The sequence below is a fragment of the Zootoca vivipara genome, chromosome 10, assembly GCF_965207765.1.
Source record: "Zootoca vivipara chromosome 10, rZooViv2.hap1.1, whole genome shotgun sequence".
Taxonomy (NCBI): domain Eukaryota; kingdom Metazoa; phylum Chordata; class Lepidosauria; order Squamata; family Lacertidae; genus Zootoca; species Zootoca vivipara.
This window is the reverse complement of record NC_142593.1, coordinates 45271676-45560033: the sequence shown is the minus strand read 5'-3', so window position 1 is coordinate 45560033 and position 288358 is coordinate 45271676. Positions and strand designations below refer to the sequence as shown.

The 288358-nt window shown below is 44.4% G+C and overlaps 2 protein-coding genes across 9 annotated transcripts; one reads left to right on the top strand and one right to left on the bottom strand.

Annotated features, from left to right (window-relative positions):
- The first annotated feature begins 67250 nt into the window (after positions 1 to 67250).
- Positions 67251 to 177735, top strand: EGFLAM (EGF like, fibronectin type III and laminin G domains). 2 transcript variants are annotated; one of them, XM_088653126.1, is made up of 24 exons: positions 67251 to 68171; positions 102154 to 102263; positions 106253 to 106336; positions 109418 to 109444; positions 112971 to 113088; positions 113887 to 114022; positions 123152 to 123318; positions 131747 to 131862; positions 134760 to 135102; positions 135475 to 135575; positions 137938 to 138038; positions 139115 to 139259; positions 141099 to 141288; positions 151153 to 151278; positions 153260 to 153503; positions 157975 to 158086; positions 158850 to 158966; positions 161237 to 161417; positions 166136 to 166159; positions 169821 to 169899; positions 171092 to 171235; positions 173077 to 173160; positions 174806 to 174909; positions 175694 to 177735. In XM_088653126.1, exons 1-24 carry the CDS (start codon positions 68060 to 68062, stop codon positions 175846 to 175848), a joined length of 3120 nt encoding a protein of 1039 aa, XP_088509252.1. In that variant the 5' UTR covers positions 67251 to 68059; the 3' UTR covers positions 175849 to 177735. The 2 variants fall into 2 exon arrangements, with proteins under 2 accessions (XP_088509252.1, XP_034956664.1); XM_035100773.3 differs by lacking the exon at positions 166136 to 166159.
- A 650-nt stretch (positions 177736 to 178385) lies between these two features.
- Positions 178386 to 273158, bottom strand: LIFR (LIF receptor subunit alpha). 7 transcript variants are annotated; one of them, XM_035100347.3, is made up of 20 exons: positions 273025 to 273158; positions 231293 to 231448; positions 223849 to 223972; positions 219280 to 219425; positions 215789 to 215952; positions 215033 to 215207; positions 214196 to 214459; positions 212878 to 213010; positions 210650 to 210813; positions 208156 to 208292; positions 207441 to 207621; positions 203229 to 203299; positions 200879 to 201092; positions 197062 to 197238; positions 194806 to 194907; positions 192701 to 192868; positions 188363 to 188521; positions 187167 to 187260; positions 185879 to 185954; positions 178386 to 184828 (listed from the first exon to the last, which is right to left on the bottom strand). In XM_035100347.3, exons 2-20 carry the CDS (start codon positions 231375 to 231377, stop codon positions 184190 to 184192), a joined length of 3273 nt encoding a protein of 1090 aa, XP_034956238.1. In that variant the 5' UTR covers positions 231378 to 231448; positions 273025 to 273158; the 3' UTR covers positions 178386 to 184189. The 7 variants fall into 7 exon arrangements, with proteins under 7 accessions (XP_034956238.1, XP_034956237.1, XP_034956242.1 ...); XM_035100346.3 differs by lacking the exon at positions 273025 to 273158 and adding an exon at positions 265425 to 265819; XM_035100351.3 differs by lacking the exon at positions 273025 to 273158 and adding an exon at positions 265425 to 265785 and having other exon boundaries at positions 207441 to 207618.
- Positions 273159 to 288358: the final 15200 nt, after the last annotated feature.

The following is a 288358-nucleotide window of genomic DNA, read 5'->3' as shown; positions in this document are numbered from 1 at the left end:
TCTATCCCGCAGGGTTTTTAAAGGAAGCCCACTGATTGCCTCTACTTTTCACTGACAGTGAGTCATATATTAAATATCCTCAGAGACGAGAGGAACACGTGCAGAACTGTTGCTTCTCGAGGTCCTAGAAGTCTGGTCAGGAATGCGATGAAACCAAACCTTGTAACTTCCTTGAATGAATTCAGAGCGATAGAGCAATAACATTAAGTATTTCGGAGGATTACTGGATTTTGGATCCTCTGCATGTGAGATCTTAAATGGTTTCCTCACACATTTGTGGAATCCCCTCCCCCCCAATGCTACATTCAAAGAGTGTACAGTCTGTATATCTGTGTAGGCAACAGCTGAGCTGTACAACAGAACAAGTGAAACACACTTTTACACAAACACTTGGGGGGGGGGTCCTAGAGACAGACAGCGGCGGAGCTTCATGCTCCGCCACCGGGGGCGGAGAGCAGGTGCGCTGCCCCCAGTGATGTGGCGCATGTTCTGGGGGCAGGGCAGGGCATGCATTTTAGGGGCAGGGTGCACCGTGCGCAGGGGCGGGGTGGGCAGCAGCGATGGCGCTCCTGGGATCGCGCTGCTCGGGGCGGCCCGCCCCCACCGCCCCTATCTTCCTAAGCCCCTGGAGACAGCTTGAACTTAAGCTATGTGTAACATTTGGACACCCTCCGTATCTCCAAAAACGATTCTGTTATTTTCCCTCAGGGTGTTTTGGGAACAGAGTTATCCCCACGAAGAAGTGTGCATGCACACGAAAGCTCATACCAGTGACAAACTTAGTTGGTCTCTAAGGTGCTACCGGAAGGAATTCTTTTATTTTGTTTCGACCAACACAAAGTGTAATAGTTAATGGATATTATTATATTGTTGGGAGAAAGCAGAACCCTCTGAACAGTGATGAGATGAGGGACCACCTGGGACCCACATATCTGCTAAATTTGGATTCCATGATGGAAGAAAGCAGGATATAAATGTAAGAAAATAAATAGCACAATGCAATGCAATACAATTATTGCTTAGCGATCTTTTACCCAATGGAGGATCAAAAGGATGCTTAATTTATTTGAAAGTCATTGCTGGAGGTCTAATCCCAAAGAATGGATCGTTTTTATTTTGTTGTGAGCACGTCCAATTATATCACTTGGGCATTGAATACGGAGATGGATTAACAAACTGTTACAGTAATTTTGCGCTTCCATTAAATCCAGCAGGAATCTTTACAGTTTCTCATTTTCCAAGTTCTCCACATTCCCACACCACTTTGTGATAGGCTGGAGAACTGCATTGCAAAATCTGGAAAAGTACAAAATTTGTTTCACATATTTTCCCCAGAAAGTGTGAATTAGGTAGGTTTGCCTTTAAATGCAAACTGAATCAAATTTAATCCCCCTTCCCTATAAAGGAATGCCTATATTTGCCTTATAACAACTGATAAACCCAGAGTATGATCTAGCGGGCTGATGAAGTGCATAACAAATTAGACGCGGCTCACACTTTAAAGTTGAATAGCGCCATTGACATCAATGAGACTTTTCTGGAAGAGTTTGAGACTTGTAGCCCACAGCCATTTTCAGAAAGCTCTTAGCTACGAGACCACCTTCAGGAAGCTCTTTGTAATACGAAGCTCTTTGTTCCATGCAAAGCTTTGGCTTCCCAAGAGCATCTCTCCAGTGGAAGTTCAGTATTGTCAGGTGGTGTGAAAGGACATTCTACAGTCCAGTGATCTGCATCTGTTCTTACACAGCAATTCATTTGGGTATTAATATTTGCTGAACAGAGGGCAATATATTTTACCTTTTTTAAAAATAACAATAATAATTTTTAAACCTGTCCATGTTTCTCTGAGTCTGGGGTGATGGATTTATTTAATTAACACAGAGGCTGGACACATTTACTAGCGAGTAAGCGCCTCTGAACACAGAGTTGTGTTGGATATTTCATCTCATTTTTATCTAGTATTTAGCAAACCTAAAACCTGAATGTTGTTCTTTCTATTTTTTTATTGTTTTTGAGTTAACTGCTTAGATATATTTACTTTATTGAGTGGTATGTTTTTAATCAATCAATCAATGTGCATAGGATTCTGCAGTCAGAAAACTTGGTCTGGAAATGCGTTATATAAATGATATATAGCGAAATGACAGATGTTTTTAATTCAGCTTTTGAATCTCACGGGTCTTCTAAAAGTTACAGGTAGGTAGCCGTGTTGGTCTGACATAGTTGAAACAAAAAATAAAAAAATTCCTTCCAGTAGCACCTTAGAGACCAACTACGTTTGTCATTGGTATGAGCTCTCGTGTGCATGCACACTTCTTCTAAAAGAAAGAGTATAGAAAATGCCTCTGTATTTTCAGGTTACTGAACATGATCAAGGGACCTAAGGATACACATGACCTATTCATTTTTAAAGGGTAGTATCCAGTTGGTGTCGCCCTAGAGCAGATTTAGTAGGACTTGGGTGGGGTGGGGGGAAGAGGGTACACTGGAGGGGATCCCTGAAAAGTGCCTTCTCCCCAGTTCTGTTGCCAAATGCCTTCTGCTGGCAGTGTACTGTTTTTGTGGAAAACATAGTTTTCGCGAGTTTTGCATCAACAATGTTTGGGTGGGTCAAGGGCCTTTCTGTTGCCTCTGCATGAGGTGGCATTGAGCTACAGCCCGATTCGCCCCCTTCTCTTCTATTTCAGGCTGTTGCTCTCCCCTCTGATGAACACTGGGTTTTGATTCCTAGACTCACAACACAATGAGCCACATTGTTGCTTCAAAGCAAACTCGCAGGTCAGTTCGATGAACTGCTGGGGTGGAGGGTGAGGGGAGCTCTCTCTCTCTCTCTCTCTCTCTCTCTCTCTGTGTGTGTGTGTGTGTGTGTGTGTGTGTGTGTGTTTAGGGGGTAGGAAACTCCTAAACAGAGAAGCCCTTACAGAGCTGAGACGACTGAGTCACCAGCTAACCCACACAAACAACTTGCGTTTGCAAAAGTCCCATTGACTATGGTGGGATTACTCCACGAGTTGAGAGGACATAAGCTATAATGAGTCAGGAACTCAACACAGGGCTGGTGTCTCAGAAGGGTAGGCCTGCTATATTTATCCTCAGTCTCATGATTCGCAAGACTGTATTATTATTTTTATTAGTGCTGCCCACTGTTTTGCACCACGGTACACAACCAGAGGACAAGAAACTTGATTCAGCCATTGTGTGCAGAGCCTATTTTTAACATCTTTAGCACTGGACCCGCATGGGGCAGGCGGAGAGGAGGAGGCCTTAGTCAGCAGAATAAGTTGCTGTTGGCATGCAAAGACTGCTGATGCTTGCCCTGGAATTTATTTAATTTATTAAATCTTCCTCCTACCCTTCCTTCCAAAGGAGTCCAGGCCAGCAAATGACCAAATGATGCCATTTAATATTTCAGCAGTGGTGAAGGAGGAAATAAAGAAAGCAAGTTCTTGAATTAATAGGTGTGCTTTAGGAAGCTCACCTGTGCATGCCCCCCCCCAAAAAACCCTAGCATTTTTGAAAAACACATTTGTGAAGATATATAGGTGTTATTGGAGACTAAACACATTTACTAGGAAGCACAGTTTGGTCAATGGCCCTCATTCTGTTAATGGCAGCTCTGAATATAGGGAGTTAGAAACAAACAAACTAGAAATGGCCCTAACGGAGTAGGAGTAGGTCACTGGGGCAGCACTGAAATGAAACCCCCTTTTAGCTTTTAAACAATCAATAGAAAGTCATTACAGGCTTTGGGCAGCGCTCTGCGGGTTTCCCACTGGTGACTGTAGCCAACAGAGTATTTCAGCTCGCAACGCATTGTTCCATGCCTGGTGTGTGCCCTGGAAAAACTTTTGAGAGAGATTGAGTAGTTGTGAGACTCTTCTTCCTCACAACTACTTCACCCCCACCGGTGTTCTGGATGAGGCAGGGGGGTTCCACTCTTTAGGTGTGGCCACAGAGAGGGCCTCTCCTCCTGTGTCCCAACCAACCATGCATGCCACCACCATGATGCAAATAAGAGCTTTGCCAGCAGATCTTAGAGAATGAGATCCCAAGCTGCTTAGGTTTTTAAAGGTAATCACTAGGCCTCCAACTCCCATCGACCCCAGCTAGCCACATACCTTCCAATTCCCAGTTAGAAAAATCCGGGATCAGAAGCACCGGCACCGGAAGTCGCTTCCAGACATGCGTAGAAGCAACTTCCGGTGCAGGCACTGCCCGATTTCTGGTGCCCAGACATGGGCAGAGCAGCTCCGGAAGTCATTTCTACGCATGTCCAGACATGCTCAGAAGCGACTTCCGGTGCCGCTCTGCCCGATTTCCAGTGCCCAGACATGGGCAGAGCACCCGAAATCGGTTCTGCGCATGTCCGAAATCGGTTCTGCAGACATGCGCAGAACGAGCCCCCCTGGCAGGTACTGAAATCCAGGGGATTTACGGGATTTTTTCCAATCTGGGCTGCCAGCGGGAAACGGTTTAAAATACGGGGCTTTCCCGCGAAAAATGGGAGACTTGGCAGCTATGGCTAGCCAGGACAAAGGCTGAGGATTGTGGGAGTTGTAGTCCATCAACTTCTGGAGCACCAAGGGTTTTCCATTCCCATTGTTGCTGTTATTTAATGTTTTGCTCTGAAAATCTAAGACTGACGTACAGTATTCTATATGTGAACTGCCCTGAGACTTGCGGGTATAGGGCGATATATAAATTCAATAAATAAATCAATAAAATTTTATGTTTTAAAAGCAGTGCCCTAGTTCCAGTGAGGGGGCGTGCTGGCCAGGTTTTTCGCCCTGGGTGAACCCTTCAGAGGGGTGCCATTGAGGCTCCTGGCCTGTGTGGGTGTGTATACACAAATGTGTGTGTGTGTGTGGGTGGGTGGGTGGGTGTGCCAAACTGGGTTTTGACCTAGGTGAAAGAAAGCCTAGTTTCACCCCTGGCCAAAGCTCATCTCTTGATCATTTTGATGTGTCCCCTATAAAATCTCAGCTTCTCAGCTGTGAAATATTGTCAATGTCACTGCATATTTCTGCCCCTCCCCATTTCCCTTAAACACTAAAAACTAACATTTGTATACATCTAATCCTATCATACTGAAATAAAATACCAGATGTCAAACATTTGAAACTCACTGTTGGCTTGAAAACCCACAGAATCCTTGCCCAATATTTGAATATTCAGATATTTTTAAAGAATGTCACAGAGGAAAATATGTGAGAGCAAATCCCACTGGCGTTATATTTTTCACTGTGTGATCCTACCATGGATTTTACTGCTGCAATATTTTAACTCTTGTCCGATATTAAGCAAAACATTAAGTTTTAAGCAAAACAAGGCCCTTCTATCGGATCCCCCCTCCTCTGCCCCCATTCCTGGGGCAAAATATAATGCTCAGCTAGTGCTCACTTTGCCTGGGGATTGTTTTTGTGGAATCAGGATAAAATGTGGTGCTCAGTTGCTAAACTAATGGAGAACTAAGTAGAGAAAACCATTAGTTGCTGTGTGCAATATAGATTCGCTGGGACTTCCGTAGAAGAGTCATTTAGCATGACGCATGCTCACTGGAAGTGGGATTAAAGCTTCTCTTGGCATTCCTTTGCAAATACCAGCCCACGTTCTTGCATCCAGACTCATGCGCTGATGACTGGAGCATCTGTAACGAGACAAAGGATTTCCATGCCCCAAAACACTTTCATTCACTTTCAGAAACTAATGACAGGCATTTCTGGGAACGGATTGACAATTTCTGACTCAGTTATGGAAGAAATTAGATTAGAAGGTAGGCTGTCCTTCAAGGTCAGGATTGAACAATGCCATTGTTGTTAAGTGTTCAGAGACTGACTGTCAACAGCCCCATCCGTGATCAAGGAGACTTCCATGGAGTCGTGTGCTCCGGCTTAGCACTGTTGTGAACCGCAAGCCCAAGGTTTCACATCCAATTAGGTCCTGCGTTTCTCTGACTGACAAAATAAGTCTTAATCTTGGATGGGAAAACCCAGCCATTTCCCATGAAGAAGACTGGATACGTTTACAGAGATTCTGGCAAGTTGCTTCCTGTCATCAGAGGATGGTAGCTCAAGAACCACCTCTGTCCATATGAACCTACCCGGACCATGAGATAATCTTTCTGTGCCTCCTCCGTGAGAGGTCCAGAGGGAGACAACATGAGAACGGGGACATGGGGAATGCTCTTCCTGGGGTTCAGCTGGCACTTTCATCACACACCTTTAGTTCCCAGGCGATATACACATATATTCAGTTTAACCAGGCCTTTGGCTGATATACACCCAATGCCCTTTTAAATGTGCTGTGGAAGGGGGGGGGGGTTATTGGTTTGTTTCTGTTCTTATTTTTATTATGAATTTTGTGTTTTTATGTTGTAATTTAGGGAAGTTTTTTATGTTTGATGTTTTATTCTGTTTAATATTCTGTTGGGAGCCTCCCAGAGTGGCTGGGGAAACCCAGCCAGATGGGCGGCGTATAAATAAATTATTATTATTATTATTATTATTATTATTATTATTATTATTATTAGTTGTTGTGAACCACCCTGAGATCTAGGCATATAGGGTAGCATACAAATTTTAAAAATAAAATAAAAAAATAATAAGGGTAGAATATGGCCACCAAACTGCGGGAGGCAGTGGAAGACAGGAGTGCCTGGCGTGCTATGGTCCATGGGGTCACGAAGAGTCAGACACGACTAAACGACTAAACAACAACAAATGGCCACCAGACTTTTTGCCACCATTCACAGCCCTCTCCTCCATGAATTTGTCTAATTATGATTTTATTATTTATTTTCTAAATCTGGACAGAGTTGGTTTTTTGGGGAAGATGTTTGGTTTTCCCGGACATTTTGCCGAATCTGTCCAGACATGTCCAGGAAAACCCGGACGTATGGCAGCCCTAATTTATTGAATATACAAGTATATATATTCTGCTGTATACCCGCAGGTTTCTGGACAGTTCACAGAATAATCCTCTTTTAAAGCCATCCAAGTGGGTGGCTGTCACTGCCTTTTGTGGGAGCGGATTCCATATTGTAACTATGTGCTGCGTCTTTTGTTTGTCCTGAACTTTCCAGCATTCATCTTCATTGGATGCCTGCTTGTTGGATTCCTTGATAGTGCATCTGTTTGGCCACTATGGAAAATTGTTGTTGTTGTTTAGTCATGTCTGACTCTTTGTGACCCCATGGACTAGAGCACACCAGGCACTCCTGTCTTCCACTGCCTCCCACAGTTTGGTCAAACTCATGTTGGTGGCTTCAAGAACACTGTTCCAAATCCATCTCATCCTCTGTCATCCCCTTCTCCTAGTGCCCTCCATCTTTCCCAACATCAGGGTCTTTTTCAGGGAGTCTTCTCTTCTCATGAGGTGGCCAAAGTATTGGAGCCTCAGCTTCAGGATCTGTCCTTCTAGTGAGCACTCAGGGCTGATTTCCTTCAGAATGGATAGGTTTGATCTTCTTGCAGTCCATAGGACTCTCAAGAGTCTCCTCCAGCACCATAATTCAAAAGCATCAATTCTTCGGCCATCAGCCTTCTTTATGGTCCAGCTCTCACTTCCATGCATTACTACTGGGAAAACCATAGCTTTAACTATACGGACCTTTGTCAGCAAGGTGATGTCTCTGCTTTTTAAGATGCTGTCTAGGTTTGTCATTGCTTTTCTCCCAAGAAGCGGGCATCTTTTAATTTCGTAACTGCTGTCCCCATCTGCAGTGATCAAGGAGCCCAAGAAAGTAAAATCTCTCACTGCCTCCATTTCTTCCCCTTCTATTTGCCAGGAGGTGATGGGACCAGTGGCCATGATCTTAGTTTTTTTGATGCTGAGTTTCAGACCATATTTTGCACTCTCCTCTTTCACCCTCATTAAAAGGTTCTTTAATTCCTCCTCACTTTCTGCAATCAAGGTTGTGTCATCTACATATCTGAGGTTGTTGAAAATAGGGTGCTGGTTTAGAGAATATTTTGTCTGATCCAACAGGGCTGTTCTTTTCTTCTATGTTGAGAAAAAGTTCACCAGAACAAGACGGTTTGAGCATATAACACCAATCCTGGCACAATTGCACTGGTTGCCAATTAGTTTCTTTTTTTCTTATCTCTGCGGCTGTGATCTCCAGGGTGACATGAACACTGCTAGGCAGTTGAATGTGCATGCATACTCCGTTTCCCTCCCACCCCCTCCACATGGCCCCGGGAACTGGCAATCCATGCTGTGCCACCGGCTGAAGATCAGATTAGCCCAAGGTTACCAAATTAGTCCATGGCTAAGTTAGGATTTGTAACTCTTCTAACTGGATTCCAGTGCATATCAGTTAATAAACATGTCATAGAGTGTTTTGGCCAGTAACCCTGTGGAAACTTGTCTCCAAACCAAAGCCTTTCTCTAAAGCAGTGGTGGGAAATATATGGTCTTCTAAGATAATCAGCATCCCAGAACATTTGCCATGCTGGCTGGGGCTGGTGGGCAGTTGAGTCCAACAAGATCTAGAAGGCCACAAGGTTCCTCACCCCAGCTTCAAAGAAAGCTCCCACAGGAGCAAGCCAATTCCAGGATTTGGAGATGTGTATTAAGCTACCTTTCACTGTGTCAGACCATTTGTCCCAGGTATCTGATTGACAGAGACTCTTCAGGCTCTCAGCAGAAATTCATTTGCATTGCTGCTATACAGCAACCTTTCAACTGGAGATTGAACATAGCACTTTCTGCATGCAAAATAAATGCTCTAAAATGGAATTATGTCTCTCCATGATATATTTTGCTTTTACTTTCATTGCTTCGTGATGTGTAAGCATATGACACTCTATTAATTATAACACTATCTTGGAATGGCAGAGATACTTCAAAGCAAATTGAGGTATTGCCAGGAACATAACGATTTTGTACTTGAGACCAGTGTCATTTAGCAACTCTTGCTTAATTCAAGACAACAACTGGCTCCAAGCTCAGTAGATAAAGGAATTTCCATACAGTGTGAGTGTGTGTGTGTTTTTTGAGTGGGATCCAGATATCATTCCTCAAGGACACGCTGTCTTGTATGCATTTTCCAAACATTCAAAAACCAACATTTTGCACATGGAAAAATGCAATTAGGAAAACAGGAAGCTGCCTTGTTCTGTGCCAGATCATTGGTTCATCCAGTTTAGCCATGTCTGTGCTAACTGGCGGAAGCTCTCCAGGGTTCCAGACTGGAGAATTTCCCAGATGTAGGGCACTGGACCTCAAGAACTTCTGTATGCAAAGCAGATGCTTAAACTACAGCCCTTTTTTTGCTGAAGATAGTGCACATGCAATGGTATGAGTGTCACTCGTGTATATCAGATATGAAAAGAGTACAGTACACTGAGGGTGGGTGGGTTTACCTGGCTACCGGCGGGGGGGCGGCAAGGGTCAGTAAAGAGCTGATTCACTTTGGCCAGGGTCACTTTTTTCCTTGCCAGGCCAGGTTCTTCTCTGGACTTCCTCAGGTTAGTTCCTCAGCAGGGTTTGAGGCTGCAGTGCGCCCTGCTATGCCTCTTGCAGGCGGCACCTCTTCCACAACTTCAGGGGTGGAATGGGAGCCCTCTTCCCGACAGCAGAGGCCTCAGCGCTACTCTGCAGCAGGCGGGGTGAGCTCCGGCAAACCAGAGTCCTCTCCCCGGTGGCGGAGGCTCCAGCGCTGCTCCACAGCCAGCCTGCCGAGCTCCGGGCTGCTGCCAAGGCCTCTGTTCTAGAGGAAAGTTCATAATATCTAGAGGAAAGTTCATAAGTCGAAGCACCTACTGAAGGTCGAGGCTGGAATCGTACGTAAGTCGAGGTTCCACTGTAATGCAAAATGGATCAATCCGTTCCAGACTTTTAAAAACAACCCCTAAAACAGCAATTTAACATGAATTTTACTATCCAACGAAACCATTGATCCATAAAATGAAAGCAATAAACATTGTACTGCAGTTACACAATCAGTCTATCAGTAGCAGAACTGGGTTCCACACAGTCACAACAACAGAAAAAAGAAGCCACAAAAACACAAAATAAATAGCAAAAACAGACAGACCTCAGCGTAACACTCAAAATGGAAGTGTGGCACTCAAATCAGAAGCGTAACACTCAGAATGGAGGAGGTTCAGCTTCCGAAAAAAGTTTGCAAACCGGAACACTTACTTCCGGGTTTGCAGTGTTTGGGTTCCAAGTTGTTTGAGTGCCGAGGCGTTTGAGAACCAAGGTACCACTGTACACATCTACTTTAAGGGCAGCCAGCAGTAAGTTGGGAACACCCTATGGAATTTTTGATGTCCCCTTGCCCTGAATGCTACCATCCCCTTGTACCGGTACCATATTTTAAATAACGTATGAAATACCTTCGTTTCTTTCTCTTTTTTTATTAAAGGTTTTCTTGAGTTACAGAAATATATGCAATGTCTCTCATTACATGTTTACAAATCAGTTTCATTTGTTGAGACATTGGGAAGAAAGAGGGGGATGGAAGTAGATGGGGGGAGATGCGGGGGTCAGGTGACAGTGTTTCTATTTTACTTAGTATACGTGGGGGAAGTTGTCAGCGTCACTTGTGCAGGTTCTCTGTTGTTCCCTTGTGTTCCTTTGGTGGTGAGAAAGGTTGGGGTTGGCTAGGGTATGGTTATTCATTTGTGGTTGGCTGTAGTGGTTTTTGTTTCGTGTGTTGAGTGGGGTGGGTGGGTGTTTTGGATAAGGTTAGCCATCTTGATTTGTATGCTGTTGGTGGATTTTTTTGTCATTGTCCTGCTGGGCTGTGTATGTGATAAAGGGGAACCATGAAGTTGTCTTCTTCTATTTGTCCCCATGTCAGTTTCAGCTTATTGGTTAATTTTTCTAGTAGGGCTGTTTCCCATACTAAATACCTTCGTTTCAAAAGAGATTTTGCCACCGAGGGCTGCTGCTTTTTGACATGGTGGGGGAGCCCCCCCCCTTTTGTTAACTTTTGGAGAGGGAGAGGGAGGTGTTTGGCTGATATGCAGTCAGTCTTAAATATGTTTTATTGAGATGCTGCTGCTTTAAATTGTAAGGGTTATTTTTACTGTCTTCTTTGCATTTGCACTGACCTTTGTGAGCTGCTGGGGGAGGGAGTCTCTTTTTCTAAAAGTCCACAGAGAAATAAACTCTAATTAAAACTATAACATGATAGGCACTCCCCTGCCCGAAACTCTCCTGAGCCCATGAAACTAGTTGGGCAGTTCTTTGGCTCTGGGCCAGATCCTTACGCCACCATATTAGGATGATGTGATATGTCCCTTTATTACTGATTAAAAATAAGTGTTCCGTAAGCGAAAACAAAGCTGAAAACTGTGGAGCTTCCTAGCAAGTGCCTAATTAGCTCCTCTGTGAACTATAATAGGTTTACACGAGTTAAGGAGGAAATATTCAGGATTAGCGAGGTTTTCTTCTGTGTTCTGCGAGGATCATCGTTTGTGTTCTGTAAGGGGGTCACCCATATCAAAACGTGGTTATATGTACCCATCTGCCCTTGTGTCACCATTTTGACCCACCGCCCCCCCCTCCTCTCCTCTCTCTCTTTCCCCTGCCATCTCTAGAGAGGCTGGGAGAGTGCTTCGGATCGCTGGCCTGCAATGTGATTCATCCTGGGATAAGCTAAAGTCAGATGCAAGGGGATACCGTCCCGCCGCCGAGAGCTATGTTATCATGGTCTATATGCCTATAATGCTATCCCTTACAACCATCTCAATTTGATCTGGACATCCGGATTTTGTAACCTCATTTTATAACTGTTCCTCTGTCCCTAATTCCATCCTGTAGAGTTCTGAGGACATGTAACAAGAAGCCACTCCGCTACTTTCCCCCTCGCTGCTCTGGGCCAGTGTCACCTGCTGTTTTGGCATCACCACGCAGGCATGCGCTGCCGCACTCCCCGCTGGAATGTCAGCTCGACGTTTGAGATTCACACCCGCACTCGGAGTGCAGGGAGGGTTGGCTTCTGGAGCCAGGGCTGGTGTTTGGGAGCACATAAAAGCCCCGGAGTCCCCTCGCTCTTTGGCAGGACTTCAAGGGCTCTCTCAACGAAGAGGATCTTGACAGCATACTTGTAAACTCCACAGGCCCCAGGGGGGCTCAAACACCACGATATTTATGCTAGGCGGTTGGGATCGTCCAAATGCTTGGCCTGTTATGCAGACATAGGTCTCCTGGTAAGAACCAGCATTTCTGACACCTGTTAATTGGCATATAAAAGCATAAAGACTGTCAGAAGTCAATAAGGGGAAACGGAGCAGAGCGAAACAAAGGGGGAGGGGGAAATATTGTTTTAAAACTCTTTGCATAAGTGAGGGATCTGTCATAACAAACTGGAGGAAATAGGTTTCCCAATATCTTTTCTGCCAGGGTCAGAAAAAAAATGTATAGGCTGCAATCATCCTATACCCATTTAACTGGAAGCTAGCCCCTTTGAGAACAACTGGACTTTTTTGTGGATATATATGTATAAGGTTTCTTTCTCATTGGGCAATGTAATTGTTCACTTTGATAGTAAACAGATGGCGTGAAAGTACTTCCATATGAACAAAATGGTTAATCTATTAAAGGTGGGTTTTGTATGTTTGTCTTTAAAAAAATAATAATTTTCTTCACAAGCATTCTGTGAACTTACCTAGTGTTTAGTTGCCTCATTTGACAGAAGTGGACTGAGTCTGGGAGACAGTGGACTGATCACAGACACACACAGGTGAGCTGGACTTTGAATTTACATGTTTACATGTTTGAGGTCGTTCCAAGGCCAAATGAACAAGAGGCTGTGCCCATTTAGAGGGACTCTCACTCAAGCACAAAAGCTGTCCTTCTGCTAATGATGCCATTACAACAAGGCCATAGCTGGTGAGCGACAGGGGTGCAAAACTCAATAAGCCAATCATCAATAGGGTGATCAGATGGGGAAAGGACTGAGGTACAGCCCCTCTTCAGCACCCTGGGTGCCAACAGGGTGGCCAGGTGGGAAAAGGACAGGGCACAAGTTCAACATCTGGCACCTCCAGTGAAAAGGATCAGGTGGTGAGAAAGGCCTGGAGAGCTAATGCCAGCCAGCTAGAAAGGTTCTCGCTGAATATAAAGGAGCTTCATTTGAGGGTCCCAGGATGTATTCTGAACCTTGTGTGTTTTGTGCAAGACATGGCCACCACCTTCTTTTTAAAAATATGATTCTGTTATCATCCTCTATGTCCTCCACTTCCTTTTTTGTATTTTGCTTCAGCATTTTAGGTTTTCTTATTTGCAATGCATTGTTTAATTTATTGTGGTGGCAGGGGGTGGGTGGAGGCATAAAAACAGCCTGTCCACAAATCATTTTCAAGGGCTGTTCACCACCAATATATAAAATTCACATCTCTTAATACCAAAGCACATTTTCACCACCTCTAAGAAACCAGTCAGAAGGAAGAACTTTTCACATGGCACATAGTCAAACTATGGTATTCACTGCCACAATATGTGGTGATAAAGGGCAGCGGCGTAGCTAGCCGTCTGGCTGGCCAGGGTGGCAAACGCTGTTGGGGCTTGTCCTCCATGGCGGCAGCCATATCGCGTGGCAGCGGCCGTCAGAGGTGGTCAGCCCCGTGCAGCCTGCTGCCCCCTGCCCAGGCTGCTGCCCGGGGTGGCACACCCCCCTGCCCCCCTATTGCTACGCCACTGATAAAGGGAAGGCATGAATAAGATAGTGAGGTTGTATATGTAAACCCTGCCAACGTTCCTACTACTATTCTTCTTCTTCTTCATCCTTTATCCTATGGTCCCAGGACAGGTTACAACAATTATAACACAATGCTCATATCAATGTTAACGGACTTACAACCACAGAAATAAGGTAGGTTTAGTGCTTCCCCCCCCTGGCAGTACTCAGTGGTACACAGTACCGGCACCTTCCCCCTGTCCCCCCATATCTTGCGGCAGTGGAAAAGGCCTGGAGCTTTTGGTGTGTGTGTGGAAAGAGGGGGAAAGAAGAAAACTGGGATGCAGGAGTGGCTGTAGCCTGGCTGCTGTGAGGGGACGGGACAGGGCGTCTGGCTCGTCGGGCAGCGGACATTTTTTTGGAGGGGGGTGTCCTTCTATGTGCACCCTGTAAATAGGGCAACAGAAGGCAAATCACAATGGACCTGTTGAGTACGGGCATACTTTTTTCTAGAAAAACGTTACGTCCTAAAAAATCACATCACGGCTAAGGGTGGGCGGGTGGGGGACATTCAATGTTAGGTTTAATGTGGGGTCAAGGTGGCACAAACCAGACATGGGACACTGGGAGCAAGGGTAGCACACATGTCCCCATATCCCCTACATGTGTCTTTCCCCAGCCCCCACGGCCCCCGTGGTTTGCTTGAGGACCCGGAGGAAGCTATAGATGGTTTTCAAAGGGGATTAAATGGCTATCCATGGCCAGAGTCAAAAGTTAGCATGGGTGGATCTGTTGAGAGGTCAGAAACGGTGACCTCAGGGCACCAATAACGAGTCTCTCATGCCTTTTATTTTAATGTGTGCATTTTAAAGCTCACACTATCCAATTCTAAACAAGTGGTTGGTGTTAAATCGGGTCCTCCCTAACAAGAGGACACGTCTTGCGGTGGGACCTGGCAACCAGACCCTGTTGTGGGTGGGAACATTGGAGCGGCCACAACACCCTATTGGTGGTCCTTCAATCTTGGGTGCAATTGGGCCTGAGGGACGTCAGTCAAAGTGATCGAGGGACCACTATTTAACCCAGGCATCCCCAAACTGCGGCCCTCCAGATGTTTTGGCCTACAACTCCCATGATCCCTAGCTAACAGGACCAGTGGTCAGGGATGATGGGAATTGTAGTCCAAAACATCTGGAGGGCTGAAGTTTGGGGATGCCTGATTTAACCAGATGCACGTGTCCCTGAGCTTCCTCTTTCGGGCTCAGTTCATTGGAACACTCGCACCTCTCCCTATATTTAGGGTTTGTGCTTGACCTTGCTATGCAGTTGTGTGTCGCCTGTCGTTGGGACAGGGACATGGCAGGAATTTTCCCCACTTGGCTGATTGGCTGGTGCCACTTGGGTTTCGCCTGCCGTGTAGCAAATCATCACAACTTGTAAGGTTGCGGATAGGCTCTGCTTCAGGTGAATAGGGATGGCAGGATGCCTAGCCAGCCATCCCTATGCATTGGGTATTCCTATAAGAAGGAATCCACGGACTCATGGTTGGTCTTCCCTGTGTGGAGTTGTGCCCAGAGCCTAAGTCTAGGGCTCATCTGGGTGGAGGCCAAACAGACCCCCCTGCTTGCCACTGTCCGAGGTGTTCACCCAAGGCTGACTTATGGTTGGTGCCCAGAGTCAGCGGTGACTGCAGGGAGCTAGTCGAACCAGAGCCTATGCAACCACTCACTTGATTGTAATCAATAAAGTTGTGGCCTAAATTCTGCCAAAAACCAAACCAAAATTTTGAGTCCTTTCTGAATTTATTTCTGGGGTGGTTAAAAGGTCTCCACACGCAATTTTTGGCCCTGTATTTCAGCAGGGCAATTTGTACTTGGGCTTTGCGCAGCTAGGCCTGACTACTACTTCTTCTTCTTCTTCTTCTTCTTCTTCTTCTTCTTCTTCTTCTTCTTCTTCTTCTTCTTCTTCTTCTTCTTCTTCTTCTTCTTCGCCCTGCCCATGGGTTTGCTCCACGCTGCACCAGTGGAAGCTATCTGCAGCTGAAGTTTTGTTTCTGCAGAAAGGAGGGAGGTGGGGTTACCCATGTTCTCCTGGCCATAGATTGGGTGAGCTGCTGATGCTGTAAGTGGAGGACAAGCTGTGGGGCTGGCCTTCAAGTAAAGGCATGTTAGTCTCTGGTTCTCCTTGAGTTACAGCTTGCTGAGCAACAGAGGCTGAATAGGTCTGCAGGAAAGTCAGGTAAGCTTATGGGTCTAGCAGGCTGTTAACCTGACCATTTGGATGGAACCATGCGAGAATCCTTAAGGGATTGGTTAGTAAAAAAACAAAATCTGCAGCAATTCTACATAGGTGGGGAAGTGAAGATTGATTTCACAATCTGGAAGTTGAGAGAGAGCAGGTGTGCAGTAGAGCAGAGCAGCTTACCAGGGGGGAGAGAAGATTGGGATGTTGGCTGGTAGGTCTTAGTTGAATAATAATAAAAAATTGCAGATGTGAATAGGAACGGTGGGGATAACAAAGCAGAAACCATTCGGCAAAGCAACCTGTTTTCGGTGGCATCGTGAGGTGGTGGTGGTGGGAAGGAAAAGATGGACACCCAAGCAAGGAGAGGCTCTAGTGCGGAACAGAGAACAAACATTGTATGAAAGGGAATCTTTATCAAGCCTTACTTTAGGGCCATTGACTTTCACATCTCCTATTGCTGTTGCCCCTCCCTGTTTTCTGTCACCTGGGTGTTAAGGTTCCCCATTCACCAGCGTGCTGTGAACTATAAAGCCATTTTAAACCGAGGCAGACAGCAAGCACATCAACTGCACCTGGATACGATTCTCCAGGGTCTCAGGAAGAGGCCTTTCACATCTTCCTGAGATTTGGTGGCCATCAAAGCTGATCAGCGTGCAGGTTTACTTCTCAGTTCTGGCCCCTCCTTAAGCCCTTGTGAATTCCCTCGGCGGCAGTGTGTGTGTTTACCTCTACCTAAAAGCTACTCGGTGGCATCTAAGTTGAAATACAGTTTGTGGTATGATGTAGCATGCAAAGTTAGTGTTTCCCTATCCCTTGGGGAGTTAGAGAGGAAAGGGGGGGGAAAGAAAAAATGGACAGTGAAAGGAGTAGAAAACAAGCAGGGAGGAAAAGACAACCTGAGCATCCCTTTTTGGCTTAAGTGGAATAGGCTAAATAATTCTCCAAACTGCATCCAGGTTGACAAAGAAGTCATTGCAACTTCAGTTGTCAGAATCAACTGTTGGAATGAACAGTGCATTTGGCCTCTCGTAAGAGATCCTGTTTCAGGCTGTGTGCAAACTTTGGAAAGCTTTCCCGCGCTGGTTTCCCATCGGCTCAAATTTTCTGGGTACGCAAAAGACTAAATATATTCTTTTGAAATGAAAGCTAGGAATTTGGAGCATGGATTTGGAACCGTCGTTCTGCAGCTAGGATAAAAAACCCCAACATCTGAATGTATGTACCACCAGCACTACTACTACAATTACACTTAACCCCACTTAGGAAAAACCAACCCAGATTCATTGAACTGATGCGCCTCTCACTACAGTGGAATTGCACTCTCGAAAAACCTGTTTGAGTGACAACGAGATGCAGAGCCTAAGTATAGTTGGGCCTCAAGCCATCTTCTCAGTCATCTAATCTCATAAAATGCATCCAAAGTATGTCTTACTATGAAAACCATCTTGTAACTTTGATCACTGAAAAACAGCTACGTGGAAGTCCCCGAGACTCCTGAAATAAATCTACCCTGTCCCAGATTTTTTTTGGCTCAGCAGGAGCATGAAACCTTTGAACAGGGAGAGTGCTATTTCTTAAAGTTACACCTGCAAACACAGTCCTATCCCAGTTATGTCCGCTCAGCAATATTGAGACTGTATTTGTGTACTGCTTTCTTTTTACTTCTGAAAACAATATGCTTCACTCAAGATGCTTCCAGTATGTCCTCGTTTTAAACTAAAGCTAAGGTTGGTCTAAACCACAGAGCCTAGGGCTTGCTGATCAGAAGGTCAGCGGTTCGAATCCCTGTGACGGGGTGAGCTCCCGTTGCTCGGTCCCTGCTCTTGCCAACCTAGAAGTTCGAAAGCACGTCAAAGTGCAAGTAGATATATAGGCATCGCTCCAGCGGGAAGGTAAACAGCGTTTCCGTGTGTTGCTCTGGTTCGCCAGAAGCGGCTTTGTCATGCTGGCCACGTGACCTGGAAGCTGTATGTCGGCTCCCTCGCCCAGTAAAGCGAGATGAGCGCCGCAACCCCAGAGTCGTCCGTGATTGGACCTAATGGTCAGGGGTTAAAATCCTAAGCATATATAATTGGAAGACATTTGCACTGTACTCTCAACTATTAAGTTATAAATTTGCATTTATACCCCACTTCTCCAAGGAACTCAAGTGGCAAGCATTTGTTTTTCTCCCTACGCCCCTCCAATAATACAGACTTTCCCCTCACAATAATCCTGTGAGGTGCATCAGACTGAGAGAGAAAACGATTGGCCCAGTGTCACTCTGTGAGCTCAATCCAATCCAATCCAAGGAAGAAATTAGAGGGCAAGTGCACTCCCTTCCGCACATAACCAAGAACTGCAAGTAGACACAGTTTTTCTACTAATAATTGCAAACATTAGTAGAATCATTAGTGTACTGCTGGGTTTGAGCCATTAAACCTTGCGGACATAGTAATAACTGATTCTTCTTGTGTGTTGCACTGTTGAGTGACCTTCCTTATCAACCGACAGTAACCTCTGAGCTTTATAAGGCTACAGTCACTCAATTGCACCTTCTGAGAAAAGGTATATAAGATTCCACTGTTGGGCTTTGATCCTGGCACACTTACCTGAGCCGAATAAGGCCTATCAAACACACTGGGATTTACAGCTAAGCGTAAATACGGATAGCATTGCACCCAAAGTTAAGTAATTTTATGAATTTTTATTTATGTAGTTTTATTTGAGCACATTAAAAATAGTTTTCGTTAGCTTCATTAATAAGATTTCTGAAGCATTACAAGATTTGCCTGTTTCTGTTCCTCTGAGGAAAATTTCTCACCTTGATTTGAAATCACCTGTCAAATCTTGAGCAGTGGACTGATAGAGTACCTTCATTGCCTAAATAACTCAATGCAGATGTAGCATGCAAAACTTGTGTCTTTGACTCAGGAACCCTTCAACACTTGCGTGAGAGACTCCGCAAGTTCTGAAGGCATAAAGAGGCATTATTCCTGATAGCTATTTCCAAAGGGAATATATATTTCAGACCCGTTGTTGTTGTTGTTGTTGTTGTTGTTGTTGTTTTATTAAAATTTGCATACTGCCCTCATCCGAAGATCCCAGGGTGGTTCACAACAGAAAAATACAAAATGAGAATCCAAAATACCTTTGTCTTTCCCTGGGGGGGAATTTTTGTAACTTGTAACTTTAAGTGCAATATAGATATAGATATATTTAATCAACTAATTAGACAACTTCCGGCTTCAATGTGATTTATGAGACAGCACACACATGGCTTGTCAGAATACAACATGTTGTTTCCCTTTGTCTTGGTCTAAATTTTTGCTTGAACCTGTAAGCATAATAAAGGTAAAGGTAAAGGCGCCCCTGACTATCAGGTCCAGTCGTGTCCGACTCTGGGGTTGTGGCGCTCATCTCCCTCTATAGGCCGAGGGAGCTGGCGTTTGTGCGCAGACAGCTTCCGGGTCATGTGGCCAGCATGACAAAGCTGCTTCTGGTGAACCAGAGCAGCGCACGGAAACGCCGTTTACCTTCCCGCCGGAGCGGTCCCTATTTATCTACTTGCTAGGTGGGCAAGTAGATAGGTGGGCAGGAGCTGGGACCGAGCAACGGGAGCTCACCCCGTTGCAGGGATTCGAACCGCCAACCTTCTGATGAGCAAGCCCTAGACTCTGTGGTTTAACCCACAGCGCCACCTGGATCCCTTGTAAGCATAATAGACACATTTATTTCCAGCTGTTCAGTCGCTGGTTGAACCAATGCTTATTATCTCATTGGATCAGTGTCCATGAAAAGAACACACTCCACATTCAGGGTTTAAGAATAGACAAGCAGGTGCAGGAAAGAACCACACAAACAACCAGAGCTTTGACTGCTCTTTTTCTTTCCAGCAATTTCTAGCCACCTTTCAAGAACGTCCCTTATCTCTTCAGCACAGGGAACCCAAGCGGCAAGTAGAGTAAGCAAAAGCCCCAGTACATTTCTGTCTGTTTGGGAGAGGAGTTTAACTCATTCTCTCACACTGCTTTCAGTGTGGATTCCTACGAAGTACAGATGACCCATTGGAGAGGCAATTTTTGCTGGAGTCATGACAAGGAGAGAAGGAGAGAGAGGGACTTAACTATTGACTCCTCAGTCCCCACATTTGGAGGACTATATACATTACAAACCAAGCATGTTAATTGTGTCCACACAATTAATGTTGTGCCTAGTTTGAACCCATCTCTCGGCTTTTAATCATGGCCTATCAATATTGATATATTGTGCCAGATGGTGGTTGGAGATGACTTTGGTGATCAGTGACCCAGCTTGCACATAACCCCACAGCTAAGTAGGAATGAGGAGGTGCATAGGGTGAAAAAATCATAGCCGCTTTGCTCCTCCCGTGAACCCGCTACTGTCACACTACCCAGAATTAAGCCATGGTTTGGCTTAGCATCAGGGACCCAGGTGGCGCTGTGGGCTAAACCACTGAGCCTAGGGCTTGCTGATCAGAAGGTCGGCGGTTCGAATCCCTGTGACGGGGTGAGCTCCCGTTGCTTGGTCCCAGCTCCTGCCAACCTAGCAGTTCGAAAGCACATAAAAATGCAAGTAGATAAATAGGAACCGCTATGGCGGGAAGGTAAACGGCGTTTCCATGTGCTGCTCTGGTTTGCCAGAAGCGGCTTTGTCATGCTGGTCACATGACCTGGAAGCTATACGCCGGCTCCCTCGGCCAATAATGCGAGATGAGCGTGCAACCCCAGAGTCGGTCATGACTGGACCTAATGGCCAGGGGTCCTTTACCTTTACCTTTACCTTGGCTTAGCATCAGGTGGTAGCCCAGACTCATTGTCCCTCTTGCAGGGCCGTCTTAAGCATATCTGGTGCCCTGGCGCGAAGATCCCCCCCGCCCCGTTTCGCAGCGCAGCTGTCTGGCAGGTGCAGCGCGGCGCCTCCCTGGTGTCCCAGTGCCCTGCACCACCCAGCCTTGCCGTAGGGCCGGCCCTGCCCTCTTGGTCCCTACAAACCACGAGTGATAATCCAAGAGCAAACCCTGGCTACAGCTTATGGCAGCGGCAGGACAAAAGAAAGGGCAAGGCAGTTCCATGGTGCTCAGTGAATAAGGAGTTGCCCCTAGGCAGTGGCCAATGAAACCCCTGGCACACAATAGCTTAGCTAACTAATATATGGCAGCTGTTGAGTATTTGTTTATCATATGTTAGATCCTTTCACCTGTTTCTGTGCCTTCCCTGTGAATCCCACTGTGGGGGCAAAAGCTGTGGCGCTGCGGAAAAGAATGGGCTTCTGAATCCACCGAGGCTTGAGACCATTCCCATGCACTGCTCATGTTTACTGTGGATAATCACTGCCCTCTAGTGAGCTGGAACAGCAAAGGCAAAGTGGTTTAGTGCCACTCGGGGAAGGTTTGCAGTTCAGTGGTAGAGCACCTGCTTTGAATACAGCAGGACTCTTTTCCCTTTGGGAAATGATTTATAACGAGCTTAAGAAAATGTTCAAATGCTCCTTCCCTAAAAAACCTGAAGCCTTCCTGCTAGGAATTATGGGAAATGAAATCCCCAAAAAGTTCAGGAGTGTCTTTATGTATGTTACAGTCGCTGCCAGAATTCTAATCGCAAAAGGCTGGAAGGGAGAGGGTATCCCATCTAAATTAGACTGGCAAAATAAAATAAGAGATTACGCTGAACTGGCGAGATTATCAGCAAGGCTAAGAGACGTTACGGATGAAAAAATTACCAGAGAGTGGGATATATACAGTCTATGTCAGGGGTCAGCAAACTTTTTCAGCAGGGGGCCGGTCTACTGTCCCTCAGACCTTGGGGGGGGGGGGCAGACTATATTTTGAAAATAAATATGAACAAATTCCTATGCCCCACAAATAACCCAGAGATGAATTTTAAATAAAAGCCCACATTCTACTCATGTAAAAACACCAGGCAGGCCCCACAAATAACCCAGAGATGCATTTTAAATAAAAGGACACATTCTATTCATGTAACCATGCTGATTCCCGGACCGTCCACGGGACGGATTTAGAAGGCAATTGGGCCCCATCCGGCCCCTGGGCCTTACTTTGGGGACCGCTGGTCTATGTAAAAGAACATTGTCAAAAGATCAATCCGTTGGCAGGTTTCTAATGAGGTTTGGTGTGTAAGAAGGATAATTTTATAAAATAAAATCTATAGTAAGTTAAATAACATGGAGAAAGTAAAGTTTAAGTGCGTATTTAAGGAATTTAATTTGGGAACACAAGGCGTAGATTGGAGGTCTTGTCAAATCTAATCACAAATGGATGTACAAAGCAAGTATTAGTTAAAGAATGATTTTCTTATTTCTCATTTTGCCTATAACATCTATGATACATTTCTGTTATAAAGTTTTCAACCAATAAAGTACTGTATTCAAAACGCAAAAAGGAACTCAGCAGGTCTCAGGTTCAATCCCTAGTATTCCTGTTTCCTAATGCCAATCCTGTCTCCGCCTGTGCCAGGGAAACCTGTGGCAGTTTGCAATTGCCCTTCACCCTCTACTGTTCCCCTCCCGATAATCCCAATAGCTTTATTATCATTATCATCATTTTTGCATATTATAATCATTACATTTTGCAGTAGTCACAGAAATAAATTAAATCCCAGTTCTTAGATGTTGTTGTTAGATCAGTTTTTATTCAAGGGAGGGGCGATAGGGGCCCCTCCAGATGTTGTTGGACTCCAACTTTCATCAGCTTTGACCATTGGTCATGCTGGCTGGGACGGATGGAAGTTGTCAGGTCTGCCCCATTTGGAAAGCAGCTTTACACACTCAATTTTGCACTTACTAATTCTCTGCATCATGCTTCTGCCAAGAAGAGAGGCCAGTGTGCAAATATGATCACACGCTTTGTTCACTATCACATTTCTATTGGTGTTGATAATATACATAATAAGCTGCATGGATGTTGTCACGAATTGCTTTCCTTCCTGGGCCCTCCTGTCTTTCAGTTAACTTCGCTTTGAGATTACTGTAATCTCACTGGCCATTGCTTTCTGCCAAACCATTCTGAAGAAAGCCAGAAGGGCTTTCTCTTAAACCGGGAGAGAGCTTGAGACTCTCCACCCCACCCCACCCCCACTCCTGGTGTCAGATCATGCCCTGAGCCTTTGCTGTGTCCTGAATCCTGCCCGATCTTGCAGTTTGGGTGCTCTCTGCCCTGCGTTTCTCTGTTCCTCATCCGGTCCAAACTTACATCCCTGGCTCTTGGTCCAGCTATTCGGCTTATGTCCCCATGAGCCCCTGGCACGTACATATGTGCTTCCGCAGGATGACGATGGAGGGCGAAATTAATCAGCCTGATTTAGCCTATCGTTAAGTTTCTCTGCTGTTTTTCTCTGCTGGTCTCCCTGTTTGAATCATCTTACATGATGTACTCTGTGTCGTCCTGTGGAGATTTTCAGGTGCTTTCCCTTTAGGGAACCTTCCTCTGCGAAGGAACCCCCAGTACATTGTACTGATTCTGGGACATAGTTTAAGGTGTGTGCTCACTTTACAGGAGGCAGCATTAAACTAAAGAGTCACACACATGCAAGGATTACCACTCTCGCAACAGGACTTTCCTCATCCAGTACGTGCCCTTTCCCATCCCCAAATATGCTCTGGAGGGTTGGCGGAAAACCCCAGAACAGATTTAGAGAGGGGGGGGGGAGAATGTTTTGTTTTGTAAAGATAATTCCTTGCCCTGACAGAACCAGCAATGTAGAGTTTAAATTGATGGATTAGATGACTTGAGGTCTTACGATTCTCTAGGGCTTCCTCCAGATTACCTGTTTATTGAACATTCATCCTGATTTTTTTTTTTTTGCCCAAATTTACGCAGGGGTCATCCAATGTCTGCACTTTACTGAGCATTCGTTTTGATTTGTTGGTGGGGATTCTACAGCAGTAAGCACTCACCCTGATTTGTTTGCACATTGGTTATGCATCTTCCCATCAATCATCCATTGATTCCACACTTTTTAGCGAACTGAATTTTCCCATCACTAACAACAAAAGGCCTGTGTCCGCCCCCCCAAAGTTGATAACTTGCACCCAATCACTTTAATTTATTTTAATTGCACAAATATAAATTTCCAGTATGCAACAGAATCCTTTCCATAAAATACTGACAGACTGGAGGTGATCCGGGACTGAAAAGGGAACAGGATCCAATCAGTTTTGCATACTATATGCTACTAGCAGTCCTGAAGGACATGATTCGTAACTTGAAATGAACATCCTTGAGACCTTTGTACCCACGAACTCATTTGTAGTTAGCAATAGAAATGGTCAGATCGTAAATAAAAACCTTACAGGTTGTGAAGAGAGGAAAAGGCTGTGTACTGTAGTTCAGTTCTTCACTGCAAGATGGGGCCTTTGACCACAGACTGAGCAGTGTGATCCAGAACACAGCCTTTGGAACTAAATGTGTATCAGAGCACATGCCTGAAGGCTGCGCTTCTCCAGATCTCTCATGCAAATGAGCCTACTCTCATCCTACAGAAGAAGGTGGAAAAAAATCATTTTGTCTTGGGCAACGAGAGTCATGTCCAGTCCTAAATATGGCAGTAAGCCTGAACTTGAGCAGAACCCATCCAAGATATGAAGGCATCTCAAGGCAGCCCTATTTAGGGAAGCTTTTAATGTTTGATGGATTTCTGTATTTTAATGTTTGATGGATTTCTGTATTTTAGAATTTCTGTTTTGTTGGAAGCCGCCCAGAGTGGCTGGGGGAACCCGGCCAGATGGGCGGGGTATAAATAATAAATTATTATTATTATTATTATTATTATTATTATTATTATTATTATTATTATTATTAGTGTTCAAGTCCAAACCAACTAGCATTATGTAGCTGTGGCTGTTTCTGAAGCCCCAGAGGAAGTAAGCACACATATACTGCAAAAGATAAGTGACATACTGTATACAGCAATGCAAGGCTAAATCTCAGTTTAATATACCAAGATACGAATGAGCATTTTGCCTGTACACTAAGCCCCTTTGCTCCTTCATTCCTGGCACAAAACAAGTGAACCAGGAAGTCTCTAATTAACCATAGGTTCTCATTTTGTTGAAGCAAGAAACAATGGTCCCCAGCTCTAACCATCTTCAAAATGTGGTTTAATATCCTGGCTAGTCTGACGCTAGAATAATAGTTTCTTGGTTTGGATGAAATAAGAAACCATGGTTAATTAGAGGCTTCCTGGTTTGATTGTTTGTGTTGCAAATGGGCTGCCTCTGCAGCCAAAAGCCTTGTTCCTATCTCAGCATCTTAAGCTGAGATGTGATTGTCCGAACTGGGCCAATGACATCGCTTTAACTCAGGAAGTTCAAGATTATCCTCCCATGGCATTTAAGGAACCAAGGCAGGCATTCCTGATTCCAGTTGCCGCATAGATGAGATACTCCCAGCAGCTGGCCCTCATACCTTTTATAGGATCGGATTCAGCCTTCCTTGCATGGCGCATAGAATGAAAGTCCGGTCTAGGATTTAACTGTACCTGGTAGGGATCCAGTCTGCAAACAATAACGTCTGTGTGAAGCTCGGCCAGCCTTCCTGGGAGCTTGCTGAACACGGTCTTGGTTGCCATTTCTGCAAGCTGTTCACTCTGCACATTGCTCTGCAAATCCCTATCCCTGATCTCAGATTGCATCCCCTAAATAACATGGTGGGGGTGGGGGCTGAGATCTAGTGGCATGTCCTGAATGCTGTTTTGCTAGAAGAAAGATGACTATCTTATCGGGTAAAGTTTCTTTTTCTCTCTGCATCCTACACTGGGCTGCTTTAAGTGCCTGGATAAATCACTCAGCCAAGCCATTAGTTCCTGGGTGGCAAGAAGACAGATATCATGTGCTTAGCTGTCAGTCTGGAGGTGAGAACATCGGACAACTGTGCGGGCAGGACATCCTCGGCTAAGGACCTTACACTGTGGAACTCACTTCCTCTGGCAGAAGATCAAAGGCAGATCTTTATCCCTCAGGGCATGGCACCGGGTTTATCTTTTGGGCCAAGTCTTTGAATTATTTTAATGTGTTGTTTATTGGTCGCTTGCAATATGTCGCAAGCCCAAAAAAGGTTTCAGATACATCTAACACATTGGGATTATAGCTGAGCCTGGGGTGGAGTTAGGATTTCGCTGAGATAATTTCTGAAAAGATTCCAAGAATGTTAGAAATTGGCCGGGCCGGGCGGGGTGTTTGGTGCATTAGAATGAGCGGTTATTTCATACCGATTTTGGAGGGGAGGGGGCGGAAGGAAGGCGGAGAGCGGAGGAACGTGCTAAAGTAAATACGGTGGGACCTCAGGCACCGGCTGCGTTGACACAAGTAGTTTTCTTCTTTAAAGTATACAGTCTCCTGTGCTCATTAACTCTTTTTTTCTGTTCTTCCTGGGAAATCACCCAAGAAACACTAATAGCATGCTGAACATTGTGACTTGATGCTATGTAGTTCTGAGCCCTGCCCACATTATAGTTTCACTACACTCCTCGAAGCATATTATGGGTTAGTACCCCACCACAGCTGAGTACTGTGCACGCTTTGCAGTAAAGCAAGAGTGGCTAGCCATTGGACCTCCAGATGTTGACTAGGGCTAATGGGCTGTAGAGTCCAACCATGCCTGGGGAGCCGTAGTCTAGCTACCCCTGCTGTATGGTGTCTGCATTCAATGTAGGGGCACAATTCAAAGTGTTGGTGCTGACCTTTAAAGCCCTAAACAGCCTCGGCCCAGTATACCTGAAGGAGCGTCTCCACCCCCATCGTTCTGCCTGGACACTGAGGTCCAGCTCCAAGGGCCTTCTGGCGGTTCCTTCGCTGAGAGAAGCAAAGCTACAGGGAACCAGGCAGAGGGCCTTCTCGGTAGTGGCGCCCACCCTGTGGAACACCCTCCCATCAGATGTCAAATAGATAAATAACTACCTGACATTTAGAAGACATCTGAAGGCAGCCCTGTTCAGGGAAGTTTTTAATGTGTGACATTTTAATGTATTTCATTTTTTTGTTGGAAGCCGCCCAGAGTGGCTGGGGAACAATCACACAGTCTCCTCATTGCATATCCACACTTCTGCCTTGTTAACATTAAGCCATGTTTGAAGATGCTTCCACTGTTTGTTTAAATCTGTCTTGTTAGTTGCTAAAAAGACGAGGCTATTGGGCTATGAAGGCAAGTGCTTGTGAATGACTGCTGACTGTCATTGAGAAGCTGGGTCCTCTGCTGTTTTATGAATGGGCAACTGCGTTTGAGGCTGTGAACAGTAGCAAGCCAGTGAGGGAAAAGATGAGACTGTAGCTAATCCATGAGACTTGTTTCTGCATTAATCTGCATTTTTTATTTTTTAAAAAATTCCAAATTTTAGTGCTTTTTTCTAAACACTCACCCTCAAAAATACACATCCCTAAATGTATTTTCTACCGATATATTCACAGTCATAAGTTGTTACAACTTATAGTTAAATTTTCTTATTCTTTAAATTATTAAATTGAGTTCATATTTCCTTGCATGAAGTCTATTTAATTAGTCTATTGATTGTTAAATTCCACTCTGATCATTTCTATCATTTTTGTAAATTGCTATGCAGAAATTCCGGTTTAAGTATGCTGGCTGTTTGGCCTTAATAATAAACATTCATTCACTTCTGAATTAATTTCGTCTTGAAATACACAATTTAAAATATGCTTTGATAATTTCCTTTTGAGTCAATAAATGTGATGGTGCATTTGGGAGTTGTAAAATCTGGTGGGTAAGTTCCAGTTTGCACATTAAGTCTGGGAGGTGTGAAATGGGTCAGTTTATGTTGGAATTTTTATCTTTTAAGCAGCTCTAGGAAAATATGAATTTTTGGGGAGCTCTTAAATGAACTTCTTTGGCTCTCAAAGGCATTTCCATATTTTTGGTATATTGAAAGCAAAAGTGCAGACAATTAATTACGTAAATGAATAGCTAAGTATAATATAGTATAATAAATAGTACACACACACACACACACACACACACACACACTTTTCCATGTATAAGACTATAGGTAAAGGTAAAGGTAAAGGGACCCCTGACCATTAGGTCCAGTCATGACCAACTCTGGGGTTGCAGCGCTCATCTTGCGTTATTGGCCGAGGGAGCCGGCGTACAGCTTCTAGGTCATGTGGCCAGCATGACAAAGCTGCTTCTGGTGAACCAGAGCAGCACACGGAAAGGCTGTTTACCTTCCCGCTGCAGCGGTACCTATTTATCTATTTGCACTTTGACATGCTTTTGAACTGCTAGGTGGGCAGGAGCTGGGACCGAGCAATGGGAGCTCACCCCGTCGCGGGGATTCGAACCGCCGACCTTCTGATGGGCAAGCCCTAGGCTCTGTGGTTTAACCCACAGCGCCACCCGCGTCCTTAAATTTGAAATTGGAGTTCAGCTTATACACGGAATGTTTAAAATAATTATTTCTTCATTTTGGGCTCAAAAATAGGGGTTGTCTTATACATGGCGGTGTCTTATACACGGAAAAATACAGTATATATACAGTATATCTATATATATAGTATATAGTATAGTGTACATAATATATACGGTAGTATATTCAGTCTATATATATACTATACTATATATATATACCGGTATAGTATAGTATAGTATAGTATAGTATAGTATAGTATAGTATAGTATAGTATAGTATAGTATAGTATAGTATAGTATATTCAATATATAGGATAATTAGGCAATGGGTATAAATATTTTTTATAAAGCTAGACTATTTTTATAATCCAAATAAAGTAAAAGTTCACTGGTGCTGAATAAGCATTTGCTAATCCTTGTACTTTCTTATTCCAGTTAGAACAAAACTCTTTTCTATGCAATTGTTATCTTTGTCTGCCTTCTGCCAAAAGTTTGTCAGAAATTTTTGCCATCCAAGATTCTATGGATGATGTTAAAGAGCTTTTCCATTTCTTTATTTTTACATATCACCACAGCAAGAAAAGTCCATTCGCGTGTTGCCACCCTCCAGACCTCTCACAGGGGAACCACATGAAGAAGGGCCTCTGGTTGGTTCATATGGGGAGAAGTGGTCCTTGAGGTATTTGCGGTCCTGATCTGCCTTTATCACTCAAAACCAGCACTTTGAATTGAGACCAGAAACTGACACCTAGAGATCTCTGATGCCAGTGGTATAAAATGGATTGTGTTGCATATTTCTGCAGCTGTTGCTACCCTTGGTTATGAAGATGCAAGAAAAAAAATAGGATGAGGACGAAATGATATTGATAGCATTGATCACTGCCTCAAGAATGGTTCCCCAAGAATGGGGAAACCCAGCCAGATGGGCGGGGTATAAATAAAATAATAATAATAATAATAATAATAATAATAATAATTCCTTCCCAAATATACAGTATGGTTTTTAAAAATTAAAAATAAACATCTGATGTTGGCTAGCTTAGGTTTTTTGTAACTTCATGTATCACTTCCCACAAGAAGTCTCAAAGTGATTTACAACAAGACTACAATAACATAAACATGTTTCTCTCTCTTTCTGTTTATAATGTGCAATGCATATTAATTACGGCTGTTTCAAGTGCAGCAACACTTGATGTATTAATTGTGTATTAATCTTTGATGAGGTATTGAAGATGTTGGCTTGTGGGAGTGTGAAGTTGGTGGGGAGGCAACAAAATTTTGCAGGAGGAATTTGGTGCTGGTGTTTGGCTTGGGCAATGGGCATGTACACAAACACTGCCGAAGGCCTCTGAGGGCTGGACTCAGTCCACACCTTGCAGGTTACCCACAAGCGATTTAGCTATTCCACAGGCATTTAATCTGTTTTCCTTCTTGGGAGACACTATGAATTGCTTGTCCTGGAAGGAGGCTGGTGATTACTCATTAAAAATTCTCATTAGCTTTCCCAAACTACAGTTCCCAGGTCAGATCCTTTCAGAGAAGCTGCGGCTATTAAATTGGTATAAAGCCAAATACAGTGGTACCTCGACTTACGAACGACTCAACAAATGAATTTTTCGATTTATGAATGGGGCAAATGGCCGCACGCTTACGAATTTCTCGATATCCGAATAGAAACCACAGCGGTTTAAGATAGGGTTTTTTCGACTTACGAATTTTTAGATGGGGTTGCTTCGACTTACGAATTTTTTCGTTTCCAATGCATTCCTATGGGAAATCGTGTTTCAATGGCGTTTTCCGACTTACGAATTTTTTGATCTACGAAGGCGCCTTCGGAACGGATTAAATTCGTAAGTCGAGGCACCACTGTATATGTTTGCAGAATGGCTCTGCCCTTATTTCTCTCTCTCTCTCTCTCTCTCCACACACACACACACACACACACACACACACACTCATTTCCAGCTATATTTCTCTTACAGTGGTACCTCAGGTTACAAACTTAATTTTTTCCGGAGGTCCATTCTTAACCCCAAAGCCGTTCTTAACCTGAGCTGCGCTTTCGCTAATGGGGCCTCCCGCTGCCGCCGTGCCACTGGTGCATGATTTCCGTTCTCATCCTGGGACAAAGTTCTCAACCCGAGGTACTACTTCTGGGTTAGCGGAGTCTGCAACCTGAAGTGTTTGTAACCCGAGGTACCACTGTAATGTGGTTCTAAACAGGGGGTCAATATTGCAAATGGCTGTTGGGCTACATTTCCGTTTATTTATTAAATTTATCAGGTTTTCCTTGGAAAGGGAAAACCTGGATTGATGGGGCAAAATGTGGGCTGGCATTTGGATGGCAACATTGTGTGGATGTGGCAAAAAAAACCAAACACACACCTGTGCAAGCGTGAGGCGCATCCATGGCACAACTGACATCCTTCGGGAAGCACCCTTAGTAGCAGATCCTGCAGCTGATATTTTTCATTTCTGTCCACTAGATGTCAGACAAAGGCAGCAGATCTCTGCCATTCCCTTCCTTGCCGTAGGCTCTCCCTTCCTTCATTAGGTCCATTAATAAATCTTGCACAGTGTGTTGAGCAGAATGGCAGAAAGTAGTGTCTATATAATAATCAATTCACATGTACAGTGAACAAGTTACTGATCTTTTTTGTAGGAACTTGCTAGATATAGTTTTGCACCGAATCACTCTTGTCCTTGTGACTGAAATAAAACATTGTGTTGTTTTTTACTAAAACGGTGGAGATTGGGGGGAAGCTCTGTCAATAATAGCAATTAACACCTGTGTTCAAAATCGCTTCTTCCTGGTGTGGATTTCAGTTACTGTTCTAAGCATTTCCTTTGACAGAGCTTTCTTCCATTGGTAGACTAAACCATTTTATTAAAAAGCTATCTTGCCGTACAATCTTGACCAGCTGACTCAGAAGTAAGTCCTATTGAATTTAATGGTGCTTACTCCTAGGTAATCAGGATTAGGATTGCAGTCCCTGTTACCTGCTTCTGAATAGTAGTACAGTAGGGTGAGTGAGTTAAATTAACATCAACATCAAAAAAAACCAAGATCATGGATAATGGTCCCATCACCTCCTGACAAATAGAAGGGGAAGAAATGGAGGCAGTGAGAGATTTTACTTTCTTGGGCTCCTTGATCACTGCAGATGGTGACAGCAGTCACGAAATTAAAAGACGCCTGCTTCTTGGGAGAAAAGCAATGACAAACCTAGACAGCATCTTAAAAAGCGGAGACATCACCTTGCCGACAAAGGTCCGTATAGTTAAAGCTATGGTTTTCCCAGTAGTGATGTATGGAAGTGAGAGCTGGACCATAAAGAAGGCTGATCGCCAAAGAATTGATGCTTTTGAATTATGGTGCTGGAGGAGACTCTTGAGAGTCCCATGGACTGCAAGAAGATCAAACCTATCCATTCTGAAGGAAATCAGCCCTGAGTGCTCACTGGAAGGACAGATCGTGAAGCTGAGGCTCCAATACTTTGGCCACCTCATGAGAAGAGAAGAATCCTTGGAAAAGACCCTGATGTTGGGAAAGATTGAGGGCACTAGGAGAAGGGGACGACAGAGGACGAGATGGTTGGACAGTGTTCTCGAAGCTACGAACATGAGTTTGACCAAACTGCGGGAGGCAGTGGAAGACAGGAGTGCCTGGCGTGCTCTGGTCCATGGGGTCACGAAGAGTCGGACACGACTAAACGACTAAACAACAACAACAACAACAGGGTGAGTGAGTATAGATTCTATGCATTACATGGTTTTATGGTAAATCATGTCCTCCATCATGGAGGGCACGTGTTGTGGTGAGACCCCCTGGTTGTGGGGCGGGACCATTTGGATAGCCACAACACCCCGTTGGTTGCCCCTTGGTAGCAGGGCTGTCAGTTTGGCTTCTTGGGTCAACTATTAATTACCAAGGGGCTATTTATGCTGCCGCACGACACTGAGAGCTTTCTCTTTCTCACATCGTGCGTCGGATCACCCTCCTTCCCTTTATTTAGGGTGGTTCTATGACCTTGCTATGCCTGCCTAGGGATCGTCTGTTTTGGAGCAGGGACCCGGTAAAGCCTCTTTTTTCTTTTTCTTTTTTAGAGATGCAACTGCATCAAGCAACCTTTGACAGATAAACTTCAATATAACCCCATTGGCATTTTCCAGCCAAAGATGAGGATTTCAGTTTTCCATTGCAGCTATAGGTGTTTCATCAGGCATATGGATAATTATATAATTGCATGTTTTTCTCTGTACTCGCTGAGCTGCAAATTGTGACGAAATGTCAACTTACTCTATGCCGCATAGCCGGTCCTTAATTGGAACTATCTTGGCTGTGGTGTGGTACAGCCATTTTATGTGTTGGTATTTTTCAGTATTTTCACCTTTTCAGTTCATAGATTTAGTTTCATAAATGTAGTTGCCTCTCTCTGGTCTCTTCTCCCACACACACAGAGGATGGACTGTAGGTAGTTTAGTGCTTTGCAAAACATTCCGGATTCAAATTGAACATCTCTATGGAGGGTTGCAGAATGTTCTGGTCTGAAATGTTGAAGAATTGCTGGCCAACGACACAGGCCTGGGTTTTCCCATTGAGTGTTTACAGGGATTATTGCCCCTGAGGTAGGGATTTCTGGTTCATAAAATCTGTCGGACAACTGTATAATATTATAGGCACTTTGAAAATTTATCTCTCTCTCGTTTTATTCTTGCATTCTGTGCCTCTCTCCATTTTTATTTCCTTTTCCCTTTGAACTACAGCTCGGAATCTGGCTGACGGCAAAAATTTCAGGAGATGTTTTGTCAATCTGAGTTTGTTTGACTTAAAGGTTTATCAAAATTTACTATTGATTTTTCCCCCTTTGTCTGGATAATCTGTTACAAAAGGATGTAAAGGGAAATAATTTTTGTAATTACTTTTGTATTTTAAATTTGTATTATGTTTTTCAGTAAGAAACAATAAAGATTTTGCATATGGGGGGGAAAATGAACTACAGCTCCCATCATCTCTGACCATTGGCCATGCTGGCTGGTGCTGATGGGAGATTGAGTCCAAGAACATCTGGGTGGCACTGGCAGAGGAAGAGGAGTGCAGGGGGAGCGCACCGCCCTCGGCAGCGCAATCCCGGTGGGGTGCCATCACAGCTGCTCCCCGCCCCCACCTGCTCTCCGCCCCCCGGTGCCAGAGCATGAAGCTCCACCACTGTTGGGTGGCCACAGATTCCCCACCCCTGTTGGATCAATTGCCATTTTTCTAGGTTCAAAGTCATTACACCTCTAAATACCAGTTGCTGGAGAACAAGTGAGCAAAAGCTGTTGCCCTTGTGTCCTGCTTGTGGTCTTCTTCCCAAATGCATCAATTCCACCTTTATCAGAAGCAGGAGCTGTGGGCTAGATGTGCAGGAATCTGATCAGGCAGGGATCATTTTATCACTCCCCCCCCCCAAAGAAAAGTATAATCTTTATTGGTTTTCAACAAAATAAAACGTAACAACTTTAATAACAACCCCACAGAGTATTTGAACATTTCCTATATGGCTTTATTAACTTATCTTCCCCCCCCCCCCAGAACTGTAGCACCAAAGATTTGCCAGAAGCACCATCCAATGGTGAGATATGAAATCAATAATAATATTTCCAAAAGCCTTTCTGTATGCTCAGAGGCCACCCAGAAATCTGGATCCCCTTTATTATTAAATTCAGAGAATAGAAACCATGTCGTTATAAAGTCATATTTTTGTTGCTTTGTTGCGTATTAACCTCTCAAATAGAACTAATTCCCAAACCAACACAACCCCTTCATTGATTGTAGGGCCCAGCTGAGATGCCCAGTGTTGTGAAATTGTAATTCGTGCTGTCAGCACAAGGAACCTCATTTGCTCCCTAGTTCTTATGGTTTTATTAAGTTGCTCCCTGGTAGCTATTTGCATGAACTTTGGTGTCCTTGAGCTCGGTTTTCTCACTCGATAGTTAACACTGGCCATCTGCCTTTGTCATTTTATCTTTTTTACTTCCATCACTTGCTTATTTGCACTTGACTTGTTTATTTGCAATAAAGCCTGCTGTTTTTGTAATTTTAACATGGCTTGCTTTACATGTTGGTTGGCCGAGCTTCTTCTGTTGTTGATGAGATCTATGCATGATTAATACTGGATGTGATGCAACGTTTGTCCTCAATTCTTGGAGCAGATTTAAATTACTTCAAATGGGAAAGCACCAAGTTTGCGGAACTCCAATATGTATTGGGAAATATATTCATAACTGGCACCCTCAGTCGGATCACTCTGTTTTTTGATCTCGCTGGGCTTTGAAGTTTTTCATTCCTTTTACACTGGCAAATCTCACTCTCTGTCCACAAAAATGAAATGCTATTATCACTGCATGGTTGATCTGCTGTAAGACAAACGAGCCTTATTTTCTTTGCTGCAGATGTCACGTTGATTTGAGAACATTACCTGCTCATGAAAACTACTGGTTTAATTGCAAACTTGATATTGTTCAGAAATTAACAAAATTAATCAACACATGCTTGGAAACCGAGTACTTAAGCATCACTAGTGCATAACCCATGATTAGCATGCAGTTCGAAAATAGAATTGGCTCCATCTTAATAGGTTAGCTGCAGGCAAAATACTATGTTTGAGCAATCATCTCCAGACGGACCGTTTTGGAAAATGGCAGCTGTTGCTAAATGAAGTCCACTGCAATTTGGTCCTATTTTGACCAGCATAACAAACATGACATTTCACCCAAAAGAAGCATTTTCTCATCAGCTGAGCTATATGGCACACCTGTTTTGCAGCCACTAGAGTTGAAAGCATATTTCGACAGTAAGGATTCTTCCATAATGTCACTATTTTTGGTTGGGATTCAATCACATACCAGCAATTTCTGATGGCACAATTTGGAGCTTTTGTGCAGCAAATATGTTTCCCCTACCCCCAGAAAAAACACACATATTTTTGTATTAAGGAAATCCCCTGGAAAGTATGGGAAGACGCTTGCTTGATGCAACAAAGCTTCCCTGCACATGAATCAGAATGAATGCTCAATAAATACCCAGCATTGTCTAACCTCCCGTTAATCTTTGTTCACACAAATCAGGGTGAATACTCAATAAGCAGGTTATAACAACTCAGCCTGCTCAGACTGTAGGCTTTGTGCATAGTCCTGCTAGCAGGTGCAAATATTTAAATATCAAAAAGCTTTCCCTGGCTATCAGCTGTACTTGCTGACCTGCAGTAATGCTGCCTTTAGTTGGCTTTGGGATTCTGTCTCCCTTTTTACTGTGCCAATTCTGTTGTGTTTAGTCAATGAACATATTTTAATATTTTTATTTTCTGCATGTCTATGAGCGTACTGTATGTAGTGTGTATTTTTGCCATCTCCATGTATATCCAAAAATTGATACCTGGATTCTGGTCGCAAAAAATTGGAAGGGAGATAAAGTCCTGACAGTGTAAAGGTAAAGGGACCCCTGAAAATTAGGTCCAGTCGTGACTGACTCTGGGGTTGCGGCGCTCATCTCGCATTATTGGCCGAGGGAGCAGGCGTACAGCTTCCAGGTCATGTGGCCAGCATGACAAAGCCACTTCTGGTGAACCAGAGCAGCACACGGAAACGCCGTTTACCTTCCCGCTGTAGCTGTACCTATTTATCTACTTGCAATTTGATGTGCCTTTGAACTGCTAGGTTGGCAGGAGCTCGGACCGAGCAACGGGCGCTCACCCCATCGCGGGGATTCGAACCGCCGACCTTCTGATCGGCAAGCCCTAGGCTCTGTGGTTTAACCCACAGCACCACCTGTGTCCCGTCCCAACAGTGGCAGAATGGGAAATAATTTTTTTTGCGAATTTATTGAATTGGCTAAAATGATGGCAGCAATTAGATCACAATGCAATCAAAACTTAAAGAAAGAATCGGAATGTGTAGATGAATATATGGTAAAAGGAGGTTCCAAAAGTAATTTATTGATATATTTAGACTGAAATCCACACAAAGTTAAGAGGAAACAGGTACAAGATCTTATGGCTAATATTAATAATATATTGATTTAACACAATTTAACGGATACTGTATTAAGATTAATGATGCCAAACATGGGTGGAGGGAGGTCACTGGGAAATATTTGGACACATCTATATAGATTATGGTTTATTCTTGATTGTATCATTGTAGCAATTAAGAATTAAATAAAATACTAGAATAAAACAAAATAAAATTGCTACCTGTCTGGATCTCATTCAGCCCAGGTACAGAAGTTTATTTTGGAGGACTGGGTTTCAAAACCTTTCCATCTGGCGATCTGCTGCCTGTACACATAATCTTTTCCATTTCATGACTAGAAAGCTGATGAAGGATATCCTTATCTTCTTCTCATGGGTGGTTATAAATTGCTATTTGTCGGGATTTTTTCCTTTCTTTGTTTTGAAAATTTACACACCTTCCAATCAAGTGATTCTCAAGCCTGCTTACAAGCGCTAGGTCATAATACAGACTCTGCAAAACTCATTCCTACTAACACAACACTCAGCAACCTAATTAGTCTCTTGATTGATAGATGCTCTGGGGGGGGGTCCTTCCCACCTCTCCCTGGTCCTTGAATTCTCTGGTCCTTGAGCCACTGGAGGTTGCAGTGAGCATCTTTCTGGCAAGCCTGAGGGAACCAATTTCCTTGGAGCTGCTCCTTCTCTGGCCAATGAATTCCCCTTGCCTGGGAGAAGCAGAGGCCACGTTCTAGTGGTGGTGGGGCACCAGAGGCAAAATGAGCAGAGCAATCAATGCAAATGTTAACTTTGTACCGTAGGCTAGTTTCTACACATCCTCAAACGTCCGTCTCTTTTCTCCATTCAGACAAGCAGGAGACACCAGAGTTCAAGAATTCATTTGAGCCAGGCACATTTTGAAGCTAGTTTATATGTTCTGCACTTCAGGGGTAGCAAAATAATGTTGGGGGCGTGAAGTACAAATATGTGTGCAGTTGCTCTGCATTGTTACAATGTGAGGTGCTCAATACTACATAGAAAGTTAGCTGAATGTTATTGTCTAGCCAGATGGAACCCTTTGGAATAAAGAAAATAATAAAACGAGGAAAACTGTGGCAGGGGGACAATTAAACCACGATGTCTTGTATCTCTGGTGGAGAGAAGCTTTGCAATGTATAATGTACATCAGTTGCTGCAGGATTCTACCAACCTGTAATCACTACAGATGATTATCTTGGCTACAATATTGCATATTAGAGGGAGGGATGGTTGGCAGTATATATGTTGCTTTCCTCCGACTGCTGCATCCTTTTAATTTCCCTTTCCTTTTATTTATCTATGCTTAAATTGTTGTCCCTCCTTGTGCGCTGAAAAGCCCATTGAGATTTGGTTCACAGAGGAAACGCTAGAAGAAATAAATGTTTTTATCAAATAAAAAAGTGTTGTTTTTAAATGTTAGTCATATTGCCCATTGATTTGATTTTTATTGCTCTCCAAACTCACAAGCCACTTTAATAGCAAATTCTTATATCCTTAACACCAAATAAACAGGAAAGGAATGAATAATATATTTTATTCATGTTGCTTTCCACAAGTTCAGTCTGAGCCCACCGGGCGCTGATTTAATTTTCATTGCACTGTGTTGCTAGCAGTTATACATCTATAATCTCCCACGCAGTGAGATGTTTGTATTGACGCTGGTCCCCTCCCTGTCCCCCAGTTCCCCAACTCCCATCATATTCACAGATGTCGATTTGAGTTCGCCCTGACAATAAACTTCTGAGACAATGCCATATTAGACACCCATTGCCGTGTTTTCACCCGCATCTCTTGAAATACCTACACATAAATGTGGGAATGGGGTGGAGAGGCTGTCCACAGGCCCCTCAGCTCGTGTGTATATGAGAGGGAATAAAGGCTCTGTTGTTTGGCTCCAGCACCTGATCGCCAGAAGCGAGACCTGCATTAAAATAAAAAGCTGCAACGTAGAGTTCCTCAGCAGTTGTTGTTGTTTAGTCGTTTAGTCGTGTCCGACTCGACCCCATGGAACCATAGCACGCCAGGCACTCCTGTCTTGCACTGCCTCCCGCAGTTTGGTCAAACTCATGTTCGTAGCTTCGAGAACACTGTCCAACCATCTCGTCCTCTGTCGTCCCCTTCTCTTAGTGCCCTCATTCTTTCCCAACATCAGGGTCTTTTCCAGGGATTCTTCTCATGAGGTGGCCAAAGTATTGGAGCCTCAGCTTCACGATCTGTCCTTCCAGTGAGCACTCAGGGCTGATTTCCTTCAGAATGGATAGGTTTGATCTTCTTGCAGTCCATTGGACTCTCAAGAGTCTCCTCCAGCACCATAATTCAACAGCATCAATTCTTCGGCCATCAGCCTTCTTTATGGTCCAGCTCTCACTTCCATACATCACTACTGGGAAAACCATAGCTTTAACTATATGGACCTTTGTAGGCAAGGTGATGTCTCTGCTTTTTAAGATGCTGTCTAGGTTTGTCATTGCTTTTCTCCCAAGAAGCAGGCGTCTTTTAATTTCGTGACTGCTGTCACCATCTGCAGTGATCAAGGAGCCCAAGAACGAAAAATCTCTCACTGCCTCCATTTCTTCCCCTTCTATTTGCCAGGAGGTGATGGGACCAGTGGCCATGATCTTGGTTTTTTTGATGTTGAGCTTCAGACCATATTTTGCGCTCTCTTCTTTCACCCTCATTAAAAGGTTCTTTAATTCCTCCTCACTTTCTGCCATCAAGGTTGTGTCATCTGCATTTCTGAGGTTGTTGTTATTTCTTCCGGCAATCTTAATTCTGGCTTGGGATTCATCTAGTCCAGCCTTTCGCATGATGAATTCTGCATATAAGTTAGCTGAACAGTACAGCAGTACAGCCATTCAATTCCACAGCCACTGAGCATTCTCGGTTCTTATTGGGCTGCCTTTGGGAGGTTCTTCTCTTTGGCTAAGGAAGGGCCTTGGCTCATTGGCAGAACATCTGCTTTGCATGAGGAGCATTCCTGGTTCAACTGCTGGCATCTCCAGGTAAGGTGGTGAGAAACCCTGGGCTTAAAATCCCAGGGAGCCACTGTCAGCCAGTGTAGACCGTGCTGAGACTAATGGATCAAGAGATTTGTTATAAGGCAGCTCCCTATGCTCCTGTGTGATTTTTGTTTCTAAAGCCTTGTACTTCTGCAATCCTGGAGAGCTGACAGTGTTGAGGGGAGGACGGAATAGAATTGGCTGTATCTTTGAACCGGAGCTCTCTGTAGCACAATGCATGGTTCAGATCCCACTTCTGACTTCCACTCCACCAACATGACAGCTATCATGGTTTAGCTAACCTTTCCATACGGCATCCCATTCGGATGGGAAGTTGACTGACAATTTTGTACTTAAGGCAATGGCTCAGTTACTCCCCCCCCCAGCTCCCTGTAGCCTTTTATCATATTTTCGGACAAGTTTCAGAGAAGCTGCTGCTGTAAGGTTTCGTTTCATATGCCTGCCGCTGATCAGCATAGCTGAGGGGGCTACAATTTATGAGGAGAGCTAATTGCCTTTCCCACTGTGCGGGGATGATGTTAATTTGGAAGATGCTGCTGAGACAAAGAGCTGGCTGATCAAGGAGGGAAGCTGATCGAGATACTTTAGATCCATACGGTTGGGATTTTAGTCTATCACTTGGAAGTTTAAAGTTCATCTTTGATAACATTGCCTCTCAGTCACAAGCTGTTGAATAATTATTATTTTTTTAAAAGAAAATTAAACTAAACTCGCCATATGATTGCATTATTTAAGCAGGTTAGAATCATAGAATTATAGAATCATAGGTTAGTTTCTACATAGAAATTCGTTCAGATTTTGCTTGCATATTTTGCCCCCGTGTGAAACTCCCTTTTGGAGAACAAAGTCAACTTTTGAATGACTGTTAGGACCGAAGCTGAATTTTGCAGTTAGTGGTTCTGGAATGCTACTCATCTCGGCGTATTGATGGGGTGTCGTTCTGCTGGTTCCAACATTCCACATTTCCTCCTCCAATAAGACTCTGCCCCTGTTTGAGACAAAGACATCTGTTTCAGCCTCTTCTATTTCAGTGCAGTCCTAGCCCAAATGTACCCAATGAAGCCCATTAATTTTAATGAACCAGAATGGTATCCAGGCTGTACCAGTATCTCCTTCTTCCAGTTTCTGCTGTGTTCTTTTGGGAAATGCCAAGGTGGTGTTCGTGGGTGCCAAAATGCCCGCCAGTGCCTCCTATGACACCTGTGAAAGGGTCTCAGTAAAAAAATCCACTCAAAAGTCTACAATACATAAGAGAATGCTTGCTTTTCCTGCTCAGTTTTTGCTTGCACTGGCTCAGCCTATCCTACATTCAACACACACAGAGACTTAAACAGGCCAAATTTCATTCGATGTCAGGATTGGACACCCACCTTCCCCTCCATTTTGAACTGAGGAGAGATGCAAATAACTTCAGTGAGCAAGTGTGGCATGGAAGGGGGGCGTCATTCATTTGCGCGGCCAGGCGGAGTCCCCCAAAATCCCCAGGCAGCCCCTGAGCGGAATAACGACACCAGGCAACGTTCTATGGGATTAAAATTGGCCACAACTTTCTTAAGATTCAGATGTAGGGAGACCTTGGCTCAGGCATTGGGCGTTTATCTTTCCCAGCCCCCAGTCGGGGGTCTGGGTAATTTTTGGGGTTATCCAGCATATGTGGGGGTTGGGCTAGCTCTGGAGAACATATGTTCAAGCAGATAGCCCGGCCCCCTTTTTCACCGCCGCTGGAGGGGGAGGGCAATGACGACCTCTGGGCATATGGTCAATGCCTCCCCTCTAGACCCCTTTAACGGGAACCCTGGTATCGCCACTGCAATGGGGTCGGGGGGTCACCACCCCCACGCCCCCCCCATTTTGGTAAATGACTAAAGGATTCCGCCCAAGGCCTGCAACCGCCAAAGTTGTGACGAATTGCTACGGGAAAGGTGAAACCTGCTAATGCAGGGAAATTCCTTTCCAGCCCTTCAACAGCGGCCTTGTCGTAGCAGTGCCTGCATGCGTGTTCGCCTGCGGAATAAAAAGGTTAACCTGTAATGTAAGCATTAATTTTGGGAGTGGAGGGTGGGAAAGCTCTGGAGCTGTCCGCTGCTTCCAAGGTATGTCTCTCCTTCTGCTGTGTGCACTCTATGGTTACCTCCTCCTACCTGGCCAATCCCCCCCCCCGGCAACACCTCCCTCAGCTGGATTGGATGACTGGCTGTGTGGGCGGAGACCACAGGTATCCAGCCCGGGAAGGTGGTGCCAGCCTTCAAACTGCTGAGTGCTGTCCTGGGGATCCCAGGGGGCCGCTTGCGACCGCGCAAAAGGCGCACCCCTTTTATATGGGAAACGGTCTTTGGGGATCATTTTGTGTTCTGCATGCCGCCATGGTGGGACATTTTTTTTTGACTGATGCCCTCAAAATTCCAGATGTTCCCAACTTGCTCCAAAAGGTCAGCGACCCTCTATCTTGATGTTATCTCTGTTCTTGATGAGTTGCTATCATTGTTGCCTGCCATTGTGGGGACCTGGATCAGGGCTTTTTCTGTGGTGGCACCCCAGTAGTAGAACACCCTTCATTTGGAGGCACAGTTGACCATGTCACTGATGGGCTTCCAGCACATGACTCACTTATTTCCTCAATCCTTTGGAAGTATTATTATTATTATTATTATTATTATTATTATTATTATTATTATTATTATTATTTAATTTCTGTTTGTTAGCATACCTTAACAAATGTGTTATTGCCATCTGTATTTTATTAGATATTAGGAATGCGAAAGCTTAGACAACCAATGAGTGTACCAACCAACAGTTCTACTATACATTATATTCTCCAGCGAAACAGTTTTTTTGCAAAACAATGACTCCTCTCACCACACCAAGCATGTACAGTTGCAGAGAACAATGTGGGATTGTGTTAAAAGGATGCTTAATAGAGCTGTTCTATGTATTTCATCAGCTATATGCGGAAAAGGAGGAGGGGAATGAGCTATGAAATTTATACCAAGAACAAGACATGTTTCTCAAATTCAGAAGCCGTTATTAAATAGGGATCAGGGTGCAAAACCTATTTTATTCAAGGAAATGAGCTCTTGTTGGAGGGGGGGAGGAGTAGAAAATACAGCACTATTGTGCAAAATAAGAGTTACTAAAATTGAACATATGGGAATAGCTAGCCAGCTCCTTAACTCTTTAATGGGCAGGCCTTCCATAAGCCATGCAATGTGATATTGTGGTGTGTTCAGACCTGCCTTTCTGCAATCTGCTAGAATAAAGCATATGAGAAGGGGAGAACATCCATCAGCAATCCAAGACCTCTCATTTGCTACTTCTCCTCATTGCTGCACTTCTCAGCTTTAATTTAATGAAATGTCTTTTTTTAAGTTTAAAAAATTCTTTATTTCAATTATTAAAACGTTGCACTCAAAAAAGAAACGGAAATACAACATAAAATAATCTATAAACATAAAGAATATAAAGAAATATCACAAAAAGAACATAACTTACATAAACATAAACATAACATAATATAATTTAACATAACACATCTCAAATATAACTTCAACTAACAACCAAACTTAGTTAAAACATCAATTAAGATTAAAATACTTCCAATTGACGACTAACCGCTTACTATTTTTAACATATTTACCTTCTATATCTTTTAAACCACCTAACCTAGGTGTGATTTCTTCATTTATCTAAAAAATATTCTCTCTTTATACATTTTTTTTAGTTTAGGCAGATCACCAGATTCATTCTTATCTCTTCTTTTTTAAAATAATCCTCTAATAGTTTCCATTCATTCTGAATTTTTTGTTTGGGAGTATTTCTTATTGCAGCTGTCATTTTAGCCAAATTGATATATTCTATCATTTTGAATTGCCAATCCTCTACCGTTGGTACCCCGTCTCCTTTCCATTTTTGTGCAATGAGGATTCGGGCTGCTGCTCCACCATATAATAATAGATTTTTCCTGTCCTTTGGTATCTCTTCAGGAACCATACTTAATAAAAAAACAATTCAGGTGTTTTATTAAATGTCATTTTTAACATACTTTTTAATTTTTCTTAAATTCTATTCCAAAACTCTTGCACTTTTCTGCATTGCCACAAGCAATGCATGTATGTCCCTGTTTTCTCTTTACATTTCCAACATTTGTTGGTTCCTGATTTATAAATTTTCTTCAATTTTTCGGGAGTTAAATGCCATCTGTAGGCCATTTTCATAATGTTTTCCTTAATTGACGTGCATTGCTGCACTTCTCAGCTTTAATTTAATGAAATGTCTTTTTATTCTCTCAATATTCTCTCAATATCCCCCCTTGCTTTTACATTGAGCCATAGACTTTTACTGTACTCTGTTTTTGAGATATCATTAGATTACCAAACCCAGTCAAGCCCTGTTCAGTAGGATAGGAGTCTGTTCCTATAATGTTCATCAGTCTAGGGTACAGATAGAGATCCTGTGACCTTCCAGCATCCTGACTGGGACTGAGGAACGTTGATATTCCATCTGGAAGGCTGTGGGTTCTTTATCTCTGGTGTAGTGGCATGTTTCCTACTTTGGTGCAAAAGGGCCTGGATTCAAATCCTGAGCATGCTCATGTGCCCTGCGGAAAAGCCAGTCAATCAGAGTATACAAACAACACTGTTCTTGATATGCTTCAGAATCCATGATATGGAGTAAGTGGGGAAGCTGTGGGTCAGGCATCCCCAAACTGCGGCCCTCCAGATGTTTTGGCCTACAACTCCCATAATCCCTAGCTAACAGGACCAGTGGTTGGGGAAGATGGGAATTGTAGTCCAAAACATATGGAGGGCCGAAGTTTGGGGATGCCTGCTGTGGGTGAAGTCAAGTGTTGCCGCACATTCGGTGTAATGCTGCTACTACATGGTTGTTTATTTATTTATTTTAAAAAAAATGTATTTAATTTTCCAAGAACAGGTACATATATGTATTTGTAACAATAAATAAATAAAAGTTTCAAAATAATAGAAAGAAAAAGGGTAATCGGTGGCTACCCTTGTCCAAGAAACAATATGCTGTTGCCATAAACTTTTATTCTATTCGTCATCAATCACATAGCTGCCAAGTTTTCCCTTTTCTCACGAGGAAGCCTATTCAGCATTAGGGAAAATCCCTTAAAAAAAGGGATAACTTGGCAGCTATGCAATCATAGAATCGTAGAGTTGGAAGGGAAACTGGGGGTCATCTAGTCCAACCCCTGCAATGCAGAAGTCTCGGCTGAAGCATCCATGACAGATGGCCATCCAACCTCTGCTTAAAAATCTGCCACCACTTGTCCTGAACTGGCAGGATGACAGGGAGGAGGAAGAGGACCCCAGCGAGGGTAGAAGCCAGGACTGGGACACACTGGGGTAAGCAGAGGATGGGGAAGGAAGTACAGGGTGACAGAGGGTGGTAAGGGGATCAGTGCACGGGAATCAGAGCAGGAGGACCCAGAGCCAGAGGGATCCCTAAGCCCACAAACACGACAGATGTTTTGGCCTGCAACTCCCATGATCCCTAGCTAACAGGACCAGTGGTCGGGGAAGATGGGAATTGTAGTCCAAAACTTCTGGAGGGCCGAAGTTTGGGGATGCCTGCAGGCATAGAGAGCAGCGGGAGGGGTGCTCTAGAACAGTGTTTCCCAACCTTGGGTCTCCAACAGTTTTTGGACTACAACTCCCATCATCCCTAGTTAGCAAGACCAGTGGTCAGGGATGATGGGAATTGTAGTCCGAAAACAGCTGGAGACCCAAGGTTGGGAAACACTGCTCTAGAAGGCTGAGGCAGGTAAGGGCCCACAGCCAAGCTCATTAGCTGGCCAGGTGGGGCTCGTTAGCTCTGGGAGGTGGGTAGTGATTGGCCAGCTAGAGAAGGCTTGGAACAGGTGAGGGTCATTTACCTCATCAAGCCCAGATGCTGCAATCAGGAAAGCAGAGCTGAGGTGAGGTGCCTGCTCAACTCCCCTTGTTGATGGACCTTTCTGGGACTGTGCTTTGGGTTTGACTCTCGACTGTATCCTGACTGCTAGACTTCAGACTTAGGCTTCTTGGATTGACCCTGGAGGGTGCTTCCTGACCCTTGGACTTGGAACTTGGCTTGGGCGGATTGGCCCCTGGTGTTTGAACTTTGGGATTTGGCATACAGACTTGCTGCCGGGTAGGCTGGGGGTTCAGGACATTGCCGCTTGTTGGCAGGTATCGAGTGTTCTAAATACTGGCAGATCTTGCTGGGAGAGTTTCTCCCCGCCCTCCTTGGAGATGCTGCAGGTTGAACCTGGGTCCCTCTACATGCAAAGGAAGTTGTCACCGAGCGGCAGCCCTTTCCTGGCACAACATGCCATGTTCTAGTTTCTCCCATCTATGGTGCGGCAGCAACAGGAGAAGGGGAGCAGTGGGGACTTCTAAGCACATCTCTTGCCACTTCAAGCTGCATCAAACCACGGTTAGTTCTAAACAACGGCTTTCGTTTAGTGGAGTGAGACATCATCTAAAAACTGTAGCTTCTTGTAGTCAGGCAGAGATTGAGCGTAATGAGGCACTGGGTTAAGCTTCATTTGCAAATCGTCTTCCCATGGCAACTGCAAAGCAGTCAAATTGCCGGTGTCCAACACCATTAAAACTGTAGACATCTGTGACCCTTGACCTCTGGTATTGTGGCTGTAAGAAGTAATCATATGTTCAGAAGCGATTCGACTTCAGGCAGCTTGCTTCTTAATAACTTACTTGGCTATAAAGGAGCCCACTTGATGAAGCTGTATAGCCAGCTGCCCTCCGTCCCTCCAGGATTTATTATTTCATCATTTGTGTGTTGCATTGTTGAGTTTCGGCTGGGGAAGAAACATTATAACGGGTAGGCTATTACCATCCATGATACGATGCAAGCAGCTACTACTACAGCACCTTGCTGGTACCATAGCATCGGAATGACAGTGTTTCTAACTGCAGCGTCTTTCAGAGCTTACTTCCACGGGCTCGCCCCAAAATATTTTTTTCAGCCCATTCACCAGGGACACAAGTGGAAGTATGACTTCCTTCATGTTATTAGTGCCAACATAAATGTGTAAACCCTGCTTAAATCAGCTCGTTCGCTGAGAGCAGCAGTATTAGCTTCAAGCAAACGCAATTAACGGATGGTTCTGTGTCAGAATGTATTCATGAAATAGGAGGATCCTGTTCATAATCTGCCCATATTGCTCAAGTTGTGTACTACCTGAAGCAAGGGCAATGCTGATAAAGGGGGTAGGAGTATAGCATCTAGATCAGGCACCCCCAAACTGCGGCCCTCCAGATGTTTTGGCCTACAACTCCCATGATCCCTATCTAACAGGACCAGTGGTTGGGGAAGATGGGAATTGTAGTTCAAAACATCTGGAGGGCCGAAGTTTGGGGATGCCTGATCTAGATCAAGGGAAGTAATAGTACCACTGTATTCTGCTCTGGTCAGACCTCACCTGGAGTACTGTGTCCAGTTCTGGGCACCACAGTTCAAGAAGGATACTGACAAGCTGGAACGTGTCCGGAAGAGGGCAACCAAAATGGTCAAAGGCCTGGAAACGATGCCTTATGAGGAACGGCTTAGGGAGCTGGGTATGTTTAGCCTGGAGAAGAGAAGGTTAAGGGGTGATATGATAGCCATGTTCAAATATATTAAAGGATGCCCTATAGAGGAGGGAGAAAGGTTGTTTTCTGTTGCTCCAGAGAAGCTGACACGGAGCAATGGATCCAAACTACAAGAAAGAAGATTCCACCTAAACATTAGGAAGAACTTCCTGACAGTAAGAGCTGTTCGACAGTGGAATTTCCTGCCAAGGAGTGTGGTGGAGTCTCCTTCTTTGGAGGTCTTTAAGCAGAGGCTTGACAGCCATATGTCAAGAATGCTTTGATGGTGTTTCCTGCTTAGCAGGGGGTTGGACTGGATGGCCCTTGTGGTCTCTTCCAACTCTATGATTCTATGATTCAATCCCCGGTAATGCCCCCTGCTTGAAACCCTGGAGAGCTGCTGCCAGTCAGTGTCGACAAAACACTGACCTAGATGGATCAATGGCCTGTCTCAGTACGAAGCAGCTTTGAGAGAGGGAGAGGAGATGATCTGTTGTAGGTGCGGTTACAGGTAGGTAGCCGTGTTGGTCTGGATCGAAGTAAAATAAAAAAAATTCCTTCAGTAGCACCTTAAAGACCAACTAAGTTTTTATTTTGGTATGAGCTTTCGTGTGCATGCACACTTCTTCAGGTGGACTTCCATTTCATGCGGCTCAATGTGGTGCCTTCCATAGTTCTGGTTACAGGTAGGTAGCCGTGTTGGTCTGGATCGAAGTAAAATAAAAAAAAATTCCTTCAGTAGCACCTTAAAGACCAACTAAGTTTTTATTTTGGTATGAGCACACGAAAGCTCATACCAAAATAAAAACTTAGTTGGTCTTTAAGGTGCTACTGAAGGAATTTTTTTTTTATTTTACTTCGATCCAGACCAACACGGCTACCTACCTGTAACCAGAACTATGGAAGGCACCACATTGAGCCGCATGAAATGGAAGTCCAGCTGAAGAAGTGTGCATGCACACGAAAGCTCATACCAAAATAAAAACTTAGTTGGTCTTTAAGGTGCTACTGAAGGAATTTTTTTTATTTTATTTTTTATTTTGTTGTAGGTGCATCCTTCCTAAAGCAGAAAAAAAGGGTTTCTTACACGAGCAGCAAAGGAGTTGGGGTTGGGAGACAGTAAACAATTACTATTATTTGGCAAGTTATAATTTGGCAGAGGACGAGATGGTTGGACAGTGTTCTCGAAACTACCAACATGAGTTTGACCAAACTGCGGGAGGCAGTGGAAGACAGGAGTGCCTGGCGTGCTATGGTCCATGGGGTCACGAAGAGTCGGACACGACTAAACGACTAAACAACAACAACCACTGCGAAGTTATGACCCTCTGTGACCTCCTTATGGGAAAATGAGAGTGGTTTGTTTGTTTGCTTGCTTGCTTAAGTTCCTTACAAGGGCTCCTGCAGTGGAGCGCAACATGGCTAACATTAAAAGAATAGAAAACAATTTAAAACAATAGATTAAATGCCTATAGCATAATCAACCGAACCAGCATGTTTTAAACACACAAAATCAAACAGCAACAACAAACCGCCAGGAAACTGTGTGCCTCCTTAACAAGGAAGGCCTGACTCTAAATCTACGATCTGGGAGGCGAGAGGGTTCAAATCCCCACTCAGCCAAAAAGCACACTGGCAGACCTTGAGCCAATCATAGCCTTCCCCAAAGGTGTTACAATGTAACAATAAAAAAATTAAAAATAACTGACTGAAATTTGTAAAACATTCAGCCATGCTTTCTTCTCTGGGAGTGAGTTTCAAAGGGAGGGTTCTTGGTCTACCACAGGCTTCCCCAAACTAAGGCCTGGGGGCCGGATGCGGCCCGTGAGGCTCTTTAATGTGGCCCCCGGCGATCCCCGCTGCCGCCACCCGCTCTTAACGGTGCGGCGCGGCTGCCCACTTCTGGGTCGCTGGAGCGTCAGAAATAGCTTGTGCGCATGGGTCGCTGGAGCATCGGAAATAGCTTGTGTGCATGTGCAAGCATCATTTCTGGTGCGCTTCTGGGTCAGAGGAAACCCATGTGCATGTGCACAAGTTATTTCCCGTGTTCCAGTGACTCGGAAGTGCGTCGGAAATTGCGTGTGCGCATGTGTATGGGCGCGCGCTCCCATGCGCTCTGGCCCACAGCGCAATTGGCACTGGCAGCACTGGCCCTCAGCGAGGTAAGTTTGGGGACCCCTGGTCTACCACATAGGTTTCTAGTTTAAAGTTCAAGTCTCTACTATTCCACAACTGTTGTTTGTTTGTTTGTCTATTTTTTAAAAAGTTGTTATGAAAATTCACCTGCATTTTAGTGAACATCTCTCCAGGTATACATTTTTTTAAAAGCAATTTTTCCTAATATAATATTTTTTTCTATTATATTTTCACTAAAATGCCCATTGTGAGGCTGGGACAAGAAAGGGACAAGAGATAAGATCCACTTTTGATAGATGGCTTTGTTTTCTTTTCTTTTCTTTCCACTTTCCTTTTTGTTTTGTTTTTTGTTTCCTATTTTCTTTCTTTTTATTTAGATTAGTTTGGTTTTTATTGTATGTAGAAACATTTCATTGCAAACATTTTTTAATTTTTTAAAGAGATGCTGTCCAAATGCTTGTGCACATGCCTGGAAAATATAAGGCCTCAATCGTAAACAGATTTTTAAAGGAATGATTCCTGTTGAACTCGGTGCGAATGACTTCTCAGTTTTAAGAGGCATCAGAATATTGTGTACTTCTCCAGGTTATAAGCCAATGAAGATTTAGGCTGCTGACACAAAGGGGCAAGGGAAAGAACGCCCCACCCTAACAATGACCCTTCGGAAAAGGTAAGCAAGCAAGACGCTCTTTTATGTTGCAATTTAGGCTGCGCACGGTGTGTTGGCCATTTCCAGTCTCCAGCAGGGAAGTGTGTTAGAACTCCCTCTGGCTTAACCTCCAGATGATCATATATCTGCACTGACTCTGACCTTCCACAAATCCCCTTGGGATGAAAGGGGATTAATTCTCCCTGCTAACTTCAGTCTCCGAGGCAGTTGCTAGAACGCTGTACGAGATGAGGGGCTCCACTCTGACACCAGATATCAGTTCTCATCTGTTCTGACACCAGATCACTCTGTATATTTGAAATAGCTTTGGGGGATATGACCCCAGCTTATGTGGTTTAGCAATCTGTCTCTGTGAATAATGGATTTCTTTGAAATTATAGTCCTTTAAAAGAAATTAATTGAATGTGCTTTAAGGAAGTTTTGGTGCGCTGTGTGTGTGTGTGTTTGAAATCCTGCTGTGAAAGGTTGGGGAAAGTCACTGTGCGAAGACTACGTCACCCAGTTAATTTCCCCCTACCTGCCTGGGAGCACCCTTATTTATCTTTGAATGTAGGAAAACTGGTATACCTGATCCAGTGAGAAATGGGTTACACAAGTGCACATCAGTTCTGTTCCAAAATGTAAACATCAGCTCACAATAGCCTAACAGGAGGCCAGAATGATTGGTGACAGTATTCATCAGAGTTAGAATAAAGAATATGGGGACATTAGCAGAACTGTAATCTGACGCTCATTTCTCTACACACTGCGCTCGGAAATGTGGCTAGATTACTATTCTCCTATTCCTGCCTCTTAAGTGCTGCCTTCAATCCAAGGGCAGAGCACCCCAGGTATCATTCTCTGAGGGGGATGACATTCGGCACGCCAATCCGTCTGGGGAAGGGGGGGGGGAGCTGTGGCATTCCCCCCTTCCCCCTTCATTTTGACAGCCCCGCGCTCCCGGGCTGCTGGAGGAGGCATGCAGGGAGAGGATGCGAAGGAATCAAGCAAACAAGCGGAGGGTGGAGGGAACTCTGGACCCCAACCCTGCAATCGCAAAAAAAGCTCAACAACTTTTGCCAACCCTCCCTCCCTCCCCTAAAAAAAGTTCAACAACTCCTGGCAATGACAAGGGGTAGATCACATGCAGTCTTTTAATACTGTGAATAGAGTGCAGTCTTTTGGGAGTCCAGCTGGATTTCAGTGTGGGGGGGGATGACAAGAAATTTTCTGCACCGGGTATCACCTGACCTTGCTACGCCACTGCTCCAATCCCACCTCACTTGAGTGGCAATGGAAGGGATGTTTCTTATTCCACTTTATGCATCCCAGTTCCCCTACCACAAACACACTTTTTTCCTGTTTTGGCTGCTCTTTTTCTTCCCCCTGTGCCCTCATTTGCCTGCAGTTTGTTTTTGGTAATGATTTTTTTTTTTAAAAAGAGTTTTATCACAGTTTATCATTTGTAGTGATCACTTTTATTAGTTATTATGCTAAAATGTACCATGCGCATATTGAGCTCTCTATAAAACCTCAAGGCCCTAAAATTGCTGTTGTTATTGAAGAAGCAAACCAACACACAGTGTACAAGACCCTGAAAGTGAGAAGGAGTTTATATGCGTTATATGACAACAATACTTACGGCGTAGTCCTGCAGCGCAGCCTGCAAGTCTATTCCTTAGAGGGCACGAGGGAGGTTTATAATATGTGTGCTCATTTCTGTTTTAGTGTTTTCGACAACAGGAAGGCCAAATCGAATTCCAGAATGTTTGTTATTGAGTGGGCCCCTGCAAGAGAACAAGACCATTTTAAACATGCCTTCCTATCCCTCTAAAGTTTATTGCCCAGCCTAACAAGAAGTTGCAGCTCTGTCCATATGTTAGGTCTTTGAAGGGGTAACATCCAAGTAAAGGGGCTTTGGGTCTCTCCATCTTGATGGTGCCTGGCTTGCCATGGCCCAGTCCCAGCAAACCCAACGCTTTAGCATGGACTTCTGGGTTGAGAAACCCTCTGCTGGCCAAGCCTTCCAGGACCTGGAGATGCCTATGTGCACAGGCTTGTTCTACCTCCACTTTCCACCTGTTAAGCATAATTAGCTGACACTGAGATGGAAAATGCCTGTATGTATGTTGCTTTGGTGCGTGCACAGTTCATTAATGCACAAGCAGCGTCGCTGCAATGGTACCTTTAATAGTTTATAGACGAGGGGCAGAAGCATGGGGAGGGGCTACAGCTCAATGGCAGAGCTCCTCCTTTGCATTCAGAAGGTCCCAGGTTCAGTCCTTGACATCTCCTCTTAAAATACAGGTGATGGGAATGACATCTTCCTCAAACCCCGGAGAGCCACTGCTAACCAGAGTAGATAATGCTGGTCTAGATCAGTGGTGGCCAACTCCCAAGAGATTGCGATCTACTCACAGAATTAAAAACTGGCAGTGATCTACCCCCCTTTTTGGGGTTCAGGTGAAAGTTGTTGAGCTTTCTTTTTTTAAGAAGGAAAGCCCCGTTTTTTAAAAGTTGCTTAGCTTTTTTTTAGGGAGGAGGAAACCCCTGTTTTTTTAGGGGGTTCAGGACAAATTTGTTGCCCATTTTTAAGGGAAAGGGGGAACAGCCACACACCAACAGATCACTGGGGAAACAAACAGCCTCACTGATCGTCCAACAATGGAGGGCGGCGCGAGGGGGCGGGGCCAGATTATATTTGACCAATGATAAGGAAAGGGATCCAGCGATCAACCGCGATCTACCAAATCCTCCTGGGGATCTACTAGTAGACCGTGATCGACCTGTTGGACATCCCTGGTCTAGATGGATTAATAGTCTGATTCAGCATTACAGGGCAATTTCCTATGTTCCATCTCCCTGCCGCCCTCCGTATTTTACAATCCACAGAGCTTTTCCTGTGCCCTTCAGAAATCAATAGTTTTACTAGTAAGTTCACTCTGCAAAACAGCACTTCTTGCATCTCAACAGCATCTAAATGTGTTGCCCCGAGTGCTTGATTATTAGAAACATTGCTGCATTTGTCAATGCAAAATTCTGCCAGTGGAAACTTCCACCGTGCAAGAGGCAGTACGGCCCACACTTCAGTTTCTCCCTCTGAGAATGGACAGTCGGTTTCAAAAATACACCAGGACATTTTTAACATATGCCCAGCCCCACCATGAATTGTACAAAGACCAAAAAAAATTGAGATCATGTCATCTCCTTTATGTTTAATTATAGGTGCCTTCAAGTAACCATTGTACATCTGTGACATAGCACTATGGTCCTTTCCATCTTAACGCTGGGAGCTCCTCCTGTCCAAGATTAATTTTCCCTCTCTGAAACATAAAATGAATACTGTAGAGTTAATTCCGCCTGTCTCTGGAACTCGATAAAGCCTCCAAGAAGCTTTTGAAATATCATAAAACTGAAAAGGGACCTTTTTTACTTATATAAAAAAGTAGTTTTTCATGTTTGCCTCAAAAGAGTAATAATGCCTTTTTAAAAAGAAATAGTTGGTTGCAAGATCTAATCAATACACCATTAAGTTACTGACAGAACTGAGATAAGATTACATGGTGAAGAAATTGTGAAACCTTTTACTTTTCCCATTTTCAGAAAGGAGAACCAAGGAAAGCATTTACTTTTTCTTTTTTAAAAAAAACAAAACTTCATATCAGCAACCCAAGGTAATCTCGCTTCTTTACTCGCATCAGAAGAGTCCATCTGGGGTCCAGGTGGTGCAAAAGGACGAGGATAGTAATAGTTTCAGTATATCTGATTTCCCCAACCTGGTGCCCTCCAGATAATTTGGACCACAACTCCCATCAACCCCGCTGGCCACTGTTATTTGGAATAGGTAAAATCATTTGAGCTTCCCAACTGGCTATGAATTGGTACTTTCAATTAAAAAAAAAAAGCCAGTTTCAGCCAGTTTACAATGAATTCAAATACATGTATTTTAGCAGAGTATTTTGTTTGTTTTCGTTTATATCCAACCTTTCCCCCCATCCTGAAACCAGAGGTAGAGTATATATGGTTCCCTGGTGGTCACCCATCTTGACACTGACCAGATGCAGACCTGCTTAGCTTTAACTTAGTGATGTTTGCATGTGCCTTCACACCCAATTATGCGATGTTTTATGCGTTAGTTCCTTGGCATAACAGAATGAGGTGAATATTTCATTTTGTAAACTAATACTCAAATTGCTAGAAAGAAAGCCTTCTGCTTTCACATGCATAGACCTTCAGTTGTGAGCATGTAAAATAGGAAAGGAGAGATTTAATTGGCCACTATGGGTGGGTGGTGGTAGAATGTGGCTCTTTTTTCAGAAGAAGAGAAAGGCAAACCCACTTTGCTCCTCCTCCGCCCCAAAATTCTGCGGTGGCTTTTTGCAATCTCACCCACAAAGAGGAGCAGAAAGATCACTCAGGAGCATCTCAGCTTAGGCTGCTTCCCTACTTAGGAACAGATCTGCTGGGAGAACATGCATATGCAGTGTTCCCATGGTGTAGGGATGGGGAATAAATTTGAATGTGTCCACATTTAAAGTCAAACCTATTGGAAATGTAAGGATAAAGATGGTGAAATTTATCATATGTGGTGGACATGCGAAAAAGTAAAAAGATTTTGGGAAATGATATATAATGAACTGAAAAAAGATTTTTCATAGAATCATAGAGTTGGAAGAGACCACAAGGGCCATCCAGTCCAACCCCCTGCCAAGCAGGAAACACCATCAAAGCATTCCTGACAGATGTCTGTCAAGCCTCTGCTTAAAGACCTCCAAAGAAGGAGACTCCACCACACTCCTTGGCAGAAAATTCCACTGTTGAACAGCTCTTACTGTCAGGAAGTTCTTCCTAATGTTTAGGTGGAATCTTCTTTCTTGTAGTTTGAATCCATTGCTCCGTGTCCGCCTCTCTGGAGCAGCAGAAAACAACCTTTCACCCTCCTCTATATGACATCCTTTTATATATTTGAACATGGCTATCATATCACCCCTTAACCTTCTCTTCTCCAGGCTAAACATACCCAGCTCCCTAAGCCGTTCCTCATAAGGCATTGTTTCCATTTTTAAGTATACCTTTCCCAAAAAACCTGATGCTTTTTTATTGGGACTAATAGGAGAGGAGAATGCAAAAGGAGATCAAAAATTATTTATGTATGCTACAGCCGTGGCTAGGAATCTATTAGCCCAAAAATGGAAATTATAGGAGTTACCGACGATTGAGGAGTGACAGACGAAAATGATTGACTATGCAGAGTTAGCAAAGTTGACCTGTGGGATCCGAAACCAGGGAGAGACAAAGTTCCAAAAGGAATGGAGTAAATTCGTGGACTGTATGGAGAAGAACTGTTGAATTTTAAAGACACTTTAAGACACTTTCAGGACTGAAATAAATCCTACGAATTTGTTTTATTAGATGGACTAAAAGGAACTGCGAGATAAGAGTGGGAAAGAAAACCGAATGATGGGAGGAAGGGAAGTCAAAGCTCGGCAGAGCAAAATGAACTAAAATAGGTGAATAGAAGATAAAATGTAAAAAAAAATATTGTTTTTTGTTTTTTGTTGTTTCTGTTGTTGTTTGATGTTGTTTATTTGGAAATTTAATAAAAAATATCTTAAAAATAAATAAAAACAAAGTCAAGCCTATCCAGTGCTTTGGAGGGGGGGGGTTACATATACCCCTAAACATTTTGTGAATCTTTGTACTTTTGTCCATTTACTGTATTACTTTTCCCCAATTTGGAAGTATAAAATGGTGATTTTTAGTCAAAATGAGAGTACCCCTAAACATTTTTTTTAGAAAAAAGCACCGGACCTATCTAATACAAGAACCAAAATACAATTGTCTTTCAAAATTTGCATTTCTCTGAATTTTGTAATGCATTCTCAGCTCCTGCCAAGTAATATGCTTAAAAAATGCATATGCTAGGGTAAAGTGTGCATAAAAATGCATATGGTATTGAAGATGACATACAAAAATTCATTATATTAGGGAAAATTACTTTGCAAAAAGTTGTATTTTGGCTAAAGTGCATACAAAAAATGTGCATGTTAGAAATCTGCACTAAAATGATGATGAATGTTCAAGAGGACCCTTTTTTTGGGGTGGGGGAAGAGGACATATCTCAGGAAAATACCTGCAGCATTTGCATGGCTATGATTATGAATGTAAGAAGGCAGTGATTTCTCTTCTGGCTGATATTTGTCACTGACGTTTCCATTCTGCTGCAGTTTGGCTTCCTCCCAAAGTCACATTATTTGCCTTGCTGCCTACTGTGATTTCATTAATTACATAATTCCACACCATTCATTTCATTGCAAAGGAGATTTCAGAAAAAGTGGGGGAGGGGAGTCAATACTTATGTATAATTCACAGATTATTATTATTATTAAAAAACAAACAGCTAATACAGATCGTGTTTGCTCAAATGACTTCTGTTATTGACTGCCAATCAACCAGCAAACTACAGCTTGTTTCTGCTCCTAGGTCCATTTAGAATGGAGTTTTCCTTCATCCCGAGCTGTGATATTTGTCTTGCAAATTGCCTGGCCTTTTTCGAGAAATTGGGTTTCGGGACCCTCCAACATTTTTTTTTACAACCTGCAACCATCACATATAAACTCCAGCACTACTGTGTCTACCGAATGTCCTACTGTTATGATAGTTTTAAGAGTTTTAAGCTGCTTTGAGGGTGGAACTGCATTATACCCTAGTAAAAATGTATTTCCAAATTCATAACTGCAAAGATAACATGTGCCTAACCCTTCCCCATCCACTAGCAATGGTTAGTAGCAGTGATGGGTGATTAACAGATGACTGACAGAGGCTATCAGACATGTTAAGTCTTTTTTTTAATAATCTTTATTAAAAATTATATCAACACAAATAAAGAATAAGTCTTGTGGCTGAAATAGAATACAACTGGTATAAAACCTTCAGGTCATGCTGTGATGTAGGCTGTACAATGGTGGGAACAATATTCTGAACTGAATCTGCTGTCAACTCCTAGAGCTACAGAGTCAGGAATTCTTGCTGGTACACTAGCTTCTTCTTCAGTTTGAGGAGGGGCAGTAAGAGAATGGAGAGAGAGGAAAGAGGGTTGCCCCTTGCCGTCTGTTCAGAATGGGGGAACACAGCTCTTTCACCCAGCATTCTGGGCGTAAGGGACTCCTTACACAGACATTTATTTCGGCTTTGCTTAGCTTGACCTCTGGAAAATGGAAATTGGTTTCCAAAGCAAGAAAAGTAAATAACAAAGTTAAGCTCATCGAAAAACAACAACCCCCAAACCCTCAACAACAAACACTTTGTCAGTTCTTTACAGGTTTCCGAATGCAGCTCGAGAAGAAGAAATAACAGACAGAAGCTTGCTTTTTGAGTCACATATCTGAGATACCATGCTGTGCTTTGGATGAAACTAATTTGAAGCTTATTGAACCTTCCTTTTTTCCCATTGCTGTTGGCATATCCAAGTTCAGGTCCTACAGACACAATATTCTGCATCTACCTAGGAATCGTCGTTCTTTGATTTCATTTCTCTCCTCGCCTGGTCCCAGAGGTAAATAGTGGACTTGTACCAGCAGATTTTATTAAATAAATAAAGACAAACCTTTTAATGCATGACATTAGAATTCTACAGCTTCTCAAGAGACTTACTATTATTAGGGAGCTTAAGTTCTGCAAAGACCTCCAATTGCATCTTTTGCTTTCTGCTGAGAGCATTCTTCTACTCCCCCCCCCCCAATTACACTGGTGATGTAGGAAATGCTACATTGCTGATCCTTCATCACTTGGGTAACATCAGGTGTCCTGGGACACATGGGAGGACCTATTTTGCTGCATCTCCCTACACCAACATCTTTCCTCCAGGTTAATGTCGGCATGGGATGGATCTGCAGCTTAGGTTCTACCAACAGAGGCTGGGACTTCTGGCAGAGCAAGGATCAGCCCTGCCATTGTAACATGAGCCCAGTTTGTGTTGTCCTGCCTGCATAACAAGCAACAGCAGCAAGGGAATGCAGGAAGGCCTTATCTGTGGTACCTCCCGAGCTTGTCTAAGGAAACCTGGGTGTTCTCCAGAAGCACTAAAAGGTTGTTCAGTTTGGCCAAGCATTTAGTTGCAGGAGATTGGCAAGTGATACCTTTTGATGCAGTGTATTAGAATCTTAGAAATTTATGAAGCCACTATCTGCTGAATCAGACCACAAGCCCATCTAGCTCAGTACTCATAGAATCATAGAGTTGGAAAAGACCACAAGGGCCATCCAGTCTAACCCCCTGCCAAGCAGGAAACACCATCAAAGCATTCTTGACATATGCCTGTCAAGCCTCTGCTTAAAGACCTCCAAAGAAGGAGACTCCACCACACTCCTTGGTAGCACTCCTTGGTACCACTCCTTGGTAACTACTCTGCTCTGGCTGGCAGTAGTTCTCCAGGGTTTCAGGCAACCCTGCCTGGAGATGCCAGGGACTGAACCTCAGATCTTGCACCTGCAAGGCTATGCTCTAACACTAAGCTACAGCCCTTCCACTGAAACATTTTGTAACGTTTTCTCTCTTTACAATGTTCTGGCCTTCTATTATTTTTAAGTTGTTACATGACCTGATGGGACGCAGGTGGCGCTGTGGGTTAAACCACTGAGCCTTGGGCTTGCCGATCAGAAGGTCGGTGGTTCGAATCCCTGCAACGGGGTGAGCTCCCGTTTCTCAGTCCCAGCTCCTGCCCACCTAGCAGTTCGAAAGCACATCAAAGTGCAAGTAGATAAATAGGTACCACTCCAAGCGGGAAGGTACTAAACGGTGTTTCCGTGCGCTGCTCTGGTTCGCCAGAAGCGGCTTGGTCATGCTGGCCACATGACCCAGAAGCTGTACGCCGGCTCCCTCGGCCAATAATGCAAGATGAGCGCCGCAACCCCAGAGTCGTCTGTGACTGGACCTAATGCTCAGGGGTCCCTTTTACATGACCTGAACCTTTGAGTGGATTTTTTAAAAAAACTAAAATGTGTGCAGGGGAAATATTATTGCAGAGAGGTGGAGCAACTTGGTATTACTGCAGAACTCTGGAATCAAGTAATTTGTAGGACTCCCTTGTTTTGTCTGTCTCTTTGCCCGAGCCCTTTGCAGTGGTGATGGAGGCTGGCTCACATTGCAGGTTTCCCTGTATTAGTCACATTGATGTAATCGTCACCATCATGAGTCCAGGGTTTGTGACAACCCAATGAAATATGTTCATGCAATGTGCAAGTACACACATGTATTGTATCAACACAGACCATAATAGAAGATGGGGATATGGAATAGGGAGAAGCAGTTAATGAGCCTTCAACCAAACCTCTCGGTTGTGGGTATCCACCACTCCACTCCACTCCACTGTATGCTAAAGTTGTTGCCTGCTAGGGATGTAGACTGTGTCCTGGAGAATGCTGGACTTCCTCAGTAAGTAACGTTTGAGTGACTTCTCTGAAATGCAGATTGCATTGTTGTGTAGAATGCATGGTGGGGTTTCTTTTTTTGCACTTCAGGCTGAAAGGGGCTCGGTCAGGGCACGACTCAGGCTGATGTCCAGAGCCCCACTCAGGAGGAGAGCTTTCTGGCTCACAACATTATGAGGAAGTGAAGAAATACATGACCATCTGCCCTGCCTCCCCACACAGCTAGTAAGACCATTATGCGCAGACCCTAAAACCACTTGGCTCCACCACGGCACGCGATAGGCAACAGTGGAAGCCAACAAGCCTAGCCAGGGCCAGCCTAAGGCATTTTGGCAACTGAGGTGAACCACAAAATGGCACACCCCCCACACCCCCAGGGAAGAAGGGGTGAGTGAAGATCTACACCAGGAACAAGGGGACTAGGAGCACCTCCCATTTGTCAAGAGGCCACTGTAGAGGCAGCATTGGGGCAGTTATAAAAGAAGAGCAGGTAGTGTATTTGTGGGATGCCAGATCCATGGGCGTACCCAGCGAGGGGCAGGGGGGCAGCTGCCCCCCCCAGAAGCAAAAAACAATTACCATATTTTACAGACCATAACCCACACTTTTTCCTTCCGAAAACTGAAGGGGAAAAGTCGCTGCGGGTTATGGAAATCGTGCTGTTTTTGCCCCCTCCTCGGCTGCAGCCAGCGACAGGAACGTGGGAGGGGGGAGGAGCAGCCTGAGCGGGGGGGCGGTGGACGGGAGCTCCATCCTTCCTTCCTTCCATCCTTCCTTCCCCCTCTTTCTTCCTTCCTTTTTCTCCCTCCCTCCCTCCCTCCCTCCCTCCCTTCTCTCTCACCCCTTCCTTCCTTCCTTCCTTCCTTCCTTCCTTCCTTCCTTCCTTCCTTCCTTCCTTCCTTCCCTCTCTCTTCCCCTCTCCTCCCCCCAGTTTTGATCCTGGGTACGCCCCTGGCCAGATCTGCTGCCCCTGTGGATCTTGCAACCTGAGGCAGATGCCTCACCTTGCCTCATGGGTGGACTGGCCCTGAGGCTAGCCTACAGTCTGTGTAAACTTTGTGTGTGCAGTGGTAAGGAAATTCAGGCTCAGGCCTTTTTATCTGACTCTTGGGACTCTCTCTAGGAGTCTCAACTCAAGCATCCATGACAGGTGGCTATCCAACCTCTGCTTAATAACCTCCAAGGAAGGAGAGCCCACCACCTCCCAATGGAGTTCATTCCACTGTCAAACGGCTCTTACCGTCAGAAAGTTTAGTCTCCCTGATGTTTACGTGAATCAAATGTGTCTTTGAACTCTGATAACGCCTCATATCTACATGGATGGGGGATAAAGTTGTGTCGGTAGAAACTGGTACAGTATAAAAGAGGGGGGAAACTACATTCACTGCTCCACCCCTTTTTTTTCTGTGGGCCCACCCATCACTGGGTGACACACCCTGCTCTGAAGGTTGCCCAGAAGTAAATGCAATTCATGAGCTGAAAAGTGATCTCCACTCCTTCTCTGGAGCATTCCCCAGAATCCTTTGCAAAATATAGGGGATCCATGACATATACGCAGAGGATTCCCTGAAGCTAGGAAGCTCAAAAACCACTTCCCCATTTTTGTGCCTGAGCAAGAGTGACTAATTCTGTTCATCTAATAGTTTTCTTTACTCTCAGTGCTTTTGTGCAATGAATAGTGTAAGATAAACTCCACCTGTGTTTATAGCACTGACTCAGACGGTTCTTTCACCGAGCTCTTTCCCAAGACAGAGATGTGCCTGTTTTTCCATCCATCACAAAATGAAATTTCTCGTAAGCCCGCTGGACACACTGCTATTCCTTTTAAACCACAGGCTGCTCACTTAGCCACCCACAGGATAAGACTTCCTGATTTTGCCGGACTGTTTTCAACTAAATATCCTGTTGTGTGGGATTAAAAGCAAGCCCTTCCAGAGCAAAGTGTTTCCAAAACGTTGAAGGATAAAACCAGGTGTACAGTGCTGAAATAAAGCAATTAATATGCAGCTGGATAACAGCTCAAGCATTTTTGTTATTTTAAAAAAATTGCTTTATGAAAAAACGTCATTGAACTCTGCAGAATGAAATGGAAATTAGGGGGTTTGGTAATTGGTATCACTCCTCCCCCAAACATACACCTCTGGCATCTTTTTTCTTTTTAAATATATTTTTGCTGTTTGCTTCTACAAATGCTGGTATTTTAATTGGCACTGTGGAAACATATTGACTTTGGGAATTGCACTAGCATTTCCATCCTGTGCAAAGATTATTGCAGCCCTAATGTAGCCAGGCAGAAGGTGGTGCGTGCATCAACTTCAGAGGCTATGAGTCAGGGCTGTGAGGCAGGGAGCCCATACCAGTAAGGCTTGGAGAAGCTTTGCTGTGACTCGGTGGCAGACCACATGCTCTGCATGCAGAAGGTCCCAGGTTCAATCCCTAGCATTCCCAGGGAACACCAGGAAAGATTTCTGCCCGAAACCCTGCCAGTCAGTGTTGACTAATGCTGTGATTTTTTTTCTCCCTGCATCCCTCGCCGCTCCTTCTCCCATCAATTAATAAGGAAATTAATCACATTCAAAAATGATCAAAGGGGGGGGTCCTCACAGCTGGAGAACAGGGGTTTTGCCATATTTCTGCTGCTTTGGGGGGTGGTTGTGGCTGTCCTTTCTCTCATTCTATGGACATTTCACCATGCCTGTGGCTCAGTGGTAGAGCAACCATTTTGCAGGCCTAAGGTGCCAGGTTCATTATGGTGCTGGAGGAGACTCTTGAGAGTCCCATGGACTGCAAGGAGATCAAACCTGTCCATTCTGGGGGACTTCAGCCCTGGGTGCTCACTGGAAGGACAGATCGTGAGGCTGAGGCTCCAGTACTTTGGCCACCTCATGAGAAGAGAAGACTCCCTGGAAAAGACCCTGATGTTGGGAAAGATGGAGGGCACTAGGAGAAGGGGACGACAGAGGACGAGATGGTTGGACAGTGTTCTCGAAGCTACGAACTTGAGTTTGACCAAAGTACGGGAGGCAGTGGAAGACAGGAGTGCCTGGCGTGCTATGATCCATGGGGTCACGAAGAGTCGGACACGACTAAACGACTAAACAACAACAAGGTGCCAGGGTCAGTCCCAGGCTGGAAATGTCTCTTGCCTTAAACCTCTTGCCTGAAACTGTCCCTTGCCCGCTACAGCCTGCAAGATGGGACTAGCTTTTTAACCATAAATTGATTTACCTACTTTTGCATTTCATTTTAGCCTGACTCAGTTTTGTGTACCAAAATGTCTGTCCTACAGTTTAACCTGCTTTTGGAGGTTCCACTCTAAATATGATGTGTAGCATAGCTTAATGTTTCCCCCATCAGTTGTTTATGCAGTAATTTTCTTTATGATGTCAACAAAAAGGGGAAACTTTTAAAAAGTTGTGATTAAGGAGCTGTGGTAGAGATGGGTTAGTGACATCACAGGTAGTAGCCAACAGGTACCCACTTCAGCAGTTTTCCCCAAGCTGTTGGAAACAGGCCAAATCAGGTTTGTTTCTTTGTTTTTCCATTCAACTTGGAGCAGGAAAATATCTATCCATTTGCAGAGCAGTAAAATGATCACCACGTTTACAGCTATACATCTTAAAAGTGAGAGGGGAAGACGGTTAGCTGTTTACTTTGTGGAAAGGGAATAGCAGGAGACTTCCGCTCCGACACAGCTTTCTGTGCAGTGCAATCACTTGTACGTTTGCATCTGGCTGCCAGCTGGATCCCCGCTGGAGCAATGCTGTGAAGATTCCCTAGGAGCCTTGCAAAGTAGCTCTGTGTGCAGCCACCTAGGGAAATCGTGCTTTTCAAACACCGGGAGTGCATTCCCACAGGAACCTCCGCAGCAAAATATTTCACCTCTTGTACCGTTTGAAAATCGCCACTATGGTAGCGATCAGGTGGCTGCTGTCCCTTTCAGCATTTTGCCTACATGCTGAGATGAAAGGCAGCTCTGGTCCTATTGTGAGTGGTGACTGGTGCCCACAGGACCTGGTAGAGCCTGCTAGAAGGTAATGGTGTGTTTGTGGCCAATGAGGTCATGGACTGTGTTCAGGTTGTTCAGTCCTGTCCCTGCACACACACCCCAACATTCTTCCTTGCAAAGATACTCTGGGCACTCAATTTTAACTGGCTTGCAGGGGTGTTTTTAGGAGATGGTTTGGAGGCCCAGACCCTAGCTCTTTCGTTGTTGTTGTTTAGTCTTTTCTGACTCTTCGTGAGCCCATGGACCATAGAACCATAGCTCCCAAGTTCTCCCTTTTTTAAAGGGAAATTCCCTTATGCTGAATAGGCTTCCTCGTGAGAAAAGGGAAAACTTGGCAGCTATGGATAGAACGCCAGGCACTCCTGTCTTCCACTGCCTCCTGCAGTTTGATGAAACTCATGTTGGTAGCTTCGAGAACACTGTCCAGCCATCTCATCCTCTGTCGTCCCCTTCTCCTTGTGCCCTCCATCTTTCCCAACATCAGGGTCTTTACCAGGGAGTCTCATGAGGTGGCCAAAGTATTGGAGCATCAGCTTCACGATCTGTCCTTCCAGTGAGCACTCAGGGCTGATTTCCTTCAGAATGGATAGGTTTGATCTTCTTGCAGTCCATGGGACTCTCAAGAGTCTCCTCCAGCACCATAATTCAAAAGCATCCATTCTTCGGCGATCAGCCTTCTTTATGGTCCAGCTCTCACTTTCATACAATTCATCATGTGAAAGGCTGGACTAGATTAATCCCAAACCGGAATTAAGATTGCCGGAAGAAATACCAACAACCTCAGATATGCAGATGACACAACCTTGATGGCAGAAAGTGAGGAGGAATTAAAGAACCTTCTAATGAGGGTGAAAAAGGAGAGCGCAAAATATGGTGTGAAGCTCAACATCAAAAAAACCAAGATCATGGCCAATGGTCCCATCACCTCCTGGCAAATAGAAGGGGAAGAAATGGAGGCAGTGAGAGATTTTACTTTCTTGGGCTCCTTGATCACTGCAGATGGTGATAGCAGTCACGAAATTAAAAGACGCCTGCTTCTTGGGAGAAAAGCAATGACAAACCTAGACAGCATCTTAAAAAGCAGAGACATCACCTTGCCGACAAAGGTCCGTATAGTTAAAGCTCTTTCGTACCAGACCCCAGATCTCTTGCTCCTCATTCCCTCTTCAAACTTATTTTTACAACTCTGCTGAGAACAAAGCACTTGACTATTCCCCGTCTCCCTTCCTTTCTGCTACATACACCTGAAATTTGAGCAGGATTTCCTAACGCAACTGATGGCATAATTCCACTGGTAGCTTACATTAATTAGCAGAAGGTTGGGAACTGAAAATCCACAGGTCTTGTCTACTTGATCATCACTTCTGAGGGATGTCAATTTACAAGCATGAGATGTAAAGGTATTATATGAGGATAATGCATCCTCTTAAGGCATTGGATTGAGGTAAGCTTCCTCCTTAAAGGGACACCCCCCTGCTCATGTTTTAGTCCGCACAAACAGCAGATGAAGTAGTTCCTGAGCTGACTGAGCACTTCAGAAGGCCCTTGGGAGATCATATTATTGAATTCTGCTCTCATTGTGCTGTCTAAGGGGGATTAACAAATGGCACCTGCTACCTCAAGTCAAGGTCAATTTATTTTGGCACCTGAGACACAAAATCCTACCAAGCACCTCCCTCTTCCTGGCAATAGAAATATAGTAATAATACATCAAATAACCAACAATTTGTTCCCTTTTCCTGACACCCCAAATCTGCAACCACTTCGCTTTACCTAATAGTAGGGCTGGTCTAGTCTCCTTTTGATACAAACACTCCCTGTGTAGAAAATTAAATGTCAGGAACGAGTATGTTAATTTTGTATAAACAAAATAAACCTGCAACTTGAAATCATTCCGCTAATGTACAGTGTTACCACATCTCCAGTTGCACATGTGAGCTTGGTTTGTCTTGCCAACTTTCATTTCTCCCTTGCCTCTTCCCCATCTTGTTCATGCAACATAGGGTCCATTCCTGAATGGCATTCAATTAGGTTCTAATCATAGCAGACCTACTGAAATTAATGGACATAACATAAGCCGTGAACTCACTCCTGCTTATTCTGCATCCAGTGTGCTCTTACCACTGGATTGAGAAGTGGTGTACGCATATGGCTAGCCACAATCCATATCTATTCTGTATCTATCCTGTTGTTTCCCATACTGCATTTTGATGTCTCTCCCTGCCTCCCCTGCCCTGAAATCAGCTTCAAACCAAACTGAAGAACAATCCACCTGTGTTTTAAACTGGTAATGTGTACACAGCCATAGTCAATGGGTCTGCTCTGAGTTAAAGCTTAATTGAATACCACTCCTGGTTCCCTATGGATTCATGTTACCATCCCCCATTCCTATTCTCCAGCTTGTCCTCCTCCTCCTCCTCCTCCTTGCTACTAATCTGCATGGAAGTTACTATATTAGTCTGAGTGGCCAAAGTGGATTCAGCTTCCATCTGGAAAGATTAAACCTCGTTTATCTGCTTAACTCAGTATCTGCTAGGACACTTAACAACTCAATTCCCTAACCATATTTACTTGGGCATCAGCCCCATTCATTTCAGTGGGACTTACTTGCAAGTATTTGAGCTTATGGTTGCAACCCTAGCCTTCTGTCACTCATATATCCCTGTGCCAAAAGTTAGTAGAATCTCAAATCCAAGATAAACTCAGTGGTGAAAATTTGCTATTAAAAATCCCAGTGGGTTCAGGTCTAGAGCAAAGGTGAGGAACTTCTGGCACATGGGCTGGATGCAATCCTTGGGGGATTCGCACCTGACCTACACGGCCTCTCCTGCTTTACCCTGTTCCTCATCCTCAGCATCCATTTCTTCTCAGTCAGCCAGAAAACAACAAATTACAGGTTTCTGGAAAGGATCTGAGAAATAGAGGAACCATTGAGACAACTTAAAAATGTAATCCCTCCCTCCCCCTCCCACCTGAAGTGATATAGCCCACTCTGCCATCACAAGACTCTACCACTTTCTTCAGCTGCATGCTCAGAACAGACTTCAAATTAAGCCCAGGAGAGATGGGAGCTGTTTGTGCATTCTCTATTTTGTAGGAAGTATTTTATATCAGGTCTTCTGCAGAGAAGGTGGAGGAGGGCAGTGGAAGCCAGAGTATGTTACGGATTGAGTGGCAGGTTCACAATTCTAATAATGCCCTTTGGGAAGTGATCTGAGCTTTTTCTGAAGGAGTGGCATTGCAGAGCTTCTTGGCAGGGAAAAAAAGGTAATTTCATTTCAAACAGTGACGGGCTGATACTTCCACAACTAGTAAGTGTCCCTTATTGTGTGGGGAAGTTTCTAAAGCGCAATCTGGCTCATTGTCCACAAGATTTAGAGTACAATCCTATTCATGTCTACTTACAAGTAGGTCCCACTGAGTTCAATTTCAATTTCCTATATAAATGGGTAATGGACTGCAACCTTAAAAGTGCTATAATTTCAGCACAATATTTTTCACTTAGGAAGTTTATTTTGTGTTGCCTGCAACATGAATACTTTATTTTTATTTTTTAAGGCTCGTTTCTGCTTTCTGTCCCAGGCTTGCAGTTATGCAGAAATAGTGCAAGAGAAACTAAAAAACATGTTTTAAAATCATGTGTGATGTGGAAAATGACTATTTCCCCTAGGGGGTAGACTATTATGAAAGCCTCTCTGAGAAGTTTGGTTTGGCTCTGGGAGGCTGTGGTTTTAAAAAACCAGGCGCATAAATCCACTTCTGCCACTAGATTCCACATGCAGCCTTGGGCAAGTCTCATTACCTTTCCGAGTTGCAAGCTGGAAAGAAAGACTTGATTTCCTTTAAAAAATATTCTGAAGGTAAATGTCATTTGGTCCTAAAAATCTTTAGCCACCTTGGATTTCTTTATTTTCCCAAGTGGGGGATACATATTAAAATAAAAATAGTGAATTAAAATAACCCCATGGGTGTAGCCAAGTGGGGAGGCAGGGAGGGGCAGGTCCTCCCAATCAATAAAAACACGTAACAGATTCTGCCCCCTAACAAAAAGCCTGCCCCCCCCAAAAGCCTGGCTACGCCCATGAATAACCCTTTGAAACTGGAACGTTTCAAATGAAGAGTAGGGAGGGCGCATTAATCTTGCAACTGTTCTATGAGGAAACTGACGAGCCGACTCCCCAGTAGGAGGAACAGAGAAGAAATCTAAGGGAACGTTTGAGGAGAGGCAGCGTGTTTTTGGAGAAGAGACCCTGCCACGGAAAAGTGGGGGGGGGGGGCTCGGGGAAAGAGCCGGGTGTGGTGGTGGAAGAGGCAGCCCACGGCTCTGGAGTCTGCTCTTACTTCGAGAGGGAACCGACTGTTTTGTGCGGTGAGCGTTTGGAAATGCGCGCTGCGCTGCGGCGCGCAGGGAGCCACGGATCATCTTCCGCAGGGGGGCGTCGCTGGATCGCTCCTCAGGGGGAGGTGGGCGTCTTGTTGGATCCATCCTCTCAGAGGCGATCCCGGGGGCGGAGTGGGGCGCAAGTGTGTGTGGAGAGGCAGTTAAGAGGCGCCTCATCCATTCGCTATAGTCGCTGTGCGCCCTCGCATTACTGGGGATTCTTCTAATCCCATCAAAAGGCAGGTCCCCGCCCTGTTGCGTGCGTAAAAACCGTGCTGTTTGCTCCGTGCCAGTCCCACTTAAACCGGTCTGGCTTTCACAGACGCCGGACTTGCGACTGGTCTTCCTCGGCCCCCGCTTCCAACCCAGCACAAAGCTCCTTCCCGATTACCATAATCTCTAGGATCTTTTGGAGCGCCGTTACCACGGATTCTGCAAAACCAGCCCTTCAACGCGCTCTGCTCAACTTGCTCAAACTTTGCTTAAAATAATAATCATCCCCCCCACATCGCAGCCGGTGTGTTTTGTTGGAAACAGGCCAATCCGATTTGAGCCCAAATGGATTTACACTGCCGGTCTCGCTGCAGCTCCCGCCGCCTGCTTTGGGTCTTGCTGGCTTGTTGCATCGGACCCTTAACCGCAAACAGAAGAAACATTCCAAGGAGGCAAGGTAAGAAAGAAAGAGGGGCGCGCCAAACTCTCGCCGACTCCGGTGCCCTGTCTCGTTGCTGAGTCCCTGGGCATCTTTGGGGGAAGATCAAAAAAGTGCGAAGGAATCGCAGACACGCGCCCGCTTGCCCTGCTACGTGGTGCACATAGGTGGGTGGACGGGGAAAAGTTAATAATAAAAACAAATAGAAATAAAGGGCTCCCCCCGCCCTCCCAAGTAACGCGCGCGCTCTTAAGAGACGCACTTAAGCTCATTCGATCCCGTATCCTCGCACACCTACTCGCCACCACCAGCTCCTGCTGCGTAAATCTCAGCGGTCTGGGGAAGCCACTGTTTTGGGTTTCGTTTTCATTTTAGCCCCTCGAAGAACGGCTGAGAGTTCAGACAGAGTCCATGTGATCTCAATTACAGTACCGGTATTAGGCATTGGTGAAGGAGAGAGCAAAGGGTGGGGCGGGGGTTCCATGCCTTTAAAAGAACCATTATTTAATCCATATTGTCAAAACAGCTTCTCCATTTCCTGTTGGGAAAAGAACAATCGGACGAGTCATCTCTTTTCCCCCCATCCACCCCACAAATTCCATCCCCCCCGGTTTATTACGCGTAAAACAAATGAAAAAGGACCCGAGGCAAATTGCAGGAAAGAACATCCATTTGTTTTAGGTCATCCCCCCCCCCCCAAATTCCTGAGTTCATCAGGGACTCCCGGGGGAAGAGTATGTTTATGGTTTTAACTAAAATTCATTAAAAAGAAAAGACATTAGCAGATGTGTCTTATGGTATTAATGGTCTATGCGAACACTGGGAAAATATGCTGCTAGTTCAGAGTTTACATTAAGCTTTGAGACAGACAGACAGACGGACAAGTCAGGCTTACTCCAATGTGATGTTTTACTAGAAAGAAAAGTTGAAGGGATTTGTAATCTTCCTGTCCTCTGTCTCCCAATGGTGCTCCTTTGCCTTTAAAAAACAACAACAGCTGAGTATCTGTAAGGCAGAAATTCAACCAGATAAGTTTCTCCCCATCAACACCCCTCTTGTGGAAAAAGTTGAACCTGTTGAATTTCTGCCTGACATCAGTTGCTAAAGGAGCAGAAACCCCGCTCTGGTCTGGTCTGTTTTACTCCAGGTGATTTCTTTCTAGTTAGCAAGTTCTGCTTTAAAAGTACCTAAGTGGCCTTTTGTCAGTCAAAAGTTATTTGTCATTTTCTCCTTTAATTGGAAGCAAGAATGCTCTGGGTGTTAGAAGCGTGAGTCCCTTATTTCTTATGGCTTATTAATATTTTAGTGGTTCATGATACTCCATTTAAAAATTAACTTTTTCTCCTGCCCTCTCATTAAAGACAGGCTCATTATACCACTTGCTTTTCCTGTTACTTGCTTCCATGTTAAACGGAGTCTGTGTAACACAAGCTCTTGGGAGAGATGCCCCTTATTCTGTTTCATTCATTTCAAAAGTGATAGCTGATGTGAATGCATGCATGCCTAGTATTAGGTTCTCTGTCATCTTATTGTACAAAATGTCAGTGTGTTAATTGGATAGGGCTTCTGTACTCGTCTTCTGTACAATCAGTGTTTCCTTTTGCAGATAGCAATAGAAAGACTGGGCTGCATCAATAGGAGTATAGCATCTAGATCAGGCTTCCCCAAACTAAGGCCCGGGGGCCAGATGCGGCCCGCAAGGCTCTTTAATGTGGCCCCCGGCGATCCCCGCTGCCGCCACCCACTCTTAACGGCTGGCCACTTCTGGGTCGCTGGAGCGTCGGAAATAGCTTGACAGCCATCTGTCAGGAATGCTTTGATGGTGTTTCCTGCTTGGCAGGGGGTTGGACTGGATGGCCCTTGTGGTCTCTTCCAACTCTATGATTCTATGATTCTATGAGCTTGTGCGCATGGGTCGCTGGAGCATCGGAAATAGCTAGTGCGCATGCGCAATCATCACTTCCGGCGCGCTTCTGGGTCAGAGGAAACCCACGTGCATGTGCACAAGCTATTTCCGGTGTTCCAGTGACCCGGAAGTGTGCCAGAAATTGCGTGTGCGCACGTGTATGGGCGCACACTCCCATGCGCTCTGGCCCACAGCGCAATTGGCACTGGCAGCACTGGCCCTCAGTTTGGTAAGTTTGGGGACCCCTGATCTAGATCAAGGGAAGTAATAGTACCACTGTATTCTGCTCTGGTCAGACCTCACCTGGAGTACTGTGTCCAGTTCTGGGCACCACAGTTCAAGAAGGATACTGACAAGCTGGAACGTGTCCAGAAGAGGGCAACCAAAATGGTCAAAGGCCTGCAAACGATGCCTTATGGGGAACGGCTTAGGGAGCTGGGTATGTTTAGCCTGGAGAAGAGAAGGTTAAGGGGTGATATGATAGCCATGTTCAAATATATAAAAGGATGTCATATAGAGGAGGGAGAAAGGTTGTTTTCTGCTGCTCCAGAGAAGCGGACATGGAGCAATGGATTCAAACTACAAGAAAGAAGATTCCACCTAAACATTAGGAAGAACTTCCTGACAGTAAGAGCTGTTCAGCAGTGGAATTTGCTGCCAAGGAGTGTGGTGGAGTCTCCTTCTTTGGAGGTCTTTAAGCAGAGGCTTGACAGCCATATGTCAGGAATGCTTTGATGGTGTTTCCTGCTTGGCAGGGGGTTGGACTGGATGGCCCTTGTGGTCTCTTCCAACTCTATGATTCTATGATTAGGCAAATAGGAAATATCAACAGACATAGTAGGACTTCATAAATGTAGATGTTCCAAGTATCTTTGGAGTTATGCAAATGTTCTACATAGAGGTTTCAGGTTCAACCCCTGAAATCTGCAGGTAGGTCTAGGAACCCAGCATGGAGAACTACTGCCTGTCACTGAAAACCCTTTTCGGGGGACCTTTTGGACCTGGCAGACCAAACCACTGCCATGGCTCAACTTCGACAGGTGGGTGGGGCAACCTTCCTGCCAATCACCTGGTGCCATTCTTGTTCCGTCAGCTGGGTTTTCCCATCCACCTGTCTGTGTGACTTGTGCAATGCATCCCAAGTGCCCTATAGCCAGCTAGTTGCCAGGTGCTTGGGACAAGGGACTTTGCTAGCCCTAAGGAAGCCGTGAATATAGGGTCACGCACAACTAATCCAGCAGGGTTAACTGCCCAGCAGCTGATGGGTGCTGCTTTTTGCAGGGATGGGCTGTGCAGTCAAATTTCCCATGGCAAACTCAGTTGCTCAGCCTGTCAGATGTGATTTCGGATGTAGGGCAGATGGGCATGGTTTGGAGTAAACAGCTTTGTGGGCCAAATTGTGTAGTGGCAAATTTGGCCCATGGGCCAGATATTCCCCACCCTGGGTGTAGACCAGGCATCCCCAAACTGCGGCCCTCCAGATGTTTTGGCCTACAACTCCCATGATCCCTAGCTAACAGGAACAGTGGTCGGGGAAGATGGGAATTGTAGTCCAAAACATCTGGAGGGCCGAAGTTTGGTGGTGCCTTGTTGGCTAGCCAACCTAGTGCCTTCTAGATGTTGTTGGCCAACTCTCCCTTCATCCCTCACCATAGGCATGGGAGCTGTAGTTTTGTTGAACAACATCTGGAGCCTAGCTATATTGTGCTGGATGGACCAGTAGTCTGACTTAAACTATACCTGGGAAATGTTGAGCTCAGATGAGCTCACAAAGCAGTCTTGTGGATGGCACCAGTATATGCTTATTCTGAAGTGCAGTATTGTTGTTGCTTATTCAGACAGTACCTCCACTTTGGACTCAAATGTGGAGAATTAGGACATCTGTGCTTATAGACCTCCCCCTTGAGGGAGGACCCTAACCAGATCAGGGGCTCAATGCATTCGTGTTGGCATACAGATAGACACCCTTCTTACATGTGCAAAATGGATGGGGTGTTTATTTGGCCATTTAGGTACATAGTTGGGTACAAAGTTAAGCTGCATGACCTTCATGTATCCTTTAAACATCTGAGGGATCATCTGAAATCCCTTCATCATGGACAGGAATTCTACCACTTGTTCCATTGTTTACCTGTTCTTATATTTAAGAACTGTTTCCTGTTATGCAACTTAAAAGCATGCTATGTTGCAACTTGAGATTCACACATTCTTGCTTTTCCATCAGCTGCTTTCAGTAAATAGAATGCAACTTCCCCATTTTCTTTATGGAGACATTTTCAACATTTGAAAACTACTGTACTCGTTTGGATACTTGTAAGCAGCTGCGAAGGGAGGGGCACGTAATAACTTCTGCACATTTGTTAAGTGATTCAGTACCCCTCTTTCAAAAAAAATGGTGGTTGATTCCTGTTCATGGAGTTGGACTTATCGATGATCCTTGGGTCCCTTCCAGCACTACAGTTCTGTGATTCTCTGGAGCCAAACTCTTGTTTGGGGAGGGGGGGGGTCATACTTAACCCAAGGATAGCTCAGTTGGCAGAGCATGAGGCTCCGGATCTCAGGGTCGTAAGTTCAAGCCCCATGCTGGGCAGAAGATTCCTGTGTTGCAGGCGGTTGGACTATACATAACCCTTGTGGTCCCTTTCAACACTACAATTCTATGATTCATTGGTAGAGCACATGTTTTGCATGCAGAAGGTCCTATGCTCAATCTTGAGTATCCCCTGTTAAAAGGATCAAGTAGCCAATGATGGGAAAGTCCTCTTCCTGAGACCTCAGAAGGCTGTTTAAGTAATGGTCTAACTCAGTACAGTGATACCTCCGGTTGCGCATGGGATCTGTTTCGGAGCTCTGGTCAGATCCCGAGGAATTTGCAACTGGAGGTGCCTGTTCTGCGCATGTGTGCTGTGCAGTAGTGCGCTTCTGTGCATGCGCGTAGAATGCTTCTGTGCATGTACGCGGGGCGAAACTTGGAAAAATACTTCCGGGTTTGCCGCGTGCATAACCTGAAGAATACGCAACCAGAGGTATGTGTATCCAGAGGTACCACTGTATAATGCTTTCCTTACTGTATGGGCTCACATTACAGCCTACGAGGCTTCTAGGCTTCTGCGTCCAGTCCAAACTTTACTATAATTTCTCTAGAGACCCATCAGTTAGTACATCCCATCATGCAGCTGCAATATTGGTATTATTGCTGGTGAAACGCCCACCAGATAACATAAGGAAAGTTTATGTTTTAAAGATGGAGAATGTCTCTTGAATAACAAGTAGACTTTGCTGTTTTTCCAAAACTGTGGCAATTAATAAGCCTACACACTCAACCCCTTCCCAGGGAATCAGTACTGTACTTATCTACCTTGATTGTTGCCCATTTCTGAAGGACTATGTTCTATCAACCCCAGAGTTGGTCACGACTGGACCTAATGGTCAGGGGTCCCTTTACCTTTTATGTTCTATCTTAGCCATTTGATTACAGGCCTGTTCAGCGGGGCAGTCATTTCCCCCCACTTTTTTTTTTTAAAGAGTGAACTGTTTTGGGTGTTAGACATGCAAATAGGTACAGTGGTTACCTTGGTTTACAAGGTCAGATCCCGAGGTTTACAACCATAATCCGTTCCGGAGGTCGGTTTGTAAACCAAAACAGGTTGCAACCCAAGACGCACTTTCACCAATGGGGCCTCCCAAAAAAATTGGTTCGTAATCTCCCCTCCCCAAAAGGGTTGTAATAAAAAAAAAAGTGTGGGACATGCACTTCCGGGTTTGATGTGTTTGTAATCCAAAACGTATGCAAACCAAGACATATGCAAACCAAGACACCACTGTAGTGAGAAGAGGACAAAGATTGGGATAGTGGCTGTTGATGCCCTGATGGCTGCCCTAAATCAGCTACATGCTGTGAATGTAATGCTTTTATGTGAAGTTCCTAAAAAGGGCATAGGGGTTTCAAATGACTCTCATGCGTTGGCAAATAGTTGAGCAGGGAGAGGATTCATGCCTGCTGGCCATGCTCCTGCTGGCTGCTTGTTTGACAGAAGTGTGGAGGCGCCAAATGCGCTTCTCCACCTGAGCAGAACCTTGGATCACTTAAGCCCTTTCCTGTTCTTACTGTTTCACAGCTGGTCTTCAGTAGCATGCTGGATTTGCAATCCATTTAGGAAGACTGAGGGGACCACTTGCATGGGCTTATTCAGAAGTGCTTAATTTCTTTTCTTTTTAAGTGCTTGGCTTGGAAGTCAGGTCATACCTCCTGGTCCCAGACGTGTGCAGTCTAGCAACAGCCACCTATTGGAATGGAAGAAAGTGTACATTTGTATATGCAGTGGCCCCTCGACTTGCAAATTTAATCTGTTCCGAACGGACCTTACGAAAAAATCGTAAGTCGAAGCCAATGGGGGGGGGGAATCGTTAGTCAAAAAAATCCTATCTAAAAATTCGAAGTCGAAAAATCCTATCTAAACCGCATCCAAAATGGTGGATGGAACTCTCTTTGTAACTTGAAACATTCATACGTCGGGTCATTCGTAAGTCGAGGTACCACTGTACTCAGAAACATTTTATTTTGCCTTGTTGCTTCCCTCGAATAACGTCTTTTTGAACCCAAGTCCCACAGGACTGAGCTGTGTTGATCCCTGGCACAAATCAAGCCCTCCTTTTAAGCCTCAATTACTTGCACATAACACACACATAATCATATTGATCATTAGAGGCTCCAGACTGGATGACATGATGCGTACACTCTGGTTTTAAGTGGCCTGTGCTTTGGTGACTGCAGGATTGAACCCTCGAGCATCTGGGATGCTAAACAATGAGGATTTTCATGTCCATGTACAGCAGCTCCTTTAAAGCATAAAGATGGGGCTTTCATGGACGGGCAGTTTTTGTAAACTTCGTTGGGGCTCTTGAAAGAGACTCTTAAGGATACATAAAAGGCCTTCAGAATCTAATGCTACTTTTGATCTGTAGCAGAATCCCTACTGACGTCAGTGGGTCTTTTGCATAGGGATCAAGGGCACAGGGTTTGGTCCTTGATGTTGAAATAGAAGAGGGCCAGATTAAACTGATCTTTGCACTCTGAATGAATAGATCTGGAGGCAAAATGCATGCTCTGATAGAAATGCTCATTGCATTAGGTCACTGCCATAGTAGGGGGCCGACTGCACTGGGCACATCTTTGCAAGCTCAAGTTAAATGCATGAGAGCTGCATAAGAGCACGGTGGTTTAAAGAAATATATACATTAGTTAGTTAGGAAGTATAGGGAAGTTTTTAAAAAAATGTTTTATTGTGTTTTTATATATGTTGGAAGCCGCCCAGAGTGTCTGGGGCAACCACCCAGTCAGATGGGTTTTTGGGGTTTTTTTTACAAATAATAAAATGATGATGATGATGATGATGATGATGAACATTTAAAGCTTTGCTTCATGCAGGGATGTCACAGGCTCAGTACACACAAACTGTGACTTAGTGTGACTGCACCAGCTCTTATATGAAAGATTGAGGCTGCTTCACTCATCCAGTTCTTCTGCTGTGCCGCTGTGAGATAAGCCATGGCTTAGTAGTAGTAGCAGTAATAATAATAATAATAATTTATTATTTATACCCCGCCCATCTGGCTGGGTTTCCCCAGCCACTCTGGGCAGCTTCCAACAGAAAAATAAAATAATCGATTCAACATTAAAAGCCTCCCTAAACAGGGCTGCCTTCAGATCTCTTCTAAAAATCTGGTAGCTGTTTTTTCTCTTTGACATCTGATGGGAGGGCATTCCACAGGGCGGGCGCCACCACCGAGAAGGCCCTCTGCCTGGTTCCCTACAACTTGGCTTCTCGCAATGAGGGAACCGCCAGAAGGCCCTCGGCGCTGGACCTCAGTGTCCAGGCAGAACGATGGGGGTGGAGATGCTCCTTCAGGTATACTGGAGCAAGTCCATTTAGGGCTTTAAAGGTCAGCACCAACACTTTGAATTGTGCTCAGAAACGTACTGGGAGCCAATGTAGATCTTTCAAGACCGGTGTTATGTGGTCTCGGCGGCTGCTCCCAGTCACCAGTCTAGCTGCCGCATTCTGGATTAGTCAGCTTGTTGCCTGAACCCAGCCTCCTGTTTCCTCTAGATAGACCATGAATCCAGGTTTGGATGACATGCTAACCCAAACCATGCATTAGTTTATAGCAGCAGCAGGACTAGAAGGGGAGTAAAGTGGCTTCTACAGTGGTACCTCTACTTACGAATAACTCTACTTACGGATGGAGCTCCGTCCGCCATCTTGGATGCGGTTTAGATAGGATTTTTTCTACTTACGAATTTTTAGATAGGGTTGCTTCTACTTAGGATTTTTCTCTCCCAATGGGATTCGACTTACAAATTTTTCGACTTACGAATGTGCGTTCGGAACACATTAAATTTGTAAGTAGAGGTACCACTGTACCTCCATTTCCGGGAACCCACATACTCACATGTTCATGTTAACCCTTGAGTTTTTTCCCTTTATGCTTCCTTCCAGCTGAAGTTACATTTCATGCAGAGGGCTTTAGTCCACAAAAGGCAGTGCTGCAATAAATTGGTTTGTCTTTAAGGTGCTGCAAGATGATTATTTTTCTGTTATACCATCCCTCTGAAATTTAAAAATTATGGCATTCTGGTGTGCTGTTTGCTTGTGACTTCTGCTAGTTTCAAATCCTAGGCTCCGTGAAGTGAGCCAAAAGTTTTAATGGATCAGTCAGCATAATTAATTGGGTCATTCGTTAATTTGCAGGATAAAATATACCTTTCAGTCGGATTCTATTTGGAGATGCAGCTGTTGTGAAGGGATGCTGAGATAACCTATATTCATCTTCCTGAATCGACTGAAGGGATAAGAGTGGGCCATGTTCAAATCGACGATACTTTGAATTGAAAGATTATATCTTAATGTCTTTAGGATGATTTCCCACATAGAAAGCATTTTGTTTGGGATATTAAGAGAAACTTTGAGGATTTTTTTAAAAAAATAAAATACTTGACTTTCCTTGAAATAGTTTAATTTTTACTTGGAATAACTAAGTGGTTGATTGAAAAGAAGACAGTTAACCAGTCCATCATCAGTAGCTGTGATAGCATTGCAATGGGAAAGGAAAGGCTCACCTGTTGCATGAAAACAGCAATTTTTTAAAAATAGGCTGATGTAACCGAGTGATTATCTAGTTTATTGCTACACAAGAACTCTGCAGAAATCTCCTGCAATATAGTACTATCACACATTATGCTTTTATACATAAGTTTAAAACTTCAGTATGAAAAAGTGTGAATTAAACAAACACATATTTGCAAACAGGCGTATTAAACAGGATTTCTCGGCAGAGAGCCAGGATTGATGGCAGCTCACGGTTGATACACAGCCTTGTATTTTTCCTCTTAATCTTAAATGCACCAGAGGATTAGATCAAAACTTCCACTTCCACTTTTAAATAAGGCACAGTTCCTTGTGATGGGTGAACTCAGACAACTGTGTTTTGCTTAAATTATGTGTTAAGTTGTGGGTAAGCAGCAGATGACACAGCGATTCTCCAAAGCAGCTCTTTATCTGAGTCAGGTCAGGACAGAACTGAACTGAAGTGCTGAGCCAGCAAAACATTCAAAATTCCCTCCTAAAGTTCCCTCCTAAAACAACTGCCTCGGACCTGAGGGAAAACTATATACAGTGACTTCAGTACATAACATTATGAGTGCCCAAAAGCCAAGGGTTTAAGCCACAGCTTGATTATGGCCTGTTTTATTAACCATAGCATAAGCAAACCATAGCTCTCCAAGTTGTGAAACCACAGGGAACGATAGTTAGTTTAAAACCAGACGTGGATGCTTCCACTGCTCTCGTTTGGTGTATCAAAGAGGTGAGGGAAGGAGGGTTTACTGTGGAAACCATGGAATCTCATAAACATCTAAACTGTGGCAACAGGTAAAATGGCCCTAAGTTAACATGAAATGCTGGTGCAAGGACTTAAGGCAGGCACCCTCCAGATGTTTTGGCCTACAACTCCCATGATCCCTAGCTAACAGGACCAGTGGTCAGGGATGATGGGGATTGTAGTCCAAAACATCTGGAGGGCCGAAGTCTGGGGATGCCTGACTTAAGGGCTCAATGGGACAAGGGTGCAGGGAAGTTTTATTGGTAAAGGTAAAAAGGTAAAGGACCCCTGGACGGTTAAGTCCAGTCAAAGGCAACTAAGGGGTTGTGGTGCTCATCTCGCTTTCAGACTGAGGGAGCCGGTGTTTGTCTGCAGACAGCTTTCCGGGTCATGTGGCCAGCATGACTAAACTGCTTTTGGCACGATGGAACACCGTGACGGAAACCAGAGCACATGCAAACACCGTTTACCTTCCCGCCACAGCGGTACCTATTTATCTACTTGCCCTGGCATGCTTTCGAACTGCTAGCTTGGCAGGAGCTGGGACAGAGCAACGGGAGCTCACCCCGTTGTGGGGATTCAAACTGCCGACCTTCTGATTGTCAAGCCCCAGAGGCTCAGTGGTTTAGACCACAGTGCCACCTACACCACAAGTTGTATTACCAGGCAAGGATCCATGCAAGGAGATTGGAGTTAGGGTGTTAATAATGTGTAGCAAAGAAACAGCAAACTCCTAATTGCTGGAGAGCAAAGTTGCTCCATTATGCATTGTCTGTGAGTTTCTCAAAGCACATAGTTGGTGATTACTGAATGCCCCAGAGGGGTCCTTGGTCTGATGTTGAAATGCATGGTTCTGAATTAGAGTTCTCTTCTTCAACCCAGCCACAATGCTTTGCAAATGTGTACACCTTTTTCAGAGGTCTCAGAATGGTATTAGCTCCACAATGACAGGTCCTTCTCAGTTGTTTTCCCAACAACCTCCTCTCCTCCCAACTGCCACACACCTTGCCCAATGTAAGGTTGGAATGAGCTGCTACTTATTCTTTTTTTTCTGACACCTCCTCGCTGTCTGCACCAAGGAAAATAATGGCAGTTAAAATTGCTTATCCTAAGTTTGAGTAGTCACTCTGAATTCCATTCTGTGAGATTACTCCAGAACAAGAGGTTTACAGATTGACAGTTCTATTTCGGTGGAAATTTGTATTAGTTGAGCTCATCATAATTTGGCTTATCCAGAGTACCAAGCCTTATTCCCAGTCTGGTACATTTGGCCCATTTTGTTCCATAGGGCATAACTTGCTTGCAAAGTTCAGGTCATTTCAAAAAAACGTTTTGGTCAAACAATAGTGTAAAGGGAGAAACAAAATTATAAGCTGAGTCATATCGTTGGTCATTTGCTGTTGTGCAAACAGCACAGTTGGAGGAATAATGCTTTAGAGCAGGCTGGGCTTAAAGCTTTTATTGGACAGATGGCTAATTTTACTGGCCTGACCTCAAGGATCTGGCTCTGTGATCCCTGGTTAGCTCAATAGATGCCAGTAAATACTAGGATAATTGAGATGGACAGTGTTTGTGAATTAAATGGCCATCAGTTGCAGAGACAGGCAGGAAAATAAAAGGACAAATGAGAAACTGCTTTTAACATTTCTTTAGCTTCTGATATATTAAAAATACACTTTGGGGAGGAGGGGAAAGGCCCATATTTGAGCATTTTCCACTAAAAAAAAGATATGTTAGCTGGTTGATGCCAAAGTGTAGCTGTAGTCAGAGAGATGGTTTGGGGTTGTAACGCAGGCTTGCCTACGGCCACCTGTCAGTTTAAGATGCCCCTGTATCTCTTTTTCCCCTCCATTCTATCTTAGCAGAGAAGTCATTTTGCTGTCAATCACAAGAATGGGTCCCATCTGGCAGGGAGGTGGAGGAATCCAAAGGTAGTTAACACTGCGATAACCCACCTCCCAACTTCCAAAAGGTGTCAAACCATCAAAATTGCTGTATTACACATGAGGAGACCACTACCCTGTTTGTAAGTAACTGAAATTCTTAGAATCGTACAATTGGAAGGGACTCCAGGGGACATCTAGTCCAGCCCTTTTGCAATGCAGGAATTCTGCCCATAGCTGTCCCTGTGTGGGCTTGAACCACTAACCTTCTGGTTAACAGCCAGATGCACTGACCCACTGCACCACAGTAGGATTAAACTGAATGTGTGTGTTTTAAAGCACCATTCTGGTTGTACATTTCTCCTGCCTTTTCTATTCTAAATAATCTTCGTAGAATTGGCTGGTGGGGCCTTCAATTCATTTCTGCCAGACTCAAAGGGATACTGCCAGACTCATGGGTCTAGATAGTCATGATTCCTGCTACGTCATGGGCATATGAGTGGGGTTGGGCAGAGAAAATCCAGCTACCTTGGGCTCTGGAGATGCCCTCCCTGCTTCCCCCTTTAAGATTCCTGGAAAGTTCTCCTGTCCAGGGACAGAGGGAACTTAAAAAGGAGTGGCAACCTACTAGAAAGCACACAACTGGCCTATGCAGACTGGCTGTCATGGAAAGAAGTGAGGAGAAAAGGTCTTCCCTGCCCTGCCACTACTAGAAGATGGACATACTGTACAGTGTGACCTGACCTAGGGCGGCATTCATTGTTCTTAGGGGTGGTCTGATATTTAAGAGAAGGGGCTTTCCAGACGTCCTTTTTGTGGCCCATTCATGATTATTCGTGCTCACAGTGCGATCAGAGCTCTCTGACACAATCCCACTGTCCACACTGTAAGTTAAATGGTACCTCGACATCCGAATGACTTGACTTCCAAAGGTTTCGACTTCTGAAGTTGACAAACCCGGAAGTCTTTTCACCGCGCGCGTGTTCTGCGCAGAAGTGGGGCATGCGGTCGGCGCATGCGCAGAACCGCAAAAGCAAAATGGACGCTTCGGCAACCGAAGAATTTGACTTATGAAGAGCGCCGCGGAATGGATCGCCTTCGTAAGTTGAGGTACCACTGTATATTCAACTAAGTCATAAGAACAGAAGAAGAGCCTACTGGATCAGGCCAGTGACCCACTTAGTCCAACGTCCTGTTCTCACAGCGGCCATCCAGGTGTCTGTGGGTACGCTTGCAAGCTGCCATGAGTGCGACAACACTCTGCTCACCTCCAGTTACCAGCAACATTGGCAGAACATAGCTGTCATGGTTAGTAGCCATTGACAGTCTTGCCCACCATGAATTTGTCTAATCCTCTTTGAAAATCATCCAGGTTGGTGGCCATCCTTAGTTTAATTGTGTTTCAGCCTTACTCAGAGTAGACCCATTGAAACGAATGGATCAAAGTTAGGCTCTCCTCTGAGCAGTGTTCACATTGGATGTGACCCTGTTTGTGCCTACAGATGTTTGGGGAGCAGTCTTAACTCATAGCTGTCAACCCTCCCGTTTTTGGCGGGAAACCCCCAAATTTAAATCCGTTTCCCACTGCAACCCCAGATTATAAAATACCCTGTAAATGTCCCAGCTCCCGGCTGGCTCCTCGCTGACTTGCCGAGTGCTGCCGGAAATCGCCTCTGCGCATGCCCGGGCATGTGCAGAAGCGATTTCTGGTGCCCAGACATGTGAACACGGGCAGCCCGGCACTGGAAGTCGCTTCTGCGCATGTCTAGACATGCGCAGAACCGATTTCCAGTGCACCTCTGCCCATGTCTGGGCACCAGAAATCAGGCAGAGCCGGCACCGGAAGTCACTTCTGCACATGTCTGGACATGCGCAGAAACGACTTCTGGTGCCGTGCCGTTGCTGATCCCTTATTTTCCAATCCGGAAGTTGACAGCTATGGTCTAACTGCTTCATTTCCAATTAGTGTGTATCCCATAACAACCTGCTGGAATCCCATAACTTTTCTTACTAGAAATGTTCTGCTTTCATTGCATTGTAGTCCCACTGGACAACCATACCATGACAGCATTGGGAAACATTGCAGCACAAACTAAAGCAGAATAAATCCACCACCAAGGCTCTATTCTTGTGTCAAAAACACATAGCAGAAAAGACCCGCAATAAAACACTAGTCTGGAGGAGCCCATAAAGCAGCTTCTTATAAAGATTCTCGCCTTGGAGGGGGTTGGACTAGCTAACCCTCATGGTCTCTTCCCACTGTACAATTGTATGGTTCTGCTATCCATTTCTCCTCATGCCAGCTTCAATCCAAATTTAGGAAAAGCTGAAACTGAAACTGGTCATGTGTACAGAGCCAAAGTGTGTGTGTGTGTGTGTGTGTGTGTGTGTGTGTGTGTGTGTGTGTGTTCCTTCTTTGCAGAGGTTTGCTTCATTGCATACTCTGTATATAATGCCACAGCACTTACCTGTTGGTGCCATTATCCCTTAAGATACCTGCTTTCTCCTATTTGCCTTTAATTTTGTTTCTGCTTTGTTTACCTTCTCGGCGCCGCTTCCAGTGAAGTCCTTATGAGTGACAGAAAAACATTTAGAAGACTCTTTGCAGATGGGGGCTGCAACCTGCCCTCGTCTCCCCCATTTGCAGCTCAATTTAGGGAAGGCTAAACCCCAGGAGAGAAACTGCAGCCGTATGCAATTTAAATCCCACCTACACTATTCCAAAGGCTATTGGAATTGTGGGGTTTTCTGAGAAGGCTTCGATTGAGTCCATGCTGTGAAATATCGTTTTCAATAAGCTGAGTACAGAGATCGTTCAGGTCTCTGTTTCAGTCCTGCTGTTTATCATATGATGAATGGTTAAAAAAAAAAAGAAAGGCACCTATCATTTACCTGGAGGAGAGGCAGCCCCAGAAAACGAGAACGCATCAACAAGTGAAGAGGTTGTACCTAATTCTGAAAAAGTAATAATTGTTGAATGTAAATTCCCCAATGCATTTTATTTCTTCCTCACAAACAGCAAATAGGAAGGCGAAAGAAATGTTGAAGTGAGTGCAGGTATTTGCTTCAGGGTGGGGTGTTTTTTTTTTGCATTAGTTTTAAAATCTGCATATTATTTGTGAGCCTCGGTTTGAGATTCTGCCTCCCCTTTCTTTTAAACAAAAAGAAAATATCTCACGTACAGAGACATCAAAAAGAAGTGGGCGGACGACAGACAAGACAGTAAGGACGGTTTCTTCCCTGGTTTGCTCTTTTAATACTGATAGACAAAGTGAGTTAATGCAGGAATTGCGTCTGGAAAAGGTCAAATTGAGAGTGGCAATAAAACTAGTCCCTTTTCCAGTAATGAGGTTTGACCTTGAAAGGGCTTGATGGAGTAAAAGGAGTAACCAAGCTCACCTTGTAGTTTTTCTCTCGCTCACTGCTCCCGCCCCCCCCCCCAAAAACCCAAGTTCTTCTGCTCAGAATCTTGCTGGCGTACACAGATCAATTTTGTAACCCCCAAGAAACAAGGGACTGAGTGAGAAATCTATTTCTGAAGCTGGGGGGGGGAGGGGGGAAATCAGCTGTAAAAATAAATGCCACAAATGCAGCTTGCTAAAATTAAACTCCAAGATCAAAAACCCTTGTGGGTCCGATTCGAAACCTCTTGATGACTGCCGGACTCATTCTGAACATTTATTTATAGGCATATTTGAAATGCATTATGGATGAGGAAAAAGGAAGTCAAGCACAATTTTAAAAAGGGCAAAATGAAACTGTAGCTGTCAGGAATCTGGCTATATCAATAAGTGAGATAGACTTAAGTTCCCCAAAGACTTGAATATTTCTATCGTTATTTCCACCGTGTTTCCATATAATTGCCAGTGGTGTTCATTGCTTAATATTCATGCTGTTCCTTCACTTCAGCTTTGCGCTCAGCCGCCGTTTTGCACATTCTTTCCAAATCTCATTGGATTGTTTGTTGAAGTAGTTGAAAAACACAGCATTCACCATGTGTAATAATAATCACAATAATCATAATAATGAGGCTTAATAGTGCTGTAATTGTGTGCAGGCAGTGAGAGAACAGTTCCCTTAGGATACCACTTAAACTGTACACTGTTCACATTCTAGCTCATTGCAGCTTCCTCCATAACAAAATATTCTAATGTTAAAACCACAGCAGGGCAGGGTAAAGAAAATGCAAACCATACTAAGGTACCCAAGAGCAACTGCGTATTAGAGATAATGGACACACAGCAAAGCCTCAAAATTAACTTCCAAGCATCTCAGGAATGAATCCCAATAGCTAAGAAGGAATTGCGACGCACCAAGGGAGGATGCTCGCAGTCCAGATATGCCCTGATTGTACACCCCTTTATTTGGGGTGACCGGTACCCAAATCAACAACTAGGTTTGTCTGTGCAGGTGCTGTGCAATCCCATGGGGCTGTTTTAGCTCCTGTGCAACTTACTGTTGCTCCTACCAACGCACAGTAGTTGCTCCTTTCTAGTGATGCTTGAGGAATTCAAGTTCTGTGAATTTCATCATGAATTGACCTGATCTGCACTTCCCAGACTGGTAGGCAGATTGTAAGATACCAATCCTTCAGATCTCACACTTTTCTGAATCATTGTGGTGAAAAAGAAAAAAAAGTACCAAAATGTCTTTTAAAAATGTGCAATTCAGGACAACCCATGTTTAGAAACGTTTGCATTGGTATTTAAATGTGCATTTTCTGATATTTAAGTATTATTTTTAATGCAGATTTCTTTGGGGTTTTGTTTTTTTTTATACTCACGGTTAAACGGGACAGAACAGGCTTAGGAATCAACACTTGTGAAATTGACAGGGCCTGGAAATAGATGGATGAGCCTAGCTCCATAGGCTAGTTCTCCCCTCTTGTGGGAGCGCAGGTGGCGCTGTGGTCTAAACCACCGAGCCTCTTGGGCTTGCCAATCGGAAGGTTGGCGGTTTGAATCCCCGCAACAGAGTGAGCTCCTGTTGCTCTGTCCCAGCTCCTGCCAACCTAGCAGTTCGAAGCATCCCAGTGCAAGTAGATAAATTGGTACTGCTGTGGCAGGAAGGTAAACGGTGTTTCTATGTGTTCTGGCTTCCGTCACGGTGTCCCGTTGTGCCAGAAGCAGTTTAGTCCTGCTGGCCACATGACCCGGAAAGCTGTCTGCGGACAAAACGCCGGCTCCCTTGGCCTGAAAGCGAGATGAACGCCGCATCCCCATAGTCGCCTTTGACTGGACTTAACCGTCCAGGGGTCCTTTACCTTTACCTTCCCTCTCCCCTCTTGTGGTTTCCAGCAACTGGTATTCAGAAGCAGCGTTGCCTCTGCCGCAGGTACCCACTTGAATAAAATAGCACGGGCAGGTAAGCCCCGCCCCACAAAATCGATCAGATGTATACCATTTGAATGGCAATGCCCATCATTGTTGGGGTCCCCAGTCTCCTCAATTTGGGGGGGGGGTTGCAGGGACCTCAACCCCTAGGAATTAGCTCCTGTGCCTCTGACTGTGGAAGCAGAGTGTGACCATCATGGTTTTTAGCCACTAATAGTCTCACCTTCTGCTGCTTTGCTGCGTCAGGTGGGTTATTGGGTGTTGTAATCCAAGACTCCCAGAGGAAAACCCAGTTGGGGAAGGCTCCTGTAAGTGGTACAGACCTAGTTCAAACTGTTCCTGTACTGCAGGGATGTCCAACCGGTCGATTGTGATCTACCGGTCGATCGCGGGTCGTCCCTGGTCGATCTCGTGATCCTGATCGATATCCCAAAAACAACAACAAAACAACTGACCAAAAAAGCTCAACAACTTTGGTCAATACAATGGGTAGATCACTGCCAGGTTGTTGTTGTTTTTTAGTGGGAATAGATCGCAGTCTCTTGGAAGTTGGATATCCCTGCTGTACTGTATCACTTCACACTACAGGTGAAGGGAGGATAATATGATTTCACGCGCCTCCACATAAAAACGCCTTGCACACACACAAAGAGCAGCTAGGACAAGGGTTTATAGCCCTTTTGTCCACCTGGCACACTAGTATTCTATGGCCAATGATTTGCTTGAATGGGGAAGTCTTCCAATTTAATGGGAGAATGGCCTCACCACCTGCAATTCAAAGCGGTGCTACCAAGGACACTTGATTCACGCACGGGGAGGAGGCTTTTAGCAAACTATGCCGACACACTCAAGTCACAGCTTCTACTCTTAAAAATTACATTCACTTTCTATTCCTTAGGTTTGTAAGTTTCCACCCGCTGTCCTCCTAGTTGACATCTTGAGAGATCTTGAGTAGCAGAGCTGGGAAAGGCCTCTGTGCCTGATTCCCCAGGGGGAGAATAAGTTTCACGATGTGCTGCCAATTAGAGCTGACCGTCGTGTCTTAGCTGGAGTCTTGGTCTAACTTTGCTTATGTCACAAATGGCCTTCGTTCCAAAGAGAGTGGGTGACGGGTGGAAGCCACAGCGTTTGGACTTTAAAGCACCCAGTAATATTTCATGGTTAGAACCGTTCTCTGATAAGTGGCAGGAAATGCACGCTCATTACGTGGTGAGTGTGAAAAAATGCCACATTGGAGGTGGGCGAGAAAATGGCCTCTGCTGCAGAAATGCTCAAGAACATCTTCTAGAGATTGTGATGTTTGCTTGGGAGCGTCGCTCCTCTGTATACCAGCTCAGACTTTGGTTCTGAGGTGAATGCCTGTCAAAGAACAAACAAGACAGAGAAATGTCATTCCAGCATTGACTTTGGCATTCAGGTCTGATCCTTTTGGAGTTCTACAACTTATTCTAGTGAGGTTGCAGATTGGTTCTTGTTGCTGTGTGAATAGAATAGAATAGAATAGAATATCTTTATTGTCATTGTCCCCTTGCGGGAACAACGAAATTTCTCGGTTGCTATATCAACTCAAATAAGACACTCCACAGAAATTAAAATACTAATAAGCGCAATACAATACAGAACAATATAACAGATAAATAAGATGACTTCAGAGTCCAGAGTTTCCATTTAAGGTCAAAATTGCCCTAGGAAAGAAACTGTTCTTTATTGATTCTGCATGCTGACTTTGCTTCTTATCATGTCACATACATGCTACCTATCTGTATACAGATTCAGGTAGGTAGCCGTAGACGCAGTCGAAATAAATTAAAATTGTCCAGTAGCACCTTAGAGACCAACTAAGTTGTTCTAACCCAGGTGCTACTGGACATTTTTTTTAATTTATCTGTATACAGTTTGTGGGAAATTTTTGTTTTGTTTCTGGCTTGGGCTTCAATTCCAATTTTCACTGTTACAATTTTTTCACATTCACACTCACCTGAGGCATAACAGGAATGTGCTCCCCCCACTGCGCCCCCTCCCACTGCAGCCTGAAATTGGCAAGAGGAGGGTGTTCAGGCAGAAGCGGCAGGACAGGTGGGGCTCTGCCTGAGGCAGCCACTTAACCCCACCTCATGGGAGGGCTGGTGCTCTTCTACACACACACACACACACACACACACACACACACACACACCTCTGCCTCCAGGCAAGCAAGAAGAATGACCAGAGTTCATGGAAATATTGCACCCAGATAAAAACACTCGAGGATGCCAACCAGGCGTGTGACTTTGGGAGAGTCCTGAGGTTTATATAGAGAAGCCTGGGAGAGCTGCGCTTGGTTCCTAGGGTTGCCAGACTCAATAGAGGACAGGACTTCTGTGCCTTTAATTGCCCTGCTCTCTTTTGAGTCTGGAAACCTTAAAGAGAAACCAGCAGACCCTTTGTTTAATTTCCAAGCAAGGGGTCTGCTGGTTTCTCTTTAAGGTTTCCAGACTCAAAAGAGAGCAGGACAATAAAAAGGCACAGAAGTCCTGTCCACTACAGTGGTACCTCGGTTTATGAACACAATTGGTTCCAGAAGTCTGTTCATAAACTGAAGCGTTCATAAACTGAAGCGAACTTTCCCATTGAAAGTAATGGAAAGTGGATTAATCCGTTCCAGACGGGTCCGCGGAGTACTCAACCTGAAGCGTACTTAACCTGAAGCATGGGTGTAATTGGTTCCGGAAGTCTGTTCATAAACTGAAGCGTTCATAAACTGAAGCAAACTTTCCTATTGAAAGTAATGGAAAGTGAATTAATCCATTCCAGATGGGTCCGCAGTGTTCGTAAACCAAAAATTCGTAAACCGAGGTGTTCATAAACCGAGGTTCCACTGTATTGAGTCTGGCAATCCAGATTCAGAGGAAGATGGAGAGAAAAGCCCATAAACTTGATAGCAAATGTCAACGTGCGAGGAACTTAATAAGAACATTTATGAAATGACTTGCAGGTTCATCCATAACCCAAGATAGCCGATTTCTGTATTTACTCATGGGTAGTTCTGAGCTTCAGTCAGTGTTCAGGAAGTCGTAATTATGTTTCGCAGCGCAACCTCCCTCCCTCATAGGAAGGCAGGCTTTGTAATAAAATCAGCACCTCAAGCAGTGAGGGCTTTGGGGCTGTGGAGTTTTGGCACGACAGGAAGCCTTTTCCAAAAAGAGATGTAACATTTTTAAAGCGTGGACTTTCTATATCTCTCATCTTTTTTTATTTTAAAAAAAGTAATTTTCTTTTCATATAGTGAAACCGTGGGCAATATTTTTTATGACAACTTAATTAGAGTTTGGCTGAGCCTCTGAGACTAGATGAAATTGCTTTGTAGGCCTGATTTGGCCTTTGGACTGCAAATTAACCATCCCTAGTGTAAAGATTTATTATTATTATTTCTTATGTATTGTAGCGGATTAATTATTTAGCACTTCAGTATATAATATGACATGCTTTACATCCCTTTTCTCAGTCAGGCTGCAACGCTATGTCCACCTATCCGGGAATAGGCACCATTAAACTCAATAGGGCTTGTTTGTTTAGTCGTTTAGTCGTGTCCGACTCTTTGTGACCCCATGGACCAGAGCAGGCCAGGCACTCCTGTCTTCCACTGCCTCCCGCAGTTTGGGCTTACTTTTGAGTATATACACATATGACTCGAAAGGGCTGTTGCTCAGTGGTAGAAATCTGCAGAAGGTTGCAGGTTCAATCCCTGACACCTCCCAGGTAGGGCTGAGAATGTTCCCTGTCTGATAACCCAGAGAACGACTGCTTGCCAACGTAGGCAGCACTGAACTAGGCAGATCTGTTTAAGACGGCTCTCTAGGTTGCTTGTGACTGCACTACAAGTATCTTTCTTTAAGGTTAGGAGTCTAGTTCACCAACAGTTAAATCATAACAATTGTTTGCTGATTGGCTATTTGGAAATATTTGACCATGGTCAAATATTCCATGGAACTAAGACAGGGCTTGCAAGTGATGCAAGTCTGTTTTGTTACCATTAGAAATGCATGGCTTGCACTTGTTGGCTACTTTTCTACTTTAGAAATGTACAATGCTGAAGGAAATGGCAGCAGGGAAGCCTGGGATTTGTAAGCTACTCTGCCTCCTTATTCAGGTTGGGAAACATTTTTTGTTTTAATAATAATGATAATGATAATGATAATAATAATAATTTATTATTTATACCCCGCCCATCTGGCTGGGTTTCCCCAGCCACTCTGGGCGGCTTACAACAGAAAAATGAAATAAAATAATCTATTAAACATTAAAAGCCTCCCTAAACAATTTATTTTCATTTCGCTTTTAATTTGCATACCGCCTTTCTATATTACTAGACACAAGGCGATTTACAAGCTGAAGAAACAACGAAGATCACACACCTTATAACAAATCTGATGCAATACAAATAAGGTCATAATAAAAACGTTACTTTGAAATAAACAACTCACATCAAATAAAGTATTATTCAATAATTCATTAGAATAAAACAGTACACAATAAAATTAAATATCAGAAAATAATCGAACAAATTCACTCTCAGCAGTTGCAATAAATAATTATGAAACTATAACCAACAAAAATAGCAAGTCACAATGCATAAAATACCACAATACATACAAAACCATGTAGAAGGATCAGATTGAGAAACAAACACACACACACATTTATCAAAACAGGAAATTGCAGGTGGCTCATTAGCAAATGACTCTGGGCAGAGCTTTCCAAACTTTTCCTGCTGGTGGCACACTTTTTAGACATGTATCATTTCACAACACAGTAGGGAGTGGTCGCACAACACACCTACACACTGCAGCCGACACACTAACGTGTCGCGATACAGTTTGGAAAGCTCTGCTCTAGTGAGTAAAGTGAGTAAAGGAGTAAGAAAACACTAATTTCCTTTCTGCCTGGCATTTGTTGCATGCAGTGCTGTTTCCATTTTGCTGCAGTTTGGCTTCTTCTGACAAAAACTGCATTACGCATCCTGCTTTCCCCGATGGTGAAATTTTACGTAATTGATTGCACAGTTAGTTTTGTTTTTCATTACATTATTCCACACTATTCATTTTAATGTGAAGGAAATGCAATGCAAATTGGTAAAAATAATAATCATCAGTCACATATTGTTATGTATTGCTTGCAGACTGAAAACAGCAGCAGCGATTACTGATCCTATTTGCTTGGTTGATTTCCATTCTGAACATGGGAGGAATAAGCAAATGCTGGCAATTTCCACAGCTGTTTTCATCAAAATTCTCCAGCATTGCTATTAGTGAACATCCCCTATTGTTGTTGTTGTTGTTGTTGTTTGTTGTTGTAAAGGGGTTGAGACTAGCAGGAAGGACAATGTAGCACCAGAGGCTTTTAAAGCTGGAACTGATTCCAGGGTGGTCTGGTTCCAGTTTGCAATGGGTATGTTCAAATTTTAATGGCAAAGCATTGCATTTGAGGTGAGAGACTGCATCTTCCGTTAGGACCGCTTTGTATGTGCGATTAACCACTTGATGTTGCAGTAGCCAAGGGAAGAACATTCATGTGCGAACCAGTCCTAAAAAGTCAGCTCACCAAAGCACCTCCTTAGTTGCTTTCTTCCTCTGTTGAGCTCCCTGTAGCTGCATTCATGTGGAAAAGGGTTTACAGAACTGGAGGCACTGAATGAAGAAATGCGTTTTCTGTGATGAAATTCATTTCAGTAAAATACTGCTCCGTGGAGCCCTGTGTTGCTACTTGCCATGCCTGTGAAGAACAGTTTCTGTCAGCTGGTAATCTTATCTGAGCCCTTTCAGAAACTGGGAGCTTAAAAGATGCATGCACAAAACAGACTCCAATGTTATCATTGCCAGAGGCAACTCTTTCTAGATTTGAAAATCCAGTACCAACTAAGTCAGATACCAGTATGTACCTCAGAAACAGAGTCTAGGACTTGCTGATCAGAAGGTCGGCGGTTCGAATCCCTGCAACGGGGTGAGCTCCCGTTGCTCGGTCCCAGCTCCTGCCCACCTAGCAGTTCGAAAGCACATCAAAGTGCAAGTAGATAAATAGGGACTGCTCCAGCGGGAAGGTAAACGGCGTTTGCGTGCGCTGCTCTGGTTCACCAGAAGCAGCTTTGTCATGCTGGCCACATGACCCAGAAGCTGTCTGCGGACAAACGCCGAGATGAGCGCCGCAACCCCAGAGTCGGACACGACTGGACCTGATGGTCAGGGGCCCCTTTACCTTTACCTTTTACCCAACCCTTCCCATAAAACAGTTTAAGAGATTAGCTTTTCTAAAGAGCAATGGGCAATTAAAGGGATAGAAATTGGTGTTGTTCCTTTCCTCCATTGTTTTCGTTTTTTTTAGCAGTGCCCTGTAGTGGCTAGAGGGTTAAATTTGGATTTGGGACTGAATTCAAATCCCTATTCAACCACAAAGCTTGTTTGTTGACCTTGGGCAGAGAGGATTGCCAATGCTACACCTGCGGGTGCCCGGGTGCCCACCACTACTTCCAGTGGCATGTGCAAAAGAGCTTAGCAAATACCCCCTCAGAAATTCACAATGCATGGCAGGCGGTTGGCTCTTCCTGTTCCTTTCCTGTTTGCACTGGTTTGGCGTCTCTTACACTGAAACCAGCACCTGCTTCCATATGCCCACATTAAATCTAGCAGAGGGTGGCCGACTAGTTGGGTCCAGAGCATGGTTATATTATTAAATTGAGCCCATAACAACTTGGGGGGGGTGTCATCAGTTTACCTGTGAGAGCACCTTACCCCATATATGCCCACTTGACCACTTTGATCCGCAAAACTGGCACTGTTGCAGGTGCCACATAATACCCCATCCATGTTTGTAAGAAATCGCTCCTTTAGTGGGGCAGCAACTACACTTTGGAACTCCCTTGCCTACAGACATCCTGCTAAAAAGGTGTTTCCGTCTACCTAGTCTGAGCCTACCCAGACATGTGGAGAGTGTTTTCTGTTTATTGCTGATCTTAATCTTTTGTATGTTCTACATAGTTGTTTTTAACTGTTTTTACCTGCAATTTTATTGCTTCACTCATTTGTAAACTGCTTGGAGGGTATTTTTTGTTTTTGTTTTTACAGTCAAGCAGTGTATAAATTTCATGAAATGTATACGTAAATAATTTCGTTGGATGCCAAGATTGAACACCAACCCTCCCTTCTATGTTCTGAACAGAGGAGAGGCACAAGGAGCTTCACTCTGCCTTTCCAACCCACCCAAGTGATGGAGTTCCTGCTGGAGAGGTGCACGCCTTCACTGTCTCTCTCTCTCTCTGCCCCTTTAGGTGTGGTGGTAATAATAATAATAATAAATAATAATAAACAAATTTATTTATACCCTGCCTGTCTGGCTGGGTTTCCCCAGCCACTCTGGGTGGCTTCCAACAAAATATTAAAAATACAATAAAACATCAGACATTAAAAACTTCCCTAAACAGGGCTGCCTTCAGATGTCTTCTAAAAGTCAGATAGTTGTTTACATTTCCTTGACATCTGGTGGGAGGGCATTCCACAGTACGGACGCCACTACTGAAAAGGTCCTGTGCCTGGTTCCCTGCAACCTACCTTCTTGCAGGGAGGGAACCGCCAGAAGGCCCACGGAGCTGGACCTCAGTGTCTGGGCTGGACAATGGGGGTGGAGATGCTCATTCAGGTATACTGGTAGGCTTCTTGTGTTACGCCACACACCCAAAGCAGCCATTTTGTATCATGGACCATCGGCCTGACTTGGTATAAGGCACCTTCTCATATTCCTGCTGGTACTACGAAGAGTAGGCATTGTTCCAAGGGGAAAAAAGCTCAGCTTATCATAGAATCATAGAGTTGGAAATGACCGCGAGGGTCATTTAGTCCAGCCCCCTGAAATGCAGGAATCTTTTGCCCAACATGGGGCTCGAACCCACAACCTTGAGATCCAGAGCTCTACCAATTAAACTAGCCAAACAACAACAACAACAAAACACCTAGACAAACTTGTGGAAACTGCAAACTTTACATATCTCATGAAGATACACAACTTCTGAAATGAGTTTCAAGTTTTAATTATACCCTATGCTGTTTGAACAAGAAAAATAGGCACTTAAAATTGCTAGCACCTGTTTGTGAGAAATCTCCTGCTACCTAATGTGCATTAGGAACATTAGGGAATTTTGTAGATTGGTGAATATTTTCTCAAAATAGAAGAGGCAACTGCGAGTGTTGTTTTCAAATTCACGAGATGATGGCATGCCAAAAACATTAGTTTAAGTATCTTCTGGTAAAAAAGCAGAGCTAGCTTCAATCAATCTCCCAAAACTCACTGGAGATTTTCTTAGAACTTATACAGCTATATATGATCATTAACTGGAAAAGGTTTCAAGTATAGCAGAACTCTGAACTTCAGTAGCGCAACAGAGATAATTTCAAGCCACGGAGTTTAGATACTTGAAGAGATTCTCTGTTGCTGGTTGACTGACCAAACCCAAAGAGACCCACCAACCCGAACTCACTCATGGTTCCTCATCATCCTAGGAAATATGGAAAGTGAGGGGCTGCAGGGTTCTGTCCGGGTCTTGTTGCTGTTCAACATCTTTATAAACGACTTGGATAAAGGTATTAAGGAGATGCTCATCCAATTTGCAGAAGACACCAAACTGGGAGGGGTAGCTAATGCCGCAGAAGACAGAGTCAGGATTCAAGATGACCTTAACAGATTGGAGAACTGGACCACAGCTAACGAAATAAATTTCAGTAGGGGAAAATGTCACATTCTGCTCTTAGGCGGGAAGAACCAGCTGCACGAATTGAAGATGGGGAACACCTGACTTGCCAGTAGTACATGTGAAAAGAATCTGGAGGCTTAGTAGACCACAAGCTTTGCATGAGTCAACAGTGTAATGCAGCAGCAAAAAAAAGCTAATGCTATTCTAGGCTGCATCATCAGAAGTATAGTATTCAGATCAAGGAGAGTCATAATACTGCTCTATTCTGTCTTGGTGAGACCACACTTGAAGTACTATGTCCAGGTTCTGGGTGCCACAATCTAAGAAGGACGTCGACAAGCTGGAAAGTGTGTAGAGGAGGGCTACCAAGATGGTGAAGGGTCTGGAAGCCAAGCATGAGGAATGGTTGAGGGAGTTGGGTATGTTTAGCCTGGACAAGAGGACACCAAGAAGTAATATGATAGCCATCTTCAAATACCTAAAGGGCTGCCACATGGAAGATGGAGCAAGCTTGTTAGATCCTGCTCCAGACCAATGGATTCAAGGTACAAGAAAGGAGATTCCAACTGAACATCAGGTAGAACTTTATGATGGTAATTGCTGTTCGGCAGTGGAATGGTCTCCCTTGGGAGGATGTGGACTCTACGTCATTGAAGGTTTTCAAGCAGAGGTTGTATGACCATCTGTCATGGATGCTTTAGTTGATATTCCTGCATTGCAGGGGGTTGGACTAGATGCTCCTTGGGGTCCCTTCCAACTCTGTGATTCTAGGAATTTGAAGGTTTGATGCAGCTTCATTCGTTAAGCACTCAACTCCCTACTGCAACCATTAAAACTAGTCACTTTCTGGATTTAAAATGGAGGTTGCCCAGCCTTACGACATTTCAAGTCTTCCATTAAACAAGCTTTCAAATTATTACAATATGATTAAAGGGGATGGCAGTCATGTAAAAGGTTAAAGCATGTGCTGCCTATTTTCAAATTGCTCATTTCCTAGCTAAGAATGGAATTATGCAATCATGTTTTTTAAGTTGGTCTATTACAGCTGTCTGGCTGCCATCAACTTGCTTTGCAGCAGCAGTAGTGTCTGAGAAATCTTTGGGATTTTCTTCTTACTCATTACGGCTGAGCTGTGGTCATTCGAACACACACAGGAGAAAAGAACATTTCACATCCCCTACTCCATTTTTGATTTCTTGGCCTTAATTTCTGCCCCACCCCTCAATTTTGCCTTGGAATCTCCATCTTTGTTTCTTTAACCCAGCCCGATGTGTTTTTACTTTTACATTTTATTGAAATGCTTTCGTCTCCTTTCCATCTCCCCTCCCTCTTTACTTCTATTTTCTACTGTTGTTGTTGAAAACTCCTGTGCTGCAGCGGAAGGGCGAGGTGGAAGTTTAACAAGCACAACAAAGAAATAAATAAACTGCTGTAGCTGTTCATAGTTTTAGGAAGCCACTTTCCGCACAGATCAAGCAGATTCCACGGAGACACGTTTTACGAAACTTACCCACTGCCAGAAGTGTTGTAATACTGGTATGTGGACCAGTGTGGATATTTTTTTTTATTAGAAAATTCCTTCCACAGAACTCTAAATGAGGGTTGGATAACCTTTTTCAACCCAAATTCTCCATTTCCTTGGGCGCAACCTTTGAGGAGGAGGTGATATGCCAGCGATGGGCAGGTCCAGAGTCAGAAAATGGATGTAACTGTTAACTTTACCTGTGCAATAGGTAGTTTTTTCTATATACAGTCACTCACCTCTCCCTCTCCTTAGGATTGCCAGGTCAGGAGCATCCCAGACCTTGACTTTTCAGAACCCAAACCTGAGATCTAGGGACGGACCCCGGTGATGTCAAAGGAGCGAGTCCCCGTGATGCCATTAAGCATGGCACTTAAAAAATGGACCACAGTCTCTGAGAGCATGTCATTCAAATGTAAAATGCAAAGTCTAACAAATAAACAAATGTATCACGGGTTGGAAATTAAAATAGAAGCCTTACCGAAAGGGGTCAAACAACAACAACAACAACAACAACAACAACAACAACAACAACAGCAACAACAACTTGTATACCTCCCTATTCCCCCATGTCTCAGGGTGGTTCTCAACATCAAATCACAATATAAAAATCACAAAATAAATAATAAGAACAAGAACAACCCAATAATCCCCCCCTTAAATTGAAGACACACACACCCCCGGCCCCATTGGCCTGTGAACAAATTTGGGAAAGTTTGAGAAAGCTCGTACTGCATTTGAGACAGGCACAGCAATCGTGTTTCTCCTTGATCCCCTGCTGCAGATCACTTCCATCCCTATAAGCTCCCTTCCCACAAATTCTCCCATAGCAGTAAACAATCAGATAAATTATTTAAAAGTCCCAAATGTCATCTCTCTGCTTGCTTTCCCTCCCCATCTCTGAACATCTTGTTGCTGATCAATACCGGTGAGTATTTGTATGGTGTTAAGTTTTGTGTTTAGCTGAAGATCAAATGTTTGTGGAAATGACAAGAGCAAACCTGATGGAAGCCTCATCTCACGTTTTCCAAAGTGACCTTTAAGATAACTTCATTTCACCTGGCATTTTTGTTAGAATTGGTTGAAAAGCCCTCTCTTCGCAGCTTTCCACCTCTGTCACAACAGATAAGGTCGGCAGTATCATTAGCTTGCAGAAAATAAAAGTGGTGTTTGTATACCTATAAAGATCTTTTGCCAAGAAAATTGTTATCTAAGAGGTCTCTATAGAATGTGCTTTTGGTTCCAAGATCATATTCTTTGACCACTTTAAGTCCTTTTAAAGAAATGTAAGCCTTTCATTTTGGTTTCAGGGCCTATTAAATCAAAACCTCCAATTCTAGGGATAAATATTGAAATATTTAAAGAGCAGAGGAGACTAGCCTTGACTCTTTAGTTACAGTACTTGGTATCCATATCAATCTGCTCACTCTCTAAGATCAGCATATGAGGTGGTGGTCAATATGAGGAAGGTGGGGGCTTTTCAGTGGTGGCTCCTTGCATGTGGAATTCTCTCTGAGGGGCATCTGGCTCCATCTCTTTATAGTTTTAGGCAGCTAGTTAAGATTTGTTTGCTCCTGGCAGGCATTTGAAGGCAAAGAAACCCCTGCTGTTCTCAATAATTGTTCTTTACTGATGTGTTTTTAAGCATTGTGGTTTTTCTATAATCTCTATTCCTGCTGTAAACTGCCCTTATGGAAATAAATCCCCACCCTCTACAGCCATCAGTCCCACTGCGTATGAGCGACTTGCGTGATCTGTGTGATACTGTGCTGATTTTCATAAAAGGAATAATAATGTTGTTGTTTTTCACTCATATACAGGAGGAAACACTAACATAACAAAGTGTGCAAGTTCTGTAACAGAAATAATAATGGACTGGGGAGTAGGGAAAATAGTTCAGGTTACACTGAAGTACTGGAGTAGCTGTATGAGTGGCTCGGTCAACCCAGCCAGATGGGCAGGGAATAAATAATAAAAATATTATTATCATTTATAGGAGGTTAGAGCATCCAACCAGAGCCACACATGAAGTCTTGCAATATGTCAACAGGTTGAGAGAGTGTTTGCATATGCTATACAGTGGTACCTCGCAAGACGAATGCCTCGCGTCTAGTGATTCTTTGTTGCCTCGCAAGACAAAGCTTTCTATGGCCGCTTCTCGCAAGACGAATTTTTTTTGCTGCTTTTTTTCTGCCGTCTGCTGTTTGTTTCCGCAAGACGGAAATTTTCGTAAGACGGCACGACCCACGGAACGGATTATTTTCATCTTGCGAGGTACCACTGTATAAGGATACTAGCTTTCGGTGAAATTGTCACTATGCAATTACCAAGTGAAGACTTAGAATTTGCATTTCATAAACAAAGCTAACATCCGCCAGCCTTGCCCAATATTTGCAGTTGACACCCATTCATTGTTCCTAATGAACTAATGCAATAGAAGATTTTCCACCAAAAAAATTGCTGGAAATTTTTCTGCTTTACATCACAGGGGCGCGCTACTGTTGGTTGCTGTGCTATTAAGCTTGATGGGACAATTGTCTTAATTGGTATAAGGCAGCTTCCTTTGTCTTAGACAATGCCCTCCCACTAGAGGTCAAAGAGAACAACAATTACCAGACCTTTAGAAGGCATCTCAAGGCAGCCCTGTTTAGGGAAGCTTTTAATGTTTGATGGATTTCTGTATTTTAGTGTTTTGTTGGAAGCCGCCCAGAGTGGCTGGGGGAACCCAGCCAGATGGGCGGGGTATAAATAATAAATTATTATTATTATTATTATTATTATTATTATTATTATTATTATTATATAGCATTAGTTTCCCGTATTTTAACTTGGTATTACAACTATACATGTTCACCCACCAAATGCACAAGGACATGTCTCCTAACCCTGGCATGCTGCTGCTGTGTTGGAAGAAGAGGCAGTTGATAGTGCTGTTGTAAATAGCACCATTTGTACTTTCAGATTGGTCCAAAAGAGATACATTTTAAACTAAAGTAAGTAAAACATGCCTGTACCTGTGACCTGCTGGTCACCTGTGGCGAGTAAGAATTGTGCCCTGGCAATCAGGCAGAGAACAGTTTGTGTATCGGAAAACAGCTATCAAATAATGGGGATTAGTTTGAGGTCTCATCAATTTACTTCATTGCTGAAGTTATTTTGATGAGAACTGTCCATGTGCTGGATAGATTCCCTGCCTTAAACCTTTTTTTAAATTACCGTATTAGCTGCTAAAATCGGACTAATCTGGCATAGCAGTAATTCCAGCAATCAAGGAGGGGGCAAAATGGTCAAATTGATAGATGAGGTTGACCACAGAAGCAGATCTAATCTCTTGCTGAACCAAGAGAAAATTGGACTAATTTATTTTATACCAGAAGCACACATTGGATTGGATACCTGTCCCCTGATCCCGCTTGTTATGTGAAGGGAAATAGGTATACACACACACATCTGTGCAGGGGTGGAAAGTCTGAATAGAGCCTACACAGGTAGACTAAGCTTCTGCAATCAGCCTGAAAGGTGAGGGTGGAACATCCATTAAAAAGCCACCCAGTTTTGCTCCAAGCATTTTGGATGCTATATGTGTAGACTGTATGCTCCATGCATAGGTACAATGGGGGGTATGCAGGTAGCACTGTGGTCTAAACCACTGAGCCTTTTGGACTTGCTGATCAAAAGGTTGGCGGTTCGAATCCCCGCAATGAAGTGAGCTCTCGTTGCTCTGTCCCAGCTCCTGCCAATCTAGCAGTTCGAAAGTGCACCAGTACGAGTAGATAAATAGGTACCACTGCGGTGGGAAGGTAAGCAGCATTTCCGTGTGCTCTGGCTTCTGTCATGGTATCTCGTTGCACCAGAAGCGGTTTAGTCATGCTGGCCACATGACTCGGAAAGCTGTCTGTGGACAAACACCAGCTCCCTCGGCCTGAAAGCGAGATGAGCGCTGCAACCCCATAGTTGCCTTTGACTGGACTTAACTACCCAGGGGTCCTTTATCTTTTTTTACCTATATCAAATGGGTGAGCAGGACAAGCATATTATTATTATTATATTAATGTATAGTGCTCTCTCTCTCTCTATATATATATTTATATACACACAATAATCTTAATAATAAATGATATACAGTTTAATACCATGTACAATATGGATAGAGCACACATTATAAAAGCAGTTCAGATGAACCCTAACATCATAAAAAGATTCCAGTGTGGTGGGCAGGATCACCCAACCCAACCCATGATTATATAAAGATCAGAATCTCTCTTGATAATATAAATCTTTATGATTGATTTTTTAAAAAAGAATTAATATCTGTTCTCCTTTTACTTGCCTAATATAGACATGTGTGTTGACTAGCAATGGTTTTAATGGGCTACTAATGTTTGAGTGTTTTATTTCCAAGACAGGAAAATAAATACCGTAAATGTGGGAGTAGATGGAACTTGTGATATGAACAGCTTTAAGCTTTCTTCTAGCCGGAAAATAACTGGACAAGCTCTACTGATTCTTTACTAGCTGAGGACGTGTGTGTGTGTGTGTGTGTGTGTGTGTGTGTTGCCTAATCTCTCCCTCACCCCCAATATTCATTATTTCTTTGATGGTCTTGCCAAGGATAACCAGCAATTAACCAGGAAGGTCTGTTAGCTTCAGCAACAAAGGGGTCCTGTGATAAAAATCATAAAGGATCCATAGCAATGATGAAATGAGCATCCACGGCAAACCTGTGAAGAGTAACTTGAAACACTGGGCAAGCTGTTCCTATAATTGCAATTGATGTGGATCAGGGATAGCCAATCTGGTGCCCTCCAGATGTTAAGATTACAGCTCCCATAGCCACTGACCATTGGCTAAGTTGGCAGCGGCTGATGGGATCTGGAGTCCAACAAAATCTGAAGGGCACCATGTTGGTTAAGCCTGATGTAGAGGGTAGAGTGGCTACATTCTGGAAACCTGATGGGATATGTGGATGTCTGAGTTTGAACAATCTATCTCTCTTCCCAGGGATTTGTAGCTCTGTGAAAGAAATAGGAGCCTCCTAACATCTCTCAGTATCCTTGACAAACTGCAGCTTGGAGGAAGCCGTGGCTGTTTAAAGTGGTATCATAGGGCTTTAAATGTATGGTGTGAACGTGGCCTTTGGCTGTGTACAGATTCCCGGCTTGAAACACAGTGAGGTCGCTTTTTCACACGGCATTTCAAGTTGAATTTGCTTGTCACTGTGTGCATCAGAGTGGTATTCAGTGGAGCCTGAATGAGGATATCGTGCTCAAGTTGGGATTGCAGCTGACTTGGGGTGGGGGGTGGGGAACTGCATCAAAACGCAGCATTTTGCCAGAGACTACAGGATAGCTCTGTGTCCCTGGGTAACGCCATGTGTTCGCAGATTCAAAAACAAACAGTGGGAGCGGAGGACTGGAGCCAGAGTAACGGGTAATGTGTACACAGCTTTGGGATTACTAGGAAAGTGGCAATTCTGCGCCATATGGTTCTAAAACAAGAACTGAGCATTTTAGAATTCTAAGTACAGTACAGTTAGCAGAATAATTCAAATATGGCTCGGGGATATTGGATGGATTCGGTTCATATGATCACTTTGCATCCACTGTGAGATGACTATTATTCGATCAAATCTCAAAACCTCATGTAAGCTAAATAGATATCACAGCAAGTCCGTTATGTCTTCATGCTTCTGTGCGTAAGAAAAGGTAATACCCACTGAGTGAGTCCAATATGGTCCTTAGGCAAGGACGATTATTAAATGTAGGGGCCAGATTGAGACTACCAGCCCAGCTGTCCTAGATGCATGTTTCTGCTCTGCTTGTCTTTTTCCATTGACATGTCTCACATGGTGGTTTGGGGTGTGCACGAAAATAAAACCCAATTCAGGTTGTTGTCTATTGCACCCCTTGGTGCAATACTTCCAGTGTAAAGAAGCACTACCACTGTGCAAGTCTAGGAACACAGGAAGCAGGCTTATGCTGAGTCTCAGGCTATTGGTCCATCTAGTTCAGTATTGTCTACCTGGAGTGGCAGTGTCTCTCTGGAGTTTTAAGACAGGACATTCCCAGCCCCTTCCTGGAGATGCTTTGGGTTGAACCTGGGACCTTCTATATGCAGAGCAGATGCTCTACCACCAAGCTTTGACCTAGTTAGTGCTCTATCCCCAGCTACTGCTCTATCCCTGAGCTACAGTCCAGTCTATCCCATTGATTTTAGTGGTCCTCCAAGGTAGGTTTAAGGATGCAGCCTGCCGTATCTGCAGCTCCACCGCTTGAAACATGAAGGATGGAGTGGGGTGGTTCTTGGGTTTTTTTTTGGCTACAGTAGCTCTCAGACTGGTGCAACAACAGGCCTAGATGAGGCTCCTTGCTCACATTTGCCAGAATCCAGCAACTTTAACCTCTCACAACACCCCCCAAATGCCCCATTTGGGTGGTTTACTCTAGATTTCACCCATCCACAGTTTGGGCAGGTGCCTCAAGGAGTTCCAGGGTGGCAAAGACCTTACACTAGCTAGGCTGGATGGAGCAGCGTTGCCACCTTGTCGAAATGCCCCCCAGTACAGCAGTTCTGGGGTCTGGGTTGCTTTGCCCGCATTTTTTTTAAAAAAAAGTTGCAGGAGGGCTTTCCTAAAAATAGAGAATATTCAGCTGTTCTCTCTCTCTGCCCCCCCCCCCCCGGTGCACTTTTTGTCCTCAGTATACAAATAATATTTTTATATCCTGCAGCTTCTTGTGCTTTGCCATTTCTTTGCCACAGATAGGCTGGGGCCACCTCTGGATATAACCCTGGATTCACTGAACTGCACAGCGTTTAGTATACAGTGGAGGATGCCTCGGCAGCATGCAAGTTCCATCACCGGTTATACTGTGAGTACCTTTCTATTTTGGCCATGCAAGAAGGTATTCCTATGTCCAATGTCTCCAGGGCCGGATTTAGGTTTGATGAGGCCCTAAGCTACTGAAGGGAATGGGGCCCTTTATATGTCCAGCTGTCCTTTGTCAACAACAAATTGTCACTGTTTTTTGTGTTGAATATATGCTATATGGTAATTTATGGACCTAATAGGTATCTAAAGCCATTTGCACATAGCAAAATATGTACATCATAGGAGCCTACACAACACAAAACACTGTTGCTGTATGTAGGTTTTATTTTATTTGTTTTTATCTTATATTTTGGAAATGTACATTCAGTTTTTTTGCCCTTTAAATTTTTTGGGGGCCCCCAAGAGAGTGGGGCGCTAAGCTATAGCTTGTTTAGCTTATATGTAAATGCAGCACTGAGCGTCTCAATAGCTTGTGGTGTCATGTTTATGTGAATACAAAATTCTAAATACTAGTGATACACATTCAGGGAGGAATTCAGAGCCATGCTCTTGTGATCATTCTTTTGGCACAGGTTGCACATACCTTGAACCCTGAGCTTATTGTGGATGTGCATCCAGCTTCTTTTAGATGAATGAGCCCAGGAGCAACCCCTTCTTCCTCTTTCCAGTAAAATCTGGCTGTGCCGAGTTCTGATTGGCTGGACCTTGTAACCAATGAGAAAACCTCTTCTGTGCAGACTACAAATTGGCTGGCACTCAGAGGAATCACAAAGCTCCTTTCCTCACCAGAGCAATGTTTCCAGTTTGGCCAGTGATCAAGGACAGTAGGAACTGTATTCCAACAACATCTGGAAGGCTGCAGGCTCTCCACCCCTGATTTAAACTATAAAAGGAAAAAGAGTCTTGTTCCTTGCAGAATTTGGTGCTCCAATTGAAGAACTGACTCCGTGCATACTTTTAAATAATTACGATATTATGGGCATGATGTTATTCCTAAAGCGCTCTCCAATAAATAAGAAACAAGACAAACCCTGCCCTCCAGGTTTGCAGTAAACATATGGACACACAGGCAAGGTCATGCCACCTCCAGTTCTGCCTAAAGATCCTGTCCCTTTAAAATCTGTACGGCGAAGAAAAAGCCCGGCAGGTCTGAGTTTCTTTGCTGCTGTATATGCAGCCCGAAGACTTTGGTGGTCCAGCTGTCCAAACTCTCCTGTGCATGTTTAAGCTGGGTTGGATTTCAAGCAGATGGGATGTAGCAGACAGCAGGCAGCATTAATCTGAAAATCTAAGGGCAGGGGAATCCAAAACTACCATGCGTTTTGCCTTTCAAAGGATTATGGTGCAGTAGTCTAGGAAAGGGTGTGAGAACCCTGATCTTGTTTTGTTAAGTATGGTTTGGTTTCCTGTTCGCTTTCATATTTTATCTGTCTGATAGTTCTTACAGAGCCAGGCAACCATACACCTCGGTATCTTTAGGCTTAGGCATCCCCCTTTCCCCTCTGACCCTTTCAAAACTAGCATCTCCCCTATATTTTGATGAAATGAGAGAGTTAACCCTTCCCTCTCCCAACTGCAGATTTTCCTCTGGAAAGGGCCCTCCAGGATCACAGTTTGGCTTGAAACAATGTTGCTGTGATATAAACTCAAATCAGTGCTACTTTTCTAGAGAAAAAAGGTGTTGAAGCTAACCATGAACTCCTTGCCTGCTCTAGAATACCCACACGAGACGTAGCCGGCTGTACTCTTGCATAAATAAAGTACATTATTCACTGTATCATATTATAGATTTCAACAGAAATAAGTCATAATTCAACGGAAAAAGCAGAAGAGTCAGTAGATCAGTTCACAGTCTAATCAGTTCATGGATCAGGTCCAAACATGTGCTAGTGTCTATTCTACCTGCATCCGTTCATCAGGTCCACGCAATCCACATGAAGAGTTATTATTGCTCCAAAGAATCCTTTCACAAAGACTAAGATAAAGATTATTAATAATAATAATAATAATAATTTATTATTTATACCCCGCCCATCTGGCCGGGTTCCCCCAGCCACTCTGGGTGGCTTCCAACAAAATATAAAAATACAGAAATCCATCAAACATTTTCGGAATATTAACCTTGTTTCGCCATCCTGGGCTTCATCAGTAGTACAAGTCCATATGTGATGTACCAAGATAGTGGATCTATGGCATGGTAGTAGCAGCTCTCTTAGAAAGGCAGTGGTGCCCACCTGAGAGGTGTCGGAGCTGAGCTCCTGTGAGCTCCGGCTGAAAAAAAGCCCTTGCCCAAATCCTACCAACAACCGTATCTTTCAGGTAGAATGACCATGCACCAAACAGGACTAGACCTCTGTAACTTTAACACTGGAGAAGAAGCAGCAATGTTAGGTAGCACATCTTTTCTCATTTGCATAGGACGAGAGGCGCTTGCTACAATTTCAGCTTCTATGCAACCATCCAAGCTAAAGGAAGTCCTCTTTTTCTTTTTTCTTTTGCACTTGGGGAGAGGGGGGCATTCCTTGGCTTGCGGTCCACATTCCCTCTTGACCAAGCCCCTCCAGTGGAGGGCGTGGTCAAGACAAATGTGCCCATCACCACATACACGCATAGTCACTTACTACAGCACCCACAAATATGCATACATATTCCCAAAGACAAAAAGAACATATTCCTCTACAGGACAGTAGCGGCGAGACTAGTAGTGGGGGAAAAATGGGAAAACAGGAAAAACACCAGAAGTATCAGAATGGAGAACCAAGATTTGTGAATTTATGGCAATGGCAAAATTAACGGCTTCAATTAGAGGCAGCTCCAAGCAAAAAGTTACGGGAGAGTGGGAGTGTGTAGAGACATATATGGAAAAATATGGAAATGGAAATACATTTTGATATAAACATAAGAGGAAATACTCGCAAGGATACAAGATAATAGTACAAAGGATAGAATCATTAAGTACAAACAATTGTTAACACAACAAGAAACAATAATATAAATGCCAATAAGATCGCACATGGGTGAGGGGAAGTTTGGAGGGAGGGAAGTAGAAGGTGGTATCTGAAGAATTATTAAGAACCTTTAAGAATGTGATATAAAAGCAAAATGATATATGTAATTGGAAACATGTTGATTGATTGTGGCTGCAAGCTTTTTATTTTCAAATAAAAATGAAGAAAAAGAAGGAAAAAGCTCAAAAAATATTTAAAAATATGCATACATGCATTTGCTGGAAGTGAGTGATTTTTATGGAGATTGCAGCTGGGGTTAACCCACTCCACTCCTCCACTGCACTCGCACCAATAATAGTAAGGTAAAGGTAAAGGGACCCCTGACCATTAGGTCCAGTCGCAGACCACTCTGGGTTGCGGCGCTCATCTTGCTTTACTGGCCGAGGGAGCCGGCGTTTGTCCACAGACAGCTTCCGGGTCATGTGGCCAACATGACTAAGCTGCTTCTGGCAAACCAGAGCAGCGCCCGGAAATGCCATTTACCTTCCCGCTGTAGCAGTACCTATTAATCTACTTGCACTTTGATGTGCTTTCGAACTGCAAGGTTGGCATCCCACCCCAACTGGACATGTGTGTGTGTGTGGGGGGGTACTCCTATCAGAGCCAATCAAAGACTCCTTTCAAGCCTAATCGCCTTGGGGGTAAAAGCTGAGTAGGGGAGGAATGGCCCCGGAAATGGACCTACAGAACAGAATTAGGCTGGGGGGGGGGGGGAGAGACCTCTTGGCTACATTTTCAATTTGAAGTGGGACAGGAGCAGAGAGAGGAGGGGATGCTACTGAGTGCACAGTGAGATAGGGGCCACATCCAGCCATTCTATGCCCCTAAGTGGTTATAGGATTGCAGCCTAAATGTGTTTGGAAGGTTTGTGTCTGCATGTTATGTGCACATGTCGATGCCTGCTGGAGTGTGGATCATTTCGGTTGCTGCCACTGTGAACGTCGATATTGCTTATACTCGCAATGTGTCATTTCACTGTCATTCTTATTAGTTTACCTAACCTAACCAATGTATTTTAAAGGTCTATTACACCGAGTTCAAGGCAGATAAACCAATTAAACAGAAGTCCCATGATGTGCCTCTTAGCCTGGACATGCTCAGTATGGTGAGTATTTGATATTAAGCATATGCGAATGCTTGGGGGTTCTTGTAGGTCAGTTTATCTGATCAATGGAATTTTATCAACACATGGGCTCTACTTAGATCAATAAAGCCTGGAGCAGTGTCTCTCAAACTTGGGTCCCCAGCAGTTGCTGGACTACAACAGCCATCGTCCCTAGCCAGCAGGACCAGTAGTGAGGGATGATGGGAGTTGTAGTCCAAAACATCTGGAACAACACCACTTTGTTCCCGTAGACTTGAGTATCATGGCTAAATGACAGCTTTCCATTTGCTCCGGAAGGTCAGTCCATGGCCTGGCTCACCCATCACATTAAACCATAGTTTAAAATAAACTGTGTGGCATGCTAGTGCACCCCCCCCCCGAAAGGTTCCTGCTCCTCCACTCCTGCTGCTACTGCTCCACAAGGAAACAAGCCAATGTTTGGCCCTGCTGTGATATCAAAAACCTCCGGAGGAAGAGAGGGGAACCTGCCCTGTTGTATATCGGGGCTGGGGCTGGGTGGAGAAAGTCTCCTCCTTTAAATTCCTGGGAGTTTACCTTAGTGAGGACCTCACTTGGAAAATCAACATAACTCAGGTGGTCAGAAAGGCCCAACAGAGACTCCATTTCCTCAGGGTCTTGCGAAAGAATGATGTTAAACAACAACTGATGAACTCCTTTTACTGGTCCACAATAGAAAGTGTCCTTTCATAGTGTATCACGGTGTGGTATGCTGGCCTGATAGGCACGGACAGAAAGTTTCTACAGAGGGTGATGAATACAGTGCTTGATATCATGGGCTGTCCCTTGAGTCTGCTAGATGACATCGCAAGGGATCGTTGCCTTAGGAGAGCGAGAAAAATTCCCAGGTATGACTCACACCCCGGCCATCACCTCTTTAATCTTCTACCCTCGGGCAGGAGATATAGAAGTATAATAAGCCATACCAACAGGCTAAAAAATAGCTTCTAGCCGTGGGCTGTTAGGCTGTTGAACGAAAAATAACATAGCGAAATTGACTTGCGAGGTGGTGTGTTGTTTGATAAGTGTTTGGGGGAGGGGGGGAGGCTCGTTTAATTTCATTGTACACAGGTTGTATAATGACAATAGAGGTATTATTATTATTATTATTATTATTATTATTATTATTATTATTATTATTTATTAGGTCCTGGTTTGTTTCTCTCCAAACAAACCAAGAGTGGTGACCAAGGTTTCTTCTTGGCTTAGTCCTCTTGCTTTTTTCAGGGAAACGAAACCACAAGCCCAGGTATTTCACAGCAAGAGAGATGTCTCTGTGAAAACTTTTAAACAGCATACACAAGCACTCCACTTGTTCACTTAAACCATGGTTTAATGTGCCAGGTAAAGTGGGTTTGTTTGCCACTCTAGCCTGTTTCCGTCTCTGTGACAGTACCTGCAAAGTTAGGGTGGCCAGGTGCAAAACAGGGTGCCTGCATCTTTTAATAGATGTGCAAAACAGCATATTCTAGCTCTCATGACAAGCAATACTTGCTGAATTTCCCTTTCGAGGGAACAACTCTCGAAGGTACTGGTGTCTTGTCCTCTTTTGCACCCTATTCAAGGTAGAGTTTCCATCTGCATCTACTCCAGTCTTATGGCATTTGTTGTTGCATAATATGCAGAAATCCAGCAGGTTTCTCTCTCTGCATCCCTCTCTGTTTTGGGAGGAGCTGCATCGATTGCATCTCTCGGTGCCATACAACTGTTAAAAAGTCCCAGCAGCCTCTCTGAAAACAGACTTGGCGTTACTAGGCCTAGTTGTGTGTTCTGTAAGAAAACCAACGTCTGACTTTACTATTATCTTCCATTCCCCCCTATTTTCTAAAAAAATATAGTTTCAGAAATTGTAATCCAGGGAACATGGCTGTCTAAATTAAAAACATGTGGTAGCCTTGTTACAAATTGACTTTAAGTATGGCATTTTAATTAAGGAGACATCTGCATGCGTGTGGAAAAATATACAAGTAAGTGAACAGCTCTGTTGGTCCTTCCCAGTGAACTGTGCCATGTGGGACCGATCAGAGCTCTTCCATGCACAAATGTCTGGCTAGGGTGTGTGCTCAGGCCCATTTTTATGCAGCAGGAATGAAACGGTAAGTGGGTGAACAAAAGCAAGCTATAAACTGCAATCCTGCTTGCTTTGTGTGCTAATAGGACTTGATCCTTGTGGGTGGAAATTTAAAATAGCAGGCACCGATGCTCCTGTTTGCTAGTGTATAATCCCTGGCTTAGAAGTTTATTATTTGAAGAGAAATTCTCACTCCCCCAAGAGGTAGTGATGCCTTTAAAAGAGGATTAGACAAATTCATTCAGGGTAAGTTTGTGTTCTGCATCGGCTGTCCCCGAATACCAGTTGCTGAGAACCACAAGTGAGAAGAGTGTTGTTGCAGTTGGGTATTGCTTTGGGGCTTCCCATAGGCATCTAGCTGGCCGCAATGAGAACAGTATTCTGGGCTAGATCCCTTATTCTTAGAGATGCCAAGCCTTGCATGAGCATGTGTTGCAAAATGGCAAGTGATGGAAATACATTAGGGAAGACCAGGGCCCAAATTTCTGCATTTCCGCCTCTTGGCACCTTCTTTACTTTCCATCGTGTTTGCTTGTGTCTTTTTCAGCATCCTGCTCCCTTCTCAGGGTCCCAGTTCAGAAGGAAAGGGGGTTTGCATCAGTCTTGTCTGCTGCCTCCTCTTGCTCTTGTGCATTCACTATGCAAAAATCAGTGGCTGACACTTCAGTGGCGTGGAGTTAAATATTGCCACTTGCCAGGGAATTTGGTTCAGCTCACATTTAAAAGTGAGCTTATCTAATATTCACTTTCAGGAACCTTCAGTGTTCATTCTTTTCCAACTTTTACGATGCAGTGCTCCAGCCAAGTAACGTGTACAAAAATAATTGCATATGTTTTTTGAAAATAGCATACAGTATATACCGGTAACATGTATTACATTAGGGAATATTGCTTTGGAAAAACGTGCGTATTGCAGCCCATATGTTTAATCCGATATGTTTATTTAATTATGGTGCTTCATTAAGAAGTTCTTTTCCTTTTCCTTCTACCAGGGTCAAATGGATGGGCAAGCCATTTTTGTAAGTATTATATTTCTGGAGTTTTTTTAAAAAAAGACACACAAACTCACTGGTGCATAAACTCAGTGCAGTTCCCTTGTGCAAGACTTTCCAGGGGCTGCAAGCTAGAATTAATAGTGTAAATGACAAGCTATCCCGCTCAAAGCCTGTTTTCTACATAGCAATTAATGCTGCTGGAGCCATTTAGTTACGGGACTAAAATGTCATAGTGCAGGTATTAAAACACCAAAGCTGCTGTCGGTGCTCCTGTGAGTGTTTGGGAAGACCGCTCCCCCCTGCAACCCAATTCCATTGGGCCCAAGAGGTGGGGCCCACACTCTCACATACTCTGAGCAGCTCTCTGCAGCAAGTGGCAAAAATGGTTTTAAATGTTTTAAGTGTTCTTAATCTGCTGCACCTCTAATGGTGGTTTTTTAAAAATAATATAATATTATATTATTTTATTATTTTCTTTCTGTTTGGGGTGGGACAAATGTTTAGTCGGGGAGGGGAGTAGTTTAATTTTAGCATAATTGTTTCATGCTTTGTTTTTACTTTTCATTATTTTGTTATTGCATAGTTTGTATTTTGCTTTTTAAGGGGAAAGGGTCAGGGCTGCCAGGACTCCCAGGACTAATGCATTTCTGGGCAAGGTGGCCAATTTCCACTTACCTTTTCCAAACCCAGGCACAGCATTTATGCCCAGTATTCTCCAGCTCTGGTAAATGACTAGCAGGCAAAATAGAACGCCTCTGTTATTCTTCCTTCTTCCTCCCTCGAGAGAGATGGGTGGTTGTTGCTGGTGAAAAAAACAAGTGATCTTTCAGTAGCCAGAACATGTGTGCCTGAGAGCTTGGACTCTGGAGTCCGAATCCCGACTTTAGTAGAGAAAGCCCTTTTCTTTTCTCTCCACCCCTCATTGACCAGGAAGAAGCCATGGCAAGGTCTTCGTGTGAATCTTTCTGACAAATGCAAAGAGAGGGAGTTAAAAGAAGGGGGTGGGGAGAAGAACACAATGAGATTTGGCAGACAAATCATTAGTTTTCTGCACCTGGAAATACAATTTCAAGCTGTTCTGAAGTTTTCTGTAATTTTCCATGTAGTGTGAGTAAGGTTTTAAGTATCTGCAAATGAGGGGTAGGGAAGGAAGAGCACTGGAAAAGTTTGCAGAAATGATTCTGACGTGTCATAACTGAATTTTCCAAGTGCTTTTACTTCAAGTCATTTGGGCCATCCATATGCATCCATTAGACTAGTCCTAGACTGTGATTTACCACTGACAGATCCTGGGGCACAGGGACTCTCCCTGGCAAGTAGGGGTAGTCGGAGCATATGACATTCGCCTCAGTTTTAGCAGTGCTGAGCTCTGTTATCAAAAGGACAGACTAAAACATACAACTTGGTTCTGTTTGGTAAAAATGTCAGCACATCTGTTTCCATTGTGTCCTTGTGGGCGTCAGCGAGGTTAGAATTTCTCTCTGCACTGCTGTGGGTTTAAAATTAAACTAGATCGTGCACTTAGTTGCCTTTGATGCTGTAGGAGGATGTGGCGTAACTTTGCTTTCGACAGCAAACCTCTGTCAGCGGCAAATTTACTTCCAGCACAGACGTCTGCACTGTGCTGAGAGATGGGTGTAGGTCAAACAGATAGGACTCCCTCAGGAGAGCTTTTCAGGGGAAATGCTTGGCCGTACTTGTAGTTGTTTACATGCTCAAAAAAGAAGAAAAGGCGCACTCTAATTGGAACCCGGAACTGGATGAAGTGCTGATCATGGGCTTGCTACCAACAACACCAGTCCTTTATTGAGTTTCTCTTTCCTTCCCTAACCTGGTACCCTCCTGATGTTTTGGATTACAACTCTCATATTTCCCTAGCTGGGGCTTGTAGAGTGAGAGGGGTGGGCAGGGGAAGCAGAAGCAGTAGGCACAGAGGGGCGCCCCAAGGCTGGAAGGACACCGGAACCAGAGCCGCAACCTAGTAGGCCGGTGGCGCCAGACCAGACAGCCCCGGCACAGCCAGCAGCCTTGGAACATGAGCCAGAACCAGAACCCCTGACCAAGGAACACCCCAGACCACAACGCACACGTGGGCGGCCAGCATACCTTGGGGACTACGAATGCAACCTCCCGGGCAGGACTGGAACTTAGAGGGGAGGGGTGTTATGTACTGAGCTGAATCATAGAACAATAGGATCCAGAATCAGCAGTCTGATTGGTCCGCAGGAGCCACCCAATCCAACTCCAGGTGGAAGTGAATCCGCAACCTGATTGGCCTGCAGGAGCAGCCAATCAGCTGCTGGCAGAAGTCAATCCACAAACTGATTGGCCCACAGGTGTAGCCCTGAAGTAGCCAATCACGCAAAGCCCATTGTGTAAATAATGTATATAAGCAGATGGTTTTGGGAAAAGGGCATTCTTCTCTTCTTCTCCTTGATGACTAAGAGCTGAATAAAGAGCATGAAATTCACTCTCGACTCCGAGTATATTTCAGGCTTATGGGAGTTGTAGTGGAAAACAGCAAGAAGGTGCCAGATTGGGGAAGGTTGCACTAGCCATTGCATAGTTAAGGAAATAATAATAATAACAATTTATTATTTTTACCCCACCCACCTGGCTGGGTTTCCCCAGCTACTCTGGGTGGCTCCCAACAAAATATTAAAAACACGATAAAAGATCAAACATTAAAAGCTTCCCTAAACAGGGCTGGCTTCAGGTTTCTTCTAAAAGTCTGGTAGTTGTTTATTTCCTTGATATCTGATGGGAGGGTGTTTCACAAAGCGGGCGCCACTACCGAGAAGGCCCTCTGCCTGAAATCTAGGATGTGACCTCATCACACACATTTTGGCACTCTGGTCCATATTATTGGCTGCCACTTGCATTGGGAAGGGAACTGCAGAAACTCACAATGTGATGATATCATTTCCTCTACTACCCATTATGGGGAGAAGGTGAGGACCTAAAGGACTTGGGGCCTGGTGATCTAAAGGACTGCCTTCTTCCACATGAGCCTTCTTGAACCTTGCAATGGATATTTAAGTCCTTCTTCCAGGCCCACTGCCATTTTAGAGAGGCCTTCTTGGTTGTGGCCCTTTACTTTTGGAATGCCCTCTCCTGAGAAGCTGAGTTTTTTTAAAAAAAAGCTTTGCTCAGACATTTCCTCAAGTCAGATAGTTACAATTTTTATTGCTGTTTTAGCCTGGGTTGATTCTTGGTTGGTGCTGCTCCTGTACTTTAATGCTGTTTTGTTGTGGAAGACTTCTTATTGGATAGTTTTGTTCTTTTAAGTGTGGAAGTTTTAATTGCATAATGTTATTCTTTTAACTGTGTGCTGCCTTGGTAGCTGAAGGGTGGCTTAAACATTCCCTTAATAAGAAAATGAACAAATTCAGCCTGAAGTTGCCATTTCTAGCAGAAAGAGGATTTGTCTAACCCTGCTGGACCACACAAGATTTTACTTAAAATTAAACAGTTATTTGTATTTTTTTAAAAAATACATACATAGATACATACACACATATATATTTTCCCCAATTTATATTTCAAACAGGAAGTTGTCATTGGAGATTTGAAGCCAGGCACTTTCCACCGTGTAAGTGTAGGAGCTTACGGCTGGGCAGGAAAAGGCAGACCCAGCATGCCCAGAAATGTAACGACTTTATCGCAAGGTAAAAGCTGTGTGAATAGCTTGCTATTGTGGAAGCCGGTTGGGGCAGAGATAATCCCAGGCATTGTGTTTTGCTGGCAGGTGAATGCATGCTGACAGCGAGAGGGTACAGCGTGCAGATTGCAGAGGGGGGTGGAGATTTCAGAAGCACTGCTGGTGAGAGGGCAAGATGTAGATGTATTGGCAAAAGAGCCAGGAGTGCTATTAAAGATTTAAAAGGATAAATGCAGCCTGATGTGGTTTCTTGGCATCTTCGTAAACTTCCTTGAAATGACAAGGGCATCTGAGCATTTGCTTTGCTTCATACAGTTTCTGGTCTGCAAGGCTGCCTCCTTGCCATAGCCAGGCACTTCGTTTACCTGGAGATGTCAGGAGTTGGACCTGGGACATTTGGAATGAAAAAAAAATGCACTCTATAACTGTCCTGTGGTACTAACTACAACCACTAGGTCTAAGGCAGGCCAAACTGCGGCCCTCCAGATGTTTTGGCCTACAACTCCCATGATCCCTAGCTAACAGGACCAATGGTTGGGGAAGATGGGAATTGTAGTCCAAAACATCTGGAGGGCCGAAGTTTGGGGATGCCTGGTCTAGGGGAAAGAAAGTGGGTTGCAGGAGCTGGAGGTAACAGTGAACTAAGGAAGCCAACAAAAGATTCTGATGAGATGTCTAGTTCCTTTAAAAATATAGTTGTGTAGATGTGTTTGCCACAGCAAGAAGTACTTTCTGGGTTTCTCCAAAGTGACCGATGACATCCATATGGTACGATTGGCAGACACATGCTCTTCTTTTGTTTTAGATAAATGCATGGCTCCAGATCCACCATACCAGCCTCAAGTGCTGGTCGTTTCTGACTCAGAAGTTGCTCTGTCGTGGAAACCAGGACCCAGCGAAGGAAGTTCCCCAATTCAGTACTACACCGTGGAATTCATAAGGTGATTTTGCTTATAGGATTCGCATTTGCGTACACTCTTGGTTGACATGGGTTGAAATCCATTTCAGACTGGTATCCTTATTCTAGGTGGAAGTTGGTTCTCATTTATTCATTCATTCAAATGGCTTGGGCCCAAAGAATGGTCCTTCCCTTCTTATGTCCTATTGATGCTTTTCATGTGCTCCTCTTTGGACAGCGAGAGCATACAGAGGACATAATCAGAGTCCTGCTGGATCAGACCAAAGGCTCATCTAGTCCAGCCTTCTGTTCCCTGCATACTGCCTCTGATAATGAAGGTAACCTATAGCCATCAGGACCAGCAGCCATTTCTGTTGCTCTCTACAACTCCTTTTCCTCTGGAGACTCACAAAAAACTCAGCACCTTTCCAAAGCTTTGCAAAACCATGTTATTTCTCCCATCTTTCAGTGGCTGTGAGTTTAGGGATATAGGAGTCCATTTTCTAGTTGTTTGAAATAGGCGTTTCATATTATTGCATTCACCTGTGAGCATCAGCAAGCTCACCTGTTTAGATGTCATGCTGGAAATGAGCAGGAAGTGGAGTCACAGCCCCTTGGCTGCCAAATCTTCTGAGGTCTCAGTTGTCCTTGGCAGCCTTATGCCAGGCAGGTGAGTGGGAACTTAGAAAAGAGTGAATGGGTACATTTTGTTAAGTTCAATATGCAGATGATTGCCTTGACACCTTGTTTATGCAAGTCATTTGAGCAGGTGTGGAGCCTTTTGGTGAACACAGGTGGACAACAGCTGTGGTTATCATGAATGTGATTTATTTTGTGTATTGTTAGCCACCTTCAGGATAGCCATTTTATGTTTGTTTGCAAATCGTTGTCTGGGTCACGGTGATCTTTCATTTCCAGGAAAATGTGAAATGCTCAAAGCCATCATAATAACATTTTGCTTTGAAAGGCGACCTAACACATTTCATTACATGATTTACCTGGATGCATATGGTGCTAAATACTAGTCAAGGCAGCTTGCCTTCTGCAAGACATATATTTGTGGTCACTGCTAGAGATGTTTCTTCTCCCGTTATGATGATTGTTAAAGGTGTAATGGCCATCGGCTACAAAAAGTAAAAAAATCTGTTAGACCGATTCTTGAAGGTGTTTGGTGAAAGGCACTCCTACGCACTTCCATTATATCTTATGTAAGACTATCTTGTTTCCGACCCATGTTCCTGGCTGCCACTGCAGATCACCTCCCAGTCTGAAGCATCAATCAGCTGTGTGAAACAGGGAACTCCCCCACATACGCACCTGTATTCCATTGTATATCTATATTGCCTTGTTCCCTACTAAAGTGCTGGCTGTTATTGTGCATTTGACTATTAGATGCAAAATTATCCGAGGTTCAGACTTACATAGTAATTAGGTTACCTTGGACAAATTTCAGCTTTCTATCCAGTTTGGAAATGTCCTAACCATTTTGCTATATCCATGAGCCATTCATGCTGAAAATATCTATCTATCTCTATCTCTATGTATTTCATTCTTGGTTTATATGTGTACAACATTTGCCATCTTAAAGCAAGTTAAATATTCTCCATTTGAATTAAGATATTTCGTTCTGACTTGTTTTTTATTTTTTAAAAAATTATGTTTATTATCTGTACCACGCAGAACGCTAGTAAATCACTTCTAAATGCTTGTCCCCGTTCTGTTCCTAAGAGGGGTTTTAGGGCTTTTGTGCAGTTTTCTCTGCTATCAATTTAGATATATTCAAGTCAGCTTAATACATTTTAGTTCTGCAAATGACTTTACCTAAGTGGTTTCCAAATTATCCCTGTGTGTATGTAACCCCATTCTGAAACTTGTGTTTTCCCATGACCCAAGACTGCATCCTGATTTGGAAGCCAAGAAACTGTAAATTAAACGTGTTTTACTGCACTGACATAATTCCGTTGTGCAACTCATGGCTTTTGGTGGTCTGTAGGGATTAGACTGGGTTTCATGTGGATCCTGTATCTTTGACCCCCCAAAATTGTTACCCTGCCATCCAGAAATTCATTGTGCACTGTAGCATTAAATCAGTTGTCCTGAAACCCCCCTTTTAAAAACACAAGGCACATAATGGCTGAGACAAAGAGACAGTTAAGTACCCATAGAATGGGATATGAACAGGATGGTGGGAGATGAAGGGTTGCGTGGATGTGTGTGTGTGTGTGTGAGAGAGAGAGAGAGAGAGAGAGGGAGGGAGGTTCTGAAATTTTCTCTATTAGAATAAGGTCTGGAAACATTTGCATCTTCTGCAGTTTCATGTCCATTCTGATGTACATATGAAACTCCTAAGCATGCAAGTGCTTCATGTCCATTGATAGGGAGCATATGCAAACAGATCCTTAAGCAGAGCTGCATGATTTGTAATTTATTTTTATTTCACAAGATTTGTATACAGCTTAGTTGTAATGTAGACACGTTTGAGGATCGGGACATTCGCAGGGAAACCAAAATGCTTGTTTACAAAGCTATTGTACTACCAACCTTACTGTACGCTTGTGAAACATGGACCACTTACAAACGCCATCTGCAGCTCCTCGAAAGATTCCATCAACAGTGTCTCCGAAAAAATTTACACATCACTTGGGAGGACAGGCAAGCTAATGCCAGTGTACTGGAAGAAGCAAAGTTCACCAGTGTTGAAGCAATGATTGTTCAACATCAACTTGGTTGGACTGGTCATGATGTGCAGATGTCTGATTATTGTCTTCCAAAGCAACTACTCTATTCCGAACTTAAAAATGGAAAGTGTAATGCTGGTGGTCAACAAAAGAGGTTTAAGGACTCTCTCAAGGCAAAAAGAAAAAAGAAAAAAAGCAAGCAGCATAAACACTGACAACTGGGAAACACTGGCCTGCGAGTGCTTCAGTTGGAGAACACCTTTACCAAAGGTGCCATGGTCTTTGAAGATACTCGAACTCAGGACGAAAAGGAGAAACATGCTAAGAGGAAGACACACTTGGCAAATCCACACCGTGATCAACTCCTGCCCAGAAACCTATGACCCCCACTGTGGAACGACGTGTGGATCCAGAATTGGCCTCCACAGTCACTTACAGACTCACTTTTAAAACTGTGTTTATGGAAGACAATTTTACCCAGCTACGAGTGATCGCCAAAGAAGAAGAGACGTGGTAGACACATGTGCATTCATGACTGTGATAGCATATGTGCTTTTTTGCTACATATGAATTTTAGATTTCTTTTATGTGTAGTGCAACCTGCTACAACCTTACACATGTCTACTGAAGCAAGTCCTGCTGAACTTAATTGGACTTCTAGGTTTAGAACTGTACCCTAGTAAAGCAGCAGAGACAGGTTATCAGAATTAGGCTTGGGAAGTCTGGGCTCACACCCTGTAAAGCCATGATTCTCCCCCCCCCCACTTTGGGTCTTTGTTCAGAAAATACTATACCCTACTGACATTCTGGGAAGACAAATAGGATGAGGGCTGAAATGTACATATGTACTCTTTAAGCTATATGAAGATTGATGGAAATGAAAGGAAACTGTAAGATGAGATGGATGCTGACATTGTTAGCATAATTTCCATCTTCTTTGCCCAACTTTGGAGAAACAGGCCTAATAAAACATGGGAATGTGTAATTTGTAACATTCTGTGAATTGCACCATAGAGTATTTTTCATAATTGTGAATTCACCGTTACTGGCATCTAGCTAATTACCAGGATTCAAAGAGGTGCAAGAACACAGCCCTCCCCAAGCTGGGCTTGTTGGTTCAGCTAAGCGTAAGCCCTGCATTATGGACTTGAGAATTATATATTTCAGATTGCTAGCAGATGTTTTTACAGGAAAGTTATTCTCCCACATTTCCAAAAGGAGGAAGAAAGAAGTCTAAACATTGCACTTTTGCATCGGGGGGGGGGGGGAGAACCTCTTTCCAAATTCGGTTGGACATTAATCAGAAGGAATGGTTGCAAAGGGGAAAAGCAGATGGTACGTGTAAGATAAAATGGTACAATATACAATTCTCCTCTCAGATACACTTGCAGGTGCTTGGTATGTAGTGGTTCATATATTTGTAGTTGGCGCTTCAACACTGTTACAGAATTTCTATCAAGGCCATTGAGAGCTGAAATTGTTCCTCAAAGCCTTCTGGATGATTTGTTCACTGGGGCTTCTTAAGATGCTGTATTATAGTGTTTTGGCCTTAAAGCTTTATAGGCTGTTTGGTGCATATATATATATATATATATATATATATATAGAGAGAGAGAGAGAGAGAGAGAGAGAGAAATCAAACAGCAGCTTAAAATGAGACTGCATTCACACATTTTATTCTAGAATCAAAGTAAACCACATACAGTGGTACCTTGGTTTACAAACTTAATCCGTTCCGGAAGTCCGTTCTAACACCAAAGCGTTCTTAAACCAAGGCGTGCTTTCCCATAGCAGTGAGGGACTCGATTTAGAAATGGAACACACTCAACAGGAAGCGGAACATGTTCTCATTCCAAGGCAAAGTTTACAAACCAAAACACCTGCTCCCGGGTTTGCAGCATTTTTAATCCAAGTTGTTCATAAAATAAGCTGTTCTTAAACCAAGGTACCACTGCACTTGTGTTTTCTACGTAGCCCACAGACTATCTAGATCAACTGCATAGCTTTTGCCCCTGAAAAGCACCTTATGAGAAACTGGCTTCATTCCGAAAGCAAAAGCTGATGGGAGATTGATTTGCATTATTTCGCAGTGTGCCCTTTTGAAAACAGATGAAAAATGATTTGGTGCTCCCAGCAATGTGAGTTGTATCCACATCTGCCCAGTGACATGGGGGGGGGCATATACCAAGATCGCCATCACCGCTTCCTCTTTCGTGCAGCTGGGGCATGTGCAAGGAGAAATAGGCATGGATCACCTAATCAAGGGGAGAGTGTTCAAACGTGTATCAAGTAACCAGGCCCACCCTTGTGGACAGCAGGATCTAGAGTCAATCTAGATTGGAATCAGCACATTGAGGACATGCATGAAGGAATCTGGATTGAGAAGAACTGCATTTTTGTGCCCCCCAATCTGTGACCACAGATTGCCTTCAGTTATCTGTTTCCTTCCTGTCCCATGAGCAGTTGGCGTTGTATGTAGAATGCCATTTTAAGAAGAAACTGTATTAAAGAGTGGGGGGGGGGAAACATCCACCTATAAAAACGAACACTGCTGTTAAACAAAGAAAAGTGAACAGATGCTCTTAATTAGTAGACATTGTGGAGGCCCTCAGTTTGTATAAAAAGTTGAGTGTTCAGGTAGGTGCACATCATTAGGCCATCTTTTTCTTCTTAGATGGGGGAAGCAACATGTCTGGAGAAAATTTATTTTCTTATAACCGGCACAGAGGTTTAAGACAAGACAATATTTTAGAGTTGAGTCATTCTTCCTTGGGCTGTTGTGTAGAGGGTTTTTTTCTTTTTTGGTCTCCTGTGACCAGAGAATTTGGTTTCTCCAGTTCACAGCGTACTGACCAAGTTCCAAATTGTTCTGTCTTTATCGCTGTGTCCACCCTTCTTGCTCAGCTGAAGTGACCCTCGAGTGATACTGGCCGATAAAAGAATTTTGGCAGCCCCTGCTAGGCTCCAAATAAATAAGGAATACACAGACTGCTTGCCTTGGACTGTTGTTTTCATTAGAATACTGCCAGAGTTGTTTGCAGCTTGTTCTGCATATAAACAATAGTAGATCTTAACCTTGGAGGTTGTTTCCTGCCATAAATATTACAAGGATATGGGATGCACTGCAGCTTTATTTTTCCTTTAGATGTCATTTCAGTCCTTGTTATTTTCAGGCACTTCAACTGGAAAGACTTCAGTGGGATGATGTGGGATGCTCTCCTGCTTGCCTCCCCACCCCATAATGACTGCTCCACACATCAATGGGGGGGGGCGACTTTTGTGTGGATGTGCGCAGCCCCCTGATCCTAGAGGGTGACTCCCTGGTAGTTTGGGGCTGGCATCGCCTTCCCAGGTAGGATGCCAGGGGTCTCCGCCTACCCAAGCCCAGCGTCCAATCCTGCCTGGGGAGGTGTTGCCAGGGGATGGCCAGGTAAGGGGAGGGACTGTCCGGCTCACCCAAGAGAATTTGAATCTTGCCTCCAAGCACCAGTCGGTTCCAGAGCTTCTCCCACCCTCCACCCCCTTCATTCATGTTCTTTTGCAGGTTAACCGTTTCTCTACAGGTTCACAGGCGCTGCTACGTCAAGGCCGCTGTTGAAGGGCCGGAAATGAATTTTCCTGCATTGGCAGGTTTTGCCTTTCCCGTAGCAATACGTCACAACTTTGGCGGTGTCAGGCCTTGGGCGGAATTCTTTGGCGATTTTCCTAGAGGGAGGGGCGTGAGGTGGAGACCTCACCCCCTTTGTGGCAACAAGAGCGGGGTATTGGGGGAAGCCTTGACCATGCCAATAGGCGTCATCACTACCCCCTTCCAGCGGCGGCGAATGGGGGCGGGCGGGCTCTCTCTGCTTGAACATATGTTCTCCAGAGCCAGCCCCAACCCCCATACATGTAGATAACCCTGAAGCCTCCCAGAACCCTGGCTGGGGACTGGGAAGGATAACGCCCAATGCCTGAGCCAAGGTCTCCCTACATCTGAATCTTAATAAAGTTGTGGCCAATTTGAATCCCATAGCACGTTGTCCTGCGTCTTTATTCCGCTCAGCGGGTCGCCGGGGGGTTGGGGGACTCCGCCTGTCCACGCAAAACAGCATGCGAGATGCCCCATAGAAGACAGTATAGCCCCTCCTGCTGGGCTGCCCTTGCAATGCCAAGTGTTCAGCATTGCAGCTGGGTTCCTGATATGCCACTCCCCCCTGCATTTCCCCCCATTAACATCTCCCAACTGCTGCTGCTTTTTTAAATAAAATTTTATTAAAGCTTTTTCATGATACAATAAAAGAAAAGAAACTGATCTAAATATAAACAAAAGCAAGGAGAGAAAGAAAATAAGCCGCCAAAGGAAAATAAAAATATTCAAATCCAAAAGAAAAGTGAAGATCAGAAGGAAAACAAAAAGGGACTTCTAATTTTCCGTCTGTTTGTTGCATAAAAGAAATGATTCAAAATATTCACTCTAGAACAGGGGTTGGCAAGGTTTACCTTGCTTGGGCCAGTTCACTTCCGTGGAGATCGCTCCGTGGGCCAGATCACAATTTTCGGCATCTGCGCATGTGCAGACGCGATTTCCGGCACCTTGTAAGTGAGTCCCCGCTCCGTGCTGCGCTGGTTTAGCACAGCACGCAGGGACTTGCCGACTGGGCAGCTTGGGTCGGGGGGCCCTTTAAACAACCCCCATTGGCCACTTGTGGCAGAACCCTGCTCTAGAATGACACCTAGCTGATCTACTTTCTGTTAGGCCAGGGGTTCCCAAACTAAGGCCCGGGGGCCGGATGCGGCCCAATCACCTTCTAAATCCGGCCTGCAGACGGTCTGGGAATCTGCGTGTTTTTACATGAGTAGAATGTGTCCTTTTATTTAAAATGCATCTCTGGGTTATTTGTGGGGCATAGGAATTCGTTCATATTTTTTTCCAAAATATAGTCCGGCCACCCCCCCCCCAAGGTCTGAGGGACAGTGGACCGGCCCCCTGCTGAAAAAGTTTGCTGACCCCTGTGTTAGGCAATATTTTCCCAGTCTTCAACCTAAATTGATTAATTCATTTTCCTTTTTAAACAAAAAGTCCATGAGAGCTTCTCTAATTATTATTAATAAATGTCAGCAATAATTTTGTCTAATCAATCAACTTTCTCTCCAATAACTTCAACAATCATTCCTCCATATTAAACAATAATAAGTCTTTCCGTCTTTGTCTCTCTGCTGTGATCCTATATTAAAATAATGTTCCACCGTTCTTTGTTGTTGTTTAGTCGTTTAGTCGTGTCCGACTCTTCGTGACCCCATGGACCATAGCACGCCAGGCACTCCTGTCTTGCACTGCCTCCCGCAATTTGGTCAAACTCATGTTCGTAGCTTCGAGAACACTGTCCAACCATCTTGTCCTCTGTCGTCCCCTTCTCCTAGTGCCCTCCACCGTTCTTTACTTAGTATGTATTCGTTAGTTCACACCCAGTTCTGTATCTTCCATTCCCATTTCTAATTACACAATTTCTCTGTGTGGTTTCGCTTCTGTCTCTTCCTGGGAATACCCCACATAGCCTGGTTGGTATTGACCCATGGCAGGGCCTTCTTAGTGATGGCTCCCCATTAGTGGCATGGCCTCCTTGGCAAGGTGTGTGTATCCCTCTTTTGCACACTACTGACATTCAGGAGAAAGTTAAAAGCGTTCCTGTTCACCCAGGCATGTGGGGGATGAAAGAGACTCTTCCTGGCAACCTCAGCATTCTTAGTTCTAAGGTTATGTGACTGTGAGCTGCCACAACTTTGCAACATGGCATCCCTTGGAGGTTGTGCTTAATCTTTTTGCCTCCATGGTAGGAATTTGTTCATTTTTAGAGTTCTCTTATTTTGACACTTCTCGTTGGAATGAAGGGTCTGGGAGTTGAGGAGAGAGGTCTCTCCCTCCTCTGCACACAGCAGCTGGAGGCTGTTTCCAAGACCCAAGGACCCTAATCCCCATGCTAGCTATCCTCCTTTCTTTGAGAAGAACAGACGTTCACTGGCAAATACAACATTTCTGTTCTGGTAGGCAGAATGGATCAAAGTACATATTTCTGTAGATACAGAACTGTACACGCCTGTATCATAAGTCACAGCAGATCATTTTTACACTTTGAACCTGGGTACAAAAAATATCCAATGAGGTTTGATTTCAGTATTTCATACTTGGCAATAGGTGGCATGCAATGGTATGCAGTATTTTACCATCATATTTGGTAGCTTATAGGAAATGTTCACTGTCTGGGTTTTTTTCTATTTTGACATGAAATGGCAATGGAATTGCTCGTGGGATTTAATGTGTGATGTTTACTTAAAATCAGAACATCCAGGAGACACCAGTACATCTACAGCAGTCAGATTTCATAACTGTAATTCCACTTAGAATGACAAGTTCGGTAAATTTATTAACATTTGCAAATATTGTATTTGGCGTCAGCTGATTGACTTGGCTGATTTGAATTATACCTTGTGTCTTCTTTGCTCATCTTAATCAGACCTGATCTCGACGCCAATTGGACAGTAATTAGAGAGCAGATCCAAATGGACTCCATGGTTCTGAAGGGCCTCACTCCAAACAACAAGTACCAGTTTGCAGTCCGAGCGGCCAATTCATATGGATCCAGCCTGCCTAGTACTCCCAGTGACACTATCAGAATGTTCAGTGAGTAGAATATCCTTCTTTGATTGTTTGGCACTTAAAATATTCACGGTGGCGGAGAACTCTCTTTAGCCACTGACGGTATTTTTTTAAAGGCAGCCCCTTCTTCCCTGTTCCTTTGCTCCTTCAGTCTGGCCTCACCGACTACCTGGAGGTTGGCAGCTTCCAGAATTCTGTAAAAGTCAAGCCATGGGTGCAATTAAAGGAAGCCCCAGGCTAAAAAACAGCCTCACTCTGCTCCCTTGCAACCACAGAATTCTCATTTTTTTTGTTTTATAGAAGCTACATACAGAATTGATAAGCAAGCATCTTAGGGAGAAGAAACACAAACAGCCCTGTTACTCACTTTCTCCTGCAGTTCTTTAAAATAGAATTGTATATATTGCATGCACAATTTAAAAACGACTACAGAAAAAGACCAAAGTAAATCTGTAATGCTGCGCTAGAAGGTTGGCGGTGCTTGCACAACTTTGAGCACTGACTGAGGGATGAGCCAGTTTGCATCCGTTTTTTGATCAGATGTTGTAGAGTGAACATTGGACTCTTTTATTGTTGTTGTTGTTGTGTGTGTGTGTGCGCGCGAGGGTTGTCGTCTCTTCAGCCTTTAGCTATCCTGCCTCCATGCCTTGAATCTTGAAAAACCCCACACTCTTTGAGGATGCAAGAGCAGAAATAAAAGCTATGTGAAGTATAGCTAGGTAAAGGGACCCCTGACCATTAGGTTCAGTCGCGGACCACTCTGGGGTTGTGGCGTTCATCTCGCTTTACTGGCCGAGGGAGTCGGCGTACAGTGTCCAGGTCATGTGGCCAGCATGACTAAGCCGCTTCTGGCAAACCAGAGCAGCACACAGAAATGCTGTTTACCTTCCCGCCGGACTGGTACCTATTTATCTACTTGCACTTTGACGTGCTTTCGAACTGCTAGGTTGGCAGGAGCAGGGACCGAGCAATGGGAGCTCACCCTGTCATGAGGAATCGAACCGTCGACCTTCTGATCAGCAAGCCCTAGGCTCTGTGGTGTAACCCACAGTGCCACCTGTGTCCCTTGAAGTATAGCTACCTGCTACCAAAACCAGCAGTCCATTCTTATACAGCTTACCCCGGGTCCCTCTGGTGACTCTATTCTGGTTGTTTCCCTACCCCACTTCACGTCACTGGGTGTCTTTGTTTGGTGTGAGGAAAGTCACCTGTAGTGCATGGCCAGCCCTACCATTAGACAGAGGGACACAGGCTCTTCAAAGTGGCAGATTCTTCAGGCAGGGAGAAGGGTTGGAGAACTGAATGGTGTGTGTCATTTGGCTCACCCTCTGCACCGTCAGCTGGTATGCAATGAAAGATGCTGTCCCATCACCTGTGTAGGAAGTGAGGTCAAATCTGTACTATAGAGTTGTACCTCGGTTCTCGAACGAAATCCTTTCTGGAAGCCTGTCTGGAAGCCTTTCTGGAGCTTCTTGTACTCAGCGGAAGCTGCGTTGCATGTTTGGGTTCCGAAAAACATTCGAAAATGGAAGCATTTACTTCCCGGTTTTTGGTGTTCGAGAACTGAAATGTACGAATGAGGCGTTCGCAAACCGAGATTCCACTGTACACTTTAACAGTCATGGAGAAACCTGGGAACTGCAGTTTGTTGAGGGTGCTGAGAAGTACAGAGGTCATCACCCTTAGCTCCCAGGACTCTTTGGGGGGAAAGCCATGGCTGTTAAAGTGGTGTCAGAGTGCTTTAAATGGTATACGGACATGGAACCAAGGGAGCCGTCATCTTGTCCTTCATTGCAGCCAGGAAATAGCTAGGGCCAGCCCTGACGTAATGGCATCAAAACACAGAGAAGTTCATGGAGGAGTGGGGAGTTTTGACGGGGGTGCCATTTCTTGTTTGTCTGTGTGGACAAAAAATGAGAGAACTGGCAGCAGGTTCAGGGTGAAGCTGAGCAGAAGGATTCATTAAAAACCATGGTAGGTTTGGGGAAGAGAGCAGTATTCTGAATTATCAGACTTGCAAGGTTAAACCTGAATTCTGTTGGGGTGGGTTTTGTTAGCAGTGCTATTTTTTAATCCAAACTTCCTTTTCATGCCAGCCTCTTTCATCTCCTGTGGTCTTGGCCTTCATTCCTTGGTCCCAGTGGGACAGCTTCGTTGCAAGTTGTGCAGAATCTTTAGAATTATGGTACTCGTTGAAGTTTCTTGGGTTTAAATTTAACTTCCTAACAGAATGTTTATGGAAACCTCTTCCAGGTACAATCTGCTCCATGGAATTTGTAGTCTGGAGTTCCTCACGGAAGGTCATCTGTCTTTGTTGCTGGACACACGCTCTTCCCACATCCTGTTTATCTTTAGACATAAATTTTCCAAATCCTTCTGTATCCAAAGATAGATGTCTTTTCCTCTGCTGCTTTGGGAATGATTGGCTCCTCTTAACACAGAAGCTCAGTTATAGCTTATCACAATAACAATAATAATTGTGCTTAACAACAATGATATTGATATGTATGATATATAAAAAGTCACTTTCCGTTAGGTGCTTGTATAGTGGCGGCCCATGAACTAGAGCAGGCATCCCCAAACTCGGCCCTCCAGATGTTTTGGGACTACAATTCCCATCATCCCTGACCACTGGTCCTGTTAGCGAGGGATGATGGGAGTTGTAGAGGGATGATCTGGAGGGCCGAGTTTGGGGGTGCCTGAACTAGAGGGAACCTGCCAGATCTCTCCCATCAGTCTGCTGCAATCTGGGCCCAGAGCTATCTTGAACCATGCAATCTGACTATGCTGCCTGAATAACTAGATTGCTTTGTTGTGTGTGTGGCGGGGGAGAGAAATGGAGTGTTGTGGTGTTCTTCACAGGACCACAACCTATGAGTAGTTCTCAGTTCCCTCCCATGTTAAGAAACAGGGCTTGTAGCCACTCTTGGTCTCTGCTCTTGAATCTAAGCCCCCTGATTCATCATGGATTGAGGACAAGCTATCGTTCCTATCCTTTTCTAAAAGCCAACTAACAATTATTACAATCTTCTTTTTCCAGTTTTTCTTTTCTTTTTTTGTTCCTCCTCTTGCACCCAGGCTGTTTCTCTTCGTTTGGACCATCCTCAGCTTCTTCTGTTGCTTATGAAGCAGAATCCGCCCCAGTCATTCCTCTGCTTCTCTAGACTCACATTCTTTCATCACACCTGAGCTTAATTTTAGGCAGCTGCTGTCGGTGGGGAGCCAACATGCATTGGCATCTCTTGGATATGTTTATTCATATATTTATTTCTTCTGTTAGGTATTTATTATTTTCTCCCCAGTTGGGATTCAGGGTGGCTTCCAACATTTAAAAATAGCATTCTAAGCACAAAGTAATGAAAGCAAACTAGCTCAGAACAATAGCTAAAGTACACCAAAGCCTAAAATTAAAATACTTTTTTGCCCTGACAGCAGCCCAGTGATCGACATGGTCTGCTCCTTCGTTTTCAAAGACCTGAACAGGATAGCGAAAGGATAGCAAAGAGGGAGCCAATCTTATTTCTCCTGGGAGAAAATTCTATAATATGAAAGCAGTCCCGCTCTCAACTGAGGATCTTAGCACCCGGGCAGGTTTGAAGAGGGAGAGGCAATCTCTCAGGTAGCCTGGGCCCAAGTGTTTGAGTGTGCCTTGTGTGTGGGGTATGTGTTTTGCTACTTCTGACCATTTCCCCCTTGCTCGTGTAACTTAGAAATAAGCCACTTGGGGCTATGGAGAAACAGGTTTTATTCTCAAAGGCTGGAATCACAAAGTCACTGTGTGCAAGAGGGGCATTTAACTCATTCTGAGTTGTATCTCCATGTTCATCCATACATTTACTTTCTAGAGAGAAGCATAGTTGCCATTCACTCCTGTAGGGAATAGTAACAAGCAGCTCATGGAAACTTGATTATAAGGAAGGAAGAAGCTGTCTTCCGTCACTGATTCTAGATAGCTGGGTTTCGGGGACTATGTGTGTGTTTGTGCAACATATCTCTGAACGTTGCATTTGCCCAGAGGTCTTTGCAATGTAGAAGCCCCTAGCCTCTGCTTTTGTTTTGGTGGGGTAAGCAGTATTTGGTGATGGTTGTTTGGTTTTTTGACGTTTAAGTTAATCATTACCAGATAGCTCAGTTGGTTAGAGCATGCTGCTGATAATGCCAAGGTTGCAGGTTTGATCCCCGTATGGGACAGCTGCATTGCAGTGCGTTGGACTACTAGGTGGTCCCTTCCAACCCCTTCCAACAAGTCTGTGATTCTATGTCCTCTGAAAGCAAAGCAGAACATCTGGCTTCTTCCCCCTGTCAAGGCCAGTAAATGAACCATCAACGAGTAGAAGAGGCTGGTCTTTCTGCTTAGTTTTAGCCATTAAGCAAAGCTACCTTGTGTAGACTTAAAACGCAATGATTTCCCAGATGTAAGTGGTGTAAGCTTGTGACATTGGCCGCTTCATGAAAAGGCATTGTAAGCTGTTGATCAATACTCAGTTGCCACCTAATTACCGTAGCATTAGCCCGAGGTTTTTTCAGCTTCCTATTTATTTTAACAGGGTTGATTTGCTATAACCTAATCCTTCATTATTTGGAGAGAGGCTTCCTTTCTCGATGTCTCCCCTGCAGGGTTTTCAATTAATTACGGGCGCAGGATTACAAAGATGGTAGGACATCTTAAGTTGGTGTCAGGTCATTGCAAGATCAAGACTTTGTAAATGAAATACTGCATGCCCTTAACAGCTGTCGCCCACTCTTTTTGGATTTCTAGAAACACCATTACTTTAACAGTTAATTGATCAGTTGCCTGTTATGATCTGGAGAGCACTTCATCAGTTGCATAAAACTTCATCTCATTCTCGCTCCGGGAATAATAGTAGAGCCTTTTACAAATATCCCTGCTTGCTTAGAGAGACAGTGCTATTTTATGACACTGTTGCGTTACATGACATGATCCGACGGAGGAAATGAAAGAACACAAAGGGCTGAAAACACTGCAGGGGGTTAGATAGCTTCATCTTCATGTGTGAAGACACCAAAATAGGAGGAGACTGTAAAAACACATGGCCATGACACTTACCAGCTGCATCATTGCTTGCCTTTAATAAAAAAACTCTTCAGCTAACAACATAAAGAGTCGATGTATTCTTTGCAGCTGAAACTTTTCCCAGAGGCTTGGAGAAGTAAGATGAAAACCTTTTCTGACTGTGGGTCCATGTTTTCCAACTTATCATCATTGTAATTAAATTGAATACAGTGGTACCTCCGGTTATGAACTTAATTCGTACCGGAGGTCCATTCTTAAGCCGAAACCATTCTTAACATGGGGCCTCCCGCTGTTGCTGCGCCGCTGGCGCGCGACTTCCACTCGCATCCCAGGGCAAAGTTCGCAAGTAGGGGCATCTACTTGCAGGTTAGCGGAGCTCGTTACCCAAAGCATTCACAAGGAGGACAGTACTTAACCCGAGGTTCCACTGTACCAACCCTTCACCAGCAAGTCTAGACATCATCTCCTCTTAACCCTGATCATATGGGATTATGAGATTTTGGAGTTGATCAAAATTTGGAGAGCTACCTACCTTGCTAGCTACCCCTGGTTGTAACAGGTTCTGCAAGGATCTGAAGCACTGCAAAACCGTTTTTGACCAGTGGAGACCATAGGAGGGTAGGGGAATAATAAGAACAACAATGTTGGTAGTGTGGTGATTATGTCCTGTCTCCTTCATGACATTCTCACAAGTGACCTATTCCGTGTCATGTGACACGGCAATGGATTCAAACTACAAGAAAGAAGATTCCACCTAAACATTAGTAGAAAGAACTTCCTGACAGTAAGAGCTGTTCGGCAATGGAATTTGCTACCAAGGAGTGTGGTGGAGTCTCCTTCTTTGGAGGTCTTTAAGCAGAGGCTTGACAGGCGTATGTCAAGATTGCTTTGATGGTGTTTCCTGCTCGGCAGGGGGTTGGACTGGATGGCCCTTGTGGTCTCTTCCAGCTCTAGGATTCTTTTTTTAAAAAATTAAAACAAACTTTATTTTATGTCACAACAAATACAATCAGTCAAAATCAATAATAAAAAAAACAAATTACAACCATAACAATGTTGCAGTTATCTTGTTTTTCCCCTCATCACCCCCCCGCCCATCCTCCCACCCCCCCTCCCCTGCGACTTCACAACCTGGTCTGAACTAATCCCATTTATCTTCCTTTTCGTTCTTAATATACATACCTTACTTTAATATTTACAATAAATTCATATCATTCTTCTCATCCATCAAGTTTCCTAGCTCAATCTCTCTTATCCTACTACAATTGATACTTTATATTTCTTTAAAAAAAGATAGAACCTTTAGACATTGGAGATAGGGTTTAGGTTCTCTACCTTAGTTTGCATATAATCTATAAATGCTTTCCAATTATTTTTTGAATCGTCCTCTTTTATTCCTTTAATTTCTTCATATTTTATGGCCAGATTATAATAATTATAGAGTTTCTTTTGCCAATCTTCTTTTGTTGGGACGGAAGCGGTTTTCCAATTTTTTGCAATTAACACTCTTGCGGCAGTTACGGCATAGCTTATACAGCATCTATCTCTGGGGTTGACATCTTCAGGCAACATTCCTAAAAGGAGCAATTTGGGGCACTTCTTGATCGGATATCTCAGAATTTTCTTTAATTCCCTATAAATTGTTTCCCAAAACACCTTAATTTGTTTACAATTCCACCACATATGTATGTGGGTTCCGATTTCCTGGTTACACCTCCAACAGATGTTGCTCAATTCTTCCAGCTCTAGGATTCTATGACTCTATGATTCTAGAGTGGAGCTGTGGTCGCGGTCCCATCGTCTCTGCCAGTCTCTCTTCAGCAGAGATGGCTCTGTTGCTGCTGAGCAACTCTTAAGACATCAGCGACTGATAATGCGGCCCTCTGCACTGGTGGCAAGAAAGATCAGGAAGAGGGAATTAGGGAAAAAATTGCCGTAAATTCCAAGGGAGATTCGGAGGTCTAACTAGAAATACATTGTATGTAGTTGTGGAGGCACCCCATTTACAGTCTCTCTTAAAATATATGGTTCTGATGGCGTATGCAGAGGCTTTGTTTTGATATACAGTGGTACCTCGGTTTAAGAACAGCCCTGTTTATGAACTATTCAGTATAAGAACTCCACAAAACCAGAAGTAGTGTCCCCAGCGGCGTAGCTAGCCGCCTGGCTGCCTGGGGCAGCAAACGTGAAGGCACCCCGCCGGGTGCATGCGCCATGCGTCACGATGCATGAGGCATGACACACGGCGCATGACACATGCATCATGACGCGCAGCGCTTGCGCGCACAGGAGGCATGCGCCGCGGTGCCGCGACAAACCCTGCGAGCAAGACGCGGAGTGAGGCAGCCTCGGTTGCGTCGGGGCTTCTCCTCCATGGTGGCATCGCACGCCGTCGGCCGTCGGAGGTCGTCAACCCTGTCCAGCCTGCTGCCCCCCACCCAGCCTGGTGTCTGGTGCCCCCCCGCCCCCATATTACTACGCCACTGAGTGTCCCGGTTAGCGAACTTTACCTCAGTCTACGAACGGAAGCCAAACGGTGGAAGGACACCGGTGGTGGGAGGCCTCATTAGGGAAAGTGTGCCTCGGTTTAAGAATGGCTTTGGTTTAAGAACGGACTTCCGGAATGGATTAATTTTGTAAACCGAGGTACCACTATACAGGCAGCGACCATTTTGTGCACAACCCCATTGCATCAAACCCAGAAGGGACCCAGAAATGTCACAGAAATACCACAAAACAGGGTGGGAGGCTTTTTCAATGGTGTTTCATATATGTATGATTTCACTTAAATGTGCGATGCCTTGGAACGTCACCTCCGTGAAAATTGGGAGTTGCCTTTGGGTAGTACAATAAAATCTTAATTACTTTACTTATCACATCTCTGCCAGCTGCACCCCCATCACTGCCTTCCATGCATCGGAGAGGAAAGGTCTTAAGGTGAGCCTGCTCTTTGCCTGCAGTCTCCCCGTGTGAATTACTACCCTGCCTGATCAGGGATCTAAATTACACTGGGAGCACTGAGGCAACAGGTACGTGACAGAAGGGGTGGAGCAAAAAAGTGTGGCTCTTCTCTCCCCTCTCATGTGAATGGAATTGCATAAGGAGGAATGCCCAGATAGGACTACTGACACGGAATAGTAGTAGGTCTACTGACACGGAATAGGGCTGTGATATGTGTGTGTGTGTGTGCGCAAATGCAAGTGGGGTGTGTGTGCCAAACTGGGTCTTTGACCCGGGTGAAATAAAGCCTAGTTTCGCCCCGCCTTCAGGACCCTTTAACCACATTGTTCTATTTTACGTAGCCTGGCGTGCTCTGGTCCATTGGGTCACGAAGAGTCAGACGCGACCAAAGGGCTAAACGACAAAATGTGACTGAAACAATATGTGTGTGTGGCTATACCAACTTTGTCTTTGCAGGCCCGGAAGAGTTAGGGAGTGGAAGCTATGGTCATCGTTACATTACAGAATCTGGACTTGGAGACGACGAAGGAGCTGACATCGATGATTCAGACTACGATATTTACATTGACGAGGTAAAGCTAAAAGTGCCACTCTGGTGTTTAGGTACCTCAAAATATTTTGCGGGGAGGTTAAAGTGTTTAGGTCTGAAAAATATAGGGTAAAAATGTTTAAGCTCATGGATATTCTGATGATGTAATAGGTCTTTCTCTGTATGTTGGGGGTCAGGAACATTTTTTGTCCCGAGGGCCGCATTTCCCCAAGGGACAACCTTCTGTGGGCCACATGCCACTGGTGGGCATGGCCGGAGGCAAAAGTGGGTGGGCCAAAGATTCTTATCTTTGTTCCATCATTCTTTCCATGCAAAAGCACTCGAGAAGGGTGCTGTTTAGGGCTGTTAAGGGATGGAGCAACAGTTCCAAGAGACAGATAACTCCTAGCCTGAGTTTTCCCACCCCGCTGTATGTCTTCATTTGCTTTGGTCTCACTGACTCCTTTTGCTTCCTCCTGTGATCACATGAAGCCATAACCTTTTTCAGACACAATGTGTGTTCACTGGATGTGTGGAGAAGAGCCTGTTTGAGTGCAGCAGAAGGACTGTGAAGACCCTACTCTGTACATGCAGGCTCTGTGCATGCAGTTGGGGAGCCTGCTTTTTGCAGGACATGTAGAGCTGCCTGGCCATGGGTCTTTGTCACAAAATGTAGAGAAAGGGGGGAAGTCTGAGGAAGATGAATGCAGGATCCAGTGTACGTATAGGATTTGGAGTGGTCCAATTAGTTCTGGTGAAAATAGAGGGGAAAGGTTTTGAAAACTGGAATAGTGACGTCTTAGCCTCGCAGGGGAATGCAGAAAACAAAGGGGAAAGGGTTTTTAAAGATAATCAAAGCCTATGTAACTGTATCTAGCCAAAACTGTTCGTGGGACCAGTCTTCTGGCTCAAAAAAGCAGGCTCAAAATAAAAGAAAGAAAGAGAGAGAGAGGAAAGTCAGGAACAGCTTCAAAAACTGGAGGTGAAGCATGCTCAAAGCAAGACATTGCTTCTTCTCGCAAAGAGAAGGCAAACAGCCAAGCTGAGCTCTAGGAATCCCCAGGACAAAAAGAAACCTGCCAGCAAAATCAGAGTGAAGCAATAATAAGTGGAAGAAGAAGGGGGCTCAAATGCTGAAGGGTAGCCTCATTTTGATCTCTCCAACACATCCAAATGTTATACTGGTTTGCTTCATCTTGCCCCTTCTTTTTCTCACAGAAGTTCAGTTTTTCTCTGTTAGATTCAGGGGGGAGACACCTGCAGAAACAGTTTTCCATTATTTTGGGGTATCATGGTATTTTTGAGGCTAATCAGGGTGCATGGAGACTCACGAAACTGGCTGAGAGCCGCTAGCCATAATTCTTGTACAGTGGTACCTCGGGTTACCATCCTCGGGTTACCATCCTACTTAGGAACGCTTCGGATTACGAACTCCACAAATCTGAAAGTAGGTGCCCCGGGTTGCGAACTTTGCCCCGGGATACAAATGCAATCCGCTTCCAGGGCCGCGGGAGGCTATGTAGAGAATGGGTGCCTCAGGTTAAGAATGCTACGGGTTAAGAACGGACTTCCAGAACGAATTAAGTTCGTAACCCGAGGTACCACTGTATCTTCTTCACACTGGTAAGTAATCTCAGCTCAACTAAGGCTGGGCCAGACTTTTTGCTTTCCACACTCTAGAAAGGCCACCCCAGCGCAGCCAGCCATACAACGTGAATAATCTTCACACTGGCCCATGATCTCAGTTTGACTAAATCCTGGCCAGCTTTTCTGCTTCTCATGCATCAATGGGGCAGCAGATGCAATTCTGCCCTAAAACTTGCTTTAAAAAGGGTTCTTGAGAAAACACTGCTCCCATTCCACTCCATGGCTCTCTGGGGCTCTTGACTTCATCTTGCATGCAAAAAACAGCAGCAGCAGCAGCAGCAGCAACAACAACAACAACAACGTTTTTCAAAAGGATCCTTCCAATCTGGATGACTGGGCATTAAAATGGTCATTGCGGTTCTGTGTCAGTCAGTGGAAAGTGATGAGCTCTGGGGCAAAATATTTTACTTTTACATGTAAACAAATGAGGTCTCAACTTCCCTGATCCCTTTTTGTTTATATCAACTGAAATAATTTTGTGTTTTTTGCCTGCTGTATGGCAGCTGTGAGTGGTCGGGAAACAACAGATTTCATGCCAGGTATAATTAGGCAACAGATCAAAATAAAGATGCCAGTATCACAAGGCCTGTGCACAAGTCTGTGGCATGACCACACTTGGAATCCTGTGTATCGTTTTTGTTTGTTGCATCTCAAAAAGGATGCTGTAGAGCTGAGACAAGTGCAGAAAAGGTAATGTAATCAAGTCTCTGGAGCGACTTCCCCTACAAGGAAAGGTTATGACATTTGGAGTTATTTAGTTTAGAAGAAGGTGAGTAAGAAAGGGCATTATAATGCTGTATAAAATTATGCACAGTTTGTAGGAAGTGGATATAGAGGGGTAGGAGAGCTGGGGGGGGGATCCAGATAGTACATGGGTAGACGAGTCTAAAAAGCCTAGGACACAAATTTTCATGGCCCTCTAGTGGCTATGGTGGCTCATTTACCAGAAGTAATGTATTTAGTATACAGTACCCTGGAAGTGTATACAGTGGTACCTGGGTTTTCAAGCGTCTCAGAAGCCAAACATTTCAGTTTTCAAATGCCGAAAATCCGGAAGTAAATGCTTCCATTTTTTAATGCACCTAGGAAGTCAAACAGCTTTTGCTGTGTGATTTTCAATTTTTCTCAGTTGAACTTGCGCCTTGGTTTTTGAACGTTTCGGAAGTCGAGCGGTCTTCCAGAACGGATTACGTTCGAGAACCGAGGTACCACTGTACTTGATTCTACCCAAACTAAACCAAAATCTGCAGTTAATTATGCTAAACTTACTTTTACCTTTCTGTCTTCCATCAGCTCAAACCACTTCCTGCTATCAAAGGTGGCAACAGGAAGTTTTTGGTTGAAACCAAGCTCACGCAGGAGACTAATGCAAGGCTTCTTTCTAGACTGCTTTCATCGGCTTCCTCTCCTATTAGTTCCCCTACAACAACAACTCTGCCGCCACGTACCACCACAGCAACCAGCATTACTGCCAAGGCCACCAGGTGGAACAATGGAGCTTCGGTGGTGCGGCAATCTGACCTGTCCTGCGATGAAACCATCTGCTCTACTGACAGCTTCTGTGTCAATGATTACGAGCGGAGTGGTTCTCGTTGCCACTGCAACCTTGGCAAAGGAGGAGAGGGTTGCTCAGAAGGTTGGTTTACTTTAGCATTTGCGGTGTATGCTCTGCAAGTTGTTTTTACCAGGGGAGATTTGCAAAGGAGCATCCTGTTTGTTTGGTTTAGCACTAGTGGACATACAGGGAACAGTTGGAAAGGGGTTATGGGCAGGTGGTGAGCTATAGAAAAATCTATGGAGAGAGCACACATTTACTCTTTGGGGCGTTAGCTGGTGTGGGTTCTTCAAAACCTAAGGCTGTGAAAGGCTAAAGGGAAGGCAGAGCCAGACTGTCAGATGTGGCTGAGAAAGAAAATTTCAATAGAAAATGCCTTTTCTAATTCTTAAATGTGTCAATTTTATTTGGAGGTGAACTGCTAAGCAATGTGTTCTTATTGCTGTCTTCCAGATGTTAGTATTCAGTATCCTCAGTTCTTTGGCTACTCATACATGACCTTTGAACCTCTGAAAAATTCCTACCAGATTTTCCAAATTACTCTCGAATTTCGGGTAAGTGTGTATGACCTTGAATCCACAAAGCCCTTTTAAATAATGGGTTACATTTTGACTCCTGCGAAGAATAGTCAACAGGAAAGTTTTGCAAAGCACCCCTTCTCCTGAAGCAGCAAGGTTTTTGATCTTTTTAAAGAATGAAATATAGGAGAGCTGTGAAACAGTGGCTTGGCGCTCCTCGTGCTTCTTGAGAAAGAAAGAAATTTCTGAAGCTGAATGGAGAAATTGTATCAAACTAGAACAGGTAGAATATTGTGCTGGAAGCCATTTTTTTAAAAAATAAAAATAAACTTTATTTCTCGTCTTAAAAGAACAACAAATCAAAAAACAAACAATACAAACCTATAAGCAAAAAAAGACAAACAAACAAACAACAAATACAAATCTACAATTCTACAATAAAACCATCAATACACTCCAATTAAAATTCTCCTATTACTTGCTTTACCCTTTTGTTATTCCTCTGCTAAATCTAACTTTATCCATCCTTATAATTCCCCTACAAAATATCAATATAAATATAAGTATATCCCCGTGTGGCTCTAATCCCAACAAATCGCTAACTCAGTTTTATATTCTTTTTCCTAAAATAAACTTCTACACATTCCCATTCCATTAGAGATTTCTGTTTAGATATGTTTCTGATTATTGCAGTCATTCTTGCCAGATTAATGAATTCTATTAGTTTCACCTGCCATTCTTGAACCGTGGGTACCTCCTCTTTTTTCCATTTTTGACCAATTAAAAGTCTTGCCGCTGCGCATGCATAAAGAAAAACATTTTTCCTATTTTCAGGTATATTCTCGGGTAACAAGCTTAATAAAAAATACTCTGGTTTTTTTCTGAAGGTGATTTTTAACAGTCTTTTCATCTCCTCATATATTTCTCTCCAAAATTTATTAATTTTTTTACATCCCCACCAGCAATGAAAATAATCGCCCACCTCATTATTACATTTCCAACAATTCTTTGATTCATTTTTATAAAATTTTGCTAATTTATTTGTGCTGGAAGCCATTTGAGGCCATGTTAGCATTCTCTCAAGGAGACTCAAAACATGAGTGAAATAGGAAAGCAACCTCCACTGGACTTTCCCAACAGTTTTTGCACAAGAAGCCGCCTTGGTGATGTGATTCCACATAGAGGGAGTCAAGCAAAGAAAAGTTCAGGTTCCACTAAGGGAAAATCAGGTAGCAACCTGAATAGCTTCTCCAGAAGCTCAGGCTGGAGAGTTGTATGACCTAGCACAATTGTTAGTTCAGCAATAGGCAAACCAAGACTGGGTTTTAAAGAAACCTAGTGAACAAAGCCTCTTCAGTTAAAGTTAAACCCAGGTGGCGCTGTGGGTTAAACCACAGAGTCTAGGGCTTGCTGATCAGAAGGTCGGCGGTTCGAATCCCTGCGACGGGGTGAGCTCCCGTTGCTCGGTCCCAGCTCCTGCCCACCTAGCAGTTCGAAAGCACGTCAAAGTGCAAGTAGATACAGTAAATAGGTACCGCTCCGGCGGGAAGGTAAACGCCATTTCTGTGCACTGCTCTGGTTCACCAGAAGCGGCTTTGTCATGCTGGCCACATGACCCGGAAGCTGTCTGCGGACAAACGCCGGCTCCCTTGGCCTATAGAGCGAGATGAGCGCCACAACCCCAGAGTCGGACACGACGGACCCTGATGGTCAGGGGCCACTTTACCTTTAATCTGCTCCACTTGTTGTTGACTTCGATGCCACAGAAGAGACCGTGATTCTGCTGGAGCATCTAGGCTGGGGTGTGATTGTCCAATTGCTATGATACAATGATGATGATGATGATGATGATGATTTAATCAGCTTCTTATTTGCCCTTTACCATGGGGTCTCAGGGCAGGTTATAACAATATTAAAATACTGTACTGAAAACAGTTAAAGCATATTGCCGTAAAAATAACAAGAGTGAGTTCTCAAATATTTATCACAAGCATCAAATGCTAGGGGGAAAGAGGTGAGTGCTCAGAATCTGACAAAAACTACTTAATGAAAGGGCCAGGTGTGTCTCTGCGGAGAGGGAATTCCACTGCTTAGAGACTGGGACATCTTATTTGCATTCGTGGGGAGTTAATGGAAGCAAAACTGAGCTCCCGGTGCAAATATGAGATGTGACTGAGCTGTCACTATGCTGTGGTGGCTAGAAGAACTGGGCTTGTGACCAAGCTCAAATCCTTTCTCGGCTGTGGAATTCCCTTTGGTGTTGCCTAACCTACCTCAAGTGGCAGTTGCTCAGATCAATTTAGATGAGCAATTTAGAAGAGTTTTGGAATAAACAACAAATGAATAGAACAACTTGGGCTGACCTCACTTATATTTTTGCGTGCTTCTATATTCCCAGGCTGAAGCGGAAGATGGTTTGCTTCTGTACTGCGGAGAGAATGAACATGGGCGTGGGGACTTCATGTCCGTGGCAGTCATCAGACGAAGCGTTCAGTTCAGGTAAGAACTACAGAACGATGCCAGTGGGACTTTGGTAGTTTGGCTCCATGTCTGTACAACAAACATTGTTATATATCCTTAGTGAAGCTTTGGAGAGAACTCCTCAGGTGATGCCTTGGCCAAGCTCCTATTTAGCTACTCTCCTGGCTGCCCCTGGTTGGGTACACATTGCCTGGAGGCAACCAAGCAGAGATGTTTTTAATAACTGAGAGGGGGGAAGAGAAAACAGGCTCCCACTCCCTTTTCGGACTTCCAGAGTGCCACAAAGGAGTTGCAATTGGCATGGGCAATGTTGCTGATGTTGCCTGTTTTGAGCATATACAGGCTAGATTCTTTTCAGGAGGACATCTCTGCGAATGAGATATGTTGCAAGGATAAGGGTGCAGGCAGTGATCTCTCAGAAACCTACTTCTTATTTTCTTTTAATCACACCCAAGTGATGGATGCCAAGCAAAGGGGGAAAGAGAACATTTCCTTGTCAGTCAGCTCACCAGCAGCTTGAGTTTCATATAAAGAAAACCGGCATTAATAGTACAGGCCTACCTCTCACCAGGGAGCCAGGAGAATTCCCAAGATAAATTATTGTGATAGCAGTAAGTCAGATTCTAAACCCGTGCATCTCCAAAGCCATTTTTGAAATGTGTTGGTTTCTTGTTTATATATGTGATATATTTTCCTGTCTGTAGCCAGAGGATGTGAAAAGCTCAAGGTCCTCTCTATGGGGAAAGGAAAGAGATTAAAGAAAACTCTTTCTTTCTCCCTCTCTATCCATAATAAAAGAAAGAAGGTTAGATATAAGCGTCCAGTGAACAGCCTTGGGGTACGAGAGAAGATTGCATCATCAAAGCTAAATAGGTGTGAACCTGGTTACTAATTTGGATGGGAGACCACTTAGTGTGTTGTTTTAAAATATATACTTAGTTGTTATGAAGAGATAAATGTGAGCCATGTGTTTGGCTCTCATACACTGCTTTTGAATGTTAAAAAGAAGCGGGGCGCTGTCTTGAGGGAAGATCCTTTAGGGTGAGTTAAGTTCGGTCATTTCCTGAGAGGTTGTCCTGTTGTCCTGTTGTCAGGTTCAACTGTGGTTCTGGAATTGCAGTAATTACAAGCGAGAACAAAGTGAAGCTGGGTAACTGGCACAGTGTGACTGTGTTCAGAGATGGAGTAGATGGATGGCTTAGGCTGGATAACAGCCGTCCAGTTTCTGGTAAATCCCAGGTGAGTCATATACCGCTTATGAAAGGGAATGCTCTTTTTAAAGCATTTCGGCAGTGGGAGGGCACTGGAGTGTCAGGGATTCCCCAGAGCTGGGAATGGCCAACTTCTGTATCCTCACCCCATATTCTGGGAGCCAGAGCATACCAATGTAGTTGTGTCTTGTGACTCTTCTGGGGACATTAGGGAGCCCTTAGTGCTCTCTCCGTCTCCCATCTTCCCACATGTCACTACGTACACCTGTTGCTTCACTTTTACCTCTATGATTAAATCACTCTAAAATATCCCAAAATCAACAGCTGCCGCCACCTACCGAATTGGAGAGTCTGTCAAATATTATAAATGGTGAAATGTATGCAAGGTACCACCTTATAGGTCTGCTGGCTTCCAGTGTCTAAATCAGCCGATGACCCTAGAGGGTTAAAAAGGCTGTTTTTAATCGAGATGTTAATGTAAGGGTGATATAAGCCCAGTTTGAGTTTGTTTAACAAAAAATAATTAATGGTTTATTAACCAATGCAGAGAATTGCAATCAGGGAGCTAAATTGTGAAAACCTGTTTGGTTCAAGCTTTGAATGCCTTTCCTAGCTGATATTATAGTCAGCCTATTTTATTTAATTCTATTTTATTTTAATTTCCATTTCACTTCACTATTTTTACTTCACTTCACTTTACATGGCTATGAAGAATCCATAGCAAAAGGCTCAGGAGTTGGACATGTGGCTCTCCAGCTGCTGTTGGACTTTAACTTCCATCCACGCCAGCCACCATGTGCAACAGTCAAGGCTAGTGGAAGTTGCAGTCCAGCAGCATCTGCAGCCTATAGGTTCCCCAGCTGTGCATTAGCTGAAACCGGGATCAAAGCCCTTCTCTCTGGCTTCCTGGCAGAAGAGGCAGTGTCTCATCCAGAGAGCACACCTTCTCTTTACCCCAACTGAAAACATTTTAACACACTTCATTGTATACGTATAGGGTCTTGCTTCTAGAACTAATGCAATGTTTTGGACCTGCGTGTTTCTTTTCCTTAGAAACTAAACCTTGAGCCATTAAAACGACCAAATATCTGGATAACAATTTGCTGGGGCATCTGAGAACCAGATAAAATTGCTGGGAAGTATTTCTGTAGTTTGCCATCTCTGCCCCGGACTTGTGACTAGTAAATTGCCTCCCTTCCTCAAATCCTGGAGGTGGGCATGTTTTGAAGCTGTTTCTTATCACAAGGTGCCGAATTCTCTAGTTATGATGTTGCCCAAGGCATGGACTGAAGGCCGATGATACAGCATAATTGCTAACGCTAAAGAAATCTGACTCTGGTCAGGCTAAGAACATAAGACAAGCTCTGCTGGATCAGACCAAAGGCCCATCTGGCCAGCATTCTGTATTCAGAGTGGCCAACGAGAGACACAACTGGGGCCAGAGAACTATCCCACTCTCCTGTCCATGATCTCCACCCAGGAAGTGGTATTCACTATTAGTCATTGATGGAAGCCCTATCTGTATCACAGACAGGGCTAGCCCTATCGTTTGAGAGAGTGATGCAGCTGCGGCACATAGTGATGGAGGGAGAGCGGACAGAAGAGTGTGAGCCATGCAGCCTGTCCTGTGCCACCTAAGTTTGGCCTCCTGTTCTCAGGTGTAACTCTTGCCTCCAGTGTTGAAATAAGAGCTATTCTGGTCAATTTCTGCACGTGGAATGGGGAGTCTCCATCTTGGTTTTCACCTTAGGAAGCACAACGTCTTGGGCCAGCCCTGGAAGAAAAGTGAGATCTCCAAAAGCTCTAAATAAATTAATTATCCTCCTTCAGCCAAATTTCCTATCAGTGTTTCCACCCCACTTTCTAGGGTCAATACAGCAAAATTACTTTCCGGACTCCCTTCTATCTTGGAGGTGCTCCTACCGCCTACTGGCTAGTGAGGTCTGCAGGCATCAATCGTGGCTTTCAAGGCTGTGTCCAGGCACTCACCATCAATGGGAAGATCATGGACATGCGGCCCTGGCCTCTGGGGAAAGCTCTTAGTGGGGCAGATGTCGGTAAGTGCGATCTTATTCTCATCCTTGTCCATGAGAGAGAGAGAAATGAGTTGCTTCCTTCCATATAGAAATAACCAGCTCTGTCCAGTCATGGTTTAAATTTAACCTTGCCCTGCCTTAGAGCTACGTTTTTGTTTGCTTTCATAAACTTTAAAATGGGCACAACAGGAACCCAACAAGAGCCTTGACAAAATGGGGTCTTTCTTAGAAAGGGGGCTGGCTGTTGCGGATAACTAATAATATTTGTATTTTATTTTATTTTTCTGAGTGCACAAGCTAAAACCAAAAATCCTATAAACATTTCATGATTGTTATTGCAGCTTAAACTTAACCTAATATTGCATTTATAAAAATGAATTCTAAATACCATTCAATTTGTCTGTGGCGAGTCTACTTTTGTACGCAACTTGTTCGTGTGTTGCAAGGTTGTACATACCTTCTATCCGTTCGTTGAAGGGAGCTGCATTTTTATTTTTCCAGTTCATCAATGCCTGTCTTTTTGCTGTTGTAAGGGCGAAGAGAGTCCCTTTGTTAGGTTCCATGGATTGGATATATACAGTGGTACCTCTACCTACAAATAATTACTTACGAATTTTTCTACTTACAAATGGAGCTCCATCCGCCATCTTGGATGCGGTTTAGATAGGATTTTTTCTACTTACGAATTTTTAGATAGGGTTGCTTCGACTAACGAATTTTTTTTCTCCCAATGCATTCCTATGGGATTCGACTTACAAATTTTTTCGACTTACAAATGTGTGTTCGGCATTACGCATTAAATTCGTAAGTAGAGGTACCACTGTAATTCAGATAACTAATAATCTTGACCGAGATAGGCCAGCTATGCACACAACATCCCAAACTCACTTGCTCTCAGGTTCTTTGTGTCCAGTCTGACTTGTACCCCACTCTGTGGTAAACCTCACTAGCCTAGACTCCTGCTGACATTTGCCAGCACCTTTTGTGGGCTCTAGCCTGGAAAGGAATAGAGAGCCTTTTTCAAGTCCTTGGTGAACCACAAGTTCCTGTATGTGCTATTCAGGCCTGGTCTGCCCATGAGGCAGACTGAAGCATCTGCCTCAGGCTGCAGAATCCCATGGGCTGATACTCCGGCAGGCACCCTGCCCTTTTCACCACTGGGATCACATGATCACATGATCCCATCCTCCCGTTTCTCCTCAGCCTGCAGAACGGGGTGGTGTTCTAGTCAGGCCAAATGTCTTTCATCTTAACCTGCCTCATGAAACCCTGACCGGAGCCATTGGGTCAAGGCAACCAAGAAATATAAGTGAACAAAATCCTCACCTTGCTCACCTGACTGAAAGGTTTGTCCAAGTGACTGCACCTTGTTGGTGGTAGAAGTGGCCGTAAATCCTGGTTTCAAGTCTAATGTTTCTTAGGTAACAACCTCAACCTCCCCCCCCCTTCTGTATTTTTACAGCTGGTATCAAAAAGAGGCCACAGGCCTGCATCAGACATAATTGCGGTTGCTGCACTACCTTCTGGATAAAAACACCAGAGATCTATGAGATATAAAAATAAAGCTAATAGATTGGCCTGGAAAGTGAAGGAAATAAGGCCTTGGAGAAGCACAAAGGGTCAATTTCATGGTAGAGTGAGAATCTGTGGAAGACATGCAGAGATTGAAACATATCAAAAGTTCCCTCTGATCTGTATTAGTTCCTGGATGTCAGCTATTGCAGCCCCCAGTACCACAGTTACCTCAGCAGCTGATTTCACTTCAAACAAACAACTCTCTTGGGGTGTTTTTTATGTGTGGCCATTGGTGACCTGATGCTGAATAACGAAAACGAATAGTGTGAACGCCACTTGCAGCAGCAATGGCACCCCATGTGGTGGGGAAGCCCATTAGGCTGGCCTTGGTACTTCCCAATGGATGATGCTGAATGTCTCTTTAAAAAGATGCTGAGCACCAATGGTGGCCTCGCCTCCTTCACAGCCATGGCTGCCAAAGGCAATGGCACACTCTTCAGTCATGTGGCCTTCACTGAGCTATCAATGGCTACTAGTCATGATGGCTATCCTCTGCCTCCCTGGTTGGAATACCAGTTGCTGGAAGCCACGTGACAAGAGAGTGCTCTTGTGCTCAGGTTCTGCTTGAGGGTTTCCCACGGGCATCTGGTTGGCCACTGTGAGAACAGGATGCTGGACTAGATGGGCCTTTCGCCCAATCCAGAAGATCCCTCTTTTGAGCTACTGGTGCTGGATGCACAGCTGTGTGAAAGACTGGCCCTGCTGGGGTCACCGCCACCAAACTCTCCTTTGCCAGGCTCAGCATGTGCCACAGCAGTATCCGCAGCAACCTCCATCTCTCACTTCAGTGCTGTGGAAGGTGTTCCATTGCTGATAAGGGCAGTTTCCTAATCCGTTCTCCCAACCCCATTTTCCCTGGGAGACACCGTTATACGTAGGGCTGCCTCTGAAGACGGTTCGGAAACTTCAGCTAGTGCAGAATTCAGCGGCCAGGTCACTCACCGGAACAAGGCGGTTTGAGCATATTACACCGATCCTGGTCCGACTGCACTGGCTGCCAATTAGTTTCTGGCCCCAATTCAAAGTGCTGGTTTTGGCCTATAAAGCCTTAAATGGCTCAGGACCGCAATATCTCAAGGACCCTGATATCGTCTTCTGAGGCCCTCCTTCGTGTGCCTCCTCCTCGAGAGGTCCGGAGGGTGACAACACGAGAATGGGCTTTCTCTGCAGTGGCAGAGAGAACTTCTCCCTAGGGAAGTTCGGCTGGCACCTTCATTATACACCTTTGGGAGCCAGGCAAAAACATTCCTCTTTAACCAGGCCTTTGGTTGACCTGATTGACATCCTATACCCTTTTAAAATGTGGCTCTTTTTTTGGGTGGGGGAGTGTTATTGGGTTACTGTTTTGATTTTGATTTTATATATTGTGATCTTTTCTGTGAACCTCCCCAAGACCTCCAGGCATAGGGGCGGTATATAAACTAACTAAATAATCCCATTGACCCCTGGGAGGACCTCCATATTGTTGTTGTTGTTTAGTCGTGTCCGACTCTTCGTGACCCCATGGACCATAGCACGCCAGGCACTCCTGTCTTCCACTGCCTCCCGCAGTTTGGTCAAACTCATGTTCGTAGCTTCGAGAACACTGTCCAACCATCTCATCCTCTGTCGTCCCCTTCTCCTTGTGCCCTCAATCTTTCCCAACATCAGGGTCTTTTCCAGGGAGTCTTCTCTTCTCATGAGGTGGCCAAAGTATTGGAGCCTCAGCTTCACAATCTGTCCTTCCAGGGAGCACTCAGGGCTGATTTCCTTAAGAATGGATAGGTTTGATCTTCTTGCAGTCCATGGGACTCTCAAGAGTCTCCTCCAGCACCATAATTCAAAAGCATCAATTCTTCGGCGATCAGCCTTCTTTATGGACCAGCTCTCACTTCCATACATCACTACTGGGAAAACCAGAGCTTTAACTATACGGACCTTTGTCGGCAAGGTGATGTCTCTGCTTTTTAAGATGCTGTCTAGGTTTGTCATTGCTTTTCTCCCAAGAAGCAGGCGTCTTTTAATTTCGTGACTGCTGTCACTATCTGCAGTGATCATGGAACCCAAGAAAGTAAAATCTCTCACTGCCTCCATTTCTTCCCCTTCTATTTGCCAGGAGGTGATGGGACCAGTGGACATGATCTTGGTTTTTTTGATGCTGAGCTTCAGACCATATTTTGCACTCTCTTTCACCTCCATATTGGAGGACCTCCATATTGGCAGTCAAAGCACTGCACTGGAGTTTCATCAGGTGGGAGCCTAGCTAGGGAGAGGAGGTGTGGCCTACAGAGACCTCCATGGTCCAGAATCTGAGACCTGGCAGTCCAGATTTGGACTGTGGTCCCAAAGTTCCCCAGTCACAGGCTAGCTGAGGGGTGGCAAACATAGCGCGCTCGAGATGTTGTTGACCTCCAACTCCCATCAGCCCCAGCCAGTGTGCTCAGTGCTCAGTAGTCCAGCAGCATCAGTAGTCCAGCAGCATCAAGAAGACACCGCATTGGCTAGCCCTGGACTAGATGGGTCAAAAGTCTTGACTCATTCAGTGCATATCAGACCCTCACAGCCCAAAGATATTCACAAGATCTCTCTTCATCATCATCAGTATTAATTAGAAATAAACTGGTGTGTCTTCTAGGGCCAGATCTGATCCTCCAAGGAGTATCCAGTTGTCAGTCTCAAAAGTTCTTGCAGAAGGAGTCAAGGGCTTTTGCTATGGGTCTTTGGAAGTGGGGCTGAAGCCAGTGATCCATTCACATCCTTCCCATAGGCCCTCCCATGAAACTAGTTTTATTTAGTTAATTATTAAAAGGGGTATATACATTTTTTCCCCCAGTTCTCTTGGAGTTCGGGGAGGGGATATTCTTAGGCTGGGCACTTTAGTTAAAACAGTAAGATCTGAGAAACCCGTCTCTTCAAAGCCACAGTTTTCTTAGATTTGGAAGAATTTCATTCTTTATAGAAAACACGTAAGGCTGCGAAGGTTGTCTTTCAAAATTCAGACAGACGTTCAGTTTAGCTGCTTGCAGCATTCATTAAATTAAGAATGAGATTGTATACAGCTCATGTTTTGCATTGTCCAAGAAGTCCTGAATGCCCAGGTTTGAAGATTAAAGTGATAATGTTGATTTGAGTGAACAGATGGGAAGAGAAGAGGTGATCAATTGATGGCATGTGTCTCGAAAAGGTCTTTGATTGGATTAATGGGCTTTTATTCGTAAACCTTGATAACTCAATTCAGTCCCCTCAACGCTTCCTTTTCAGCAAGTTGTCAAGGCTGTCTTTCAGTCTTTAGAATTTCTTGCTAGTGGCATTCATATCAGCGCATTCATCAATCTTTAGGGAAGAAAGAGATGAGTTGGGATTTTATTAGCATAGAAGTCAAGACAGATTGGTTGACAGCCTCTGCACACTTACCTGGGTGTAAGCCACACTGGAACTCAGTGGAGCTTACTTCTGATGAGATGGGCCTGGGGTTTCACTGTCAAGTCATTTAGTGTTGCCTGAAATGGGTGGGGATCGCCAAAAACAGTTTTTTTAATAGAGCCCCAGACTGTATTTTGGAGATATTCAAATTCTCTGGCAATGGTAATAGCTACAGATAGACCTTGGAACCAAACTCATGGGCTTCTCAGCCCAAGAAGCATCAAAATGATCACTCAGAGAACAGCAGTGGATGGGGCCTGTGACAAACACCCCCACCTGGCTGCAAGACCTCATGCTGGGTGCCTGGGGTCCAAGACCATGCCAGGGGCCACAAAGTGTTACGTTGGTCATTACAAAATTCTTCCTTTCTTCTTCTTTAAAATATAGTATAGTCGGAGTGGCCAGCTAAGCATCTAGAGAGGCTCATTTGTTTTGTTTTATTTTAAATAATATATTCTTAGGCTCTTCTGCAATGGAATAGTGTTTATTCCCAAGTAAATGCATTCAGCACAAGGGAGGAGGAAGCAAACTCTGCAGGATGGTGAAAATCCGGATTGACAAACTTTATTGATTGATTCTCTCTGATATAGGGATGCGGGTGGCGCTGTGGGTTAAACCCCAGAGCCTAGGGCTTGCCAATCAGAAGGTCGGCGATTCGAATCCCTGCGACAGAGTGAGCTCCCGTTGCTCGGTCCCAGCTCCTGCCAACCTAACAGTTTGAAAGCATGTCAAAGTGCAAGTAGATAAATAGGTGGGAAGGTAAAAGGCGTTTCCGTGTGCTGCTCTGGTTCGCCAGAAGTGGCTTTGTCATGCTGGCCACATGACCTGGAAGCTGTACGCCAGCTCCCTCGGCCAATAATGTGAGATGAGCACAGTCGGTCATGACTGGACCTAATGGTCAGGGGTCCCTTTACCTTTACCTGATAAAGCAGGAATGTAGAAGCAATGAAAAAGCACGGGATGTTGGAGCAGGTGGGAGAAGAGAAGTGTTAATTGTGTGCTGTTTTAAGACACAGCTCTCTGACATTATGCAGTGAGGACCTTTCTATGCCACAGCAGAGAGAGAGAGAGAGGGAGAGAGAGAGAGAGAGAGAGAGCCTTCATCTCTTCCGATGCCCACTATCACTGCCGCCCATGCCAACCCTTGGATGCCCAGTGACTGTGTTGGTTCCTGGAAGGGCAGGCTGGGTGACCAGACCAGATGGAGAACCCGCTTCATTTTGTCTATGCCTGTCCTATAAAGCTCAGCAGGGACTGTGGTTCAGCTCATTCTGCTCACTGTCTGCTGGTGTCACACTATGGCATCCACCTTAGCTTAGCAGCTGCCACAAACCCTGATACTGCTCCATCCCATAGAGTTGCGGTGATTTCCAACTCATGCCTGGACTTCAGGTGTGGGATGGGAGTCTCCTGAACCACATGCCAGGATTCATGTTGGCCCCAAAGGGCTCTGTCTCACTAGTAAGGCCCCAAAGTCCAGGGTCTATGTTTACCTAACTGCACTGCTGTCCTATGGGAATCATCTGAGGAGACATTGCCAAGACTGCTTGTCCTTCCCGCTTTTGGGGAGAGAGGCACTGCAAAAATCCTTCTTCCTATCCTGAGAGGAGCTCTTCTTCTTCAAAGGTTAAATTGCAGACTCTGCCTCTTGAGAAATCCAGGCAGTGGCTTAGCTTTAAAGTTACTAGCAACTCCCATAGGTGACAAGCCCCAATCCACTTGTGATATAATTATGGAATATCCTCCGGGTTGGGGGTGGGGAGAGAATTTTCATTGCCAAGAACAGAGTAGCTTCTCTAAGGAATTCAGCCTTGCTTCAGGTTTGTGATTGATCCTGGAAATCAGTTAGGGGAGAGCATCAGTTCTATTGTTGCTGCCACATGTGTGCAAAAGCAATTCAAAAGGGATTCAAGTCTAGTCCTGATAGTTGCCAGAGCTGGGGCTTAACTCCTGCGGTGGAGAAGCAAACCCTCTCTGCATTTTATTTCTCCCATTTTTTAAATGTTCCCATTCAAGTTATGTCCGTGGGTCGTCTATAGCTGGACATAGGCTTCTAATAGATTTTGAGAGCCAGTGTGGCGTAATGGTTAGAGTGTTGCACTAGGAGCTGGGAGAGCAGGGTTCGAATCCCCACTCAGCCATGAAGCTTACTGGGTGAGCTTGGGCCAGTCACCATCTCTGAGCCTAACCTATCTCACAGGGTTGTTGTGAGGATGAAATGGGGAGCAGGAGAACCTAGGAGATTCTAGGAAGATAAAGGTGACATACTACTACTACTACTACTACTACTACTAATAATAATAATAATGATAATGATAATGCCAAGGCGGGGTTGTATAGATACAGGCAGTTCTTCAAATAACCTGGTCCTACCATTGGGATACTGGCAAGTCTTAAGATCCTAGCTGCACATGACAAGGGTGGTCCATAATTAGATTGCCTGATAACTTCTACATTCACTAAAAGCAGCCGTTATTGCTCCACAAACTATTTGGTCTGGGGCCATGGTGCAAGCCAAATTGTTGCAGATTCCCATGACAAAAGTAACTTCCCCTGCACAGAGAGAACTGGGTCAGGGAGAAGGATTCTAGCCTAGACCTGTGCCAAGTTAAGGCTAACTTGAGCTCTTATGGCACCAAGTCTGGTTGTTAAAGATGTAACATACTCCTCCTGGTGTCTCCAGTACTAACTACGGTAATACCCTGTTTCTCATATTTTAAGACATACCCATAAAATAAGCCATAGCAGGATTTATAAGCATTCAAGGAATATAAGCCATACCCCGAAAATAAGACATAGTGATAGGCGCAGCAGCAATGCTGCCCGCGGCAGGAGGAGGAGGAAAAAAATAAGACATCCCTTGAAAATAAGCCATAGTGTGTGTTTTTTGAGGAAAAAATAAATATAAGACGTGTCTTATAATATGAGAAACATGGTAGACATACATACATTACTGCAGCTAAATACTTTGTGATGCTAATTATTCTTTCGGAATTGAAATAATGCAGATTTGCGGCAATGGGCTTGAACTATACCTATGTTTTTTTCAAGTGATACCAGGAGTTTGGGCCTCTTCCTTCAATTGGCTTGATATTCTAGGTTAGATATCATCTGAGCCAATGCATTCAGTCATGTTACACTGACTCTTGGAAGATGCCACTTGCAAGCTATTCAGGTGGCACCTTTCAAGTTTTTCATTTAAGCAGCCTAAATATAGAGACTTAAAAATGAATGGGCTGTAGAAATGCTGCTGTTCTGTTTGTGCAGATTTCCGCTTGCACAACAGATATTCCCCTTCCTGACCTCTCCCCTGCAGCCCCCAGCAAGCCCTCAAAATCTGCTCCAGAGCATTGAGGGACTCTCTGGAGCAGATTTGCAGGGCATACAGGGAGAAGAGAGGAATGAGAAGTCTTGTTGTGCAAGCAGAACTCCACTCACAACCCAGTGGTCAACTGGGCGAGCATAAATTGCATCAGATTATGAGGGGCCACAGGTGGCGCTGTGGTTAAACCACTGAGCCTAGGGCTTGCCGATCAGAAGGTTGGCGGTTCGAATCCCTGTGACGGGGTGAGCTCCCATTGCTTGGTCCCAGCTCCTGCAAACCTAGCAGTTCGAAAGCACGTCAAAATGCAAGTAGATAAATAGGTACCGCTACAGCGGGAAGGTAAACAGCATTTCCATGTGCTGCTCTGGTTTGCCAGAAGCGGCTTTGTCATGCTGGCCACATGACCTGGAAGCTATACGCCGGCTCCCTCGGCCAATAATGCGAGATGAGCACGCAACCCCAGAGTCGGTCATGACTGGACCTAATGGTCAGGGGTCCCTTTACCTTTACCTTATTGTTGGACTTGTGTTCCTCCTTGACTATATATAATGCTCCCTGTGTGGCTTTGTGCCAGTCACTCTCTGCAGCTGGCATTCAACTTTTCACCTTCTCAAGAGTTTTAGGGAAATTATTTGGTTATTATGTTTTAATTCCTACCTTTTAAAACCCCTTTGAGGCATTATTTATCATAAGGAAACAAATTGCTTATTCATATTTCCTTTGCTAGAATGTTTATCTGGATCTGTGTCTTCTTTAACTCTGCTTTTGGTTACTATGCTGTGGGGAAGAGCAGTGTGAATTACTACTGCATATTTATTTTATTTTATTTTTTTAAGAGAAATACCTTAACTGCACATTTCACAAGATGATGCGTGCTGAAATATTTAAATGCTCCTCAGAAGTATCTTTGAGGCAATCTCATCTGTCAGTCTTCTGACAGTTTCTGTGCTGTTACCTCCAGCCATCTTCCTGTTAGATGGCAAGATGATAGAGATGTTGATTATAAAAGCCCGTATGTTGACAATATGGATTACCTGCCACGCAGATGGAACTGTTAACAGAAAACCGTGTAGCAGCAGCTAATAAGCTTAGACCCTGCTGCTTAACACCTCCAGCTCTTACTACAGCTTCCCTCAAATGCAGAAGGAACAAAACAGCACTTAAGATAATTGAGGTTAAACAACAGCGAGAGAGAGAGAGAGAGAGAGAGAGAGAGAGAGAGAGAGAGAGAGGGAGATGGAGATGGTACTTGCGATGTAAACAGTCTGGCAGTGTGTGGAGATTTGAGCAACCTGTCCAAGAAAAAAACCACTAAGTAAAATTGGGAGACACCAGCAGTCTGTCTGGCAAGTGATCACTTCTGGAAAGTCAATGCAATTAATTCCCATTGCCTCTGTGGCCTGCAGCTCAGCCACTTAATCTGGTGCTTAGACTTAACGCGTCGCCCAGGAAAAGATGCGTTTACGTGGCAGATCTGGCGCAGATCTCTTTGTGCGTAAGTGATCGAAAACGAAGCTAAATTAAACCATCCCTTCGGGTACCTTGAATGACAAATCAGTGTGTGTGTTGTTTTCTACTTTTAGGTGAATGCAGCAGTGGAATTTGCGATGAGGCTTCCTGCATAAACGGTGGCACTTGCACAGCGAGCAAGGCGGACAGGTACATCTGCCTGTGCCCGCTTGGATTTAAAGGGCGCCACTGCGAAGAAGGTGAGAGGAGGACCTGCTGTTGATCTCTGCAGTTGGATGCCAGCATTTGGTATGGCAGTGGTGTCTTAAGTGATGCATCCAGATGTTGTTGGACTACAAATCCCATCACCCACCACCGTTGACCCTTTACGCTTTGGCTGATCAGAGTTGGAGTTCAACAATGTCTGGAGGTCTTTTCACTGGCTACCCCTGTTACTGCAGGCTGTGTCTGCACCCAGTTTAATGAGGAACTGCTCAACTCACTTGCACCACTAACATCCCATAGCTGGTTGGCTATACACTGGTTTAATGCTGCTGCGTACCTCACCACTGTGATTTGCTTGCAGTTTAGAATCTCTTACATTATTTCTGCTTTCTGAGGTCCTGCTTTCTTTCCTCTTCCTGCCTTCTCCTTTGTTATTCAAGTGTGGAATGCTACGCACACAAACTTCCCTACATTGACGGCATCCCTGTCCGAAACAACGTCATACACGAGTGATCATACTGACCTGGTAGTTTACTGTTTTCAGGTCTAAGCAAGTGATTTCTCGTCTACATTTTCACATCATTTGGTTCTGTATCAATTGGGGGAATGTTCATAAATGCCTGTTTATAACCCATTGCCTCCCAGTTCCGATTGAAATGGAGCTTGCTTCACTTGTGGTTAAGGAAAAACAATCTACGGAAACCATATTGACCATAAATGGGTAAGGTGGAGTATCTGATGTCAGTGTGGACAAACCCCTGTTTCCTACATAATGGGTACCAAAGTGCTATAAGTGACATGACCTTCTCTGGCCTGAGATATTTTGGACTACAACTCCCATCATCCCTGACGTGCTGTCTGAGACTGTTGGAATTGTAAACATCTGGAGGACCCTAGTTTGTGGAAAGCTGGACTCCACAGATGTGTGCTGTTAAAAATTATTATTAGTTATATAACGAACAATCTCATTTGTGGATTTCTGAAACAGCTTTTGGCTGTTTTGTAAGTTATTTATCACTATTTGTGATAGTGTTTCAACTAATAATAATAATAATAATAATAATAATAATAATAATTTATTCTTTATACCCTGCCCATCTGGCTGGGTTTCCCCACTCTGGGCGGCTTCCAACAGAAAAATAAAACACAATAATCTATTAAAAATTAAAAGCCTCCCTGAACAGGGCTGCCTTCAGATGTCTTCTAAAAGTCTAGTAGTTGTTTTCCTCTTTGACATCTGTTGGGAGAGCGTTCCACAGGGCAGGCGCCACCACCGAGAAGGCCCTCTGCCTAGTTCCCTGCAACTTGGCTTCTCGCAACGAGGGAACTGCCAGAAGGCCCTCGGTGCTGGACCTCAGTGTCCGGGCAGAATGATGGAGGTGGAGACGCTCCTTCAGGTATACTGGACCGAGGCCATTTTGGGCTTTAAAGGTCAGCACCAACACTTTGAATTGTGCTCGGAAACGTACTGGGAGCCAATGTAGATCTTTCAAGACCAGTGTTATGTGGTCTCGGCGGCCACTCCCAGTCACCAGTCTAGCTGCCGCATTCTGGATTAGTTGTAGTTTCCGAGTCACCTTCAAGGGTAGCCCCACGTAGAGCGCATTGCAGTAGTCCAAGCGGGAGATAACTAGTCTGCAGGCAGGTAGGGTCTGAGCCTGCGTACCAGATGGAGCTGATAGACAGCTGCCCTGGACACAGAATTGACATGTGCTTCCATGGACAGCTGTGAGTCCAAAATGACTCCCAGGCTGCGCACCTGGTCCTTCAGGGGCACAGTTACCCCATTCAGAACTAGGGAATCCTCCATTCTGCCCGCCTCCTGTCCCCCACGAACAGTACTTCTGTCTTGTCAGGATTCAACCTCAATCTGTTAGCCGCTATCCATCCTCCAACTGCCTCCAGGCAGTTATATGTTGTATGGTTTCTAGTACTGCTTTCTACAATGAAGTTGAAGTAGACTTTGTTTTCTTGAGGGCTTTTAAGTAATGGTGTTTGCTTGCCCTGGTCTTTCAGCTTTCATTCTCATCATACCTCAGTTCAACGAGACTTTGAAATCCTTTGCCACCATCCCCTGGCCTTTGGAACCACAGAACTACCTTTCCTTCATGGAGTTTGAGGTCACCTTTCGCCCCGATTCGGCCGACGGTGCCCTTTTGTACAGCTATGACACAGGCAGCAAAGACTTCCTGTCCATTAGCATGGCAGACGGCTATGTGGAGTTCAGGTTTGACTGTGGTTCAGGGACTGCTGTAATCAGGTAAATGCAATTTACTAATTATTTCTAGAATTAATTAACGATATTTTTTTTTGCTGTAAAAAGTATCTGCAATTCTATACTTAAAATAAAAATACGATGGGTGGGATCCAAAGTACCGCACTGATTTCTCCCTGCACAAGGGAAGACCCTCTCCCTCTCCTCCGCCCGCATGCCCCTGGAATTTTTTATTTGGGTTACCACAACCCTTTGGAGCAAATTTGGGGAGGAGAGGGGCACAGGTCCAAATTGCACAAATGGAAATACTTGTGCTGATGGGGTGGGCTAGACTAATGCCTCCCCTGGAATGCAGGTTGTCCAACAATGTCATAAACTGTCATTATTTTCATGGGAAGAAGCTTCCTCTGGTTTCATGTGCTCCTTCCTCTTCCAGCACAGCAATGATAAGTAGATCAGGAGCTTTCACTTCCCGTGTTAGTTAACTGCAGTGCAGCATTCTGTTCAAACCCTAGACCATGGTTAGTCAAAGGGTTAAGGGCTTCCCCTGCATGCAAAGACAGGCTGAGCTGATGAGCCCAAGAGTGGACCCAGTGGTCAGGAAGGCGGTTTCTGGACAAACTGTAGAGGGACGTGAGGGGCATATGGGGCTCATCAACCTGGGAAGGTGGCCCATCTAGGAGAAGGGAGATTCTGATCCTAAACCTCCGCTGCCTTGCAGGAGGTTCAGGAAAAGAAAAGGCTACGCAGCAAACCCTACACAAATCCGGAGTGGAGTTTTTAAGGCGGTTGGATGTCTTGTACGCCTCCTTCCGTCAACTCCTGCAGCCAAGCTGGTGCCAAACGTATTGCTCTGCTTTCCTTTGGGCCACATCAGCGAGGCCAAGAGAGGGGCCCTGACGCCTGGGCAGCCCAGGACCTCCGTGCACCCTTCCCAGACTTGTGTCCTGGAGAGCTCACTTCATTGCTGCTAACGTGGCCGTTTAACTTCACCCCCCAGAGGCACTCTCCGTTGTCTCTCAAGACAGAGGGACGCCGACAACAGCAGCTGAGTTTAACCGCCATTTGTTAGGCTCTGACTACACGGCAAGCTGTAGTTAATCGGAAGCGGAAGCTTCTGAACTCCTCCTGACTACGCCAGCAGGGGGCAGCCCAGGGTGTAATGCTGCTGTAGGCAAAATGCCCTGCCACCCCCCCCAACACCGCCATCCCCGCAGATCCACGCCCCTTCCCTGCCCCTGACGTTGTGCCTGCATTGCTGCCACACTGGAACTGGAGTGCACTCTCACCCGAGGCTGCACTTCCACTGCCACCACGATGTAGCGATGAGTGTGCAGTGTTAGCAGTGAGGGAAAAGGCACGGCGGTGTCACTGTTGGCAGCATGGACTGGCAGCAGTGCAGTGGAGGGGAAGGAGCAGGGCAGGGGTCCAATCTGCCACCAGGGACCAATTGCTTTACCTTGCCTCATTGAAGGGGAACCTTGTGCACCTGAGTAATCGGGGCGTGGGGATTGGCTTGTTTCCTCCATGAGAAACCAGGTTATCATAAACCACGGATATTCGTGGCACCCGCAAAGCACCCAGTTGATTGTGAAGTGGCCTGCCCCTCTTCCTTTGTGCTAGCAAATATGAAATATGATTAAGAGTTCGTAACCTGAATTTTCAGCACACACACAAACATCCGCTAGTGCACTTGACAGAGGACCAATGGTCCATATGACTCTTCAACTCGTAGAACTTCCTACAGAACATTTCGTCTAGTCATTATGTAACCACTAGGTACCCACGTTTTCTTCTCTTCCCTCCTTGTTTCTTTTTGTTTTGTGTCGTAACTGCTAGTCTTTATTTCGAACTGTAAACTGCCTTGTCAGCAAGGCAGTATATAAATAAAGATGCAGATTGCCATAGTGTCATGGCCTGCACAAGTTTTCAACATATTTCACGACACCTGCACCTTTTAACTTGGGGATGTCAAGGACTGAACACGGGATCTTTTGCATACAAAACATGGTGTGTGGTCCTCACCCCCCCCCCCCCGTCTTAGCTATGGCCCTGGATAATTGAAACACTAATTGCTGAAAGCAGGACGCCTTCCATGTCAGAGATCTGTGCTGGGAAGAGGACATAATGTGCGTATTGCTCATTATTAAGTAGTCAGCCCCATCTGGCTTTTTAATTGCATATTGATCTGAGGTGATTATTACCCTATTATGTATCGATTTATCCTAGGTAATTAAAGCCTAATTGTTATTAAATGTAGACCGTGAATGGAAAGGCTGGATGACATTGGCAGATGATGTTTATCACTTTTTTTTTCAAGAAAAAGAGATGGCAGGAGGATTATTTAGTAAAATGTTTTTCTACCATTTCCGAGTAGATATTTACTTGAAGAAATGTTAAGAGCTCATCAGTGACAAGGTGTAAAATGTGACATGCACTTGAAATCCAAATTTGTGCACTGTTAAAATTGATATGACATTTCAGCTTCTTCCATAAGTCTTTACTGAAAGTAACATGTCTGGCGGGAATTTAATTTGCATCTATCCATTATAGATCAGCTGTTTTTCTGTTTTCTCAGATTAGTGACAGTTTGTAAGGATTACTGAAGTGCTTTTCAAATTTTTCCTTTGGAAAACTCTGCATGGAAACGCACTTACAAATTACGATTCTTTCTCGTGGTCTCTTTTCATAATTAGGCTTATGGTTACAATTGTGCATCCTCAGAGAACGCCTAATGTATGAAAAACATTGCTTGAAATTTAACCGTAACAGGTTGTGTAAAACATACAGCACGATTCATACACACCCGCAGATCTCCATGGAATGTTCTTGGGTCTTTCAACTCATTCTGCTTCCAGCCCACTTGTTGCCAGCCCTCAGCTGGTTCTTCCATGAGTTGCATAATTTTTTCCATCTACCCTGCTCTCTGGGCCGACCCACCCAAGGGGCAAGGGGAGGTGACTGCCTTGGGCGGCAGGATCCACAGGGGCATCAAATCCCGATATAGATAATTATTTCTCCTCTTGTTCCTGATGTAGATCTTCACGCACTCCTTCCTTGTTGGGGGGATTGCCATTTTGTGGTTAGATTTGGGTGCCAAAATGTATTGGATCATCCCTGCCTACTCCTTTCTATGGCTTTTATACATTCACAAAGGGATTTTTATTATTATTAACATTTCTATCCTTCTCTTCCCCACAAAGGATCCTAGAAGGGCCAGCAGGAAAACAATAAAAAAATTTTTAAAAGACCATTAGGAACATCTAAATGCACTTGAAAATATTAAGAGCATCTAAACGATTAAGCATAATTACATACTTTTGGTTTATTCTATACTGATTTGGTGAGTGAGTTGTACAGTAGCTTAGATCTCCTTAGAAGTCATGGCTTTGGGGTAAAATGCTAGCCATTACATCTGCTATGCACTGCAGACACAGTACAGTTGGCATGCTAAACATCTGAGCAGCTGAACTTTGGAGAACGACAGTGTCTGCAAAGCAAGCCACCTTCATAGCCCTCTAGATTGTAGAGATGCACGGAGCTGGGATGGGAACATATTTTAAAGTTTGGCTTGGCTAACTAGGAGCCCATGAGCCACATTTGGTGCATGAAGCATTTTCAGCCGGGTCCCAATTGCAACACCAAGTTGTAATTGTGGCGTGGTAAAGAGTTTACCTGCAATTTCACGGCAAATTTATTTTCAGAAGTGACAACATACTCCACATGTTAGCATTAACTTCTCTCTTGGTGGTGATGGAAGGGGCTCAATAACTGTGAAATGTGGCTCATGGGCGAACTGTTATAGAGCCTGAGCATCTGTGAAGCAGCAAAAAACATTTCTGGCACCTAAATCAGGTAAAGTCCTTGTAGTCCTACTTTTGCTAAGTATCGCCAAGAGAGAAAGTACAGGCAACTCTCAGCTTACATGGGGACACACTCTGGATATAGAATGTAAAGCCAAATATACTCAAAACATATTGGGTTCAATAGTGGGTGGGATTGCCAAAGACTTTTCCCCTGGATACCCTCCTCCTTTCCTGCTCTATGGGTGTCAGTCACCCATGGGGTCAAGGTAGGCTGGTGGTTCCAGCACCCTGGATAGCTCCACGGCTTGGAGGTGAACTGAAACCTTCTGGGTCTCTCCCTCCAGTCCACCTTTCCTAAGCTCCACCCTTTGGCCTGTGGAATGGGTTCTTAAAGGGCTGACCCACTGGCCTGAATATGAGTTCTTCATCTTTCTGTGGGCTTCTTCCTGGTGTCCTCCTTGTGCCATTGGGTAGGCATAATAGGTTAGGAAGCACTTGGTTCCTTTGCTGCCTCGGAGTCAGAAGACAGCATCTGTGAGGGTCGTCTCAGGCTCTGGACCACCAGCCTCAGATTGTGTGGGCTTGGCCAGTTCTTCCTCCTCCCAATTCCAAGCTTTCCATGGAAGAGTGTTACTGTTGGATTCAAATGTAGGAAGATACAAACATATTTGGGCCTCTGGCCTATGTGTTCCGTTTCCTTTTTTAAATAGGAGTGAAGAACCCATCAGTTTGAACCAGTGGCATGAGCTCAAAGTGTCTCGCACTGCAAAAAATGGCATATTGCAGGTTGATCAGCAGAGACCAGTTGAAGGAATGGCAGAGGTAACAAAATGTTTTATTTATATATTTATATGTACAGGGAATGGCTTGCTTTAAAATATTGGGTTTATTCGGGTTTGGGATGTTTGGTTTACTTATTTTCTTGTTCACTGTCCAAAAACAAAATAAGTGGTTGAACAGAAATTCAGCTATGTTGTAGCAAAACAAAGCCAGTGGCACGGTCTACCATGTAGATACAAAATACTTGGGAGGTATAAAAAAATGTTTGGGAACATAACCTAAAGCAATCAGCAGGCCCGTCCTAGCCATAGAGGCTAGTGGCACAGAGAACCACGGCGCCGGGCGCTGGAGGGTGCTGGAAGGGCGCCAAGTGAGCGCAGGGTTCCGGCGATCTGGCCAGGACTGCGCTCCACTAGCTGAGAGGCTTCGCCGTGTCTCTCCTTCTCCGAGGACTCCGCGCTGCGCCTCCTTCTCATTTCCCCAGCGCTGGGTTCTGCTCAGTCGAGCTTCACCACCAGCGTGCGCACAGCGCCCAAGCAACTCTTGCTGGTTCCATGGTGCGCGCACTGGTGGCGAAGCTTGACTGAGTGGAACCCAGCGCTGGGGAAACGAGAAGGAGGCGCAGCGCGGAGTCCTCGGAGGTGGCCTCCTGCTGCTGCCGCGGTCTGCTTGGCGCTCCCGGGCCCTTGGAGAGGCTCTGGAGGGGGGCTCTGGAGGGACCTTAGCACCAGGGCGCTGGATGGGCTTAAGACGGCCCTGGCAATCAGTCCCCCTGATTAATTCTGATGCATTTTTTTCCTGATAGGGAGCTTTCACACAGATTAAGTGCAACCCTGACATATTCGTTGGTGGAGTACCAAGTTATGACAGTGTAAAGAAGAACTCTGGTGTCCTGAAACCTTTCTCTGGAAGTATTCAAAAGGCATGTGTGTGTTTGTCTATATATTTATATAGTCTGCCCTTCCTGCAAAAAAAAAAAAATCAGATCTATCCTTCAGAGAAGGGGTAGTAGAGCATTCCTCAGTTGTCTCCCATCCACAGGTACTCAGCTAGTCCAAGATTGGATTAACTTCAGAGATGGACCGATAAGAGGTGCCTTCAGATCTTTCTGTGCTATCCGCACACTCTGTGTGCAAGTACATTCTGGCTGTTGCTCAAGTTGCCTCGGAACATTTATTTTTGGCGCTTGAAATTCTAGCACCCTGACAGAGCAATCCAAAGCCCTTTGAGGCTGAGCTGAGCTTGAATGGAGCAGGAATGTCTCTCCACTTACCTCTGCTGGTTGAACTACTGCTGGCAGTCAATGGCACTCGGTGGGTGGTGACTTTCTTCTTCCACCTGATGAACGTACAGGCAGGAGGGAAGCCCTCTAGCCGTACTCCCACTGACTGGGGCCAGCAGAAAGCCCTGAAACAGGGTGTTCGGAGGAAGGGGCTGAGCTGAGCAGCTACTGGATCCCCTGTGTCAGCACTGAACCCGATTCAGATATAAGCTAGCACGGGCATAAGGCCCAGTCATTCCGCCCCTGCCTTCCACCATGACTTCCATGAGCAGCCAAGGTCTAGGTGAGGCAGTAGCTAAGCCTCTCTGGAAAGTCCCATTGTGGAGTGGAGGATTGGACTGCACCTGAAAGTATCTTCTCGATACATTCTTTTAGGATTCAGAAAAACAAGTGAACTAATGATGGTGGTAGGTTTTATCAGGTTTTAGGTTTATTTTGCTTTTTCCAAAGTGCCTGGAGATAATCCGTATGAAGTGGCTGCAATATTCTGTTTGATGGCAAGTGCCTCTCGAAATGGGGAGTTAAGCACTTGCTTTATGTGAAATTCTGAGCTGCCCGTAGGAGCTAAGCTACTTGGAGCACTCCCTTGGGCTTGTAAATTGCCAAATGTTTGATCATCTGGAAGCTTTAGAAAACAGTGAGAGGTTCTATGGTGGTTGTTTTTCCTTTCAGGCCATCAGATATTGTGATCTCTATACAGCTGAGTGGCGTAACTGCTTTAGAAGGACAAGTATCCCGCATAAAAATGGGATACACAGAGCAGCCTTTTTTGCATACACCCAATAATAGGTCCATAGGGACCCAGGTGGCGCTGTGGGTTAAACCACAGAGCCTAGGGCTTGCTGATCAGAAGGACAGCGGTTCGAATCCCTGCCATAGGGTGAGCTCCCGTTGCTCGGTCCCAGCTCCTGCTAACCTAGCAGTTCGAAAGCACGTCAAAGTGCAGCTAGATAAATAGGTACCGCTACAGCGGAAAGGTAAACAGCGTTTCCGTGTGCTGCTCTGGTTCGCCAGAAGCGGCTTTGTCATGCTGGCCACATGACCTGGAAGCTGTACGCCGGCTCCCTCAGCCAATAACGCGAGATGAGCCCGTAACCCCAGAGTCGGTCACGACTGGACCTAATGGTCAGGGGTCCCTTTACCTTTACCTTTAATAATAGGTCCGTGCCTATTCTTCCTTTCTTTCTTTCACAGATTTTAATCCCCCCTCAACACTCACATTTACAGTTCACAGAGTTTTCCCTAAAGTGCACATTTTGTACAGTCTTTTCCTCAAATACTCGTTTTTGTATGCATTTTCCCTAAAACAACGTTTTGTGTGAATGTTTTAAACTAGAATTTGCATTGCTGAATATGGAGAAGTGCGTAATCTGATTGAAAGCTGTGTTCCAGTCCAGGTGTATAAATCAGGGAGTGGAGAATTGGGTCAGTTCGCTTTAAAACAGACTGAACAAAGTTCTCCTTCCTCCTTAATATAAAGCTAACTCAGGAGGAATTCTCCTATTTTAAGATGAAATTGGTTTCTGCCAAGAAACTTCTTTTATATCTCAGATTTGGCTCAGAGCAGAGCCATAAAATGTGCTCTAAAGTTCAGGCACAGTGTTAATAAATCTGACTCAATTTTTTTTTTAAAAAAGTTAGAGGTTAGATAGTTTGGGGCTACATGGCTCAAAGGAACTCATCCTACTTCCCTTTGAGGATAAACAACGGAATCCTCTGGAAGGCTGTTCTCAGGAAACATACTGTTGAAAATAAACAGATGTTAGAGCGATCTCTTCAAATAAAATTTACCTCATCCAATTTTGGTCTTCTTTTTTTTTAACAGAAAACAGTTATAGGTTATGATACTGAGTAATTAAAATAAAGTATTGAAAAACTCTTAAACGTTTCACCTTGTCTCTTACACAAAGATTGTTCTGAATGACCGGACAATAGATGTGAGGCAGGATTTGGCATCTGGAGTCAACCTGGAGAATACTGTCCATTCCTGTGTGAATTCCCCCTGTGCCAATGGGGGCACCTGCGTGCCTAAAAAAGATGGCTATGAATGCGATTGCCCTTTGGGATTTGATGGGCAGCACTGCCAAAAAGGTAAAGCTTTTATTTTGTGTTGGAACTGCAAAATCTCCTTGATTGTAGAGAGTAGTCCTGCTCAGATGATGAACTTGCGGCAGCAAAGCCGACAGGGAAATGTCAGTACAAGGTGATTGTTTCCTGGTTATTTGTGATTATTTCTTGGTTGTTATTGCTGTAATTATTTTTTTGGTTACCGTGTTTCCCCTATTTTAAGACGTAGTCATTATATAAGCCATAGCAGGATTTTAAGCGTTTAGGAAATAAAAGCCATACCCTGAAAATAAGCCATACCTCCGAGGAGCGAGACCGCTGAGTGCCCCAGCCAGCCAGCGGGACCCAGCACGCTGGCCGCGGCAAGAGTATAGAAAAGCAGTGCCCCGAGCCTCTGGGAGCCGGCAAGAGCAGGAGGCGGCTTGCCAGGTCGGCATCCAGCAGTGCGCGCGGAGCACCCCGAGCCTCTGCGAGCAAGCAGGACGAGGAGGAGGCTTGCCGGGTCGTCGCCCAGCAGCGCGCGCAGAGCGCCCCGAGCCTCTGGGATTGTTGTTGCTGCTGCTGGCTGCCGGAGGCTCGGGGCGCTCCGCGCGCGCTGCTGGGCAACGACCCGGCAAGCCTCCTCCTTGTCCTGCTGGCTCTCAGAGGCTCGGGGTGCTCTGCGCGCCCGAGCCAGCAGCTTGGCCTCTCTTTTTTTGCCTGCCCGAGAGAGGAGCGCTCCGCAGCGCCGAGGGCTCGGAGCGCCCTGCAGCGCTGGGCGGAGCGCAGCGGCCTGGCCTCTGTGGTTTGGGTTTTTTTGCCTGCCGCCCTGCCACGGGAACCGGCAGCTGCAGAGAGGAGCGCTCCGCAGCGCCGGACGAAGCACTGAGCTAGCGGCCTGCTGCCTTGGTGCCTGGACCCAGCTGCTGCTGCAGCGCCACACAGAGCGCCCAGCAGCACCCCAGCCAGCTGCCTGGCCCCTCCGAGGAGGCCTTAAGGTACAAGACATCCCCAGAAAATAAGACACCGTGTGGTTTTTTGAGTAAAAAAAAGAATAAGACGGTGTCTTAAAAAGGGGAAACACGGTGTTTGCTCTCATAAATGTGCTCTTCTGTAGCAGAGCAAAGAGAGGAGGCAGAGTTGGCACTAATAACAATGGAAAGACACAGTTTGCTTCTGTCTTTATTATCTTACATCCCACCTTTCCTAAGCAGTTCAGGTGGTGTATATGGTTCTTCCCCCTCACAACAACCCTGTGAGGTAGGTTAAGGTAAGAGGCAGCGCCTGACCCAAGCTCACTCATTGAGTTTCATGACTGAGTCAAAAGTTGAACCTTGTCTCCCAGGTCCTTTGGCTGGTGCTCTAACTTCACATAATTAATTCTTGAACTCTTTAAACTGGTTTCCATCCCCACATTCTGTAGTAATGCGTTTTAAAATTCTGTTATCCTGATTGTGATCAAGTATCTTCTTTTCTCACAGTTAGCTGAATAGGGTTGACCACAATTTCTAAAATTAAGAGGGAGGAAGAAACATTTCCACTACACCATTATTTTATAAAGCTCTATGATTTGCCATGCCCCTTTCTGGTGGTGTGCCAGGACTGGCCTGAGAAGCTTTCTTTCTTCTTTCATACATAATAATAATCCCGACCCCACTCTGGGCGGCTTCCAACAAAAGATAAAAAAAGCATTAAAACATCAGTCATTAAAAACTTCCCTAAACAGGGCTGCCTTCAGATGTCTTCTAAATGTCATATAGTTGTTTCTTTCTTTGACATCTGATGGGAGCGTGCCACTACCGAGAAGGCCCTCTGCCTGGTTCCCTGTAACTTCGCTTCTCGCAGTGAGGGAACCACCAGAAAGCCCTCAGCGCTGGACCTCAGTGTCCAGGCTGAATGATGGGGGTGGTGATACTCCTTCAGGTATACTGGGCCAAGGCCATTTAGGGCTTTAAAGGTCAGCACCAACACTTTGAATTGTGTTCGGAAATGTACTGAGAGCCAATGTAGGTCTTTCAAGACTGGTGTTATGTGGCCCCGGCGGCCACTCCCAGTCATCAGTCTAGCGGCCGCATTCTGGATTAGTTGTAGTTTCCGGGTCACCTTCAAAGGTAGCCCCACGCAGAGTGCATTGCAGTAGTCCAAGCGGGAGATAACCAGAGCATGCACTACTCTTGCGAGAGAGTCTGCAGGCAGGTAGGTCTCAGCCTTTTAAAAGGTTTCTATCCTCTGTCCTCTCAGATCATGTTGGACTCCAACTCCCATCAGCCCCAGCCAGGATAGCCAACAGTCAGGCATGATGCGATGGGAGTTGGAGTCCAACATTTCCAGTATACCACGCTAAGTCCCTGACTTGCTCTCTTCTGCAATGATAGTGGTAGTGGTGGGTTGTGTTGAGGTTTGAGTACAGTCATACTTTGGGTTACAGATGCTTGAGGTTGCGTCTTTTCAGCTTGCGTCCTGCGCCAAACCCGGAAGTACCCGAACGGGTTACTTCTGGGTTTCGGTCTGCGCGCATGAGCAGAAGCACTAAATCGCACTTTGCGCATGTGCAGAAACACCGAACCGTGACCCGCGTGTGCGCAGATGCGGGTTGCGAACGCTGCGGGTTGTGAGCGCGCCTCCCGCACGGCTCACGTTCGTAACCCGAGCGTCCACTGTGCAAGTGAAGCGATCGTACAATGACTTGATCACATGCTTAACTTAATAACAAATAAACTGATTCAGCACCCCAGTTTGCATTGTGTGAACTGGCCTTTCGGGGAGGAAATTGCTGTTAACAATGATGAAATACAAATCCTGAACACAAGATTCCAGTGTCAAGGGATTTGTTTGCTTGTTTGCTGCTGCTGTTGGGTTTTTTTTCCTGTTTGCTGTCTCCACAGAACTTGAATTTTGCCATTGGGATTACACACACACACACACACACACACACACACACACATTTGTTTCTTTTCTGGGACTTGCAAAACTTTGGTTTTGATGGGCACAACTTAACAACAACAAAAAGATGCATGTGATTCCTGCACTGCAGGGGGTTGGACTAGATGACCCCTGGGGTCCCTTCCAACTCTACAATTCTACATACAAGATAGCCCTTTGACACTTGATCATTACAAATCCCCATGATTAAATGGTTACAGCTCCCTATATACACCAGTGAAGTGCCTGCACACTTTCATAGCAGTTTGGAGTCTAAAAAGCTTCCATTGCTAGAATTTAAAATCTCTGTTGCATCACACAAGAGACGGAAGCTCCATCTTGTCCTATTCAGTGGGACTTAGCTCATGCCCTTAAGCAAGGGGATTTATAGGCCTTGTAACTTTATTCTCATTTGTGTTTACCACCAGTGCTGCAATGCAGCCTCTAATCCTCGACTACACTTTGGCTCCCTTGTAATTTGACAGCAAGAACAAATCCCTCAGTCAGGCATCAGAGACCACCAAAGAATTCTTTACAAAAGTAAACGGTCTCCCTTTTGTTGTTGTTCCTCTGTACTCAGAGGAGCTAAGAACTGATATACTTCAATCCAGTGGGTTTCTTAAACTGGCTGAAATTCTCAGTGACTTAAATCGCATGCAGATTTATTCCACTAGGTGGTAGCATCCTTCTTCCATAGCTGCCTGGCTCCGCTGAACAGGAGCAAAATATATGTTGCTCTTCAAGTGGTGTCTGAGTCTAGGGGCACCTGCGAGCGTGAGTTTACTGTGGACTCTGTTTCCATGCGTGCAGGTTTTTCACAACGTTTATATGACATTGTTCTTATCCAAGTTGGCTGAACTATGGCACTTTGGCCATGGGCCTCACAGTCCAGTGACAACCCCAATGACTACCCAGAGAGCACCAGGTGACGAGGTCAGTGGCTAACAGGTCTCATCCTGACACCTAGGCTGGTTTCTGCCTTCCGCTGATGCTGCCCAGCACAGCATCTTTTACAGTAACTGCAACAAAACGGTGCTTATTCCTCAGTAATGGATTTAGCATCAGGGCAGAAGAAATAATAATAATAATAATAATAATAATAATAATAATAATAATAATAATAATATACTTTTTTATTTATACCCCGCCCTCCCCAGTCAAAACCGGGCTCAGGGTGGCTAACACCAATAAAATTACAATAGGACATAAAAGAAAAGAAAACAATTAATTAAAATACAGATTAAAATACAATATTAAAATTTAAAATGCAGCCTCATTGTAAGTAGCCCATAAATCAAAACCATGAGGGAGGAAAACACAGGGGTCAGACTGAATCCAACCCAAAGGCCAGGCGGAACAGCTCTGTCTTGCAGGCCCCGCGGTAAGATGACAAATCCCGCAGGGCCCTGGTCTGCTGTGAAAGAGCGTTCCACCAGGTCGGGGCCAGTACTGAAAAGGCCCTGGCCCTAGTCGAGAGCAATCGAACCACCTTATGGCTCGGAATCTCCAGAACGTTGTTATTTGTGGACCTTAAGGCCCTCCGCAGGGCATACCAGGAGAGGCGGTCCTGTAGGTACGAGTGAAGCCAAGCTCCACTATTTTCTTGCAGTCACAAGAAGCACTTAATTGAATGCTGCTTTTTAAAATTTGAGCCAGACCCATCCCTTTTCGTCAACTTACTCAATAGCTAATGCCATGTTCAATAATTACGAAAGCAAAAAACGCTGAGATTTTGCATAGTTAAAGCTGGGTGCTCCTTTTCAAAGATGGGGTGAGGGGTTATTTTGCTGCCGAAAAGTAAAATCTGAATGTTCCTTCCGTTTTATGCTGCTGCACTGCAGAATGTGGAAATTACTGCTTGAACAGTAAGTAACAACTCTCAGACATGTTCTGTAACTGTGAGTGTATGATCTGTGTACGTTCCTACCTCCATCAAGCTAATGGTGTGATTTAGGCTGCTTTTTGCAAATGTCTGTAGATAACGGCATAATCTGTAGTCATTTCCTGGATTGCACTGCAATGCTACAGCACTATTATGATGAAGCTCATAAAGTAGTCTCCTTCCTTGCAGACTGTGACTAGTGAGAATTGCCTCCAGGTCAATATGAGTATATGTGACACCAAGTGGTTTTATAAACATTGATGGAAGTGGTGATTTTGTGGGGTTACTTGCATGGCTGATTTAAAACAAGAACTACAACAACAAGATTGTGAGAGAGAAGAAGAGAGAGACAGCTAGTTGGACAACCAAGCAGAAATCCATTGGATTGCATTGCAAACATGGGAAAACTTTTAATTTGCAAAGGGTGGAAGAAAGCTTGAAACTATGCGTCTCCTATTTCCCAAATTTAATTCCTGCCATTTTCTTCCCAAAGAATTCAAATCATGTGGGGGCAGGAGGCAGAAGGAAGAGTCCCTAATTTGTGTTTCAGAGCCTAGTTGCAGCATTTAAAGCGGATAGAATTTGTCTTTGGCAGAATGGGGAGCTCACTAATTTCTAAAAACGTCCTGCCATAATTAATTTTAAAGTCCCCTTTGTTTTAGAGGGACAGCTTTAAAAGAATGTATCAATTTCTCCATTGAAATCAATGGAATGTGCCTGTTGATTCAAGACCAATCCTCACTGCATTCAATGCAACTCTGTAGTCCAGCAAGTATGTTTATGAGAATGCATTATGTTTGGCTGGACTGTGCTCAGAGAGAACGAAAGTTTCCTATTCCTCTCTGCTGAATCGCTCTCTTGTATCCCTACCGTGATAAGTTGATTGAGAAATAGTATCTGAGCTGTGTTTTGCCCCTTGGTCCTGAACCAAGCTTCAGATAATTTCCTGCCTTCATTGCCTTGTCCATATCATCTGTGACAGGGATGGGCAAGCTGTACCTCCCTACAACTCCCTTCATCCTTGACCATTGGTCATATTACCTGAAGCTGATGGGGGTTGGAGATGAATGCCACTAGTTCTACAACAGAGGCATCTTTGTGCTGCATTGGGCTGAAATGGATTGTGGGGTTTATATCTAGGGAGCGTAGCATCCTCCATCCTTAGCTCACATTCTTGCTAGTAAACACCATTAAATTCAATGGTGTGTGGTTCCAAGAATATGGATGATGTTCATAATTGCATAACTGCAGCAGGATTGAATCCAGCAGGTGAAAAGTAGACAAACCTAAGGGTTTTGTCTCCATGTTATGCTCACTGACCCAGCTCATATGTAGTGCTAAGGCAAAGCATGGAAATTGGAGCATGTGGATGCTCACAGTAAAAATGTGGGCCTGAGTCACTCCTCCTTCAGTCAACCTGCTGCCATTCTACTACCTATAGCTACCGGTAAGGCATGCTTTGGATTAGCATTACATCTGAACCCAGGCTTGTGTTTTGGAGAGAAACAAACCATGAACCCAGGTTTGTACATAATGCTAATCCAAACCACGTCTTAGCTGCAGGTATCACAGCAGCTGACTGACTGTGGGAGGTGTCAGGCAGCTGCAATTTTTACTGTGAGTGCCTTTGCATTTACAATTTCATTTAGCCATGATTTGGTCTGGGTTACATGCAATCCGGATTGCTGTGTAGAAGCCTCTCGAGTCCAGTCCTCACACAGTCCGAAATAGGTTATAGGGTTTGTCTCTGAGGCACGCCTAATTTTCACTGGATTGCATCCAAGGTGTTCATTTCCAGGAACTAGCAGGGTGATGCTGGGAAATCCTGGTGAGGAATCAAATCAATGTATAAGAGAAACCACTTGGGTGCTTCCCCATGCCTGCCCATGCCAGACCATAGCCTAACAGAGTTTGGCATGCTTAAAGCCAATCATTTCAGTGGGTTTATATGTGCCAAGTGTATTGCTGGGTGGTTCGAGGGGAAGGGGAGCATAGGATGTCTTTAGCACATCTAGTGCAAGGCACACCTGGGAAGGTCGGAAAGTGCTTGGCCCAGAGCGTTGCTCTAGATGTAGAAAATGGCTGGCTCCATACAGCCCAGGCCTTCCTTTGAAGCCTGCAAAGAGTGACGCATAGCATTGCTTGTGTCGTGGGTTGCATTGCATTGTGAGCGGCAGGGTGCAAGACTCGGGTTCCTGCTTCAGCCACACTGGACATTTTCCCTAATTTCATTGCAGATGAAACAACCATTTGCCTACCAGGTATTTTTCATATTTTGTTACCGTGCCTTTTCTCCCCTGCTTTTCTTCCATAGCTATTCAGGGAACGGCAGTATACTCTGTCAAGAGAAAACCAGGAACAGCTGCGGGAACAGGCAAAAGCCAAAATCCGTGACCACTGAGGGCCAAAACCATACATGATGCAGGATTTCAATTCTGGGTCTCCTGTATATTTTTGGGATTTTTAAAAAAATAAAAAATACAAGTGTATGGGTGGGTTCTAAATTGGGCCTCATATGCACTATAGATTTGAAGCGGTATCAGCCCGCTGTAAACATTCATGGTCTCCCTCAAAGAATCCTGGGAACTGTAGATTGTAAGGGGTGCTGAGAGCAGTTAGGAGACTTCCTGTTCCTCTTACAGAACTACAAGTCTCAGAATGGGTTAACAGCCAATCCCTTTTATCAGGGAACTGTCAGAATTCTAGCTCCATAAGGGAAATCCGGGCCTCCTAACAGTGGTGCCAAGGATTGAACCTGTGTCCAGGATGTGTGCTTTGCTGCTGAGCTGCACAAGCACCACTTCCAGGTCTGTCTTCTGCTCCCACTACCCAGGGGGGACTATCAGCAGCTCTGTGGGCATCAGGGAAGGGGTTGGAGAGGTTTAGATTGGGGAAATAGCATGGGGATAGGGGAGGCTTCATATCCACGCACCCTGCTGTTGCCCAAGCAGATTTGGATCACCTTGCATTAACAGCCCTCCCACAAAAATGAGGGGAAGCTGTCCTTGAAATATTGAACGGGTCTCATTTTTGGTTCTCCTCCTCTTTACTCGTAACTGAGCCTTGCTCAAAGGGCACTATAAGAAATGTATAGGAAATGTTCGCCATGAATTGTGTTAGCTGTCTCGTTGAGAAGCCGGAGGTAAAAAACCAGCAGCTCATTCTCAGTGTATTGCTAATGACAGTTACAGGTAGGTAGCCGTGTTGGTCTGACGTAGTCGAAACAAAAAATAAAAATAAATCCTTCCAGTAGCACCTTAGAGACCAACTAAGTTTGTCATAGGTATGAGCTTTTGTGTGCATGCACACTTCTTCAGATACACTGAAACAGGGTCTGGTGACTTCTGTTTCAGTGTATCTGAAGAAGTGTGCATGCACACGAAAGCTCATACCTATGACAAACTTAGTTGGTCTCAAAGGTGCTACTGGAAGGATTTGTTTTTTATTTTTTGTTTTGCTAATGACAGTCAGCCTTGATAGACTGAGGTGGACAAACCCCAATGAGCCACGATAAATACCGGTCTCACTTCAGAGGAAGATTGCGTTGGCACTGCATGTTGTTGGATTTCTTTAATGCTGTTGAAGGGAACGTTTTTACATGCAAATCCCGCCATCTTAACATTGCGTTTTCCTTCATTTCCCAGCTGTTATGGAAGCCATCGAAATACCGCAGTTCATCGGCCGCAGCTACCTCACCTACGATAGCCCAGATATTCTGAAAAGGTAAATAAAGTTAAAGGTGGGGTAGCGCTTGTTTTATAGAGATACGATCTGAGGAACCCTTTGTGTGGGTACCTGGTTGTAGAAAGAAAGCACTGCCGCTTTGTGTCATGTAGACAAATGGCAGATGCTAAAATGGGGACCTTTGGCAAAAGGGCAGATTATAAATGGTCATAATGAACAAAAATGAAATAATACGCAAATAAAATAAGGCTGCTTACAAGGATGTGGCGGATACAGAACATGCCTTATGGGATCAGAGTAAGGTCCATCTAGTACAGCTTTCCTCAACCTGGTTGCCCTCCAGACGTTGTTGGACTACAACTCCCATCAGCCTCTGGCAGCATGACCAATGACTGTGTAATTTTACCCCACCAACCTGATTTGGGAAGATAGCATAAGTAAGAACACTGCTGCTACCTACAGCTACATGCTTGTACAGTGGTACCTTGGTTTAAGTACACAATTGGTTCCGGAAGTCTGTACTTAACCTGAAGCGTACTTAACCTGAAGCAAACTTTCCCATTGAAAGTAATGGAAAGTGGATTAATCCGTTCCAGACGGGTCCACTGAGTACTTAAACTGAAAGTACTTAAACCGAGGTATGACTGTATATTTAGCAGGGGTGCTGGTTATTTCTGCTGTATTTCTGTACTTTGGTCAGCTACCAGTTAATATGGTCCCTTTATGTTAGTTGTTTTCCTTTATATTGGTGTTTAAGAGGATCTTATCTGAGAGGGGCTTACCCAACTGTTCTGTGCCACTCAAATCGTGAATTTCTATTGCATTTTCGTGATGTTTTTAAAACATTGCAAACCACTTGGAGACATCTTCGAAGTTTGAAGCAGAATATAAATTACCCAAATAAACCTCATGAATAAATAGATGGTGGCAAGGGCTGTACCCAGTCAGATGGGCGAGGTACAAATAATAAATTTAGTACTATTCGAAATCCAGATATTTGGCACTTTTCAAATCAAGTGTCCTGGGAGCTAAACTGATAAATGTGGATTCATAGGGAGAGTCGATTCAGCTAGAATTGTATCAAAAATATACATTTATGAGTTAGAGTTGGTATGTTCAACTATGCGTGGGGGTGGGGGGAGAGGTTATTGATCACAGAGCTTCAGAGGTGCATTATTTTCACTGCACCATCCAGATGTTGTTTTGTACAATGTGGCTCTCCCCTAAACAGAGTAGCGGGATCAAGAACAAATGTCTTCATGAGGTTTAAGACTACCCTGTCGGATGGCCTCTTGCTTTGGAGGGGAGACAGCCCCATGAGACCAAACAGTGACTTCATCTCTCTAGGTCTTCAAGATGGTGCCTTGGTCTTCAGGTAAGCTGCCTGCATCCTCTTCCCCACTCCTACCCTTTGCTTCAGCAGGGGACTTCTGACTAGGAACAGGATATAAATTCGGTCCAGTTTGCAAACCTCTCTGAATTTTGCAGATGCAGTGCTCCAACCGTGTTCACTAAAAAGCATGCATTGCAGGGGAACGTGTATAAAACTGAATGCGTGAGCGAAATTTACGTACAAAAATGGATCATATTGGAAGAAATTGCTCGTGAAAATATGTACAGTTGGCAAAACTGCCTATGAAAATGTGCTTCTTGAGACTAAAATGTTGCAGAAATGTGGGGAACTGAATTTGAGATTAGAACGATGAGAAACAGAGAGAAAACCAAAATAGACAGGTCCTCCCATCTCTGCTTCTGACTCAAGCACACTTGCAGTTCTGCTACTGGTACTTATTTGCTACTCTGTTTACTTCATTAGAGAGGAGAAGCTCCATGTGCATAAATTCCTTTGCATATATTGAAGCAAATGTGAGCAAGTGTCTTGTGAGGACACTTTGCTTAAAGAAGGCTTAACTTCACCAGATCAGAGATCACCCAGCATTTGAATAAACCTGGGCATTTAAGATTTGGTTGCTCACTTACTGCAGTGAGAGAAGGGAAGGACATGATTGACATGCAAGGTTAGGAAAGTGAGCAAACCCCGTTTCTCCCTGGGTACAATCTTAGGGGAAGATAATATGGGAACGGGAGCACAAGAACAAGAATGATTACTTTTAATAGGACAAGAATATACAATTTTGTTTAGTCCCATGGGAAAGCGGAGGCGAGATCTACCTTGCTCTTTGGGTTTTCTCTTTAATCCACTCACTGTCTCCATAATGTAGTGGAGCATTTTCCGACTTGTTATCCTCAAAAGCAAATGTTCCGTCTGCCAAAAATGAAATGTAAACCCAGGGAATGATAGACAAGAAAACTAGCTGTTTTGTCATCTTGGGATTACTCCCCTGTTCTTCAGTGCCTTGGGAAGTTTTTAAATGTACTTCTTCCTCCTCCCCCCACCCCCCTCCCCGGTCAAATTACGAGTTTGTCAAAGAGCCTGCTGTTTCTTTTTATTACTTTCCTTTCTTCAGATTAAGTAACCACAGAGCCTTTTGAGAAAGCAGTTGTCACTCCTGGCATGATTGTACATGGATACAATGCAGTAAAGTGCTATTTTCAAAGTGCAGCAGAACACACAATAGGCAACATATAAAGACATACTATGTATGAGCAGTTGGTATTCTGAACGAGGGTAATTATATTCAAATAGTGTTGGCTACCCAACGAAAGCTTCTTCATAACAAACCAAGGACACCCTTTTGAAATCTGCCTGATGTTTGCTTCCATTTTGGCAATCACAGTTTGCCCTTCTCACTTTTATCGAGAACTCTTTTGCCCAAAACATTCACACGGTATCCCTTTCTTCAATCCCCGCAGTTAGCTTCCAGCACAAACCCTGTGCCCTTACCTTTATTACCCCTTGGCGTCCTTGTCTGCCCCCTCTCCCCACCCCCCATTATATATGGACGGGCTGCAGCTCAGTTCTAGAGCAGGTATTTTATGCAGAAAGTCCTGGGTTAATCCCCAACATCTCCAGTTAGAGCAAGGAAAGTCACTTTACAACTCTCAGAATGGGTTAACAGTCAATCCCTTTTACAACTCCCCAACGGCCCTAGCCAGGAGTCGAGGGTGATGGGAGCTGTAGTACAACATCTGGAAAGCGCCATGTTGGCTACCCCAAACTTTTTGTCCAGTTACAGTTGACTAATAAAAATGACTCAGGTGAATCATGATCATGAACTCTCCAGAACATCATGAACTTCTCTCATTTGGTTTCAGCTATAATCTGGGCAGCGGCATTGCTGCCATAACGGTGAATGGTTCCTTCAACGATGGCAGGTGGCATAGAGTAAAGGCAGTTCGGTAAGTTGTTTGTTGTTATCGTCAACTTCCTATGTGGTGCTTTGAGGAATATTGGCAAGAAGTCAGGTTCCTTTTCTAAGGGATGGGTAATCTAAATGTTAGTTGCGTAAATACAAGGCAAGGCATGGGATGAGAGGGACAAGGAAGACACAAGGTGAAAATGAGTAAATACAACTCTTAACAATTGGTACAGCATGAGACTCTTAATCTCAGGGCCGTGGGTTAGAGTTTCACCATCTGAAATGAGCCACAGGAGAACATGCCACAGCATCTTTTTCACTGCCACATGCAGGCTCCTCAAGGGGATTGTGTGACTCGTTGTCTCAAGACCTTTTTGCTGCAGGAGGCATTGGGGAGTGAGACAAATCACGTTGTGTTCCCTGTGAAACTGATGCTGCGATTGTTTTTGTTTTGTTCCTCTATGCTAGCTCTGAAGACTCAATGTTTTTTGTTTATTGCTCATTTTTTATTACAGTTGGAAATGATCTATTTTATTATCTACTTTTTTTTAATTGCCTTGAGTGCTGGTAAAACAGAAGGCAGGATATTAAATGTTCTAAATGAATAAATCAATCTGGCATCATATTGACTGGGGCATGTGAACCAAGTGACTGTGCCAAAGCCTTTGCAGAAAAAATGGGTTTTGAGCGGAAAGATGCCAGGGTGGCCAGGTTTCTTGAGAGAGCATCTTATCCCCTGTATATGCTCAGTAGGTCACTACATTATACTAGAGTGTTTCTCCTTCAACCCCCACCCCCCAAAAAAAATCAGAAGCCTGCTGCACTGTGACACAGAGCAAGGCTTTTGGTGTGGCTGCCCATTCTGTGGAAGAACATCTCTGTTGAGATACAACAGGCACCCACAATCTCTACTTTCCAGAACCAACTGAAGTCATTTTTGTTTCCACAAGCTTTTCCAGCTGGACACCTTAGGTGGTACATTTTGTATTGTTTTAAAAGCTATCTTCAGTTGTTGTTTTAATACTGAATTACTTTTTATGCCATATTTTTATGGCATGTCTGTAAGTTCCCTTGAGACATGAGGCAATTCATAAATTTAACAACAGCAACTACAAAAACATGAACAAACAAACAATATGAACCCCATGAATGTTATCTCCAGCTCAGATTAGAATCCAAGCTGGAGAATCCACATTTTACCCATCCATTTCTCAAACACCCCAACTCTCACCCAGTCTCCCACAATCTCTGACCTCCCAACCACCCCAAATTAAAGGCCACCAGGTATTGGAATGATCAACTTCTATTTAGGCTGTATACACACCCTACATTGAAAGCCTATTATTTCTCCCCAATATCCCGGGAACTGTCATTTGTTAATGATACTGGAAATAGTAGCTCTGTGAGGGGTAAACCACAGTTCGGAGGATCATTGTGGGGAAATGATGTGCTTTCAAGGTGCTTTAAATCAAGGACATCTGCTAGCACAACAGAGCTTTCCCCCCACATGCCCCCAGAAGAGTTCACGGGCGGAAGAGAGGAAGAACGCTTGCACCGATGGGAGTGTTGGTAACAGTGTGACATGGAATTCCTCCTTTGGAGCTGCACGACTCGTTTGATACTACTACTGTTCCACGTTAAGATAGTGACAATGTGGGTCATGTGAAAATGTGCATGTATTTAAGGGATGGGCAGTCCGGGAAAGTAACGGTGGACGACTATGGTGCTAGAACTGGCAAATCACCAGGAATGATGAGACAGTTGAATATCAATGGGGACCTCTTCGTTGGTAAGTTCCTCCTAAATTCTGTTACCTACCTGTGGAGAGGCTGGTTCATGCACACAAGCCATTAAAGACAATTGTTTACTGTAGGATGAGTAGTGCTCATGCATGCAGTTGTGGTTTTTCAATGTCCACACAGCACTGTTGGGGTCAACATGCTAGTCTGCACCATATTCCCCGCCCCGCCCAAAAATAATAGGGATTTTTACTTTCTGGGTGAAATCTAATTATCATCTACCTATCAAAAACAACCTGTGGCCAATGTCCTATTTACAATGATTGGTTGGCCGCCATGGGAAAGACATGCAAGACAAGGTAGGTCTTTGGCCTGATGGAGAAGGGCTACCCTTAAGTTATTGTGAGCTGCTGTGAGGACCTTTTAGTAAAAAGGAAAAGGGACCCCTGACCATTAGGTCCAGTCACGGACAACTCTGGGGTTGTAGCGCTCATCTCGCTTTACTGGCTGAGGGAGCTGGCGTACAGCTTCCAGATCATGTGGCCAGCATGACCAAGCCACTTCTGGCGAACCAGAGCAGTGCACGGAAACGGCGTTTACCTTCCTGCTGGAGCGGTACCTATTTATCTACTTGCACTTTGACGTGCCTTCGAACTGCTAGGTTGGCAGGAGCAGGGACTGCGCAACGGGAGCTCACCCCGTCGCGGGGATTCGAACTGTGACCTTCTGATCTGCAAGCCCTAGGCTCTGTGGTTTAACCCCCAAAAGAAGCATATAAACCTTTTTAAATAAGCACATTCTTACTTAGTTTCTCCATCTTTCTCTCTCTGGCAGGTGGAATGAAAGAGATAGCTCTGCATACAAACAGACAGTATATGAGAGGCCTGGTGGGTTGCATTTCCCACTTCACGCTTTCTACGGATTACCATATTTCACTGGTTGAAGATGCGGCTGATGGGAAGAACATCAACACTTGCGGGGCAAAGTAACAGGTGGGAAATATTCAGAGGGAAGAGCCTTCCACCACTGTTCTTGCACACGGAGGACTTGCCTTCTGAGCGAGGCCTGGAAGCAAGAAACAACCTGAAGCAAAAATCACAGAAGGGGACCATTTGCCACCCTCCTTTCCTTTGGATAACATGCTCTCTCTGTCATGCCGAATGCTTCGGGGCAGTGCAGGAGCGCCACCCTTAAAACTGCAAATAGTTGTAGACTCCCGTGCAGCAGAGCACCTATGCTGTTGTCTACGGCTGCTCCCCACCCATTAATGTGCATCGTCCGCAGCAGGGCTGGCTTCAAGCCCACTTGCCCTTGTAGTAGCCTCCTCATGTAATGAGCAAAAGCTGGGCAGTTTGGGTAGCAACATGCCCCATTTTGCTGGCAGTGGAGCTTTTTGCTTTTGTGAATGGGAACAAGAGCTCCGCTTCATTGCAGAGAGAGAAAGATTGGAAGCCTCCATCTTGGTTCCTGCTGTGCACCCCAAGTCCCTTCCCCGTAGTAAGAACACGGCCTGTGCAGAATTAGAGGGTGGAAATGGTAGCAGTGCTTGTTGTGACCACCTCATCGTTTCAGCCACAGAATGTCTACTAGCATCCGTGGCTGGAGAATAGTATAGTCTGCTTTCTTGTGCTTTGAAGAACAGATCCGCCTGCCTCTGAATATGCCGTCGCACAACATGTCGTATCAACCACTATTCTAGTCTCATTAATAGGCTGGGCCAGGAGAGACAAACAGCAGATCACAGCATCAGATTTGTACTGCTCATCTTCAGGCTGCAGACAGAAAGGCTTTGTTTGCTTGAATCCCCAGAATCTCTGCACCTAGAAAACTAGCATGGTAAGGATTATAGCTTTCCATCTGCAGGGACTTTTTTAAAAAAACATAGAAAGAATGATCATTTATGCAATATCCTGCTGAAGTGGTACAATCCAGGAAGAGTTTTAACCATGCAATATGCTGGTTTTGTACACAAAAGGTTCTTGCATTACTCTCATTTTCTCTCTGCCTGGGGAGCAGCAACAGAGCAGGGAATTCCCTTAGGTCTTTAAGCCTAGTGCCCTGCTACAAATCTGCTGACAGAGAAGGAATGGTATTCGGCATTGGTGTTGACGCTTACAAGGACTGTGTTGCTGGCCAACAGTGAAGGTTCTGCACCAGTCCAGCTTAACAAGCAAACAAAAAGAAGAGGGGCGGGGAGGATGTAATGAGTTACAGACCATACCCTTGGCTCACGCAGCGTGTCTTTATAACCTATGGATCAGTTCTGAAATTGTGGTAACTTATGCAGCCTTAATGGCACAGCAACTGTATCATCCACACCACTTAGTGGCATATTTTGAAAGTGCTGTATTTATGCATTCCTTTATCCTATTCCAGCCTCAACTCAGTTGCAGGTCCAGTCTACCCAGTGTAAATACTCACAAGAAGTTATACTCCTTTCCAGATTTATGTTGTTTCCCAAAGAGAATCCTCCTTACTATTTTGAAAACTCTACTTTTTTATTACAAGCAATTGGGGGGGGGACCAACAACCACATTTTATAGCAGTAATTTTGCACCTGTATTTTTATATAGCAGAGGCGGCAGCAGTGATTGGCTAGTTTTGTAAAAGGATTAGGTGTCTCACACAGTGTTTAGCATGCTGCAGATAGTTTCCCAAAAGGAATAAGGAGTGCTAAGATTCTTAGGTTTGGGGTGGGCAAGGATGTTTTTGCTTGTGCTTATTCTACAGTTTTAGTGGGAAATATTTGTGAAATGTAACTGGTTTTACAATCATCTTCTTTGTTTTTGTAAATTTAGACTGCTGAAAATGTACATTAATGAAGCTTTTCTGGCTTGAAGTATTGAAAAGATGTTAAAAGTTCTGTTCTACTATGATATTTTGCCATCAAGTATCTCTTTTTTTAAAAAATTGAGCACCATACGCTTAGGTACAAGTTAAGATTCATGGGGTAACTTCAGAAGCTGCTTATGATGTGTCATGAACACATAGTACAAGAAAAAAAGGACACGGGTGGCGCTGTGGTCTAAACCACCGAGCCTTGGGGGGCTTGCTGATCAGGTCGGTGGTTTGAAGTCGCCCTGTCCCAGCTCCTGCCAACCTAGCAGTTCAAAAGCATGCCAGTGCAAGGACATAAATGGGTACCTCTGTGGTGGGAAAGTAAAAGGCGTTCCCATGCGCTCTGGCACTTGTCACAGAGTCCCCATTGTGCCAAAAGCAGTTTAGTCATGCTGGCCACATGACCTAGAAAGCAGTCTGTGGAAAAACGCCAGCTCCCTTGGCCTGAAAGCGAGGTGAGCGCCACAACCCCATAGTCACCTTTGACTGGACTTAACCATCCAGGGGACCATAGTACAAGAAAGGGGGGACAATGTCAGGATAAGAGTTATAGATACACATAGTGCCAAGTCATAGTCCCTAAAACAGTCTCCAGTTTATCACAAACTTGCTGCTTGTTTGAATTGAGAAGATTCTATGTGCAAAATAATGAAATAAAACAGGTTTGCAAGGGGAAAGTAGTACAAACTTCTGAAGAGTAAGAAAATACACATTTATTTAACTCCATGACAGTATTCTGCCAAATTCTTAATACATGCATATTACAGGCATAAGCAGTACATTGCCATTTATGTTCATGCTAAAGTCAGTATATCAATACTATATCACTTATTCTTTGCCACTCCCTCCTCCCCAGTTGTGTTCCACAATATTATCCTCCACGAAAGTTGCCTACTTGGGAAATTTTTACCAAGACTAAATATTTAGCTGCTAAAGTACGGTTTCTATCATTTGGATGCTTAGGGGAGGAAACATTGCCCCTTCCCAGGCTTGCTTTGCACGAATACTCAAGATGTTCATTACTACGAAGTCCCCCTAACCCCAAGGTGGTTATTGGGATGGGTGCACTTTTATCAGAGGATGGCTGGGTTTTCACTCATCCACTTCAAATTTTGCAGGTCCCCCAAAGTAAGCATGTTCTCCTTTCGCTGGGGGCGCAACGTTTATAAATTCCAAGGGCACTGTGTGAGATTGAAAGTAGTCTCAAAAAGACATCCCCGAGATTTAAATATGCCCAACGTAAGTACATTCATTTGCATACATCACATAGGTTTGCTTAAGAGACACAACAATACCTGAGCTGTTTTGGCTTCAAATCACCAAATTCAGCAATCCAAAGTACAGAGATACGGTAGGAAGCAAGGCTAAGTTAGGGCAAATTGCTTGCATAGGAATTAAAATAGGCAATGGTTCAGTCTTCCAGTCAGTTCAATATCATAATGCTCATTTAATATTTTAAAAAGCATGGAGATTAGCTTCACATCTATTACACATTATCCATTTAATATGCTATGTACACTTTTAATAAAAAAACATCATAATGTACTGAACTATAAAAACACAGCATATATCATACAAGTAACGGCTTTACTTACAAAGTCCCTCCCCTAACCCCATTTATGCTCCCTCCCAACACAACTCCCCATCCTTTCTTCCTTCGAGTCTATGCTTCATCTCACTGCAGGAGATTTCACATTCACAGTGAAGGCTAAAGGAGACACACAGCCACGTGGAAAGTTCTCCCAGCCACAGTGGTGTGGTTCTGTCAAAAATCGGTGCAAGTCAGTGGTTTGCAAGCATCCTACCCATTAACAAACACACTCCACGCCAAAAGGTCTGCTGAGCAATCCTGCTGAGCCTGACAAGAGGATCTTGCAGCTCATTTTAATGCACGGATGTGCGCTTGGACCATCCAGCGCACAGCACCTGTTTGGCATCGCCCCATGTGAACTAAGAGTGCCCCCTAAAATAACAAAACACCTCCGCATATGCACATCACCTCTAAGATCAGTAGTGGATCTTCAGTTAAGACGGGCTGTCACTGCTGATCTTTGAACTGTGGTTTGAACACCACTGCTCCCTCTTCAGACAGTTCTTTTCCAGATCCCTACATCTTAACACGCCAATGACCTGCAGCCTGGCTAACCCACACCACAACCACAATCTAAACAGCAAGTGTGGGGGTCTCTCAGTGCACAGCACAGCTGAAATCTGTGCATACAACCTAAGGCCGTTCCCTCCTTTAAATTTGGGATTTAAAGGGGGGGAAGGTCCGAGACAACACTGCGATAGGGAGGACAGGTGGGTGCAACATTTTGCTCTGGTTGGGCCAGACCCCTAGATCACAAGGAGCCCATTAACCTTTAGTGGCTTGAAGTGCTAGAGGCACATTCCTCTTTAAGTACAATTGCACAAGCCCTACTGAAATAAACGGAGGCTGCCGAGCAGAGTCCTTTAGGAGAAAAGCAGGGCTTTTCCAAAACAGCAGGCAGCCCCAACCTCCTGCCCATTTCCCTTCCATACGAGAAAAAGCTTTTCAGAGACAAGACACGTGGGTGTTCCTCTACAGCATCTTCCACATACTTTGTTTTGCACTTCAGCAGTCATGCTGGGTTACAGGAAGCATTCTGGAGCAGCAAGACATAAATGACTTCCCCCTTCAGATGCTCCCTCCTAGCCAGCGAATATCTAGCTGTCTGCCATGCAAATTGATGGCTCGTGCTAGTCACCCACAGTGCCCCATGCTACTGACAGGCAGGGAATAGCAGCAGGCTGGAGTGCCCAAGCTTTTTGACATCAGGCATCAGAAACACTCTCTTTGGGCAGTGTACTCTGAAAGACAATAATGGACACCCAAATGGGAGGTATAAATACACACTGGTGTTGTCCCTGCTGCGTCCCCTGACAAGAGTTGCCCAACACCTTTGCAAGCATTTTTAGGGAAGAGGACTCCTCTTGCATAGTCACCACTGGAGGGAACTGCCACACAGCAAAATTATTCCAATATCTTCACATAAAAGGGAAGAAAGTGATTCAGAGGGTGAAAAGAAACCACTACTATGTTTTCAGCATTATAGCTTACTCTTATTTGCTAAATCAGGCTTCCTCAACCTGGTGGCCTCCTGAAGGCCTGGCATACAACTCCCATCAACCACTAGGGCTGACGGTAATTGTTGTGGTGCAAAGCAGCTGGAAAGGAGCAGGTTGAGGAAGCCGGCGATAAATCACATTTATGAGGTATATTGTACGCAAAAGTTCTGTTAAAAAATTGTATATCCTACAACACTTCAAAAGTGCCATCTCTCTCTCACACACAACACACACACAGGATTCACAGTCCCTTTCTTCCCATTCAGTCAGCACAAAACAACAAATATGACTTAAATGCCATGATGCCCTTCAAAAATTCTGCTCTTAAAAACAAAATTACAAAAAAAAACCTTACTAAAAACATATGGCTCAAATTAAAAGGAAAAAGAAGGAACCCTCCAGAATAAAATGAACATTACATACTAAACAGGATGAAAAGGTTAACATGTTAAAACAAAAAGGGTGATCAGACTCTTAATTTCCCCCACCTTCTGAAATAGGTGCCATACCTCCGCCTCAGAAATACTTCTCAGAACTGCTCTAGAAGAGATGGTTTAACATTTCAGTTGAACCTATATGAAACATACTCCAGACATTAGAAAACCACTCAAGCTTTCACTTTTAAGGACAGAAAGCACCACAGGAGGTAGGGGGCCTTGTTGGGATTGTGGCAGGGAGAGGAAGCGCTATACTTCCCTTTCCCAACCGCTTGTTCTTAGACAGCTCAGGTTTCCCCCAGGGCTGCTTGTTACATAACAAAATCCATGCACATTAATGGCATTCACACGACGTGTCACATCTAGTTGAAAGCACCATCAGGGTGCAGCTTGGGAAAAGGATGCGAGTGAGCAAGGGCAATGCTGCTTGTTTGCTCTAGTGGCAACGCCACCTAATAAAACACATCCAATTGGCTCTGTAGTGTCTAAACCCTGATAGGCTAGCCCATATGTAGCATGCTGCCATTCCAGCTTGCTATCTAAACCCTAATAGACTAGAATGGCATCGTAAGGGGAAACCAAAATGTTTCTGGAGAAGCACCAGAATGGGGAAACAGAGTAGCTTTGCAGATGAAAGTTCAGTGCAAAATTCAGGGACGGTGATTTAAAAGAAAGAAAGAAAACACCACATGCATTATTTACCCAACAATATGTTGTTCCAAAAAGCTTTAGTTCAATTTGTGGTTTTGCAGTCACTACATGCTACAGGGCATTTTTCTCATGTGTTTCTAGATCTCTGACATGCTGCAATGGACTATTTCTTGATATGAGGAAATTACAAAATTGAGGGTGGGACAGGATGAAAGGGGGGTGGGGTGGGAATACTACCATGATATTCAGCTGGAAAGAAGTCACTCCTATCTGCTTAACGGACAAAACAAATTCCACATGGTAATCTCACACTGGTGGATAACAGGCTGCCATTGCACCACATGTTTTACCACAGAAATGCAGCAAATGTGTGGTCAAAATTATCTTGTAACACTTTGCAGGATGATACAAACAACCTCATACAAGACATATTGTTTTACTACACGGCAGGGATCAGAAGCAACCAAATCTAATTCCTGAGGGGAAAGCCTTGAAAAAGCAGCTTAAGAAAATAAAAGGCACTCTGCTAATTAAAAAAAACCCATCAGCACCACACATACACCCATCTAGATTTTAAGGAATGTTTGGTGTAAACACGTGAACAAAAAAAGGGATAGTGATTAATACTAGAAACACCTTTGTGTTTTGTGTGTGTATATGTGTCGGGGGGGGGGGGAGAGGTCCCAGTTACCAAAAGTAATAAAGGAAGACTCCTCCATATTGAAAGGCACTCTCTACAAGTGTGACTTCCTTCTGACAACAGTGAATCAAACCTATAAAGCTTCTGTTCACCTCCACCAAATTTTGCACTTAAAACGGACGTTCGAAATATAATAGACCTGAATAGAGAGAGGATAATTATTTCAAAGCAGCTGGAAAACTCAGGGCCATTCCATGAAAAACGCCCATCGCAGTCGAGCTAACATGTAGGCTTCAGTAGCTCAGAGCAGGCCCCATTACATTGGTCCCTTGGAAATAAGTTTATATACCACAAGGGGAACTCAATTTAGATAGCCATGCATAAAATCAATTGTATTCATGCATGAAATGTATTGCATGGAAATGTGTATTCATTGCAATACACATGCAAATGTATTCACAGGTGGCCACTCCCCCATGAGTAAGAGTTTCCCACAGATATGATGGACGGGTTAGCCCTGATTATGGTTTTGGTGCTCAAGCAGGGAAAGAGCTTTGGAAGACTAATCCTAAAGACTAAAGACCCAGGATGGCAAATCTGCCTCTGCGCAAATGGTGCCTTCACCTTGCACTTCAGGTTGCAGGTGGTAGATGACATGACTGGATGATCCTCAAGAAAGAAACCAAAAAAATCCCCCCACAGGGAAAAAAAAAGGTAGCATGTCAGAGAGGTGTATTCCTGCCTAGCATGACTACCGGTACTTGAGGTCAAGATGATTTTTATATTAAAAAAACATTGCTTAAAAAGTTGGAAGCTTCACACATTTATCTATTCCTGACTGAGATTTTAAAATCAGTGTTACACTTTTGTTTTTGCACCCCTGAGTCATCTATTGCAAATTCGTTTATACAGTAGGTACAGGAACTCGTGTGCAGGCTTGTCAAACTCACCCACCCCACAGATCAGCTGTAGCCATGGCTGATCAGCTGTTTGAAGATGGAGCTTTCCCACACAAACCGGCTTAAGTCCCATAGAAGTCAAAGGGAATTGCTGTGCCTGAAGCAGTAAGGTGCTTCTACAGAGCAGGCTGAGGAATGGAGCCTTCAAACCGTCAGCAACTGCAAAATGGTAGTGTTTGGGTACTGTAGTGTTTGGTTGCTCAGAATCATAGAAAAACGGATTTAAAAAGAAATATAGATATATATACCTTTGACAAAGCAGCAAGGCCTCAATCCTGCACATACCTGACGTGCGTCAATGCCTTTAAAAGCCTAACGATCCAAGTGCGTGATCTTTATAATAATTTCTCCCTGCTATTCAAAATGGAAAACCAGAAAAAAATAGTCGCAAAAGGAGAGCGCTATGCTCTATTGACAAGGCAGATTTGAGGAGGGGGCTGCCCCTCCCCCAACAGACACAGACCTCCTGCCACTCTTTGGTTTCATAAAGGGTTACCTCAGAGCACCTGTTTCCCCCATTGGGGCACAATAAATTAGCATCTCTTGTCGCCCGAAACGAATATTGCCACATCCACTGCTAACTTAAAACAAGGCCAGCGTTCAGTTTCAGCGAATGACATCATAAACCCTTCAGTATAGTCTCTCTCCAAGGCTGATATGCAATTTCTGCAGCAATTTCCGCTTTTCAGAGCAACTGTTGCCACCTCCAAAGCTGCTAAGCATTTGGTTTGTTGTGAAAGAAGTTAGCAAAGGACCACCCTGTGTTAGTGGCTTTGGGAGAGTCTTCGTCCTCTTTGGGCGGGATCAAAAACTGCCGAGAATTAATGGAACAAGGGCTCCCAAAGGAGGTGTTTTCATTGTTGCTACCAGTGGATTCAGGAGAATCTGGGCAGTCTGTATTCCAGGAGGAAGCATTCACTTGAGGTCTGTAGCCTGCAGCCTTGTCCAAGTCCTCTTCGATGGACGGCGAGTCCTCCATTTTTATCAAGCTATTCACCGGCAGCTGCATTTGAGGTTTATAGCCTGCCGCTGCCACACAGTCAACTTCTGGTTCTTCCTTCAGCTTCCCTGGAGCTGGGTACATAGTCTGGATGTCAATGTAGACAACTTGGGAAGACCCCGCCGATTCGTCGATTGGTGGGTTAGAGATCTCCTCCTCGATGATTGGCGGGCAGTAGGAGACGACAATGTGGCTCTCTGTGTCAGAGTCTACGCCATCTTCCGGAAGCTCTTCTGCTACGGGCGATGTAATGGCTGTATCTTCAATCTTCAGGCAAGGGGATTGTGTTTCAACTACTTCAATGTTGTTGGGGGTACAGGGGTTCATCTCCAGGGTTTTGGAATTGAGGTTTCCCTATAAATCAGAAAACAAAGCAAAGAACGTTTAGCATTTGCAAGTTTAAAGGAACTGGATTCTTCTGGGTTAGGGAGGAAAATCACAGAACCTAATTTTGAAAGCTTTCTACTTTGTTATTCAAATAACCTGTTCATATATAGATTGTTCCTATGAATATTTCTACTTCATAGCCATCAGCATTAAGAACATAAGCAGAGCTTGCTGGATCAGGCCAATGGCCCATTTAATCCAGCATCCTGTCACCCCCAGTGGCCAACCAGTGAGAACCAGTGAGCATTCAGTCCCCTCCCTGCCTTCCCTTGATTTCAGTCTTGCAGAAAACCTAACTAAATACGGTGAATCTCACATCACCAATTACCAGCCCTATTCCTTTCTCTCCAAAGGTTGATGGCAGATAACAAAAATAAAAATAAAAAATGCTGCTAAAAACTCTTAAAAAGAACAAGAAAGTAAGGTACTTTTAATGTAACCCATACAGTTATAAACTCTGCCAAGTCCTACTCCCTAAAAACAAGCTGCCTAGGCTGTAAATCGAAGGTGTTGCTTCACAAGATCTCATAAAAATGAAAGAGACCTTAAAAACAATACAACTTTCTCCAACAGTCCCTGCCTTTCTATATTTCACACAGGGCAGCCCTAGGCTGGGAGAATCTGGATCCAAACCAGGGATGAATGAAATCTGTCTATTTTGGTTTCAATTTAGCACTTTACCAGCCTTCAATTCAAGTTTCTGGGTTGTTGTTTTTTAAAGTCCTCGTGAAAATTCATCCAACATTTGGGCGAGAATTTCCAGTAACTCATCCTTTTGTTAGAACTGGACCCATCTTTTCCAGGTGGGGAGGGAGTCCCTCAGAAGGTGGTGGACTCTCCTTCCTTGGAGGTTTTTAAGCAGAGGTTGGATGACCATCAGCCATGGATGCTCTAGTTGAGATTCCTGCATTGCAGGTGGTTGGACTAGCTGACTCTCAGGTTCCCTTCCAACTCAACCATTCTATGACTCTACGCGCCAAACATATAATCAGTCAATGGTAAAATGTGTAAGGTTACCTCTGGATCCTTCGGGAATTCTAAAGCTTTGCAGTTTTCTGGGTTCGGAATGTCGGGATAGAAGGTTTCTTTAATCCTTTGGAAAGAGGGACACAGATGTTAATGTCAGGAATCGCCGAGAAGCTGCTGGGGGAGAGGATGCTTTTCAGCTTGAGGGCCACATTCCCACAGGGTAACCATTCTGGGGGCCGTATGCTAGTGCGGGGCCGGGGCATAGAAACAAAAAGGGGAAGAGTCGAGACACCTGCCTTTTGTACAACAGGCTATATTCTAATCTTGCTGAAATCAGGGGTTCACACACACACAAAAACTGCACAAATCTAGGCAAGCAAGAGGAATCGTCTTCATCAGAGCACGGCCAGTCAAGAACATGGAGGTCCGCATTTGCTGCACAAGCCAGAGGTTTTACAGCCCTGTTCTACAGTATTGTGTGGGTCATTCAAGCAGCATCTTGGCTTTTTTATGCTGTAGCATCCAACACCACATTTCAAAAGGAAATAGAAAAAAAATCCAGCATATATATAATTCAGTTACACATGAGGAGTTTCCTCTACTCCCACGAACATGGGCTTCAATGTGTGTAGACCAGTGTTTCCCAACCAGTGTGCCTCCAGATGTTTTGGGACTACAACTCCCATCATTCCTGACCACTGGTCTTGCTAGCTAGGGATGATGGGAGTTGTAGTCCCAAAACATCTGGAGGCACACTGGTTGGGAAACACTGGTGTAGACAGCCACACACACCCTTACATTTTCCTAATTTACTTCAGAGTAGGATGCGGATTATGCACCCCTCTCTATAGACCGTGTCCCTCAATCGGCCCTCTTTTGCCTCAATCTCTTTTTCCTTTCTTTTTTTGCCTCTTGTTCTGTACATCACTGAAACAACACCTCTGGAATAAGGCCCTCAGGCTAAAAATGCCCTCCTGGTTAGCAGTTTAGCATTAAGGGCTAACAGATCACAGGGCCGTTTACAGTATTTACAGACTAATATTCCACTTATTAAAAAAACCTTTAATTTGAAACTCACTCCCCCAAAATTTGAGGTTTATTAATAGTGTGGAACAGATAGCGCCACCCAAACAAAAAAGCAGAACTGCTGCCTATCCTTGTTTGACAAGGAAATAAAGTTTGCTGAATACCAAATATTCATTATTGTAACACATTACCCACACTTCAATCTAAGGGCCCAGGGCAGGTCACAAACCATTTAAAATTACAACATTAAAAACCATTACAAAGCTTACAATTAAAAAGACATGATCACACAAAAAATAATAATAGTTACCATTCTCTCTTCCTGTAGCAAAGGATGCTGGTCACCACTCCCAACACAATAACAATAATTACTGGGACAAGGATGGCAATGATTAATCCCACAGCTGAAAAATTAAGAGAGAGAGGAAAGCTAGTACAGTCAACTAACAGCCCTGCTGCACCTGAAATACTTATAATAATACAGCAAAGTTTTCATGGGCTGCACTTAGGGTGGAGGAAACTAGCAAGCAGAAATAATTCAGGTAACCAGCAGTGGTTCTGAGTGACCCAGGATCAAGTTACAGGCTTCCGACAGTGGGTGGCTTGCAACAGTACAGCAGGTTTCCAGGAAATGGCTGGTCTCCCATCAGACATTGCTTATTGGAAATAGAAGTGATTGATGGGAAGCTGCACAATTTCGCTCCTGCTACCTATGCACTAAAAACACCAACAACACTAAACTACTGCATTATTCTCAAGGCTCAGCCCCACTTCCGTTTGCCCTGCTGATTTCCCCCGGGGAAACCCATGGCATAGAGCTGAATCGGAACAAACAGCCATCAGGTTTCCCACAGATTGCTGTTTGTTCTGATTTACTACCAAAGAGCGGGTTTTCTAGGAGAAAGTTGGCAGGACAAAGGTAAAACTGCTCAGACCTGTACATTGAAAGCATGGGAGGAGCAGAAAACCACTCAGACCTGTGCTTTCCAGGCACAAGACAAGCAGAAGTGTGGGCAACCCCGGAGTCAGGGTTGCGAGACCTTGGCTAATACCAATTTAAACATGTTTGCCTTTACACCTGTCATTCTATTCTGAATTGCAAATTTATTGTGCATGTGGTGGTGGTGTTTTTTTTGCACACCACCTTAAAAAAATCCCCCTCAAGAACCTCCTGTTCTGCAGGATTTGGGCTCGATCTTCACCCCCATATGCTGCAGCCAATCATATGCACACTCTGATCTCTACCCACCCTTCCCTTGCTGACTATAAACTCAGTAAGGTCCATGGGGCAGGGACCCTGAAATCCTGCAAAGTGTTATCTATTCTACACCAGTGGTGCCTGAACGCCACCACCGATAATCTTTGAGGGTTATTCAGGAATTTGAGGTGTGCTCATTGTGCATTACGCCATTATCCGGCTAGAATTAAACGTGCCACCCCAAAACAACCCTCCCCCACAAAACCCCCAACAAAATACACCCTCCTTCACCCCCCAAAAAAACTTACAATTCTCCTTTGTGACCACAGACAAGCTGCTTGGCGGGCCAATTCCACCAGCTGTGTAGGCTCTTAAGCTCAGGTGGTAGTTTGTTTTCCCTTGAAGGCTTGATATTTTTAAGGTGTTTTGCTTTAAGTCAGTAATATTCATGTAGGTCTCTGAGTGGCCTGGTGTTGGGGGGGGGGGGGGAAGAGAAGACGAATTAGGGTGGAGGAGAATTTTTAGAAAAACGCCAGATATCACAGGGCAGATTCACACATACTGTTTTGCAAAATGAACTTTCAAAGGGGAAGGGAGTAAATGCACATAGATGCCCTATCACCTCACATATATATTTATTCAAATACTACTACCTTGCCCTGATTTTTCACATTACTCAGAGTGGCTCACAGCAGTTAATATACCACAGTTCATAACAAATCCATGTGAAAAACTAGTGCTGTCCCCAAATTTTACACTTTACTTGGTTCCCCCCCCCAACAACCATTATCCATCAAATATCCATTAAAAGGAGGTTGGGGGGGGAATTACATTTGAAAATTATCAAAAGGAAGAGAGATTTTGCCACAACTTTTAATTCCTTCATATTCTCTCTCTCCTCTACTTTACTTATGCATATATAAAGTTGTATAAAGATGCCTTTTCAGTGGGGTTTTAAGCGAACCTTTATGAATTCATAGGTATGTTCTCAGAGACAGCACATGTTTGCACTGATTAACTTATTAGAGATTTTGTAACCTGTCTTTCTCCCAAAGGTCCCAAGGCGGAGAATAAAGGTAAAGGGATCCCTGACCATTAGGTCCAGTCATGACCAACTCTGGGGTTGCGGCGCTCATCTCGTGTTATTTATTGGCCGAGGGAGCTGGCATACAGCTTCCAGGTCATGTGGCCAGCATGACAAAGGCACTTCTGGCGAACCAGAGCAGTACACGGAAATGCAGTTTACCTTCCCACTGGAGCGGTACCTATTCATCTACTTGCACTTTGACGTGCTTTCGAACTGCTAGGTTGGCAGGAGCTGGGACCGAGCAACGGGAGCTCACCCCGTCGTGGGGATTCGAACTGCCAGCCTTCTGATTGGCAAGCCCTAGGCTCTGTGGTTTAACCCACAGCACCACCCGCGTCCCAAAGGCAGAGAATACATACTTCTTAAAAGTAACCAACTCATACATACTAGTTGTGGAAGTAGGTGGGGTCATAGAATTGTAGAGTTGGAAGGGACCACAAGGATGATCTAGTCCAGCTCCCTGCAGTGCAGGAATCTTTTGCCCAATATGTGGCTCGAACCCACAACCTTGAGATTAAGGGTCTCTTGCTCTACCAACTGAGCTAATCTCAGCAGACCTCATGTTTTTAACGTATTGTTTTCTCTCTGGTTTATCGTATCTATGTGGATTTGTTTGTTTCTAAGTCACTTTGGGTTGCTTGCCCTGGGCATGATAAAGAGACTAACAAATTTAATAATAAAAATCATAGTACAATGGTAACATGAAGAATACAAAAAAGATGCAGAGGTTGCATGTGTTTTAGTCTGGGAATTAATAAAAAGAAGTGGGACCCAAAAGCGAAAAATGCAGAGTTCTATAGAGCCAGCTATGCCCCTTTTCACAATATTCCATTCTATCCCCCCACCCCCTAAAAAAAAACCCCAACCTCCACATTCCATGGTCACTGAGCATGCTCAGACTTCATTAGGCTGCTTTGGGTGTTCCTCCAGCCACAAACAAAGAAATCTCTTCCCTGCACTCCTCTTGCTGAAACCTGTATAGTTTGAAGCCAAACTTATTCTACCCTCCATTCAGAGGATAGATACCCCTTTTCTTGTGAAAGGGCAGCAAGACAAAGCCCCATTGTTGTGTTAGGGAACCATACAGTGGTACCTCTGGTTGTGAACAGGATCCGTTCCAGAGGCCCGTTCGCAACATGAAAAGGCCGCATCCTGAAGCGCCGCATCTACGCGCGCGCATGACGCAATGCGGCGCTTCTGCGCAAAGCGCGATTTAGCACTTCTGCGCATGCTCGCAGGTTACGGACACGCCAAACCCGGAAGTAACCCGTTCCGGGACTTCTGGGTACGGCCATTCACAACATGAAAAGACGTATCCCGCAGCGAAGGTAACATGGGGTATGACTGTAATTGACTTTGAGGATAGATTGGCAAAGACCATGACTGTGGCTCTGCATTGCAAGTACTTGAACGTTCCCCCCTAGAAAATTCTAAGTAAAGTGGCATGTTAAACAGTTAGTTGGGAGCTGCTGCGCATCCAGATTCAGGAGTTCTGAGCACTTCTACCAACCCCAATGAAAAATGACATAGGGACTAAATACTAACAGGAAAATAATCCCCGCCCCCCCAAAAAAAGAACCCACCACCAGACACTTCCTGTGCAAAATAGGTTGACCTTGAATTGTGCTGTCAAACTGCTGTTATCTAGCTCTGCGGGAAATGATTCCTCCCAGCTGTATTTTCCAAAACAGAAATAAGTTTATTTCCCATAAGACACCCAGTCAAAGCAGGACTAAACAGAATCCCAAAGGTGGCTCTTTCTTGTTCCCAGGCTCATCCTGCTCTACAGGATCTGGGACGGTAGTGGTTGCTTTTCTGTACTTGCACACCAGAGATGCTTCATTTATCGCATTGGTGGGAATAATTGGGGACGATCATCGATCAAGTATTCAGGGCATCAGCAACACACTCCCAACTGAGTTGCCTTTTCAAGTGGTGTTGGCTATTGTGTGGCTAGAGGCCCATAGAAAACTCAAAAATCTGAATGCTGGAAGATTCAGGACAGACAAAAGAGAACACTTCTTCACACAGAGCATTCTTTAAAAAATGCAATCTGCTCTCGCAAGAGGTAGTGATGGTGAGCAACGCAGTGTGGTTTAAAAAGAGGATTCAACAAATTAATGGAGAATATAGCTTTCAATGGATCCTAGCCCTAACGGCTATGTTTGACCCCCCCCACACACACACACACCAAGATCCAGGATCACGTTTTGGTCAGGAAAGTGCTACAGGCGGCTGAGCCAAGAGACTGACTTTCCCAGTAACATAAAATAACTTACAAGTGTGAAGATCAAAGATCAGTATTGTGCACATCCTTTCAAGGTCTCTGCGATATTGTGTCAGTTGGTGGGGGGAGGGGGCATGTTGCCAAGAGCAAAGCTGTGCTTTCAACAAGTATTCCTGGAAAGATGCAATTAATCTGTCCTGGGGTCCCTTTAAATATTACTCCCGTTGCAAGGCTGCTACTGAGCTATGCAGGCAGACAAGATTATCAGTGAGTGGGAAGTTGGGGGCGGGGTGGCTGTTTCCAGGCAGAATGAGGACAGAGAGCAAGTTCTGGGGGAAATGACAGAGAGACCAGCAGGTTTTATTTTCTATTAACTCTGTAGCTGAGTGCAACATACCACAAGAAGCTAGGATTAAGACAGGAAAGAAATTTGGGGTGTAATGGCAAACCTGGGTTGACACAAGAAAATACTCACTAGCTAATGTCACACCATAGCATCAGAGCATGGTTTGTTGCCCCAAAACAAACCATAGCTAGTTGGCCAGGGCAGGTTCAGATGTATTAAACCAACCAAACCATGGCTTAGCGTTGCATCTGAACACTGCCAACAGGAATACAGATTTATCGGTGTTTTGCTCACACTCGTGAGTTTTCTCTTCCCTCTGCTAATTTATTGTTAGATTTAAAAACTTTGCTTTTGGTTTGTGAGTGGCATGTTATAATCACACTGGAGTTTGATCAGAGCATGGGGAGCTACCTTGGTCAGAGTGTTGATCCACCAAGCTAGCCCAGTATTATATACTTTGATGGGCAGTGGCTTTCTAGGGTCTCAGGCAAGTGTCTTTCATTTCATCTACTACTTGATCTTCTGACCTGATATACACTGTATCCCTAAGCTACAGGGTGCATTCAAAAACTGGTGATTTATTGCCACCTGAACTAGAACACAAAGACCAGAGTACAAGTTACGAGGATCATCTAGTCCAACCAAATCTTAACTAGAACATATATGACAGATGGCCATCCAACCTCCGCTTAAAAACCTCCAAGGAAGGAGAGTCCACTTTCTCCTGAGGGAGACTATTTCACTGTCGAACAGCTCTTACTGTCAGAAAGTTCTTCCTCCGAATCTCCTTTCTTGTAACTTGAACCATGAAAGGGTTTCTTGACAGCCGAGCTATTAACCTGTCCCCTCCTCTCTCTTTTTTGCATTTTTCTGCGTCTTTATTTTGCCAATGAATGCCACCAAACTTTGCTCCTTTGCCTGAAATGAGATTTCTAACGAAGCAAATCTGGCCAGTGGTGAGAGACCGTCAAAAGCGCATCATTTACCTGGCTCAAAAGCTTTCGGCTTTGTGGTGCTTTCGTCACCTTTCCCAAAGTGAAGCAGATAACCTTTTAAAAAGCCCCGGCAATCTTCGTCAGAAATGTCCTCCCATCTTATGACAATGGAATCTGAGGTGGCACGCTCCACTTTGAAAACTGGCGCAGCGCTAGGTTCTAGATGGAGAACAAGAAGGGAAAACATTTTTTTAACAAACCCAAGATACGGTAGGTGTGTTTTGACAAAAAGATATGTTACGTGCAAACATTGTAGAGGCTTTGTTGAAGCTAGGGGTCTACAACCTCTCTGTCAGGGACTGGCTGGATGACATTGAATGGTGGGAGATGCCAGCCCAAGAACCCAAGGGATGGCACAGAGGAAGACGACCCAGGACAGTGGTAGTGGGACACTGAGGACCAGTCTGCAGAAGGGACAAGCTGGGAGGTGATAGAAGCAGGAGGTTTGAGTGAACACAGGGGGTCAAGAAGAAGAAACCCTTTCCAGGCTAGGTGTCAAGGGGTCGTGCTGCCTCTGACACTCAGATCACGGAGAGACTTGCACGTGCAACGAGCCAGACAGGCCCAGAGGGGGATCCCTCCATCTTGCCATAGTTTAGGTCTGCTTAGGAGGAGGAGGAGGAGGAGGAGGAGGAGGAGGAGGGGAGAGAGAGAGAGAGAGAGAGAGAGAGAGAGAGAGAGAGAGAGAGAGAGAGAGAGAGGAGAGAGAGAGAGAGGAGAGAGAGAGAGGAGAGAGAGAGGAGAGAGAGGGGGGAGAGAGAGAGAGAGAGAGAGACTACTGAAAAGGAAAGAAGGGGCCAGATTCCAGCCCCAGCAACTAGGGCAGATTAGCCTAGATCAGGGTGGCCAACTCCCAAGAGACTGTGATCTACTTACAGAGTTAAAAACTGGCGGTGATCTACCCCCTTTTCGGAGGTTCAGGTCAAAATTGTTGAGCTTTTTTTAGGAAGGATGAAGGCCCATTTTTTAGGGGTTCAGGTCAAAGTTGTAGGGCCTTTTCTTTGGGGTGCAGGGCAAAAATGTTGAGCTTTTTTTAGGGGAGTCAAAGTTGTTGAGCTTCTTTGAGGGGAGCCAGTGGTCTACCAGTAGATCTCGATCTACCTGTTGGACGTGCCTGGCCTAGATGAACTCTGTTGTGTTTTTACTTTTGTGAATAAAAACCGATTCCACTTTGTGTCTCGAGTCCATTTCCTGACCTGAGGATGAACCTGTATTCCTGACAGCCCCTTGACTATCATCCTTCATCACTGGCCATCCAGGCTGGGGCTGACGAGAGCCTGCAGGCCATCACACTGGCTACCCCTGACGTAAATGCAAGAACTTTAAGTTCAGACTGCTAGATCCCATGTTATCCAGCATCTTGTTCTCACAGTGGCTAACCAGATGCCAATGGGAAGCCTGAAATTAGGGCCTGGGGTGCAACAGCACTCTTCCTACTTGTGCTCCCCAGCAAACTGGCATCTAGACAGGAAGACATGCCATACAGAAAATGTCCTCCATTGAACCATCTTCAGCAGGAGAATCTATCATGAAAATAACAAAGGGAACTGGAATGCAATCCGGAAACAATTGGCATGGTAATGCATATCCAAGGTTATTTAAGGAACAGTTGAACCTTGCACATTTTAGCAGGAAATGTTCATAGAACTGCATATATTGGAGAAAAATGCATACATATTAGGGAAATTTGACTGCAAGATGTGGATAGTAGTTCAAACGGATTACAGAAAGGAGCTGATTAACAGAAATGTGTACAGATTTTTGTTACGTTTGTTTAATGCAAATTGTTGCAGAAATGTGGAAAGTTGCAGAAATTTAGGACTGGGGAAAAATTAGAAATGGAGAGAGACTGATAAGTGACAGTTGCAATCCTGCTGGTGCAGCCCACCTTAGGATATATTTACACAATTGACTAACTCACCTCATTGGTCTTGATCCAAAACTGGGCTATGAACCTTCCTAAGATAATTGCAAAGATAATGCACTTTCAGTCTGTCCCTATTTCCCTCTTTTCTTTTGGTTCAATAAACCCTAGAAATATTAACACACTTTTTCCTTGCATCTGAATAACCTTTAGCAAAATGAAAGGCACTTACGCAGCTCTTGTGTGTAGCCATTTATATACTTCAGTAGTTGATATCCATTGTCTTTGCAGCCATGGACAGAAAATTTGTATCTGATTCCTGGCTGAAAGAGATCTGTGGGACAGAATAATCATTAAATATCTTATTTTACAGTACTCTACATTCCGAGAAGAAATACATGTAGAGACATTCAGTCATCTACAAGCAGGGAGTTGCTCCTTTTATGGCTAAATCTGGCCACAATTCATCTCTACAAAACCATGAAGATAACATGTCTCAGTTTCCCCAAATCAAATCTGAGAGTTGCTTCCTGTATTATTTGTATTATTTTTTCAGGTACTGGCAAGTAAATTATAATTCATTTGCAACAACCCTACTACTACTACTCTAATGTTTTGATACATTGCAAAATGTGTCCATTTCTCAATAAAGCAATTTTCCACCAAGGGATTCAAAGGTAAATTACCAACCCATCATATTCGTCATCCTATCAAGATTCATGCTCCCAAAGATTCTAACCTTGGGGCAGTTGTAATAAATATGATCAATATCCACTTCTATGCAACAAGCCTTTAAGTGACTCCAATATTTCCTGGCTGGCCAACTCTATCCAATGTGTCATTTATTTAATGCCTGGGTATCCATCACCATCGTAACACCAATTTCACTCACCTAAAGCCTAAAAAGCAAGCCACAAGTGAATGGATGGCAGCATGATGATAAAATGCTTATTTACAAACTGATCTTGACCTTCAGATACAGGCTCTTGAGGTCTCCACCGACAACACACTAAAGTTCAGAAGCCACTCTAAAGACACACAGACTATTTGCAAATGCAAAGCTAAACCACATTTTTTAGAATTACATGCATGAGACTTGCACACACTCAACCTCAGCCTCTGTAGCAGTCACAAGGAGACTGGAAGCTTTGACGTCTGCATTCAAGCTCCACAGAGTTGCCTGTGATATTTAAACAAACCAGAGTTCCCCCCACCCAAGTTTGAACTATGATTAGATTGATCCTGGATTGCTTGAGTTTAAACTAACCAGAGAACCCAAGCTTTGAACAGGGTGTGGCAGGCCGTGTTCTGTGGAACTGCTTGCTTCCAGAAGTTTGGCAGGAATCATCCCTAATCATTTCTACATCTCTTCTAAAAACTGTGCTGTTCAGAGAGGGCTTTCAAACCTAACATGCTTTTGCCAACCAGATTCTACAGATATATCTGGCATTTTTAATTTCTTTTTACCGTGTTTCTTTGATTGCATACCATATGCTGGTGTTTTACATGAAAGCGCGGTTTATCTATATTTTACATAAATGAGCAATTTTTAAAGAAAAGATAAGAATTGCAGCCAAGGAATAAACTCCATTTGGAGAACAAAAATGCTCTCCTGCGACAAATGTGGGTAAGTACCCAAACTTTACAAGCGAGCTACCATTAAAAGGACAATTTTTATCTCAACATAAAGGTAAAGATACCCCTGACCATTAGGTCGAGTTGCGGACGACTCTGGGGTTGCGGTGCTCATCTCGCTCTATAGGCTGAGGGAGCCGGTGTTTGTCTGCAGACAGCTTCTGGGTCATGTGGCCAGCATGACTAAGCTGCTTCTGGCGAACCAGAGCAGGGCCGGCCCTATGGCCAAGCTGGGTGGTGCAGGGCACCACGGCGCCAGCCCGCCAGGGGGGGCGCCGCGAGCTGCGCCTGCCTGCTGGCCGGCCGGCCGGCCCGCCACACAGCTGCGCCCACGCAACCCCACCGTGCCTGCCCGCCCGCCTGCCCGCCGCGCTGGGAAACGGGGCGGGGGGCGCCGAAGGGATCCGTCGCACCACGGCCCCAGGGGCGCTTAAGACGGCCCTGAACCAGAGCAGTGCATGGAAACACCATTTACCTTCCCGCCGGAGTGGTACCTATTTATCTGCTTGCACTTCGACATGCTTTCGAACTGCTAGGTGGGCAGGAGCTGGGACCGAGCAACAGGAGCTCACCCCGTCGTGGGGATTCGAACCGCCAACCTGATCGGCCAGCCCTAGGCTCAGTGGTTTAGACCACAGCGCCACCCACATAGGAATACATAAAATAGAAAATCATTGGGTGGGGGGGTGGGGTCAGGAAGAAGCTTTAGCTATGGCAGCTTGAAATGCAAACTCTCCTGCTCAAAAACAGTGGAGTCCCAAACACATGCCCTGTCCCTAAATCATGATGATTCTCACTTTTGCATGCAAGCACAGTTCTTTGCAGAAACAAATGTTAAGCAGTTATTTCCTACCAGATTTGATCACAGCATCTGACACGCCTGATGGAAACGTTTCCCAACCCACAGCAGCGCTGGGCTCAAGCCCCTGAGGCCACCTCACGGTATAGCCACAGGTGACATTGGGGTCAGGCTCCCAAGCGATGTAAATGCCATCTCCTTTGGCAACTCCGATCTCTGTTGGAGCATCGCCTGCAACATTGATAATGTCAAAGGTTAGTTCCTGGGGCCTTCTTGATGCATTTCATAATGCCTTCTCAATTTCCCCCCATTTGTTCTAAGACACGTACAATAAAACTACACACATAAAAATGCAAAAGAACCTAATTGGTCCAACTGCTGTCGTTAAAGAGAAACAAAATCCAAACAATGCTTAACTCGGATCCTCATCCTTATAAAGATTACTTTTATTTCCTTCTCCCAGTTAAACCATTAATAGTAATAATTTTATTATTCGTACCCTGCCCATCTTGATTGGTGTGCCCCAGGCACTCTGGACAGCTTCCAACAAATATAAAGCATAATAAAACATCAAACATTGAAAACTTCTCTATACAGGGCTGCCCTTCAGATGTCTGCTAAAAGTTGTATAGTTATTTATCTCCTTGACAACTGATGGGAGGCTGTTCCACAGGGTGGGTGCCACTACCAAGGAGGCCTTTTGTCTTTTTAGACAACCACAGAAGGGAAGCTGGACCCAGATGGCAGTAATGGGAGGTGCAGCATTCATGCCCTCTTGAAGACAACCAGAATTTAAGAGAGACCAGCGCCTGGGGTCAATGTAATCTCAGTCTAAACTTTGCTGTTCAGGTTGGAACACCTCTAGAAATCTTGGTCAATGGGCTGATTGACTTGACCAGGAGCCCCAGTTTTCATGCCAGCACACAGGGGAGTACCCAGGATCAAAACTAGGGGGTGGGGCGAGAGAGGGAAGGAGGGAGGGAGGGAGGGAAGAGAGAGAGGGAAGGAAGGAAGGGGTGGGTGAGAGAGAGAGGGAAGGAAGGAAGGAAAGAAAGAAGGTGTGTGTGAGAGAGAGAGAGGGGGGGGAGGGAGGGAGGGAGAAAAAGGAAGAAAGAAAGAGGGGGGAAGGAAGGATGGAGCTCCCGTCCACCCACCCCCCAGCTCAGGCTGCTCCTTCCCCCTCCCACAATCCTGTCACTGGCTGCAGCCGCGGAGAGGGCAGAAACAGCCCAATTTCCATAACCCGCAGCGGCTTTTCCCCTTCAGTTTTTGGAGGGAAAAGTGCAGGTTATGGTCCATAAATTACGGTAATTTATTTATTTTTTGCTTCTGGGGGGGACAGCTGCCCCCCCCCCGCCCATGCCCATGCCAGCACACCTTAGAAAGATTTAAGCTTTATCTTTCCTCACAAAATACCTAAGGAAATCTTATGGGAATATCGTATTGATCTTTGAGTGACGGTGTAAGAGAGTGTGTGAGAGATAACCAAGACACTGTTTTTGAGTCTTGAGAGCACCCTTAATACGCCAGATTGGTAATACATGTCTGTCTAAAATCTGCTTACATTGGAGGACCTGCTGATAATTGGATTAAGTTCTGTGAGAAGTTCAATGGGATACAGCAGCTTAAAAGCAGGTTCTCCAAATCAGCATGACAAATCAGCCTGAATGAACTGGACTGTGGCTCTCACGATACAAGCGCATGAAACGGAAATCAGGTCTCACAAAATCAATAGATCTTCCATGAAAAACACCTCCGGGTTACGTTAACTGTATAATTACATTTTCTCCCCCTATGGCTTGGGCTAGTAGTGAACGACTGCCAAGTCACGAGCTGCTGAACTTGGAACAGCATCAAATACCAAATATAGAACTGAGCTGGCTTATTACAGAGAAAAGGAGGGGGCGGCAGAGGAGAAATACTGCTGAGTGAGAAAGGCAATGCACCAATGTTTTACTTTGGCGACAAGCTGCCTATTGCAGGTGCACAATTGCAGGTGGAAGCTAACAAATCTCCCAAGGACAGAAACTCCCAAAAATGTATAGAACAAGGAGGAGGAAACACGTATGGAAGCAAACAATTTCACCTTCCTCATAAAAATGGCCTACGATTGGAATGTTGCCATCTGCAACCTATTGCAATATCAGAGGGTGATGAATGGTAAGAGCCTGCACTGAAATGATTTCTGCGGCCTGGATCCCTGGCTTTCTTTACGCAGGTGTGCCACAACTACCATCAACTGGCAGATCAACCTGGAGCTGTATGCCTCCTATGTGTATCTCAACTCATCCTACTATTTTGACTGCGATGATATGGCCCTGGATAACTTTGCCAAATACTTCCTATTCGGCAAAGCATCAGGAGTTTTATTGCGTTTTTATATGCATTGGAAGTTGCTCAGAGTAACTGAGGCAACCCAGCCAGATGGGTGGGGTATAAACAACAACAACAACAATTTTATATTACAATTATTATTAGTAGTAGTAGTAGTAGTAGTAGTACACTTTTTTCTGTCTTGAATCTTCCAACATTCAGCTTCATTTTATGTCCACGAGGGAGAAAAACTTTTCTCTATTCACTTTCTACATGCTATATACATAATTTTATAAACCTCTATCATGCCACCTCTTTCTTGACTGTTCTCTAAACTAAGAAGTCCCGAATGCTGCATTATTTCTCCTCAGAGGGGGTTGCTACACACACACACACACAAACACACACACCGCCCTCCCACCCTAATAATTTTGGCTGCCCTTTTCTGAACCTTTTCCAACTCTACAATATCCTTTTCCGAGGTGAGGAACACACAAATACACTATTATCTCTTCCAGGCATCCAAAGCATTTGCAGAATGTAATGAGCCCAGGCTGAAAGGACCTGCTTATTATTCCTCGTGCTGCTTTCCGGATGAGTCACCCTCCATGACTACGACCAGTGACTCACAATGCCTCAGAACTTGAGTTGTGCTGCGGGTAACGCAAAGCAAGGCATCCAGCCATTCAAAAAGTTCTTTTCTAAGAAGAGTCTGAGGAGGCGTAAGAACTGCCAGCTGCTCGCTTCAGTCAGAGACACAGAAGTGCTTGACCCAGAGCAGCCTGCATTACTCACCAAGAGTGCTTACATAACTCCGTAAAAGTTGCATCAACTTGTTCAGCCAATGAGCGTGAACAAAAAAAAGTAACCCTGAAATCTTGAACAGCATGTAGACTGCGTATGTTGAATCATATTCAGTTACACCAGCGAGTCCAAACCATTTCACCCCTACCCTAGAACCAATAAACAAATACAACTAAGGCCCCACCTACACTATAAATTTAAAGCAGTATTATACCACTTTAAACAGCCATGGCTTTCCCCAAAGACTCCTGGGAACTGTAGTTCAAGAGTGCCGAAAGTTGTCTGGAGACCAGTATCTCCCCCACGAAGCTGCAGATTTCAGAATTGACTGTTAAAAACCACTTTGGGAATTGTAGTTCTGAGAAGGGACTGGGGGGGAGCGCCTAGCAACTTAGCATCCTTAAACTACAGTTCCTAGGCTTCTTCATTGCTTTAAATGTATAGTTCAGATGGGGTCTAAGGGGCTACGTATAAATTTCAACCACATATTCTTCTCCGGCGTATTACCCCATCCCAATTGGCGGCTTCCAACACATATTCAAACACAATAAAAACATGAAACAGTAACAGTTTGATCCAATACAAAAAGTCACAATAACTTTATAACTATATCAAACAAAGCATCATTCAACAATCCGCCATACATATTAGGAGACAGGTACACAGAGTACACACATTTCATGCATCCCCCCCCCAAAAAAATGGGGCGTACAGCTAGAAACTACAATTGACAAGACTTTTATCTCATACTTACTGACTGGAATATCTGCACTGTTTATCTGAGAAGGAGGAGAGCGGCCACCCTTGTTTTTCGCCACCACCGAGATTGCACAATCATTTCCCCCAAGCTTTATCGAGGTGTTGCTGGCAGGTGCAGAAACCGACTTGTTGTAAGTGGACCCCTCTGGTAGGGACCAAGACACCTCGTAAGCCTCTATCAACCCATTTGTGTCGGAAACGGGTAGTGGCTGTTGCAAAAAGAGAGAAAGAGATAGCAGGTTCAAGGGAAATAGAAAAAGAAGTACAGTATGCAAGAAAAGCGCGCTTTCACAAAGTCACTTTCAGAAAGGTACTTAAAACCCCTATAAGCTGGGCCTCATTGCAGTTTACTCGCTGACCACTGGGCAACCCATTTATATATTTCTAGCAAACCAAGGCTCGTAGGAACCTGCCTCCTACAGAGCCAGATCATTGGTCCATCCAGTTTTGTCCGCCCTGGCTGGCAGAGGCTTTCCAGGGTTTCAGACAGGAGGCATGCCCTGGAGATGTCAGATTGAATCTGGACCTTCTGCATGGAAAGCAGATGCTCTAACACTGACCTGTGACCCTTCTCTAAATACAGTAGCAAGAAGACATGACCAAGAAGGCATTTATCCTGAGGCCTTGCTTACAGAGGCAAACGTGATTCCTACGGGTGGCTCCCAAGCAATATGCTCAGACATTTGCTGGGGATGGAAGCAATATAAGGTGCTGCTATTTTCATGCGCTATATATGGAAGGCAAGAGCAGGTAATTTCCAGGCTTGGTCACTCTACCTCCTAGAGGTTAAGAGGATGCCTTGCTTAACTTTTCCCCACAGGGCGAGTTGGCATTAACTGATATGGGAGTAGCTAAAAGGGGCACACTTAGAAATGCCACCACAAGTGGCAACCACAAACTTGCCAAAGCTTGAGAATCAAGTCTGCCCATTTTGCCTGCATAGTCCCTCCCAAGAGACACTTTCTTAGTCATGCAAAAGTGTGGCAGATCGTTGGGAGGAGAGCGGAGCAAAACTTTTGTTTTGCACATAATCTGTCAAATCCAATGAAAGTGACCGGTCTGTACTGCAGCAGTGGCCTGCGGACCTCAAAATGCTGGACACATGCTGTTGGACTCCCAATTCCCAGAAGCCCCTGCCAGAAGGGCCAAGGTTAAAGGATGATGGGAGCTGTAGTCTAAGAGCTGTAGGGTCACAGGTTGGCCACCAAACCAGAAGCAAGACAGGAGGCAAAACACTCCAGGCAATGCTGCAATTGGAACTGTGCACATGAGTAAGAATGCTGTATTGGGGTGGGGGGTGGCCTTCCAGCATGGCCAACAGACAGGGATGATGGGATTTGTAGTCCCAAAAGCATCTAGAAGGCCACGGGTTCCCTACTCCCGGGCTGCATGAATACACAGAAAAGGGGCAAGCAAGACAGTTAGTCCCGTACTAAATTATTATCCAAAGCTGTCAGACAGTTCACAAAACAAGTAGAATAAAACTGCTCTTGCAGAAGACACCCCACCACCTTCCAAAAGGTGTGCATTATCACAGGATGATGCTTTCCCCCTCAGTGATCACCACTACCAACACTATATTTGTGTGTCCACAAAAAAAAACCTAGGCTCAAATCAACAATACAACTCAAAAATCAACAACTGCGAGAATTATTTCATAACAGCAGCAATAATTTAAAAAAACCAGCAACATATAACAAACGCAAGAGCATACAGATAACAATATTTCAGCACTATAAATGTAGCAACAATGATACCATAACTTTCCATCTTAGGGACGCAGGTGGTGCTGTGGGTTAAACCACAGAGCCTAGGCCTTGCCGATCAGAAGGTCGGCGGTTTGAATCCCCGCGACGGAGTGAGCTCCCATTGCTCGGCCCCAGCTCCTTCCCACCTAGCAGTTCAAAAGCACGTCAAAGTGCAAGTAGATAAATAGGTACCGCTACAACAGGAAGGTAAACGACGTTTCTGTGTGCTGCTCTGGTTCGCTAGAAGCGGCTTTGTCATTCTGGCCACATGACCTGGAAGCTGTATGCCTGCTCCCTTGGCCAATAACACGAGATGAGCGCCGCAACCCCAGAGTCGGTCACGACTGGACCTAATGGTCAGGGGTCCCTTTACCTTTACCTTTCCATTTTACCACGTGGATTAGGGGTTTGTTTGTTTTTACAAAACCATTTTTCGTGTGGTTGGAAGGAGAAAGTTCAGCTTATGGCCAGTATTGCACTGCAAAAAGAGTTGTGTGAATTGGCTCAGAAGGAGCAAAGTTTGCAAGCAACAAGCAGTATTGTCTGAGAGCCAGTAATTTAAGGACAAATTAAAAGCAAAAGCAGCTGAACACATACCTTCCAAAAGAGGGTTACAGTCTCACCATCAAGATTTTTCTCTCTCCAGAGATCTAGACTTCTCGTTGGAGCTGGAAGAGGAGGGTTTCGATTATACTCGAGAAAATATCCATTGCTATCAGCTGACATATACAGAATTGCCAAATTGTAACAATGATCGAGAGAGAGAGCTGCTTAAGAAGACGGCTCACAATTTCCAGCACTCTTACATTGAGGAAACATCTCAAACAGCTGATACTTCTTTATCTCAAAACCTATCCAAGCCTGCACAATGTCTTATTGACTCTTGTGATTATTATAAAGCGCATAGTGGGGCTTTTTCATCATGGCAAAAAACCTCTCCTCCCCTCCTCATCCAAACTGGGAAAAAAGAATTATCACTATATATTTTTTAAACGTTTTTTTTTAAAACAATGTTAGGTTAGGAAGAAAAGGGGGAAGAGGGGAGGGGGCAGTTGTGAGTGGGGTTGGGTTACAATGCTTCTATTCTTCAACTTAGTGTATGTGTGAGGTTTTGTGTCAGCGTCACTTGTGTGGGTTCTCTTTATTATTCGCTTGCAATTCTTTGGTGGTGAGAGAGGTTGGGCGTGGCCAGGCCCTAGAGTGTGGTTGGTTGTCTTTGATTGGCTTAAGTCATGGATAGGCAAACTAAGGCCCGGGGGTTGGATCTGGCCCAACTGCCTTCTAAATCTGGCCTGCGGACGATCGGGAATCAGCATGTTTTTACACGAGTAGAATGTGTCCTTTTATTTAAAATGCATCTCTGGGTTCTTTGTGGGGCCTGCCTGGTGTTTTTACATGAGTAGAATGTGTGCTTTTATTTAAAATGCATCTCTGGGTTCTTTGTGAGGCATAGGAATGTGTTCATTTTCTTTCTTCAAAATATAGTCCGGCCCCCAACAAGGTCTGAGGGACAGTGGACCGGCCCCCTGCTGAAAAAGTTTGCTGACCCCTGGCTTAAATGAAATTTGTTTTTGTGTGCGAGTGGAGTATGTGTGCGTTTTTGGATCAGGTTAGCCATATTGATTCGAATGCTGTTGGTGGGTCCTTGTTGTGGTCTTGTTGGGCTATGATGTGATAAACGGGAAACATGGCGGGGTGAAGGAGTCTTCTTCTATTTGTCCCCATGTCAGTTTCTGTTTATTGGTTAGTTTTTCTAATAAGGCTGTTTCCCATGCTATTTGATACCATTGGTCCATGCTTACTCCTGACAAATCTCTCCAGTGCCTGACTATGATGCTTCTGGCTGCTGAGAGTATGTGGGTTATGAGCTCTTTATGATGTGAGTGGGAATGATTACCTCCAGAGATGTTTAGTAGAGCCAGTTCTGGGGTGACGCCTAATAGTTATTTTGCATAGTTCTTGTATAATTGATGTCCAGAAGAGTTGGATTTTAGGACATTCCCACCACATGTGGAGGTATGTGCCTGTGGAGGTGCATCCCCTCCAGCATTTTGGTGAGGTTCCTGGGCATATTAGCATTAGTTTCCGTGGTGTTAGGTATCACCTGTGAGTTTCAGAGCGAGTTCTTTTCTTTTCGCTGATATGGATTTAAAGTGAGGTTTAGACCACATTCTGGTCTATTGGGTAGGGTTAATCTCATAGCCTATTGTCATTCTCCCGTTGCTTTTTTGATTTGGTCGAGGGGATTTGTGGGATTTTGGAGTAGTTTGTATATTGAGTATTGTGTTTGTATACTGTGGATATTGCTGTGTCCCCTTGTTAGGTGGTTGTCAAAGGTCTAGTTGCTGCTGATTTTACTACTGGGTTTTTTAAAGAGGGCGTGTAATTGGTGGTGTGTTAGCCAGGACATTTGGGTGTCCCCATTTCTTGTGTTGATATGGGTTTGTTATTTTTGTAGAAGTCTGCTAGGCGGTATAAGCCTTTGGCTTACCAGGTTTTTATCTGGAGGTTTTGTGCTGCGTGGTGAAATAGTGGGTGGTGTGCCAGGGGAATGAGTGGGGTTGGGGACAGTTTACCTACTTCTTCTTTCCATGCTTTAAGCATGGTCTGTGTGAAGTGTTGTGGGGGTTTTCCTTAGTTTGTTTGGGAGGAATGGGTATGCAATGGTGCGGGTATTTTCAATTGTGTCTCTCTCCAGGTGTACCCATTTTTTCGTCTCGTCTTCTAGGATATATGGGATTATGTGGCGTACTTGGATGGTGATGTAGTATGCTTTTATGTTGGGGATTCCCCATCCTCCTTCTGAAGAGAGGAGGTGCAGGTATTTGGGGCTTATTCTAGGGTTTATGTGTGTGAAAAGAAGAGTGTAGTTTTTTCTGCCATTTGCGAAGTTGGGCTGGGGGAATCCAGATTGGGAGGGTGATCATTTTGATCATGGCTATTTTGTCAAAGAGTTGTGGTATTGTTCCATTTCCTCAAGTCTTTGTTGATTTCAGGGCCGTCTTAAGCATATCAGGCGCCGTGGTGCGACAATCCCTCCGGCGCCCCCCCCCCCCAGTTTCGCAGCGCGGCTGCCATGGGCGCATTGCGCCACCCAGCCTTGCCTTAGGGCCAGCCCTCATTGATTTGTCGTCACAAGGGGTTGTAGTTGTGGAGGTATAATTTGTTGGTTATTTGTACCCCTAGGTATCTGAACTTGGTGCAGCAAAGTTTTATCTTGGTGAAGTTGGTGAATTCTTTTTGGGTATTGGGGGGGGGGGTTGAAGCACATAGCCTCAGATTTTGCAAAATTTACCTGTAGGCCCAACACCATTGCAAACGTGTTGAGTTCTCTGATTGGGGAGGCTGCTGTGTTTATGGGGTCTGTTATGGCCATTACGTTGTCTGCAAAGAGCCCTAATTTATAGGTTCTGCCTTTTATTTCCACTCCCTTGATGTCTGTGGCTGCTCAGATTCGGATTGCTAGAGGTTTCCGGAGCCAGGAAGAATAGGAAGGGAGACAGTGGGCATCCTTGTTTTGTGCCTCTTTGGATTGCTATGGTATTAGAGTCTATACTGTTAGCCCTGCATTTTGCTGAGGCTCAGGAGTATATTTGTTTGCGGGTTTGTAAGAAGTTGGGACCAAATTTCATGTTAGTACTGCTAATAAGTATTTCCACTCTAAGCAATCAAAAGCTTTGAGGATGTCTAGGGACATAATTGTCAGTGGGAGCTTAGTTGCCATGCTGTGTTCAATCAGATTCAGTAATTTCCTGATGGGGTCTGTTATATTGTGACCAAGGACAAAGTCAGTCTGGTCTGGGGCTATAAACTTGGGTAGGAATTTTTTTAGGCAGTTGGCCAAGATTAATGTGAATATCTTGTAGTCTTGGTTTTTTAATGAGATTGGGCGGTATGATTCTACGTTGAGGCTCTCTTTGAGTGGTTTGGGGATGGAGACTATCTTGGAGGTGGGTCCAGGTTTTAGGAATGGGGGCCCCTTTTATGATGTCATTGAACAGGTGGTTCATGTAGGGCATCAGAGGTTCTTTGAATTTCTTATAGCATTCTGCTGTAAAGCCATCAGGGCCTGGGGCTTTGTGTGGCTTCAGGTTTTTGAGGATCATATCTATTTCCTCTGGGCTTATAGGACTGTCTAATCTGCTTTAAAATGCTATCTAATCTGGACACTGTGCCATGGTGCCCAGACAGGACTGTGTGGCTGATGTCTCCCGGGTTTTCTTCATCCCAAATGTCATAGAGACCCATGCTTTTTAGCATTTTTAGCAACTTGTAAGAGTCCCTAATTGTTTGGGAAGGTTGCCCATGGGGTTGTAGGGTGGGTGTAGAAAAAAAGAGTTACGGTGAACTCAAAGGCTTGCTCACTGCTTTGTAACATTTTAATTGGTTCCACTGAGTTTATTACGCAACTGTTAGTTTTGTAATTCTTAGAATGGACCAATGAAGATAGCTTGCAATTTTAGTTTGCACTGGAGGTATGGTTTCAATCTCAGAATTTTATAAGCTATAAAATGTACACAACGAAGAAAAAATGAAGCTCTGGGGGCAGATATTTGTAATCTGAAAATTCACACTTGTATATTCCAGATGTATTTTCATTAAGGAATACATTTTGAACGGTCTTCCCAAAGCTTCTTGCTCACTTTCCCCGACACATTAAGAGGACTGATGAAGCCTATACTTCAGAATGTTCCATTACTCCAGGGATCCAGATGTTGTTGGACTCCAGCTCCCTCCATCCCTGATGGGACATGTCACTTCCGCAACATCTGGAGGGCCACGGATTCTCCCATTATGCAATAAACTTACGGGCTTGCAGAGTGGTGTGCCGTGTTTCCTCGACCCAGCTGCTCCACTTCCAGAAGAGGGGCGGAGCAACTGAACAGCGAACTTTGAAAGCGTATGTTGTGTAGGGACGCAACTTGCTCACGGAGGTTGTGTAAAAGGAGTTGTCTGCACCATCCAGCAACACATTCAGGGTCTTTTTCTTCTTAAACAAACAAACAAATGAAATTTCTTCATGACAAAAAGTACTGGGCTGCTATAAATCACTAACATTACTGTTACAAGTACAGTTATCATCTCTATACATCGTGCTTTAGATTGAACAAAAAGGTGGAAGGAGGGAGGTTGCAGCAAGACGAGTTCAGAATAGATTCTGGACCCATGAAGCTTATAGGCTTATTTCTTATATAATGCAGCAATGTGGTAACTGCCTTCCCTCTAGCATTCAATCCCACAATTGTGGGATTTCTGATGAATGCTATCACATGGGCATGGATCCTACATGGGTTTTTCCCAGCAGTAAGAGGCAACACTGGAACAGGCAGGCCTCTAGGTTTTGATTGATTTTAGACTTTGTACTTTATCTTACATTTCATATTGCTGCACACTGCTTTGACTTGTGTTAGGCTGCGAAGTGGCTTACAAATTTGTAAAAAACACACACACACCAATACCCCCCCCCAGTTATTATAAAACATATTACGCCATTGATGTACAAGGCAAACCAGAAAACACCTACCTGTCCTTCCCCGCGAATAACTTGAACCTGGCACTGCAGCTTGATTTGCTTAAAATTGCCATCCATGTGCCATGACAAAGTAACATTAGTTGGGCTTTCGTTCCTCACAGTGAACCGAGAAGGTGGTCTTGGATGAACTGGCGGTAAAAAGAAGCAAAGTGTTAAAAACAAACCCTTGCTTTTATTTATTTTGTGCCAAACATGTGCTAGATGAAATATGGAAAGGTGGGCTAAAGGAGGGCCAGTGTGGTATAATGGTTTAGAGTTTTTGAAGATGACTTGGGACGCTAGGTTCAAATCAAGGTGGTTAAAAATCAATGATATTTCTTTAAAAGTAAAAAAAAAATCAGATTTTATTTTAATCAGATTTTTTTTATTTAAATTTTCTATTTAAGTTACATTAAAGTCCAAAGGCTATTCATCAGGAAATAAGGATTTGTTTAAAGTTTTTCATGTGTGCTAAAACTCAGTCTAAGGTGTGTGTTTTTTTATTTAAAAAAAATGGTTTAACCACATCAGTTAACAAACATGGATACATATGCTATAATGATATTGTTTTAGTTAAATAGGTTGTATAAATTGTTATTAAGGAAATGATTATTTTCTCCTTCCAATAAAGTACAGCAGAAAAACAGTGAACTTGTTAAACCTCACAATAATTTCATAATTATCGGGCTATGTATTTCTAATAGCATAACTAAATCAGTAAATTTTGATATAACTGTAAAAATGTCAATGAAAATTTATTATTCCAAAAATAAAACCTTTATCCGGTTGTCAACATTAAGATTGTATTAGCAAGAATGAGTCTTTCTATAAAAAATTGATTTAAATCAAATCTTGCCGACTAGTGATTTAAATCATGATTTAAATCAGGCATCCCCAAACTTTGGCCCTCCAGATGTTTTGGACTACAATTCCCACCATCCCTGACCACTGGTCCTGTTAGCTAGGGATCCTGGGAGTTGTAGGCAAAAACATCTGGAGGGCCGCAGTTTGGGGATGCCTGATTTAAATCGTGATGTAAGTCGATTTGATTTGATTTAAATCAAATCCACCCTTGTTCAAATCCCCACTGAGTCATGAAACTTGCTGGCTGACCTCGAGTCATTCGGTCTCTCAGCCCAGCCTAACGCACAGGGCAGTATCGCTTGCCTGACCTCTCTCTGTCTTAGCCACTGCTGGACACCAGGACACAGAAGGGTAGTAGAAAGGGAGCAATGAGGTCAGCAGGATGCAAACATCCTGGCAGAAACACCAGATAGGTTCTGCTGGTGTGTTTGCCCTGCACTCAACTTGCTCCTCTCCATTCCAGTATTCAGCAGTATGCTCCCAAGGGCAGAACAACCTAAGGCCGAGTAAAAAAAAAAAATAAGATCCATGGAAAACATCTGGCTTAGAGTTGGGAGTGTGGGGGAAAGGAGCCACAAATTGCCTGGCCAATATAAAGGCATATAAGGACATAATTTGTGGGACAGGACACTGCTGCCACCAGTGGGTGGGTGTCATTATAGTGAAATGATACTTTGCAATGAGGTCGTTTCACTAATAGCATCTACCAACTGAATTTCACCTCTGATGGTGCCGGAAAGGCCCTGATTTTCTGGTCTGCAAATTAGGCTACCCAGTTAGAAGGGCCATTTCAAGGCAGTCTTACAGAATATATGAATAAGGTAAAAGGTAAAGGACCCCTGGACGGTTAAATCCAGTCAAAGGAGACTATGGGGTTGCGGAACTCATCTCGCTTTCAGGCCAAGGGAGCCAGCATTTGTCCACAGACAGTTTTCCGGTTCATGAGGCCAGCATGACTAACTAAACCACTACTGGCGCACGAAGGACCATGGCGAGTGCCAGAGCGCATGGAAACACCGTTTACCTTCCTGCCACAGTGGTACCTATTTATCTACTTGCATTGGCATGCTTTCGAACTGCTAGGTTGGCAGGAGCTGAGACAGAGCAACGGGAGCTCACCCCGTTACGGGGATTTGAATTGCCGACCTTATGATTGGCAAGCCCAAGAGGCTCAGTGGTTTAGACCACAGCGCCACCCGCATCCTGAATATATGAACAGGATGCCCCTATCTGATTAAACCCAGCGATTAAAACAAGCAGTTGAAAAAGCTTCCGTTCTGACTGAGACAGAGAAGAACTACATAATGAACCTTAAATACATACATGGGATATGTCTGTTTTTTTGTAAAATGATCATTATAGGGGTGCACACTTATTACTGAATGGTAACTTCTGAAATACAGTATGCCCAAGATTACATTATGTTCCGGTGATCGCACCTAAAGCCAAAATCACGTATAGTCAAAACACACAGGGTTCTATGGCAGGTAGGATTGCCCACCGTTTAAAATTTAAATTCCCCTTTTAAAAACCTTTTGCCAAGCATACAAAGCTGAACGCACGCAAGTTAAATGTACGCAAGTTGCTGTCTTGCTGTAATTGTTTCTAGTTGCTCGTTACTGTAAAAGAAACAGATTCTTACCTTTACGATACATATCAAATATGAGAGAGGTTGCTGACCGACCAAGTGGATTGGAAGCTTGGACTGTGAAATTATAGACTGTCTGGTTGTTCCGAACTTGAAACTTATGGTAATATTCATCGCTGGTTTTTATATGGAAAAGTGTAACATTAATCCCAGATACACTGCAAATTTAAAATTTAAGGGGGGGGGAGGTCAATATCCAAGCAATATTTTTGATTAAAAGTTAATTCAAAGCCTTTTGTTATTTGCTGAAGATGTATATAGTTAGATTGCATCAGATCAACTTTAAGAAAATTGGGGCACGTTCATGAAAAGATGTTGAATTTAAGTGTGAAAGAACCTAGAAGTCCTGGACTCCTCTCAACTAAACCCCCAATTGTAAAAAATTACCACATTTTTTACTTTCATTTTAAAGGATGCAGAGTAATTATCTTGGCTCAGCTTATGTACTCACAAAATATTTTTAATTTTTACTTCCTCTTCAAAGTAAACCCAAATTAAAAACTTAGCTGAGCTCCAGGGACTATCAATGAGCCTTTTTAGCGGTGGCTAGATTTTGAGCACAAAAGGTTTTGTAGAATTCTTCCCAGCATTGCCAAGAGGGCCTTATCTTTTAAACCATTTTTTGGCACAACAATTTTGTTGTTGTTTATATTGTCCTAAGTGCTGTTACCGCACAGCAAAGTTTGACTGACTAGATGTCATCAGGGCATACTTCTGTTCTCCGATGGAGTAGGATCACTCAAGTGAACAAGGCCAGGAAAAAACAGCAGCTGGGATTGGGGTGGAGGTGTCAACGCAGCCAGAAAAGCAGCAGCTGTGGAAACATAGGAAGCTGCCTTATGCACACCTAAGAGGTGACCTAATGTGCCTCGTAGGAGCCAACTCCCAGGGGCTGAGGTCACTTTGCCCCCTTCCAATAAATTAAGTTGATGGAAACTGCCTTTCAAATGATTATGCAGGGTAGGGTTCCTCTGGCCGCCCCAATATTTTATTCAAGATGGCACCCCTGATGAGCCTTATTCAGGTATGGGAAGACGGTCCTTCATTCCCCATAGCATTAGTTCAGAAAAGACGGAATAAAATAATAAAATAAAATAAAATAATTCATTACTTATACCCCGCCCATTTGGCCGGGTGTCCCCAGCCACCCTGGGTGGCTTCCAACAGAATATTAAAAACACGATAAATCATCAAACATTAACCACTTCGCTAAACAGGGCTGCCTTCAGATGTCTTCTAAAAGTCAGGTCGTTGTTTATTTCCTTTACATCTGATGGGAGGGCGTTCCACAGGGCGGGTGCCGCCACCAAGAAGGCCCTCTGCCTGGTTCCCTGTCACCTCACTTCCTGCAGTGAGCGAACCTCCAGAAGGCCCTTGGCGCTAGACCTTGGTGTCCAGGCTGAACAATGGGGGTGGAGACGCTCCTTTAGGTACACTGAGCCAAGGCCATTTAGGGCTTTAAAGGTCAGCAGTAACACTTTGAATTGTGCTCGGAAACATACTGGGAGCCAGTGTAGGTCTTTCAGGACCGGTGTTATATGGTCTTGGCGGCCACTTCCATTCATTCCTTTGAAAATCTACTTTGTGGTGGGAGATGGGGAATGGTGGTAGCTAAAATCTAACCCCCATGGGTGATTCTTATTCCAAGGAGGGGAGGGTGTGTGTGTTTTTTTTGAGAGAGAGAGAGAGCTTCTGTGTTGGTTTGTGAGGATGACTGTTTGAATAGCCATCTGCAAGGAAAACATGGACCAGAGGGCAAACATCTTCTTGTCTGTGGAGAATTCTTGGGCTAACTGGGTCTCCTTTAGGGGTGGCCATTGGTTCCAACCAATCAATTCTCCTGTGAGTCCCTCCTTAGGTCTTCAAGACGACAACTTCATCTGAGCTACAGAAGAATTCAGAGGCCTCTGATGCTCAACTCTCCTCTTAAGGTGAGCATTATTAACTCCCTTAGATTTGTTTCTGATCCTGAGCCTAGCAAAAAAAAAATTCAGCACCAATAATTTCCACCCATCGTAGTTCAGATATGTGGAACATACAGCACTATGAACTGCGCAAGCAAACACTACTGCTGGGATTTTAGATTTCTTGTTTTTAGACAAGCCCCATTCTGTAGACTTAAAAAGCAGTTTAAAACAAATGGCACTTTTTACCCATAAAAGGGTACCTCACAAGACATGCCTGCAAATTGTACCATGTTTAAGGAGACCATTAACACCCACCTTTCAGAAAAGCTGTAATATGTTCCTCTTTGTGAGCCATATAACCAAGTGGACCTTCCTCGTTTCCAAGCGCAGGTTATTTCTTTCAAGTCCCAAGTTTCACAGCTAAAATTCTGAGGAACATCGGGAGGGTCTATAAGAAAAGAAGAAGAGGAGGAGGAGGGGGTTAGTAGTTAAAATATACATGCACAAACTTGCTGAACCCTTTTCAACATACATCTTCAGAAGTTAATATTTAAGTCAGAAGGGCCCTTCTAGGATATCACAGAAATCTGAAATTTGCTTATTTATTTATATACGACTATTCATAAAAGAAATCAGAGCAGTTTACAACAACTGCACATAAAATCATGCAATAAAAACATATGAAGAAATCAGATATCATGGAAATATGTAATAGTAATAATAATAATTGATGCCCCACCCATCTGGCTGGGTTGCCCCAGCCACTCTGGGCAGCTTCCAACACATATAAAAACATATTAAAATGTCCTGATACAGGGCTGCCTTCAGATGTGTAGTTCTATAAAGCAGAAAGATTTTCATTGGGCATTTAAAAGTTGAAACAGAAGGTGCTTGTTGAATCTCTATTGGCAAAGTATTCCAGAAAATAAAGACTCTAAAGGCCCTGTCTCTTGTTTTTGTTAAATTTGAGCCTTGTCAGCTCAGGGAATGGCCCACAGTGCTCCTGCAGATGATCTCAATGATCAAGCTGGAATATCAGGATTCAGGCAGTTCCTGAAGTACCTATGACCAAGGTTGTTTAGAGCTTTGTAAAATAAAACAAGGCCCTTGGAACCTGGCTCAGTAGCAGATGGGCAGCCAGTGAGAATGTTTTAGCAATGGTGTCCAATGTTGCCAGCCAGATGCCCACACCGGCGATATGTCCGCCGCATTCTGCACCAGCTGGAGCTTCTAAACCAAGCCAAAGGCAGCACATTACAGTGATCTAGCCTAAAGGTTGCCAGCGCATGGACTAGAGCAGCTAGTCTATCCCCATCTAAGGTGGGGAACCAAACAATGCTGGTAAAAGGGCACTCCTAGCCACATGGGACACTTGGGTCTCTAGTCACACAGGAGGATCACCAAGTTATCCCCATGCTCCTTCGGAGGGAGTGAAACCCAGTCCAGAACAGTTAAGCTTGCCCATCTCCCAGACACAGGAACCACCCACCCAAAGAGTCTCCAGGATCCAAGCGGTTTATTGGCCCTTCTCCAATTCAACCACCAATCCAGAGCTTCCACAGCCTCTCCCGGTTCAGACATTACTTGCAGCTGTCACTAGAGAAGCGGCCATTCCAAAAGCTTATATACTTACAGCCGGCAAAGAGAACGGTCCCTGCATATTCACTCTCATCCAGTAAACAATAGACGTTTTTGCCAGAACCCGCAGGTATGGCGTTTTGGACGTGGCCTGACACGCTCCAGTTGGACAGTCGAGTGTAATTCAAGACCTGAGTGTCATACTTCAGGTAGTTCAGGTGTTCGCCTTCCTTCCACACACAACAGAACGTCATATTGGAACCTACTGGCACCACTCTGTCGACAGGAAACACTGCTCTGGAAGAGCCCGTATCATTCCCTAAAAACAAAGGAACAGGGGTCACCACATCCTCTAGGTAATTTAAGTTCCGTTCAGGAGCAGCAGAACAGTGACATTTGCAGCCACAATCTCTCAGGAATTGTTCTGAGGTAAGCAGCAGGGACGAGAAGAAAGTGCGCCAGAAGACAGAGGAAGGAATTGTTTCCAATCAGCAGTTTTCAAACAACTGCATTCTTTGTGCTCCTTTTCTCCAGACTGCGTGTTTGAGAAGTCGTATCATTTCATCCCAGGCAAAAGGAATGGGTCCTTTGTCAATCAATACAGTAGCAAAAATATGGAGGACACCCTCCCCCCAGCAAGACATTCCTAAATACCCAGGCAGGCAAAGAAATATTGCTTACTGATTTACATTGTGAAAAAGGAGGGCAATACATTCTCAAATCTTTAAGAAGGGGTCACCAGTCCACACCTCGGGGATGCTTGAGGGTTTTCACAGAATCATAGAAACATATGAACTTATTTTGCAGTGCCCTTCGTTCATTCAACACAGCGTTCATCCCGTGCTTTGGGATCGGGGACTCACAATTTTCATTCCCATTTTGAGCATCTTACCGGGAATATTTGCAAGCTGGCTCCATTCACTCCACTTCTTGTCCCCAGGATATAGGTCCTCGTGAAAAAAACAGCGGATCTTGACATAGTGTGTGGTGCACTGAAAAGCCAGGTCTGATTTCCAGCTCCACCGGAGGAGGCTGTCCTCACGATTTAAGTTGGAGTGATAGGTCTCCTAAAAATGTAAAAGAAATGTCACCGTGTGCCTGTGCGTATAGAAAACCTGCGCGTTTCTGCTTCCTATTGGTATTTTTAGGTTAGGTTTAAGATTCTGGCTAATAAGCTGCATTCATTCATTCATTCATCAATCAATCAATCAATCAATCAATGTGTATACTCAGTTTAATTACAATAACTTCTAAGCAGTGTATGAAAAAAGCTCTCAATTCAATGAAGCTGAATTGAGCATGAATCTGACATGCTGTATGGTGTGTTACTCCACCCATATAAAGTAGGTTAGGCTGATAGGCCACAATTGTACCAAGATCACCTAGTGAGTTTCGTGTGTGTGTGTGTGTGTGTGGAGAGAGAGAGAGATATTAAATCCAGGTCTTCCTAGCCAAAGTCTGACATTAACCACAATCTCTACATATACAAGGAATGAATTCAAGCAATACAATTGGCACTTTATTTTTCAGAAAGCATTGGAATAGAAAGTTGAGAGAAGAAAAAGAGACAGGCCATCAGACACACACACACACACACACACACAGAGAGAGAGAGAGAGAGAGAGAGAGAGAGAGATGGACCACATACTAGTGCAACTTCTTCCATGGGATCTTTACGCAGGATCTGAATTTGCCAAGTAGCTTCCATCTCCATTGGAAAGGCTGAGCCGCCATCGTACCACTCCAGAGTCAATGTGTCAGTTGAGAAGTTGGCAGTCAGGTTGTGAATCAGTGGGGTGGGAGGGACAAAGGCTGTGTGGGGAAGAGAAAGGGACAGGAATCCAACTCATAACTAATTCAGTGTCAATAACAGTTGCAAGAACACCACATCGTTCCTGCTTCTCCTCCCCAATCTGATTTTTTTAAAAAAGAAAAATATTTAGATGAAACCTTTGTGCTTATTCATAAGGATGGGTGCCCTCAGCTGTTTTTCTACCACAAGGAAAGTTCCACTTATTGTCTAGTGCGGAAAAACATGAATTCCCCCCAAACTGTTTTTTTAAAGGTTTCCCCAATATGTATTTTTTCACAGTGTGCCTGACCCTTTACATGAGCCAGCTTGGTGCAACTCCCAAAAGGCATGTATCAGCTGATGAGAGCAACAGAGGACAAACTTTTAAAAAAAACATGCACCAGGTGGATCTTCTGGTATAGAAATAAAGTAGATCTCACTAGTCTGAAGTTGGCCCATAGCTTCCTTACAGTAAGTTTCCTATTAAAAAGGGGGCACAACCCAGGAGAAGTTTAAGCACAGGTAAGTTCCACTGATTCCAACAGAAGAGAGTTAAGCACATGGTTGGCGACTATGGAATTTGCAAGTGCTCAGCTTTGGCCAGATTGGACCCAAAGAGCACAATAGCCTCTTTCAACTTAGATCTGCTATAAGTACCTCAAGGCAGGCAGCAGGGTCCAAGCCATGCTCTTATATAGCAAGACCCTGAAAAACCTGTACTGTTGAACATTACGGCATTGTCAAACATTACTGTTTCAAGAGAGAGAGAGTGCTTTATGCTCACACAATATTGGGCTACTTCCAAACATATAATTAGAGGCCAAATTATTATGAAAGATGAGGTGCTTTTGTGGAAGATTACTGCCTGGCTGAATTCCAAGACAGAAAATCACTTCTAGTTAATCCCACAACCTCTGCATTCTCAACATGGAGAGCTCTCCCTTTCCATTCTTAAACAGAAATTGCAATATGGTTTTATGCACAGCAAAGCCCCAAAGTAGACTATACTTCTGAGGATATGGTGATTACATGTACAAACACACTCACACACTTTGTGCTACACACTGAAATCCGAGACCATCAAATTTTAAAACCCCAACAAATAACTTTTTATGCAACACCCTGGATCCTGAGTGACAGTGAGAGATTGAGAAAAGGCATGGCTGCACATTAATTTTTTATTTATTCATCAGATGTGTGTACCTGCCCATCAATAAACATTCCCCGGGTTGTAACATAACAAGCTTTGTAGCTTACAAACAAAATATTACATCCACATCATTAAAAACCAATCAGAAGAAGGTTTTCTGCCATCTGCGTCAGACACAGCATAAAATAATTGTAGAGACTGGATGAATAAAAAGGTTGTCAACTGGTGCCAAAAATATCACAGAGAAGACACACAGGAGAGCCTATCTGGGGAGGCTGTTCCAAAGCCGAGGCGCCACCACCAATGAGGCCCTCTCTGCTTGTTAGCCACCCTGCTTCAGTTCACATGTGTATGAGCTAGAAGACCAGGAACAGTCACCTTCCAAATGGATAGAGAGGTCCAAACTGGCCTGGCTTAGAGTTCTGTACCCACATGAAAAGGCCCACAGGGAGGGAATTGTGTAGGGAACTCTGTATAACGTCTACAGTTCATGGGACCCTAACCCATGCAACTATCTTAAATGTGGTTGCTACATTTTTATATAGGCTCATGCCTGGTTCACACGTCACAGTGAGCCGAAATATGGCTCTCACAGCCATAACATTATTCATCATGTTAACTAGGCATGATAGAAAATGGGGACTCAAGCAACCTATGAATGGCCATAGGTCCCCTATCCAAATACTAGGCCTTTAGGAGAAATATAGCCTTGACGGCATTTATGTTCCCCTGGTTGTTTGACCCACAGGGTGTATTGTAGATTTTCTGTTTAAAGGAAAACAGGTTCTCCAATCATGGAGAGCACACGTTGCGGGAGGGGAATCAGGATGACCCTGGGTTGCTAGGCAGATTAGGCAAGATGGCCACGGGATGACTGGGCATTTTGGTGCTGTTGCTGGGTAGAAAAGATTGTTGCAGGTTGGTGTAAGGGTCGGCCCCTAGCCTATAAAAACCCACTGTGTGCCAGTGTGGTGTAGTGGTTAAGAGCGGTAGACTTGTAATCTGGGGAACCAGGTTCGTGTCTCCGCTCCTCCACATGCAGCTGCTGGGTGACCTTGGGCTAGTCACACTTCTCTGAAGTCTCCCAGTTCCACCCACCTCACAGGGTGTCTGTTGTGGGGGAGGAGGGGAAAGGAGATTGTTAGCTGCTTTGAAGCTCCTTCGGGTAGTGATAAAGCGGGATATCAAATCCAAACTCTTCTTCTTCTTCTATATTGCTTTCACTTTTGCCAAGTGCTTCGGATCTCCCGCCCGCCCACCTCCTTTTTTAAGGGTGTTTTGCGAATTGACATTGCTGTGCCTGTCATGGGATCGCCTGTCTTGGGACAGGGGCCCAGTAGGATTTTTGCCATCTGGCTGATTGGCTGTTGCCATTTGGCTTTTGCCTACTGCATAGCAAATCGTCACAACTTGTAAGGTTGGCGGTTAGGCATTGGTTAAAATTGGCTGGTAAGAGGAGTATGGAAAGGCTGGAAAGTTACGCTAAATTGCTGCTGCTTATAGAGGTATTCCGTTAAAGGAATCCTGGGGCTCGAAGGGCTCTCGTCAGTACCCCCATTAGGGGATTGGGCCTAACACAGAGCAAATTGAGCCTCGGGGAACATTCGAGGGAGGACAAAAGAAGGGCCTGAGGTATCCGGCTCCGTCCTCCCTCAGGGAAGGTTTACCTACTGACTTCCACAAAATGCCTAGAGGAAGTCAATGCAGAATCTGTCCCAGGGCAGGGGACAGATGGGTTAACCTAGGCATCCCCAAACTTCGGCCCTCCAGATGTTTTAGACTACAATTCCCATCTTCCCCGACCACTGGTCCTGTTAGCTAGGGATCATGGGAGTTGTAGGCCAAAACATTTGGAGGGCTGCAGTTTGGGGATGCCTGGGTTAACCAATGCCTAAGCAACCACTCACATTTGATTGTAATTAAATAAAGTTGTGGCCACAATAATGCCAAAACCTTAAACTTAATTAATGTGTGTGTGTGAATTTATTGGGGGAGGATCCGGTGACCTCGACACGCAAACATGGTTTAAAGGAAAGTTCTGTGTTCTAACTTCTTATAGGAGCTCAGAGTAAAGAGGAGGAATGAAAGGCTTGTATGTATATTGGCTTAATGATGAACTGAGATGTCATCAGCTGAGCCAGCTTGTTAACAGGGTAGAAGAAAGGCCAGACTTTGTATAAAGACAGCATAAGCTTACCAATATCTTTATCAGTCAGCTCAAATGTGTTTTCGGCTATCACTTTTCCAGACTGACTCACGGTGGATATCTTTATTTGATTAGAGGCAAATGAGATCAGTTTATCAATCTGCGCTGTTTTCTCCTTTGTTGTTAAGCAGGAAGTCCTGGAGGGGTGGGGGAAATGAAGATTAAATTAGTCATGTCACAACTTAGGTAGGGAAGGGCAGCAATCAAGCATTTTAAAAACAGTTCATGGAAGAACAGCAAAATCAACAACAACAAATAATAGTATGCAGGGCACCATCTTGCCTGTCTTGGTATTTCCTATCAAGGCCTGCCAAAATGATAAAATAAAATAAAAATTATTTATTTATTATTTATACCCCACCCATCTGGTTGGGTTTCCCCAGCCACTCTGGGTGGCTCCCAACAAGAATCTTGACCAGAATAAAACATCAAACATGTTGCAACGATTTATAACTCAAAATTGAAACTTACTGTGTATGAGCAAACACCTTCACCACCCAAATTATGCAGTTAGCAGTGTTAAAGTGAAAGTTTAAAATGTATATGTGTGTTGTTCAAAATGCATGAAATTGTATTTACGTGGCAAAATGTTCCAGCTGTCTCCTTCGTTGGTTTTGTTTTTAAATCAGAGCAACTAACGAGGGAAGAAGCCAGAAAATTTTGCCACAGGAATAAAATCTATGTTTATTTCATCACGGGGATTAACCGAATCCCAAGAGAGATCCAGGGAAAACTCGTGCAAAATGCTGGGTGTGTGCACGTGTGAGTATTAGGACCCACTGATCCAAAGTTATTCTTTTTCCTGTCATTGATATCCCCATACTAACATCTGGGGACGGAAGCCATTGTTCAGGGCGCACAGCAAGGGATGGCCAAATCTAGCCCAGTCTGTACTGCCTTGCTTCCACTTGTGGATGTCTCGAAGCAGGCCTTCTTGTGCAGATTTTTTAAGGATAACTCCAGAGACATCCTTAAGAAATCTGCAGGGGGGGGGACACTAAAAAAAACAAATTGAGGTATATGTACAGCAACTTGTTCTCTTTTACGTGCTTGAACACTGCAGCCCTGACACACAATGTAAAAAAAAAAAACATTTTAAAAAATACTTTGGAAAAAAGCGCAGAAAGCCATTTCACGGTTTCTTATGTAATTGTACATACAAAGGAGTCTATTGTAGGTATAAAATGTTGTGCTGCTGATGTGGTAGTGGCCCAAAGGGCCATAATGAATGTGATAATGTGAACCCCTATAAATCCTAGAATATGCTTCTAAAGTTATGGTAACCTGTTGCTTTATGAAACTGAGGATTTGGCAAGATGCCACCCTCCACTGGGACAGAAGGACAGCCAATACGTCAATCACAAAGATACAGCTCATAAGCTAGAACAGGCATCCCCAAACTGCAGCCCTCTGGGTGTTTTGGCCTACAACTCCCATGATCCATAGCTAACAGGACCAGTGGTCGGGGAAGATGGGGATTGTAGTCCAAAACATCTGCTGGAGGGCCGAAGTTTGGGGATGCCTGAGCTAGAACATAAGTTGATACGTGGTACAAATGGCTACATGTAACACAGGTTCCCAACATGCATACTAACACAATGTAACAGATCGCAGTGAGAATCAAAGTTTAGTTAGCAATGCTTATTGTGCATGCGTATTCAACATAAAATGATGTACATGATTGGTTAAAATTGAAATCCTTTGTTTGAAATGTTATAAATACCCCTGCCTGGACCTTTTGGGGGGGGGGGTTGAAGTTTTGCAAAAAGATTCAACTGTAACCTACTGCTTTGCAATAAACAACAATGGACTCCTAACTCCTCTTGTCTCTTGAGTTTTATACTCCCACACAGAGACATATATTTTTTTGTACCGGTGGGCCTTTTTTAAAAAAAAAAACATACAATTGCCCTTCATATATGTACAATTACACAGGAAACTACGTGAAAACGCTTCCTGTGCATTTTTTTCTTTCCCTACAAAAATTTTAAAAGAATTTTTTGAAAAACACTGCAGGTGCTGTACTTTCGAGCTGCTCTTCAAGCAGTTTTACAGTGTCCCAGGAAGAAAGAGTGAGCGAGCAATCCCTCAGTAAATATTTCACCTTGTTCAGCTAGTAAATATTGCACTCAAAAAGTCCTCAGAAAGGGTTTATGGATCCTTTGGACTGAATTGCACACCCTTCCCATGGACTGGTTTGATCGCGTGGATAAAAATCAATGATTTAAAAAACTTAAAATTTTAAAAATAAAAAATTATTTAAATTGTTATTTTTTTGTTTAAATCAGATTTTAAAAATAAAATGCTTTTGGAGGAAAAATATTTCTAAAGATACTTTTCTATTTAAGTTACATTATAGTCCAAAGGCTATTCATCAGGAAATAATTATTTGTTTTAAGTTTTTCGTGTGTGCTAAAACTCAGTCTAAGTTTTTTTTAACTCTTTAACCACATCAGTGAAAACGTGAAATCACATGGATACATATGCTATAATGTTATTGTTTTAGTTAGATACATTGTTTAAATTGTTATTAAGGAAATGATTGTTTTTCTCCTTCCAATAAAGTACAGCAGAAAAGTTGTCCAAATATAAACAGTTAACTTATTAAAACTCACAATAATTTCATAATTATCTGTCTATATATTTCTAATAGTATAACCAAATCAGAAATTTTTGATATGACTGTAAAAGCTACTCTGAAAATTTATTATTCCTAAAATGAAACCTTCATCTGGTTGTAAATATTAAGATTATACCAGCAAGAATGAGTCTTTCTGTGAAAAAATGATTTAAATCAAGTCTTACTGACTAGTGATTTAAATCAAGTCTTACTGACTAGATATTTAAATCAATTTGATTTAAATCAAATCCACCGTTTCATAGGACAAATGAGATGGGGTTTGCAGCAGACTCTGGCCTAGATTAATCTTTTCTTGCCATATCTAGATAAGAGCCTATACACGTGAATGTAAAAAAGTCCCTGATTCACCCCTCACATGGGCTGCATATAGCCATTCAGCTCTCTTTTAGTTATTTATGGCTGTAGTCCAGGCATCCCCAAACTGCGGCCCTCCAGATGTTTTGGCCTACAACTCCCATGATCCCTAGCTAACAGGGCCAGTTGTTGGGGAAGATGGGAATTGTAGTCCAAAACATCTGGAGGGCCGAAGTTTGGGGATGCCTGCTGTAGTCCCAAAAGGTTCTGAGAACAGCTTACAAAAGATGCTGACAATAAGACCTATTAAAACATAGGAATGGAAATAACTTGGTGTCCATATGATGCCAGGAGTACTTAGACAGTATTCCCTACACTTCACACTAAGGTTTCTCTACAGCTGCTGTGATTGCTCTTCACCGCCATTCCCACCTGCTCAGTGTCATAGAATCATAGAGTTGGAAGAGACCACAAGGGCCATCCAGTCCAACCCCCTGCCAAGCAGGAAACACCATCAAGGCATTCTTGACATATGCCTGTCAAGCCTCTGCTTAAAGACCTCCAAAGGAGGAGACTCCACCACACTCTTTGGCAGCAAATTCCACTGCCGAACAGCTCTTACTGTCAGGAAGTTCTTCCTATTGTTTAGGTGGAATCTTCTTTCTTGTAGCTTGAATCCATTGCTCCGTGGCATGAGATTTAATTAAAACTAAACCCTTATCTGACAAAGTCGGGCTGCTCGGCAACCGTGCTATGGCTTGTTTGCTAAACACACTTGACCTCACACTTGACTTGTCTCGACTTGGCCAGTTTGTTGATAAGGCAGAGGTATCCTCAGATTGCTTGATTGCTGTCGCTTGGGTGAGTTTAGCCAGTGGATGGGGATGAAAGTTCTGGGAAAGGGCAAATGGATCTGTTCCAATGATCTTTATCTTTGGAAGTTTGCAGGGTTGTTTTTCTAGAAAAAGAGGTGCCAGAACTCACCATGAACACCTCCCTCGTTCTCAGAATGGCAATGGTGCTCACCTGAGAGATGCCAGAACTGAGGGGGGGGGAGCCCTGGATGTCTGTTCATCTTGGTTGGCGCTTGGCCGGTTTTGAGTACGTTTCCCAAGAAAATGAATGGTTAAAACAGGTATGGGGAAACCCTACCCCATAGGTCAAACTTGACCCGGCAGTCTATTCCTCACAAGCCATGCTCAGCTGTTCCACAACTAACATTGTTAGAATCAAGTTGTGGATCTATAGTTCGGCTCTTCTCTACTCCAGCTTAGGAACACTGGAAGCTGCCTTATATTGAGTCAGACCATTGGGTCCATCTAGCGCAGGACTGTCTACACTGACTGGCAGCAGCTCTCCAAAATATCAGGGAAGAGTCTGTTCCAGGCCTACCTGAAGATTCCGGGGATTGAACCGGAGACCTTCTGCTCACAAGGCAGGTGTTCCTCCACTGAGCTATGGCTCTTTCACCCTCCAGCTTACTAAACAATGGCTACAAATTTCACCCAGTAACATAGCTTATAAGGCATCATGCCCAAGAAAGAAAGAAAGAAAGAAAGAAAGAAAGAAAGAAAGAAAGAAAGAAAGAAAGAAAGAAAGAAAGAAAGAAAGAAAATCAGTGTTACCTGCCACTGTGACAGAAAGAATATTCCACTCCAAGACTAGCTGTGGAGGCAGTTGTCCACGTGCAGATAACCGTTTCAAAGTCGTGTGTTATACATGTCAAATTCTGAGGCGTGTGTGACGGATCTGGAATTACAACACAAATGAGGTTGAACATGAATGTTACTGAACAGTAAAATTATTATTTTCCCCTATAGGTTATTGAACATTAATGGAACAACAGTTGAAATCCATGCTCTGAAATCTGAAATAAAAATCAAACTCAATCCGACATTCCTGTTTTCAAACACATTTTCCAACAGGACAGTCTGAAACTTTACAAAACACTTGCAGCTGTTTAGCAGTCTAGCCAGGATGCTCAAATATTCCAAACACATTTGAAGCATATTTACATCATCGACAAGCTGCTTGGATAGTCATTCCCTGTCCGGGGGGAACCCTACGAGTTGCAACTGTGAGGGGGTGCTAGTGATCCCTAAGCGATAATACTCAGCCCTCTTGCCATATTGTTTTAGCTTCCAGGATTCTTTGGAGAAAGCCATAATAAAAAACAATTATTGAACAAGTAAACACAGTTCTAATTATTTTAGTGTCTAAAGTCATATAGCGCTTTAAAGGAATTCGACTTGGGGGAAATGGCCACACAAGTACAGAATTTTTCCATGCAGGTTTGGGCAACATTATATGGGTCTGTTATAAGAATTTTGAGGTCACACATATAAATAAATGTTCATAAATGTACCAAGCAAACAGTACAGGAAGACAGGCCTGAAAACCATTCTGACTCTCCCAAACTGACCAGAATTAAAGTGATATCCATCTTCTTGTAGGAATTTTCCCCACCCCACTGAATCACACACACACACACATTTTCACATGACTAGCAACTTGGGAGCCATAATCCTGTAAGCCGGAGGCTCTGCCAACTGGACATTTCCCCATCAATGGTGCCACACTGCTAGCCATCTCGTTCACAATGGAAGACTCCTCCGAACAAAAAGACAGTGATCATCTCTTATTACGAAAATGTTAATTTCTCTTTGTGTTTAGGAATTCACACCTGGGAGGGGTGAGAGGAGGACTAGGAGAGGTGTCAAAAGTGCTCAGATTTCTACCTTGAACCCTCCTTTTTTGTGAGGTACCGGTATTGATTACATAGCTGTGATGTAGGAATGATGTATTGGGGTGTTTCTTGGTGATGGGAAAACTGATAAAAGTGGAGGTTCTCTTTTGTTCGGGGTTCCTTCCTTGTTCTCCTGTGTGAGGGGAAGGACCCTGTTGCAACAGCAAAAATAAAGGCTTTGCTTCTCAAAATTCTCTGGTTGGCCTCTGTTATATTCTCCGACTGATGGAGAACCCAATAAGGGCTCTTGTGTACCCCATAAAGGGAATAAGGGCAGATTTTTGCTTATATCAGGTCCCACCCTAATTTCCAGCAGCAACTGTGACTGGCTGTGTTCCAGACCTGGCTTCCTAACACCCAGTGTCACTGCCATTTACTGAGAAGGAGAGGGGCAAGGCAGAGAGGGGCAAGCCAATGGGGAACTTGGTGCAGTGCAGGTGCAGAGCCTGAGCCAATCCAATCCTCCGGATGCTACATCCACAGCATCTCAAGCTCCATTTCCCCTCCCCTTTTCGGTAACTGGCAGCAACATGCACCACAGGGAAGCTTGGAAAGCAACCCAACCCGAACCATCCCTGCTGCTAAATTCAAGTGGATGGGAGGTTGGGGGGGGGGCAGGACCAGGGAAATAGGTAGCAAGAAAAGAGGGGAAGGGGGTGCTCCCATGCTACAAAGCACCCCTGAGAAGATACCTCTGTTTTGGCCTGGAGAAGAGAAGAGAAGAGACTCCATCACATTCCTAGCCAGCTGATTTGTAACACCTGGTAGGCCCAGGCAGATTGTCTCCTTCCAGTGGAAATCTCTGATCATCCTCCCTTATGTGTACATGGGCGTACCCAGCGAGGGGCAGGGGGGCAGCTGCCCCCCCAGAAGCAAAAAAAATAACCGTATTTTAAAGACCATAACCTGCACTTTTTCCCTCCGAAAACTGAAGGGGGAAAGTCGCTACGGGTTATGGAAATCGGGCTGTTTCCGCACCCTCTGCAGCTGCAGCCAACGACAGGAATGTGGGGAGGGCGAGAAGCAGCCTGAGCTGGGGGCAGATGGCGGACGGGAGCTCCATCCTTCCTTCCCCCCTCTTTCTTCCTTCCTTCCTTTCTCTCTCTCTCTCCCCCCTCCTCCCTCCTCTCTCTCTCACCCCTTCTTTCCTTCTTTCTTTCCTTCCTTCCTTCCTTCCCTCCCTCCTTCCCTCTCTCTTCCCCTCTCTTGCCCCCCCCCCCAGTTTTGATCCTGGGTACGCCCCTGTATGTGTAAATTTGAAGTAAACAAAAGAACACTGGACTTCTTCTAGAGGTGTTAAGGCATGGTATGAGAACCCTAAATAGCACTTTTTACTTTTTCTCCTCCTCTTAATTACTAAGCAAGCAGTTCCAGTGGGCCTGAGGCTCCCATCAGAAGAGTTCAAGAGATAGGTTGATTGCTTTCCCCCTTACTCACCTGGAAAGATGCATTTTTTTAAAGCCATAATTCAGGGGGCTGACAATGCCAAGGTTGCAGGTTCAATCCCCACAAGGGACAGCTGCATATTCCTGCATTGCAGGAGGTTGGACTAGATGATCCTCACAGTCCCTTCCAACTCTACGATTCTATGAGATTTCTCAGTTTAGCCTTTGCTTTTATTTAAATTTTCAATGAAAACTTGAGCGTTAAAAGGTGGCACTCTTTTAAAGAGGCCACCATTTCTTGTCGAATCCCACCCCAATCTATTTCTTCCATCCTTTGCTTTCTTTTACTCTGGCCCTGAACGATCTCCATTCTACCACCAATAGTTTTGTAAGACTTCCAAATGGGTCTCCGGAGCTGAAAAGGGTTGGAATTTGCTGCTTGGACTCTAAATACCAACCAACACTGGTAGCTAATAGGGGGAAAAACACGTTGCTATATTGTAGCAGAAGCCACAAACCACCAAGCCACAAACCGCAACCACATATCTGCTTTATGTGAAATCTCATCTGTGTGCGCCAAAAGTTCCTTTAAGTTTATCTAGAACTGAAACTTTCTTCAATTAAAGGAACCAATTGATTCTTTGTACCTTGTTTAAGAAAAAGTGCAGTGGTTAATGGAGCAGCTCTCAGCTCCCATCCTACATATAGCCCCACCCCAAATTAGTTCAATATGGTTTTAATTGTTTTTAGAGTTTGTAGAAACGGTATTGTTTCTAGAATTTGTTTGTGTCTGTATATAGGGATAGATATCATTTTAAGATTCTTGCTGCATACCACTGTGATGGCCTCAGGCTTTGAAGTGGTTTGAAGTGGTGTAATAATAATAATAATAATAATAATAATAATAATAATAATAATTTATTATTTATACCCCACCCATCTGGCTGGGTTCCCCCAGCCGCTCTGGGCGGCTTCCAACAAAACATTAAAATACAGAAATCCATCAAACATTAAAAGCTTCCCTAAACAGGGCTGCCTTACGATGCCTTCTAAAGTCTTTCTGGTTTCCTGTAACTTGGCTTCTCATAGCGAGGGAACCGCCAGAAGGCCCTCGGCGCTGGACCTCAGTGTCCAGGTAGAACAATGGGGGTGGAGACGCTCCTTCAAGTATACTGGACCAAGGCCATTTAGGGCTTTAAAGGTCAGCACCAACACTTTGAATTGTGCTCGGAAACATACTGGGAGCCAATATAGGTCTTTCAGGACTGGTGTTATGTGGTCTCGGCGGCCGCTCCCAGTCACCAGTCTAGCTGCCACATTCTGGATTAATTGTAGTTTTGGGGTCACCTTTAAAGGTAGCCCCACATAGAGTGCATTGCAGTAGTCCAAGTGAGAGATAACTAGTGCATGCACCACTCTGGCAAGACAGTCCGCGGGCAGGTAGGGTCTCAGCCTGCGTACCAGATGGAGCTGATAAATGGCTGCCCTGGACACAGAATTGACCTGTGCCTCCATGGACAGCTGTGAGTCCAGAATGACTCCCAGGCTGCGCACCTGGTCCTTCAGGGGCACAGTTACCCCATTCAGGACCAGGGAGTTCTCCACACCTGCACGCCTCCTGTCCCCCACAAACAGTACTTCTGTCTTGTCAGGATTCAATCTCAATCTGTTAGCCGCCATCCACTTCACCAGCTTAAAACACAGCTGGGTGTGGCATGATAAAAGTCTGTAAAATTATCAGAACAAGTTATTTATTGTTTACTGTTGTAATAATTGTTTTCTCAGAATTTATCTTCTGTACCATGAAAATAAATAACATTATAATAAATAAATAAATAAATAAATAAATAAATAAAAACAAAACGTAGCTGGACTGTTCTTTTTCTCCATAGGGATTGAATCTGATTTAGGGGGGGGGGGAACCTCATCAAAACACAGTATTCCATATGGATTGTGGCTAACATTGTGTGCCCACTGCTTCCCAAACCAGAAACTGAAGCACACTGGATGCAAAGTAAACAGAAGTATATTTACAGCCAATCAATGGACCCTTGACTCTTCCTCCATAAATATGGCTATTTATATTTAAGCCAGACCTGGACCAGTTAGCCCTTCAAATATAGGATGCCTTCAAATAGAGAACTGCCTTCTGTAAACTAGGCCACATGGAGACTTCTGACATGGAGCCAGGAAAACCATTTTGTTCAGTTTTGTTTAAGTGCTAAAAAAAAGAGAGTGTGTCCTTTATACCCATGAGGACAGCTGCCTGATCTTTTCAATATGTTGCTACAGAATGCATTCACCAAGCATCTCAACCCAGGGAAACGGCTGGACAGGAATGTGTTTTGGCTTCTAGCGCCTTGTAAAATGCCTCATTCCTTTTAAACACAGCTAGAAGCTTGACTACAATCCAAGGGGTCAATCTTCAGCTGCACTGAATAAGGTTTCATGGTTTGAGGGGGGCAGGCTGGGAGTAAAACAACTGAGGATGTACTGAAAGTTCACCCTGCTCCCCACGTAACTCAAAGGCTCTTCTCTTGCAGCTTTTAGTTTTCTTAGAACTACAAAATAGATATAAGATATAAAAAAAACACTGTAATAGTTGGTTTCCTTTTTCTTCCTTGTTTTCTAATGTTGATTATATTTTTAATTCATTACCCAGGTTTTCTTCATCTTCTATTGTACTTAATAGAAATCTATAAACTAAGTAAAGGTAAAGGGACCCCTGACCATTAGGTCCAGTCGTGACCGACTCTGGGGTTGTGTGCTCATCTCGCATTATTGGCCGAGGGAGCCGGCGTATAGCTTCCAGGTCATGTGGCCAGCATGACAAAGCCGCTTCTGGCAAACCAGAGCAGCACACGGAAATGCCGTTTACCTTCCCGCTGTAGCGGTTCCTATTTATCTACTTGCATTTTGACGTGCTTTCAAACTGCTAGGTTGGCAGGAGCTGGGACCAAGCAACGGGAGCTCACCCCATCACAGGGATTCGAACCGCCGACCTTCTGATCAGCAAGCCCTAGGCTCAGTGGTTTAACCCACAGCGCCACCTGGTCCCTTAAACTAGCCAGGCCTAAATCTATAAACTAGCCATGGCATCCTGAGGTGCCTTATTGATTGTCAGGAGTGCCACAGGCAACAATGGCCTCTGTCCCTCTTCCCTCCCCTCCCTTCTCTGATGCCCTCTTGCGTCTCTGCCTCTCAAAGGCTTGCACAGCTGTTTGATGCAGCAGCCCTGGCTACAAACTCCATGGTAAACGGTGCCTCTGGGGCTGGCCAGGGTGTGCTGGTTACCAGGATCTGAGTCGGCCTCAGAGTAAGCAAGCAATCAGGAGAGGGAGCCCAGCCAGCCAGCCTGCAGCTCTTGCTGTTGGGAATGGACAGACAAGATCAGCCACCTGTGGGGCAGTGTGAGGAGACACCTGTCTTTCGGGCAGGTGGAACAGCTCAGAGACTCAGAGACCGAAGCAGAGCAGATAGGAGAGGAGGCTGAGGGAACACTCCACAAGGGAGGGTGTTCGAAAAAGGGTGAGAAGCTGCCAGCTCTGCAGGCAAGGGGTGACATAACTGGGCTCCTGAGCCCCAAAGGAGTGCTGCAGAAAGAAGGAAATTGGTCAAAGGAGCCGTGGACTCAATAAGGTTGAAAACCTCTGAGCTAAAGTATCTCCAAGCTCAGGAGGAGCACATCTCCAGACTTCGGATGCTGGAGAAAAATAGGGGAGGTTAGAGCTGGGCAGTATCAGCTTTTCACCATCGCAATGTACATTTTACATAAAAGGAAAACATGCATATTCCCCAAAATGTAGGCTTTTCTTGCTCTCTTAAAAAGTCTTCAGAGCTCAAAAGCAAGCTGGCAAGGGGAAGCAAAGCGTTACCTCTAATGTACAACTGACCGCATCATTAGGTCTTAAAAATAATCCGAGGCACCACAATGAGTCACTACCAATTACATGGCTTCCCCGCACTGACTTTTGATGTGCGCCGTGCAATCCAAGTAAGGCAATGAACTCGGCTGAACTCCTTCTCCTCCTGGCATTCAGATGCTGTTGGTGCCACGAGGGGCACAACAACCCTGGCAGCTGCCCTCCACTAAACCAGACACACAGAACATGCACACATGGGCCAAAAACCATTCAAGATAGAACTGGGCTTTCTGTAAGGGAAACTACACAAGCCACATGAGAAGCCACAGGAGGGGAGAGTTGATCTTGTGCTGGAACCATGCTTGCTGGTTTCCCACAAGTATCTGGTCTGCCAGGATGCTGTCCTAGATGGGCCTTTAGCCCAATCCAGCAGGCTTTTCTTACAAGCAGATTTGGGGGACGGCAGATTTCATCTCAGGAGCTGCTGACTTGGCTGCCCCATTTTCTCCTCATTTTAGGGGGGGGGGAAGAGGAGAGAGGAGACAAGGTGGTGGATAAAAAACCAACATGTCAGGGGAGCCATGTACCTTTTTATCTTTCTGTAACAACTGTACTTCATCTACATTTCATTACAAGGTCATTGCAAATCTGCACTTAAAAAAAAACAATACCTGGGCAAAGTATATCCAAAAGGTCTATATCCAAAAAAGCTTACATGGAACTTGAAAATTAAGTGGCTTTACATCGATTTCCTTATGCATTTATTTATTCAGCTGGTGATCCAGATCAAAAAGCTATTGAGACTATACTGAATCTCTGCCCACTTAAAAGCCTCTCAACCACCTTCCCCACAATTCCTATTAAACTCCTGGCTCGCAGCATTATCCACCTTCTTTCAATATCATCTTTACAGTCTTTTTTCTTTTTAAAGATAATCTTTATAGTCTTATGGCCTAGAACCTTGACTTTTGAAAACAAACAAGGAAAACCGAGATTCCTTCAGAACTGCAAACCCTACGTTGCAATGCATGTACAAAACGTAATGAGAGAGCGAGAGATATCAAATTATACCAACCTGTTTCCTGACTGTGGGCCAATTGGTTCAGGACACACAAGTGCACTACTGCCAATAGACAGCAGGGAATTTGGTTAATCCACATTCTTCTACAATTCACTGTGGAGAACCGGTCACTTCAAGCAGCAAAGAGCATCCTCTTCACACAGACAGGCTCTAAAAATTGTTAAGAGAGAGAATGAATTGTAGATATTCAGACGTCACTAGTTTATATACTTGAAATATACACACTGCCAATGGATCACAATGCCTGTACAATTCTGGACAGCAGCCTGTGGGGACAAAAATGTTTAAAAGTAGGTATTGGAGCCTATTTCTGGCTGGAAGCCGCCTCATAGGGAGAAACAACTTTAGACAAAAATCTGTTCCTTATTGTCTGCTCAGGAATTGTTTCTGCAGAAGCAGGAAGGCAAATCAGCACCAATTTAGCACAGGACGATGCTGTGCCATGGTTATGGAGGTAGCTTTTTTAAAAAGTGTTTTCATTTTAATCTTCTGTGGTGCCTGATAATTTGATACAAAAAAAAAAAGCTGAACTGAACAAAAATCTCCTAACATTACCAGAAGAAGTTTCCCATTACAAACCAAAAGCCAACGCGGGCATAGATCTGGTTACAAGACAGAAGTGCTGCTAAATTGGTTCAAAGAGTTAGCGATTGTATTGAAAAGGGATGACACTGAAGGAGTCCATTTATTAGACTAGGGGAAGCTGGGAACCACAGGGAGGCAGAGCGCTTCTGTGCTGGGGTCCTGCTTGCAGGTTCCCTACAGGTACGGTACCTGGCTGGCCACTGTGAGAAATGGATGCTGGAACAAATGGGCCGGATTCATATGGAATCATAGTGTCACAGAATTGTACAATGGGAAGGGACCCCGAGGGCCATCAAATTCAATCTAGGCCAACCTGCTGCAATGCAGGAATCTCAGCTAAAGCATCCATACCAGATGGCCATCCAAGTTCTGCTTAAAATCCTCCAAAACACACGGGGGGGGGGAGCGGCACCATTACAGACCAGGGCATAGGTCTGTAAGCCTGGCCCTATCTACTCTGACTGGTTTCCTCTTTCCAGATTCTCAAGCGGGATCTTTTCCAAGGCTTTTCCCCACAGAGCCTCTGGCCTGGTTCAGATGAGGCAAGATCCTCACAAGTATTGTGTGCTCTCCCCGCCTCTCTCTCCCCACATCACACACACACACCATACAACAATTAACCCAGGAAAATTGTCACGCAACCATCCAAACTAGAAACTGGGATTGGCGAGATCAGAACAAGTCGGGATTTAAAAACAAGTTCAAACTGTCTAAGCCAGGCACCTCACAGAAGAGACCAGGGACTTTCTTCCAGTGTAGGAAGATGTCTTATACAGATTCCGACAACTGGTCTATCTGTATCCTAGGACTAGTCTAGTCTAACTAGCAGCACCGTAAGGAAAAACAACAGAAGTAAAAGCATTCATGACAAGCATTGGTTGAAGTGGAGTGGTAGCCGGCTCCATCATAGTTGCTCCACTATGTTTACTGTATTTTATTTTATAGTCGTACCTTGGATCTCAAACGCCTTGGGCTTCCAAACAAGTCGGCTCCCGAACGATCAAAACCCAGAAGTGAGTTTTCAAACATTATTTTGGAAGCCGAACATCCGATGGGGCTTCTGTGGCTTCCGACTGGCTGCAGGAAGCTCCTGCAGCCAGTCAGAAGTCGCACTTTGGTTTCCAAATGTTTTGGAAGTTGAACGGACTTCCGGAACAGATTCCGTTAAGACTTCCAAGGTACGACTGTATTTTAATTTTAACTGAACAACACTTCTAAACCAGTGTTGAAAGAGAGCTACGGCAAGTCAGCCTTTTGACATATTCAAACACCTCGCGAAGCTGTGCCCCTTTTCACAAACACAAACATAGAGACATGTCTTATTCAGAGCCAGGTCCAGCAAGCTCAGTATTTGTCGACACAAGCTGGTACCATCTTTCCAGAGTTTCAGGCTGGAAGCCTCTCCCAGTGTTTTCTGGAGATTCCAAGGATTAAATCTGGGACATTCTGCATGCAAGCTGTACCACTGAGCTACACCCTTCACCAGAGACACAACAGTTGGAAGCGGGGCGCAAAGAAGAAACCCAGCACAGGACTGTGGCAGCTCCCTGGACCCACATGGGAACAGGCAATTTTGTCAGACAAATTCCTCATGATCCTCCTATTAACACCAAGGAGCAGGAAGGAAAACATACACAACATAATTCTGAGGGAGGGAGGATAAACATGTGTTCCATGCCACCCCACTGCCTCAGTCTAAATTCTCCCATGCTCTTGGTGGCGGTTTTAAAAAAGAAAACTAAATGCATCAGGAGATCCAATCCAGTACTTTCCACATCACATCTGTTCTGACCATCCTTGCTAAGACTGCACTACAGTGCATTATAAAATTTTATGCGCAGGGTATGTGTTTACTTTTTAACACCATTGCCAGCAAAGCAAGTGCACTGTGGTTGGGTCGTCTGGGCCAAAGCATTTCTTTGCAATTAGTTGAATCAGGCTTTGGCTTCCAAGAGAGTCATCTGAACAGAGGAATGAACATTATGCTATTTTTAAAAAGAACCACAGCTTCATAAAATTCAATTATTTGGCAGCCCCTCCCATTTGACCACACTCATTTTAACCCAATGTCCCCTGCAAATTTTCCAAAAGCAAAACAAAAAACAAAAAAAACCCACCTCTGGACCTCCTGTTGCTCCTCATAAGACAACAAGAGTCCTTCTAATTGGAAAAGGGCTGGGGAATGTTTTGTCTTGCAGAGGAAAAAAAATGGTTATCAATATTTTTTACAAAGACTGCAGAAGGCAGCAGAAAGCAGCATTCAGCTATGCAATTATATATTGCAAGAATGCAACACTCAGACCCATTTTTAGATCAACTTTAGAAAGTTCAGATAAATTTCACTCCTGTTCAAAGTCCTTTGGGTATCATCAGCATGAACAAACACACAGCAGATCAGGTATACCTTTAGGTGCCCTGTTGTTCAAAACAAGATGCCTAAGGCCTGATGCATGTTTGACATGACCTGGAGAATTCTCCCCTAAATTATGGAGAACTTGGGCTGTGAACACCCAATACCTTTAAAGCACCTTTGAAGCAAATTCTTTCCCTCCAGGAATTCTGGGCACTGTGGTTTACCATCATATCACGCTTCCTCTACATAGTGTTAGTTCTCACAATGGGAAGCAGCTCTGCAACCTATGAAGCAAAGATCCCCCCCCCCGCCCTTCTACCTGGAGAAATTGGACATAGAGAAACTGGAACCGTCTGCATTTTTTTCAACACATGAAGCCGCCAGAGCAAGTCAAACCACTGGACCATGTAGTCTAGAGCTGTATTATCCCAGCTGAGGGTTGACCTTCCAGTTCTTGGGACCAAAAAGCCCTTCCCAGCCCCCAAATTGAAAACTGTTAACGGGAGGTGCTGGGGACTGGACTTTGGACATTTTGCAAAGCGTGCGCTCCGCCTGTGAGCTACGGCAAGCACTGGCCAGCTACAGCCCTGAAAACAGTGTCAACAAACACACCACCTTGTAAAATACACCCTTTCAAGCTGGAAGCAATGCACATGCTCTTACCTTAAGGCAGATCTTTGACCACACCCACACAATGCATCCAAAGCACTAAGAACGCAGCTTAAATAGTCATGGCTTCCCCCCAAAGAATTCTGGGAGTTGCAGCTTGTTAAGGGTGTTGAGAGTTGTTAGGAAACCCTTAATCCTCTTAATCAGCTACATTTGCCAGAGTTCCCTGTGAATAAATTATTTGGGGGAAGCCATGGCTGTTTAAAGTGGTATCGTGGTGCTTTAAATGTAAGGTGCGGATGTGGAGTTAGAAGGGGAAATGGTAAGTTGCCACAGGGTGGTGATGGGGCTACCTCCTCAGCAGAGGAAGTAGCAAAAACAGCCTCTCCCAATTCACTGTAAAACAGCCAGAATGGGATGCAGCTGTGATGGAGGGAGAAGGTGCAAGCAAGGAGGGGGGAACTTTCTGTAAAAGGAGGGGGATGTGTAGTTTCAAACTCAGCTACCTTCTTGGGGGGGGGGGAACTATGCATAGCTGCCAAGTTTTCCCTTTTCTCACGAGGAAGCCTATTCAGCATAAGGGAATTTCCCTTAAAAAAAGGGATAACTTGGCAGCTATGAACTATGGATACATACCCCCCCCCCACTTCTCACTCACACACGTAGCACAGCTGATCTGTTATCAGGAATGGATAGGTGCCAATAATATTTTCAGAAGCCAGGACCAAACTTTAAGGCACCCGTCACATGGGGCTTTCCAGATCTGTTTCCTGAGCCTTTTGGCTGTGGAATTGGTTTGGGAAGGCAGAGCTTGAGCAAGCTGGAAACCTGGATGGCGTGGGCACTCAAAAAGTTACATCATGTCATTTGTATTTTATTTTATTTTAATAGCTGATGGCTCCTGCCAAGCCAAATCCCTTCCTACTAAGAGCACATAGCTGCAATACAAGATACTTCAAGCAGGACATTTTTTCTGTTTGCCAAAGCACAGACAAGATGAGGCAAGAGTGAAATAACTCATCAGGTGTGTGTTGTCACTCAATGGAGCAGGTAGGCTTTGAATATATGCTTTTGAATATATATTTGGCCTCAGCACAGCATGTTTGAACAAGAGCAGTTAGAAGGAGAAATTCAGCAAACCGATAATGAACTTGTGTTGCTATTTACTTGCCTTTTTTAAGTGCTTGCCTACACAAAACCTTAGCATTGGATACAGGGAGCCTGCTTTTTAGCCTGACAGTGATGTGACAAATGCAGGCTTGATTACAAGTGAGGCGATGCGATTAGCAGTCATAGAAACATGAGAAAGTGCTTTATAATGAGTCAGACCAGAGTGCTCTCCCAGTCCTACCTGGAAATGCCAGGGAATGGTTCAGGCATCTTCTCCCTGGAAAGCAAGATCGTCTGCTATTGAGCTACTGGGCTTTCTTGTCTTGGGACAGTGGGTGGAAAAGACGACTGCTTAATTTTGCCTCAAACTCACAGATGGTTTATACCCCTCAGGCCAAGATTGGCTAAATTTCTATGGTCCACGTTTACAACTATGGGGTGGGGTTGCATGTTGCTGGGGGGAGAGGGTGCAAGGCCAAATCGAAAGTGAATGGGGCCAAATGGACAGGACCACCCCATAAACACCCACACTGTTCCCACATCACCTGCTTGACTGATGAGCAAGGCTGAGAACTGCATCCTCACTGCTGCACTTGTCTGGGCAAGAGGTCGAAGGCTATCAATACTGTCAACAGCCAAGGCCTGGTCTTTACCTCCTTTCCTTGGCTCATATCCTTCTTTCTCTCTTCTTGTCACACGGGAGCTAAACCATCGCCATTAGGATGATGCGCACCACTGCTGTTCGAGAACCACAGCTGGAATTCAAGCAACCATTTGCACACCTTGGTTTCACATGAAGTTTAGTGCCAACCATGGTTAGTGAAAACGGTGGTGCCCAACCGTTGCAACAACACTGTAGTAGGGGAACCGCTGCATGACAGCACATGGCAACCCATGAGGCCACTGGGAGCTCCCATTTCCTTAAGCATACTTCAGCCACCAAGAAATATTACAGTGGTGCCTCGCAAGACAAATTTAATTCATTCCGCAAGTCAATTCGTTCTGCGAAAAATTCGTCTTGCGAATCGTGGTTTCCCATAGGAATGCATTGAAATTTCTTTTTTTGCCCATAGGAACGCATTAATTAAATTTCAATGCATTCCTGTGGGAAACCGCGATTCGCAAGACGAATTTTTCGCAAAACGAATTCGTCTTGCGCGTCACCATCAGATCGCAAGACGCATTCGTCTTGCGAAAAATTTGTCTTGCAGGGCATTCGTCTTGCGAGGTACCACTGTACATCTTTACTGGGCTCTTGCGTCTAGTCGAGAGGCAGGCTGCAAAAGGCCCGATTCTCTAAACTGTTGGAAACCCAACTCAGTACAGTTTCTGAAATTTCAGGTGACATGGCTCCTCAACTTTCCTCATGGACTCAGAAGGCATGATGTGGTAGTTAAGTTGAACAAGAGCTGGCAAAAATAGGGTTCAAATCCTGCATAGCTATGAAGCTCACTGCGTGATTGTTCTCCAACTGAGACTACCTCAGTGGGTTATTGCAAGAAAATGGGAGACACATTCCTAAGGAGTCCTGCTTTGTGGGGAGGGCAGGATAACAGCTACACAACCTCTATTTTCACTGCTATAAGGCAGAGGGGGTTGATTTTTCTTTAAGAATCCCTACACACACCCACACCCCAAAAAAAACCAGCCTCTCTTTTTCGTAATTCAGCCCACACTTACAACCTTTACTGAGGAGTTGGAAAAACAGATAAATAGAATGTGTAAGCTGTAATGAGCATATGGCGCTGCTATCACCACATTACTAGCGCCCAACTCAACACCGACAAGCACCACATTTATCACAACGGTTCCTGTGCAAAAACAGCCCATGACAGCAAGATGCCGGCTGAATACACATAGCAGTTTCCCACGCAGCTCTGACTCACAAAAGCTGTTGAAGGCTAGCAAGACAGAGATGTGTAAACTATAGAGGAAAGGGATAATGAGCAGCCAGGGCCACCAACATACACACAGTGCAAGATACAGAGACACAGATCGATGATGGATTGTAATAGGTGGGCAATCCATTCCTCGTGGCTCCCTTTGGTCCTGACTCAGAAATAAGCCAAATAAAGCTACTGCCAAGACACACACACCCCCAACCAGAGAATATTTCAGCTTATTTCTAAGCCAAAGTCACACACCCCTCAAAAAAAGCCAGGCCTACTTAACCCCTTCCTCTCTTCCCTCTAAGCATCACTTACTGCCCCTGCAGTGGCAGCAACACTCCAACCACAGGGGAAAGGGAGATCTCTCTACCAGAGGGGTCCCCAAACTAAGGCCCGGGGGCCGGATGCGGCCCAATCATCTTCTAAATCCGGCCCGCGGACGGTCCGGGAATCAGCATGTTTTTACATGAGTAGAATGTGTCCTTGTATTTAAAATACATCTCTGGGTTATTTGTGGGGCCTGCCTGGTGTTTTTACATGAGTAGAATGTGTCCTTTTATTTAAAATGCATCTCTGGGTTATTTGTGGGGCATAAGAATTCGTTCATTTTCTTCTTCTTCAAAATATAGTCTGGCCTCCCACAAGGTCTGAGGGACAGTGGACCGGCCCCCTGCTGAAAAAGTTTGCTGACCCCTGCTCTAACACACCTCTATGGTTTCTGGTAAATTGTGCAGTAGTGTGGCACGGCAAAAGGCCGTGGTTGCCTTGAAAAATGTCATTTTCCTCAAAGAGCTGCTGACATTACACTAGATCTTGGGGAAACTGTTTCCTCAAGGCTACTGGACGCCTTTCATCCTGGCCCCAGAAAGGGGATACAAAGGAAACTCTTCCTCTCCACACGACTGGGATATTGTTTCTTTGGCCACCTCTAAGCTGGCCAGTAAGTGGAGTTATAGCGGGGCGGAGTTTGGGGTTGGGGGTTCAACTTGGGATAAGCCAGGAATTCTTCTCTGGCTCAGGTTTAAAATCCAAGCTGAAAAATTTAAGGCCTCTGGAGCGTATATTGGAGTCCTGGGTTAATGAGTTTTCCCTGCCATCTCTCATTTCTGCTAAGCCTTTTAAAGAACTGTGCTGAGTTGGATAAGAAAGTTTACATTTTTGTTGTCTCTGTGTTATCTGTTTGGGATTACTAAAAGCAGTACATTCCACAGGCGGATAATTAGGGAGTTGCATACAATAATATTTATCTAAGACTGCGTTGGAAGCAGAGCATTTCTGAGGGAACAGGGCAAATTCACAAGGGAGGGGAGCTCAGACCAAGTGCACATAAAGGTCTCTCCCCACAGGGATTTCTTCCCCCCCCCCTCAGCAAACCTGCTGCCTGACCTATAATCAGAACCTGCCCTCCAAGTGTGCCAGAATGAGCCAGAAGACTTGTAGGGAGCCCCAGGAGAGAAGAAGCTGGTGTGCTTCCATCTTTAAAATTACATGCTTGGAAAAATCACCCTCTTCCTTCCCTTTTCCAAGCAGATCAGCTCAGGGCTGCCAAGTCGACCCCACTTGCAAAAACGCATGCCAGGAAGCCATGTCCCATCACAGAGGAACTACTGCTGCCTCCCCTGGAGGAACTGGAGAGAGATAGACTTGAGACTGAAACAAGGGATGGTCAGGGAAAGAGTTGGGGCCCATAAAGATTTGCTTGCTGAGAATGCCTCAGTCCGATTCCTGGATACACCATAGACAGGACATGGGAAACTGATTCTCCAGTCAGTATGGCACAGAGTCAGACCACTGGCATCTAGCTCAGTATTGCTTCCAGCACTGTTTCTTTTAACTTGGGTCCCCAGCTGTCGTTGGACTACAACTCCCATCATCCCTGGCCACTGGTCCTGCTAGCTAGGGATGATGGGAGTTGTAGTCCAACAATATGAAGACTACTGATCTATAAACACACACACATTTGTCCAACCTGAGCAAGTTCTGAAAAGACACAGCTCAGTGATAAAATGTATCCATGCTCCCATATTCCTGTAACAGTTTTGCAATTGTTTTTGAAATGTTTCTGGATTTATTACATTTTGTGATTGCAAAACCCAGAACCGTTTCTCACATTCCTGAAAGGATCTGAGCTGGCACCCGATATAGGAAAAGGAAAAATAGGTGCTAAGACCAGAGATGCTATCAAACCCTTTCAGAAATGTCTCCCATACGAAAGAGGGTATAATAGAATTGTATCCATGCGTATGCATCGAGTAGACATTGTTTCAGCAGGAAAAGGAAGGCACTCAAGAGATAAAAGTATCATATTACACATCCTGTTATTATTGCCAGCATAAAAAGCTTCCAAAATTTCCCCCTAATTAGACATCCACGCCAGAAGTAGCGCACATTTCTGGGAAACTAAAGCAAATTGCCAATTTGGCTGACAGCAACAATAACGATACAGAAATAGAAGAGGAACTTGTTTTCTTAAGAGCAAACTGTGCTGACCTGCAGCTTTCAGCCCCTGACTTCCATCACATCAAACTTGGTTTTGTGCTCTAAGTTGTCAGGACAATGCCTTCCTCTTATCTTTTATAACTAAGAGATTGCGCTACTTCAAAACAAGTCCCCTGGGTTAAAAAAGGAAAAGGAAATTCTACTTTCCCATCTACATCATTTTCTTCCTTTCTTCTGCAACATAGTTTAGTCATTTGATACAGAATAAAAGTTAGTCAATTAAAAAATCTGAAATAGAAATAATTGCTCCACTAATGTACTGACTCTCAAAGAGGCTCATTGAAAGAGGTTTTAAAAGAAGATTTGAGTGTGCAATGAAAGTACAATATGATCATGCTTATCATGTATCATCTAGTTTGGTCTTAAGGCTAAAGAGAATCAGGGTCAAGCCCCTGTTACTGAGCCTGTTACAAGCCCCTGCAACTTACTGAGCAACCTTTAGCCAATCATTGATTGCATTCGGACAATAATCTCTCTGCTCCATAAGCCAAGATACTGTATATGTGTGAGCCCCCCACCTAAAGTCTCTTTATGGTGCAAGCAATCAAACCAGAGAGATGCCAACCGTGGTTTCTCTAACCAGGAAACTATGGTTTGTTTCAGACTTTCCGGGAGGACCCAAAAGGCAGAGATATGATGATCTGAACCAGAATACTCTCCCGTATCACCCCCAGTAATACACTTTGCAGTGGTGTTAAAAGAGCAAGACCACATACGATGCTGTCAGCTACTTGGAGGAAGGATAAAGAGAAAGAGAGATTGGTTAGTCCAGAACTTATTTAACAGGGTAAGCTATCAGGCCCCATGAAAAAAGTGTGTGAATTTGGTTTGTTCTGTTACCATACTACAAGCCAGATATGAGACAAACTGGCATACTGCTTACCTCTGTCACAACAACAACAACAACAACAACAACAACAACAACAATTTCTTAGCAACCATGCAGCAAAAGAATCCAAGGGCACATTTTTGGCATTCACTCATTTTATAAACTTGAGGCCACCGAAGCAGACTTGGCCAAAGCAATTCGCTTATGACACAAACTCCAAAATGTAGCCAGGACAATAAAGCAGCCAGAGTTAGGCAACCGCTTAATATTTTACTCAGCATTTTCTCGCTTTCCTGATTTCCCCCCTTTCCTTCCCCAGAGTTTCCTGTGAGTTAAGATAAACTAATCTGTCACAGGGCTCGTCTCTGACAGAGGATCGATAAGAGCTAATTATAGCCATGATAAGACAATCTGCCTCGGGTCCCCCAGGGAAGGCTGAGTGACATGCAAACACACATTTGCTAAGACCAGATGTGGAGGGGGGGCAGGGGAATGAGAGCAGATGGCCCTAAACCTAGTACCTGGCTTACTTCAATAAGACATCCATGATAGCAGGGCAATAGTGGGATCTTGTTTTATCTTTAAAACCAAATGGGTAAGAGAAATGAAAGGAATTCAAGGATTTGGCAAGGTGGGAGCCTTTTGTGAGTAGCCTGAGGACACATAGCACACTCCTGTGGTCTCCTTTCCCCAGACTCCTCAATGGACAGGGCATGCCAGGCAATTTCTCCCCTCTAAAGATTGCAAACTGCATAGCATGCCAGAGGTGTCCCCAGACTGATTTTTCGAGAATGCACAAAAATACTCTAGATTAGATCCGTTAATAATCACATAAAGACAGCCTCATCTGAGAGATTGATTTCCAAGCTGAAAAGGCAAAGATCATAGAATCATAGAGTTGGAAGAGACCACAAGGGCCATCCAGTCCAACCCCCTGCCAAGGAGGAAACACCATCAAAGCATTCTTGACATATGGCTGTCAAGCCTCTGCTTAAAGACCTCCAAAGAAGGAGACTCCACCACACTCCTTGGCAGCAAATTCCACTGTCGAACAGCTCTTACTGTCAGGAAGTTCTTCCTAATGTTTAGGTGGAAGTTTCTTTCTTGTAGTTTGAATCCATTGCTCCGTGCCCGCTTCTCTGGAGCAGCAGAAAACAACCTTTCTCCCTCCTCTATATGACATCCTTTTATATATTTGAACATGGCTATCATATCACCCTTTAACCTTCTCTTCTCCAGGCTAAACATACCCAGCTCCCTAAGCCGTTCCTCATAAGGCATTGTTTCCAAGCCTTTGAGCTGATGAAACAAACCAGATGGCAGAGATAGCGAACCTTCGGCTGGCAGGGAGCACTGGGGGAGGAATGTGACCCTGCAGATGTCTCTGTTGGCCCTGGGAGTTGGGACTCTTCCCGGGTCATACTGCCCTTCCTCAGCCCACCAATTCCTTGAGTGCTTTCCGCTGGATGGAATGTATCTTTGAATGGTGACCATGCCTCTTGCTTGCCTTGAGAAGCGTGTTTGCATACATACAAACCTCTGAACTCTACATGGCTGGAATGTGTAGAAATGGTAAGAGTCATATCCATTCGCGCTGAGCATTTTGGCATCTGGCCCCAACCACCACGGATATGTGCCCCCCCCCCAGAAGGCTGTCAATGAGGGAATGTGTGGTCCTCAGGGTGAAAAGGGTTTCCCCACACCCCTGCCATGTTAGAAGTCCAACAAACCATGGGACATTTTCTTCAATGTATACCTGAAGAAGCGTCTCCCCCCCCCCCCGCATCATTCAGCCCAGATACTGAGATCCAGCGCTGAGGGCCTTCTGGCGGTTCCCTCGCTGCAAGAAGCCAAGTTACAGGGAAGCAGGCAGAGGGCCTTCTCGGTAGTGGCACCCGCCCTGTGAAACGCCCTTCCAACAGATGTCAAGGAAATAAGCAGCCATCCTATTTTTAAAAGACATCTGAAGGCAGCCCTGTTTAGGGAAGCTTTTTAATATTTAATGCTGTATTGTTTTAATATTTGATTGGGAGCCGCCCAGAGTGACTGGGGAGACTCAGCCAGATGGGCAGGGTATATATAATATAATATAATATAATATAATATAATATAATATAATATAATATAATATAATATAATATAATATAATATAATATAATATAATATAATATAATATAATATAATATAATATAATATAATATAATATTTATTATTATTATTATTATTATTATTATTATTATTATTATTATATAGAGTCCCACATTAACTCATGCCAACCATTTTGACGGCTATGAAAGCTATCCCAAAAGAACAGAGACAAGCAAAGGTACTAAGAATAATATGTGCCAAGCTAAAATATCACCTTGGCAGAACTTCAAAGCAACATGTTGGTTTCTTAAAGGACCTTGCAGATTTGTCAAAGGAAAAAAAGGGGTGGGGCGGACAGTGTGTCTGCTCTCCCAAGACTCATTCTCAAAACTAAATTTCTGTATGGTTTTAGTAAGATATTAAAACACAAGCTGTTTTGTTGCAGCAGGCTATACCTCAGAACTATGGTTATTTCCATATTTCCACAATGTGTTTCAAGCATTTATTATACTTCTGAGTTTTCCGGGAAAGCAGGATTGAGCAGCTCACAAATCTCCGTGTGTCTCCCATCCAAGCACTGATGAGCTTTCAACAATGCTAAGCAGGGTTAGAACTTATGAAAACAATATTGTCATTCCAGTCACTCTCATCCCACTTACTCCCATTTAGATTAACTTCTTCAACGGTTTTCCAAAAATTAAGGGAATGGAAAAAAGAAGGAGAGAGAAATAAAGAGTGTATTCTATTCAAACATGCAGATTATAAAAGAAATGGCTTTTCCCAAGCTTGGCTAACCTAAATAGATCCTAGCCAAGCCTGGAGAGAGTATGTTTTACAGTCCATAAATACTACATCTTTTTACAACTGCAAAACTGTTGAACGTGTTCCATCTACACTGCAGTAAACTAGAGGAGATTCAGATTTGATCAAAATATTGTTTTCATAAAGTAACTGCAAAGTGATTTCCTCCAAGGAGGTACATATATGTTCAAAACATGTCAGGATCACCTTGATAAGAATCTCACGTGTATCCGCTGTCTTTTTCATAATCCTATTGAATGATTGGGACTTTCTTGGTTGTTTTGTTCATTTAAAACATTTTTATCCCAACTTTTCTGCCTCAATGTGGAAGCAGCTCAAGGCAGCTCAAAAGATTTAATCAAAGACACAAAAATTACAAACTAACTCACAAGATTAATCAAATATACAAAAATTACAAACTTTAAGAGATGTAAGCGAATACAATAAAATAAAACCAAAATACAAAAAGAGATCAAGGCAAACAGAATTGGACCATTCCACCAGCAAAAAGGCTGGTGGGACAAAAAGTCTTAAATTTTGTCCAGAACATCAACAGGGAAGGAACCAAAAGGGTGGTTGCTATCTACAGATAAGGAGTAAGAGAAAAATTGTACAGGGTTGGAAGTGAACCAAGACTTACATCTACAGCAAGACGAGTCCTTTCCATTAGTTGCTTCCAACCACCTGCACAGATAAAAATCCATCCTAGCATAAAATGATGTGTGCCCTCAAAAATAGTTTGAAGGCTGGCTGTTAGAGGTGAGTCAGGTAAGAACTAAATGGGCCACTTCTCTTCCTCTGAAATTAATAAATGAACAGTGAAATGAGAAGCTATTGAAAACTAAAAAAAAGAGCTATTATTCGACTTCAGGCAAGAACTGGAAGTTCGCAATTTTTATTACTGCTAGGTGAAGCAGATGGGGAAAAGGGAAAGCGTAGAATAATACAAAACAATAAAGATTGATAAGAGAATACTTCCATAAATCAATCAACAATGAGGTGCTTATGCCCAGTTCAGGACTTCCTCAAACTTCTTTTGAACCCTAGTCTCCTTCTGGGCTTCCCAGCCACTGCCTCTTTCGCAGACAAATATTTAAAATTTTTGTGCATTGTGTACAATACATAGATATATCAGAGTGGGGAACATGTGACCCTCTAGACATTCGATCTCCTATCAGTAATTTATTTTCTCCTTTTTTTGTAGTGCATACATTTTTTGTTGCTCTGTTTTATTTTTTACATGGGTATTATTTCTTTTCTTCCTTTCTCTGTGCACTTGCAATTATGTGCAATTAATCTTAAGTATATATGCAAAAATGCAAACACACATGGACTTCTGGAGGGCCTCAAACTCCTGAGGCCTGAAATTAAAGTAAGGGTGTATTTTCTGGGACACTAAGCCAACTCTCAAGCTTTAGAAGAGAAGTAGGACAGGGTATCTCAGCTTGGCTCCTGAAACCAACCAGAAATGGGAGTCGTGAGAGGGAGGAGCTACTGCAGCCAGAAATTCCAGAACACTCCCTGCTTTTCCCCAGCTTCCAGATTTAGCAGCACAATACTATCATAACACGGGTGGCGCTGTGGGTTAAACCACTGAGCCTAGGGCTTGCTGATCAGAAGGTTGGTGGTTCAAATCCCCATGACAGCGTGAGCTCCTGTTGCTCGGTCCCTCCTCCTGCCAACCTAGCAGTTCGAACGCACGTCAAAGTGCAAGTAGATAAATAGGGACTGCTACAGCGAGAAGGTAAACTGCATTTCCGTGCGCTGCTCTGGTTCGCCAGAAGTGGCTTTGTCATGCTGGTCACATGACCTGGAAGCTATACGCCGGCTCCCTTGGCCTATAGAGCGAGATGAGCGCCCCAACCCCAGAGTCGTCAGCGACTGGACCTTACGGTCAGGGGTCCCTTTACCTTTACTATCATAACAATGCATTATATTTCATGTCATCCACTTCAGGCGAAAGCCTTGGGGAATGACGTATAGTAAGCGATGGAACAATCAAAGCATTCAACAAACAGTCCGTAAGAAAGCTAAGCTGGTTCCACTTCAGTTCTGGCACAACCTTATAAAACTTAGAAGAAGAGGAAGCAAAAACAATAATGAGAATACTGAGCCAAGCCTTTGGTCCCTCTTGACAGAAGCTCCAGGGTTCCAGACAGGGTTCCAGACAACCCTACCTGGAGATGCCACGGAATTGAACCCAAGAATTCCTGCATGCAAAGGACATGCTCAACCACCATGCCCATCCCTTTTCCTAGCACCATCAGCTTAAGGAGAGGATGAAATTTTAGTGTTGAAACTAAGGTTAAAATGAAGTTAAAAACCTGAGACTGAAACATGATCAAAGGTACCAGGAGAGCCTCTATAGGGAGAGCAAGGGACACCTGCTTTCAGAATGCCGTCATGCTAAAACTTTGCTTCTGGGAAGAAAGTATTCCAGCTCTGCCTCATTCAGGAACCTCTCCTTTTCCTAGAAGTCACACTTACCTTTCCGCCCACTTTAGGAAAAAGGGTGTGGCAAAGGTGTCTAAATTGTGTCTTATATGGAGGATGTGGAAAGAGGTTTTCTCCTTGTATTAGACTAATCGAGAACCAGTAAAGCTGAATGTTGGGAGATTCAGAAGAGACAAAAGGAAGTTCTTATTCAATGATACAAGACCTCTGCATTCCACCTCCAAGGTACCGTATATCCAAAGGGTGGTGATGAGAATCAGAGAAATGGAGAGTTGGAAGGGACCACATGAATCATCTCATCCTACCCCCTGTAATGCAGTGTTTTTTTGCCCAAGGTGGGGCTTGAACCCACGACCCCGAGATTAAGAGTCTCATGATCTACTAACTGAGCTATCCCACAGAATGGGCTTTCTCTGTAGTAGCTACTCATTTATTGAATGCTGTACCCAAAGAGGCCCATGTCTTGTCATCATTTCAGAGCCAAGCAAAGGCGTTTTGTTTTCCTGGACATTTGGGCAGCACTAATGATACATTGTACTGCTAGATCTGTTTGTATTGTGTTGTATGAAATATTATTGGGGTTTTTTGGTTTTTTTTACTTGCATTGTAAATTGTTTCAGGACTTTCTTTTTTACTGTGAAGTGACATGTACATTTAATAAACTATGTCAAACTATGGAACTCACTGCCACAAGATACAGTCACCAGTTCAAAGACAGCTTTAAAAGAGGGAATGTGACAAATTCAAGGAGAATGGGGCATGGCGGCTCCAAGAGGCGCTATACTTCTGAATACCAGTTTACTGGGGATCACGAAAAAAAGAGTGCTATTGCCCTGTTTATCTCTTCGTATGGTTGACCATGGTGGGATCCAGCAGGGCTCTCCCTCTGTTCCTCGGTTACTAACACAAATCAATAGCCATAAAAGCATGGTGGTAAAGAAACACGATTGATTTTGTCTAACGTAAACTCCGCTCCTTCAAAACATGACAGCAGGTAAGCATAACTTTCAAGCTCTGGGAGGAAACTGCGGGGGGGGGGGGGAGAATCCAACAATATATTAAGCCAGCAGCGATTTACCAGAAAGCAGAGACCTATGCTTTCAGGAATCGTAGAATATTAAGAAATCAATTTAAATTACTGTAAATGGCTCTCGTTTCTACTAATAAAACTCTAAAAACCACTTTCAGCTAGAAGGATATTCCATGACCACAATGCCCCGTACACAATAAATTACTTAGAATTTAAAGCCTTGCACAAGTTGGGAGTTATCTGTACTGTACACTGACCGTGCCAAGATGCCTTAAAAGGAAGGGACTGGCATATTGTTTTAAAGTAGACAAATTCCAAATTGGTATTAAAGTCAGCAGGTGCCCACCAAATTGACCCTATACTACATCTGCTTAAGCTAAGAATCTCATCTGCCGCACATTCCCATATGACTGTTGTTCTGTGAATGCACATTTGTGCTCTTTACCACTGGGCTTATCCAGTTACCCCTACTGGTGCGGAGTCTGCAGCTGACAAGTGGTTACTTGGTGTTAAGGGCTCGGCTATGTGTTCTGTAGAACCAGGTAAAAAGTAAAAGACCTCTAGATGGTTAAGTCCAGTCAAAGGCAACTATGGGGTTACAGCACTCATCTCACTTTAAGGCTGAGAGTGCTGGTGTTTGTCCACAGACAGCTTTCCGGGTCATGTGACCAGCATGACTAAACTGCTTCTGGCTCAACGGAACACCGTGACAGAAACCAGAGTGCACGGAAATGCCGTTTACCTTCCTGCCACAGCGGTACCTATTTATCTACTTGCACTGGCGTGCTTTCGAACTGCTAGGTTGGCAGGAGCTGGGACAATGGGAGCTCACTCCACCGCAGGGATTCGAACCACCGACCTTCCGATCAGCAAGCCCAGGAGGCTCAGTGGTTTAGACCACAGTAGTCATGCTGGCCACATGACCCAGAAAGCTGTCTCTGGACAAACGCCGGCTCTCTCAGCCTGAAAGCAAGAGGAGTGCTGCAACCCCATAGTCGCCTTTGACTGGACTTAACCGTCCTGGGGTCCTTTACCTTTACCTCTGTAGGACCTCTTTCCTGGGACCGCACCACTTTAGAATACAGGCTGAGGATCAGAATGGATGCCCTTGCACAGGGGTAGGCAAACTAAGGCCCGTGGCCCGGATGCAGCCCAAGTGCCTTCTCAATCCGGCCCGCGGACGGTCTGGGAATCAATGTGTTTTTACATGAGTAGAATGTGTGCTTTTATTTAAAATTGAACTCTGGGTTATTGTGGGGCATAGGAATTCATTCATTCCCCCCGCCAAATATAGTCCGGCCCACCACATGGTCTGAGGGATGGTGGACCGGCCCATGGCTGAAAAAGGTTGCTGACCCATGCTCTTGCACATACACAAACTAGCACATCAAACAAGACATTATGTAGCTTAATCATTGCCTTCATAGGCTGCTTTTCAAAGATTAGGAACTTCTGGTTTATTTTTTATGTTAAATACTCCCTTGTATACAATTTAACCATGCTATCTGTCCATTGAAATAATGAAGCAATATAATCTGAGGAGAGTGTTGCTATGGGAGGCAGCAAAATGGTCATTTGTACACCAGGTTAAGGCACTAGGGAAAGGCTTCTAAAACAGAAGAACTAAACCAGGCATCCCCAAACTGCGGCCCTCCAGATGTTTTGGCCTACAACTCCCATGATCCTTAGCTAACAGGACCAGTGGTCAGGGAAGATGGGAATTGTAATCCAAAACATCTGGAGGGCCGAAGTTTGGGGATGCCTGAACTAAACCAACAAGGGAGGCTGTAGAAGATGTGAAAGCTCGTTTACTGGAGGTTTCCAAATACAGTAAACAACATTATTTATTACACATATTTAGTAAGGGAGAAATTTCAAGTGTAAAAATATTCTTATTTAACAAAATGCATGCACCAGTTACTAAAAGAAAAAAGACCTCTACCCATTTTTCACCAGGCAGTCTAAAATAGTCATTTAAAATATGGAGTTAGAGTGTCGGACCTGGGAGACTGGGGTTCACATCCCCAGCTTTGGGTCAGCTACTCACTCCCAGCCTAACCTACCTCACAGGGTTGTTGTGAGGATAAAACGGTGAGGAGGAGAACTATGCATGCCACCTCAAGCTCCTCGGAGGAATGGTGGAATATAAATGGAAATGATACCTACTAGAATTGTGTGTTATGGTGGTATCATCACCCCATGGTTTCAATTTATCTCCTCTGTGGAAGCCAGTCAAAGCTTCTGAACATATTCCAGTAAAATACAGACGCATACATCACACACCCCGTCTGTGATTTGCCTTCATAAACTTTACACATCCAAATTCTCTCTCAACAGTTAGTGAGATTTCCTTAGTCTGTTTTTTGTTTGCTCTCAACTCTCCCACGAGCTCAGCTATAAGAGACTGTGAATTAGTGACTTTCCTTTTCCTTTTCCATCCAAATTAATGGCAGAGTTGCATTGTGCCCTATTCCTCCTTTCGTTGCAAGCATTGAACTTTACTTCAAGAGTGTGTGTGTGTGTGTGTGTGTGTGTGCGCACGCACGCACGCACACGTAAACATTTTGAGCAAGCCTTAATTGGAAATACTTTCGGTATAGAATTAAAGAACATACAGAATCATATTTAGGGTGAATACAAATGCAATACTTAAAAAGAGACTCCCCCCCCCCCCGCATGCGAAGACAGGCTCTGAAGGATTGAGCAGATGAGACCAACAGTGAGTCGAACGATCAGCAAGGCAGTCACTGCATGTGTTGTGGAGGGGAGTGAGGGGCAAATGGAGCTCATCAACCTGGGAAGGCAGCCCATCTAGAAGAAGGAAAACTCTGATCCTAAACCTCTGCTGCTTTGCAGGACATTTTAAGGAAAAGAAAAGGCTAAGGGGTAAACCCACACAAGTCCACTGAGGAGTCCCTAAGATGGTTGGATGGCGCCTCGTACGCCTCCTTCCGACATCTCCTGCAGCCAAGCTGGTGCCAAACATATGGATATGCTTTCCTTTGGACCACATCAGTGCCCAGTAGGGTGATGACTTTTTCATTTTTTCCCCCTCAAAAATTATTTCCTGTAGCACAAATGGATGAACTTTTGCCTATCGATGACTAAAACGAGGTATATTCCATTGAAATATTTAAAAAAGGTCACACACAAACCGTTTTTATTTTTTTGTGTGCCGTTTTACCATTTCATAAAATTGTATTAACAATTCTATATATATATTGTATCAAATTTGGACACAACACCACATTCCACAATAGGGAGTGTTCTTAGCAACATAGGGTATACAAATGTCACACAAGCACAAGGTAAAAGCCCCTTTTTAGGACCTCAAAACTCAGCCAGCAGACCCTGCCGGGCATGCTGGGAAAAGAACCTACAGGAGAGGTAGCAAAACATTGTCCTCTAGCGGAGTCTATACTGTTACTGCAGCTGAAAAAAGCTTCCTTGTGTGTTTGACGACCCTATATAATGTTGTATATATGTGACTCTAAAGCTTGGGTTCAATTTTATATCTGCTTACAGTGACTTCAAAAATGGTCAAAAAACTGATAAATATTTTTTTAAAAAAATCATTTTGTGTGTGAGGTTTTTTTTAATAAATTCTCTTTGAAAGTAAGATTTTATCTAATCTTAAATGAAAGCTCATCAAATTATGATACAGGGAAATGAGGTTGTAAAAAAGTCATCACCCTAGTGCCCAGGCTTGTGATGCTAATACAGTGGTTTGACTTCACCAATGGAAGTGGGTGCACTCCATTGTCTCTTGAGGCAGACAGACGCCAACAACTTCAAAGAGAAGTTCCAATGGGCTCATTCCCCAGCATCACAATTTGAATGACAGAGGAAGCTGCCTTAATGACTACATCAGATCCATGGATTGAATAGCTCAGTATTGTCTATTGCAGTGTTCCTCAACCTTGGGCCTTCAGCTGTTTTGGGACTACAACTCCCATCATCCTGAGCTAGCAGGGCCAGTGGCTGGGGATGATGGGAGTTGTAGTCCCCAAACAGCTGGAGGCCCAAGGTTGAGGAACACTGGTCTATTGCACTGACTGGCAGCAGCCCTCCAGAGTTTCAGACAGGAATTCCTCCCAGCCATACCTGGAGACACCAGGGTCTCGAACCTGGGACTTTCTGCATGCAAGGCAGAGCTTCTACCACTGCACTACGGCCCTTCCCCCCAAAACAGGCATTCTACCAAATCAAATGATAATCAACTAACCTACCTCGCACTGAGCTGTTGTGTGGATTAAATGGAAAGGGGGGGGGAGAGCCATGTGTGCTACCTTGAGCCCTTGGACGAAAAAGGCAGGATACAAATGCAATAAATAAATAAATATCCGTCCATCTATCTTGCTCCTCCATGCAACAGATGGAAAGGCTAGCCTACCTCTTTTTTCTTCTTAAGAAAAATAGTTTTTGTGTGTGTTGAACAATCTTAAATGATCCACCTGTAGTTTACTGAAGAAAACCAGGAAAAAGTTAAACAACAGCTTGGATTTTCCAGAGCTTGACCCTGCAGGTCGTGTGGTATATTTGTACCAAATCAGGGGGGCAATGAGTCCACAGAAGCAGCACTGACCAGCAAGTGTTGCTATATAAGTTTCCTCCTTGATGAAAAGATCTGTGGACTGTGACATGGCAAAAACATGGACCCTAAGGCGGGATTTAACTACAAACCACTTGATCGGCTAGGATTCCTGTTTGCCAGGCTTTGCCATTTTAGCACTAGGTGGCAATATTTTGACATCTCAGGTACACATTAACTAACTGATACTCAAAAACTTTAACCCCCTTCTCTTTGCTGACTAGCTGACGTGCAAGGTGAATTCAACCTTGGGTCACACCAAGTCTAACAGGATTAAAGAGTTCGTTTCCATAGCATGAAGGCCTGCAATTATTTTCTTCTTTAAAGCTGAATTTCATGTGGCGATTTTGCAAAAAAGGAAAAAGGTGAAAGAAAGCTGGAATAAAATAAAAAAAAATCCTTCCAGTAGCACCTTAGAGACCAACTAAGTTTCTCATTGGTATGAGCTTTCGTGTGCATGCACACTTCTTCAGATACACTGAAACAGAAGTCACCAGATCCTCACATATAGTGAGAGGAATGTAACAGCCAGCTGGAAAAGAATGCAGGTTAACAAATGTAGTTTGGACAAACCTAAGACTTTGAGTTGCATCCAAATATATCAGGACTTGTCCATTGATTTCAGCGAGTCTGCTGACTAAGTTAGATATAACCATTCAACATTACCTCCAGATTTCAGAAGGCAGTACTATGCTATTAGTTTTATTCTAGCCATAATACACTAAAAGACTTCATTTATTTATTCACTGTTGAAACAGCCAGTGTTGCTCAGGAAATCAGTGTGAAATATTATTTCACATACGGAACAACCAAACAAAAAGTGATATACCAGCTTTGTATCTTTGGTGATTTAAAAATAAAACAAGGGTAACTGTTCAAATCTAACTACTCAGGAAAATGATTAAAATTGATGCAAGTCTGAACTGTTATAATCTACATCAAAACAGGATTAAGAACATTACTGTCCAGTTGACTATAAACCTGATTCCAGTGGCCATATTTCAAGATGTAGTGAATGATACAATACAACAAATATGGAGATAAAAGGGCAACAGTAGTAAAAAGGAACAGTCCTTCTAATGAAACCTCATAAAATGGAGGTTCCCTAATAATTATTCCATTTATGAAAATATTTGACTGTTTTAGAGCATTCCACCATTTATTTGACAGGTTTTTCCTCTGAAATCTATCCTAAGGGGATGTCTACACAAACTGTTTTTCTCAGAATACATATATAGTACATTGCGGAGGCTGTTGGTGTAATCACAATCTTAGAGCTGGTGGCAAGAAATGCCTGCATTCACATAATCCAAAATCCCATTTTAGCAAACCCGGGTATGCACAAACTGTGTACACAAATGCAGGCCTTCACATGAGTGGCAATAGAAAAAACCAGGAAGCCATAACTGGCCATAATTCTTCATTCACATGTAACAGAAAACCATGCTTAACAGCTTCGAAATAAGCCAGGATTCAGAAGCCACATGATGCACCCTCCAACCACCCTAATAGTTTATTTTTTTTATTTAAGCAGACTGCTCATGGTTATGGCAAATCTAAAAAAGGCCTAATTTTTGCAAATAATAAGGCACGGTATTAAGAAATGCATCAAATAGTATACATAGCTCCTCACCCATCTCACTGCTTCTAAATAACTTTTGCAAGACAGAGTCGTTCAATACCCAAAAGCATTCCTTTGCAATCTCTGCACGAGTCAGAAGAAGAAGAAAGTTAAGAACTACAGTTAGTCCATCAGAAAGAGTTTCAAAAGTAACAGTCAAATTTTATCAAGTTGTTAATGCTAAAATAAAAGTGAGTAAGCTTTTCAAAGTTTGCTTACCTTTCTGACCTTTTTTGTGGGCTCTAACAAATCCATTACCTTGTTACTTATTATTCAAAGTTGACATTCTGGGAGGATACATCAGTTTAAGGCTTGATTAAAATCTTTACCAAAGAAAGAAAGAAAGAAAGAAAGAAAGAAAGAAAGAAAGAAAGAAAGAAAGAAAGAAAGAAAGAAAGAAAGATGTACAGTATATATCTCACAAGTTTGAATCTGTAGGCGATCAATACCATGTAATACTAACACTTTAGATGTCATACAAAACTTTCAGGACATCAAGGTTGAATGCACAAACAAGAAAATTTACAAGGGGCAGTTCTATGTGTACTTACTTAGAAGAAAACCACGTTGAATTCACAGCAGATTAGTTCCAGGTAAAACGTATAAAAAGGACCCAAGGAAGCTGCACAGATCTGAATATATTCACCAGCGTTAGGTACAAAATCAGTACACAAGGTACACAAAGTCCAGTTACATGAATCGGCACCTTCAACTGACTGTTTGTGTACCTTATTCCAAGCCAGATATGCAGGGATGAAAAACGAGAGCGCTGTGTCTATTAAAACAGGCGCTTTACAAAATACACTGTACGGTTCAGTAAGATTAACATTGTTGGCTCGGTTGCCTTTTGAGCATCAGCCGGATTGCAAGCTTTGCTACAGAAGAAGAAGAAAAACGCCGTCCTTCATGGGAAGGGCGCTGCTTTCATAATCGGCAGAGCCACATTGCTACAGCAACCCTGTACTCCATGTACCCAAAAATTCTAGGCAGCAAAAATAACAAAGCACTGGAGGCCAAGGGAAAATATTCCCAGGCTTGCAAAAGACTACAGTCCTCATGACATGCTACTCTGTATTTTCCGTAGCTTAGAACTGCCTGCAGACCTCAGAAGGGTGGCTAAGCTTCTTTTCACCATAATTACCATGGCCATTCTTAAATGTACTGTATTATATATAAATATATATGGTATGCACAAATCCATTTTTGGCTTTATACCAACTCTAAAAATAATTCTTCTGAGTTTCCTGTATAGAATGCAGCTCATTTTAACGACCACTGTCTATAAGATTGGGTTCTATCCAACCAGCAATGCACATTTCCCTAGTTTCTGCCCTCCAGTAACCAACATCAGTGATCTTTCAACTCCACCTTAAAGTAGGATCACTGAGGTTAATGAGGCCCACGGAAAAGGTAAAGGGACCCCTGACCGTTAGGTCCAGTCGTGGACGACTCTGGGGTTGCGGCGCTCATCTTGCTTTACTGGCCAAGGGAGCCAGCGTTTGTCCACAGACAGCTTCCAGGTCATGTGGCCAGCATGACTAAGCCGCTTTTGGCGAACCAGAGCAGCACATGAAAACGCCATTTACCTTCCCACCGGAGCGGTACCTATTTGTCTACTTGCACTTTGAAGTGTTTTTGAACTGCTAGGTTGGCAGGAGCAGGGACCGAGCAACAGGAGCTCACCCCGTCGCCAAAAAACAGCACTCCTGGCTGTGAAAACATAAGAAAGCTGAAGCTCTGTGCTATAAAGCAGTGGTCCTCAACCTTGGGCCTCCAGATGTTTTTGGCCTACAACTCCCATGATCCCTAGCTAGCAGGACCAGTGGTCAGGGATGATGGGAATTGTAGTCTCAAAACATCTGGAGGCCCAACGTTGAGGACCACTGCTATAAAGTATCGAATGTATAGATAGCCATGAAGCAAATAAACATGGCTCCTCCTGAACTGGCTTTCTGGGGTGGGGTGAGGAGACTTAACTCACCTTGCTGGGACTTAATTCTGAGTAGACATGACTACAGCTGCACTGAAATTCTCTAGAAATTAAGAGGACAGAGTTGTCGCAGTCCTACAACATCCTCTCGACAGCAGGGAAAATGAAAGGGCAACACACATACCCATGTCCTGTGAGATAGGACAGGCTGCGGTGTTATTTACCATCTCACACATTTTGGAATCATTAACTAGTCGCCTTTGTCAGGCCTGCAGTATCATTGCAAACTGAGGGAGATATGCTTTTCTGGACTCCCACCTTGCTTACCAGCAGGGAGAGTACAATAAGCCATTCTCAGTTTTTTGCCTTGAAAGTTTGGAGAAGGAACGGGGAACTTGTGACCCCACTCTGATGTTGTTGGGACTCCCAAACCCTCTGGGTCAGGAATGATGGCAGCTGGAGTCCAGCAGCATTCAGGTTTCCATGATCCCTAACTAGCAGGACCAGTGGTCAGGGACGATGGGAATTGTACTGTAGTCTCAAAACATCTGGATGGCTGGGTTTGAGGAAGCCTGGTCCAGAGCACAGACTGACTGGTTAGGCAATGCAAGACCCCACCAGATCCCACCTCCAGTGTTTTGTTTTGTTTTTAGCAAAAATATTCTTATCAGTATGAGAGAGAGGAAGAAAACAGTGAGCTGCTTTTAGAGAAAGAAAGCATGTCTAAGGAAGACCTAGTAACTTACAAAACCTCTTCAGCCAACAGAGGAGCATGAGTCTATGAAGCATTGATGGAAGATATCGAGAAGATGGAAAGCTTAATCCTTTTATCTCAGAGGGTCGGGAAATGACCATGTGTGAAGGAGATCCACCAATCAGGGGAAGCCAGCTCTACTTGGAATCTCTGACCACTAGCCAACAGCCCAATCAGGTGGGACAAGAGGTGCAAATGGCACCAACGTCCTCTTGATGTGTGTGTGTAGGGAGAGAGACATCCCCTATGAGGAAGGAGGCAATGCTTTGAGCATAACATGCACTCACAGCATGGAGCACCAATAGGAACCCAAAGGTTCTCCTAAAAGGACAGAAAGGGTGGGTGGGTGCTGCCTTTTTGTTACTGGACCTCATTCATTATAAAAAGCAATTGCAGGATAAGGAGATGTTCAAAGCACACATTTGATGGCTGGGTTCACTCTGAGCCACTTTATCTTTATGGCCTTACACTGTGCACAGATTAGCAACTTCCAAGAATAGGTCCTCAACCTTGCCAGATTCTTACTACCTCCAGAACTGCCAGATAAGAAAAGAAAAAGAACACTTTGAAATAGCACAGGATGAGGAACTTATGGCCTGTCAGATGTTGATGGCTGCCCTGGCTGAGGCAGATGGGAGTTGTAGTTCATCTGGAGGGGGTGGAGGCAAAGGTTAGCTGCCTACTCACTCATTATTGGCCACTAGCTTGGGAAAGGGGGACTACTGGTGTCTTATCTAAGTCCTCCCTAAATACGGAGCTGAAACAGACTCAAATTTGCATGAACACGCTATCTGGACTTAGACAAGTCCCTTTCTCTTAACCCACTTCTCTGCAGTATGGAGATAAAATTACTGACCTGTTTTACGGGGCTCTTGCAAGGATTACAAATGATACAAAGTTAAGTGCTTTGAACACTTGCAAGAGCTGCTATATAAATGCCGTGGCCAATTCTCATCACCGAAAGTTGTCGTGAAACTATCGTATTTTTTTCCATGTGTTTATGGAATTCATGCTAGAGCCACACACACACACACAAAAAATATATTGCCCCTACAACCTTTTTTCCCCAATCAAAATGGGAAAGGCGGAGAGAAATTTCAGAAAATTTTGAAGACTGGGAGTACCTTAGTTTTAATTTTTCAAGACAATGTGCAAAAATGGGGGGGCAGGTGTGTGGGGGTGTGTGTGTGTGTTGTACTCATGCACACACACTTTGTAAACTTTAAAAACCCTTACAAACTTTAAAAGCATTGCCCCCCTCCTACTTTCTCTAAAAACTCCTGAAATTCTCCGAACATTCTCCTGCACCCCTCAGTCTTTGGGGTGCTCTCTTTTCACCTGTCCTCCTGCTAATTTCTAAATAGGCTGATATTTCTGGTCCCGCTCTGTCTCTCATTATCAGCCCGGCTTCAATTCCTTCCATCAGATATTTGCCTGCTTCAAGAGTTTGATTTGTTTAGACAAGCAGTTAAGCCTTTCCTATTCAAGCAGACATTTGGCCTTTCCTAAACGCTGGAGTGTTTCTCTGGTTTTTTGGAATTTCCCTGCAAATGTTTGCTTTTAGATCACATTGTTTCCTTTAAAATCTTAATTTTCTTGGAGGGTTACATTTTACATTAGTTTCTGATCATTTCCCCCTTTGAGAAACAGTATAAACAGAAAAGAAAGCTTTATACATTTCTAAACAAAAACAATAAAGACTAACAAATTGAGTGCAGCAGTCTTAAATAGCTCATCTGATGCAAAACAAAACAGCAACATACAACCCAGTTGGACAAATAGTATTTTGCACAATTCTTGTTAGTTTTTGTTTGTTTTTAAAACTAAACAAATTATTCCACCATTCATTTTTACAGTACAATACAAGTGGCAATTTGAACGAACGAAAACGAAACAAATTCATTCTTAACCGCTTTGCACGGCAGGCATTGTTTTGTGTTTTAGAAATAGGCTAGAATGCTATGTACAGTTCACAGAAAGGTCATATAGAGAGTAGAGAGGAAAAAGAAGAGATACGTGGAACTGACAGAACAGAGATCTCTACTGTATTTCAGTTTAGGTCGGGGTGACCAAACTTTGAGGGCTCAGTAGCCCTTTTGCAAACAAGAAAAACTGCTGTAGGCATTGCACACAAACCACGTCCTAATGTTATTGGCTACAGTAGACAGCTTTTTTCAAGTCTAATTTCAGCATTGGGGGGGGACACTTTTAGGCACCACAAAATGCCACTTCAAGCCCAATATCATTAAATGCCCTTCACTTTGCCATACACAGAACGGCAACCATCAGTTGCTTCACACATCCTTATTTTGTGCATGCTTTTCCTGACCCATAAGATCAGATTCAAGACCCTGTTTTGTGTCTCAGAATCCCCCAAATTCTTATTCTATATGCTTTTAACATTGCTGTTTTATTGGTTTAAGGCTTCATTTTTAACTACATTGTGTGGTTTTTTTTAAAATAAGGTACACTGTCGAGTGGTTTATATCAGGCATCCTCAAACTTCGGCCCTCCAGATGTTTTGGACTACAATTCCCATCTTCCCCACCCACATGTCCTGGTAGCTAGGGATCATGGGAGTTGTAGGCCAAAACAGCTGGAGAGCCGCAGTTTGGGGATGCCTGGTTTATATAAATGCTTTTAAATAAATAAAATTTGATTTATTTACGTAATTAAGTCCACCATGTTGACAACCCCTGGCTTAGACAGCTGTTAAGCTGCATTTGTGCCCTATAAAATTGGGACCTCTGGTCCAATCCATCTGAGATTTAGGAAGTCTGATGTTCAGGGGTGAATCTGATTGGACTGAACATACCAGAGTTAGCTACGGCAGAAGGATGGCCAAATCTTTCACTGAAATCAATGGGAAAACAAAGTGATATTTGCACACTCTCATTAATTCCCATAAAACCACATAAAACCCCAATAAAACTGCATAAAACCACATAAAATAGTGGTGTTGGTTGCCACCCAGTTCACTGAAGAAATATACTTGTTAAAAGATTTATACCAGAAGATTAGAAAATGGCTATAGTAGTGAAGTGAACAGACATTTTGCATGCAGAAGATTCCAACCAGGAAGGGCTAGGAAGACTTGCCCGAGACCCCATCCAGTGTAGACATGTACTGAGCTAGGTGGACAAAAGCAGAGTCCTCTGTTCCTCAGATTCAAGTACACACACGGTTAGAAAACAGACCTGGCTTGTGCTGCAACCATTACATGTGCTGCATGCCATTAACATTTCTACTGCAGCAGTCTCTGCTGAGAAGTATCACTGACTTTGGTTCACAGAGGTCTGCCTAATGTGCAGGCATATGGTATTAAAAATGACTGGAGGAACGCATCATGACAGACAAAGGTGCTGAAGAACTTCATAATTCGAAGGAGAAATGTTCCATCTGCATATGCTCTTGGAAAAATATGCTCCCCAAACACCAGCATTTCTGTTGCATCCACTGCTTTTACCAATGCACTGGAGTTTTCAGTTACATGTTTAGGAAGCTGAGAAAAATGACTAAACTGTGATTCCATCATCGTACCTTTTTTTTTTATAAACAGTCTCATTGCTAAATCCACGTCAGCCCAACCCAAACAGTGTTTCTCTCCAGACACAGAGGCAATTGCACCAGAAAGGGAATGTGGCAACATGGCAGGTTGAGGGAAATGATCACAATTAAGACCCTTGCAACTGCCCTAGACTACTAGAATGTTTCATCTCCTTGAGAAAGTCATAGAATCGGAGAATTGTAGATTTGGAACAAACCAATTGGGTCTCATCTAGTCCAACTCCCTGCAGTGCAGGAATTTTCTGCACAATTTCATACGGGAGGGAATGTTCAATACGGAATTGGGACACACACAAAGCTTTATTCCTTTTCCTCTTTCCTCCAGTACAATGCAAGAGGCATTTAATTTCCGAAGTTCATTTCTGCTGTTGCAAGGTAACAATATCAGGCTTCTGAGATATTATCAGTAACTGAGAGAAGTATACGTAGGGTCCCCTCTGGCACTGGGACCCAAAGTCACCCAGAGAGGCTCAAGGCACAGGGGAAAAAACCCTGAATCCAATCCATACCTAACATTCTGTCCATTTCAACACCACAGCAACTTCCCTGGAAAAAGGACTAAGCTCCGAGGCAAATTTCAGCCCTATATTTAGAGAGCCATGGCTTAATGCAAAGCCAACATCCAAACCAACAACCAGCCAGAATCATGTTTCACTTGTTTGCATAGAAACATCTCCAGTCACTATACAGTTACACCCTTTTATAACGTTCTTTTCTTTCTCTCTTTTTCCCACAATCCAGACACAGAGCATCCCAGAACCAAAGAATCAACACAGGGTTTGAAGAGAACAAGAACAATTTCATTTCGGGCACAGTTCTAAGTGCCAGCTTTCATCTCCAAAGCTCTAAGACTCTGGCCCTCCAGATGTTACAGGTGTACTACAACTCCCCATCACCCCTGGCCATTGGTCATACATGTTGGGAATGATTATAGTTGGAAGCCAGAGGTTCCCCATCCCGGCCTTCAATTTGCTGAGTTTTCTCAGGAATTACCTAATCCTGCATGAATCAGCCTGGAAACTCCACTCGGCTTCTGGAAGTCCTTCTTGCAGCTCCGGAACTGGCATGAATGGATGCTTTAGTTGAGTTGCTGCTACAATTTACTTTAAACAGATATTAACAACCAAGGCTATTTCCATAAGCCAGATCTCATTGTCCACATTTCCTTCCTCCTAAAATCAAATCTAATACATTTGTTGGCCGAAAGTGCATACGGTTTCAAAGCCCTTCACTTCTTCAATACCCTACTCTGAATTCTAAACATTCAATACAAGTTCTTAAGGGTTTTCTGTTCCATTTTGTGACAGGTGAGTGGGGGGGGGAGAGAACCTTCCAGAAATTCAAAACACCTCTGCAGTTCCACGCCAATTGCTCACACCTCTACACTAGCATTTTGAGCCAAATAAACCTTGTTGCATTTATCTAAGCAAGCCGTAAACAGGAAAAAAGGCGGAATGACTAATCGTTCTGAATTTCACCTGCAATCAAAACATATCTACAAATATTTCAACTTAAGGTGTATTCTGTATTCAGAGAGGGAGAAACTCCCCACAGTAAGACCACACAGATCATGAAACGACCACACGACCAGCTAAATCATTTCCACTTTCAATGGCCTCTTCCCACATGCAAACCTCAATTTGGTTTCATATTTGCTTATTACGTACATACATATCCTGCCTTTCATCCATACAACTCAGGCAGCAAAGAGACCCAAACATGCCCTGATTCAGCAAACCTGTTGCATCATGTACCTTCAGGTATGTGTTAGTACAACGGATGTGAGCTGATCAACATAAACTCAATCAATACAAGGTGGGAGACCCTGTTGCTGGGTGGTTCATCTCACCCAGGTTAGTGACAGTCAATGGAAATGTGAAGGTCTCCAAATTTTTGGAAACAATTTGTTTTGGTTTTTCTTCCAGGCCTTCACATCTGTAATGGTCATCCCAGCACTGGAGAGGATTGCACACAGCCCTGAAGAAAGACGTTCCCAGTCTGGGGGTGCTCTGCTCATTGATCCGCCTTTGTCATTGGAGGTGCAGGTTACTGCCATAGACCACTAGACCATTTCCTACCAGGTTATGCTGGCATTCCAGCTTCCGCTGATACACCAGCCAAGGCCATTCCCAACAGGCTGGCCTCATTATCCAGATTAGACTGCTGCAATTCATTACACATGAGGCTGCCTTCACAGATGGCCTGGAAGCTTCAATCAATGCAAAATGCAGCTGCTAGGGTCTTAAATGCAACTACATGTTACAATCGTATTACACCTGGGCTTTGCCAGCTGTACTGGCTCCCAGTTAAGATATCCACACTCAACTGAAAGTGCTGTTTTGACCTTAAAAGTACTTCATGGCTTGCAATGAGGGCACCTAATGGACTTTTCTTCTCCACATGTGCCTGCCCATATACCAAGGTCTTTCTTCAGATGCCCCTCCATTTAAGATATGACTACAGGGTCCACTTCGTGATGGCACCTCTTCCCTGGCTGCCTACCTTAATGCAATTTCGGTACCTAGCAAACCCTTCGTAACCTCTGTGCATCGCCATAATGCTGTTCCCTGCTTTGTTTTTAAATCCTCTCAACTGCCACTCCTGGTATTGTGCGTTTAATGTTGCTTAATGTTCTTGTTTTAAAATGGCAAAACATTAAAGCTGCGATTGAACCAAATTGCCCTGGGAATGCACTTGAAAGTTGAAGTACAAATGAAAGTGCAAATATAAAACTTATACTGGCAAGACCACACGTTCGGTTCTCCCTTCATGAACATTATTTACATGTGCTCAATGGGCTCAGTATGCTTTTTTTTACAGCCTGATCCTACACATGCTTACTTTAAGAGTAAGCCCATTTAAGGGGCAGGGTCCCAGAATTTCCCCACAAAACTTTATTGCTACCTAGTGAACTGTATTAAAAATTAGCAAAACGGAGAGAAACTTTTCACAAAGTACTCAGTGGTGGGGTGCAGGGGTTTGATGCAAAGCAATATGTTTTGAGGGAGCTTGCAAGTCTCATTTCTTTCATTCAACAAGCCACCTCTCCCCAGGGGTCTAAATTCTGTAGGCTTGGGGGGGGGGCTGCACTTCCTGAAAAGCCCATGAAGTCCCAGGATGGGCTTTCCTGTAGGTGTGGGAGTATGGGGAAGTTACATTTTGTGCACTTGGCAGCCAGCTGTTGTTGCTTTTAAGTTAAGACTTTATTCAAAAAGAAATCACTATGGAATTTTTTTAAAAGGTATATAAAACAACTTGGCCTTAAATAGAAAATAAGCTCATCCACTGCTTTCAGGCCCTCTGTACCAACTTCCCCAAGGTTTCCAAGCTTCAGTTAAAGCCCAGAGGAAGAGGTAGCTCATCCCATGGGGCTTTATCAGATGAGAATTCTGCAGCCTTCCCAGGGGACCGTGCTTCCTGAAAGGCACATGAACTCCGAAGCTAGGGAGGCTATGGGGCACCGGAGAAGCCTTTTCTTAGAAAGAAAACATGTCCCATCTGCAGCCCTCTCACAATGGAAGGTGTGCTCAAGACTGTACACACAGTAGGCTATGCAAAGTTCAAAACTGCCCTGAGAATGCTGTTTGGCAAATCTGCCCATTTCAGCTTCTCATTCCCCCACTTTTAGGTTCAGTTCTCTGCAGTTCCGTTCTCTGTTTTCAATTTTTTGTTTAGGTCCTCGTGGAAATCCACCGGCATTCTAGTGCTACTCTCCTTTGCTATTAACGGATGGGTGCAACGTTGCTCAGTATACCCATCTCCACAGAGCAAAGCAAATGCATATTTGTAATTTCATTTAATAGCTGCATTTTTACACCCACTACTCGGCTGGGGAGGTGCACTGCAGAATTCAGAAAAGTGTTGATTTCGAAGAATGCCTTTTGGTTTCAAAAGTTCACCTGTTGTTTTGAAAGGTGAGAATTAGGTTGGTTTGCCTTTAAATCCAAAGTGAATTGAATCCCCCCCCCCCCGCCAAAAAAAAATCTCTAGAAAACCCCAACACCTCTTTTGCAGGGATGGAATTGAGATGACTTTTTTGGGCACAGGACTTAACTGCCTTTTTCTCTTACCTGAAACCCTTCCTGGGCAATTAAAACAAACAGGGATCGTGGAAATGGCCAAACACTGCTTTCAAGCAACTCTGTTGGAGTCAAGATACTCCTGGCAATGACCTTGGATTACTTTCACTGGATGTTCTGCCAATACCACCTCCAGATCATCTCTCCAGAGAGGAAAAGGAATAGCTGTGAGTCACGCTTTGCCCTCTCACTCTCTCCAATGTATCACAGGCCATCTGCAATCCGCAACCGTGATAAATCAACAAAATCCAATATTCCCAAAGGCTTAACTTGGGAAAGAAAGGGGGGAGATGGGGGGGGGAAACCAGGCAAGGGTCTTCAGCAGCCTTTTCCAACTTCGGGTCTCTGTATTTTTTTGGACTACAACTCCCATCATATCCAAACTAGGAGGTTAGGGATTGATGGGAGTTGTAGCCCAACAATATCTGGGGACCCGAGGTTGAGAAAGGCTGGTCTACAGGTACAGACAAGGGAGAACGCAAATATCTTTCTCTGCGTTCGCTGCCATTACATTGAGAACAACTAATCAGAACCGAAACCAACATACTATATTCGCAAATTGGAGTGTTTATTTGCTCTCCCACGGTCCTAAGCGCTTTCTGAATAAATACAAATTTAAAAGCAACTCTCAGTGGGATCGAGAGTGCTTAGGGAACCGCCGATTGGCGGATCCCGGAATTCAAACGGAGAAATCGATTATCCAGCTGCGGCTGCCAATTCTAGACCGCGTCTCTGAGCAGCGTCTCGACCTTTAGGAGAGCGCAGCTTAGACCGGGTCGTCTCTCCCGCTTCCCCTCCAGAGGCTTTGATCCAACAGCCGGGGTGGGCGGAAAATGGGAATCGGTTTCCCTTCTGGGAAAATAATCACAGATGGGGGCGGGGAAAGGAGGGGAGGGGAGAAGTCGCTGTTAAGAAAAAAGAGGCAGAAAGGACTCGGCTATGAGCAAGCAACTTTGGGAATAGCGTCCCAAATAGGGAGAGATGTTGGGGGTGCAATGAAAGAGAGAGATGTGGGGAGGGGGGAGTGTCAAGCTGCGTCTCTAAGCATTCCTCCCGCCCCAAAAGTGGAATCCGAATCAATGGAAGTCGCTGCCCAATAATTTCGGGTTAAAGTGTCCTTCCCCACGAACCCAGGTCTCACCAAGCTTCCCTGGACGCAAATCCCATAGGAGTCCTGGGCACTTACTCCCGAGTAAGCCGCTTCGGGACCGAAAGCTGTACCAGCGCCGGCGAGACCGAGATCGCCCTGCCATTCCCACGGCTTTCCAAGCCCGACACCCCCTTTGAAACACACCCACCCACCCACCCCAAAGAACTCTCCCGGTTGCGCCCCTCACCTTTCTCACGCCGCCTATCCTCCGCCCCGCCGGCGCGCTTCTCCATAACCCGCGGTGCCAGGCGTGCTGGGCCGGCCCGGCCCCACCTCCGCTGGGCTCGGCTCCTGCGCAGCCCCAACAGGAAGCCGGAGACTGGCGGGGAGGCAGCGGGAGCAGCCCGGCGCCCTCCGAGCGGGATGGGCACGCGGGGACCGAGGAGACGGTCTGTGCGCTTTGGCGCCGGGCCTCGTGCGCCCTGGAGCTGGGGAGCCTTTTGGAGAGGTGGTGGCGCCGGGGGTCCGTCGCTGGAGACGGCGGATGGGTCCGAGCGAGAGGCTCCGAGGCCTGGCAGGCGGCGAGCGCAGTTTAGAAGAGCAGCAGCAGCAGCCTATGGAAAAGGTTCGGCTTGTGGCTCCAGTGGCGGGGGGAGGAGCTGGAGCTGGAGAGGGACAAGCAACAAGCGTCTTCTGTGCGGCTGCCTGCGAGCTGCCAAGTGTCGCGCTGCCCCTGGCCGCCGCTTGATCCCAGTGGTGGGGTCTTTAGGGGCAGGACTTGGAGGGCAGGACTATTTTGGGGTCCGCTCAGCAGAAGGGGCAGTAGGACCCCCAAACTCAGCTGGGCACGTTTTGAAGTACAACTAAAGGCTCCCCACCCCCGCTGTCAGACCAAGCAGTGCAAAGTCTAAAATTACCACTTAAGCTGCGCGACTGTGGAATAACGCCACAGGGCTAACTAATCCAGTATTTCATATCGGATCATCTTTTTCCGCCGAAGCGCCCACGTGTCTGGATACCTAGGCACGAGCGGCAAGAAAAGCTGCGTTCTTATCACAGTTGTATTGGGAGTAAAACCCCTTGCATTTATTTTCTGGACTTCTGAGTTAGGGGGGGGGGACTTGTTGATCATAGTGCACGTGCGTGTGAAAAGCAGAAAACGCCTTACAGTGAACTGGAAACGTTATTCATACAGTATCTTCCATGTTCACGTGGTGCCCTGCAATTAAATAGGCAAATTAGATAGGTCTCTGCCCTCAATGAGTCTACAGACTAAAATAAGGGACAAAAGAGGAATCAATGTGCTCAAATGCTTTTACCTGTACCTACTTAGAAAGTTCCACTGCAACTTTCCAGAGCAGTTACATTCAATGGGTCTTACTCCCAGTTACGGTAACTCACTCTCCTGAATTGAATGGGTGTTGCAAGCAAGCAAGCAAGCAAGCAAGCAAGCATAAAGATCGCTCCCCGGCTTTATCCCCTCACACTTTTGTCTCATGTTATTTTGTGACATTTTGGTTGTCCAAATAAAGGTACTGCCTGACTCTGGATTTTGCCCCTCTGGACTGGCGTGCTTTCTTTTGTATTTGTACAATTTCATCATTTATGGTGATATAAAGGGGGAAAGCAGATAATCACAACACAGATCCACAGTTGGAACTTGGAGGATCTTCTCGCTCCATGCTGAAATCTCTTGGCCTGGTTACTCAGAAGTAAGCTCTACCGAGTTCAATGGGACTTAATCCTGGGTATGTGGGTGTGTCCCATAGCTGCCAAGTTATCCCTTTTTTAAAGGGATTTTCCCTTATGCTGAATAGGCTTCCTCGCGAGAAAAGGAAAAACTTGGCAGCTATGGTGTGTCCACGAGTGGAGAGTTGTTGTTGCAAAGTAGCTGAACAGCAGAATATGGGAGGTCTTTAGTTCAAAGGGGTTAACCGGGAACTCCATAGGCAAGTTCCTGAACAAGTGATTCTTCTCCCAGGATTCGCACTGCAAATATGGGGGGGATGATCAGAACAGTGGCCTGCCTTGCAAGGTTATTGTAAATATTGCTGGGATAAGGTACATCATGCATGGGAAGGGTTGTAGCTCATTAGCTGAGCACAAGCTTTGCATGTCACAGATATGAAGGTTCGGTTCCCAAAGCAGTCTAACAAAAAACACCTGGACAGTCACTGCCAGCCAGTGTCATGTAATACTGAGCTAGATGGACCCATGGTCTGACTTGATGAAAGACAGCTTCCCGTGGGGTTTTCTTGCAGGAGAGTAAGGGATACAGCTCAGTGGTACATGCATGCAGAAGGTACCGGGTTCAATTTCTGGCATCTCCGGGCAGGGCTGGGAAAGTCTTCCCTCTCTGAGAAACCCTAGATAATCGTTGCCGATGTTATATGGATCAATGTCTAAGGCTGGGAATGATTCAATCACATAATCAAAACTGTAGGTTTGGGGCAATTAAAATATATTACAGCTCTGCGTCGTCCCACTTTTTAAATACTTTATGTGGTTTGGAAAAGCAATGGGGAGAGCATTGAAAAGTGAGATGAATGAATGACTAATGCGAAGATGAGTAAATACTGCCCCCTCCGCAGACCGGGGTGGCTGCTCATTGTCATCCAAGAGCCCCATAAAGAAATCAGAAGAAATGCTCAATAAAGATTGGGTGTAATCTAAACTCCACATAAACCTTGTGCAAGCAAATCAGGATGTATGTTCAATAAATAGCTCATCCAGAGGGTCCCCTAGGCAGCTTCATATATTCCTGTTAGGAATACTTGAAATGTGCTATTTATTTAAATGTGCTCTGTGTTTTTCTTAGAGCTGAAATGTTCAGTCAGTCGGTCAGTTAGCTTAATCAGTTAAATAAGAGTAAGCTCTGTTGAACGCAGTGGGGATTACTTCCCAGTAGATATGCACAGGATAGCACTGTTGGTCATTAGAAGACAAAAGAATGCCCTGGTTAATCAGGCAGCAGATTTTTTAAAAATAAGAAATATAATTTCAGTACATGACCTAATCAAAACTGCATGTGGTGGGACCCATCCTGTAGCCTGCAATGGCACATGTTTTGCATTAGCTAAGAACAATAAAAATATTTTTGAGAAATAAGATTTTAACCAGGTGAAATTTTAAACATTCAATCCATTATACCTCTTACGACGAATTGATTAAAATGTATTGACTCGGTTGCAACCCTTGTATTTCTTCTTATTTTTGAACTTTCATAGGTTTCAAGAAAATTAAACAGGACCTGAAACTTTAAAATCGAATCCCCACGCAGCTTATCTCTGGGTGACCATGAGCCAGCTACTATCACTCAGCTTAATCTGCCTCACAGGGTCATTTTTAAGGATAAAAATGGAGAAGGGTGCAGGGAGAACCACCTATGTTGCCTTGAGCTCCTTGGAAGATAGGTGGGATAGAATTGTAATAGGGTAAGTACAATAAAACCCTCAGACTGTGACTGAATTAGCCAAGGGTAAATAGATTTGCCATGTGATAGAAGTGTCCCTTCTCATTGTATCAGAAGTCTGGCTTGCAACACACATTGCTGCGATAATGGTATTAATGGGCTTCTGGTGCCAAAGCAAGACAGGGCAAATAAAAGGGTTTCTTCTTATCCCTTACGTCCTGCTCTTCCTGATCTGCAACAAATAAGCTCTCCCTTTATTCTCCCCTTTGCATCCTCTCTTATCGTCCAAGCTCTCCCATCACTACTGCCGCACTTCCTGCCAAGATGATGTACCATACTGTCGATGTTAGATGAAAAGAGCCAAAATAATATATTTGCTGTTTATTACATTGATATGCCACCTTTTCCTCCAATGATCAATATGGCATTGCGTAGCTCCCCCCCCCCCCATTTTATCCTCTTAACAACCCTCTGAGGTAGGTTATGCTGGGGAAGAATCACTGATCTAAGGTCATCCACTCATGTGGCCTCATGGCTGAGTGGGGATTTGAACCCTGGTCTCCTAGCATCAGAGTCCAACACTCTAACCATTGCACCACACTGGCTCTTGAACAAAGAAAGACAGACATGCTGGGCCGCTGCTAAAGGTAAAGGTAAACCCTGACTGTTGGGTCCAGTCGCGGATGACTCTAGGGTTGTGGTGCTCATTTCGCTTTAATGGCTGCGGGAGCCGGTTTTTGTCTGAAGACAGTTTCCAGGTCATGTGGCCAGCATGACTAAGCCGCTTCTGGCGAACCAGAGCAGTGCACGGAAACACCATTTACCTTCCCGCCGGAGCAGTACCTATTTATCTACTTGCACTTTGACGTGCTTTTGAACTGCTACGGTAGGTGGGCTGGAGCTGGGGCCGAACAACAGAAAGACAGACATGCTGGGCCGCTGCTACTGCAGAACAAAGCGATACACTGCACAGCAAAGAAGTTGGGGGGCTTTTTTCTTAGTCATGCGAATGTGTGTGCATATCTGTCTCAGCCAATGATCCTTAGGGTGAGAACAGGGCTGGTCCTGTCCATAGAAGAGAAGCAAATTCTGGGCTCTGCCAAATGCAAGAAGGCTATGGCATTTAGTTGGTCACTGCGAGAACAGGATTCTGGACTAGATGGGTCATTGGCCTGGTCCAGCAGACTGTTCTTACGTTCTTACGTTAAGGATCCCTGGGAGCTTGTACCTCCCGGGAAGAACATCATGGCAAAGGGAGGTCCAGCCTGGCCATCAGCCAGAGAAGGAGCAGCTGCAAATAATATGCTTTCCTCTCTCTGCTAGAAAGATCACTCAGTTCCTGGAGAGCAGAAAAGGAGAGCAGAAAATAAGTTCATCCTCCCCCACTACCCATCATCAGAAGACTAAGGACTGAGCTTTGTCGTATTAGGTAAAAAAGGTAAAGGTAAAGGACCCCCGGATGGTTAAGTCCAGTCAAAGGTGACTATGGGGTTGCAGCGCTCATCTCGCTTTCATGCCAAGGGAGCTGGCGTTTGTCCACAGGCAGCTTTCCGGGTCATGTGGCCAGCAGGACTAAACTGCTTCTGGTGCAACAGGACACTGCGACGGAAGCCAGAGCGCACAGAAATGCCATTCACCTTTCCGCCACTGGCGTACCTATTTATCTACTTGCATGGTGCGCTTTCAAGCTGCTAGGTTGACAGAAGCTGGGACAGAGCAATGGGAGCTCACCCCATCAAGCAGATTCAAACTGCCAACCTTCTGATCGGCAAGCCCAAGAGGCTCAGTGGTTTAGACCGCAGCGCGACCCACATCCTTTGTCGATACACACACACACACACACACACACACACACACACACACACTTTGGAGTACTGTATACTTATTCTTGTCTGTGATGTATTTCACTATACAGTGGTACCTCGGTTTATGAACACAATTGGTTCCGGAAGTCTGTTCATAAACTGAAGCGTTCATAAACTGAAGCGAACTTTCTCATTGAAAGTAATGGAAAGTGAATTAATCTGTTCCAGACGGTCCGTGGAGCACTTAAACTGAAGCGTGCTTAACCTGAAGTGAACTTTTCCATTGAAAGTAATGGAAAGTGGATTAATCCATTCCAGACGGGTCCGCGGAGTACTCAACCTGAAGCGTACTTAACCCGAAGCATGGGTGTAATTGGTACCGGAAGTCTGTTCATAAACTGAAGCGAACTTTCCCATTGAAAGTAATGGAAAGTGAATTAATCCGTTCCAGATGGGTCCGCGGCGTTCATAAACCGAAAATTCGTAAACCGAGGTGTTCATAAACCGAGGTTCCACTGTACAATACTATAATACAACTATTTATTTTATTTTATTTTTAAACCTGAACTGTGGTTAATCAAAAAATGGAAAGAAATGCCCAGGGTGAGGGAAGGGAGCTTTCCTAGGCTCATTACCAAATTGAGCCATAGTGACATCCAAAGAAAGCAGTGAGATCAAAGCATTAAAATGGCTTAAAGACCATTGTTAAAGGTGGGTCCTCCTGGGCCAGAAAATAACGTATGGACGGCCTGCTGGAGCCTGCCGTCTAGCCCATCATCCTGTCCTCACAGTGGCTATAACCAGACTCTCATGAGAATCCCAAAAGCAGGACCCGAGCTCAACAGCACTCTCCCACGTGCGATTCCCAGAAACTGGCAGTCAGAGGCATGCTTCCTTAGATAGTGGAAGCAGAACATAGCTAGTAGCCTTCAATAGCCTCCATGATTTTGTCTAGTCCACTTTTAAGGCCACTCAAATCGGTGGCCATCAATACTTCTTGCTGGCTGAAGATTGGTTGCTCTGCTACAGGGGTGGGGAAACATGTTGTCCTCCGCATATGCCTGGACTACAACTCCCATCATTGCAAACCACTGGCCATGCTAGCTGGGGCTGATGGGAGGCCCCAACCAGGGCCGGCTCTAAGGCAAGGCTGGGTGGCGCAATGCGCCAGGGTGCCGGGCCACCAGGGGGCGCCACGCCGCTGCGCCCGCGGCAGCCGTGCTGCACACTGCACCCGCCAGACAGCCGTGCTGGGAAACTGGGTGGGGTGGGGGGGCGCCGGAAGGATCTTCGCGTCAGGGCGCCAGATATGCTTAAGACGGCCCTGGCCCCAACGAGATCTGGAGGGTCCGAACTCTGCTGTGGTAAGTCAGAGGAACCTTCTCCATTGTACAGTCATTTCAAAGGAAAGCGAGAAACACAGGATATTTGGCCTTGCGAGAACTCCTCGGAGACATTTTGTCCTGATTTTTAAAGGCATGTGGATTTCAAGATTTATTTAAAGAGGGGAATGGGGGGGGGAAGCGGATGCCTTCACAGAGTGTGGGACTCCCCGCCTCCCCTCGGTAAGTAATTGTTTCCCATTTCCTCAATTTTTACTTGGTGCCTCCTTTCCGCGCGATAACGAATGATATGGGAAGCCTATTCTTCAACAACACTCCTGTCACAAGCCCACTTCTGTGTTTCCTGTTAGCGTTTTCAAGGCACAAAGGGCCTGGTTTGCTCAAAAGTCTTTCTGCTCAAGACCCAGATAAATGACTAGGAGATGCAAAACCACACGAATATTTCCATTTCCATAGGGCTTTCACAGGAGAAAGTTCTGGTGGGATGTCATTGGGCTCGGGGTGGGAGTCATAAAACGGTTAAACCTGGAACATCTTGAGCTGGTCAGAACCCTTTCTCAAAATCTTAATCTTCCCCCCAAAAAGGGGGGGAAAGAGTTGCATGGTGGGTTTTTTTAAAAAAAAACAAAACCTATGGCCTTGTTCTTTCTCGCTTCTTGTCTGTGTTTTAGCTTTTTGAGACATGAAGAGCTGCAATCAAGTTAGAGCCTTATGTGATTTCATTTTTCCTGGGTGCTCTAGTTGAAATTCTGGGGGTTGGACTAAATGACCCTCGGGGTCCCTTCCAACTCCACAGTTCTATGATTCTATGAATCTGTGCTGGAAAAAGACAGGGAAATAGTAAATTTAAGAGGGAGATTCGCAAAATCCTATATCCCCTGGAACATCATCCCAAACACTTTAGAAGTGTCTCCTTTATTAGGATTGCAGTCTAATCCCTGGAAAAACCAAAGCAGTGGCTAGAGTTTCCTCAAATTCTTTTTCACTTTAATATTTTATCATCCATTTAAATGTTAAAACTCAAGCATCAGTTTTCAACCTTAAACGCTTCCTAATGACTGGCAGTAACGAAAGAAGATTCACGAGTGATGTTGAAAACATATATTGCGGAGTCTACATCTGAACAGCTCTGCAAGTAACAAAATTTTTCAAAGTTATATTCTAATGCAACTAGGACATCCCACACAGAAGAAAAATGTATGGTGAAGAAATCCTGGCAATGAGACATCAAAATGAATTCTTCACAATGTTATTGGCGGTTGAAGGACAATTCGAAGTGAGACTTACGATTCTGGAGGTTTACAGCTCAGCAAATCCTGCACTGGATGGACTGCATGTGTTGTGTTTCATTCACAAGGATACAGCTTTTGCCCAAGGGGATGCAGAAGTATTGGAAACAACAAGGGTTGTCAGGCTGGGCCCAGAAGGAACCTCTGCAAGATTGCTCTTACCTCCAGGGGATTCTAGCACTGAAGTGAACATTTTTTTTAAAGGACCGGGAACAAACTGTACATCAGATGTCACCTTATTCTGCCAAAGATTGTGATACGATTGCCCAGTGAGATTAAAAAAAGCATTCCAATTCCCTGCCCCACCCCCCATAATTTCCTTCCTTACTAAGTAAAACCATTTCCTTTGGAAATAAATGTGCATGTTCAAGGAAACAGCAACAAGTTCCTTAATTAGAAACCATGTGGAGTTGGGGGAGCAGAGAAGAACTTCCCATTCTTGTTTTGTTTGAAGTTTTATTTTATTTTTTAAAAAATAAATTTACTTATTTGGTTTTTCAAATTAGAATTTTACATTCACATATCCAACCTACAACATAGAAACAAGATTCCCAAGAATCTCCTGGACTTCCCTCCTCCCCTTTGTGGGTCCTATTATTAATCATTTCCTCCTGCATCTTTTATGATAATCCAAATCTTTTACATCTCCATTATATCCAAAACCCACCATTAAACTACAAGCGTTATTCCAATCCTACTCACGATTTTAACTCTTTACAATGTTTTTAAGGTACAGTAATTTATAAATTTTCCCTGTTCCTTATTAATTTTCCCTGTTCCCTATTCCTTATTGAAATTTCTGATTTCTGATTCTTCTGGTCATTTTTTCCATTTCAGCATGATCTGTCAACTTAATCTGCCATTCTTCTCTGGTCTGGACTTTGTCTTCTCTGGACCAACAACAACGGCTAAAGTTTTATTTTTATGTGCTTTCTTATTAATTTCTAGCCCACCCAGTTTCAAGATCTCAGAGGGATTATTTCTTCCCCACCCCCTCTTTATCTGGTGACCCTGCATGCTGCTCTTTGCAGAGGTGGATTTATGGCAGCACACCCTAGGGGGCGTTGTAAGGCATTGCAACTATGACGTAGTGCAGGGATGTCTAACCGGTCGATGGTGATCTACCAGTCGATCGTGGGGTGTCCCTTCCATAGCTGCCAAGTCTCCCGTTTTTCGTGGGAAACCCCCACATTTTAAACCATTTTCCGCTGGCAGCCCGAATTGGCAAAAATCCCGTAAATCCCCCAGATTTCCTACCTGCCAAGGATGCTCCATTTTGGGTCTTGGCACCACCCGATTTCCGGTGCCCAGACATGGGTAGCACGGCACCGGAAGTCGCTTCTACGCATGTCCGGACATGCGTAGAAGCGACTTCCGGTGCTGGTGACACCCGATTTCTGGTAGAAGCAACTTCCAGTGCCGCGCTACCCATGTCTGGGCACCGGAAATCGGGTAGAGCGGCACCGGAAGTTGCTTCTACGCATGTCCGGACATGCGTAGAAGCGACTTCCGGTGCCGCGCCGCTGCTGATCCCGCATTTTTCAGTGGCAGACTTGGCAGCTATGGTCCCTGGTTGATCCTGGTCGATTGCGGGAACCTGATCGATCCTCCCCCCAAAAAGCTTAACAACTTTGATGAAGCTTCCCCCCTAAAAGCTCAGCAACTCTGGTCAATGGGTAGATCACTGCGAGATTTTTTATAGTGGGAGTAGATTGGAGTCTCTTGGAAGCTGGACGTAGTGAATGGAGCAGAATGGAAAGGTGGGCGGGGCTCCAAATTTGGGCCTCGCACAGGGCAATGCTGAAATTTAAAGACCAAAGTCCACCCCGCTCTTTTCCTGATGTTCTCAAAATGAATCACAGTAGCAATAAATGCTAGGAATACATTCAAAGCCTAACGTTTACAGTACAACAGAAAAGGGTGCCTGACATTTCTCCTACCTGCCTGTTTGCATCCAGCCACCCCCATTATTTCTACAGGCAGGGGGAGTCACATGGGGGGGTGCTAGGGGCCCGTGGCCCCAAGCGCACCATTTTTGAGGGGGCCTGGCTGAAAAGCTTACAGCCCGCCACCACTACATGGGAGATGGATTGAAGAAAAGGAAATATGATTTGGCCCCACCCATCATGGCTCTAGGAGCTAGGTGGAGTTATAGATCTAAAGAAAAGCGTAGACTCGAACACGCTGGCCAGCTTCTGTTTTGACATGAAATGTTTGTTTTGGGCTTCTCAGAAGTATTTGAAAGGTAAATTAGATGATTGGCTCCAATATCATCAGATAAATGAAGTGTTTAAAATGGATAGAGTAATTGGTTTTCAAACAGAGAAGTCAAAGGTGGAAACAGAATTATTAGAACCTAAGACGAAAACACTTTCCAGAATGTGCAAACTGTTGCTAGAGTGGCACACGAAAGATGAACAAACAAAAAATGCTATGATTTTGTGGGCAAAGGATGTGGGACATAACATCATGATTGAGGAATGGGAAAAGTTGTGGAAGGAGAATATTAAGTTTACTGCGTGTAGTTTATTAAAGGAGAATATAATGAAGATGATGTATTGATGGTATCTTACACCAGTAAAATTAGCAAAGATATACCACAACCATGATAACAAATGTTGGAAATGTAAGAAAGAAATAGGTTCATTTTACCACATGTGGTGGACATGTCCACTAGTGAATGACTTCTGGAATAAGATTTATAACGAACTTAAGAAAGTGCTGAAAAGCACATTTGTTAAGAAACCAGAGGCATTCCTAGTGGGCATTGTAGGAAAGGAGATCCCTAAGAAGAAGGTATCTTTTTTTATGTATGCCACTACAGCAGCGAGACTTTTGATTGCTAAATACTGGAAGCAGCAAACATTACCAACGATTGACGAATGGCAGATGAAGATGATGGAATTCATGGAACTGGCTGAGATGACCGGACGAATCCGCAACCAGGGAGAACAAGCGATGGAAGAAGAGTGGAAAGATTTTAAATTGTACTTTAAAAAGTATGCTAAAGTAATATTTTAGATTAGAAATTAAGTGGTAAATAAAACTGTGGAATATTTGAATAGGATATTTAGAAGGGGGGAAAAAAGAGATGTATTTTAAAAGGTGATTATTTGGATGTAGAATTTGCTATTTAGAAATGTATATAAGAACCACAGGGACGGGAACCCGAGGAGGTCCCAACTTACACTGTGAGGAAGATAAGATGTAATGCTTTATACTTTTTATTTTTTGTTTTTCTTTTGTACTTTTGTACTTTGTATTTTTGTTTTTCTCCTTCTTTTTTTATATTGTTTTAAAAATTTTGTTAATCCTTTTGTGGAAAATCAATAAAATATTTATATATATATATAAAAAACAGAAGTATGTAAAGGCAAGAAGCGGACAGGGGGAGGGCTGGCCCACAACGGCACCCAACTGAGAGGTGCCAGAACTGCTCTGACTGAAAACAGCACTGCAAAGTAGAGACTTAACCCCAGGGCCTCCTCAGCCTAGAGATCCAACGCACCCTGGTCACCATTTGTTTTAGCTCCTGCCATCGGGACGGAGATATAGAACTATGCAGGCAAGAACGAGCCGTCTCAGGAACAGTTTCTTCTCTAGAGCGATTTTGGCCTTAAATGGAAAGCCTGGACTTTGAAGTCATCTTATTTTACTTGTTATTTGTATTATATTTACTGTTTTTAATTAGGTTTTGTAATTTTGGATTATGTGGAATGCTTTATCTGAGTGGATGTAGCAACCGAGTAATTTCGTTGTTCCCGCAAGGGGACAATGACAATAAAGATATCTTATTCTTATTCTATTGTGAGTTAAGCATCAACTCTTGTAATAAGTTACTTCAACCGGGTGTGAGGGTGGGGGATAGACAGAAAGAGTTGTCTTGTTCATTCCCGTTTAGTAACTGTTCATCGGTAGAGGAGATTTCTTCTAGGGCTTTTTACTGACTTCCTGCTTCTTCTCCAAGTTTAGTTAATGCAAGTCAGTTAAAGCATGAGTCAACACGCACTGCTCTTAACTTCTTGGATCTGCCTTGGCCCCATGTAAAACCTGTACTCAGAATGGCCTTTTTTGATAGGAGTAATAAATCTAAATTTTTCTTTATCCTTTCAACCATCAGCTTTGCCAAACTATTTCTGCGTGCCACTGCAATACATTTATTACCAAACTCCAACACATCCAAGTCTTACACATTAACCTGTTTATTAATTTATTCATGCAATCAAATTTGCATCCCATCTTTCCATCCGAAGACACCCAGAGTGGCTTAAAATATGAAATCCATTAAGAGTAACACATTGGACCTGCAACCCTTGCCTGGGAGCAAGTCTCTTTGAACTCGGCAGGTCTTGCTTGTTATGTATTAAGTTAACTGCAGTATTCCTTCTGGCCACCGTGGCTGCAGTTCTTACTCAGTTCCACAACATGCAAATGAAGGATTGAGAGTGCTGTTCACGGATTGGGTAGCTAGGGGAAGTTTGTTACTGTTGCAAGTTACTGAGTACTATATAAGCCAGTTGGCTAAGCTGCTGTTCAGTCTGGACTCAGAGCTAGAATAAAGAGCTGGTTGTTTTGAGAGCTGTGTCATCATCCTTCTTACCCACTATTCTACATTGCTTCTGAGCAGACATGTGTAAGATTGCACTGTTAGCATGCGATCATACTCGCGCTTACCTAGGAATAATAATAATAATAATAATAATAATAATAATAATAATAATAATAATAATTTCTTATTCATACCCCGCCCATCTGGCTGGGTTTCCCCAGCCACTGAATAGTAAAACACAATACAGTGGAACCTCGGTTTATGAACACCTCGGTTTATGAATTTTCGGTTTACGAATGCCGCTGACCCATCTGGAATGGATTAATCCACTTTCCATTACTTTCAATGGGAAAGTTCGCTTCAGTTTATGAATGCTTCAGTTTATGAACAGACTTCCGGAACCAATTACACCCATGCTTCGGGTTAAGTACGCTTCAGGTTGAGTACTCTGCGGACCCGTCTGGAACGGATTAATCCACTTTCCATTACTTTCAATGGGAAAGTTCGCTTCAGTTTATGAACGTTTCAGTTTATGAACAGACTTCCGGAACCAATTGTGTTCATAAACCGAGGTACCACTGTACAGCATTAAACATTAAAAACTTCCCTAAACAGGGCTGCCTTCAGATGTCTTTTAAAAGTAAGATAGTTGCTTATTGCCTTGACATCTGGTGGGAGGGCGTTCCACAGGACAGGCGCCACTGCTGAGAAAACACTCTGTCTGGTTCCCTGTAACCTCACTTCTCGCAGTGAAGGAACTGCCAGAAGGACCTTGGCGCTTCTGAGTAAACATGCATAGGATTGCGGCATTAGTTTATTAAAGAATACAAAGCTAAAAACTGAGACAAAACAGGCTTTACAGTTTAATGACCCACAGTGTTACCCAGCCAGATGGGCGGGGTATAAATAAATAAATAAATAAATTATTATTATTATTATTATTATTATTATTATTATTATTATTATTATCCCAGTTCTAGAACTGCAGACTTTCAGATGAATCTAATTTGTGATTGCTAAAAATCAACACAGTGTTCTTTTTCAAGGTGAGGTGAAAAGAAGGTTAAAACATGTTCTTTCTTGTGTGAGAAAGCTAGGCACCTCCCATTTCAACAATTCAAGGATGTCATAGTCATAATATACTTTTCCCCACCCAGTGATCACTCATGTATGGCTGTGAAGTAGAAGTCTCCTTGCTCAAATGCTGAAGAATGCAACATTCCAGTCCTTCCCATGGAGTCCTCTTGATTTATCATCTTAAGTTCAGGCCTTCACCTTTCCATTGCTTGACACCCACCAGCTTATCTGTTCTTGCATTGTCTCCAGCAAGTCATAGCACCACTTCCTTCACCACCTTCCCAACTGCATGGCACGTCCACTGTGTCTGGCTAACATCCACGTACATAATTCTTTCCCAGAGCAATGGCTTGGAACAGAAAGCACTTGGATGGGATCACTCCTTATGAACTGGAATAGGAGGCTGTGGTTTTCTGCTGAAGAAAGTATTTCCATTTGCTTCTCCTGTACAAAACAAGTACAGTCGTACCTTGGATCCCGAATGCCTTGGTACTCTGACGTTTTGGCCGCAGTGCCGCAAACCCAGAAGTGAGTGGTGTTCTGGTTTGCAAACGTTCTTTGGAACCCAAACATTCGACAGGGTTTCTGTGGCTTCCGATTGGCTGCTGGAGCTTCCTGCAGCCAATCAGAAGCCACTCTTTGGTTTCCAAATGTTTTGGAAGTTGAATGGACTTCCGGAACGGATTCCATTCGACTTCCAAGGTACGACTGTAGTTGGTTTATCCTCCTCTTCCTCCTCCTCCTCCATACTGATTAGGGCAGACACACCTCCACTGTACACAAGAGAGATAACCTGTGAGCACAAAGAGCTGTGCTATACACTCATACAGTTATTCATATGTAATGTTCAATGAGTATACAAACTGTGTACACAATAGTTGAGCATCATGGACTGGCTAGACACAGGAATGGTGGGAGGCACCAGCTGGGGAACCTCCAAGGGATGAAGGCTCAGAGGCTGGGGATTGGTGGTATGATGGCAATGAGTGGTCAGAGGGAGAAGAGAGAGCAGACTGGGAGGGGGAGTTGTCAGAAGCTGAAGGGGCAACAGGGTTTAGTGATCAGGAAGAGGCTGGAGCAGTGATCAGTTCAGGCTGAGAGGCAGAAGAGGAGGTTGGAGAATAGGGGGCCCAGAGGCAGAGATGAGGCAGGCTGCTGAAGATGAGGTAGGGAGTCCTCCCCTCCTGTCATGACAAGCTCCCTTTCCCCCTGGTCTCCCAGGAACCAAAGAGGCATGAAGAGGGTGGAGCAGAGACAGCTGTGCCGGCAGAGTCTCAGATTGCCTCAGAGAGACTTGGGAGAGGAGGAGGCTTAGACAGCTGTGGAAAGGCGAGACCTGTCAGAAAGAGTTGCTGTGCTCGTTGGCCTGGCACTACTGAGCAGCCTGTTTCTTCTAATAAAGAGTTAATTTCATGCACTCCGTGTGATTTATTGCTGACCCACTCCTGACATTGAGCTGCACAAATCAACAAGTATGTATACTTCCACACAATCACTTGTGTGTGTGTGTGTGTGTAGAGACAGCTTGTACCTGTTTTCAACAGAATATGTGAACAGATAATAGAGTTGTGGGTGGGAGGGACTTATTAGGATTTTCAAGGCCTAGGACACAGCTTTTGTTCTTCAAAACCCCATTGTGCAAAAAGATAAATGGAACTGAAATTAGAGAGCTTTACTTTAGAAAAAAGGCAATTGCGTTCTTTCCCACCCTGAGTCATTGCCAGTCCTTCTTGCAGTCTTCCCCATCTCTTTATTGCAATTCAGATAGATCCTAAAAGCCAATTAGTTTGTTTTAAAGATGGTGCTTCAACATCTGGTCCTGGAAACACAGTTAATTTGTGTAATCTGACACAAACCAAAAGCATACGGACGATGCATTAGCAATTAACACTCAGATTAGGCAGTCATTAGCTCTGCTATCAATGGCTCATCTTACATTTAATATCATTTACTAGATCAGCAGAATGCTGCCTTCTCTTGAGGAAATATGGAGCCATTTATTTCAGCACAACTTTTACACCCAACAGGAAACTGAGAAAGTCAGACCTAAAGAGGATAAATTGACTCTGAAGATGAAATGAAATAATAATAATACCCACCATGTTCTCTTGACTGTAATTTGTTTTAACTAATTTTAATATTGCATTTTAAAAATTACTGTAATCTGCTCTGAGACCTCATGGTGAAGACTGAGTAAGAAATACAACAACAACAACAACAACAACAACAACAACAACAACAACAACAACAGAAATGTCTAAATGCTGAAAAGTACATACTATATGTAGAGCTGAGCAAAACAGATAGCCCTTCATTTCTCACAAGCCTTTTAAGAGGACATCTTCATCACTGTCTGTATCTGTCTTGGATTTGTACCAATTATTTTTTCCTTATAACGTTGCTTTTATTTATGGAATTGTTTTTGCGAAATACTGCATTGTTGTGGGGGGGGGATGAAGTTCTCCCAACAAATTTTCTCAGAAAAGTCTTTTGAAAATATACTCCTTTTATATAAAATGTGTAATTATAACCCTCCCACTCCTGGAGCCATGAATCTGGATTACCACTTTCAGACATGTGGTAACACTGAATACTGTAAACCAGGCACCCCCAAACTTTGGCCCTCCAGATGTTTTGGACTACAATTCCCATCTTCCCCGACCACTGGTCCTGTTAGCTAGGGATCATGGGAGTTGTAGGCCAAAACAGCTGGAGGGCCAAAGTTTGGGGGTGCCTGCTGTAAACCAATCATACCAGTCAAAAATATATATGCTAATATGGGGGGGGTGCTCTTCCCTGAAGATACGTACATAGTAAAGGGATACCAGTTTGCCAAAAAGGTGGCTTTTGTTTCCATTCCCATTCCCATTTTTATTTTATTGGTTGAATTATCTGTTAATGCTAGTCGCCAGACTATTTTGTACCATGAAACCAGTGCAGCACCCTAGGCAACTTTGCAACAATATCTGGTTATCACGAGTCTTGCTGCTAACAACAGTTGTCCGATAAGGTTTTCATTCTGCAGATCCGTATTATCTCCCATATAAAGGTTGAGTAAAGGGTTAAACCACAGAGCCTAGGGCTTGCCGATCAGAAGGTCAGCGGTTCGAATCCCCATGACGGGGTGAGCTCCCGTTGCTCGGTCCCAGCTCCTGCCAACCTAGCAGTTTGAAAGTGCAAGTACCCGTGTTTCTCCAAAAATAAGACACCATCTTATATTTATTTTTCCTCAAAAAACAAACAAACACTATGGCTTATTTTCAGGGGATGGCTTATTTTTTCCCCTCCTTCTCCTGCTGCGGCCGGCATTGCTGCTGCACCTATTACTATGTCTTATTTTCGGGGTATGGCTTATATTCCTTGAATGCTTAAAAATCCTGCTACAGCTAATTTTATGGCTCCGTCTCATTTTTGGAGAAACAGGGTAGATAAATAGGTACCGCTACAGCGGGAAGGTAAACGCCGTTTCCGTGTGCTGCTCTGGTGAAGAAGCAGCTTTGTCATGCTGGCCACATGACCTGGAAACTGTACACCAGCTCCCACGGCCAATAATGCGATATGAGCGTGCAACCCCAGAGTCGGTCATGACTGGACCTAATGTTCAGGGGTCCCTTTACCTTTACCTTTAAGGCCAACTCTGGGTAACATTTCCCCCTTGCTATTGCTTTGATTTCTCTGAACCCCTCCTCCCAAAATGTGCTTCCCGTTTGTACAGGTCCACCACAAGAGTCTCTTGAAGCATTTGGGCTCTTGAGAGGTTTGAGAAATTTGGGCTCAACATGAATTTCATGTTGAATGGAACCCTGTTGTCACTGTGCAGACCAGCAAACTTTGCGGCCACACTTGGGAAGTTGCTGTGTGCCCCCAGATCTACCGTGTCTGCTACATCCTGTAGCCTTTCACAATTAGCACAACCCCTGATTTAAACAGATAAGATAGTTTTGTGCTTTAAACTGTGTTAATAATTGGAGGCATCTCAGATATTCTCTGGGTAATTTTTAACTTGCACAATTGCTAAATATGCAGGTGATAAACCCACATCTCTGGTCTTACTTAACATCATGGCAGGACAGTTTCTAGATAACATAGAACAATTTCTCCATTAAACAAGCAACTTTTTGTTGGTTTAGAAGCCATTTTATTGGGAAAGAGAAAAAAAAATCCCAGTTAGACCTGCTCCTGAACATTTGCCATTGTTGCACTACAGAAGCAGTTTCCCCACAGCACTGCGCAACCCATGTGTGTGCAATTCTGGCACATAGAGTCCTGTATCAGTATGGGCTGATTAAGAGATGAATGAATCTGTAATTTTGCGCTCTCTCTCTCTCTCTCTCTCTCTCTCTCTCTCTCTCTCTCTCTCTCTCTCTCTCTCTCTCTTCTCCCCCCCCCCCCCGTCTTATGTTCAGTTTGCCCCATTTTGGTATACATTGGCTATTTTTTATTTTGCAAATCTGCACAGAAAGTCCTCTGCCATTTTGTGCACACTTCTCCTAATGCACAAATTAATTTTTCCTCCATCCCTAATTGTTTTGATTTGAACTGGAAGTTGATTTTGGGTAAGTGATACATTAATTCAATAAATCACTCTCATCATGCCAATTGGATTTGGGAAGAAATGCTGATTTGCTTCATTGTTGCTTCCCTGTGCGTGCGGTTTTTTGTAAGGACAGAGATATCTTGTTAAAAATTCCTTTTCTAATGGCAGTGTTGGATTAGGGCCACAACCTCCCATGCCTCCTTGCAGTCAGTTTGCAGCTAAGTAAGCTTACCGGTGGAAAGGGATACCTGGTGCTGGGTGGGAAGATTTCAACCTCTCCCAAGAGTGTTTGTTTTTGTTCAAAGCATAACGATCTGCAAATCAAAACATAGAAGCAAACTGAGAAATGGCACAGTGTGCATTTCATTGTGTCTTAGTACGCATAAGCATGCATGTATGGCCTCATCTGCCCTGTCCATAAAACAAAACAAAACAGTGTTATATCATTTTAAACAGGCATGGCTTCCCCAGAAGAACTCTGGGAACTGTTAGCTTAGGGGGATGAGGGGGATGACATTTGGTTTCACCCAGCAGTGCTGAAAGGCTCTTCATCCATGCACTGTCCGTCTCATAGGTCTAATCATAATACCTATGTGTTGTTGTTTAGTCGTGTCCGACTCTTCGTGACCCCATACCTACGTACCAGACCCCAAAAAGAAATTTTGTAGGAGTACTGTTGCAATACATGCACGCTCATATTCAAGCACAGATCTGAGTGTATAGAATCTGGGAGGTGGGGAGAATTTATCTCCTAAATTCGGCCACATAGTTTATTTCCATTTAAAGGAATAAAACAGATTGAGCAAAACTTTACACGAGAGAGAATAATTCAGTCGGCCGTTAAATAAACTTTGTGAACCAAACCCCATGAAGTCCTTATAGGTAATGGATCAAGACTGCTTCAACTCAATGGCTGGACTGTAGCCAAAATCGTACGAGGCACAGAAGCTCTATCCACTGTCTACTGGGAATGTGCCCCTTCTGGTTTCTGATAGTTCACCAGGTCCCTGAAGAACCCTATTCTCTTCACAGAGCTACAATTCCCAGGGTGCCTTAACAATCAATCCCTCTTCCCAGGGAACTCTGGGAAATGTAGCTCCTTTGTATTACAGTGGTACCTCGGGTTAAGAACTTAATTTGTTCTGGAGGGCCGTTCTTAACCTGAAACCGTTCTTAACCTGAGGTACCACTTTAGCTAATGGGGCCTCCTGCTGCCGCTGTGCCACCGCGGCACGATTTCTGTTCTCATCCTGAAGCAAAGTTCTTAACCCGAGGTACTATTTCTGGGTTAGCGGAGTCTGTAACCTGAAGTGTCTGTAACCTGAAGCGTCTGTAACCCGAGGTACTACTGTACTTAAGATAACAATCGGATACTCATAATCCATTGACTCTGAGTGGCATTCATTGCAGCACTAAGGAGATGATGATGATGATGATAATAATAATAATAATAATAATAATAATAATAATAATAATAATTTATTTATACCCCGCCCATCTGGCTGGGCCTCCCCTGCCACTCTGGGCGGCTTCCAACAAACATTAAAATACATCAAATATCACAGATTAAAAACTTCCCTAAACAGGGCTGCCTTTAGGTATTTTCTAAATGTCAGGTAGTTGTTTATCTCTCTGACCTCTGATGGGAGGGTGTTCCACAGGGCGGGTGCCACTACTGAGAAGGCCCTCTGCCTGGTTCCCTGTAGCTTTGCTTCTTGCAACGAAGGAACCGCCAGAAGGCCCTCGGTACTGGACCTGGCAGTGTCCGGGCAGAACGATGGGGGTGGAGACGCTTCTTCAGGTATACTGGACCGAGGCCATTTAGGGCTTTAAAGGTCAGCACCAGCACTTTGAATTGTGCTCGGAAACATACTGGGAGGTAATGATTGTTCTGTCAGCGCAAGTATTTCTGGTTGCTCAATGGGAACATTTCCCCTCTCTTCCCCATGAATGCTGTTGTGTGGTTTTCCCCAACCCTTCAGAGCAGACTGGGGGTGGGGTGAGGTGAGGGGGGGGGGAAAGCCCCTTTGTGCTAGCAGGCAGGAATGGCAACTTGGCCCCACGACCGTGGGTGCCCGGGGCCGTGGGTGCCATGCAGCATGCATGGCCCTGGCACTGAAATTAGTGGATGCCCGGCCCCTTCACGGGAAATTTTGTGGGTGCTCAGGCACCCAAGGCCCCAGGGAGTTGGCACCTATGCTAGCAGCAGTCCTGGCAGTGGCTTCCACTAGCAGAATGGCTTAGTTGAATCCAGCACTTTGCGCTCAAGGTAAGAATGTCTAAAACCTGCTTTTAAATTATTATTATTTTTTAAAAATCACATTTTCAAGGTACTATGCAGCCACTTTTAAAACCCCGCCAGATTTTACTGGACCAGTTTAGCATGTGCTTAAATGTTCCTCCTAAATGGGACCCTAAATGTGTTTAGCATTGATTGGGGCCATGCCCACCCCGTACAAAACTGTATCATTTATTTTTTCCAATCAATAAGAATTAGATCAACAAACTGATTCTTATCTATGTCATCTGCCGTTGTATAAAATATTAACAAGAGTCCATATCAGCAAACCATAAGAGCTTTTACAGGAAAACAGCAAGTTGGCGTTAAAAACATGTTCTGGCAGACAGGACCTTTGATTCAGTGTAAACAATAAATGACTTGTATAAGTAGTGTCTTCCCCTACATTGATTGTCTGACTAGTTCTGTTGGTTCCCTTTGATATTTTTTGCTTATACGTGTGATACGAGAAGATGCATCTCGAATTTTGCAAGCGTATCCACAGCATTTACCGTCATTGGGGGAAAACAACAACACCCTGGCAATTGTTGGTATATATCCACAATGGGGATAGAATAACTTGTCCTGTTTTCAGATTCGGCTGCCACTGAAAGTCTCCCCTCACCCCCATCACAACATAAGACTGTGTCAAAGGTAAGAATGGGCAACCTCCAGTATTCCATTGGAGGTGCCATCAGTGTGGGAATGTTAGGGATGTGGATTAGGATATATTATTAGATAGATCCTATCCAAGCTTATGTTAGCAAGCTTCCAATATCAGCAGAGTGACATTCCCCTTTTGTGCGCAGCAAAGCGTGTGCGTTAGGTTCGCTAGAACCTCTATAACAATATTATACTTTATACTTCAATATTACACTTCCTGGCAAAGTCCCCTTTGTCCCTCTTAAAAGAAATACACAACACAGTGTTTATAAAATAAGATAGAGTTTACTTACAGTTTCATCCTGAGTTAACAGCATAATCTCAGAAAGGCAGGCTTGCTTAGAAAAGTTACAGTTATATACATGTGGAGACTACTTGGTAAAGTAAGGCTCCATTTGGTCTCACTCTTGGCAGCAGGCCAAGAGGGAGAACCATCCTAACTGGAGATTCTCTGGAGATGTGTTCTCATCGAAGGATAGAAGGCTAAGAGAGAGAATGGCTGCTGGTCAGAGGCTTTGTCCCAGCTAAACCATCTCATTTGCATGTCTTTAGGAACAGGAACTTAACCAGGTGTCCCTCCAGGTAAGTTCCTGTTAGTGGACACTCTAGGAACTGTTGTGACTTGTCTGCCCCAGTGTTCCATCCCACAATCAGGACCTGACTTTGATGCAGGAGAGATGGCAACTGAAATGCCAAACAGAAACCTGCCCCATCTGGAGATGTGCCTGACTGTAGGCAAGGAATCATTGGAAGTCAAGGCCTCCTCAGGAGTAAGATCCTCTTCTTGAGGGCAAAGAGTCAAGTGAGGTCAGGGTTCCAGCAGCTCCAGCTCAAGAGTCCCAGTGCTAGCCTGGAAAAGCTGCTGGGACCAGATATGTGTACTGTTATAGAAAAAACCTGCTCCTTTTCCCTTATGGGGCATCCAAGAGTCCTTAAGTGGCCAAACTTACTGGAAAAGTTAGAGAACAAAAAGACCAGAAAGCCCAAAAAGAATGGCGCAAATTTACAGAATATTTCTTTTAAAAAATGGTAAACCAACAATAACACTAATTGGCATGAGTTAATACCGTGTTTCTCATATTATAAGTCATGTCTTATATTAATTTTTTCTTCAAAAAAACACGACATGGCTTATTTTTGAGGGATGTCTTATTTTTTAATAAAGTGCACACGGGCGCTGTTTGCCGGGCTTGTCAAGCCCAGCAAACAGCGCCCGCCGATCTTCGGTGACAGGCGGGGGTGGGCGGAGAGCGGAGAACGATCTCCGCTTCCCCCCCACCCCCGCCTGTCACACAGCACAGGTCGGCGGGCGCTGTTTGCCGGGCTTGTCAAGCCCAGCTAGGAGCGCCCGCCGATCTTCGGTGACAGGCGGGGATGGGGGGAGAGCGGAGAACGATCTCCGCTTCTCCCCCACCCCCGCCTGTCACACAGCACAGGTCGGCGGGCGCTGTTTGCCGGGCTTGTCAAGCCCAGCTAGGAGCGCCCGCCGATCTTCGGTGACAGGCGGGGATGGGGGGAGAGCGGAGCACGATCTCCGCTTCCCCCCCACCCCCGCCTGTCACACAGGACAGGTCCGAAGATCGGCGGGCGCTGTTTGCCGGGCTTGTCAAGCCCAGCAAGGAGCGCCTGCCGATCTTTGGTGACAGGCGGGGGTGGGGGGAGAGCGGAGAACGATCTCCGCTTCCCCCCCCACCCCCGCCTGTCACACAGGACAGGTCCGAAGATCGGCGGGCGCTGTTTGCCGGGCTTGTCAAGCCCAGCAAGGAGCGCCCGCCGATCTTTGGTGACAGGCGGGGGTGGGGGGAGAGCGGAGAACGATCTCCGCTTCCCCCCCACCCCGCCTGTCACACAGGACAGGTCCGAAGATTGGCGGGCGCTGTTTGCCGGGCTTGTCAAGCCCAGCAAGGAGCGCCCGCCGATCTTTGGTGACAGGCGGGGGTGGGGGGAGAGCGGAGAACGATCTCCGCTTCCCCCCCACCCCCGCCTGTCACACAGGACAGGTCCGAAGATCGGCGGGCGCTGTTTGCCGGGCTTGTCAAGCCCAGCAAACAGCGCACGCCGATCTTTGGTGACAGGCGGGGGTGGGGGGAGAGCGGAGAACGATCTCCGCTCCCCCCCCACCCCCGCCTGTCACACAGGACAGGTCCGAAGATCGGCGGGCGCTGTTTGCCGGGCTTGTCAAGCCCAGCAAACAGCGCCCGCCGATCTTTGGTGACAGGCGGGGGTGG

What these genes read in the sequence shown, in the direction of transcription:
- EGFLAM (XM_088653126.1), top strand. Translation starts at nt 68,060, where the DNA reads ATGGATTTACACTGCCGGTCTCGCTGCAGCTCCCGCCGCCTGCTTTGG. An exon ending in GTTCCATCACCGGTTATACT is followed by an intron (nt 102,264 to 106,252) that starts GTGAGTACCTTT and finishes TGTATTTTAAAG; the next exon opens with GTCTATTACACCGAGTTCAA. An exon ending in TGACACTATCAGAATGTTCA is followed by an intron (nt 123,319 to 131,746) that starts GTGAGTAGAATA and finishes TTGTCTTTGCAG; the next exon opens with GCCCGGAAGAGTTAGGGAGT.
- LIFR (XM_035100347.3), bottom strand. Translation starts at nt 231,377, where the DNA reads ATGTGGATTAACCAAATTCCCTGCTGTCTATTGGCAGTAGTGCACTTG. An exon ending in TATTACAGCTTTTCTGAAAG is followed by an intron (nt 210,814 to 212,877) that starts GTGGGTGTTAAT and finishes TTAAATTTGCAG; the next exon opens with TGTATCTGGGATTAATGTTA. An exon ending in GCCGAAAGCTTTTGAGCCAG is followed by an intron (nt 188,522 to 192,700) that starts GTAAATGATGCG and finishes CCCCAACACCAG; the next exon opens with GCCACTCAGAGACCTACATG.